We start from the raw sequence: 287,995 nt of genomic DNA on the forward strand, positions 1-287,995 counted from the left end.
CTAAGTGATGAAAAACACTGATAGGAAGCCGTCGCAGCAGGCTTCAGACACCTGCTTGGCATGGTCAATGACTTACTGCAGGTTTTATCCACCATACTACAGGCAGCGACCTACTGGTCTACCAGGGTCAGAGCTTAAAATACAAAATGAAGAGTTGGGTGGGGGTTCGGTTAGGGCTAAGAGGGGAAAGGACTCAGGTGGTAATGACCAGCTATGTGAACCCACTCACCCATCAAATATTCACACAATCACTCAGTAATATTTTTCAAGGCCCCACCATGTGCCAGGACCTGTTCAGGGTGTTGACATTCTAGTTACAGCTATGAACTTGACAGATGCTATCTTCCAACAAAGAGCATTTATTCTAGTAGATGGGAGGGGTGCAGACACATTATTCATTATGTAATCACAGTGCGCGGCAATTGTTTCAAAGGAGTTATAGGTGTGTGTCATGGGAGGCGGCTGACGTCAAGGGCAAGGGCAAGCTAGTCTTCCCCAAGGGGGGAGATTTTGAGTTGAGAGGTGAAGCATGAATAAGAATTCACTAGGTGAGATGTGGGTGGCAGCGGGAGTGAGAAGTAGTGTCTCTGGCAGAGAGGACTGATGTGCAAAGGTTCAGGGGGGGAGAAAGAACAGGGTGGTATGTTCCTCCTCTAGTGCTGGACCCACCACCCCAATGTTTGTGACACTCCCTGGTCTGTACAGAGCGAGCGCTCACCAGTGGGAGGCTGAGATCCCCCCTCCAGCTCCCAGAGATTCCTGCCTATCTGGGGATCAGGAATCCTATGGAGAGCCGTGGAAACTCAGTAGCTTTATCCCAGAATAATGCACGTAGACACGTAAGCATAACCCTTTCGGAGAGCTTCAGAGCATTCATCCATAGACCTCTCTGGCTTCCAAAAGAAGTACAGATGTCTTAGTGTGACATTCAAGCCCTTTCTATATCTCCAGATATTCTCTGACTGCATCCCAATCCCAATGCCCACCAACTGAGCTGCTTCTAGAAAGAGTCTCTCTTAGCTCCTATGTCCCTGCCTCAGCCTATACTCTCCCTTCTGCCTGGGACCCTCTCTGCTCCCACCTCCGGGCCTGGATAACTCTTATTTCTCTTTCACCACTCTGCTTCCTCTCGGAATCATTCCGGAACTCCCTTGCACTGGACCAAGAGCCCCTCTGAAGAGCTTTCCCCATGAGAGCACCAATCAGTCTGAATTCTCAAGTTTGCCTGTTTAATGGTTTGTCCCCCTCCTATTGGCTTGGGAGGGCACAGGCTTTGGTTTTAGTTAGACCCCAGTGCCTAATACAGCTATGTGCTCTAGGAGTTGCTCAGGTAATACTTCCTGAATAAATTAATGGCCTGCCCTAATCTTGTCCCCAAATCTCACTTCTTAGTCCTATAGATTGATTTGCGTGTGACCTGAACTTCCACGCATGAACCCAGCTCCAGCTGACTTCCAGGCAGGGGACCCTGGTTCCCAATTATCATTGCACTGAGGCCTTCCAATTCCCATCTCTCTGAGCAACAGGAGCTGCTCTAAGGAAACATTCACTTCAAACAAAGCCCACACTGCAGCAGCAGGCCCCTGGTTTCTTCCAGGAGAGTTTGTGGATTTACTCCTACCACTGGGTCACTCCCCCACTGAATAGCATTCCTTCTGAGCTGACACTTACCAAACACCTAATCTGGGTCAGACCAGGCCTAGACGAGGCTTTTTAGAACCAGCATCCATGGCACCACCGGGGGACTAGTTAGAAATGCAGAATCTCTAGCCCTGTCTCAGACCTCCAGAATCATGATTTGTATTTTAATCAGATCCCTAGGCAATTCTTAGAAAGCACTGGAACACACCATTTTTCAATTTTGGTGGCACATTAGAATCACCCAGGGAGCTTAAAAGCAAACCATGACAAAAGGACTGGGCACAGTCTGAGACCTATTGAATCAGAATCTTTGGGAGTGGGGCCCAAGAATCGGGAAATTTAAGAAGATTCCAGGTGATTCTCATGTGCAGCCTAGGTCCAGAATCACTGGGATTCCACAATTCAGCAGCGTCTCATCACCACCCTCATATCAGTTCCCTATGAGGCAGGTGCTATTACTGCCCTGTTTTACGAATGTGTAAGTCGAGGCTTAGAGAGCAGGTTGTCTCTTACCAAAAGTCACAAAGTTGGTAAGCAAGAGCCAGGAATGTATACCCAGATCTGTAGGCTCCACCCCTTACCCACACCCTTCACAAGGAAGCTTTTCTACTTCTTGCTGTACTAATGCTCACGTTTGTCTCGTGGATGGGGGATCTTGTTCCTCCAAATTTTGCTTTTATCTAGGAGCAAGGCTTCCTTTTCCAGAATTAGCCCAGAGTTCTGAAAGCATGTCCCCATCAATTTTCTTGGCTTCCTAACTTCTCCCATAAGGGAGGTGCCTTCCCCCGAAGACCATGAGCAAAACTGTTTTGATTTGATTCCTGTCCATGGCGGGCCTTCCTTCTTCCACTCTACACTATTCACCCAGCCTCTTGGGCTTACATCTGTAAAGACTTGATTATGCCCTTGGGCCAGTATTAGAAAAACTGATGGCCAAAGGGTGGACCCTTCCGCCCAGGGGATACCCAGCTCTGTGCCTGTGGCCCTCTGGTTTCTCCCTTCCCTTGATTACTGTCCCCCATTGGGGATTGATTGGTAGAGCATCTGGGAGCCCAGTTACACCTTTACCACCTCCGCAGTGCGGTATGACCTCAGGCAGATCCTGAACCCACTCCAGCCTTCTGTTCCTTGACATGTCAAATGAGGGGCAGCTTCCTAAAACAATGAAACATACTCGTAAGAGGTACCATGTGATCGCGCAGTGACACTCCCAGGCGTGCGCCCAAAAGAACTTGAAGCAGCGGGTCAAGCACATATACGAGCACCGATGTCCATAATCACATTATTTGCAAGAGCCAAAAGGTAGACATAACCCCAGTGTCCATTCATAGGTGACTGGATGGGCAAAAGGTGGGAGATGCATAAAATGGTATATTATTCAGCCTTCAAAAGAAGTGAAATTCTGATCCATGCTATCACGTAGCTGAATCTTGAAAATGTGTGCTAAGTGAAATGAGCCAGACACCAAAGGAAACGTACTGTACGCCTGTGCTTGTATGAGGTCTCTAAAGTCGGCAAATTCGTAGAGACAGAAAGTAGAAGACAGGCTCTCAGGGGCTGGGGATGGGAGAGACAGGATTAGTGTTTAACGGCTACAGAGTTTCGGATGCTGGGAAGGTTCTGGAAATGGAGAGTGGGGATGGTTATACGACGCCGTGCATGTACTGAACACCACTGAGTTGCATACTTAAAAATGGCTAAAATGGTACATTTTAGGTTATGTATATTTTACCACAATAAAAAAGGCAAAAAAAAAAAGGGGTGAGGGGAGTGTTGGACAGGTGGATCTATAAGGTTAGTGATTCTGTGAATTTAATTTTGACTTTCCAGGATGGGTAAGAAGCCTCTGATTTCACTTTTTATTTTTATTTTTTTTTTCAAAAAATTTTTTTAATTAAATTTATTGGGGTGACAATTGTTAGTAAATTTACATAGATTTCAGGTGTACAATTCTGTATTACATCGTCTATAAATCCCATTGTGTGTTCACCACCCAGAGTCAGTTCTCCTTCCATCACCATATATTTGATCCCCTTTACCCTCATCACCCACCCCCCCCCACTTTTTATTTTAAACACTCATTTCATACCCACCCACCTTCCCTTGGGGCTGGCTGCATCATATCCAGGGCAGCACTCCAAAGTGCTTATTTCTGGTCCGATGTGGGTCTTTTCCACCAATCTGTGGCAAAATGAGTAAAAGAAAACAGTACAGACGATGCTGTGAGTTTTTCAGCAAGTGAGATTTAGCCAATTTAGGAGTAAATTCTTTATTCTGAGATAACGTCTTTCTCTTTCCTACGTTTTGGGTGCAAAATATACTTCCTTTTTTTTTTTGAAATGATCATGATAATTTATGATAATTGATTCTTTAAAAAGCTGTCTACATTTGACAGAAAAAAACCACAAAACCCTCACTGCCTCTATTTATTTCATTTATTTATATGTTAAAAGGTATGCTTCTTTGCAGAAACCCAACATCTAGGAATGTTCATTTCTAACTCAGGAGGGGTCAGAAGTCCGAGTGGGGTGGGTGGACAGGGGGCCAGATGGAGGTCAACGACAACTTGGGCAATGGCTAAGGACACTCATTTGTGGCTTCCAAGTTCAGGAGGATCCCCTCATCCTCCCCTCACACCTGCCTTCCTGCTCCCCACCCACCTTCCTCATTGTTCCCCTTTCCTGTTTTGCCCTTCACACACTCGATCCACTTGGGCTCCTTCCCTTTCACGGGCTAATTTCGGCTTCTGAGCTCACTCTGGGTTTTCCTTCTGCATGACCTCCTCCTTTCTCCTCTTTGCCTTATCTTCTTGTCCTGAAAAACATTGCAAACCTGCCCCTTTCTGGACGTCATCCCAGGTCACCCACCTGGTTGGGCGCTCCTCTCCTCTGAACTCCCTGGGTGTCTGTATATGTTGATGGCGGTGGTGGGAGTTGTCATGGGCGTCATGTTGTTTTCATTAGGAGTTTATTGAAAGCACCCATTATGTGCTGGAACTGTGCTGGGAGGCGGCAATGCAAAGGAGTGCACGAGGCAGCCTGCTTCCTGCTTTCTGGAGCGATGTTTCAGTAGAGGGAGACAGACAGGGAACATACAAATAGGATGACAGCAGGTGGAGAGAATGTCTAAGCAAAGAAAACAAGCGGATGGGGAGAGGAACAGAAGGACTGTTTATGGTGGGGTGATCAGAGGAAGTAGCATTTGAACTGAGATCTGAATAATGAGAAGGGGTTCATATTTTTTAAATCTGGGGGTCGAATGTTCCAGGTAAATGGAACAGCAAATGCAGAGGCTTAGAAGCAGGAACCAGCTCAGCAGTTTTGAGGACCACGTAAGGAGGTAAAAGCAAGTGTCATGTCATGCTATTCTTACAGTTCCTCAAAAGCTCCTTGTTACCCTAAAGATACAACCTTGATCACGTAAGGCTTCTCCTGAACTGGCCCCCACCCTCCTCAGCACCGATACTTCCGATCACTCTACCACAAAACCCTGTTCTCAGGGTTCCTCAGACTTGAACTTGAATTCGAGTCACCTGGAGGGCTGCTCAAAGCACAGATTACTTGGATCCACCCTCTAGAGCCTGTGTTTCAATAAATCTGGGGGGGTACCTGAGAATTTGCATTTTTATCACTTTCCCAGGAGCTGCTGCAGCTGCTGGGCTGGACTCCACTTTGAGAAGCACAGTATACACACAGCTCCGTCTCACTTCTGGGTCTTTGCACTTGAGAGCTGTCTCCCTGGAGTGTCCCCTCTCTCTCCCGGGCCTGCGTAACTCGTACTTCACGTCTTATGTTTCCCTGATGCCCCAAAACAGAGAAGCGTGCTCCTTCTGTGTGCGTCCTCAGCCCCCCGACTTTAGTCCATCACAGCAGAGTCACTGCCAGTCTACTCGTCTGGGCCCCCCATTCCCCCTCCCAGATTGTGAACCTATCAAAGGTAGAGCGATTGTCTGACTTCTTGCTGAAATCTCAGCACTTTGTACAATCCCTGGCACATAGTGTGTGCCCAGTACATTTTGTAAACGTCTTATAATCATTAGAAAGGACACGTAACTTGAATTACTTTTCTAGGACTCCTCCCCACTCACTGTGGTTTGGGGGCAGGGCCATATTAAGTGGTCCATTTAATATTAACTCTGGCCTCCTTCAGATCACGTAGAAACCCACAGAGCTGTCTGTCCAGGTCACGTCTACCTTCCTTTCTTATTTATAACTTACTGGAAGCAGGGAGTCTGGCCGTTGTTTCTGAGTTTTTCCCCCTCCCCCTCTCTCAGGAGACCCTGTCCACCCCCAGAATCACCTGGCATTGTTGCCCACTGGTCAGCACCATGTTCTTGGTGTTTCTCGAACGTGGGTTCTAAAGATACTTCAGATGCCTCTGACTCGGCATGACACAAGGTAAGTGGAATGGTTAAGAACACTGCTCGCTAAGCCAGAAAGACAGTTACAGCCACACCGGACATTTAATAGTGAAGTACTTCCATTCCACTTGATGCAAAGCTGCTTCTCTGACCCCCCTCCAGAGCCCGTTGTCTGCTCTGTCCTGGCCACACCATCCATCTCCCTGGAACCCAGGCTGCCGTACGTCCAGCGGCCATTTGATGAGTCAGCTCCATACCATACTAGCTATTCCGTATTTTGAATATCACTCCTGGGCTCGGAAAGACCTTGATCTAATCTCAGCTCCTCCATTTACTACTACCCACGTGACCTTGCACAGGCTCTTTGTCCCTTTTGAGTCTCAGTTTTCTCATATGCAAAAAGGGGGTGGGGGTCACAGTAATAGCTTTCCCCTTGGATTGTTAGGAGGGGGGAACAAGATGATACCTGTGAAGTGGGTAATCCCGTGCAAGGCAGGCAGCAAAAAGCTCAACACATGCCAATTTCTGTTATTCTTCACATTATTGTTATGAGTATTCTAAGCAAAGAAAAACGTAAACTACCGAGTGTCACCCCTGGTAGGACCCTTGGGGGTGTCCAAGCCCAGGAATTGACATAGAGATAGGGTGGGGACAGGGGAGGGGGGATAAACGTGCATCATGAGGAAGGCTGGATGAGATGCTGTTAGGAGTGGTAGGTCTGTGGCCAAAAGGAGAGCATTGGCCTTTATCAGTAGTCATCCAAGTTCTCTGTTGTGAAATACCCTGTGGGCATCAAACAGAACACATCTGGAGGCCTGACTCAGCCTGTTTGAGAACCCTGACAGCCCAACCCCTTAATTTCACAGATGGGAAAACTGAGGCTTGAGTCCTGAGGACAGGAATCTCGGCCCTTCACACCCTCTGTGCATTGCCCAACTGCCTCTGAAGACCCCTTGAAGGAGATGGAGTGGGGAGTCAGAAGCTTATTTGCTCAAATTCCTGAATAATTTTATTTTTTAAGTAGCATGTATCACTTTTCTAAAACCAAAATTCTATGGCACGTTTATTTCAATCCCCACGAAAAGTCACAGGGAGACTCACTCTGGGCATTCTGGCCGTAGGCTCGGGCTGCTGCGAGAGGACAATGGGGAAATGTGTGGAAAGGGCTTGTGCAGAGAGGAAAGACCAAATGCTCCAGAAGTTTTTCTGGGCTGCGGGTTGTCAGCAGCCGGGGTAGAATCCAGCCTGCCTGTAAGGCAAACTCAGTTTGCAGGAGGAAAATGATGGATGCATTAACAACGATGGTCACATCACAACAGACTATCGATTTTTTTTGGTAATCATTTCAGCAACATCCAATCCAGAGGCAAGGAGAAAGGGAGTGGCTGCTGCAGAGAGCTATACCCAAAGTCCCTGGCTGCCTTCAGACCTGCGGTGTCTGCAGGAATGTGCAAAGCCCTGCTTTTCTCTTTCTTGTCCTCTTTTTCTTTTTTTTCTCCCAAACCAAAGGTCAGTTGCCTTTGTCTTCCACTTCAAAGCTTTCCAGGAGAGAATTCTGTATTCCTTTCAGTAGAAAAGAAGTAACAGGCAAGACAAAGTAGCCACATTCAGAGTCGTAGCCTATCTTGAAAAGCAGAAGGCACTGGAGGCAATCTATAATATACACACAACACACACGCACACAAACCCACTAAGTCAGGTGAGCTATGACAAATAGAGGGTTGCTGTTAGATGCAAAACTGGATTCTCTTAGGCAAGTTCTCGTTCCGCCTTCCTTCTCGAAGAACACAGATTGTGTGCCCATATTTAAGTATCATACGAGCTTCATACAGTAGATGAGATGCCCACGGTGTGTATATGTCTAATGCATGTTGCTATACACCTTTGTACAAAATACATTTGTCTCAGGTCAAATGCTGGCAGTGTCCCTTTCCCTTCCTGGAAAATGGGGGTGTCCTGCTGGCTATTTCACACAGGTGGATAAAACAATGTGCCCTGACGTTAGTAGTTTGACTACGACTTTAGGATTTCAGCTTTGTCTCACCTGTGCTCTTACTATTTGCACTTTTTAAAAAAATGGAATAATTTTGAACAAGAAACATTTTTTTTTTCAAATGGAAGGGTACACCAGCCCTAAAAGATTTTAAAATTATAAATGGAGATGGTGAAAAGAGGGTGGGCAAGACAGGGTGTCTAGATTTGTCTGAATATACCTTTTCGGAAGTTTGGACTTCAGAACTACGTCGATATTTTACATAATTAAAAAACAAAGTTATGTTAAGAAGCAGTCCCCCTAAAAAGCAAAAGTAAAAGTAAAGTTAAACCTCAATGTAATTCTATTCCCGTTGACTTTAAAACACAGTGATTCGAATATACGCCCCAGTGAAGGATTAAAAAAAACCTCCTTAAACGGATTTCAGCAGCCACATTAGAGGAGGTATTATACGTATGATTGTTCTGAAAGGGGAGTGTGTGTATTGTGGGATAAAGGAATTGGGTAATCGTATTGGTGTCACTAAACTTGGATTTTGGGCATGTCAGAAAGGAGATACAAATGTAAGATTTATGAGAAAAACCTGCAACCCTTATTTGAGCTAGAAATAACAGTGGCAACTCCAGTGTTTCATCTTAAAATTTCCTAGGTTTCTACTCTAAAAAGCCCTAGAAACAATAACTAACCCTGTAGAGATGAATGACCCTGGCACCCACTCAAGGGAACCAGTGCTATTTGGAGAAATGGCTGATTCCAGGTATGGGGCAGGAAATTTATAAGCTGAGGTTGGACCATCTTGACATATCTGAAGGAAAGCCATCAAAGGCTTCCAGGGTTGAGTTTAAGGACTCAGAATCCAATTGAATAGATTGTCCTGGCTAAATGTGGAACAGTTTGAGCATTAATAAGAATATTGACAGCAATTAATTGAAACACATTATATATTTAAATCTAGAGTTTTTCATAAGTATAAAAAAACCCACAACACTCAATAGTGCCTTGTAAAGATGTTAGTATATCAACTTGTTCTTTTTTAAGCTAGTAAATAAAGGGATAGGATAAAGTTTTTATTCTGTTTTTTTCTATACTAGTGGTGCCCTGAGTTGCCCAAACAGTTGATGGGGGAATATTTCTCTATAGAAGTATCCTAGCTAATACATGAAAAATAAATGATAGATTAGAACACCACCATTTTGCAACTGCTAATAAATTAATAAATTAGGCAAAGATCGTCAATGTCAGCTAGCATCAAAAGAAAAGAAAAAGTCGTACATTATTAACCTCCTGGTGGAATTTCTTTTGAACTTAAATCTTATTAAACTTCTAGATTTTACCATCATTTAACAGGAAATAGAGGATGCAGGGAAACGTGTTATTAGTGCCACAGGTACGTAATCAGGAAAATATAGGTTATGGGAAACTCTACTAGATAAACAAGTAACTTTCTTATCAAAAATAGAGAAGAAAGAGAGGTGGAATGTGTGTATGTATATGTGTGTGAGGGGAAACTTAGATTAAAGGACACTTAAGGAGGCCTATCAACCAACTACAATGGATGAATCTTATTTGAATCCCAATTCAAACTAACCAACGAACAAACAAACACTGACAAGACAATTGAGGGAAAGTGGACATTGGATATTTGATGACATTAAGAAATTATTGTTAATTTTGTCTAGTGTGATCATGATATTGCAGTTATGCTGAAAAAAGAAAGAAAAAAAAAGCAGTTCCTATCTTTTAGAGATACATCCTGCAGTATTTGCAACTGGACTAATACAATGTTTAGATATGCTTCAAAATAATTTAGGAATGTGAAGTGGGTCAGAGTAAAATGAAAAAAAATCAACAATGTATTGATAATTGTTGAAATTGGAAATGGGTACACAGGGGTTCATTATGCCAATCTCTTTACTTTTGTACTGTATATGTTTGAAACTCTCTATATTAAAAGTTTTTTAAAAAGTGACTCACCTCTTTACCTAACAAGTTTACTTAAAAAGGACATTTTAGAAATGAAAATCCAGTATTAATGCCAACAGTGGAAGGGAACTATAAAAATAAATTCAATGAAAGCAAAGCAATGTTATTAAATTCTAGTTGTCCATGTCTCTCAATCCGAAATTGCTTTCTCCTTGTTGAAAAGTAAGTGCAAAGAGATGTGTTCAAGACATTTCAAGTAAATCAAGGTATGGAGATTTACCTCTGGAGGTAACTTAGTGGCTAGGAAGACAACTGATAAAAGAAAGACTTTCTCACTACATGTGGCCATGTGCTCACGGTTATGTAATGTTCTGTCGGCCTGGGTACCACCTAAAAACTTTTAAGGGAGTACCATCAGGGTTCCAAGGAACCCCACTTTGAGAAATAATGATATAATATCATTGGCTTTTTCAACTGGGCAGAATAAAGGTAATTCTCTCATTTCATTGCATGGATGGAGCACATTCTCCCATTATTATGTTCTCTAGGCTTCAGCTGATTCCTTGAGTACACAACTCTGTTCCAATGTGTGTGGTCCTTGCACATATTGGGCCCTCTACCACTCTGAGACTCAGTTTTCAAATGTGTGAAATTTGAAAACAATAGCTCCTTTCTCATAGAGTTATTGCAAGGATTAAATACGATAATGTTTACGAGGGTTTGGTACAAGTGGTGACTAGAATATATACTTGAGAAGGACAGCTATTATTGTTATCTGAGACAGAATGAGTGAATTTGTCTTGTAGAATCTTGGGAACTACGCAACCAGGGAAGAAGAATTCCTGGTATATCTATGTTAGTCCAGGGGCATTTGAACCAGTGTATATCTATATTCTAGGAGAGGAATGGACAGTAAACAGCAGAGGAGGGATTTAGATTAGACACAAGGTAGGACTTTCAGGACGTGAGGATTGTCAAACCCTGAGTAGTGCAATCATTATTTTTTCTGCCCAAAATTCTATATGTATAAAGAAATACAGGATCTTATCATTTGAATAGTTTAGCACGATCCTGTTTAAAGGCACAAAAACAGGTGAGTTGGTCTCATCATATTTCCCATTATCTCAGTAATTATTTGAGTCATTCACTGTCCAGCGGACTTTTGGAAAGGGATACAGACTGTCAAGTATCCTTATGTCCCTTGATGCCCTGCATAAGAACTAGCCATGTTGTACTCAGAGAAGTCATGGACGCAGATAGATAAGGGGTTCACCCAAGGTAACAGAGTAATATCAGTGAGGTGGGATTTGAAGTGACTCAGGAGGAAGGGTAGCTGTTTCTCTGAACTGGAGATGCTGCCTCCTTGGATCATTACAAAGAAAAATGCATAAGAATCTCGTTATCTCCTGCTCTGGAGTACCCGGATTCACAAATCCTAGAATCACTTTCCTTTGTATCCCCTTTTTCAAATGAAGGAATAATACTAATCAGGGTAAGAAGCTCCCTCTAGACATGGATGGCAAACTGATTTTATCTGGAATGCCAGCTCCAACCTTTAGTAGTGGCTATCTCAAGAATGTGTTGAGAAGGATTCTGAGCTCTTGTCCCAGACAGAGTGCTGTGATGGATTAGTGATGTCTGCCATTGGCGGAGCACAGAGATAGGCAGCAATTGTGCCACATATTTGTATTCACTAACCAACATGTTCATATTAGGTCTCAGTTCATAGGGTGGACTGCTTGCGTCTGGGAAAACACAGAGCAATAAATACCCTGAAGGAATGAGAACAAGATAGTTACATTTTGATAAACTGATGGAGGGACTAAAGCTTTAGTTATATTGGAGAAGCCAGACCAGAAGTATAAGTCGTATGTGGCACACTTGCTGCTTATCTCTATACTATGCCAGTGGCAGACATCACTAATCCATCATAGTACTCTTTCTGGTACATGGCCTCAGAATCCTTCTCAACACATTCTTTAGATAACCACCAATAGTTGGTTTGAATTGGTTTTCCAGATTTGATAAGGTGGAAAGGGGACAAATGTTAGGCAATGGGGACCTAAAAGGTGAATTAGACTGTGAAATCCCTTAGGGAAGGGACCGTGTCTTGTTTATCATTGGAGCCTCCATGCCCAGAACTGTGCCTGACCAAATTTAGTCATCAATTAATGATTACTGAACCCAATATGGCCTAACTGAAGATACTAACAGGTGATGATTCCAATAGCACCAGCAATAATAGCTACATTTAATGCGTGTTCATTATATACCAGACACACTACGTGTTTTACAGGTAATATTTCATTTAATCCTCACAACAACCATATGAAATGTGCACTAATGTTTCCAATTTGCAGATGGGGAAACTGAGGCAGAGGTTAGTAACTAGCTCAAGGTCATTCAGCTAAAAAATGCAGAGCTGGGCTTCATACCCTAGTTCTATCTAATCCTAAAGGCTATGCTCTTAACCATGCAAATAATAACTGTTATTTTTTAAGTAAACTATGCCCCAATCACTGTTCTATGACCTGTATGTGCATTAATTCCTTTAATCTTTATAGCTAGTCCACAGGACATTTAATTTTTATGGAATCTTTATATTACTAATGAAGAAACTGAGGCAGAGACAAGGGAAGTCACACTTCCAGGATCACACAGTTAAGAAATGGCAGAGCTGGGATTTGAACCCAGGAAGTCTGGCTTTGAGGCTCTGCATTTATGACTCAAGACTCCCAATTTAGAAGTCTCCACACTATGTGCTGTGCTTTTCAGTATGTGACTTATGGGTGTCTGAGAGGTTTTACACAATCCCAAGCCGGAATGCCTGCTATCCTAAGGACCATCTCCCAAGCAAAAACAGAAACTGCATTTTTCACAGACTTCCTTTGCTTCCTACAGAATCACCTTGGGCAAATCACTTGACCATCCTACATCTCCACTTCCTCACCTTTAAACCAAATAAGGGCAGCTTCAGGATCCTCACCTGGCTTTCCACTACTGTTCAGCCATCAAAAGAGGTAATGTTATGCAAATGAAAACTTTATCAACATTGCAGAAACTTAGAACCGGAACGGGCTAGGAAATGTTGATCGATCTTGTGGGGGTAGGATGCGGCGAGTACCTTTCCTGCGCGGGTGACTCAGTTCTGACCCCCAATGTCATGACTAAGGATGGTTTTAAATATCCCAGGCTACTTAAGGAGCCAGCTCTCAAAGTCATTTAAAATGACAACTTCAGGGTGAGAAATAGGCGTGAGAGTGTTGGAGGAGTGGGGGGATTTGGAGTGAGGGGGAAAGGGAGAGAACAGGTAGAAATTTGTCTCCATTTTCCTCTACCTCCAAGCTCCCCAGCCCTAACCCCACTTCCTGGCAGCCGCCACCCACTTGAAAGAAACCAGCAAATGCATCTTTAGCTGTCGACCAGAAGGGGTCGCTGCAGAGCGAGCAGCGCTCCCAGGCACTCACATGTGTCCAGATACACATGCATCTGCAAGTATATGCGCTTCTAGACCAATACTCAGTTACTCCAAGGTTCTTTTTCTTCTCCTCCCCTATCTTGTTCTCTCTGCGCTCCTTCTCCCCTGTCTGTCCCATTCTCCTCCTGTTCCCTTTCAAAGAATTCCTGAAGTTCACATCCTTCTCAACATCAGCAAAAACCATGGATTTATTCTTGTTGTGGCCGAGATCCCTGCCGGGCACTTGAAGGCCATCAAGACTCTGTTAGGCCTCCTTCTGGGAGTTTGCAGTCTGGGGAGCGGGAGTAGCAACTCTGCTGAGATTGAAGAGCTCCGAGGGAGAGATGGGCTAAGGGGTCCTGCAACTACCTCTTTTTTTTTGAACGAAAACCCTGGGGGTGGAACTAGCTAAAGTCTGCCAAGACTTTCTGTGTCTAGGGTTTGTTTGTGATTCTAAGTTTCCAATTTGGGGGGGTGGGGTTGAAGGAAGAGATTAGAAAACGAAAAGAGAGCTCGAAAAATTAACTACTCCCCTAGAATCCTCATATTCCCCCCTCCAATCCCTACCCCAAGCGCTTTCTTTTCCAAAACGGACCCCTCTCCGGAGACAAGCTCTGTTAAGAAAAGTGCTGCAGCCGAATTCCCCGGGAGTGGATGGGGTGGGAGACTCCTTCCTTCGGACGGCTTTGGCAGCGGGGACGTTGGACTGGCTGGCTGTGAGGTACAAAAGCCTCACCGCAGGCACAGACGTAACGCTGCGACCCTCTGCGGGCGGGGGCGCGGCTCGGCAGATGGCGAGAAGCCGAATTGGCGACGGATTGTCCATCAAAGGGCACTTTCCGGGTGGTGGGGACCTCCCGGCGCCCAGGCACAAAGAGGAATGCAGGGGAACCCCCCTTGCCGACCTAGGCAATCCCTCCCTGAAGTGGGGGGGGCAGGTTGGGCGGATAGGTTAAGTTTTTTACTCCCCCCTTCCATGGGAAATCCGCTACAAGACTTGCGAAAGGGCTGGGAAGGGAGGCGGCCAGGCCCAGGTCACACCCAGGAAGGAGCGTTGGGCGAGGGGGTAGGGAAGGTCCGCGATAGTCGGGAGAGGAGAGGACTGGCAAGCAGGCTCTTTAGCCTGGTTCGGTTCGCGGCGCCAGGATGGCTTCTCTGAGAGGTCGGCGCTGCACCTCTGTCGCTGCGGGGCCTTGGTGACAGGCGCACGCCCCGCCCTTTCTCCTCCCAGGACCTGCGGGCTTTTGTTATGCAGATGGCGGCAGGAGGCTGAGCTGGGGGAGGAGGGAGTTGGGGGGGAGGAGGAGAGACGGAGAGGGGGGAGGAAAGTGCTGCTCGCGCGACCAGCCTCCTCTTCCAACGTCACGTTGTGCGAGAGACAAAACCCGGGCGCGCCTGAGCTCACACGCGCGCGCACACACGGACGACCCCTCGCCTACTCTCCTCCGGCGCCGCCGAGAACGCCAGCCCTCCCTTTCCTACCGGGGGCCCGGCGCCCACCCAGACGCCGAAGAAAGCCAGCGGACAAGCCTCCTTTCTCTCCCGCCTGCCCGGCTGCAGCGCCCCATCCCCCCGCCCAGGACCGCGATCTTTCCCACCCCACCCCACCCCACCCCACCCCTCTGGGTTTCGCCGCGGACCGAGCCCGGCGCCGGGTGTGCCCCCGTTTGGCATCAAGGTTTCAGCACTTCGGACAGCGCCCGGGCGCCCCATCCCCGTGGGGTCGGCGATGGCGAGCGTTCAGCAAGGCGAGAAGCAGCTTTTTGAGAAGTTCTGGCGAGGAACCTTTAAAGCTGTGGCCACCCCGCGTCCCGAGAGCATCATTGTCGCCAGTATTACAGCCCGCAAGCCGCTGCCAAGGTAATGACCTCCTTCCTAAGAAAGGCAATGCCTGTACCCCAGAGCCCGGAGGGGTGGCTGCAGCAGGCAGCTGGGCCAGGGCGCCAGGCTTTCCCCGTCGCTACTCGTTATCTCCCGCTGGAACCTAGGAACTGATTGATTCTATGAGGTGAAAGCTGGTGAGAGGGGATGGGGAGTCTTTATCTGGGAGCAACAGTCAACTGTCTGCTGACCTGGCAGCTCCTATTCAAGAGGTTTCGCTTGCTTAGGGTGGGTGGCGTCGGTGGGATATGACTTGACTGAGAAACTTTTCTTGGAATCAGAACACGGGTGTGTGGGGGTGGGGGTGGGGGAAGGGTGGATTTGAGGGGGTTGGGGGGTGTTGTACAAAAAGAGATGATGAGGGTTGAACCAGCTCAAGCAGCGTTCTATACTCAGCTCAGAAACTAGCGAGCTCTGAACGTTTTGACAAAAGCCCATATGCTGTTCCCTCAAATACACCCTAAACAGCACCCTCCTCCATGCGTTTCTGGTTGCTGTTGCTGCTGAATTCTCTCCTCTCCAGCATCCAAAACCAGGACTCTGAGCTCAGGAGTCAGGGAGGAGCCTTCCAAGACCACACAGATGATCTTGGAAGTTTTATTTGGTTTTACCAAAAGAATCCGATTGCTTTGAACTCAGGCATCAGAAGAGATGCTTAAATGGTGGTGGAAAAGTGTGATGGGTGGTGGAGAATGAGGGAAGCAATGAAAGGAAGGCAGAAAGAAGGAGAAGAGGATGTGGGATGAAACGAAGAGAAGGCTGAGCAAAGCAGAAGCATTCCAAGACTTAGAAAACCCAATTCTTTTCATAAATCATTTAATTTAGAGGAGTTTGAGAACGAAAGAAAGAAGCCTGTGCCCTCTGTCAGGGAAAATGAAAGCAGTATGAAAACTCATCTTATGCTGGTATTGGATGCTGGTTTGGTGGGAGGAAAGAAAAGTGGACCAGGAGAGACCACTTGGAGTATTTATTAATCCTGGCAGGCTACAATAAGGGAGTCGATTGAAAACATGTCGGGCAAAGTGCTTCAGACAGAATGCCTGAGCTGTTACAACTGCATGTAAACTTTCCCATGGGTGGAGGGTGGAGGACGGATGGGGGAATCATACCTAAAACCTAACTCAGACTGAAGAACTTTCCGTAGTGTGATGAGGGAGGACCTGCCTCATCCAGATGTTTAGAAAAACGGATGGCCCACGTTGGGAATGGGTAGACTGACGAGAAACATGATGGGCTAGCAGGATGTGGCAGGGTGCAAGCAGCAGCCGCCAGTATTTGTGGCTGGGAGGGAAGAGACAATCCTGTGACAGGCTGGAGAAGGGCAACAACACCAAATGCCATCAAAAGCTGCTGTTTCTCTGCTTGGAATGGAGGTTCTTTGTGGAGAGTTTTGACGTCGGCGGTTTTATCTTCCTGGGTTTCTGCCATCTATTCCACCTTTGGCTGCACCTACTGTTGGCAAATCACATGCTGTGCTGGCCAGAAAATATGCCCTTGTAGAAGGGACTAGAGGGAATTTCGTTGGAAACTAGTGTGGCATTAGGTACAGAGTCTCCCGTATAGTTCAGGTGTGCAGGGAGAGGAGAGCAGATTCCTGGTGGTATTTTCACTCAGAAAAGCATACCTGAGGGCCACCTGGCTTGCTACTTTCACTCTTTGCCTGTCGTCAGTCTGTTACTGTCCTGCCCTTTTCTTGGTCATATTCTCAATCGTATAAATTGCCCACAAGATCTCCCAGCTCTCGTGCTTTTTGTATCTTTGTGCAAATCCTAATTTAATCCATCTGAGACTCTTACAATAATATACTCAACCCTCCCAATACAGATATCGTTTCACTCCTGGTTATCTTTTAATGTGCTGGGTCTCCTTCCCCCTGGGAACCAGCCCTGAGGTGAGCGTCTGAGCCATAAGCCCCTCGTTCACGTCATGCTGGAAGGAGTCTTTTCAGTACTTCTGTAACAGGTGTGGTCTCCGTGTAGAACAGATTCCGGTTTTATAGCTGTTACTCCTGGTTTGGGGCTGAGAGTGAGCAGGGAGCATTTGTATTCAAGTCTTCAGGAAAGGCTGGGTTTGAGTTGTCTTTTAACAGCCTGTCTATCAAACTCGAATCATCCCCATGGTCGCCAAAGCCAGCCACATCTAGTGATGAACAATTTCCAGCTCCTTTTTAGTGTCCTATGCTTACTTAAGGGTGGAAGTACCATGTTTCTAAAGCAGAGTTCTTAGGAAGGAAAGGGACAGAGGAATCAGCTGGGCCCCGGTGGCTTCCTCTAGAGGCGATGTGGGGACTTGGTCTCATCAGAAATGTTGTTTGGGTCCATGAGTCAAGTGCAGCTCACAGTCACCAGACCTGCCCAAGTAAGTACCTGTCTGCAGGGAGTGGGGGAGGGGGCGGACGAACCATCAGCCAGTGTTGTTGGTAACACACTTCATATTTGTTTATAGATCAGGGCTACACCCTGAATGAAGTTCCCCGGGATATTTTAAGTCTATCTCTGAAGATAATTTAGTACCGGGAGAAAAGCTTACATTCAATTCGTTGATTTCATAGCAATATGCCTACATCATACAGCAGCGCTCCAAGCAAAGCATCCCTAGTCCCCTCTCCCCCTCTGTGAGGCATATTTGATGAGGCAACAGCTTTATAATGTATCAAATTGCAAGCAGATGTCTGACTCAAATGTCAGAACAGTACAGCAGGGTGGGAGGCAGTATATCAGAGCTGTGAAGAGCTCAGCCCTGAGCTTCAGACAAACCTGGGTCTACCATTTAGCTGAGTGTCCTAGACAAGTGGCTCTACCTTGCTGAGCCTGTTTAGTCAGCTTGGAAATAGAAATAGTCATCTCAGGCAGGGAGTTCTGAGGACTGAGTCAGGCAACGCACTTCCTGCAGTGTGTGTGTGGGGGGGGGGCATAGTGATTGTTTAGTAGACATTGCTTCTAAAACAAACAGCTCAGAGCTTTGATGGCCAAAGGAAATCAACAATTCCTGTGGCCACCCATGTGTCCTTCCCCCATACCCCCGGCCATCATGCTGACAAATATTGTGGGATTGCAACTCCTGACAGGTAACTAACTACTTGGAGATGGAATTAACACACATGAAGTGGAGTGGGAGTTTTCCCATAATTCCCCTCCTTGAGCAAAGGTGAGCTGCTTTCTGATCTGACTCTTTCAGTGAGGGGGTGGAGAGCTGCTGAAAAATCAATCGTCTGGATTCAGAATGGATTCAGAACACCCTTACGGAGTATTCTTTGGGGGTGTGTAGGTATTGCCCATCTAGACAAGGCCCAAACTCCTTGAAAATCACAATTGGAATCCCTTGTTCCATCAAATCGAGAGTGACTGTATAATTTATGGTTCCTATAAGGAGTGAAAGGGGTTGCTGTGAGTCGTTATTCCTGGATGGGAGCGCTACCAGGGACAGTGCCAGGCAAACCAGGCTGTAGGGTTCACCATAGCCACATCTCACCCTACACCAGCTGGAAGAGAGCCAGCAGGAATCGATAATATACTTGGAGTGTAACAGACCTCCCCCTCTTTTGTCCCCACCAAGCAAGTATAGTCATTTTCCCTGGCATTAATTCATTCTTTGTTAATTGCTTAGTCCAGAAAGTTTGTACCCAAGAAGTTTAGGCTCAACGGAAAACGTAGAGGTGAGGCCAGTTCAAACTGTAATAATCATATAGATGAAGAGTAATAGAGGACTTCATGAATGTGTGAAAATCGTTTGTAATTAGCATACCAGTTGTTTGTGGATACATGCACGTTAGTTAGGAAAGTGCTAGAGAGGTCGCCCCCTTCGAGTAGAATAAGCATTCCCTTTCCAATTCTTTTGGCAAACTATTAATTTTCTTCGAAAATCATTTCTGTGTAGAATAGCCCAGAAGCAGACGTCAGCCCAGCCCCTGTCTAAAGTATCATAAATTCCAAACTGGGAGATTTTACTGCAGAAAAGGAAAGATGGCCAAATTGTAAGTCAGGAGAAATGCCTTTGAACCATTTAATTCAAGACTCCCCCTTGTGCCAAGAGATCAGTTTAGCACATTTGTGCTGGCTCTGTCCTCAGGGAACAGGGTGAAGGGCCGTTGGGAGGTGATTTCCTGACAGCCAGTGGTTAAGAGCCAGTGGACCGAGGGGCAAAGCAAACGCCTGCTCTGGAGATGAGTGAATGCTTTCCTCTGGGAAGGGCGTGTTATTGTTTGGGTCCGACCTCTCTCCTTCTGAAAGGTGACATGTGTTGAATGGTGTACAGGGGTCAGTGGACGATTGCATGGTCTGTAGGACACTGCAGTGCTTACTGGGTGCCCGTGCTCTTAAAGAGACAGGCTGTCGTAGATGGTCAGTGAAAGTTGGATGCATTCATTAGATGAGTACACCTGGTCCAAATCCAGCCTCCATTAGCTCTCTTCCCGCGCCACCCCCAGTCCTGACACCCTGGGGATTCCGATCAATGCAGTCCAAGAGACACACACAGCAAATAGATCAGACTCCCGCTAGTGTCAGAATGAAGCTCCCTGGATACAGACATCTGGCTGGTGGGCGAGTAGACATGTCGGCCGGTGTGGGGGCTGGAGGTTGGAGTAAATGCCACCTGGAAGGGCTTTCCAGGCCTGTGAATCTCCATGAACTGCCCCCCCACTCCAAGCCACCAAGAAGGGGGAACAGTCCTAAATGCCTAACTCCTAAAGAAGCCTGGGTCACGTGCCTTCTCCTCGCTGAGCACCTCAGGCATGCTGCAGGGGCACAATAAATTTAAAAACTGTCCTTTCTTCCAGAGAGGCTGGATTTACTTTTCTGTGAGGTGGAAGAACGCGCAGGGGCTTAATTGCTTGTGACTAAGACTTCCTCGGAGGGGTGAGAGAACATTTCTGAGGTGGAGGAAGCAGAATGGTTAAGAGCTTGGGCTCCGACATCGGATCTAGCCAGGCTGAAATTCTGCTTTGCTGTTTCCTAGCTTTGGAATCTGTGAGTCACTTCACCTCTCTATGCCTCAGTTTCCCCCTCTGTAAAAACTCAGCTGATGGGATTGTAGTGAGGAGTGGATGTGATAATTCATATAAAGAACACGGGCGCACTCCTGGCACAGACCCAAGCCTCTGTAAATGGCACCTTTGTTACTATGACGTGAACTACCTCACGGGACACAGTAGAGAGAGAGTGCCAAGCCCCTTCCCACCTGGGCTGGGGTTGTCTGGTGGCGATGGTCAGGGTTCCTTGGCTTTGTCACTTGCCCACCTCAGTGCTCTGGGTTCATTTTTTAACATGGTTTTGGTGTTCCGTAAAGAGCCACTGGATGGATGTAGAGCGGTTTAAAAGATCTGACAGGCCCCCATGCCAAACTCATCAAAAGGCATGTTTCCTTTCACTGTTTGTAAGCACTTCCTGGGTATGTGCCCTTTGGCAAGCAACTTGACCTTCTCAATCTTGGTTTCTCCACCTACAAAATGGGGCTAATAATAGTAGCCACCTTCTAAGAGCTGTGGTGAGGACTGAAAGAACTGATTTCTGGAAAGTGCAGTTTGGCACACAGTAAGCTTTTACTATTAATAATAAATTATAGTTTTTATCATTACCATGTGCCAGGCCCATCAGGAAGGAAAAGATGAATGAAATGCAGTTTCTCCCTTTGGGCCTCGGAGGTTAGTGGAAAGGTATACGCCCACAAGAGTCCGTGTGACATGAGGCAGACAGTCTGAAGTAATACGGGTAGGAATAAAGAAATGGGGATGTGGAAAACCAGAGCAGGGCCAGCCCATCCAGGAGGCAGAGTCCTATCTTGTCACACAGTTATCCTCAGTTATCTGATCTGTAAAATGGCAATGATTCTTTCATGTCATTAATTTTACCAATAAATACAAGGAACGATCAGAACAAATAAGGCCTTTCTCCCCAGGACTGTCGCAAGAAAGATCTTTTCTTTTCCTAGAAGGAAAGCAGTTTAAACTCTCTGGAGGGGACCTTTTCTGCGGGGGGGCCCATTGTCAGAGCGAATGAAACAGGGCTGTGGAGAGGACCTGTGTAACATAACATTTCCAACTCCTCTGTCACGGGCTGGAGGATACAGTCTGGCGTGGGCCCTAAGGTTTCTTGCCCCTCATGGTCTAGCTCTGGCTCAAACGAAGGCCAGTCTGTACTCCTTGAACCCCCTCCGCTGCTGCAGGTATCAGAGTCAGCTGACACAGGTCGAAGGTAAAATAAGCCACAGGGGAAGGAGTGCACAAAGCGGAAGGAAGAAGCTGCCTGCGGCTAAACAATAAATGTGTACTTTCATTCATTCAACGACCTTATTGAGCTCCTACTCCATATAGCCGTGAACACCAGGAAGTCCATCCCTGCTTCATGGTGGAGAAGAGTAATAAATGCAGAAACAAACAAATAAGATAAGATCAGGTGCCCATAAGGGCTTTAGAGGAGGAGAAAGCAGGGGAAAGGGGTGGAGCGAAAGGGGCAGGGGTGGGGTGGGGGGGCTGCCTTGTTGGATACAATGGTCAGGGACCCGGAGGGAGGGAGGAAGGGGGAGAGGGAGGGAGGGAGGGAGGAGTAAGCCATGGGGATAACTGGGGGAAAGGGTTTGAGACAGAGGGAACAGCAAGTGCAAAGGCCCCGAGGTAAAAGTCTGTTGGCTGTATTTAACGACTAGCAAGAAAGTCAAGGGTGAGTGAGGGGGAGTCGGACAGGAGATGAGTCCCTAGATGTAGGCAGAAAATAAATCAAGCAGGGCCTTATAAGCCGGTTAAGGGCTTCCTGGGTTCTCAGCTCGTAGACTAAGGGCAGGGAAAAGATGCCAGTGGGGCTCCGCCTCTCAGTCAGGATCCCCAGTCTGACCTGCTTCCCTTGGCTCCTCTCTCCCGCCTCTCACAGCCAGGAATTACTTTGAATAGCAGTGTCAGAGGCTTAGCGGGGCCTCCATGTGTTATGGACAAGCATGAAATTTACAGTCTCTCTGATTGTGATCAATCAGATTAGGAAATTGAAAAAGACACTGTTTAGACTGCCAAATAGCAGTGGCAAATCTTGTGCCCATGGCGGGGAGGGTTTGATGTGTCTCTCATATTCCTGCGTGCAAATCTCGATTGTTCCTCTTACCCAGCAGCGACCCCTTCACTGCACACCCGCACACCCTTACACTGCAGTCTGCTCGCGCTCTGTCTGTCTGTCTGTCTGTCTCTCTCTTCCTCTCCCTCCCCCAGCATCTCCATTTGAGATTTTGCTGAGGGAGCTCCCATATGCCACAGCCTGTGTGCGGAGCTCCGTGAAATAAAACACAGAATTAAGATGTCAGAGAGACAAAGCCAAACCAAATACAGGAACAATGCCGAACCCTAAAACAGTCATTAAATAATTCACGTCTACATGTGTCTGTTCAAAACAAATCCTAAGATCCTCTGGACACCAATGTTTCTCATCGGGAGAACCCCCCAGTTGTTGGGTGCCCCGCGCTCACATCCTGCCAACACCTTCACTGAGCAGAGACACCAGCAGACCGCCATTCTCTGGCTTCATTAAAAGTTAAGCTCAGGCAAGTGAGCTGTGAGTTTTACAAGACAGTCACCACTCCTGTGGAAAGAGAGGTGCCATCTGGGCCTGAAGTGTGTGCAAGCATGATGTGTGTGTGCCCTCACTCAGGGCGGGAATGGGTGCCGTTATTATGTGCCCTCTGCTAAGCACATTTCATCTGTTAATCACATTCCATCCCCCCAGTAACTCGAGAAGACAGGTATTTCTAAGACCTTGTTCTGCAGAGGAGGAAACTGAGGCTCAGCGAGTGGAAGTGACCTGCTCAAGGGCACGAGGCTGAATCGAGTCAGAATTGGGATAAGAGCCAGGGCTCTTAACTGATCTGTTTATAGACTGGTGCACTTTGCAGAGGAGGAAAATCTGAGACTAGACAGAAGACGCGTGGCTCGTCTAAGGTCACACAGTTTGGAAGTGATGAAACTGGGATCTGAACTCAGGTCTGCCCGATTGCATCTCTGTTCTCTTCCATTCATTGTGGTGTGGCTCGTAAGGGTGTGAGTGTTTTTCATTTGTTTTGCTCAGCTTGTTTTATGTCCAATCAGTTTAGGCAATCTCGATTGTTCCTGCCTCAGACCCCTCTCAGGAATACTGCCTTCCTCTGTCCTTGCTCTCCTTACCCATTCTCCACATCTAGCCAGAGGAACCTCTTTGAAAGACAAGTCAGATATATGAGGAGATATATATATATATATATATATATATATATATATATATATATATATATATATATATCCCCTCCCCCATCTAAAGACCTCCATCATTAACCCTTGGTTTGTAGAATACACAGCTGACTCCCTGCCAAGGCCTGAAGTCTCTCCATGGTCCGGCTCCTGCCCACCTCCCCAAGAACATTTCTAAAATACTGCCCCTCACTCCCTCTGTTCCTTCTGCACCCTACTCCTTTGCTACTCCAACTTTCCATGCCTTTCTGCCGCACGGCCTTTACACATGCAGCCAGAAAAGCTCTCCCTTTCCCCTGATGCCTAATTTACATCTATTTCACTTTCAGGTCTTAGCTCATATGCTGTTTCTTTAGGGAAGCCTTCCATAATGCTCCAGACTAGTTCACACCCCACATTACAGATTTTCTCCTCACTGCAGTACCCCTCTTTGTTCTCAACACCTTTGTAATTTTATATTGATTTGTGGAATCACTGATTAATGCATACCTTTCCCAACCGACTGGAAGTATCATGAGGATGGGACTGTGTGTGTCCATTGGTGTCTCTTTCACCTGATACGTAACAGAGGGCCAAACAAATGTTGGCTGAATGCATGAATTTTAACATTTCTCTTCATCAAATCACTTTCATGCCTGATAGTCTGAACCATATGGAATTCCCAATATTCAAAAACAGCCATGTTATTTCTTTTGAGAACTGTTTGAAGTACTGAGGGTGGAGACCATTTCTGTCTTGTTTCTTGCTGCTTCTGAGCACCTAGGGCGGAAGCCCATGGTTGGGGATCTTTAAATATTTGTTGAATGAATAATTAATGAGGGCAGGCAGGCATAAGCATATGGTACAGAAGAGAAAACTCGGAGACCTACAGAGGTACAGCGTCACAATTTTAGAGCTAAAGGGACCCTCGGGATCATCGAGTCTCCTCATTTTACATGTGGAGAAATGAGGGATATGCTTTCTAACGAGCGTAATGTATTGGATCAAGAGTGTGCATGTATAATTTATAAGTAAATACACACACACGGGGGTTGCATTCTCAGAATTTCGAGACCAAAAGATCTTTAGAGCCCAGTGAACGAACGCAGCTTCTCGTTTTGTGGTTGGGAGACTGAGACCCACACAGAGAGTTTCCCCAAGATCCGTCGCCTGAGTCGGCCTGGGTGAGCTCTGGGTGCAGTGAAGGGGTGTTTACCCAACATCCAGGTTCATGTTTGAACTTCCCTGCTGCGATCTGGTGACCGGACAGACACCACTCTCTCTTACCCCCGCCCCTGAGAAGATGTCCATCTGCATCCAGCCTGTGGCTGGCAGAGCAGGTGAGCAGCTCTGGCTGTTTGTGGGATCATATTCCAGAGCGTCCAGCTGATAAAGAGGCTTTTGTTCGGGCAGCCTCTCGTCCACAGCCAGGTGGCTGGTGACTCGGGGGCGCAGCCCGCTCCCACAGGGGGTAGGTATCTGAGCAGGGGCGCAGATTGGGCACAGGGCCACCCTGTGCCATGGGAACAGTCGTTTCCAGCAGAAAGCCATTCTCAGACTAGCACCTTCCAATGGTTGGCTCTTTATAAACCAGCGTCACTTCACTGTGGCCTTGTGCCTGCAGTCAGGATGGGAGGGGCAGAGGGCACCCTAAGGAATTCACATGCAGCCTCGTCGTTTTATAGGTAAGGAGAAAAAGCACGGGCCATTCCACGGTACTTCCGAAGGCTGACGGCAGAGCGGCCGCTGAAATATGGGCCGCTTGACCCCCACTTCTAACACACCACGCTGCTCAGGGTTCCTTGGGGAAGAAGGCAGGGAAATGCATTTATTTCCAGTTGACACGTAGGAAGGGCGAGTGAAGTTCAGAGATGTGAAATGACTTGCCCAAAGTCACATCATGAAATAATGATATATCGTTATTATCGCTGCTGTTGCAAACGGTTACTATTGATCTCATTTGATCCCCTCAACGGCAAGTGCCAATTTTATGTCCATTTTGCAGATGAAGAAACTGAAGCTCAAGGTCTTACAAAGACTGAGAATAAACTCGGGTTGTCTGGACTCCCAAGTTCAGTGTCCCCATTTCACTGGGGGACAAAAATCTCTGACCCCAAGAGCTTGTGCACGGAGCATGGACCCACCAAGCCGGGGAAGGAACGGCATGACCCTCTCTGGTCACTGACCAGCCTGCACTGCCAGGCTCACCCCCATGCACCCCGCCTTATCACTGAGTGTACCAGCCTCACACCTCACATCTGTTCCAGTATGTGCTGCTCCAGTATGTGTTTTCCTAAGTGGAGACTCTCAGAGTGACACCCTTTTACTGGTGATGGGACCCCGTAACTGCAAGAGGAACCCAGAGCTCAGGAATCTTAGGAAGAAACCTCATTGTACCTCATCACTGCAGGGGCTAGATGGTGGGGAAATTGACCCAAAGTGCAGTGGGAAGAGCATGAGTCTGGAAACCTTCCTTCCCTGGGGAAGCTTATGTACGACCCTCAAAGAAAGGACATCTTGGCAATTACGAGAGTTGGAGGTGGCCTTAAGAGTCTTGTAGTTCTGCCTTCCCTAACTCTTCCTTTTATGGAAGGAATCCAAACAATAGTTGAGTAACTTGCCTACCGTCTTATAAACAATCAGTGCTATAGACAGTGGGTTCGTTGTAAAGCATTTGTGGGTCTTAGAAAAAGAAAAATTGCTAATAGGATTGCCGTCTACTGCCTGCACCCATCCACACCCCAGAACGCTGGCTGTTCCACCCTGGATCTACAGCATTTATGTCCCATTAGCAAATCAGCTCTCAAACTACCCCCAGTGGTGGTTTGAAAGCTGGAGCTAAGAGGTCCTAGGTATCTTTGATGTTTTTTATGAGAAACACAGGGACATGCCATCAAAGCCCCCCTCACATTTACTACTTCCTGCTCTGTCCCAAAGACCCTGTTGTCTTCCCTTAGCTTGGGAAATTTTGGTGCTTTGCAGTCCTGCCGCCCACCCTACCCGGCCCTTCCAATCCTAAGGAAGGCATCAACTCCCATTTACCAAACAAATGTTACGGAGGGGTGTCGCATAGTTGGATGCGTTCTGGCTCTGAGGCTAATGAACTTGGATTTGAATTCTATTCTACCATCTACTAGCTATATTACCTAGGACAAGCGCTTCACTACTCTGAGCCTCAGTGTCCTCATTTGTGACATGCGGACAAAAATCTCTACCTTGGTTGATTGCTAATTCCTGGTGTGACTATTTGGAATGGTTGGACAGTCAGGCACACGTTCAGAAGAAAATCAGTCTGGTGGAGGGAAAGAGGCAAAGAGACACTGGGATTATCCCCCTAATCAAGAACCCTAAATCTCAGAGCTCATGGGTTCCATTCCCTATTATAGAGATGGAGAAATGAAGGCTCAGAGAGGGAAAGGCACTTGCCCAAAATCACACAGTGAGTGAGAACCCAGGTCTCCTGAGTCCCAGGGTTCACTTATCTGCCTCAGTAACCTCATAAAGGTCAATTTTTCAACTTCATCTGTCTAAGTTCTTGACACGCTGGTTCCATTTCTCAGTCTGTGGCTCCATTCTGCTCCATCCTGGTGCTACCCTGATAGCATAAGAGGGAACATGGCTCAGGACGTATGTCCACCAGGACTGCCCAGTTGTTTTATTTTGGGGTGAGCAAGCTCCCTGAAGGAGTTTGATACCACATTAATGCAGCAACCTTCCTGGAAACAAGTTTCCCCGGGGAAGAGAGAAAGAAATAAAGAGAATAAGCCTTTCTTGATTGATAAATCTGGGGCTTTTAATTGCAATACTTACCCCATGATAACCCATGTAGGTGCAGCGATGATGCAATCATGGGCATTCTTCACAGGTACAATGCTTCATGTTTGCTGAGAACTTGTTTCACACATCCACCCACCCATCCACTCATTCACACATTCACTCGTCATCCATTCCTGTATCCATTTATTTATCCAACCACTACCTAGTTATCCATCCATCTACCCTGCATCCATCCATTAAGCAAGAAACCTTGCTTTCATTCATTCATTCATTCATTCATTCATTCATTCATTCATTCATTTATTCGTTCTTCCAACCATCTAGTCATCTGTTCTCCAGCTATTTGTTTATTTATTCATTCCCCAACTATTTTTTTCTCCCATTTATCCATTCACCCACCCATGACCCACCCACCCACCCAACATTTATTTGTTCCTTTCTTCATCATTTCCCTATATTTACGGTCAAGTAAGGTTTATTCATTTCATTTAACAGGTGACAAGAAATAGCAGCTCAGAGAACTTATTTTCCAAGACCTTACAGGCATAAAGCCTGGTTGAACTTAGTCTCCCAATCTTAACTCTTTCCAACACACCTAAAACATTGTGGTCCCAAAGAATTTAGGCATCTTAGGTTTGCTTTTCTACTATGAGATCTTTTGCTATGGATATTTAAATGCTTCTACATGTCCATTTCTATCAGAAACAAAGAATCGCAATTGGCATGATCCTCTTTTGGTAACTTGTGCAAAGAGATTACACACATCTCCCTTCAGATTGTCCCCCATACCTTCAGCACTGAGCTTCTACTATGTGCAAAACATAATAATGAATACAATTTCCTCTGCCCTCAAGTTGCTTACATTCTAGTAGGGGAGACATGTCTATAAATAACTAGCAGTGAGCAGGCAGGACAGGAGTTAATATTCTCAAAAGGAGAATTAAAGTCTGAACAGGTAAAGTGACTTGCCCAAGGTCATACAAGTTAGTTGTCATGCTGTGCAATTTTAGATGTCTCCTATTCATCACCTAGCTCTATGGCCATTTGTAGATGTTATTTCACTGTATATTCACCCCAGTCCTATGTGGTAGGTACTATGGTCTCCATTTTGTAGATGGTAGAAATGAGGTTCAGAGGATTTAAGCACCTTGGCCAAGGTTATCGCCTTGTAGGGGTCAGAGTTACGATTCTAGCCCAGCTGTGCTTGCTGCCATAGCCTTCTCTCTTACCCAACACTGTTTGCCAGAGGCGAGACTTGGTGCACAAGATGTCACTTGTGAGGCCCACCTGTTCTCCTGCTTTCAAGTTTGGAAATGATCACTTCCGTGCAAGCTTACTCCAAGACTGAGTTCAGGTAGATGAGGAAGGGACTGCCCGGCAGGGAGGCTGAGCTCAGGGGCTGGGTGAGGGGTTGCCCAGGGTACTGACAGTCCCCTCCTACACTGGGCAATGACTCAGAAGGAGAATCAGCCAGCAGGAAGTGCCTTTTATGCTACAAGTGCTTTTCCCAGCAAGGAGATTATCAAACCGCCTATGAAGTGGGAGAACCCTTCAAGACGAGGAAATAAGAGATGCTGGTAGTTAACCGTGTGTTTTGTTGACCAGAGCTAAATTCACAGATGGCAATGGCAGAGGACCATGAGCTGAATCACTGGTGTTGGGGAAGCGGCTGAGAGGATAGGTATTTGTTAACTACCAGGATTTTCCACTTCCTTGCACTGACTTGTATGGTGATTCAAAACAGCCTTACGTAGTGAGTGAGAACACAAGCCCAGAGAGGTTATTTCACTTGCTCAAGGTTGCCCAGCATGGCAGAGCTCTGGCTATTGACCATTAGTTCACACAACACACTACCATGGTAACATCCATCATTCCTGCCTACTGGACACCATTCTCATCTTCAGGAATATCTCCTCTCCTCGCCTCCCCTCCCCTCCCTTCCCTTCCCCTCCCCTCCCCTCCCCTCCCTTGCCCTCCCTTTCCCTCCCCTCCTCTCTCTTCTCCTCCCCTCCCCTCTCCTCTCCTCTTCTCTCCACTCTTCTCCTTTTTCAGACCCAGAGGCAATCTTTTTCTACTCTAGCAAATTTTTTTTCCTTTGTGTTTCTTCGAGACCCTCTCTAAGTCCATCAATCCCCTTCCTCAAAAGGCTTTGACCTTTCGAAAAAGCAAAATCTAAAAACACTCTCATGTTCTTCCTGTTTTCAGTCCTGACCCAGGCCTCGCCTGAAGCCATGAGAATAGAGCCCATGATCTGCTTCAATGGCAAAAAAGAAAAGGGGAAAATACATGGTGGAAAAAAAAATCACCTAGATCAATATCAAAATACTATCCCATTGCACACACAATATCTCCTTTAAGCCCCTTAAGTGTCTGAGATGGCTCTTGTTACTATCTCCCATTAACAGATGAGAAAGCTGAAGTTCAGGGAGATTATGTGACTTCTCCAAGGTAACAACAGCTAGGAAGTGGATTGAGGATTCAAGCCCAAGTTTGTAAGTCTCAGTAGTCAAGATTTTCACCACCATGTCCTGCTAACACACTACTTGTGAGAAAAAAAAAATACATCAAAACTGTCCAGAGAGGAGGAGTGACTTGTTCAAGATCATTCAGCAGTTAAGCAGAATGGGAGCCAATTTGGGGATCAGAGACACATTGATCAGTACGTACATGGAATGGGTACCACCTGCATGCACCTGGGCCTATGCTCACGTATTTCAGCCTCAAAGGAGTTACACTCAACACCCAACAATAATGTTCAGAAAAGAAAGAGTGTCAGCCAAACTACAGACCTACATGTGTGCATCTGAGTGGATAAGGGCAGGATGGTGGGGGTGGGGGTAGATTCCACAGATTGTCAACAGCTTCAGTTAATTATTAGGGTTGCCTGAAGCCCTGTGTTGAGATGGCTTCTGGGGCTATATCTGACATCAGCAGCAAAGAATGTGTTGATCGATTAGTGATGTCTGTCACTGGTCCAGGAAAGGGAAGTGGCGTTGTGAATGCTATATATTTATCTTTCCCGGGAAGAGAACGTTACAGCTTTTGGAAGGATCAAATCAAGTACCAACCACTGAATACTTACTATGCTCTCGGTGCCAGGCTCTTGGCCTTCATCATTATTTCAATTAATGTTCATCAAAGGACACCCCCACATTTTACAGATGAAAACACAAGAACTTCAGAAAGGTGAAGTCCCTTGCTCAAGGCTAAAGAAGCTAGTCACTGGCTAATCAGCTCTGATAACTACTGTTAAATACATAAACCATTAGGCTGATGAATAGAAATGTCAATAGAAGACCAATCCCAGAACCTTTTAATTAGTGTGTGAATGTATATATTTGGCCAGAGGGCATTGTCTTGTTGACTTCCACACACCCAGGAGCCAGCAGGAGGCCCAGGACAACCAGTACCCCATTCATATTTCCGGAGAACTTTGAACAGGCACTGCGCCACACACCCTAGGAGGCGTGGTTTAGAGAATAAAGAGATTTGGCTACAACAATAGGAAAGCATCTAGTTCACTGCTTGGCGCAAAGTAGGTAAACAGTAAATCTCGGTGAAGACAAGGCTCAAGGACCAGCCTGCCCACTACTGATTCATGAGATGCCACACTGAGCAGACACATCTGACGATCTCCTCAGGCATGTCAGGCAGCTGAAGCAGGATGGGGAGGAGCCAGCGGTGTCCTGCACCAAGGGAGCTCTTTCTGGCTCTGTGTTCTGCCAGCAGGGTGCTGGGAGCGGCAGGAGCTCTGGAACTCCAGCCAGGGCAATGCCCGCTCCTTCCTGCCTGGAGCACCTGAAGCCATGGAGGGGGGAGGCAGTGGGATGGGTGGCGTCAGGGAGCCCAGGCTGCTCCTACTACGTCTTTCCCCAGCTGTGTTCTGCCTCTGTTAAGTTTGGGGGGTGACTTATCTGCAGAGTTGGTGTATCGCGTTTTTAAAGAGTTTTACATCATGAAAGCACTGTGAGATGGGTAGACCTATCTTTTTTCCATTTCACAGAGGCGAAAACTAACACTGATAGAGTTCCGTATAGTAACAGTAACAACTACACCAACAGTGTAAGTCAGACATTGTACTAAGCATTTCGTATATACTGACTCATTAAAGCTTCACCGTGCCCCAGGAGACTTCTTATCTCTGCTTTGTAGATGAGGAAACCGAGGTTCAGAGCGGTCTGGACTTCATCAAACCCAGTCCTGTCTGATTCCCAAGCCCATGAGCTTAATCTCCACGCAATACTGCCTCCTTGTCAATCAACGAATTCATTTCTTAAGTAATAATCTGCATTGATGCAGTGTTTTCCGTTTTCCAAATACTTTATGTTTATCGGTGCTTTTGAGCTGTGCTCTAGTGCTATTCGGTAGCTGGAACAGGTATTCTTTTCTCTTGACATCTTTTGACACACCAAAAATGGTACCCAGACTTGGGAAGTTACTTTCTGCTCTGTACTGTACTCCATAAAGTATGTATGACATGTGATGCTTGGAACAGTACAGCAAAGTAACCCCTGTCCTCTACTCTAGTTCACTTCCCCACGCCTCAATTTTGCCATCTCTAAAATGGGGGAAATAAGTTTCTTCCAAGATTCCTGGAAGCATTGGAGATGATCATTTGGGAAAGAACCTAGCCCACCTGGCACATCACAGAATCATCCAGCTACACACCTCGGAGTCTGCCATTTTGTAGGAGAGAGCAAATGCTTCTCCTCCTGGTTCTCTTTGAGGACAGGAATACAGAGAGGAGGTGACCGGCTGGAGTTCGCCTGGTCATCTGTAACTGAGCAGTAGCACCAAGTTTATTCTTCGCATCTTTGTAAGGCTTGCGGCGAGATAATGAAGCTAAGAGAGTCAGGCGGGTTGAGAAAGGTGAGAGCTTTATTCTGCGCCCCGGGCGAGGGTCTCCGGTCCGCAGACGGGGCGGTGAAGTCGCGCACAGGGCAGAGCGAGGGAGGCCTATATGGGATTTTTGGGGTGGGGGTTGGATGAGTGAGGGGGCAGATGGGCAGGCCCCCCAGCGCAGATAGGGCGGAGGCGGCTGCACCCGGAGTTGTTTATCGCACCAAAGGTCTGCTGCCTCTTCTGGGAAACGCCAGGGTTCCCAGTTTCCGTCATGCGAGGAGGGTCTGACTTGGCAGAGGGGTATGACTTGGCTCCTGGCCACTTGACCATGCCCGCAGCTGACCTAACAATCTTCTTCTTAACCCTGGTCACTGCAAAGGAAGAGACTCCGACCCAGGAGCCATGAAATCTCTACTGTATTTACTCCCAGTGGATGCTGTGTTTCCAGTCACTGGTCCTGGGCTAAAGACGTCAGTGTGTTGATCTCCACTTGGGCAAAGCCAGAGCTTTCACCAGGATTGGGTTAAACTCTTCCTAGGTGCAAGAGGCATCTCTGGGCAAAGAGAGGCAGAAAGAAGAACACAGAAAATGCATTTCCCGTTGGAACGTAGATGTTGTGACTACAAGTCATCTAGCCATGCACAGCCCTATTTGGAGGCTGTAATTATGTTTGTACTGAGCTCTCTCAAGAAACCAGTCGACACGGAGGCATTTCGCCAGAGCCTAAACTAAGTCGAAGCTTAGCACAGACCACAGTCATGGGATTTTTTTTGACCAGTGAGGGGACCTGGGAGGCCAGTACCACTGGAGAGATGGGGACTTCCTTTCACCTCTCGTCTTCTTTCTTATGACTCCCTCGGACCACTGGAATCTATGCCCAGCACTCCTTCTCTCTAGGGAGCATATTCTGTGCCTTAGCAGTGCCCGCTGGCTGCATGGCCGTTTGGACTCAGAGAACAGGCAGAATGGATGCCGTCGTGGATGTTGTAAGAAGGTCATTAAATGGGAACGGTGCAGTTAGGGTAACCAGATTGGTACTATAACAGATAAACCCTCGGATCTCAGTGGCTTCCTGTCATCCAATCATTTCTTGTTCACATCTTAGTCCTCTGTGGGTTGAAGGAGGGTTTTTCCATACAGAGACCCACCTCCGTGATATGGCTTCAAGGTTATGTGGCATGATCCCGCTGGAAGACGAGGAAAGTGGACCAAAGGGGAGGGGTCCTACTTGTTCTTAACTACCTCAGCCTGGAAGGGACCCAGCTCTTCTATGTACGTGCCATTGGTGAAAGCCAGTCACAAGGTCCCACCCTAGTGCTAAGAGAGCTGGAAAGTGTAATCTATACCATGTCTGGATGGAAAGGGAAGGCCAGCCTCTCCCATAAACAGGAATTGCCTTTCATTCCTGGAATCACATACTAGGGTGAACTCTGAAGCCTCTCTGACAAGTTCTTGCTCCACATGAGAGGAAGAGAACAGGAAAAATAACGGTTACTCTTTCTGGAGAATTTACTATGGTCCAGGCACTGTGCGAAACTCTTCGCATGCATTAGCAAGTTTCCCATATGAACTCTGTCTATGTCAGGTATATATGGTAATTCCCATTTTATAGACCATTAAAGTGCCAAAGAGAGGAGGTAACTGACCGAGATCATGCAGCTAGTACCTGCTGGAGCCAGGATGGGAACCGAGTCGGATTCTAAAGTCAGAGGGCTCTCTGATCATTAGATCTCACTGCCTGTGGGACGTACAACTTTCAAAGTGTGGTTTGGAGAAGCAAACGTGGTGATAAAATGATGAGGCCAGCGCCTGGCCCATCATCAATGCTTATTAAACTAGTTACGAACAAAGAAAGCAAGAAAAAGAAAATCTCAACTCTGAGGAAGTTTCTCCTTGGTCTTTGGGAAGTAATCTCCCCAGATTGTTTTTTCCTTTACAAATTGTTATCTCATTTATTCCCTTGCACGGGCAGTAACATATTTATTGAGAGTGTTGTATGGGCCAGACGTGGCACGGGACCCTTAGGATGTGACAATGAACTAGATACAGCCTCTGCTCTCAAGGAGCAGAGGGAGGGGATGGGATGGCTTCATCCTCCCCAAATTCTGGGGGATTCTGAGAAAGGACAACAGCATTGTCAGAAACTTGGGGTCTGATTGGCCATTTGCTGTGGGATGGCACCCAATGGATTGGAAGGGTCTGTTTCCGGTTCCTGGGGTACACCAAGTCAGGAATAAGGGACTGTAATATTTTTATTTAGAACTTTCTAGAAAGTTTTTCCTTTCCCGTATAGGAACAGAGCCTTGCCTCCATACCAATGAGGACCACAGGAGACACAATTATATTTCTCAGTTACTCTAGACACTATAATTGATGCCAGGCTAGCATATGATTCTCGGAGAACGCATCTCAGCCCTCTGTGGGATGAGGTGCAGGGAGGGAACTCTCACAGGCTCTGCTGAGCAAGGCCATGCTGGACAGCAATAGTAATAGTAACACCAGCCTTTACTGCGTGTTTGCCCGAATGCCCGGTCCTAAGCACTCTCTATGAGTTATATTATTTAATCCTCACAACCACCCAAACAGTAGGTACATTTTCATCATCATCCTTTTACAGTTAGAAACCTGGAGCTCAGAGAAATGACAGCACTCATAACGATTACAAGGCTCATAAAGAATGAAGCAGGGTTTTCAATCCCAGGCCCCTAACTATTATACCACATTGCTACCCATCATCTCTGTGTAGCTATATCTGGGTCCCAGGGACGAAGGGGATTGGGGTAAAGCCTGTGTTCAGGGACCAGGGTTAAGTGGAGTGAACTCACCCACCTGGGCTGCATTTCCCGTCTCTCCTTACTCCCCAATTACAGTGTCATCCAACCAATACCCTAAGCTGCATGGCTCTGTCCCCTCACAGATTCCAGCAGCTCCTCAACTTCCAGAGTTCTCTGGCACCCTTGATTCTCCCAGGGAGATGCCGCAAAAGATCGAAGTTAGCAATTGTGTAGATCACTGACTATCAAAAATGAGGGCAATTATATATATATATTTGGTTTCTATTTCCCCTAGTTCAGGGGTGTCCAAACTTTTTCACCAAGGGCCATATGCAGTAAAATATACAAACAGCCGGGCCACACACTCGAGGTGAAGTACGTATTGCCTCACCTGGTTTATTTAAGTAAACTAAATATATTTTTGGAATTTGCTGCGGGCCAATTAACAATGGATCATGGGCCGCAGTTGGCCCAAGGGCCTCAGTTGGCCCGCGGGCCACAGTTTGGACACCCCTGCTCTAGTTGCTTTCCCTCAAGGGTTTGGGATTGTCATGTAGGTGAGCTGGAGGCCACCCGTAAAAATGAGATATCTTCTATGCGTGGATATCTAGATGGGCAGTGGGGAGATCAGAGGGACACTGGAGTGGCCCTGTCCTCCCAGGTCGCTTCCGAGCTTGTTGTAATGGCCTGAAGTCAGTCACTTTGATGGATGCCTTCCACTTTCCTATCATTGGGACCTTCGGACCTCTCAACCCCCCGGCCCCAAATTCCAGCGAAGCAAACCATCATAGAGAAAGTGCTGAATTATCTTTCTGTTCTCTCTACAGAGGGGACAATATTACAAAATTGTCATATGAAGAGGCGATCAGAATTGCAGCCAAACAATCTAGGGAAAAAAGTAGGAGAGTAGTGTTTCAGACTGTTAATTTAAAAATATGTTGTATTCTAGATTTGAGGTGTTGGTGGGTTTTCTCAGCTTTTAAAAATGTATCGTGTGTTATTTGTCTTCTCATTCTAAATGAATATTCACTTTGGTACCTATTTTCATTTTTGAGATTTTATATACTTTTTTTTAAAGAGGCACCCCCCCAAAAAAAAAATCCCCTGTAAGTTTCAGGCCCCCACACCTGGCTATGTCCCTGGTTATAAGATTCTGAGCTCTTAAGATTCACTGGTTTTTATGTTCCATGGAACCAAGGTTTGTCATCGGCTCAGTCCTTTGGGGTCACTCTCGCCTTCCATTGGACGTTGTCCATCAGGACATTTGAAACCTAGATTTCACAGTCCTAGAAGTCCCCCCATTTGTCCCCCAAACATGTATGGACCAGGACTGTGAATTCTACATCCATTTGGGTTTCTCTGTGTTTCCATCCCACGGCTGACAGATGTGATGAGAGAGCTAGGCAGGTCATGGTCAGCCGGGACTGCACTTCCTGATTCACAGGCAAGGAAACTGGCCCGAGTGTAGCAGCCACTGGTCCCAGCCTTCTCAGCCAGTCAGCCAACAGCCAGGACTCAAATCAATGAAAAGAAGACCTTTCCTCTCCTGGCTGCTCCCCAGGGAAGGTCCTCTGCTTCCTGCTGAGGACGAAGTGGAGGATGATTTCCAGTGCCTGGAAAACACAAATGTCCCAGTTCTGACCACGCCACAGCTTTTTCTTCCAGGATCTAGTTTCCTTTGTCCCCTTGGCGCCACCCCAGGCTCCCCCTCCATTATGATTTCGCTGTATTTTGGAGACACCCAACTGGTTTACCCAAAGATGACAAACACTGCTAGCAGCGTCACAGTCCCTGCGGCTGCAGATTCCACTGTTTGCAGATGCACAAAAGCCTAATTCATAAAAAACACCATGAAAGTTTTACAGCAGTCTTCCCCATGTAGGCTCTCCAAACTCTAGCTGACTCTGGGGAAGAGGAGAGGGGACTGCCTTCTGGAATTCTCAGCTGGGAGCTCTGGGTCGTTAACACTTTCCTGTCCTGAGCCTGGAGAGGATGGATCCAAGTCTGTCAAAGCTGAAGGGGCTCCATTTTATAGATGGGAAAACGGAGAGCCCTTCTGAGATGATAAATGGAGTAGTCTCTGGGGGAAAGCCTAGTGTGGAGGTTCCCAAACTTGGCTGCGTCGTGGACGCAATCACCTGGGGATCTTTAAAAAATACTGATGCTTGGGCCCCACCCATGCCAGACATTCTGATTTAATTGTTTTAAGGTGATATCTGGGCGTCATGATTTTTTCAACGCTCCTTAGGTGATTCTAATGTACAGGAATGATTGGGAACTGCTAGCATGGTGGTGCAGGGTCAGGGAGAACTCTATTTGAATCTTAGCTCCATCCACTGCTTCATAACTGTGTCCTTGAGCCAGTGGTTTCATTCGTGTGAGTCTGTCTCCTTCATCTGTAAATTGATGCTAATAGTAATATCTACTTCAGATAGGGTCAGAGTGGGAATTAAATGAGATAATAATATACGTTGAGTGCTTAAAGCAATGCCTATCATGGTGTAAGTGACTGGTATATATTGGTTTTATTATTGTTATTGCTGTTTTAGCACTAATATATATCACCATTCCAAGTCCCCAGGTTGGGAAAGGGAAGATCGAATTACAAGTCCACTGATGGATGAATTAATATTCGGGAGACCTGATTCTTTTTATTTTTGCCTGTTCTGATAGCAAATGAGCTGTGTGACCTTGGGCAAACCTCTTAACCTCTCTGAGTGTAGTTGCCTCACTTGCCAGATGGGTCTCACAGCCCCTGGCCATCTACTGTCCAGAGGAGTTGTGAGATTCCAATAAGATAATGGATTTGAATGAGCCTTGAAAACTGGAATGCACCAGAAGAATTTGAGATATTATGATTATGATGGCCATTTCGTCCCCCTCGTGCCCTGGCTGGCCCATCTGTTCTGGGAGCTTCTGGGTCTCTCTCTGCCTCCTTTGGCTGGCAGTCCTGAGCTGCTCGGCCTGACATTTGGGCAGTTTCCAGGGAGGATCCTGTCCCTACTCCATCTGCCCCTCCAGTTAACTCTTTCCTCTCCAGTCTTTTGGTCCACCAGGACCCATGGCTGCCCCTAGAGTGTATGGTGATGGTGTACAAAGAGATACTCACCTTGTTCTTTTTTCTGGGATCGGGAAGTAGCCAGTGATTTTGGATCTCCCACGATGGAAGAGCTGGAAGGTCCCTGAGACCTTCTTCAGAGACCAGCAGATGAGACAAAGTGGAGAGGGGGAGCTGGGATGGGATGGCCTCCTGCCCACCTCCATTCTTGCCCATTGCCCTGCACTCTTGGTGAGGGGCCAAGAAATAGGGGTCTCATTTCGCTTCCTTCTCTTGGAGGAGTTAGTGCCTATGCAAGAATATCAGAGCATGGGGCATTTGCTGCTGCTACCCCCAGGAGCCTGGGCTTTCTCCCAAGGATAATCTGTGTCCTTTAAGTCACTTGGCCCCTCTGAGACTCAGTGTCCTCAGCTATACAAGGGGAACACCACCACCTTGTCTCTTGGTCAAATGAGACCATAAGTGAGAAGGTTTGTAACCTCTATTGCCTCCGTGCAGATTGCTGCTGCTGGGGGTGGGAGGGAGACGTGATGATTCTGCCAGGCCAGGTCCTCTGGCTGGAGACAGAGGCCAAGGAAAGGGCATCTGGGCTGCTGGGATCTGTGTGTGTGTTGGGGTGGCGGGTGGGGGGCGGTTGGGAGGAGCCTGGGAGAAGGCAGGGCCTGCCTGGGATTGGCAGCTGCTGGCCTGCTGGCAGATGGTCTCCTAAGTGGGACACCCCAGGGTCAGCTTTATGGATTTGCACATTAACCCTTCCCTCCCCAGCAGCCCTCCCACGGTGGTTCTTCAGGACTTTGACCCCAGGCACAGGAGTGCTGGGTCTCTAACTGAACTGTGGACTAGACCCTGGCTCGCATCTTGCCACTCTCCCCACTGGCCCAGGAGACAAACCATCCTTTGTGTGTGTGGGGCACCATGCCGTATGCACTGGCTGACTCTGGATCCTCACAACACTCAGGGCTGGGCCAGACTGATGACTTTTAATGCTGGACCCTTTTAATACTGGTCCCTGGTATGAATACTAATTCATGCTCCAAAAGTGAAAGTATCACTGCACAGAGTAACTACCGTGAATATTTTGGAGTTTATTGTTCTGGGATCACCAACTCTAATTCTCTCTCATTTCCTTATCTTATTCTTTCTCTCGTGCTCTATGTCTTAATATGGAATGATATTGGGCACGTTTTGTTTTGTTTTTTTTAATTTCAGTCTGAGTGTCTTCCCATGTCAGCAAATAGCTGTCCACCTCATCATTTTTAATGCCTGCTTAGTAGTACATCACAGGCATTTGTCAAAAGTAATTTCCCTTCCTCCGTTGTTGGCTGACATCACAGGATAGAGGAGGAAACAAATTCAGAGAGGTTCAATGACTTGCCCAAGGCCACACAGCTTGTAAATAAGAGCTTGAACTTGAATTTTGGTCTTGGGGCTTGAAATTCAGTTCTTTTTTAGGGTAAAAGAAGTGAGGGGTTAAGAGTGCTGCTTCTCTAAACCATTATGAACCCAACTTCACTCAAAAAGGTGTCCAGACAAGACTTGTTTGTTGATTGTTCTGTTCGCTCAGTTCTGGGTTAGAATCTCAGCTCTATCTTTATTGGCTGTGTGACTGTAGGCAGCGTCACTGCCCACTCTGAGCTTCAATTTCTTCATCCATTAAATAAAGCTATTAAGACCTAGCTTATCAGGCCATTGGGAGGATTAGATTAGGTAAGAAATTTTCTGTCCAGTAGGTGATACGTAGTGGGGGCTCAGCAAGGAGGTTAACACTATTCACTATAACACTATTGCTGCTAGACTTTTTGGTATTGTTACTTACAAGGATATTATTAATATTGTCTAATATCTATTAGCATTATCTAATATTATCTAATGTTATCTAATATGTAACAATATTAGGGCTGTAATAGTAGTGTTAGCCCCAGTCCAGGGTCTGTAAGACTTCCAGCAAGACCCTTCTCCTCCCTGGGCCTCAGTTTACCCATCTGGAAGCAGGGTGCAGTCCTTGATAATTTCTGAGGGTGATTCTATTCCCCCCTCCTAGCTCTCTGTGAGGATACATGTTAACCCCTTGTGGGCTGTGAGCTGGTCTTGGCTCCCCTCCCCCACCAGCCAGAGCCAACTGGCTGCCCCTCCCCCACCAGCTCTTTGGGCCTTTGACACTAATTGATACGGAGTTTCCCCCTCTAATCCTGCCTCTGCCTCCGGGCCCTTGTTCCTAGGGCATCTGCTTGGTGAGAGGAGGAGGAGGAGGCAGGGCTTACTGGCACCCGCCTGTCTGCCATCTGGTCCCTGTCCCCTCCCCCCTCTCAGTACCACCAAGAAAACTCTGTAATGAATCCATGTCCCTCCTCCCCCACCCAAGGGGGTGGGGTGAGACCAGGCACATGCTGGCCGTGCATATGAACACACACACACACACACACACACACACACACACACACACACACACAGCTTGTAGACACAATTATTCTCAAAGCTTTTGTGAGGCCCTCCCCGGCCTGCTCCAGCTGAACAGCTGCTGGGAGGACTCAGGAACAGGATGCTAACGGGAGGGGAGCTTTAATTATCCAACCGAATGGCATCTTTGGCAGCCCCAGGGGCCTGGACAAGATGGGGGAGGGGAGGCAGGCTGGGGAGAGAAAGACAATTAAATGAGAGAATCAGGGGCAAGAGAGGGATGGGACACACTAGCTAATGGGGAGCCATGGCAGGAGATTCACAGCCGCTCCCAGCCTCAGAGAGCCCGGGGTCAAAGAAAAGATTTGGAAAAGTTACGATTTTCTTCTATCCTGAACCCATCCACTCTGGGTGACTTCCATCTCACTCAGCTATGCCATCAGGGCTGCCTTCTAAAGTCTGGTGTCCAGAGCAGGACTTCGGACTCTGCACAACCGGCTTCTAACTCTCCTCTGCTCCTTGCTCGCTGTGTGACCTGGAGCCAATGACTTCACCTCTCTGAGCCTTGAGGTTCTTCTGTGTAAAATGGACATAATAGTAATATCTACTTATAGGGTTAAATAAGATAAGATCATTTATTCAAAGTGCAAGTGTTTATTGAGTACTTGTTGCATACCAGGCACTATGCTAGGAGTCAAAAATGCGAGAGAACCTATGACAGATTCGGGGGTTTGTGGGGGGGTGGTTGGGAGATACAGACAATAAACAAGAAAACCAACGAATAGAAACATGGATTGTGAATAGGACCCAAACGCCAATTGCTTCAAGCAACTTTTCCAGGTGTTTCCGCTAGCACTCGGGTCAGTGAGAACATTTTTTTTCTCTTTAGCTTGGTTAGTTTCTGAGCTGATGTATGTCTCCTTTCGCAGCTCTGTGCTCTTATGTTTCATGACTTTGCCAGTGGGAGTATCTCTGCATCAGAACAGCTTCAAGATACCCATCTTCCCAGCACCCGGCACATAGTATGCTCAGGAAATGTTTCCTGGGGTGAACTGCTCAGACACCCTACATAAATTAAGTGGTCGGAGGGAAAAAGTACTGGCCCTTTCGTAGAAGGCCAAAGAGGGGCTTCTCCACTTTAAACACTGATGAAGACACTTGCTGATGACAAGTGTCACTGCTGAAGAAAGGGAGTGGAGAGTGGGTGGACGTATAGCTTTATCTCTGTGGCTTACGTATTTCATGAGAATGCTTTTGTAAATTACAAGATTTTCCCCCTGTATTAATGATGCATATAAACATTAATTAAAAAAAAATAGGTGCAGGGCTCATAAATTGCACCTCCTGCCTTCCCGCAGGATTAGGAAGGAGCAGTTGCTCAGAGGGAGGAACACGTGATTAGAGTCTCAGTCTTCTCATCTGTAAAATAGGGAGACTACTGCCTTCTCCAGGCAGGCTGCTGTCAGTCTTAGCCATCTTGGTGCAAATGGCGTGGGCTTTGAAATGAACCGATCTGGTTGCAGATGTCCACTGGGCATCCTTGGGCAGACCACCTCCCTTTCCTAAGCTTTTTCCTCATCTGTAAAAGGGGAATGCTGACAAGACCCCCCTCAGATGTTGGGTTTGAGGATTACTTAAGATAATAAAGCGTCAGCAGTGTCCTGATATGGTTAAGTGTTCAGTAAATGGTAGCTAGGATGCTTTTGGTCACAGTGTTTGTAAACTGCACCTTAGCCAATATCCTGATATAAGCCAATAGTATTTACATGGGGAAGAGGGTCAGAGTTTTTCTTTTTCATTTCCCTGGAAGGGCAGCTGAATGGGCACGATTCATTCATTTGTGCAGCAAGCATTTACCATGTGCTCACGATGGGCCACTTCCTTTGGACAGAGAAAAAGCAAACACAAAGTCTGCGCAGGGGGAGCTCCAATACTCCATCGTCACCTGGCATCTGAGCTGGGACTCACCAGGTGTCTTCTCATCAGGGTTCCCATGACAAAATTCCCAGGAGGACATCCCTGACTTAGCAACTTTCCTTGGGGACAGAGCTTTCCGTGAACTGTACTCTGCTACCCATTTCCCTGCCTCCATTGTCAGTCTTCTCCACCTGTCTTTCTTTTCTCACTTTGGAAATGTAGGGCAAATTGATCATCTTAAGAACACCGTTTTCTCTTTATCCACCAGCAACCCTCTCCGCCCCCCATCCCAGGATGATCTTTGTTTGCAGCTGCAGCCCTGCCTCCTTTTCCAGCAGCAGGCCTGCTTACTGGACCAACATCTTCCTTCCATCCCACTGTGGCCTCCATCTTTCCTATCTGACCCTTGATTCTTGACTGTTTCCTGGCAAAGTTCCTTTATTGTTTTTTGTCAGCTGTTTCTCACTTAGGTGCTTAGACATTTCTAGTTTTCTTGTCTTGTTGGTAATACCTCCCCTGCTTAGTGGTTTCCTCTGTTGACCTCTGATAGGTCTCTGTTTATTCCTACCCAAGAGGGAGACTGACGCAATTACCTTCTCAACTTTAGGGAAGATGTGAGAGAAACCAGGTATTTAATAGTGTGGACCCAGAAGGCAATGTCGTTTACTCCCAGCATGCACTGGGCTACAGGTGGCATTAACAGAAGCGCAGGTGAAAACTGGATCATCCTCTAACATCTCCAGATATACCTTCATGGTGGAAAAGCATCATTATCATTTTTTTAGCTAAGTAAGTGACATGATCTCTAAGAATATCAGCTTGATGTTTACGCATGACTTACAAACAAAACCCGTGACTTACAAACAAAACCAAGTTTGGAACCAAACAATGAAGCTGCTTGCTTTTCTGGACCAGGTTTGCTCCTCCTCCAGAAGCATAAAGAACATCAACAATGACAATCCCACCCACAAACCCATAGCATCTCCAGTTCAGTGATGAGAAAATCAGGCCCAGAGAGGTTGAGGAATTAACCCAAGGTAACACAGGCATAACTAGAACGTCAACTGGGGTTGGATTCAGATGATCCAATTTCCAGATTTCAAGTCCAGTACTGAGTCATCTGCTTTATGCTAAATATTTTTAAGCAAGTTTTAATCATAAAAATAACACATGGTAATAGGTTTTCAAAAGCACTGCGGAAGTATACAAAAGTGATAGTCCCTTCATCTTAATTCTCTATTCCTAATGGAGGAAACATACTTGTGCTATCGTGTCTTCTTACACATTTCTTCCAGAAACGTTTCATACGAAAATATAATACGTTACACTGGGAAACTTGCCTTTTCTTTTGAAAGTTGCACCTTGGGTACAAATGTATTATGTTACTATACTTAGAGCTGCCCTGTTCTTTTTGTAAATAGCTGCATTGCATTCTATTGCATACATGTATCGTCCTTTATTTAATCAATGTTCTCTTGATTCACAATCAGGTTGTTTTCAGAATTTTTGCTAAAACATTACTACAATAAGCATTTTCATACATCTTTGCCCACTTTGGGGATATATATACATATATATATATATAATATTCTATAAATGGAATTGTTATAAATTTCTAGAAGGAGATATTGCCCAGTTGCCCTACCCAAAGTCTGCACTCTCCGTCCCCTAGGCTAGGAAAGTCTTTTTGCCTGACCTTTGCAAGATCGGGGGAGATCAAGCTCTTTCATCTATGCCATTCTCTGCTTGTTTTAATTTCCCTTTCTTTTATCACGAGTGAGGACCCACATCTTTGCATATTTATTGGCCAGTTGGGAGTTTTCTGGATTGCTTTACTTCTTCATCCACTTCCTGGAATTGGGTCTTTCTTTTTTTTTCTTTTCTTTTTTAATTTAAAAGAGCTCTTTGTATATTAAGGATATTATTCTTCTGTCTGTCATGCGTGTTGCCTCATAAACTGTTTTGTTGTGGTTGTTCTTTTCTGATGAGAATAGAGATTCAGAGGAGCTCCCCGCCCCCCCAAAAAAATACTGTAAGTAGCTTTTGGAGAAGGGACAGAAAGTGAAGTTAGATTCTAGCTCCCTCCCAAGGCCTCGCTCTCTACCAAGAATGACTTGCTGGGACAGATGGAGAGTCTGAGACAGAACAGGTATGAGGATCTAATCTCTCCTCCTGCTGGACTTGGGTTCAAACGAGGGCATGCATGTAGAGGAAAGAAAAAGCGTCTGCAAGGGGCAGCCCACTGTTTCCCAGATCCAAGCTCTGGTTGGTAGCCTGGTCCCTATTCCCAAAATGCCACTCCTTGTTTTTAAAGACCAGACACAAGGTAGCATAGGGCCCACAGGAACCCTACAATTTTAACATGTCGGAAGGCACAAGAAGTGTGTGTGGGGGGGTCCTTCTGGGACAGTGCATCTTCAGAAGGTGGCGATGGGGTGGGCATTCTCTGCGTATCGAGCACATCACGGCCACTGGCTTTTTGGCGAAACCCTCCAAACCCATTACACGGAGAGTACCCTGCTACCCCCCTTCTAGTCTGGAGAAACCCTTAGACATGTGCCCAAATTCTGCTCAAGAAATTTGTTGAAGGCAAAAGCAATTGGATGTTCATTGCAGCATTGATGTAATTGAGAAATTAGGAACACCCTGAGAGTCCAACAATGGGACTTTACAAATAATAAATTGGGACTTACCCAAAAGATGGAATGCAAGGAAGCAAGGAAAAGGGGATGCATTGGGGCATGGAAGAAGGACCAAGGTGTCTGCTCAGTGAAAAATGCCCGCTGCAGATGACGTGTGTGCAGAATAATGCTTAGGACTGCAGGGCCGCCTTGGCTCCCTCGACATGTAGTCGCTCCATCAGCAAATCTATCAGGTGTAACTAGAGCCGGAATCTCGTCTTCTCTATCCCCACGGCCACGGAACTAGGCAGAGCTGCCATTGTCTCTCCCTGGACTCGCAGGGACCGTCTCCCCGTTCTTCCACTGCTGTTGACGTGGCTCGCTCCCCTCCAAGCTGTGCTGCATGCGGCCGCTCATTTAAAATCAGGCCAGTTGGTGTCACTCCTCTGCTCAAAACCCGCACTGCTGCAGGGAATGAAATCCCAAGCTCCTGGTAATGCCCCTGCCTCTTCCTATTCCTTCCTGTCTCCCCATGTGCCCCTTACTGTCCCCCTCCTCATGCTGTCCCAGCCATGGGGGTCTCCTTACTGGCCCTCCAACACAGAATGCTCATCCCAGACTTGCGGGCTTCCTACTTCACCCTGGGCTGTTTCTCCCCCAGGTTTGTGCATGGCCAGGTCCTCTGAATTCTTCTGATTTCAGCAAAAATGTCGCTTCCTCTGTGAGGCCCTCTCTGACTACCTGTAACAGGTTGAATAGTGTCACCCCCTACCCCCAAAGTCATGTTCATCCGGAACTTCTACATGTCACATTATTTGGAAATAGGGCCACTGAAGATGTAATGTAAGATAAGGTCATACTGGACTAGGCTGTGCCCTGAATTCAATGTGACTGGTGTCCTTCTCAAAAGAGAAGAGACAGAGACACAGAGGGAAGGCGGTCAGGGCAAGACAGAGGCCGAGGTTGGATGATGCAGCCACGAGCCAAGGAACGTTAGCGCCACCAGAAACCGGAGGAGGCAAGGCTTACTCCCCTAGAGACTGTGGGGGGAGGATGGCCCTGCCAACACCTGCATTTTGCACTTCTGGCCTCCAGAACTGTGACAGAATAAATGTCTGTTGTTTCAAGCACCCCTGGTTTGGGGTGCATTATTATGGCAGTCTCAGGAAACTAACAACCCCCCAGCACTCCCCAATACACTAACACTTGCACATTATTCTCTATCAGAGGACCCTTCATACAGATGAACGAGATGTGGTCTTTGCTCTCAAGAGTTCAGGGTTTAGTAATAGATGGTGTGTGGGTAGGGGATGGCGGGGGAGGGGGGTAAGAAAAAAATAAACAGACTGTTGCACTTCCCCAGAAGAAACTAATTATCGAATCAGGAATTATGGAAATCATACAACTCAGGCTTTTTATTTATTTATTTTTGTCTGCCGGGAGACTCAGACCCAAGTTTGTGAATTAACACTAGGAACCCTGGGAAAGGATGTACCTTACAAATCCATGTTCTGTTTTCCCCTCCATCACCTTGGCTACGGAGTGTCATTTATTGTTCTTAATTCTGACTTGGCATTCTTTTGTGTGTTTCTACTTGCTTCACTGTGTTTTGAGGAGCATATTGGCGGAATGCAGCCAGGCAGCCCACGTCTGCCTCCCAGCTCTGCCACTTACTGGCATTGTGACCTTAGCCAAGTTACTTCATGTCTCTGTACCTCAGTTTCCTCATCTGCAAAATGGGAATAAAATAGAACCTCATAGGGTTGTGGTGAGGATTGAATGAGATACTATTTGTAAATACTTTAGGGTCTGAAACATGGTAAGTACTATTATGCTTGTTAAATAAGTAAACAACTCTAATATCCTCAGTGAAATAATAAATTCCTTAATATGGGAGCCATACCATTTACAACCTAGACTACATGCTCCTTGGGGCTGTTTTATTTCACTTTGTATGTCTAGCTCCTATGTCTGGCACATGATAACTGCCTGATAAATCTTGGATGGATGGATGGATGGATGGATGGATGGAACAAACCTAGATCTTCCAACCATTAAGTGCATAGTAGACAAGGCATTCTCCCTTTCTGGACTTCACTCTCCCCCATCTGGAAACTGACAAACCTCCAAGGTTTCTTCCAGTTTTAAAGGTCCCTGCTTCTATGCCTGAAATGGCACATTCGCACCCATTTCCTTGGGTGAGGCATTGCCCTGTCTCTGGGTGCTTTCTTCTGGAGCTTTTTTCTTAAGACTAAGGACGTTGGTGTTTGGGCAGAGGATTCAGCATATGCTTGGTGGGCAGGCAGTTGCTGTGCTTCCCGAGCTGGAAAAGAAGGGAGGGAGGCAGGAAGCAAGGTGGAGAGGTGGAGGGTTCTGGGCCGCAGTGTGGAGACATCTGTGAGTGTGGCTCCGCAAGTTTTGAAACTGGGAAACTAGACTCTTGGGAACTTGAAGAGTCTTAAAAGCAACAAAGAAGGAGTCGAGTTCAATGAAAGGGGAGTTAAGAGTGGTTTCTGGCGTCCTTGGGGGGAGGGGTCCATCTCATCTTCGCTCTACCAGAGGCCTCCTTCACCCCCGCTTCCCACCCTTGACAGGCTCAGTAATTTCAGTGGTGAATTGGTTCTGCTTCACTCCTCTCAGCCCCTGCACTCCCACCCAGCTACAGAACTGCAGCTCTGCTCTGCACTCAGGCTAACCCGGGTTCAAGTCCTGACTCTGCCACTTACCAGCTGTGTGACCTCGGGCAAGTTCCTTAACCCACCTGAACCCCTGATCTCCTCATCTTTAACACGGAGAAGAATGACTCAGCAGGGTTTTTGTGAATAGTAAAAGAAATAATGTCAACAGAAGACTGAGCACAGTATTAGGACCTAGTATGAGTTCAAAACATGGCAGCCATTATATTAAGTTGGTGCAAAAGTAATTGCAGTTTTTGCAATTATTTTTAACCTTTTAAACCACAATTACATTTGCACCAACCTAATAATTATCTTGAGGAAAAGAGAAGCAGAGAAAGAGAGAAAGACACACACAGAGACAGAGAGAGGGAGAGACAGAGAGAGAGAGGACAGGGAGGGAGAGAGAAATGCATTCGTTCAGACACCCAAAGAATGAAAATTAGAATGAATGGGTTTAATTGAAAATATTGGAAGGCCACTAGTATTGAAAAAAAGCCCTGTGTTCAGTACTCCAGAGTAATGGAAAGAACCACTCTATTTAATAGGCAATGTTGTAATCTAGGAATTTTATATCCTAGATTTATTTAAAGCGGAGCGCCCTTACTCTCAAGTTCCCTAGGAGTCATGAGAACCTTGCTGAAGGTTTTAAGGCATCACTCTTGCCATCTCTCACCCCCAGGGGTGGCTAAAGTTCCTGTGTCTCCTTTAGGATGGTTTGGATACAAGAATCTAAAACTTAGTGACACTCGAGTAGAAAGGGTTTATCCCAGGAAAATCTCCAGAACCCAATTGCTCCGAATCCCAGATTCGGCTCCCAACTCTCCATAATCTTCCGGGTCTGCTCCCCACAACCGAGGAACTCAGTCTTCTGGCCCCAGTTCCATATCCCCTGAAGAAAGGACCTGATTGGCAAAGGTGATGTGTAAATCAGTTTGACATAAATCAGATCCTAATTTAAATGCTCTAGAGGCCAGCTGCTTAAATGTTTAATGGAGGCTTTAAAAAAAAAAAAAAGTTGAGCACAAAATCCTTTGTGCGACTAAGCCCTAATCGAAGACGTGTTGACTGTCCTTGGGTTAAAATAATGGGTTTTCTGCAGGTGGTGGCTGCCTGGAGACTCAAGCAATCCCAGAAGTTCCCCAGGATTTCGATTTCCCCCAAGCATTTTCCCACCACCCACCCACCTCAGCCACGTTTGTTTTCATTTTTCCACTCTCAGCCCCAAACCCCAAACAACTGCATCGTCTTGTCTTCTCTGACAGCAGCTGTGTTTTGGAACTCATTTTATTCATTTTTTGCCCCCTCCCCCCACCACCAAATTCAGCTCCTTTCTCTGCCTGTGACCATTTTGCCTCTTTCTCCCTGGAGTCAGACTGCTTTGCTAGAAATGCAACAATTGCCCCAGCAGACATCCCTTCTCCAGCTATTTTATTTGAGGATTAAGGCTCTGTGATTGTTGGTCATTTCCAAGCTAGAAGTGGGGTATTGGAAAGAGGAAGGAAACATTTATACCAACAATCTCCCGGAATGGCAGGGAAGCAAAGGGTCAGAGAGACGTCCTAAACTAAAGGTTTTGACTCCTTCACGGGGAATGGGATGCTTTGAGAAGCTGGAAAGCCATTGCACTCTTTTTCCCAGAAAAATCAGGCACATACAACAGCACCAGAGCTGCTGCTGAATCCCAAGGCACCTTGAATTAGGGAAGGAAACCCCTTTCTCTGGGTGGACTTCTGTCCCCACTTAGCCCCTCAACAGAGTAACCCTGTGCAGGTAGCAACTTGTACACTGAGGGTGGTGGCTCTGCGTGGACTTCCTGTCACATCGCTCCTCTCCAATTCAGTGCACACACCCTCTTCATTTTATTGATGGGACCCTGAGGCTCCCTCCAGGTGGGCAAGTGACATTCTCAAGGTCACACAGTGAGTCAGTTGCCTAGGATGAGCGTCTTGACTCTCAGTCTTTCTTATTTTATCCCCTGCACCCCACGTACACGAACCCTCTCACCTATCTCCTGATTAAACAGCCAATTGATTCTCCTCCCTCTACTCAGAGGCAAAGCAACCAGCAGATAAGTATCTGTTGTCTAAATATCTAAATTAAATCCTCCGCAGAAGATGCTGACATGGAAGTGTTGGTAAACCCAGTGGCCCCAGGCAGGAAAGAGCTATTCCTCTTATCAGTACAGTCTGGGTTGAATGATCTATTTCCAACAGTGAAAAGAACTGAAATCCTGAAAAGGAGAAGAGTCTGGATGGAGGGGGCGTGAGTCAGAGCTGGTGGCATTGAAAAGGTGGGGCTCAGAGGGGAAGGCTGTCCTGAAGGGATGTGTTAAAGACAGGTCGGTGTGAAAGCACACATGAATCACCCAAAATAGATGAGACTTCTCTTGGTGGTAATTGCAAGCGGAGCTGGCGAGCTGGCGAAAGGTTTTATATGGAAAGCACAGGAAGGAAAGAGCTGGGGAAATAAAGATGGTTTTATTTTGGAGCCATGAATGAGGAAGGAAGGAAGGAAGGGGCTTTTCTTTTTTTTTTTTTTTTTTTGTTTTCTTTTTAATAGGTGCAAAGGTGATCTTTCCCAAAGAGAAAATGGTGCTCTTGGGTGGACAGGAAAAGGAGAGGTTGGCACTCCCCTTCCCGCAGGGAGCACTGTTCTGGCAGCAGGAAAGGATTCACAGAGACAGTGGAGAGCAGCCATGAGTTTCCATGGTTGTCTGGGTGACCTTACTTGTGATTCCTCTTTCTCAGCTTTAGTTTTCTCATCTATACAATGGGAATGCGTGAACTATTCCTATAGGCAACAACACTGATGGTCCTTACAACAGTGGACCTTACAAAAAAGCACCTACTGTATGATTCCATTTATATTCAGCACCCCAAAACAGGCAAAACTCATCCGGACGTCAGAGAAGTCAGGAAAGGGAGATGAGAGAGTGACCGGAAGTGAGTGTAGGAGGGGGACGCTTCTGGGTGTTGAGAATATTATGTTTTTTAATCTGGTGGAAATTCACTGAGCTCTACCTTGATGATCTGGGGACTCTTCTGTAAGTTTGTTATATTTCGCTTAAAAGTTTACTTTTTTTAAAAAAGAAAAAGAACTGATATTGTGTTCAACAGAACCAGTAGGCAATTTTTGCTTCTAATCCAAGGCAAAAAACCAGAAGAGTAATGGCAGAGAGGGGAAGGGTGTGCTTTCATCAGTGTGTGGGTCCAGAGGGTAAGGACACTTGGGACACCCTGGGTCAGCTGGAAAGGGAGGAAGGAGCCTGAGCAAACCAGCACTTCCTAAGGACCAGAGATCTGTGAGGGAGGGTGCACACCACTGCCCCCCAGTGGCCACTGATGCCAAAATCCCTCTCATAGAGGGCTTGGCAACTCTGGCTATTGTCTTACTCCACCTGAGACCCCGTGCCTGAACTGAAATGAGCAGAAAGGGGTGTGTTTGTGATGCAATCAGAAAAGGAGAATGCTTGGTTTCTTTCTCTTCTAGAGAAGCCTCCTCTCGACCCTCTGTCGAAGACTTCATGTTTATTTGCTCATTAAAAAAACAACAAAACTTTTCCAGACCCACTCTGTGCTGCAGACTGTTCTAGAGCCTCGGGATTCATCTGCAACCAAGGTTATCACCCAGTGGGACCCAGATTCTAGGTGGGTGTGTTGACCTTCAGAGGACTTCCTTCGCAGGGAGAGAGTCCCTAAAGCAGCAGCAGAAATTGAAACTAGGTCTCCCGACCGCAACATTAGTCAGATGTCTATTTGATTTAGGGAGGGAAGCTTTACTGGACACAGATTTCATACACCAGGGAGCTGAGTTGCTAACCACAGCCTACCTCACATTGGCAGAGGGATCGTGAAATTTATCAAGTATTGTTACATACACCTCAAACGGAAGCCCAGAGAACCGGTACCAATCAAGGTGTTTTCCGTTGCAGATCTCAGAAAACACATCAGGAAATGGCTTACATAATAAGAGACTTGTATTCTCCCACTTAACAGAAGTCCCGAGGGAACGCTGGTTAATCCAGCAATTCATCTGGACCTCAGATTTGGCGCCGCCAGTCTCAGGGTGTTTCCCCTCACCACTGCAAGCGGGCTGCAGCACCTCCAGCCACTGCATGTAGATGCAATAGGACAGAACATCCTTTCTCGTGTTCTATTTTAGGAACAAGGGACGCGTTCCCTCTGACCTCCCGGAATTATCTTACGGGCTTGTGCCCAAACCCATCACCGGTGAGGAGAATGGACTTTCCATGATCATCTTCAGTCAATTGAGATGTATTCTGTGGTGCTACGGGAGGGGGGAGAGGGAAGCCTTTCTAACCACTCTTCTCTTCCCCCAACCCAAATGCCTGAACAGAATGAGGCAGGTGAACAAGGATGCCTCCTTGGATGGCCAAATGGAGAGCAGCTGGATGTCTTTGCAAAGGCCTGAGCGCTGCAGACAGCTTAGCATTTAGTGGGAGGGTTCCTGTATTCCTCTGTCACTCCGTGTAGACCCGCCATTCCCCTGGGTGGAAGGAACCACAGAGTGGTTATATAACCACAGAGTGGTTATAAGGCATAGCAGCTCCTCTGGTCCCCACTGAGAGTCTGATGATAAAGAGGTCACAGGTCTCTGGTTCCTGAACGCAGCCAGCGTGACCTCAACATGCACGTTGGATCGTGTCATGTGGCTGCTTAAGCCTTTGCAACCCCTTTCCATTCTTCCCCAGAAGGAAACTCCAAATCCTCATCTTGCCATCCAAGGCCCTAAATGATCTGGCCTCTACCTCCACCTTCCACATAAACTCATTCTATTTTCCCTCTCATCTCTTTGCTCCTGCCTCACTGGACTGCTTTCCCTTTCTTCACTGCTCCAGACCCAAGACATAATAGGTGCTCAATAAATATCTGTTGCATAGAGAAATGCGGTTCCCCAGCCCAAGTTTACCTCTCTTCTTCCACATTCTAGTTAACTCCTATTTATGCTTCTTCCTTAAAAATTCCTTCTCTTCTTGCAAATGAAATCCTAGAATTCTCTTTCATAGAACTCTAGACTTGTCTGCTTATATTTATGTGATTATTTGCTCCTGTTTTCTCCATCTATTTGTGCATTTCAAGAGGACTGTTTGTCTTTCTGTCTTTCCTTGGCTTTATTCCTGGTGCCTGGTCCACGAGGGGGCTCAAATATAATACCTGGAGCCCTGAGAAGGAGGTGGTCTGCCTAGCGTCATCCAGCGTGTCGGGGCTGACTAGAGCTGGAACCCAACTCTGCTGGCTTCCAGCCCCACGTTCTGGCCTGGAGCTGGCCCCTCCTCACTCAGAGGTGCCGCAGCCCCGTGGTACATCTCTGTTCAGTTACCAAAGGTGCCCTCTCTGAGTGGTTGAATTCAGGGCGATACAATCTGCTCTCAGGACACACAGAGTGGTGGAGGGAATGTGGGCTGCGTTTCAGCCCCTACAAACCTCCTAAGCTGGTTCAGCCATTGCACACACACAGAAGCCCTGCTCTTCACAAGCCCCTGCTTTGTGTGTGTTCTACTCCACATGTTTCCTTGTATGTCCTGGCTGGCCCCGTCCTCCATCCGGCAGCTTGTCAGCTTTGATCTTTTAATCCAGGATTGGCCAGAGCATGACTGACGTGCATTTAAACTGAGCCTCCCCGGGGCTGAGACCAACCTGCTCCTGTTGAAGCACGCAGGGACAGACAGGCTGGCCTGGTCTCTAAGCTGGATTAGACTCTTTTCTGATCTCTCTACGTGCAAAGCAGACTGATGTCGGGGGCGGGGGGTTTTGTAACAGGCATGGCTTTCAGGGCCCTATCGAGGACTCTCCCCAGCCATGTACCGGGGCCATAGGAGGAGAAAGGGACCGTCAGTCAAGAAGCACTTAGCCGGTGTCAGGTCCTGCTCCACACAGAGCTCGACTTCTCGGTGGAGAGACATCTGAGTCAAAAATTACAACATAGACTGAGGAGTGCTTTGATGGGGGTCTGGGAAGAGTGCTGGGCATCTAAGGCAAAAGCACGTAACCTTGGGGTGTGTGTGTGTGTGTGTGTGTGTGTGTGTGTGTGTGTGTAGGCAATAGACGATAAAGAGTTCCAGAAGAAATAACACTGCCACAGAGACTTGAGCCAAACGGGTGGGGTGGGGGCGGTGCTGGAGCCCAGGAGCCTGTGTGCCGAGAGCAGGGAGGAAGAGGGAGCTGTCCGTCCAGGATGGTTGCAGTATCGAGTGCGAGGGTGAGCAGTGCGAGACGAGGCTGGACAGATGGGCAGAGCCCAGAGCACAGAGGTGTTAACTCCATGAGTCCAGGTCCTCCTAGAAGCAGACGCCGAGACAGGCTTCCATACATAGGATTTTACCAGGGGAACTGCCTAGGACCTAAATGGCGGTAGGGTGCAGGGTCAGGGAAGGCTGGGAGAGCCTCAGACTTGGAATGGAGGAGAAAGGGGAGGAAGAAAGGTTGAGTGGAAGCATCGTGGCCTGCCATGCAGGCTGGGAAGGTTTAGCAATGTTCTTGGGGAGCCCTCAAGCCAAAGTTGGCCATCAGAGGGGGGCAATGCATCCCTACCTTAGTATTCTGGCCACTCAGCTATTGACTGGAAGAAGCCCAATGGACATACAAGGACTAACAACTCAGTTCGCGAACTCATCCTAGAAAAGTGCTCCATACCTCATTGCTGAATGTCACTCCGGTCACCTTCGAAGGACTCCCCTTGGGAAGCTATGTACCGACCCCAGCACCTAGTCCACCCTTCAAAGCAATTTTGGAACTCTTTTTCTGGAATGGCCATCAGAGCTGTCATCGTATTACCCTTGATGTCCTGAATGTCATGAAAATGTCTTCCTTTCAACATTTCCTTTATATTTGGGTAAAGGAAGAAGTCATTGGGGGTCAGGTGAGGTGAGTAGGGAGAGTGTTCCAGTACAATGATTTGTTTACTGGCTAAAAACTCCCTCACAGACAGTGCCGTGGGAGCTGGTGCATTGTCGTGATGCAAGAGCCATGAATTGTTGGTGAAAAGTTCAGGTCGTCTAACTTTTTCACGCAGCCTTTTCAGCACTTCCAAATAGTAAACTTGGTGAACTGTTTGTGCATTTGGTACAACTTCATAATGAATAATCCCTCTGCTAGCAAAAAAGCTTAGCAACATCATTGCGACAAGTTCGCGAACTTAATTGTCAGACCTTCGTATGACCTTCCACAAAGGTCAGAGCTCAGCATTGGAGGACTTGGGTCAATTATGCTCCCTGTGGTTCAAAATCTGGGAGGTACATTCTCATGACCACCTCATCTAGGCTTAATTTTATTCTAGGGAGAATGGGAAGCCACAGAAGGTTTTAAGCAATTTGTGTTATAAAAAAGAATCACTCTAGTAGCTGTGGAGAAGATGAGTAGGATGAGATTGATAATACTATTTAAAAAAAACACAATAGTGTGGATCTATTGTAGAGGCTCAAAAAAGAGATGATGTTGACCTGGAATTCGGGATGATGGAGAAATGGACAAATTGAAGTTATGTAAAGAGGCAGAATGTTTAGAATGTGGTAGTAGTATGTGGGAAGTGGAAAAATAGGACCCAAAGAAGAAGAGACAGAAAATGAGGGACCATCTATCAAGTATCACCTGTGTGCTAGATTTAGCGTGTGGTCCAATGAGCTCATTTAATTTTACAACCACTCTGTAAATTGGGTTCTAGATAGTGGCCTGGTGAACCTGCAATCCATCCCCACTGCTTCAAGCTAGTCATAGTAATCCCGTTCTCTCACCTGCAATTGTTTTAGGAATGGGTGTGTGACCCAATCTACGACATTGATATATAAAGAGAAGTCTGCTGGGGGAGGGGAGTTGGGAAAGATTTCTCCTTCTTAAGAAGGGGGTCACATTTAGAGATGGTCTCTTTTCCTCTGGACATTCTGGTGTCTGGCTATGACATCTGGGGCTGCCAGCCAACGTGAAATCACGACAGGGCAGCCTGAGAGCACAGCCCTCACATCAAGGATGGGAGAGCAACAAGATGGAAAGAACCAGGGCTCTGAATGACATCGCTGTCACTGAAAAAACCGACCCTGGAGCTCACCTGAGCACTGGGCTTCTTGGAGTTAAGATCCTGTATTTCCTTAGGATTTGCACCAATGTGAATCAAGATTTTCTGTTTCTAAACTCATACAAAGCATGATCCCTGTTTTCTAGGTCAGGGAATGGCATTGTAAAAAATCACAGGACGGACAGATGGCAGAGTAAGGCCGCAGTGCCAGGTCCTCCTGAAAGATCACTTCCTTTCGTCAGTGAACTTTCCTCTTTGATGTCAACTCAAAATACCTGATCATGATAAAGCTAGAGATCTGACCCTGTATGATATTAATATACAGGGCAATGAGAGTCAGGTGTACAAGCATTAATTGTGCCCTTGCTGTATACTCTGCATGATGCAAATCATTGTGGAGACGTAAAGGACCTCGCTATTAGCTCTGCTATCGAAAAGTTCAGGATATAACAGGACAAATGAACATAATTGGAGACTAGAATAATAGATCACTTTTAGGGGGTGCTAATTACATGCTAGACAGTTGGATAAGTATTCTATATATCTTTTCACAGTTTATGTCTCACAACAAACAACTGAGTATTTACTATTACTGTCATTGTCTCCATGCTACAGATATGGGGGCGCAGACAGGCTCTTAACTCACCCAAGATCACAAAGCTGGTATAAATGGACTTTAGGACGGTCTGACTCCACAGCCTGTACTTGTCACCACTATGCTATACTGCCTCTCCTAACAGATATTGATTTCTGCAAGTCAGCATGAAGCCAAGTGGTGTGTGTACAGGATGGTAAGAGCTAAACTTAAACACACACGTGCATGTGCTTTGCACACGCTGCTGCTAATCCTTAGTGATTCTCAAACTTGAGCATGCACTGGAATCACCTGGAGGGCTTGTCAGAGCAGATTGTGGGGCCCTAGCCCCAGTTTGCGATTCCACAGATATGGGGTGGGGGCTTAGCATTTGCCTTTCTAACCAGTTCTCCAGTGATACTGAATATTGGAGACCACACTGTGAGAGCCCCTGCCTTAGAATAACTCTGTGAAGGAGGGATCACTACCCCCATTTTGCAGGTGGGGAAACTGCTTTATAGCAGGCACACACCTTAGAGTGGCTGAGTGCCAAAGGTAGGATTCGAACCTGGCCCAGCCTAGCTTCAAGTCCACGTTCTACTATTGTACCATGCTGTCTCGAGATAGACATGCATCCAAATTCAGGAGGAAAGAAGACTGTGGGGGTGCTCAGGGAAGGCCTCCTGGAGGAGAAGGGCAAAGTGAATTTAACTTGGCCATCACAGATTATAGCCGTGACCAAAGGAGCACTGGACTCACCACAGAATAGCTGTACAAACACTCTTGCCTTGGATTTCTACACAGTGGGAGGGATTGTGGTAAAGACACACAGTCAGGGTTGCTTCACAAAAGGGAGGCCTGGGCAGAATACATATCCTGGAGTAGGAAAATAGAAGACATCTCAGAGGCAGGAAGAGACTGATGACGGAGATCACCACGGAGACAGATAAATGCAGGTGGGGAAACGCGATGGCCCACACCCAAAGCTGAGGAACAACTTATAATATCTTTTCTTACAAGAGGGGGTGGGTAGGCATTACATCATCCCCATTCATTCTCTCATGTGAGAAGGAAGAACAGGGCTTGAATATCCTCCCACCAGAACCTGCTCCCTTATTCCCATTCTAATTTCCTTAATCAAAGCAAAGGACAAGGACAGCGATTTCTCTTTTGTCATTGAGTGAAAAATGCATCTTCATTCTGTGAATGAAGGCACTGGAGTTGTTAAGCCTCAGGGAAACAATGAAGACATGAAAATGCAGTGTTGGGAGCATACATTTCAGAAATTCTATGCAAAAGAGAGAAGGTTTATTCCGTGTGGTTGCCAAGGTTAGAAGTTGGACCAATAGGTGGAACTTCCAAGCTCAGAAAGAACGTGCAAGTCATCCTCGATGTCTTCCATTCATCCAGTCATCGAGCCATTTGATAATCATCCATTAGGAGTCCACAGTGTGCCAGGATGGTCCTAGGAGCTCGGTGAGTCAAACAGAAATGGTTCTTGGCTTCCTACTTGGCCAGAATCCACCTTGTTACAGCTCAGTCTTAGTTTTGAAGCTGAAGTATCTTAAGTCCTTTGTCAGCGAGATAAATATGGATGGTCATCAACTCACCCTTCTCCTATACGTTCCTGCTTCCATTGGAATGAAACTTGCCGAACAGGCCAAAATTCTATCCCTCAGAGCCTTTTCTCCTCCAGGGAGTGGAGCCTTGGATTAAATGCAGACATGAGTTGTCTAGGACACAGTAAGCAGCCTGTGCCAGGTAAACCTGGTAGGAGCACATTCTGACGTCGGGGACATGTTTCTAGGTGAGGACGACCTCCCAGCTAAGAGCCCATCCCTCAAGGACCCACACAGCTATCCCAAGGCCCATCTGGGGTCGGACAGAGAAAATCCATCAGCCATTCATGACAAAGCTGGGGAGCTTTTCAGCTCTCTAATGGGGTCATTAGCTGGGTAACAGATGAAAGTGAGTAGCGACAGAAGGGCAGAGGTAACTGAAACATGAGAGAAAAAGACACAGTGAGTTTTCACATTCTTTCAGAACACATGTTTTCCTCCAAATTCCCTCTACTGCCCAGCATTATGAAATGTCAGGAACCAAGGGATTTGTAATGAGCAATTCAATGAACCTCAGGTTTGCCACAGGATGAGAAAGGACCTAGCCACCAGGGAAGGGTGACAGATTTCGAGAAGACAGCAAGCTAACAGCTGTTGATGATATCACAGGGTGCTTAGACATGATTCTGTAAGCCCAGGAAATCAGGCAGAATGACTCGTGGGAAACAAGGGACCGTGTTCTCAGCAGAAAGTTTAGTTCTGGCTTAGGAGTTTATTCCATGATTTACTTACATTAATCACACTTGCTTTCTGACTATAAAAAAATAATATATGACCATTGTGGAAAGTACAGAAAAAATAAGAAAATAAAAATCACTCCAAGTCCCATAATTTAAGGATAAATATTATTAACTTTATAAAAAATATATTTATTTTTTTTCAGTTACAGTTGACATTTCATATTACTTGATATTAATGTCAGGTGATGTAGCATAGGGGTTAGATATTTATACAGTTTATGCAGTGATCCCTTTTTACTGATGTACCTTTTGTGTATGCACATGCGTACATCTTTTGCAAAATGAAAATCATATTTTCAGAGTTTTATAAACTGTTTTTATCACTTAACAGTATGTTATATAATTTTATGAGGTTTTTCCTCCATATTGAAAGCTATTTTTCATGAATATTATTTTACAGTCCACATTGCATGACTAACTAGGTCAGGTTGAAACATATAAAATTAGTGGTATTCGACCTTTTTTAACCTACAGAAATGACAATTTCATATGGTTCACCTGTATTTTAATTGATTTCTCCAGCCTGATAGTCACTCACATTTAGACTGTTCCTAAATGTTCTCAGTTATAAAAATTTTGCAGTGAACTTTCTGTCCAGATCTTGTGCACATACCCAGGATTATTTCCTTATGGTAAATCCACTCGTTAAGTGCAGCTGTGTAACAAATTAACACAGCACAAGTTTAGCAGCTTAAACAACACACATTTCTAACAGTTTCCATGGATCAGGTTTAGCTGGTCCTCTGCTTCATCACCTCTCACAAGGCTGCAATCTAGATGTAGGCCAGAGCTGAGGTCTCATCTGAAGGCTCAACTGCCAGCGGGGTGGGGGTGGGGGGTGAGGGCATGGTGCGGGGGTCAGGGGGTAGGTTCGGCAGCAGTATCTGCTTTCAAGTTCATTGAAAATAAATGAACTTCGACAGGATTCTGTTCCTTGTTAGCTGTTGACCTGAGACTTCCCTCAGCTCCTTACCAGGTGGGTTGCTCCATAGAATGGCTCACAGCATGGCAGCTCTCTTTATTAAAGCCAGCAAGAGAAAGAGTCTGCTAGCAGGATGGAAGTTACAATACCATGGAACTTAATCACAGACGTGACAGACCATTAGATTTGCCATATTCTGTTGGTTAAAAGCAAGTCACATCCTGCCCACACTCAAAGGGAGGGGATTACACTAGAATGTAAACATCACGAGGTGAGGTGGCAGGGGGTCCCTGGGGGTCATCTTAGAACCTGCCATCACATTCTAGCATTATCACGTAAAATGAAATGAACCACTTTTAGAGTTTCGAACAGTGGCATGAGTTTGTCTTCCCACTAGAGGTAAATGAAAGGGCCTAGCTATCTGCAGTCTTGCCAATGCTGCCTATTTTCATTTTTTTTCAAGCCTTTTTAATTTGATAGGGAAAATATTGTATTGCTTTCATTTGTGTTTTTTTCAAGAAATTTTTTTCACTTATTAACTAGTGATTGAGTTTCTTTTGTATATTGCCAATTCATATTTTTTGCCCATAAAAAAAAAAAACGCTTCTCACTGTTTTAATATAACAAGGGTTTTATTAACCATTTTTTATGCACATTTTGGATGCTGTTTTTTAGGTTTTGTCATCTGTTTTAAAATCTTGGTTACAAAACTTACAAAAATATTTGATATTTTACATGGTCAAATGTAACAATAATTTGCCTTACGATTTCTTCTTTTGCTCTTATTCCTAAAAAGTCCCCCTCACCCCCAAATCAGATAATCACCTACAGTTTATTTTTTATAGTTATTTCATGGTTTCATTATTTATCTTTACCTCTTTGATCAGGTGGTTCATCTTTCCCTCACCTGTCTCACCTGGGTGATGGTGAGATAGCAAGCATCTCAACTAGTGTAGATTCCTGACTAGGAGCAAGGGACTCCGAGAAGGGATGTTAGAATCTCTGTTACTATAGTTACATATAGTGTAAATTACCTTTATATACCGATCAACCAGCAAGATTTTGCCATGTTTGCTTTATCTTTCCTTTTTCTTTGTCTTATTTGCTGAAGTATTTTAAAGAAAACCCTAGAAATCATGTTATTTCATCCCTACATACTTCCGAATGCATCTTAAAGAACTGTATTCTTTACCTCCTTAGATGTGTTTTGTGGTTCTTTTTCCACCTCACTGGATTGATTTTTCTTAGTTTACTGATTTTTCGTTCTTTCTTATATAATAAGAAAAGCATTTAAGACTATGAATTTGCTTCTGCGTACAGAATTAGCATCACATGTGAATTAATTTGATATGTAATATTCTCAATACCAATATGTTCAACATTAAAGCTACGGTTAAAGTTTTGATTCTTGGTCTACTAACTACATAGAATAAATACATATGTTCATAAATATCCTTCTGGTTTTCTTGTTTAAATATTCTAGAAGCAATTCTAGTTTTGTTGCAGGATGGTCTATTTTTCAGGTAGGTCCCTGGGAAGCAAGATCTGAGATGGAGAGTAGCATTCAGGGGATTTATGAGCAAGTGACCTTGGGTCAAGTGACGCTTGTGGAAGGGACAGGAAGGAAGTACTAGGAATGAGCAGAGGGAAAAGTTGACCTACAAAGGGTCTCAGTGGAGGCCTCGGCTGACCCCACACAGAAGCTGGCAGGAGTAGTCTGGAGTTGGGGGCTTGAACACCGGCTTTTATTTCCCTCATCAATCATGGAATGCAGGCTGCCTCAGGAAGGGACAGTGCTTTGGACCCCAATGCAGGCAGTCGCTGACCCTGCGGGGCTGCCAGCTGAGTGCTATCTGCTGGCAGAACTCCCAGGAGCTGGGAGAATCCACTCTTCACTCTGGAAGGTGCATCTGGGCAGGGCAGCGCAGCCCCCACCCCAGCTGAGAATTTCAAAGTTTGGGGATTTATCTTTTGTAAATGACCCGCCTATGTTCAAGAATCGTATTTATTCTTCAGAAGACTGAACATCTAATACATATGTATTACTCACACGTACTGATTTTTACCTAGTTCTTGATTGGTTGAGGAGTGTCAAAGTATTTTAATAAAACTATGATTTGGCCATTTTTCTTTTCTTTCTTATTATTTTTTTAAAGTTTCGCTTTATACCTTTGAAACTGCACCATTTAATACATAAATAGCCACAATATTGTGTCTTCATTATGACTTGACTCTCCGGCCCATACAAAACCCCCTGTGACCATTGTTTCCTTTTGCCCTGAAGTCTATGTTACTGATATTTTCACCCCTGGTTTCCTTTGGTTTGTCTGACATATCTTTGGCCATACCTTTATTCTCAACGATTTTGTGTCATTTTCAAGCTGTATCCCTTGTAAAAAGCTTACAGCACATTTGGATTTTTCTTTTTGACCCACAACTGAGAATATTGGTGTGGTAAGTGGAATTTAGCCCCTATATGTAACCCCAAATTACATATCAATAATAGTCATAACCGATAGAACATCTTATTTTGTCTTATTTTAATATTCATTTCCTGTGTTTTACTATATGAACGATATAATTAGTTTTTTTGATTAACTTCTTACTTGGCTGCAGTATGTTTTTGAATAATTTTTTTCAGAGTGTATAAAATGACAACATTTAGCCCTCTCGTTTTTAAATTACGGACTCTGTTCTCTTCAGTTGGAATATGAGCTCCATTGAGTGTGTAATTCTTGGATCATGATATTTTCCCCTCGAAACTGCATTGTTCATTATATTTCATGTTTTAGAGGAGAAGTTTGAGATGAGACTTGCCTGGTTTTTGATTCTTAGTACCGTGTTTCCCGGAAAGTAAGACTAAGCTGGACCATCAACTCTAATGCGTCTTTGGGAGCAATAATTAATATAAGACCTGGTATTATATTTATTATATTACATTACATTGCATTATATTATATTAAAGACCGGGTCTTACATTATATTAATATAAGATTGGGTCTTATATTAACTTTTGCTGCAAAAGACACATTAGAGCTGATGGTCCGGCGAGGTCTTATTTTCGGGGAAATACGGTAGTGACCTTTCTCCTCTGCTTTGTTTGTAGAATTGCTTCATTATTGAAATTGGAAAAAAAATTCACCAAGCTCTCTAGGTGTTTGTCTCTTCTTGTTCTTTTTCTTTCTTTCTTTCTTTTTTTTTTGCACGTGATCACCTGAAACCTATGTGTGTCTCTTCTAGTTCTTTTTTCCTGGAACTAGTTGAGTCCGTTTGACATGCAGATAGAAGTACTTATTTAGCTCAGCAAAGTTTTCTTCATTGTATCTTGGTGCTCTTGCCTCTCCTCATTCTCCCACATTGGATGTCACGGATCCATTCTCTGTGTCTTTATTTCCCTTTCTCATTTACCTGTTCTGAATGAGGGGAGATTTTCTTGAGCTTATGTTTGCATTTTTCATTTGATCCTCTGTAATATGCAATCTGCTGTTTAATACTTCTATTGCAATTTTATTTTTAATTCAAGAAACATGTTTTTATTCCCATGGCATTTTTTTCAGTTTTAAAGATACCCCTCTCTGATGACCTCTCCCAGTTATATGGACGCAGCTCCTTTTTATCATCTTATCAAGACAATTGCTGAACCTTTCTCCTTATGGTAACTCGACATTGTTGAGCCTTCTTCTGTATGCCCTGCTTCTGAACTGTGTTTTTCATGTGGTCAAACGTTGTTCTCTGTGGGCTCGTGTTTATAGAGTGAGATCCACGCATATCATAAGCTGGAGGCCTGTATGGATTCTAAGAGGGATTTAGTAGATCTTTGATTGGATGTTTCAGACCAGATGACGGGGAAAAAGGAAACATTACGTTTACTGTAATTTTCCTTTTCACAGATTCACCTGCTTAAAGAGATAAGAGAGGCAGTCAAAGCCCAAATGGTCTTTGGCAAGGAGATCTGCCTGAGGGAAAGGTTTTTGTTTTTCTTTTTTGTAGGGAAACCAGAAGTGGCCGCAGTCTTTGGTCAGCAAGATCAAAGCAGGGCTCCTTTTTCGCAGTCCAAGTACGAATCGGTGCCACTGTGGGTTGCACTTGTGTGGCCATTGGCTCCACTTCAATTTGCAAAGACACTAGTGGGTTCCAAAATTGTCCCTTGATGACTTCATGGCCCACCCTGGCTTGCAGCCAGGTGTTTGTAAGGTCCAGCAGCGTCTTTCCATTTGCTTCCAGGCCCATTGTGCTGACACACAGAGGCTTCAGCTGAGTTTGGGCTTTCTTCCACGCTCACTCTGTCAATCCTGTACCTTGCTGATCGTCTTCAATGTTCCTCTGGCTGTGAGAGTTGCCCATCCTTAGCTTCTAGCAGGAACAGTGTCTTTGGTTGAATAAAGGACCGACGAGATTTTCTGTGTATATAGTCTGCTGGTCATCTCAATGGCACTTTGGGGACTACAAGGGGAGGGAGGTGGGCAATACTCTTGGGGAGTTCTTGATTGCCAGTTGGATTGTGAGTAGAGCTCAAGGAATCATTCTTCTAGTTTAAGGGTAAAGGAAAGGGGAAAAGAAGCAGTTGAGTGCAGAAAGGCAAGGAAGCAGGGAGAAAGAAAGGAGACACAGAACAGAAAGGAGAATGACTTCACAAAATGGCCTGTGTGCCCGCTTGTGCCTTATGCTACTTCCCATAGCTCCAGCCAACTCTGTCTAGGGTTCCTAAGATGGTCCAGATTCTCTGATGGCATTTGAAGACCATGGTGATGCCAAGGCTGTTGTTTGGGGGTGAACTCCTAGGCAGTGTCCTTCAATTCTGCTACCCACTCCTCTGGAGAAAGAGGGCACGCAAAGGAGTTTTTTTTTTTTTTTTTTGTCTCATTCTTGAAAGGTCTTAGAAATGGGTTGTGATGGGAACAACAGGTGCTATGACAGATGTCCCCGCCCCCTGCTGGTGAAAACAAGAAGTAACTTCACCTCTTTCCTCCCCACCCCATTTCGAGTCACTGGTTTGGCCTCTCTTGGGGGTGGGAGGATAGGGGCAGAAGGAGAAACGGAGGGAGGGAAGGAAAGAAGGAGGGAGACAGAGAGAAAGGGAGAAAAATACTCCAGGACTTAAGGATCAGTGTCAGAAAATAGATTTTCCTATCCAGAATGCAAAACAGATAGTGGGGCCTTGCAAGTGGGCCTGGAGGGGGGATTAGGAGATGGGGAGAGCGACAGGGCCCCACTAACCCTTCAGAATGAGAATTGGATTTCTGTTGCATTTTTTATAGATGTCTCTGTGCCTTCCCATCACATTACAGTCTGGGTGAAACATTATCCCAGGCCCTCCAAGGAAATCTATTTTCCTCCAAGGAAAATAGATCTGTGTGAACCAAGATTTCATTGCCAAGGGCCACGTTATCACATGGAATTTCTTTATGGGTCAACATGGCTGATTTATTTATATGGGGACCCTGTGGGTGTCTGTTAGATCTCCTACACTGTGATCGCCATGGGGTCGGTGGCACATGGTGAAACCCCTGTAACACATTTGCTTAAAAGAAGGAGAAGGGAGGCATGAAGATATATAGCTGGGCTGCTTCTGAGCATTCAAGGCCCGAGTCCAGGGCTGGCACTTGAGATACCTGGGTTCTCCTTCCATCTCCAGCCATTGCCCGATACATCAATGTGGGCAATAGCATCACCTGGCTGAATCTCAGTTTCCACAACTGTAAAATGAGGATAGTCACATTCCCTGTTGGTTCAGCGGGTCAAGGAAGGATGATGGTGGCTGAAATACTGCAGGTGCGACTAACATGAGCAGGAGATCCTAATCCTATTATAGCCATTTATCTACTCATTCCACAGACATTTATTGAGCAACTACTATGGACCATGCACTTTGATGGGTGTGATCAAGGTGGGCCCATTCCTGTCGTCGCTATGTGCAAAGTCCAGTGCCTGAACAGACAAGTAGCCTTTCTCCCCTGGCTTGCTTGTAGACCTGCTTCTTTATTCCTCCAATTCAAAACGTTTGCCAAGATTTCTAGGTGTTTGCCTTTTCTCATTATTTGTTCCCGGAACTTGCTACATCTATTTGATTTGCCAACAGGGGTGGTTCTTCAGTTCAGCAAAGTTTCTTCATTATTGCTGCATGCTCGCTTATATGGAGTTATTAGACAGTAGCGAGTGTCCTGAATTCCTGCTCTACATGTCTCCTTCCTCTTCTTGGTTTTCACGTCTTCATGGACTGTTACAAGGGTTTGGAGTCACAACAGGGAGCATGGCCGCCTGCGCTTTGGGGCACACGCTCACAGTTGTCTCAGGTCAGTTCTCGTGGCTTCCCCTGCCCCTCTCGGAGCCCGGGGGAAAAGGACACTAAAAATCAGTGAAGTGGTCAGTGTTGCCACACAGCGCAGTGCCCAGAAGGGACCATGCATGGTGTAGGTGTGGAAAGGCCGGGTCCCACAGGATACACGAGTGTCCCTGGTGGGCCTGGCTGGGGTCGCTAGTCCCTAAGTGATGTAATTACGGGTAACTTCAATTTCCTTCTGTTTCTTTCTTTCTTTCTTGTTTTGTTTTTTTTTTGGCATCTTTTAAATGTCCTATAATTTTCATGTTTTACCACCAGTGTGACAATTACTATTATTATTTGTTTGCAATATCGCTCATCACTTCAGAGTTGCTGCAGGGTGACCTCTGCTGAGGATTTTCCCGGTTTGGGCACTGAAAGTTCCACATTTCAGGAACTGCCCCCTCCCCGCCCCCCTCAGTCCCGGACAAACCGAGATGGTTGGATGTCCTAACGATGTGAGGTGTAACGGGGGCAGACAAATAACCAAATGAAAAACACAGTGCTGCCATGAACTCGGGGAAGCTGCGGTAGAAAATGTCACCTGCGTCTGAGGCTTTTTGTTGTTGTTGGGGAACAGTGTGTTTTTCCAGAACCCATCAGCTCTAAGTCACGTCGTTGTTTCTGTTTTTCAATCTAGTTGTGGAGGGCACAGCTCACTGGCCCATGTAGGAATCGAACCAGCGACCTTGGTGTTATGAGTGCTGCGCTCTAACCACGGAGCTAACCGGCCGCCCCCAGGATTTTGCTTTTGATACCGAAACTACATCCGGGAAATTGAGGTCCACATTTTCAGATGTGGCTGGAGAGCGAGGCAGCTTTCGTCACCCACTCAGACACGGGAGGAGACAGCGTGTAGAGCACATGCATTTCCTTTGTGTCCAGTGACCCACCCCTCCTCCCCCCACACCAGGAAAACATAATGTGGTTATTGCCCATCTCTGGCCAATTAGACTGACCACCTTTGCATGGAGAGGAGTGAGTGTGGGGCTGGAGAGGAGGCCAGACATGAGAGAGCGGGTGCAAGTCACCTCCCACAAGGGGCAAAGCGTACATGTGAAGAACGGATGGAAAAACACCTGTCCCAACACCGATGGCAATAAGAACAATAGTAAGAGCGGCTACCTTCACCGATCGCTCATTGTGATCTCGGCATCATACGAAAACTTCTTACGTATATTAGCTTCTTTGACCTTTATGATAATTCTCATTCTCTGAGAGGTACTCATATTACCTCTGTTATTCAGATGAGGAAACTAAGGCACAGAGAGGTGAAGCCATGTGCCTAAGACACGTGGCTAATAAGCGCAGAGCTGGGATTCAAATCCAGTTCTGTCTGGGTCTAATTAGGTGATGTGAGTTGTAATCACAAATCTGAATCTGCGTGACTTTGGTTAGTCCCCATAACTTGTCTATGCCTCAGTTTTTTCATCTGTCAAGTGAGGCTGATAACCCCTGACTAATCTTACGCAGGTCTAGTGAAATGGTAAATGTGAAAGTATTTTCGTAATGTTACTCATATAAATTATTTTCCTATGATTTCTATAATAGCAATGACATTTCCATTCGAGAATACAAGAACAAACCATACAGATTCAAAAAACAGGCCTGTGATATGGACCCCGTGGACATTTCTAAGTTGCACTCTTAAACAAGCAGAGTAAGGAGCTAGGGCGAGGTTTGTCCCCAGACCAAGATTCCTGTTCTCTTTGGCTTTTGTAAGTTGCCTCTGTGTTTTTAGAGGGATCTGAGGTACAATGGGTACAAACGGAGCCCATCCAATGCCTCATTTGATTATTGATTGAAAAATCACCTAGTGTTGAGATTCCCATCTATAAAATGGGAATCATGGGACAGACGTAGTTAGATACTCTGGAAGGTAGTCAGAGGGTAAAGAGTTTTCTCAGTGAAAGGAGAGAGCTGACCTCTATCTGGTCAGCATGGTTTGGCCCTACTAAGGGCTTGCTCTAAGGGGCAGGGACCACATAGTCTCTCTGGGACCCTCACCTCTAGGAATCTTTGATTTCATCTGCCAGCATCGGTCACGAAACTGTAGACCTCAGAAGCTGGGAATGACCCTTAAAATCACCTGGTCCAATGCCTTCAGCTGGCCAGAATCTTAGAAGACTCCAGGACTTTCCCAACAACATACAGCCAGTTAGTGGCAGAGCCAAAAACTGGAACTCAAGTCTCCTGACTCCCAGTTCAGCACTCTTTCATCTGACCAACTGCCTAGAACATCGGTTGATTCCCAGTTTGGAGAAGTGGGGTTGTGCAGTGGGGTCGGTGGGTGAAAAGAGCTGCAAGGTGGAGAGGGAAGGAGAAAGGGCCTGAGGATGGAGAAGAGAGAGAGAAGAGTGAAAGAGAAAAAAGAGCGATGAGGAGCGAACGAGAGAAGGCAGTGTGATAGAGAAACAAGACTTGCAATAAATGTGAAGGATGCTATGGAAATTCCTTTTTGAATGGCATTTAATTGGTTTATTAGTGTAATTCAGTTGCAGTTTGATTTGATTCAGACTTCCTATGTGTGTGATCCACCGCCCACCAGGGACACTGCCAACTTTTACAAACAGTAACAAAGACAGACGTGAGAGGAGGAGGTGATGGTGGGTGATGAAGAGGGGGGTGGGAGAGAGAGAGAGAGGGAGAGAGAAAGAGAGAGAGAGAGAGAAAAGAGAGAAGAAGAGAAGAGAAGAGAAGAGAAGAGAAGAGAAGAGAAGAGAAGAGAAGTGAAAGGGAGGGCAGAAGGAGGACTAGAAGAGAGAGAGATGGAGGAGAGAGAAAAACTAAGGAAAGAGAAGAGATGAAGAGAAAAGAGATAAAGAATAAGAAAGTCTGGAGTGGAGGGGTGTGACAAAGTGATTCTGAGAGGAGCGGGAGGGAAAGCAAGGAGCAGGGAGAGACTGAAGAGAGAGGAGAGAGAGAAGAGGGCAGAAATAAATACAGCAAAGGGGAAGTTAGAAAAATCTGGGAGATGAAGGAAGTCAGAAGTTTACGAGTAGAGATGCTCAGAGATGAGGAGAGGTAAACGCAAAGAAAGGGCAAACAAGAAAGGTAGAAGACTGGACACGGGGGAGAAGGAAAAAGTGTAGGGGAACAATGAACTGCACACACACACACACACACACACACACACACACACACACACACAGTTTTGTCTCCAGCATCTCTCGATGCCCCTGAGGACCCATTGGCTGGACGTTCTCTGGACTCCTGACAGGAAGGTAGCACCAGGATCTTACCACCACTGTCCAGGCTATTTCCGGTCCCGGAAAAGGAAACGCTTCTATGTCATTGGCACTATTCCCATCTGGATGACGGGAGTCAGTGTGTAGATGAGCAGCTCCTTGTGGGAACCTTGGGAGACGAGGAGAGTGGGGCTGCAGAAGCAGACTGGTAGCATCTCAGAGCTGCAAAAACCCAGTCTTTGGCAGATGGAGAGACGGGGGGGGGGGGGGGGGGAGACCCAGGCAAGAGAACAGAGTCAGAGGCAAAGCTTCCAAAGCTGCTTGTCCTGCCTCCCAGGTCAAGCTTGGAGCCCCCACCGCAGGCTGTCAGAATACTGTCCCATGATTGTGGCCACAGGCTTTGGACCCAAACAATCCCAGTTGTGTGGCCTTGGCCAATTCCCCTCGCCTGAGTCCCTCTTTCTGCAAAAATGTAGTCCAAGGTTGTCCCTGTGTCATTAGGGTTGCTGTGAAGAATCAGGACGATAAAAGCACATGGCAAGGATCCAGAAAAAGCCTGGCACATTGAAAGTGCCTGATGTATTCTGATGTTTATTATTAATAAAAGAGGGCACCTGAGACCCCCAGCAGAGGCGGGTGGAGGTTCTCCGTAGCTGGGATGGGAGAAGGGCGGGATGGCAGTGTGGTTATGAATGGGAGCCCTATAAACCAGGATGTCTGGCTTTGGATCCCCAGCTCTGTCACTGAATAAACTTGGGCAAGTTAACTTCCTCGCTCTGCCTCCGTTTCTTCACCTGTGAAATGGGACTGAAACTGGTTCTTACCTCATGGGATTGTTCATGAGGATCAAATGTGATAATGCAGAGGAAATTCTGAGAACAGCGTCTGGACCATCATAGGCGTTAAACATCGGAGGCTCCCACTGTTAGCATGGGTGTGAGGCCGAGCTCCGAAAGGGGGGCATGCCCACAGTCACGCTGTTCGTGCAGAGCCGGGACTAAAACCCAGAACTGCCTGCTGGCTTAGGACTTCCCAAGACTCTGCATCCTGTTCAGGAATCTTCCCACATTGCCGTACTTTCCAAAGCTGCCCTACCCCCCATTGCCAGTATCATGTGGTTTGTTCCTTCTGAACTGACCTTTAGCTACATCTTTGATTTAAACACCGCATTTTGAGGAGAGAGGACAGAGTGTATTGCAGCCCAGACTTTGGAACTCCCCAGCCTTTGTCACTGCCCCCCCACCCCATCTGCATGTAGATATACACATTCAGACACACACACACACAGACACAACCTCCAGCTCCATCTGTTATTACAGAAGCTAAGTTAACATGGCTGAGAGTAATCAGCTGGGAACACACGCTGGATTTATCCCTAATGCTGGTTCCAGGGACCTGTAATTTTCATCAGTGACACATGACTTTTTATGGAAAACTGAAAAAAGCACACACAGCTGATGAGCTCTAATTCTGAAGAGCTCCTGTCTTGATTGGGACTAATTACTTTTATAAATAAAATAATTAATTTGCCCCGATGGGGCAAAGAGGCCTGCTTGGGCACCAGTAATTATCCCAGGACAGGTTTTCAGAACCCCTTCATTTCTTCTCAGCCTGGCCTGGACAGAGTGAGAAGGAAGCAGAGATGCTGTGTCAACTGCATGAAAGAGCCTTGGCCGGTGTCCCTGGGGAGAGCAGGAGGAGGCGGAAGGCACAAGTGTGACCCCTTAGCCAGCAAAAAAGAGATCTCTTGGCTTCTGTCCACATTGAAGCTCACCTGGGGAAATGGAGTTGGAACCCTAGGATGAGTCTGGAGGTTCAGATTTGAATTCCTGCTGTGTGACCTTTAGTAAGTTATTTAACATCTCTGAGTCTCAGGTTGTCAGCAGGGCCTGGAAGGATCATTGTATAGATAAAATGAGATAGCCTGTGAAACATCCTAGAGCTTTAATGGACATCTTATAAATTATTTATGTTCATATATGATTCTCAGCCTTGTCATTGTGCAGTTAAGGCCCAGAGAAGGAAGAGAATTTGACCAAGGACACACAGTCAGTTTGTTGGCTAAAGTGGGGTCAGAACCCAGGGTTGTTTTTTTTTCGGGGTAGGGGGAGGTCTGTTGTTACTGCTTTTTGTTTGTTTGTGTTTAATTTCTCCATGGTGCCTAAACTCTTTGTTATCCAATCTCTCTTGAAATATCCAGAACACTAATGATATGGCATCTCTTTAGCCTGAGTTATCTGGATACAACTTGGCTTCTATTGTACAGGTGTAAAGAAGCAGCATAGTATAAAATGTGGGGATTTTGCACTCACATAGTGCAGTATTTTATGGCTTGGCTGCACCATTTTCTTGCTGGATGACCTTAGGCAAACCTCTGGAACTATTCTCTGTTTCCTTGTCTTTGAAATGGAGATAATTGTGGAATCTATCATATAGTTCATGAGATTCTGTCTATAAAGTGACATTTAGCAAGTATGTGTATCAGTCAGTTATTGCCACAATAGTGCTGTGTAACAAATCACCCCGGGAGTCAATGTCCTAAAACATTGATCATTTATTTTCATTCACACATCTGCAGGTTGACTGGGAGCCAGCCAGTTTAGATTGAATCTAGCTGGGTTTGGGTTTAGATCTGCTTCACATCCGCATTAATCTCCTCGGACCAGGTGACTGCTCAGGACAAGTTCTCATGGGATGGTAGAAATGCAAGAGAGATAAGCAGGAATACCTCTTAAGCAATGCCTCTTAAGGCCTCAGCTTGGAATTGGTACACTCTCACTTCCACTCACACTCTAGTGGCCAAAGCAAGTTAAATGGCCAACCCCAACACCAGTGGGGTAGAGAAATAAACCCACCCCTGAGGGAGGAACTACAAAGTCACGTGACAATGGGTTGGACACAAGGAAGCAGGAACAGAGAATAATAATACAATCTGCTACAATATACAATAAATGCTGTCAGTCCTTACAAGAGACAAGCGCTTGAATTCAATGGCTTGAGAACTAATACTGCCTGATGTGTGCATAGCACTTCACAGTTTCCAAAGTTTCACTTTCTCAAAGGTGTTTATATGTTACCCTCACCATGATGCTGGGAAGTAAGAGTTAAAGTCCCCATTTTACAGTTGGGGAAACTGGAGCTCAGAGTAGTAATGAATGGGGCTTGAACCCCAATCACACACCTGGAGAGAGTGGCAAAGCAGAACCTGAATCTGGGTCCCCCAACTCAGCCCCAGATCAGGGCTGGGTCTATGACCTCATAGGAAAGACATAGTTTCCAGTGTCCTTTTCTTCTCCTTCTCCTTTTCCTTCTCCTCTTCCTCCTCCTTCTTTTTCTTCTTCCTAGAATCAGATCATCAAGATATATTCAGCCAGCCCATGTGATAGGTGAAGGAACGAGAGAGAGCAGCAAGAAAAAGCCTGAACTGTGAGCTGCGGGGATTTTCCTCACAATCTTCCCACAGTAGAATTCTCCAAATGCCTCCGAGTGTTCACGAGTATGAGAATGGCAGCCAAAGAGAGCTGGGCTCAAGTTCCACCTCCAGCTCCCGTTTGTTATGGACCTTGGATGTGTGAATTCACTTTTCTGAGCCTCGGTCCCTGACTTGTAAAATAAGGACGATAATAATACCTATTGCATCAAGAGGTTGTGAGGACCTATTCATTTGTTCATCATCTCCCCCCAAAAAATTGTTGAGTACCGACTATGTACCAGACATTGTTCCAGATGTTAGAGATATAGCAGTAAATATAAGAAAGTGTTTGGCTTCATGGAGGGCAATGTATTGACTAAATTCTAGAGGAAGGAGAGAGGCCACAGGCAGATATGCAAGTAAATACACAATATTATAGACGGTGGTAAGTGTTAAGGAGAAAAATGAATTGGGGACAAGGGATTAGGGAAAGCCTGCCATTGTGCAGGACCCTGCTTACATGTACATCACGTTACATCACGGTTTAAGGAAAACCTCACTGATGAAGTGACATTTGAGCAAAGGTTTGAAGGGAGTGTGGGAACAATCCAGGTGACATCTGGGGGAAAGGTTTCGCAGACAGATGTGCAAATGCAAAAGGCTGGAGGTGGGAACATACTAGGCCAACATGGTGGGAGCCACTTGGGAGAAGAGAATGATAAGATGAGATCAGAGAGCCAACAGGGGCCAATTCGTGCAATGATTTTTGGTGATTATTTGATTTGTACTTTGAGTAGAAATGGGAAGCCTGGATTGGAGGAGACGAGTGACACAATCTGACTTCCATTGAAAAGGATCATTCTGGCTTTGGGGTGGAGAAGAGACTTCAGGGCACCAGGGCAGGATTTAGCAGGATAATGCGTGTGGAGAACTTAATACAGTGCCAGGTATGTTTCAAATGGCCAGTAGCGTGTTAGTCTGGTTGGGCTGCCATAACAAGAGACCAGGGGGCTTAAACAACACAGATGTATTTCCTCGCAGTTCTAGAACCTAGAAATCCAAGATCAAGGTGTCGGCAGGGTTGGTTTCTTCTGAGGACTCTCTCCTTGGCTTAGACATGGCCACCTTCTTGCTGTGTCCTCCGGTGGTTATCCCTTGTGTCCTCATCTCCTCTTCTTAGAAGGCCACCAGTCATGCTGGATTAGGGCTTTCCCATATGACCTCATTTTATCTTAATTAACTCTTTAAAGGTCTTATCTCCAAATACATTCTGAGGTCCTGGGAGTTAGGACTTCAGCATATGAATTTGGGACGTGTGAGACACAAATCAGTCCGTAACAAATGGTAATAAGAAAAGTAATAATAAATGACTCCTATTATCCTCACAGTCCATTTAGGATGTCTGTCGTCTAGGCCAGTCACGTACTCTTTCTATCTGAGCAGCACCTCCCAGGACTGACACAGGCTTTGAGCTATTCCCAGCCCACACTCTTTAGTCCATAAATAATTATTCAGCGCATCGTCTGTGCCAGGATACCGTACTGAGCAAGTACAGGCAGGTCACTCAGCGCTCCTTTGTTCCTGACATGACGTGGTTTTCAGAACCTTCGCTGTCTTTACAGACCGTTCTGGATCTGTCCCAGATCTCCTTTCAAGAAGTACTTGCTCCTCACCCACCTGGGCCAGGCCCTGGGCCAGGCTTTGGGGATGCCACACTGAGAGAGATGGGCCTCTGCTGTCAAGGAGTGCCTGGGGGTTTGTTCAGTGTAGCTAATCACACCAACAACTCATTCTGACACACCAGTGGGTGTGCATGTATTTTCCTCTTGGGATCACATATGTGTGTTTTACAGACCTTGTCATTCAGAGGCGTGCCTGTGGTGGGGTTTTAGGCAGAGCGACAGGCCCGGAGGGGAGGTATCTTTCGGCCTGTGATCCCAAACACATGTTGTGTATACTGACTTTCTTGCTGGTGTTTACCAGTTTGCTGAGAACAAGAGCCATAGCTGTCATTTCTCACTACATAACCAATTATGGCATCGTGGTCGGCACATAGTAGGTGCTCAACAAATATTTGCGGACTACATCAATGGACCTCAAACGGCACTGTCCAATATGGTAGCCCCTCACCACCTCTCGCTATGTATATTTAAATTAAAAACTAAGTTAAAGTTTATGATTAAATGTATTGTTCATGTACGACTCAGATTAGAAATCCATTTCCTCAGTCACCCTATCCCCATGTCCAGTGTTCAGTAGCCACGTGTGTTTGTGCTACCGTCTCGGACAGCACAGATACGATATGTAGGACATCTCTGTCATCACAGAAAGCTCGCTGATCTAGAACAGTGCTTCTCACCCAGGAGCCATTTTATCCCCCGAACGACGGTTGGCAGTGTTTGATGTTTTGGGTTGTCACAACTAGGGGGTTGCTGCTGGTCTCTAGAGGATAGAGGGCAGGGATGCTGGTCAACATCCTGCAGTGCCCAGGACAGCCCCCTCCCGCCCCCCGCCGCCAAATAATAGTACTGAGGTCCTGATGCCACTTTATGGGTAACAGACACACATCTACAATACTCGACAGTTTGCCAACTTGAGTTATCCTATATAATTCCCCCAAATCTGAGAAATAATTAGGGCTAGCATCATTCCTTCTTTATGGGGGAGTGGAAAACAAGGCTCAGAGAAGTGATGTGTCTCAGAAGGGAGCAGAAATGGAACTCAAGGGTGCACGTTATAGGGAGCCTGTACTTTCTCAGTTAAGAAAAGATTCTTCTAACGATCAGTTTTCCCAAAGTGGAAGGAGTGAGTTTCCCTTCATTGAAGGTATTCTGACTGGGATTACTGCATGGAACTGTGTTTCCCAAAGTATTCCCTGGAGCATTAACCCACTCGACCACAAAAAATGTTTCTGTGGCCACAAAGTTTTGATAAAGGCTGCATTATATTTTCCTTTCCTGGATCTTCACACTGCTCCTAACATGTTAAAGGCTCTGATAAGTCCTGCAGCCACAAATCCTGGTACTATTTGTTTAACCTAGTGTTTCTCAATCCCATTTGAGTACATAATTCCATCCCATGCCATGGATTCCTTATCCATGCCATGATAAGAGGAACAAGTAAGTATTAATGTATTCTAGAACCAACATTCAATGGAGCACATTTTCGTAAGTGCTGCTTTATAGCGTAGTCAGGCATGGAATGAAATATCAAACAATCCCTTGGGTCTGCCTGTACTGGATATCTGTGTGACCATGGGCAAGGCCTGGTGTTTGGGAAGAGTCATTTGGTGTGTCTGGATCTGGGCTAAATGACTTACCCAAGGCCACACAGCTAAGATGTACATTTCGGCGCTTGGCAGTAATTTATTTCATTTATTGACCATTTTCCTCTTTCTAACTCTTGGGAGTCTATTTGAGACAGTGTGAAGTCTTTCTCCCTAAGAGTCTGAATCAGACGCAGTGTGCCCTAATCAATGTTTTGTAATTCTCATTGTTTTGTAATTCTCATTCCCAAGGAGAATTACATCACCTGCCTTGTTTAGAATATATCACTGTGGCAACCATGTCTGGTCTTGTGGTGTGGATGTAGATGGCTCCCATGGAGCAGTGGGTGGGTGCTGGCTCATCCAAAAGAAAGGGCTAAGGCAGTGAGTTTAGCTGATAAGGACCATGTGTGTCTGTCTGGTGGCAACTGGGCAAGTGTTTATGTCACATGCAACACAGTGTTTCCAAGACTCACCTGGGGAAAGACCTTTATGAATTGAATACCTTTTTTTTGAAGCTTAGCTGATTTCCAACCAGCTACCAATGAAGAGATCATCGAGGGTACCCAACTGTTGAGACGGAGAGGGGACATGATGGAATATGGAAAGGGAGGGTCCTTAGAGCATACATAAATTGGAGTTTGGGCTGCTGTGTTTTCCAAAGTTTTGGACCCACACTATTTTTCTGAGATACTTTAGGTGGCCCCATGGACACAGCATGTAATAGCATGGCGAGAAAGCAATTGCCCTTTTAATTCACTTTCTGTCCTTCCGATTGTCAAAAAGCTGTCTCAGTTTGGGACCACTATGTTTTTAACATCTCTCAAGATGTGCTAACCTTCCTTTCTTAACAAAAGAAGGAGCAGGTATCAGGTTCCCAAGCCTGGGGCAGGTGGCAGGGCACAGCTGGAATTTCATCATGTTCTTGTACTTTCCATCATATCTATTTTTAAGGCTAGCTTCTATTTATGAACAGGACACTTATTTTCCATTTACAGTTGTGATGTGAGGTTTCCTTTTTTAACTAAATGTATTGAGTCAAAAAGCAAGGCAATTTTCAAGAATCATATTAAGCAAATACTAGTACAAGAAACACTTGCATCAGTGGACAAAAATCATGATTGGTTTTGTGTGAGCCGCCGAGGTTTAGGAAATATGTTTTGAGGGAGATACTGGCTTTGGAGAAAGCAAGTTGGGATTATGTGCCAGCTCCATCACGTACTAGCTATGTTGCCTTGAGCAAAGCTTTTTGACTCCCTGAGCCTCAGTTTTGTAGTCAATTAAATGGGGATAGTAAATTCCGTACCTTATATGGTTAATGTGAAATAATTGTATAAGGCACGTAGTAGGGGCTTAAAAAGTGGAAACTCCCACTGTGCTTCTTTTGTGACTAACATATCCATTTGTACACATGGTGCCTCTGAGGGTCCCAGGTTTGGGGTAAAACAATTTCTTTCTGATCAACATTCCAATAGTAACGTTTACGGAGTACAGTTGACCCTTGAACAAGGTGGGTTTGAACTGTGCAGATCCACTTATACCTGAGTGGTTTCAAATGGCCCGCACAGTTCATACCCGCGTTTGTTCAAGGTTCCACTGGCAGTTGGGAATCTGTGTATGTGGAGGGCTGACGTGGATTTTCAACTGTGTGTGCAGTGCGTACCCCTAACCCCCACCTTGTTCAAGGGTCAGTTGTACTCACTCTGTGCCAGACACTGTTTTAAGCATTAACCATATATTATCTTATTTAACATCCCCAGAGATTCAACAGAGTAGGCATATCACCCCACTTTACAGATGGGCACAGGTGGTACGTACCCTACCAAAAGTCACACAACTAGAAAGCAGCAGATGCAGTGCCCAAACCCAGGCAGCTTGCATGCATGCTCCTAACTGTTCTCATGGGTACCGGAAGCTCTTCCGTTTTGTAGACCTGCAGTAAAGTGTTTTGCTGTTGATGATGCGACTGGTTGCATTAGTTAGTAGCCCTTTGGTTACCAGGGACCCACACCACACCAAAACGTGCCCATAATAAAGAGGATATCTTGGTTCTCATAACTGAAAAGTTGAATAGCTTCAGGTCTAGCTGGATCCAGGACCTTAACCAATGTTGCCCCACTCTTCATTTCTTAGGCAGCCTCTCTGCTTGGGGTGACAAGAAGGCTTCCAGGAGCTCCAAGCTTTCATCTTACCCTTCAAAGCAACCGCTGGCAAAGGAGGTCCTTTCTCAATGGTTTCAATAAAAGTTCCAGAATTGACTCTCACTGGCTCAGTTGGCCTGGTTTGGAAAGGTACCTATGTATGAACCAATTACTATCGCCAGGGGTATGTGATGCTGTGATCGACCAGGGCTGGCTCATACGCTTGTCCTTGGAGCTGGTGTGAGGTACCTTTGCCTGAATCAGACGGACTAGAAGTAGAGAAGGGGATGGTCCCTCAGAGAACTATCTGCTGCTCATATGTTAATAGCAGAGAATAGCGGCTCAGCAGGAAGAATTATTCCCCCTGTGAAAGCTTACTTTCAATCTTCATTGGGAAGATTCATGGGCCAGGGGTTGGTACCAGGAAGGAGACTGAGGTTCCCTCACTTCTGCACTCCTGGTTTGCTCTGTGAGTTTGGACAACCCCCAAATCCCTAATGTGTCTCTATGTCTTCAGTTGTTACATGGGACAGTAACGTCTTGCCATCACACTTTGCAAGACTATTTTAAAGAGCGGAGCACATGCAATGGTGTTATTTATAAATGTGATTAGCACTGCGGCTTTTTTCCCTCCATGGTTTCTATACAAAACACACATTACTCCAAGTTTTGTTTTTTTCCCAATGGCTAATATCCCCCTCAAAATCCAATTTAGCCAGTTCCTGCTGGATTTTTAAGACCTGCCTTTACCTACCCCCCACCAAGAATAAAGTGGCACATATTTGCTATGTACTTTCAAATAAGCAGTTGCAAAGAAATCGAGTGACATCTTACCAGGATGTCCACATGCCAAGATATGGCATGACAAGTATTTTGCAGGTAGCGTCTCATTTAGTTGTCCTGACAACCCTGTTCTGTTGTGGGTAATACGAGGCAGGGAGAATAACACAGGACTGATGGTTTGCGGTTTGGAGAGCTGAGTGCGAATCCTGATTGTGCCTCTAATACAGCAGGACCATGGCAAGTCATTTAACCCCTGAGCTTCAGTTTCCTCCTCTGTAAAATGGGAACACAGAGGCTATGTCGTAGGGTGTGGGGCAGACATAGTGAGCTGATGGATACAAGGTACTTAGCACCATGCCTAGCACCTAGTGGGGAGCTCCCCAAGGTCACACAGCAGGCATCCATCCCAGCCCTGCCTGTCTTGGGACCATGCCATACTGCCTTACAACAGAACCGCAGCTCTGCAGCTCTTTCGGGGCCATCTAGGATGCCCTTGAGCTTCCAGCAATTCAGGGTCTCTGGCCCCTCCAGTCTATTCAGTTTTGCTCTGTATGTCCACTCAGGCTACACGTTGCCTGCTGCAATGTCCTGAAATAACTCTCCTCTTCCGGCCAGCCCTGCTCCCACCCTCCCTCCCGCTAAGCCCAGAATAGCCACATACATCACGGCTCGAAAACAGCCTGCAGGAAGCTTCCTCCCCTGTGATAATAGCTCAGCCTTGTCTGAATGCTGGCATCGCCAGGGCCATGGTGCCTGGTGCAGCCTCAATCAGGCTTAGGTATGCTGTGCTGTGCTGGAGAGATGTCACTTGACTTTACTTGCAAGCAGATGTCACACTCATTATTATACCTGGTGGGGGGTGTGGCAGGACAGATGATGTTATCTCACCTTGCCAATGGAGAAACCAAAAGACCAGTCCATCGCCAGGTCCATCGCCATGGTCATATGTGACGTTTCCATGTGACGTCACTTTTATTAAGAGAACTGATACCTCTTGTCTCACTTACAGCCTCCTTGCTGTGGCCTGCAAAGCTTTGCCAGCTCTGGTTACTGCTCACCGTTCTGACCGTATCTTACTCCCTCCTTCCTTTTCCTATTTTGTCCATGTCCTTCTCACCTCTTTTCAGTTCTTGAAACCCACTAAGCTGTCTCTCTCCTGCCTCAGGGCCTTTGCACATGCTGTTCCCGCTGCCTGAGATGCTCTTTTGAATAATGATTTCCTTCTTGCCATTCATACTTTCTAGCAAGTCTCTCCTAGTCTCTCCCACACTTCCTTTCCCTGTTTTGCATATATCACAAGTTATAATTCCATATATTTTCCAGAACACTTATTTCTTTAATGTCTATCTCCTATGCGAAGCTGCGAGCTCCGTTATAGTGGAGACTTGACCTATCTTGTTCACTAAGATTTCTTCAGAGCCAAGAACAGTGCATGACCCTGAAGAGGAGTGCGGTAGACATTTTTGGAGGAGAGGCATCTTTGATGAGAATGTGATATGATAAACATCACCACCCTATCCAACGGCTGACAAGGTAGAGATGCAGATGCAGTGTTAGGGCTTTTCCAAGGTCACTCTCGCGGCCGGGGACAGCACATCCATGAAAATCCAAGTCCCCAGATTTTCAGTCCAGGGTTCTTTCTCCCCCCGCAGCAGCTGTGTTTAGAATAGAGACGTGACCAAAATGTTCCCTCAGGTGATGCTAGGAAGGACGCCTGGGAAATAGACTCTCTGAGCTAAATCTTGACTTATACATAGACAATCACCAGGAAGGAAGCTGGGGGAGAGTATTCCAAGCAGAGGGAACAGCAGACACAAAGGCATGTAACTGTCTCTAGTAAGCACTGAGCAGGTAACAGATATATCCTTAACGTATTCATTCATCTATTCACTTTTGTGTGTGATATTTACTCGAGATCTGCGATGCTTCAGACATTTTAGGGGGCACTAGAATTACACAGGTAAAAAAATACCATAAGACACTAATAAAGCTAGTTAATCTTTACTGAGCCCCTATTGTGTCCAAGACACTGTATTAAGTGCTTTATGTGGACTATCTCATGTTGAACCCTCGTAATACTGATATATATATATATATATATATATATATATATATATTCCCTGAGATTGGTACATGAGTTCTCCCCATTTTACAGAGGGGTAGGTGGAGGCTTAATGAGATTGAGTAATTCCTCATGTCACTCAGTGCATAGTTGGCAAAGCTGGAATTGTAATCTAGGCAGGTCCAGTCAAAAACCCAACCTCATAACCCTTTAGAGCAACTCCCATAGCTCTTCTCGTTGTAAGCATGTACAGCAGAATATAGATTTCCAGAAATAATGGCATGAGCTTTCCTCAGAAGTATGAGCTGCTGTCAGAAATCGCTTCCCCCTCCCTACCTCTTCTGATGTTCCCTCAAGTTAGAGACTAGCCAGTCCCATTCCTCTGCCTCTCTTTCCCTCCCTTCTACCTTTTTCTTCCTGAGACTTTGTCCTCTTATCACCTTTCACCTCTCTAAGATTGTTCTGCCCTTGGGAGCCAAATTCAGTACCATCCACCCCACCCGCAGCTGTCTCTGCTCCTCAGCGGGCTCTCCAGTGGAGAGGTCTGTGGTCACTTTTTCCCCTGAGCAGTGCCAGACATGGAAAAAGTTGCTTTCAAATCCTGCAATTACCACTCCCTAGATTGCAGCTATTTAGCTGGAGACACCTCTGCCCAGCCCTCCTCCGTGCCCAGCAAGCACAAGGCCTGTGAACAACAGAGCAGCATTTCAGAGCCTCTGGGGGCGGTCCTCAGCCTTGAAATCACTTCTGTTTGGCTCTTAAGAAACATTGATTCTACCAATTTGGTGTCCCTTTCCCTACCCACTCACCAGGGCTTCTACTTCACATTCATTCTCTTGCCAACTTTAGTGAATAGACTCAGAGTGATTTGTTCATTTGTTCATTCATTCAATTCATTCATTCATTCATTCATTGTGACAGGCACTGAGCTAGACTCTGGGGCTACAACACTGAGCCAGCCAGATAGAGATGCCAGATAAGAACTTACCTGTTTCTTTCTCCCTGGGTGATGGATGCAATAGAAGAGGGATACTTAGCAAGGACATGGGAGCTAGGAAAAGTTTCCAGAGGAAGTCATAATTAGGACAAAACTTGACGTGTAAGCAGGCATTAGCCGAGAAAGAGAAGAGGAGTAGTATGAGGTGTCCCCAATACGTGCAAAGGTGAGAAAGGGCGTGTCCCACCTAGGGAAATGCCGCCTTGGCTAGCGTGTGGGGTGGAGGTTGAGAGTTGAAAGAGAAGGAGCTGGGGAAGGTAAAGGAAGGGATTATATCCTCCTGAGTATCATACCCGGTAAGACCTCACCCTTAAGGCAATGGGAGCCACAGAAAGTTTTAGAGAGTTTCATCTTCTGTGTGTCTCATGTCAGTCAAACCTGGCTCTGGACTTCTCTTTCTCTCAGGAGATCTTTGTCCTCAATCAGAGCGGACCCTGGAGCTCAAAGGATGCTAGATTCCAAGGCTAAGCGCCCAGCCTCTCTGGGGAAGGGAGAGAGGGTGCAAGGTCCCTTCATATTGGGGGTCAGATGGAGCTTTGAGCTGATTGGATAAAATGAGAGGATAAAATGTGATTGGAGATGACTGCAGCCTGAAAACACCTCACACATCAGCTCACGAGGCAAAAAAGTTTTTCCCCTGGAATTATCCACTTTGGGGGACAGAAGGACAAAACAGAAAGAAAAAAACAACAAAATTTAAAACTGCCCAGGAGAAATGGCCGTTGATATGACACTCCTACCCCACACTGATGAACACTCGTGGGCAATTTTCCATGTGTCCATGAAAGCGTTCCCACATATCTACATGGCACAGATAAGTGCATATGTGTGTTTTCACATACCCTCATCCATATACCCAAACTTCCTGAGGATCTTTCTGTACCTCAGATGTTCTTTACAGGGGTCAGATCTCTGTATGTTCTGCACTCGTATCTGGGTTTGTTGTACACACACACACGCACACACACACACATGCACACACACACGTGCACACAAGGCAGAGTCAGTCCTCGTGCTTTCTGGAGCCTACACAAGACAGAATATCCCAGGCCCTAAGATATCCAATCACGTTTCAGTGGAGACTCAGGAGGTGAGGTCTGAGTTAGCTGACTGGGAATTAGTTGACCTCCTCTATGCATTCTCTGTAACTTCTTTGACAAGAACCTCTCCCAGTATGGTCCAGAGGAGCAGAAGATGAGGGCAGGGACTGCAGCTCCGTAACACTCAACCTCCCATCCCGTCCTAAGCCCTGGAGAATGACTCCCATATGCTGGATTCTCCACATCTCACATTCCACGTCTTCCAGCTTCCTGAAGGACACAATGACCTCCAAAGACAGGTGTCTGGGTTGAGATCAGCTCACTCCTGATTTTATCAAACGTCTTATCAACCTTAGCTCATTGTCTGACATGGGAGGAAGGAACATAATTCTCTTGCCAACTAAATCCTGGCCACTGGCTAATTTGCTTTAAGAATGAAGCCCTATACTCCATCATTTCACTCCCCGCCTCCTTCTTAGGATACCCTACTTCTTGGTCTCATCCGAGCATGTCTGCTCCCTCCTGCACCTCTTAATGTGGTGTGTGTGTGTGTGTGTGTGTGTGTGTGTGCAACAGTATGTGTGTCAGGGCTGTGTATTCAGTGCCCGAAAAATCCTTGAAGGTTGAAGGAATGAATAATGGAAGGAAAACAACAATCGCCACCTGGTCGAGCCCCACTCTGAAAATTCTTCAAGATGGACTCAAAAATAGCAATGTTTCCCGCATGTTAATTAACCTGTTCCAAAGGCAGGGTCAGAGTGTCCTTGAGATGTGGAGGCTAGAAAGCAAAACGGAACAGCCCTGCGTGTGCACTTGGGCGTGTGGGCCGCGCTTCTGCTCAAACCCAGGAGCTTGGCTGATTCAAGTCCCTGAGAGCCCGACTGTGGTTCAGCACCGCGGACAGAGGCCTCTGATTAACCCACTGAAGGCTGCCATGGTGAAGCCTACCGAGAAACCCCACCGCACAGCCAGCCATCCTTACCTGTAGAACCTCTGAGTGACATCACCTTTCAGGTTCTCTCACTTTATGGGAATTGGGTGCTCCTGAGAAGTTGTGTGTAAATCTATAAGGGGATCAACTCAGACACACATTTATTTATTTCCAATAAATCTTCCAGGAGGATGGGGTAGGAATCTTGACACTTTGACCTGATTTCTGAAAAGATAGATGTGTCCAAAGACAGTGTAACTCAGTGATTAAGAGTATCACAGGACTATGTCAAGGTCTCCTGGCCCTGTTGGCACTTGGGGCTGAATAATTCTTTGTTTGGGGAACTGCCCTGCGCATTGTGTGGGGTTTGCAGTATCCCCGGCCTCTATCCACCGTTGTGCTCCCCCAGTTGTGACAACCAAAGTCTCCAGACATTATCACATGCGCCCCCCCCACCCGTCTTGCCCCCTGAGGGCAAAATCTCCCACCTTCGTTGAGAATCTATGGAATAGATGTATCTGAATTTGAATCCTGGTTAATTGGCTTTCATCGCTTCATGACTCTGCTTTCTCATATGCAAAACGAAAACAACTTTAAGATTTACCTTGTGTGGATTCTGTAAGGAGTGAATAAGATATTCCTTGTTAACTTATTTAGCATAACGCGAGGCACATAATCAGCCTTTAAATGATAATAGTATCAGTAAGGTGGTTGCCGCCATCATCATCACCATCGTCATCATCATCTTGGCCAGTTTAGTCCAGAGATTATGCTGTCATATTTCTAAATCGTTTATTCAGAAAACGTTACTGGTATTCACTAACTAGCCAGCGCTCTTCTAGGCAATGGCTATTTAAAGATGAACAAGGCATAGTCTGTTTCCCCAAAGAACTAGAAGTCCTGGATTTGATCTCATGGTCATAAGTACATGTGACTCCCATGGGAATGTATGCATGATACTTGACCGTGCGTCTGTCAGTAAGGACAGGCTTAGTAGCAACTAAGTGCGACAGTAGCAACCAATCGCCAAATATCAGGGGCTTAGAACAACAAAGGTTTCTTTTCATGCTCGTACTATATGGTCCTCAGGGGTTAACAGAAATTTCTGCTCTGTGTTGCCCTCTCTCAAGAGCCCAGACTGAATGGACCTCCACCATCTGGAGTGTGAGTAGTTACGAGGGCAGGGAGAAAGGGAAAATGGTGAACCGCGCACTAACCTTTAAAGACGTCTACCCAGAAGTTACACACATCGATTCATTCCATACTTTGTGAGTAAAGCAAGTCATGGCATCATCCCTAAATTCAAGGGCAAGGTAACTGCAGTCCCGCTATGTGCCTGAGAGAAGAGCTGAGATGTTAACTAACAGCCCAAATAACGACTACACAACCAGGTACAAGTACTAGCCATTGGTCTGTAGGGGGATGTTGTGAGTAAGAGTGAAAGATTCTGTCTAAAATCCTTCCCACTAACCGAAAATACTTGATAATACATCCTCCTGGTAAGAGTAAGGAACATGATCACATACAAAATATGGCATTGTGTTCTCTTGAGCATGGAGAGGGAGGGAGGGAGAGAGAGAGAGACAGAGACAGAGAGACAGAGAGGAGGGAAGAGAGAAGAGAGATTATTAATGGAAGTTATGGGTCTGGCCTCCCATCTTCATTTCTAAGCCACAGTGCCAGGTCCCCAGAATTTAACAGGTGATGACACTGGGTACATGCCTAAAGTATCATAAGAAGAGTTCATGCCTTTCAAACGAAAACAAGAAGCAAAACAATACCCCTACATCTGGTTGTTCTTATTATCTGAAAATAATTAACAAGGAAATTTTAATAGGAGCAGGGAGAGCCCAACTCTATTGATTTACAGCTCAAATTGGGCTCATTCACATCAAGGCTCCATTGGCCATTTCATTTTGGCTTCTAAAGACTCCATTATTAATTCATTTCTAAAGTGATCTCACTTACTCCCAAGGGGTATATCCCAAATAACTACGTGCTTTTAATACTCCATTTGATTAAAATTTAACAAGCTATGTTATTGGCAAATAAACTATTTATCTCAGTGCTGTTACCAATGCCAAACAAAATGTTTTGAACAAAGGAATAGAATCGACACACTAAAGAGATTGTCATTAATAATTCACCATGGCCCAAAATGCCTGCATACACATATTTTTTCCAGTGGTGACATTAGAATATAAAACACACACACACACAAAAAACAGAGGAGTCCGCCAAAGTTCTCTGGTTTCCTATTTATCAAAAGGGGAAAAACCAAGAAATTGAATTAAGTCTCCTGTGGTATAGTGAAAAGAACAGTTAAGAAAACTTGCCATACCCCTGCTGTTAACTTGCTGTGTGACCTTACTGCAAGCCACTTAACCTCCCTAGCTCGTTTTCTGTCTTGGAAAATGCGACTAAGGAAACTTTGCTTATTTAAAGCTTAGAGTTTTGTCAGGATGAAAAGAGAGGAATGATATACACGTGCTTAGGAAATGCAAATAGTGCTTCATAAATATCAGAATTATATTGATAAATGCTTTTTTCCCTCGCTTCTCAAACCAGACACTGATTAATCTGGCAGAGATTTGTGGAAAGGGGGAAAAAGGTCATTTTGTCATTTTTTAAGGGGGAATTTATATTCTCAGAGGTTGGCTTCAGCTGATACCGAAGACGTTGATCTGAGCAAATTGCCCCATCGACCCTCAGGTGCCCTGCTCCCCTGTGAACCATAGTTGATTTGTTTAGCATTTAATTTCTGTATGCCAGGAATCATGCCAACCTCTTCATATACATTATGTATTATCTCACAACCACCCTCATGAGATGGGTACTGTTAACACTCCCAGTTTTCTAGAGAAAAACATTGAGGTTCACAATGCACGTTACTTGTCCAAGGCTTCTCAGATGATAAGAGGTAGGGCCAGGCATTGGAGTCCGCTTGGGCTCATTTCCAGACCCTGTTATCCAGCACCTTGCTTCTTTGGATTTCTTGTTGGTTGAGGACATGCTACTCTTTATTGTCCCCTGCCTGCCTCCACTAGGGTGTAGACTGCCTTGGGTGAGTCAGGTCCCCTGGCTGCAACATGAAACTATAAGCAAATTGGATTTCTAGAAGGGCACAAACGCGTGATCCACTTGACTGAGGGTTGTTTTCTGCATTGAGCTTCCTAGGAGCTATGACAGATCTTTGCCCAAAGTAGGGGTTTAGAAAAATCTATGGGTAGGTGGTTGGATAAATGGATGGACGGATGGATGGATGGATGGATGGATGGATGGATGGATGGATGGATGGATGGATGGATGGATGATGGATAAATGAATGAAGGGATTTCCCACTTAATGGATGGATAAATAGATAAGCTGTTTTAGGAGCCCTGAAGAAATAGCCTCCCATTCCTGTCTGCCTCTGAAGTCTTGCTTGACAAAGAGTAACCTCTCAATATGTGTGACCGAATTTTTGTTATTACTCACCAATATTAGCTGCTTGTCCCTTTAGTGGTCCCAGGCTTTGGGTGCTCATTGAAGATACCATGGTTTTTAGTCTCATTCCTAATGTGTTATTGGCTAAGTGCTGGTTTAAGCTTTTTCTCTGGGTAATAATGGCTATTATTCATTGAGCCTCTCTTATGTGCCAAGTACTGTAATAAGCCTTTTATCTGATTTACTATAAATGCACAACAAACTCACAATGTTGTTATTACTGGCCTCATTGTATAGATGGAAAAAAAAATGTGGGTGAGGTAATCCAATTCTACCCAAGTTAAACAGGGGCAGAGACTGGATTCGACTCTAAGGGAATGTAGCTGCAGAGTGGGTACATTTTCCTCTCCAGTGTTGGCTCTCAAAATGTGGTCCCCACATCAGCAGAAGAAGTATCACCTGGGAGCTATTTAGAAATGCAAATTCTTGGGCCCCAGCCCAGACCTACCAAGCCAGAAGCTCCAGGAGTGGGGCCCAGCAAGCTGTGCTAGGATAAGCCCTGCAGGTGTTTCTCCTGCACACCCCACTTTGAGAACCACTGCTCTTGTCTAGAAATGTTGCTTCCTTAGATTGCAAGGATGCATTTGTACCGAATCCTCCACACCCCTTCACATGATGTTGCTTGCGACCGGCAGCACTGACTGGATTTAGGGAAAGACCTTGTGCCGAGGAACAAATTATACAGTCCTTGCCTTCTTCCTGAACCCCCCATCCTCTCTTGTCAGGAAACCTTCCTTCCACCTGCCTTCCTACCACTGGCGCTGGTTCCCACTCCACCATCCATACTGCCATCTATAGACTGAAGCCAGGGGGTCTTTCCAAAGAGTGGACCTGACCGTGTCAGCCCCCTCCCGAGAGCTTCCCATCAAGAGTTCCTCCCCACTGTTCTCAGAATCCGGTTCAAACACCCACCCGTAGACTGTCAGGCTCTGTAAAGTGAGTTCCTGCCTGCCCTTCCCATCTCAGCCTTCTCTCATTCATTTCTTTCTGCTCCTGCCCTCCCACTGCATGTCCACCCAGTACCATGTGCTTTCCTTCATAGTTCTGTCTCATTGCCTACCTTTTGCCTCTTCCACTGAACTGTAATCTCCATGAGGGCAGAAACCATATCTGTTTTTCTCAACATCCTATCCCCAGGGCCTCGTACTATGCCTGACACATAGTAGGTCCTCAGTAAACATTTGTACCGATGAGACCTGGGTGCCCTGTATTTTTAATTATGGTAGACTTTCTTGTGACTACCCTAATAAGGTTTGTTACCTTTTTTGTGAACCTATTGGGTCAGAGCTTGGGCTCTAGAAGCCAGCACGCCTGGATTTGAATCCCACTCCCTCCTCACACAGCCTATCTGACCTGGGCATGTGATTTAATTGTTCTGAACCTCCGTTTCCTTACCTGTAAAATGGGGGTAATAGAGTAGTTGGGGAGATTCAATGAGATCATACACGTGAAGGTCTTAGCATAGCCCCTTGGATATTAGGGCTAATGATCCACTTTTATTACATCCGACCTCCCCCGCTGTATTGCAAGTTCTTGAAACGGCTGGTGGCACACGCCTGTCTAGCGGACGTTCACAAACTACAGGTTCACTGGGAATGTCCAAGTGGGGACGAGCCTCGGACCATAGCAGCATATCCTGGCCTTTACGTGTCAGACTCCAGATTCAGTCGAGGAGGCCAGGCACCTAGCGCCTCCTCTTCCCAGCTGCCTGAGGTTGGGCAAGTTCCTGAACTTCCCCACGCCCTGTTTTCTCATCTGTAATCCTGCATTGGTAACACAGGTCCCTTGTCACGGCCGATGCAAGGATCAAATGCACTGACAGCACATAGGACAGGGCCTGGCGTGGGCCAGCCCATGGCAAGCACTGAATACCTTTTAACTGTCGCCATTGTCATAAAAACCAGCGTCACTCCTATGGCCCAGCCCGATTGCTGGAGGACAGAAGGGGAGAAAAAGCAGGCTTTGTGCAGACTGCTGACTCCACAGCCAAATCCCCTCTTCTACTTCATTCTCTTTTCCTCTTTTTTTTCTAAACTGGCCTCTCAGCAAGCACCTCGATGGCTTGGGTCTCCACAGTGGGGGCGGCGCCTCCTCTGAACTCCACTTTCTTTTCCTTTTGTGTATGTGCAAAATCATCCTGAAGAGCTGCTGTTTCCATGGCTGTGGGAGTTTTAGATATGTATTTCTCATCTGCGGGGGACTCCTGGGCACGGTAACCCACACTTGGCATGCCTTCGTGGTCTATTGCTTTAGATCAGAGCTGACTCCTTCCAAATACCTGCCACGGAGGTGTCGGCAACGGCTGATGGACTTCCAAAGCCCATCGATAACACGGCACCGTTCCTATTAATGGATCCTAAGAGGAAGGGAGGCTTAGAAATGGAGAGGAGAGATGGCTGGGAGAAGGAACAAGAAGGTCTGGAGTCTAGGAGAAATCCCCATGCAAGGCTTAGGGTGGGGGAGGCAATACCTCTCCCCCAAGATACTACTGTTGGGTGTCTTTTTTTTTTTTTTCCTGCCTGTATAGCACTGTGGAACTGGGAATTGAAGGTCTGAGCTAAGCCCAAAGGATATTTAATTGGCTGAGGGAGAGAAGCCCAAAGGATATCATTTGATTGGTTGAGGGAGAAAATAAGCCACAGAGCCCTCAGGCTTAGGGAGATATCCTTGGGGGGAGTTCAAGGTGAGGTAAAAATAGAAGCAGGAGAGCTCCAAACAGTAAAGTCAACACTTAAAAAAATGAAGGCGGAACAGGTGGAACAAACTGAGTGGTGTAGCCTGTTACCTACGGTTCCCACCCCTTGCTGGGCCCTGGAATCCCCCACCTAGACACCTTCCTATAAATATAGCTACCAGAGCCCACCTGTCCTCCACCACAACCTATTGGATCAGAATCTCCCAGCGTGGGGCCCAGGAATCTGTATTTACAGAAAGCGCCTACCGTGATTCTGAAGTAGCCCCCTCAGCACAAGCTGCAGACACACATTTGGGAACCGTGCATTTTATTGATTGAAATACAGTCCCAGCAGCTGGAGACCACAGTGTCAGCTTCACGGCACTCGCCGAACCTGAGCAGGGCTGAGCCTGCATTTTGGAACCGGGAAACAAAGAGTCCTGTGTGAGAAAGGAGAAAGTGGGTGGCAGGTTATATCTTATGTGCAAGGGAAATGAGGACCTTTGTGGGTGCTGACCTTCGTGGGCAATTCCTGAAGCACCCCTGGTCAATGAGATGTCAATCAGCTCTCTTGCTTCCTGGCTGGAAGTAAAAAGGATGGACCTTGGTGTTCTGCACCAGCCTTATAGAGGCCCGCTCCTTTCTTAGAAGGAAGGTACCTGGAATCAGAAAACCAGCAGTAGGTTACCAGCTGTCACCTAGGTTATGGTTGCTTGGCAAGGCTGGACCCATGTGTGGCTAGCTCTAGGCATTCCCACTTTTGAGAAAAGAAGAAACTAGCCTCTCAACCAGGGACTCACAAAATTAAATACCTACCAGGGTCGTAGGTACCGTAAAGAGATGAAGTGAGCCAGGTGGTGGTTCAGATAAATTAGGGGGCCACTGCTACCTAGATCTGCCCGATGGCTGCCTTGAGGAAGCAACGTGCGTCTCTCATCTCCAATCTTGATCTTTCTTGAAACTAAAATGTGTACATAAGATGCCTGATTTTGAAATGTCTGCCATGAATGTGACTTTTTGAAAATTAATGTGCAACCCAAGCAAAACATGTCTGCCAGTGGTTATCAGAGGGTAAGGGGGCAGGGGGTGGTAGAAGAGGGTAAAGGGGATCAAATATATGGTGATGGAAGGAGAACTGACTCTGGGTGGTGAACACACAATGGGATGTATAGACGATGTATTACAGAATTGTGCACCTGAAATCTATGTAACTTTACTAACCATTGTCACCCCAATAAACAAACAAAAAAAAGCCAAAAAGCACATAAAAATGCACTTAACATCATTAGTCATCAGATAAATATAAATTAAAACAACAATGAGATATCATTTCACACCCACTACACTGGCTAAAATTTAAGACTCACACACACAAAAAAAACAACAACAATCAAACAAATCAAAACACGAAGTCTGCTGACTTCGTTCCTAAAGGAACATTTTCACTCACGCAAGAAAACAAAGCAAATCTGGACACTTTCTACCTGCCCGCTAAATGAATAGGCTTTGGACTCACCTGTACACTCAGCAGCTATTACTGGGCCAGGCACTGTTTGGGCAGCGTGGGTTCAGGGGTGAACCACAACTCTCTGAGCCATAGATTCTTCCTATTCTAGAGCTGGGTTGTCTTAGAGTTCACCGATGGCTCTAGTTTCCAAAATGCATTCTGTGACCTGTCCCACGGCCTTGCCTGGAAGAGCGAGGAGGCTGAGAGATCAGTTATTCAAATTACCAACAGAAGAGCTCTGTTGATCTGTTTTATGTGGGGGAGACTTTCAGGGGGCCACCAAGTCTACACTTGGGAAAACCAGGGACCAAGAAGATGACGTGATGTGTCCTAGGTCACACACAAGTAGTCGGTCACAAAACCAGGAAGAGAAGCTTCATTTCCCGGCTTCATAAGAGCTAGGATGGACTGAGAAATTGTTGCTTTAATTCCTGTTTGGGCTATTCCTTCTTCTGGTGCAAAGCTCACACTTCAACCATCCCCCTGGGGTCTGACTGCGCCATGCCTCCCCTACACCTGGAATGAGAGCCAGATGACAAGAGATGGAGTGGTGGGGTCTTGGGACTCATCCTCCCTAACCTGACTTCAGAGATGCCAGACTCCAAGTCTCTCCTCCATCTGCCTCTCAGAGGCTAAGAGATTAAACAGAGGGGAGAGGTACTGGAGTGGGCGAGGAGCTGATGGAGCAGGATGAATGGATGCCGCCTCTCCTGAAGAGCTGAGGTGTGCCCTCCCCAGGACTCAGGACCTCTGTGACAGACCGGATCACACTGATATAATCAGTGCCTTCCAGGCCTTCCCTCTCACAAGTCTAGTAGCTTCTTTAGCTCAAAGTCTGGGGTGTGTTTTAATCCTGTGGCTCCAAACCTAGCCCCAGAGCACGGCACATCAAACATCTATTGGTTGAGTGAAGGAATTAATAAATACAAATGCATGTCAGCGTGACAAAGGGGAGGCAGGATAGCATGGTTAGTGGTTAGGACCACAGACTTTTCTGTCAGAAACAGATCTGGGTTAGAATTCTGGCTCTGGCCTTTTCCAGCTGTGTAACCTTGAGTCGCTTACCCGCTCTCCCTGCCTCAGTGATGCTGTTATGAGAAGTAAATTTATCAGCTAAACACGCTAACAATTGACTAACAATAGACTAATCTGCCACCGTTGTTATTTTTATTTTTCAATGTCTGCTCACAGGATTTTTTAGGGAGAATTTACATACAGTGAAATGCCCAAATCTAAGCATACAATTCAGAGTGTTCACAAATGCATATGCCCCTGTAACCCACACCCCATCAAGAAAATTTGCACAGGTCTCTCCTTAATCTGTCTCCAACTCCCAGAAGCAATGGCCGTCTTTATGCCTTCTCATGATAGATAGCTTAGATTTGTCTGTTCTAGAACTTCGTGAAAACAGAATCAGACTGTATGCCATCTCCGTCTTTTATGTCCGGTTTCTTTTGCACGGGTGTTTGTGAGATTCATCTCTGCTATTGCCACCATTATTACTTCTCCTTTTCTTTCTTTTTTAAATTGTATTATTTATTGTTTTCAGTTACAGTTGACATTCAATATTATTTTATATTAGTTTCAGGGGTACCACATAGTGTTTACACCTTTATATAATTTATGAAGCGATCCCCCCCAATTTGTCTAGTAACCACCTGGCACTATATATAGTTATTACAATATTAGTGACTGTATTCTCTATGCTGTACTTTACATCCCTGTGACTATTTTGTAACTACCAATTTATATTTCTTAATCCCTTTACCTTTGTCACCCAGCTCTCCGACCCCCTTCCCTTCTGGCAACCATCAGTTTGTTCCCTGTATCAATGAGTGTTTCTGTTTTGTTTATTCATTTCTTTTGTTCTTTAGATTCCACATATAAGTGAGATCATATGGTATTTGTCTTTCTCTGTCTGACTTGTTTTCCTTAGCATAATACCTTCTAGGTCCATCCATGTTGTTGCAAATGGTAAGATTTCATTCTTTTTCTTTTATGGCTGAGTAATATTCCATTGTATGTATGGACCACCTCTTCTTTATCCAGTCGTCTATTGGTGACCAATTAAGTTGCTTCCATATCTTGGCTATTGTGAATAGCACTGCAGTGAACATAGGGGTGCATATGTCTTTTCCATTTAGTGTTTAGATTTTGTCAGATAAACACCCAGAAATGGAATTGCTGGGTCATAAGGTAGTCCTATTTTTAATTTTTTGAGACTCCTCCAAACCAGTGGCTGTTCCAATTTTCAATCCCACCAACAGTGCATGAGGGTTCCCTTTTCTCCACATCCTTGCCAACACTTGTTGTTTGTTGATTTATTGATGGCAGCCATGCTGACAGGTATGAGGTGAGATCTCATTGTGGTTTTAATTTGCATTTCTCTGATGATTAGTGACATTGAGCATACATATGACCAGTTGACCAATATGTCAATTGGTCATATGTACGTCCTCTTTGGAAAGATGTCTATTCAGGTCCTCTACCAATTGTTTAATTGGGTTGTTTGTTTTTTTGGTATTGAGTTGTATGAGTTCTTTATAAATTTTGGACATTAACCCTTTATCAGGTGCATCATTGGTGAATATCTTCTCCCAGGCAGTAGGCTGTCCGTAGGTGGTTTCCTTTGCTGTGCAAAAACTTTTTAGTTTGATGTAGTCCCATTTGTTCAGTTTTTCTTTTGTTTCCCTAGCCCAAAGAGATAGATCATAAAAAGTATTACTAAGAGAAATGTTAGAGTTTACTGCTCATGCTGCCTGTGTTTTCTTCTAGGAGTTTCAGGGTTTGTGGTCTTACATTTAAGCCTTTAATCCATTTTGAGTTTATTCTTGTATATCATGTAAGAAGATGGTCCAGTTTCATTTTTTTGCATGTTTTCCCAATGCCATTTATTGAATAAACTGTCTTTACCCCACCGTATATTCTTGACTCCTTTGTCATACATTAAATGACCATACAGGTTTGGGTTTATTTTTGGCCTCTCTATTCTGTTCTATAGTGACATTTTTATGCCAGTTTCATGCTGTTTTGATTACTGTAGCCTTGTAGTATAGTTTGATATCAGGTAGTGTGATAACTGCAGCTTTGTTCTGCTTTCTCAAGATTGCTGTGGCTATTTGGGATCTTTTGTGGTTCCATATCAATTTTGAGATTGTTTATTCTAGTTCTGTGAAAAATGCTGTTGGTATTTTCACAGGGATTGCATTGAATCTGTAGATTGAGTGTGATGTTAGCTGCGTGTTTGTCATATATGGCCTTTATTATGTTGAGGTATGTTCCCAGTTCGCTGAGAGTTTTTATCATAAATGGATGCTAGGTTTTGTCAGAACACTTTTTCTGTATCTATTGATATGACCATATGATTTTTAATCTTTCGTTTTGTTTATGTGATGTGTCACATTAATTGATTTGAGGATATTGAATCAACCTTGCCTCCCAGGAATAAATCCCACTTGATCGTGGTGTATGATCTTTTTAATGTGTTGCTGAATTCAATTTGCTAATAGTTTGTTGAGGATTTTTGCATCTATGTTCATCAGGGATATCAGCCTATAATTTCCTTTTTTTGTAATGTCTTTGTCTGGTTTTTGGAATCAGGGTAATGGTGGCTTTGTAAAATGAGCTTCGGAGATTTTCCTCCTTTTGAATTTTTTAGAATAGGTTGAGAAGGGTAGGTGTTATTTCTTCTTGAAATGTTTGGTAAAATTTACCTGTGAAGCCATCCAGTTCGGGACTGTTGTTTGTTGGGAGTTTTTTTCATATTATTAGTACTGATTCGATTTCATTAGTAGCAATTTGTCAGTTCAGATTTTCTGTTTCTTCTTGACTCAGTCTTGGGAGATTCTACTCATATGTTTCTAGGAATTGATCCATTTCTTCCATATTATCCAATTTGTTGGCATATAATTGTTTGCAATATTTTCTTATAATCCTTTGTATTTCTGGAGTGTCAATTGTCACTTCCCCTCTTTCATTTTTGATTTTATTTATTTGGGTCATCTCTCTTTTTTTCTTGTTGAATCTGATTATAGGTTTATCAATTTATTTATCATTTCAAAGAAGCATCTCTTGGTTTCATTAATCTTTTGTATTGTTTTTTTCAGATTCTATTTTGTTTATTTCTGCTCTGATCTTTATTATTTTCTTCTACTCACTTTGGACTTTGTTTGTTGTTCCTTTAAGTGTAAGGTTAAATTGTTTATTTGAGATTTTTCTTGTTTCTTGAGGTAGGCCTATATTGCTATGAATTTCCCTCTTAGGACTGCTTTTGTTTTGTCCTATAGCTTTTGGGTCATGTTTGCATTGCCGTATTTCTGAAGGTGTCTTTGTCTTTTTCCTTGATCTGGTTGTTGACCCTTTCATTATTTTTTTTAAGTGTATATTAGTTAATTATTACTGAGTTACAAATTACTCCAAAACTCAGTGGTTTACAGCAATCAACTTCCATTCACTGAAAATTTATGTTGGTCAAAAATACAAGAGAGGCTTAGCTGTCAGGTTGTGACTTACAGTCTCATGAGAAGGCAGACAAAACAAAGACCAGGGTTGCTAATAGCATATTATTTAGCCTCCTTGTGTTTGTATGTTTTTCAGTTTTTTTCTTGTAATTGATTTTGAGTTTCATATCATTGTATTCAGAGAACACACTTGATATGATTTCAATCTTCTTAAATTTATTGGGAATTGTTTTGTAGCCTAACATGTGGTCTATCTTGGAAAATGTTCCAAGTGCACTCGAAAAGAATGTATATTCTGCGGCTTTGGAGTGAAATGCTCTAAAAAGTAATCAATGAAATCCATCTGGTCCAGTGTGTCATTTAAGGCCACTGTTACCATGTTGATTTTCTGTCTGGAAGATCTGTCAATTGGTGTCAATTGGTGTTAAAGTTCCCTATTATGATTGTATTACTGTTGATCTCTCCGATTATGTCCGTCAATATTTGCTTCATATATTTAGGCGCTCATATGTTGTGTGCATAAATATTTACAAAGGTTATATCCTCTTGTTGGATTGATTCCTTTATCATTATGTAATGTCCCTCTTTGTCTCTTATTATAGCCTTTGTTTTTAAGTCTATTTTGTCTAATATTAAGTATTGCTAGTGCAGCTCTTTTGTTTGTTTGTTTCTATTAACATGAAATATCTTCTTCCATCCCTTGACTTTCAGTCTGTGTGTGTTTTTCCACCTGAAGTGGGTCTCTTGTAGACAGTATATGCATGGGTCTTGTTTTCTTGTCCATTCATCTACCCTATGTCTTTTGATTGGAGCATTTAATTCTTTTACATTTAAAGTGATTATTGATAGATACAGTTATTGCCATTTTATTATTCATATTTATGTTCTCCCCCCTCCCCCGGTTATTCTTCTTAAAGAAGTGCCTCTAACATTCTGTGTAATACTGGTTTGGTGGTGATGAACTCCTTTAGCTTTTTCTTGTCTATGAAGCTCTTTATCTGTCCTTCAATTTTAAATGATAGTCTTGCTGGGTAGAATAACCTTGGTTGTAGGTCCTTGCTTTTCATCACTTTGAATATTTCATGCCAATCCCTTCTGGTCTGCAAAGTTTCTGTTGAGAAATCAGCTGACAATCTTATGGGAGCTCCCTTGTAAGTAATTAGTTGCCTTCTTCATGCACTTTGAGGATTCTCTATTTTTCTTAACCTTTGCCATTTTAATTGTAATGTGTCTTGATGTGGGCCTGTTTGGGTTCATTTTATTTGGGACTCTGCACTTTGTGGACTTGCATGTCTATTTCTTTTGCCAGGTTAAGAACACTTTCAGTCATTATTTCTTCAACTAGGTTCTCAATCCCTTGTTTTCACTCTTCCCTTCTGGCACCCTTATGATGCAATTGTTGTTATGCTTAATGTTGTCCCACAGGTCCCTTAAACTATCCTCTTTTTGGGGGGATTCTTTTTTCCTTCTGCTGTTCCAATTGGGTGTTTTCTGCTACCTGTCTTTCAAATCGGTGATTTGATCCTCTGCTTCATCTAGTCTGCTGGTAATTCCTTCTAGTGCATTCTTCATTTCATTTATTATATTCTTCATTTCTGACTGGTTCTTTTTTATGGTTTCTATGTCCTTTTTTACACTTGCTATCTCTTTGTTGAAGTTCTCACTAAGTTTCTTGAGCATCCTTATAACCATTGTTTTGAACTCTGTATCTGGTAGGTTGTTTGCCTCCATTTCATTTAGTTCTTTTTCTGGAGTTTTCTCCTATTCATTCATTTGGAACATATTTCTTTGTTTCCTCATTTTGGCTGCCTCTCTGAGTTTGTGTCTATGTATTAGGTAGATCTGCTGCATCTCCCCAACTTGGCCAGGTGACCTTATGTAGTAGGTGACTTGTGGGGCCCAGCACCATAATCTCCTTGGTCACCTGTACCAGGTGCTCCAGGAGTGTCCCTTGTGTGGGTTGTGTGTGCTCTCCTGTTAAAGTTGAGCCTTGATTGCTATTGGAATGTCTGTGGGTGGGATGGACCCTCAGGTTGACTGGCTGTAGGCTTTGGCCATATGTACAGCTTATGGGCTACTGTGCAGGGGGCTTACCCCATGGAGTGGGATTTGCACCAGTGGGTTCTTGTGCCTATTGAAACCGCCCTTTGGGTGTGTTGCTTGTGGGCTAATTGGGTGGTACTTTGCTGTGGTCTGAAGCCAACCTCTGGGTATGTTGGGTCTGGGGCTTCTTGGAAGGGGCTGTGGTGTAGGCGCAGGTCAGCCACTGCCTGTGACCATCTGAGGACTACCTGGTAGGAGCTACAAAGCAATCCATGGTTGGTTGCTGCCTGTGTTGGACCTGAAGTCTCATGGAGGTGGCCACACTGTGTACTGAGGATGGCTGCCACCAGCACCAGGCCTAGGGTAGCTCTGCAAATAGCCCAGGGCATCCCAAGGCCTGCTGCCACCTGCCAGCTCCTGTAAGGCTCAGCTACTGATAGTCTTGTGAGATACATCATTTGGGTGAGACTGGGTCTTAGGGATTCATCAGGGTGGGATGAGTTTACTAGGTTAATGTAGATTCTGGTTTGGTGTCAATGCTGAGCCTGGAGCTATTCAGAAAAAGGCTCAGAGCACACTGAGTCCAGCCACTTCTTGCCTGGGACCTACATAGCCCCAAGAGTTGTCCCATTATTAATTTTCAGTGAAGGTCTTGGCATGTATCCTCCCATCAGAGTTAGAACTCCTTGAGGGTGGGCACCAAGTATATAGGTCTTTGCCTTTCTGGCACTTAGCCAGTGTCTGGCACTTAGTAAATGCTTGGAAATTATTAGTTGAGTGGGTGACTGAGTCTTAAGTGAGAAATAAGGGGTGAGGGTGACTGAAGTATGTTCTGGATGAAAGAAGTGAGGAGCTAGATGTCCTTTCGTACAAACCCAGCATTTTGGTTGGGAAGAGGAGCAGAGACAGAGAACTCAGCTTTCAAAGTTAGATTCAGCAGCCTTTGATCCCTGGTTCTGCCACTTACCATCTGGGAAATCTTCAACTTCTCCAAACCTTACTTTCTTCATCTGCACAATGGGTACTAATATTAGCACCTTCCTCACAAGGTTATTTTGAGACAAAAAGAGATAGTAACAATTCAGGCACAGTAGTAACAATTCAATAAAAGATAACTATGAATATTTGTGCTGTTCTGTCTAGCCATCCTTTTTAAAAAGTGGGCTTCCTTTTTCCGTACGTATTCACTCCAAACTCATGTAGCAATGGGACTTGTAAGGTGGGTGAGGAATGGCAGCCGTCACAGAACCTGAGAGGCAACTGACCTAAAACTAGGCCCCTCCTCTCACCTTCCTTCCTTACATGCTCCCCAGGCAGCCTTTCACCTAGGCAGTCTTAGTCCCAATCTCACATTTGAGGGAATGATAAGCAGGGGAGGCAGAGAGGGAAGACATATTTTTTTCCCTCAGGCTGTTAGGGAAGGGAGGGTGAAACTGTGCTCTCTGAGTTGATTGATGTTGCGCTTGGGGATCTGAATTCTCTGATGTAATTACACTGTGTGCTCCGTGCGATAAGGAGATTAATCAGTCCATTACGCAGGGGCTGTTTTACCCACAGATGGAAGTAATTGAACGGAGACGTCGGACATCGCAGGGTCCCAGTCAGCCAGCCAGTCTGCTCCAGTTAAAGGCAGGTGGCTGGCCTCTGGGCAGCTAGGCCATCTTTTCCAAAGAGGAGCAATAACTATTGTTACTACCACATATTAGCTTGTTTTGAGTCCCTTTCAGTTTCAAAGCACATCGTGTGCATTATCTCATCTAATCCTCACAGTTACCCTATGATCTGGCCACTATTCCTAGCCCCATTGTATAGAAGGAATAACTGAGGCCCATATTCTTTAAGATAGTTGCCTGAGTCACGGAGCTAGTCAAAATTTATATTTGAATCTAGCTCAGGCAGATTCACAAGTGCCCACAATCATTATTGCTTCCAAAAGGGAATAAAGAAATGAGATGGGGCCAACAGCTAACAGCCACCTTGTCCATTGTCTGATTATCTGAGTGAACAGGTGAGACAAGAGGCCTTGTGTCATTTCAGAATATGACACTCCAAGGACAGAATTGAGTCCAGCAGCTAGTTTGCAAAGTGAATTGCCTGTCCCAGAAAAATAGGGAAGTATAGTGATGAGTATGAGGGCGGTAGTGAAACCCTAACAGGTTGGAACTGGATGGACTGTGGTGCTCATTTTTGAACATATGCAAATATCAAGTCATCACATTCTACACCTGAAACTAATATAATGTTAGTAAATCAGTTATACCGCTAAAAAAACAACACTGGATTTGACTCTGGTGTTACTACTTAATTGCTGTGTGACTTGGAGAAGTTATATCACCTCTTAGAGCCTCCATTTTCTCATCTGAAAACCGGCATCATAAAACCAACATTATAGGGTTGCCATTGGCTTAAAGGAAATAATATATGTAAAGTACTTTTTTAAAAAAGAGCCTGCACAGAGTTTGGGCTCATGGTTAGTAATGCGGTGTTTCGCCGAAAATAAGACCAGGTCTTATACCGTATTTCCCCCAAAATAAGACCGGGTCTTATATTCCATTTTTGCTCCAAAGGATGCATTAGAGCATTTTTTTCAGGGGATGTCTTATTTTTTCATGTACAACAATGTACATTTATTCAAATACAGTCATGTCATCTTCTTCTGGAACATCATCATAATGTACTAAATGCGTCCGTCTGGCTGACGATCTTAACTGGGGCTTATTTGGGGGGTAGGTCTTATTTTCAGGGAAACACGGTGCCTGCCACTGCTGGTAATGTGTGATGGCGAGGTCTTGTGTATCTTTCCCACTTAGGTTAAACAGGCGTCTTACCTTCCTTTCCTCTGCTTGCCAAGGAAAAGAAAAACAAAAATTCCCGTTTTGGGGGCATTGTTGATGTTCCTGGCTCTGTCTAGTCCCCTTTGCTCACATTCTCATTCAATGCTCACGATAAATAGTTCTAAGAAATATGTGTTATTCTCACCCTCCATGTAGAGGTAGAGAAACTGGGACTCAGAGATGAAACAGATCGGAAGCACCACCTTCATGCGCTAGCATGGGTCATGGTGTTTAGTACAAAAGATCATTGCCGCACATTTCAGTAAACATTTATTAAGTGCCTATTAACCCCTATGTGAAGGCTGCAGATGCAGAGATAAGTAAGACCCGTTCCCAGTGGGCTCCCAGTCAGGTTGGCTGGAAAATCAGATCTATAAATTATTTAAATGGTCTAAAGCAGTCGTTATCACTTCTGACTCTGTATTCAAATAAATTTCTGGGAGGAAGGAGGTACTTTTAAAAAATATCAAATATATATATATGTGTGTGTGTGTATATATATATATATATATATATATATATATATATATATATATATATTTGCCCAAATATATATATATATTTGCCCAAATATATATATATATTTGCCCAAATATATATATATATTTGCCCAGGCCCCTGTCCTAGAGGTTCTTTTGAATGGATCTGAGATAGTCCTGGACAATGGCATTTTTAAAAATCTCCCCCTGTGATTCTTATGGGAAGCCATTGTTCTAGAGACCTAGCAGGTTATTTAAAAGCCCTAAATAATCCTACAAATAAGCCAACTAACTCACCCCCTAAACTATGACACACCAACTCCAAGGAAAGTTGTGGTCCTTGGCCTCATGATATCTTAGACACAGGGAGAGTGAGGATAATGAACCCCCATATGGGACAGAAGGGAAAATTTTCCCTAAGGCCAAGCAATGCGGGAGCAGCTCAGAGGAATCTGGGATTGAGAAAGACTGCAGGTGGAGGGTGCATTTGAGTGAGTCTTAAAGGAGGAGCAGTGATAGAGTCCAGTGTTGTTTCTGTAGAGACCAGTGTCACTTCGGCAGAGACCCTTGTCACCTCTGTAGAGACCAGTGTAGCTTCTGTAGGAGCTGATGGGCTGTGTGAAGGTGAAACAGGGGTCATCATTCCTAATCTCCAATTGAAATAAATGTTACAGGCCAGCCTGGTGGCTCAGGTGGTTGGAGCACTGTGCTCCCAACACCAAGGTCGCTGGTTTGATTCCCACATGGGCCAGTGAGCTGCTCCCCCTAGAGGTAGAATTGTGAACAATGGCCCTCCGTGGTGAGCAGCCGGAGGTCGGCGTGGGCTGCCATGAGCGACTGTGAGCAAAAAAAAAGTGAATTTAAAAAAAAAGAAAGAAAGAAATGTTAAGTTGGTCCAAACCTTGAATGCGGTTAATGATTTAGTGATTTTTGACCTTTCTCATTCATTCATAAAACATCCAACGATTTTTACTGAACCCTTACTCTGTTTCTTGCCAGGCAGTGTTTCATCTTCAGAAAAAAAAAATAGTGAGCAGGATTTTAAAAAATGATCAAAATTTCCTGATATCGATAACCACTCATTGATCAGCGTGTGTTGTGGATGACATGATGATGATGATGATGGTGATGATGGTGATGGTGATAAGCTGCCATTTGTTGAGGGTTTACGATGTTTCAGCCATTCTGCTTAGTACTTTGCGTGGATTAACTCATTTAATTAACGCCACGATTACCATTTAATTAATGCCACGATTGCCATTTGAAGTGAGTATTATCATTATTCCCATTTTACAGATGAGAAAACCAAGGCTCAGAGAGCTGTAGTAGCCTGCGTAAGGTCCCAAGCCAGTAAGCGGCGGAGATCAGAATTCCAGGAGAAGCAGCCTGGTGTAATTGAAGACCCCGCCTGTTATAATTAATGACTCACAAGCAGCAAGACTCACAAGACCCCTGCCCCTGCCCTGGGTCAGCCCCGTTATTCACGTGCTTTGTCCCTGCAAGCGAGTTACACTTTCTTTCTCTCGGTGCCTCAGTTTCCTCATCTGTGAATTAAGTCTTGGAACCTCTCAGGTCTTAAAATGATGTGATTCAAAGATGTAAAGTACAAAAATATAATAAGAGAGGTTGGGGGAAAGGAAGTGGGGGATGGTTCTGCTGATGGAAGGTTTATTTCGGGAAGTTGTCGACGTCTGGTATTCAACCACCCCAAGGAAGTGTAAGAGTACAGCTGGCACTTTGCTGATTCAGAGGTACGGCTGGCTGGCAGGGAGATGGGACCCAAGTGCACTGAGAATCTGTGTAATCAGAGAAAACGTCTCTGTGATTTGCTATTATAATTCTCGATGGCAAACTCTGGGACTCCAGCATCAATACTAAAAACTGGTTGAAAGAGGTGGGGGCTAGGAATGAATTAAAAAGTTTAAACAACTGCTTTTTGGTAAAGCACTGCTGGGAAATGTTCTGGGCCCCTAAATTTAAAGGGGGTATTTTTAGCACCTGTAATCAAACTGACTTGCGTAAACACATCTGCTGGAGCACTGGCATCAAAATGTCTCTTCATTTTACATCTCTTGCAGCCCTCCTGGGACTGAGAGAGAGTGTCACTGATTTCCTTCCTTTCATTACGGTTTTCCAAATCAAATGAACGAGGAAGTCAAACTGAATATTTTCTGGTGAAAGTGTCTGGGTCCCTACCTACAGAGTGGCAACAAAATTCTCAAACTTCAGGGAGTATAAGGATCATCCGGGAGCTTTGTATAAAATGCTGATTCCTGGGCCTTGTTCTCATATTCTGGAGGTCTGTGAGGGCCCAGGATTCTGCATTTTACACAATGTGCCTGGTGAAACAGGTACAGGTGACCCATGGACCATGTGGGGGGTTACTGGGCTGGGGCGGATGTAGGATGAGAGTCTTTCTCCATCACGGACCAGCTCTTGACTCTGAGCAAGTTCCTTCATCTTTTTTGATATCAATCACCTCATCTGTAAAATGGGATAGTAATGGTACCTAGCCCGTACCTTTATTGTGATGATGAAATTCAACATATTAGCTTCGTACAGGGCGAGGCATGTAATAAATGATCCACAGATGTCCATTATTATCATGAGTGTTCGTGATAACGACCAGGAAATTTTCTGATTCCTTTCTGACTCTAGGTTCTATGGAGGCAAAGTGGGAATAATTATAATCATACCTTACAACCAGCTTTAATTCAAGGGTCGTGTACTAAACGAGAAAATGTCTGCAAAGCTCTTAGCACACTGCCTGGCACATAGTTAGGCACCCCATAAGTATTTGTTGAAAGAATGAATGAATAAATGAATGTAATGACCGGGTGAATAAATGAATGAGTGAATGAATGATTCAACACTTGCTGTCCACAAACTGCAGACAGTAAGAATGATTTAAAGAGAACTTCCCCTCTCCAGCACCGTAAGGTGGACCTGTAGCAGAACCCCCATGTCCAGGGCTCTTGGTCACTAGGCGCCTCATTTCTTGTTGTCATGTGTGTTTCTCACTAACTCTAATCCTAATGTTACTCTAATCCTCACCTGCCCCCAAATGCACTCTGGTCCGAGGAGCAACTCACTGGACCTGGCTTATTGGAGGGGCTCTGAAGATGCTCCCCAACCTACAGATTACATGGGAACTTTGAAGGGAGGCGAGTAGGATGTCCGTTATCCCTGCACCTGCTGAGCGACATATTTGTGACTCTGGGAAAGCCACAGCTCTTCTCTGTGCCTCAGTTCCGTCCTCTGTGAAAGGGGCTGTTGTGGGAATTGATTCATCCCTCCTGCCCTGGTGTTGTAAGCATCCATCTGCTCACCTGTCGTGCACTGAGCCGTGAGATACTGTAGGGAGAGAGCTCACAATGATCATTCCAGGTCCTGCTTGCCACGAGCAGAAAAAGCACAGCTCCTCTGAAAACATAGAAAAGTGGCTTCAAACCCAGCCAGGTGAGGGGCTGGTTCAGGAGGATACAATGTCAGGACAGGTGTTAGTCAGGTGGGGAAGGGAGGGAAGGGAGTTGCAGATAGAAGGAACTGTGTATGAAAGGGGAGGGAAGGCATGAAATCATGAGCACAGGAAGGTTTGGGGGAACGCCACTGGGTTGGTACGCTTGGAGCAAAGGGTGTGAGAGATGAAGGCAAGGGCTGGAGAAATGATGAGCTGGCACCAGGTCAGGCCCGGCCTTCTGAGCCACGGTCAGGAGTCTGGACTGCTCTCACCTCGACAAGAAGCCAGTGAAAGGATTTAATCAAGGAAGGGACTCAATGAGATGTGCTTTAGAAAGAGGCCCTTAGCTGCCGTGGAGGAGAAATATTGGAAGGGGAGAGACAGGAGACAGGGAGGCCAATTAGAAGGCTATAATCCGGGATCTGAATGGCAGCGATACTTGTCAGAGTAATTTCTTTGAGACATTTGGTTCCTGATTGCTGGTGATCTTCTCCAGCCCCGTGTGTTTGCAGCAACTCAGAACTGTGCCGAGAAAAGCCATTTAATCACGCGCGCCACTGCATTGCACACTCAGCCCTGCCCAGTGGTCACATTCTTTGTCAGGAGAACTGTGAGTGATACTGCAAGGAAAGGGGGCCCCGGGGTCAGTTACCCCTCAACAAACTCCCAAAGCCAGCATCCAGCGTTGTCACATTTTTAAAAAGCTCTGGCGATTCCGCCTGATCACTTCTAGCTGTGACACTGTCAGAATCGCCTCGTCAATTACTAGTCAAGTGGGGTAATGGGCATTTCATTAGGAGCCTCTTGTTTCAGATACACAAGGCCGTATATGAAATGAAATGTGCTGGAGTTATTTTTTGTTTCAGCCAGTGATTACGTGCTGTAATTAAGAAGGCATTGTGCCTGATTTCCAATCTTTTTTCTTTATTTAAATTTAATTGATTTTCTCCTTGATTTAATCAACCCGAATTCAGCTACCTGGTGCTTCTCTCCATTCGGATGCTCAAGAGAACTCTGGTGCTTAAAGATGTAGGGCCATGCCTAGAAAAAGTGGGGTGTCCGCCGGTCTCAAGTCTCCACCTTTGTTAGCTGGTGTGAGGGGTGTCGGGATGGTAAGCAGCCTGGTGGTTCAATGTAGGGCTAGAAAGGGAGGAGGGAGGAAGGGCTGGGTTCAGACCTTTGAAACCTGGCCCTGCTGTGCGATCTTGGGTGAATCATTTAACCACTGTGTGCCTCAATTTCATCATCTTTAAAAGAAGAGGAATTATAATGTCCTCATAGCATTCTGATAAGGATTAAACGGTGTGTGTGTGTGTGTGTGTGTGTGTGTGTGTGTGTGTGTGTGTAAACTTAAAACGATGATGGAAATATAAATTCTAAAAATATTACTTATGTGTTATTATTACCATATCATTGCCTACCCTGTAACTCATTGAATCCTCCGTGGGGTTAGGTTATTCCCATTTAAGGTACAGAACTGGCAGCTCACAGCTAGTGAGTGGCTGAGCCTAGATTCAAGTCTATCTCTCACTATTCCAAAGCTCACACTCATGTACTCCGTTCCTCCTACCCAGTGGCTTCTTTCTCCCCATGTAGGACATGAGGAAACAGGTGAAATTAAGTTCTTTGGCCAAGGTCCCTCAGCTAGTGGCAGCAGAATCAAGACCTGAGACAAGGTGCTCTTGGTACAATGACCATCCCTTTGTCCCTCAGCTGTCAGAGAGGGCAGGCAACTTCTGCAAAGCCACACAGCAATTAAGAGCTATGCAATACCCTAAATCTGCTCATTAATCCTATGCTTTTCAACTTTATTTCCCCAAACAATCCAGACATATAACAGAATTTGTGCACACACACAATATTCCCCCCGCCCCCACCCAGGCATAGACCAAAGATCACATAATGTTAACATTCTCAGAACACAAACTTAATTCCAGTCCTTTCTTTCCTGCTCAGGGACACATAACAGAACACAGCTCAGGGTAAAGTAGGAGGAATAGTCAATCCATTCACTTATTCATTTAACAAATATTAAATGGGCCCTTACTGTATGCCAGGCACTATTCAACAGTCTGGTACATAGTTGTGAACAAAGGAGACCAAAAAAAAAAAAAAAATCCCTGCCATCGTGAAAGTTAGATTCTAGGGGTGGGGTGGGGGTGGGGAACTCATACAGTGAACAAAATAAACATGTGGTAAATGGTTAGATTCTATTACAAGACAATATATACTACAGAGGAAAATATAGCAGGAACAAATAACACACCTTGGCGAAGGGTTGTGACTTTAAATAGGGTTTACATAGGGTTGTCAGGGAAGAAATGTCACTGAGCACATGACATTTGAGTGAAGACTTGAAGATGAGGGAGGAAGTCGTGTGACTATCCGGAGGAAGACGGTTTTAGGCACTGAAGACAGCGTGTGCAAAGGTCCTGGGGTATGATTATAATTGGCATGTCAGAGAAACACGAGAAGGCCGGTGGGGAAGCAGTGGAGAGAGCAGAAGAAAAGAGTAGGGATGGGCCAGACTGTGTAGGCCTTGTCATTAGTTTGCCTTTAGGGGAGCCATTGGAGAGTTTTGAAGAGAGCAGTGCCATAATCTGGCTTCATTTTTAACGGGATCCCTCCTGCTGCCTTCTGGGGAATAGATTGCAGGAGGGCAAGGATGGAAGCAGGGAGACCTATGAGGCACTTGCAATAATGCAGGTGACAGACGACGGGGGCTTAGACCAGGGTGGTAGCCACCTAGAAGGAGAGAAGTGATGGGATTCTAGGTATATTGTGAAGGTAGCATCCAGATTTGCTGATAGGTCAGACCAGGGGTTTGAGAGAGAAGTCAAGGACAATTCCAAGGTTACCACTTGGAGCTGCTATTAACCAAGATTATGAAGACTCGCGTGTTTATACATTTATTTTAATTGGAAACCATGCCCAAAGTTTCATCTTTAATAATCGTTAGTAACAAACCCATGACAGAGCTTACAATTGATCATGACAGAGCCGCGTGTCACGCTATAGCTGACAGTCCTTGAGTCGTTCTGCAGGGAGACCTTGCTCCCACGAGTGGCACCCGGCTTGTTGGTCTCAGGCTCAGCCTCGTTCTTCCACAGGCATTATTTAGAGTGGGCTGAACTCCAGTGGGGCGTCTCTGAAGGGCTCTGCCGCTCCTCTGAACATGAGCCAAGACCCTCCATCAAAAGAAGGAGCCCTGCACCCTGTCCAGTCTCTGTCCCCTCTGCTGTCCTTTTTATGTGTGAAGACAGACAGTGGAGGCCCCACCCCCTCCACTATGGCGGTGGAGCCCCCTTCCGCCCCCAGCCTCATCCCCCTTTTCTCTGTGTCCCCGTCTTCCTCTCAGCTGATGTAATTTGCAAAAATGTGACCCTGAGCAGGCCTTGGCTGGAAATATTTGATGGATCTTCTCACAGGGGTGGCTCTCCGGTGAGAGGGAGAATGTGTTTTTAACTCCCCCCTTCTTTTAAATCGCAACAAAAGACAAAATCCTATTTTCTTCCTGAGACTGTTCCAGTACATAAGGAGCCGTTTCATATGCTAAGCCAAACCTGCCTGGCTGCTGATTCAGCCCCGGGCCGTGGTGGGATGGGTGCTCACTGCCAGCCTCGCACCCGGTCGCCCAGCCTGGTCTCCTCATCCTTCTGCCTGCCCCACTGTGGCCCTCCAGCCAGAGGATGTGGCTCGGGCAGAATGGGATTTCCAGGAAAAGCCCTCATCAGAATAGCCTGAAGCACAAGCTATCAGGGTACCAGGGGACCGCTGTCTATTCCGCCACTCGCGGCTGCACGACCTGGACTAGGTCAGATTCCTTCTCAGAGCTTTAGCGGAAGAAGGGTTTGACTGGGGGAACTTAGCACCCGGCCCGGGCTTTACTCCCTAAGGACGCTCAGCAGAGCAGAAGCTCAAGAACTGTCTGGGGAAGGAGAGAAAGCACGCGGGAGGCCAGGAGAGAGACGTCACTTCTTCATTAGTGAACACAGAGCACCTACTCTGTGCCAGGCACTGTTCCAAGAGCTTGACAAACATTCGCTAGCAATCCCCGAAATAATCCCATGAGGTTGGCACTATTACACGTGGACATCTGAGGCCCAGAGAGGTGACGCTGATTGCCCAAGATCACGGAGTGGCAGGACCAGAGTTTGCCCCCAGCCGTCTGGCGCTAGGCTGTGCGTGTAAGTTCCACGCTACGCTACACCTATCAGGGAGAACACAGGGTGCCAAGCAGCAGGGGCTGTTCACGGTCCTGAGGACCTCAGGTGGTTCGATGTCACCGAACATGACACACCTGGGCAGCTCAGCCCAGCCCATGGACCTCGAAGGCCAGGAGAGCCACGTCAAGAAATCTGGACTTGCTTCTCAGGGCTCAGCGGAAGGGAGTGATACGATCGAATCTGTGTTCTGGAAAATCACAGCTGCGTGCAGAGTGGGCTGGGCAGGGCCGGCGTGAAAGAGGAGGCTGCTGCAGCTGTCTCGGGGAGAGATGGTCGTGGCTTGGCCTGGGGAGGGGCAGGGGAGATGGACAAGACGTGATGCTGAAATGCTCTGAAGTGAGAGTCGTGAAGATCTGCTAATGGGCTGCATGTGAGAGTCAGAGAAAGAGACGGTCCCGGGTAACGGCCAGCTTGCCACCGGGCAAGGAGGTAGAGAGTGGAGCGGAGGACACAGGTGGTGGGGCAGTGATGTGTTGAGGTTTGGACAGGTGAAGTGTCAGGGGCCTGTGGTATGTCCGTGAGGAGAGACAGAGGAGACAGCTGGGTGCTGGAGTCTTAAGGTCAGAAACGAGAGACACCGGGATGACCATATGCCCTGGGTGCTTCCTGTCTGTGCCCCTTTTGACCCCCAAAGTGTCCCAATGTGGCCAATAAATTATATGGTCACCCTGGACATAACTGGCCCTGCCACAGGACACATCTTGATATCAAGAACATCCAGATCCAGGCTCCACTCTGCCTTATACACACACATCTGGACAAATCCCACATATCTGTGCAGTTAGTCTTACCTGGAGACAAGTAAAACTGTGACCATACTAAGCATTTCCTAGGGAGGCAGTTTCCTTATGGTCAAGGAGTGTTGGGCCAGTCTAAAGCTCTTTGCTTCAATCCTACCACACACATCTCACCCTTGTCTCGGCCTCAGGTCCCACCCCACCAGGGAGATTTACACAGGAATCAAAGGCTCTGTCTATACCCTACCAATCAAATGGGTAAATGGTGGAATCAAACCAAATCGATGAATTGTTTTAATAGTATGGCCTTTCTTTTTCATTCAAACCATCTTCCAAAGCAACCCAAGTGGCCAATACTTCCCTCCATGAAAAGAAGGACGCTCTACTGCAAATCTACAAAGGCAAGTCAACAGTTGAGCTTATGCAAAAGTATGTACCACAGGGCCTTTGCACACGAAAGTGCTGAGTGGAACAGCCCCTAGTTTTCCAGTCGTGTGTTTCTCATCTCTACCACCAGCACACGAGTATAGCAAAAAGTCTGTAGGAAGAAACCAGAGCTCTGATTAGATGGTCAGGCCCTAAGGGCAACCAATACTCCCAAACAGGATTTTGAACCTAAGAAAGAACCTTCTCAGATTCCTTGCTACCTGTTTCTTTTGAAGGCAAGTAAGTGTCCACGGTAACAGAATTTGTGAGGCAGCTTTTCCAAAACATCTAGTCTCTGGCTCTACACACCAACCCCAAAGCTATGGAAGGACACACAGCTTTCTTGTCCCATCGCATGGTACTTTCAGAGGCCCAAAGTAGGAGGCATTTAGTGGGTTCCGAAGGTCCACAAGTGGCCCCATGGTGCCCAGCCCAAGAGGCACTATGGTATAGGGGGCATGGATTCTGGAGGCAGGCTGCCTCGGTTCAAATTCCATCTCCACCACCTATTAGCAGGCTCTTCTCTTGCCTCAGTTTCTTCACTGGTAAAATGGGGTTGATAACTGCCCCAGCCTGAAATAATTGTGGTGAAGATTATTGGAACAAACAAAGGCAAAACCCCTAAATAGTGCCCCTCGCATAGCTGGTGCTCCATGAATATCCACTGTAATTATTAGTGGTAGTATTAGCAGTCAGCAATAATCTAACACAAAAATGGATGCAGGTTGAAGAAACCAGGAGAAGGAACAAAGAGGAGAGGAATGGAAACAGGGTGTTTTGGTTGCCAAGACCTTGCTCAGAAGCCCCCAGGGGTCCATGTGATGACATTTCATTCAGACTTTTTTCCACTGGAATGAGAAATGCAGGTTCTGTGTCAGAAATCATTGCAAATTCCAAATTAGTGAGGTTTCATGGTCTGCGGAAAGTAGCTGGAGGGAAAATTGGTGGACGGGGTGTTTTTTAGCTGTCAGAGCAAGCTGGCTGATTGATTGTCTCGGTCAATAGACTGTGCAGACAGCAGCCGGGGAACCAGGCACAGGCAAGGGAATAGGGAGAAGATGGAACACGAGGCAGCAGGGAGGAGGTGGAGATGTGGCCAGCAGTAGAAAGGGACATCGTTACACTGCCCGCTGGGTAGATGCAACGTGGATGGCTTAACCACACTCAGTGCGGAGGCCAGGGATTCCCGGCCACAGTTCCTTGAGAACTCTGGGCTCCCTCACTTGCTGTGTGTCCTTAGGCAAGTCACTCTACCTCTCTGAGCCTGTTTTCTAATCTACAAACAATGCTTACAGTACCCACCTCCAGGGCTTCTTATGGGACTTCCATGAAATAATAGGTTCTAAATGTTTGATGAGGTGTTCAGCACATGGTATGTGCTCAATAAACGTGAGGTCCCTTTAACCCAGTGAGTGGGGGAGGCTGGTGTGACCATGCCTCAGCCTATGGACTCAGAAGCTGTGTTTGGAGGTGACAACTCTCATCCTTGAATTGGGGGCTAATGAGACATGTTTTAGGGACGGCACCCTACTGTGTCACCCCTGATATGTTCAAAAAAGAGGTAAAAAGATGGGGATGTCTTAGACCCAGAGAATAATCCGACTCACAAAACTCTTGGAATTGGACAGGCTGTTTGGAGGTCATTGGGGCCGATCCCGTGTGTTCAGGGCCCCAAGCTATTCCAGGCAGAGCGGAAGCCACACACGCCTAAGACGGCTGGGAAAGGATAATTCATAAAGTTCCTCACCAAGCAGAAATGCTGTGCCACATGGGAGCTACCAAGCCTCTTTCAATAATAACTGCAATTATAATTACAATAATAAGACATCGTGCTTAGATTAATAGGTATATATTTCTCACAACCACCTCAATGCGTAAGGTATTATCCCCATTTTAAAAATGAGAAAACTGAGGCTTAAATAGATGAGGGACCTTGCTCAAGGTCAGGCTGCAATATATTGGAGGGATTTACAAAGAGCTGCCGGAGGGTAGTGGCGTTAAGGATTTATTCCCATGGGGAGATGGGCAGTGGGAGTCAGAAAAGACGGGTATGGTAGTTGAGCCAAGCCTTGAAGGATGAATGAGGCTTCTCCTGCCAGAAGGGAAGAGGGATCAGCTTGAGGAAAGCCAGTGAAGTTGAGAGCCTGTGTCCTAAAGCCTATTTACAATGAATAATTACAATGACAATGACAGCGAACATTGATGAAATGCTTTCTCTGCACCAGGCATAGTGTTAAGCATTTTACACGCACCACCTCCACGAGCTGGACACTATCATTAACCCCATTTTGCGGAAGAGAGATGAAGTGACTTGCCCAAGATCACAGCTTGAAAATGCCAAAACCAGCTTTGGAGCTCCAGCCTGCCTGATTCCAAAGCTCCTGGTGCTTCCTGGTTGTTCAGTCACTGTCTACTGTCAACAGAGAAACCACGTTTAGAGAGACCCCTGCCGTGGGGTAGGGAGGGCCTGTCCTGACACCTCCAAGCCAGTTCCTGCCACAACCATCCTCCACCCAAGCCCTCTTGAAACCAAGGGGAACCCATCAGAGTTGGTGGGAGATAATCAGGAAGCTGACTGCCTAAGAAAGATAAAGCTCTCTAATAAACTCGCAATCCTGTAGTAATGGGTTTGACTTTTAAAAGGCAGATAAAAGTCCCAGTGGAGGGACAGACCTTTCCCATCAACTCCTTAATTAGAATTACTGTGGAAGAGCCGTTTCCTACAGGTGGGACAGCTGGCTGCCTCGGCTGGCATTGAAAAATGGTCACTTCCGTGTAAATCCAGACATCTGCTCTCTCCAGAGATCCCTCTCTCCCACGGGGATCCTATGTCAGAGGAGAACAGTATTGGCCAAAGATGGGTCCCCTGGGACAAGCCTAAAGGAGGGTGAATGGAAAGGGTGTGATTTGAGAACTCGCTGGTGATTGGTGCCGGCGCTGCAGAGGAGAGTCTTCTGAGAGCTTTCTGTTGATTGGTGGAGTTGGCGGTGGACCACCCTCTCCATTCACTCTGCCGCCGCTGTTATTACCATCAGTCATCATCATCACCAAATAACATATTGAGTATTTATTGTGTGCCCGGGAAATGTGCTCAGCATGTGACAACTACCTTATGAGGCAGGTAGTATTAACACTCCCCATCCTCAGATGGGAAAACTAAGTCTTGATGACATTAAATAACTTCCTGTGGGTCAACACAGCCCAGAAGTGGCAGAGATTCAACTCCACGTCTGTCTGATTCTGGACAGTACAGTACTTAACTATGGTTTTGCATTTAGTAGTTTGATAGAGAAAAAATTGGTCTGAGTGTATGTCTTTGATGGAATCCATAAGAATAATGCCTGAATCAGGGATTTGGGTGCACGTGACTTATGGAGGGTGGGCATGGTCTCCCAGAGAAGGGCGTGAGGAAGCCGGCTAGGGCAGGGGCAGAAAGCTAAAGACAGATGTGGTTTCACCTGGAGTGTAGCCGCAGCCTGATCCCACAGGGCGCTCTGGAGTTTGATCTGCACCATAGAACCTTTCCTACCTTCAGGTAAAGGGGGCAGGTATTTGTAAGCCTACGTCGGTTACTCGTTGGCTATGGGCTACCTGCCCTCCCCCCGATCCAGGGATGGACATAACCTTCTGGAAGAGGACACCTGTGAGGCATTTGCAACCAGCTTATACCCACCTGACCAACAGCTTCCACTACAGCTGCAGGAGAACTGAGTGGTCGCCCTGCTTAGCCCCTAACTTGCCGAGTGCCCTTGAGTGTAGCACGTGACCATTCTGGACCTCAGCTTCCTCTCCAGGCTCGGGTTCAGTGTCGTCCAAGGGCTGGCCCAGTTCTGACAAGCTCTGACTCTGAGCTGGCAACACAGCCCCTGCCCCAGCTGGCAATCTCTGTTTCTGGGACCCAGGAGCAGAGACAGGCCCCTCCGGTGGTTCCAACAGTGTCAGGCGAGGCGCCTGACAGCTTCCTTCGCAGAAGCCCTTTATCTCATTTCTCTGCTGTGTTATTTTAAAACTAACGAGCCCAGACCTCAGGAGCTCACTGCCTGCTCGCTGCCTGCCATCGAGATTTGTGACTTGTCTGTGCTGTCCTCTCTGCAGATTTTTAGCGGCAGCTTACTCTCTCCTTGTTAGGAATTTTCTTCCAAACTTCAGCCTCAGGAAGGAGGGGTGTGTGTGTGTGTGTGTGTGTGTGCAGGAACGTGAAGTCCCCATTGTGCCATACTCTCAGAAGTCCCCCGCGCCTCTATCATCTATAGGTTAGCTGAGGAAAGGGTATGTATGGTGAGTGACTCTGGGAGGACAGGGGGAGAAACATTCATCCCCCGGCTATTGAGAGAGAGAAAGAAGCCAGGACACAGCCTGGAATGGGAAAAGACCATCCTTTACTAGGTTCAGAAGAAACCACTCAGTTTGGCGGTGGGCAGCCATGGCCCCAGTGTAGGGAGGAGCTCCTGGGACACTCAAGGGCACTCCAACCTGCCTGCCCTTTCCCTTCCCAGAATCCCTTGCCTTGGGCTGTTTGACGAAAGGGGATCAGAATCAGCAGTGTGTGAGTCCTCAGTGGCAAGCTTTGCAAGTAAGGCTGGAAACCAGTATAACCTGTTCCTGGAAAGTATGGATATTTAAAGTACCACCGTGTGCTGGAAACTGTCTAAGCACCGGACATGCATCATGTCAGTTCATCCTCACAGCACCCCTGAGAGGTGCATATAATTTGTGATTTCACCAGAGAGGGGAAGAGACTTGCCCAAGGTCACTTAGCACATGAGGGAATGAATGAATAATAAACGCGTGAGTAAATGACTAATGAATAGATGAATTCATACATAAATCATAAATGAATCATTGCATCTAAACGAATGAATGGGAGGAGTCAGACACCTAATGAGTATATTTTAAGAGCCAGTCCACATGGCTGGGACACTTCTATTGAGCCATTTTGTTATCCCCAAATCCCACTGGTACAATGCCATCAGAGCTTCCCTACCTCTCCAGTTTCCCTCATTCTAGCGAGGTGCTCCATCTTACGCCCTGAAAGATCCAATCTCCTGGCTTGAAATACCATGTAAATCCTAACATCTCTCAAGTTCATCCTCCCAGTGCTAATGTCTTCTCTGAATTCTGGTCCATGTACCCAAATGCCTCCCTGACATCTCCACATGGATGTCTAGTTGACTTCTCAGAACTAACATGTCCAAAACTGAGTTCCAGAGAACCTTTCCAAAGCACCCTCCTCCACCTGCTGCTGCCCTAGGCTCATTAATTGGCAGCTTCACCCTCCCAGTAGTTCAGACCAAAAACCTTGGAGTCCCCTGTGACCCCTCTCTTTCACACTCCATATCCAATCCATTAGCAAACTCTGTTGATTCCAACTTCAATATATGTCCCGAATTTGACCACTTTTTACCATTGTGGAGTGATAACACTTATCCCACACACCATCTTCTCTCATGTGGGATGTTGCAATCATCTTCTCACTGGTTTTCCTGCATTTATCCCAACTCCCTCGCCGATTACACTCAGCAAGCTGCCAGAGAGACCCTTTAAAACCTAAGTCAGATTACATCCATCCTGCGCTCAGAACACTGCAATGGCTTCTCATCTCATTCAGAGAAAAAGTCAAGTTCTTCCAATAGCCTACGAGACCGTCCATGATCTGGTTCCTCATTACCTCTCTGACATCACCTCTATTATTCTCCCCCTTGATCCCTCATTTTTACCTTCAATGCATCTAGTATGTTCCTACCCCAGGGCCTTTGCATTGGCCATGGCTTATGCCTATGATGCTTGTCTCCCAGGCATGCACCAGGCTCACTCCCTCATCGCCTTCAAGTCTTGCCCAAATGTTACCTTCTCAATGAGGCCCTCTCTGATCACGCATTTAAAATCGCAGCCCCCTCCCAGCAGCACGCCCAGACTCCCTTTTCCTGCTCTATTTCTTTCCTCTATAGCACTGATCGCCTTCCAACAATATCAATACTTGCTACTTAAAACTATGTGAATTTTCTGTTCTCCTCCTCCCTCTGCCCATCTCACAGAATGCAAGTTCCAACAGGCAGGGATGTTTTCCTGTTTTGTTCTCTGTTGTGTCTCCAATGCCTAAGAGTGTCTACATATAGTAGATGCTCAATAAGTACGTGTTGACTCAGTGACTGAATGAAGAATAAGTGAACAGTTCTTGACAGCACTTTATTCTCTCGGCTCTTGAACCAAGGCTCCTCCTACCCTGGGCTGAAGACTTCCTATCAGGCGGAGGGCTTCCGCCCTGTTCCCAGCGTATCTGGCTTGCTCTGTCTCCTCCAGCAGTGGCTGGAATGATGCCCAAAAGGAACTTAGCACAGTTTCACTCATGCCAAGAAAATACAGTCAGCAACTTGCCCTCGCTGGAGAAATGGAAACCCTGTCTGCAATTCCAGCTGATACGAAGGTCCTGAGGACGTCCTGGGTGAGAGATGTTCTTCTTGCCCGTGGTGACGCAGCTCGGCAGAATCAGGGCTTGAACCCAGGTCAGTGGGCCTCGAGGACCTGGGCACTTTCTCAGCATCACCTAATTACCTTCTGCAACCTGTTCAAGTGGAAAACCATTACGTTTTGGAATTCAGCCATTTCCCAAGTGAGGGCAGCCTGCATTTCAGACAGTCCCAAGAATGGAATCCAATCTTCCTCTCAGCAGTTGGATCCCTCACTAGGCAAATAGGCGATCGGTAGGCCAGCCTGTGGAGGGAGAAATGAGGGGGTGATTTGGGGTCAATTGGAGGGTTCTGTGATGAGCGTTCCGAAGCCAGGCAGGTTGGGTGCCTGACCTCCTTGGCTGAGCTGGTAGAAATGCTGAGCTGATTTTTCTCCATATGCTCCTTTTGTCCTTTGAGCTGGATTTAGGAACTGGGCTGTTTTTGATATACAAGAGTGTTAACTACACACACGTACCGGGGGTGCCAAAAAAATGTAGACAAGTGGACACTTGAGTCATTGTTGCTCAAGCAGTAGTTCACCGTAATCAGAACTGGACACAGTCTGGACGCTGTCGGTAACCACGTTGAGCGCCGCTTGTCGTTGCCAAAGTCAAATGTGACTTGTATTCATCTTTTGTGATCGGTATAGATTATTACAATTTTAATACAGTGTTCCTTGCTTAAAATGTGTATACATTTTTTGGCACCCCGCTGTACATACCTGTTCACACACTCGCTTGCTCTCGGCCCTGAGAACTGAGCTAAATCATTCACATCAGCTGCCTGAGGAGAGTGTGTGCTTATCTATGTAGGCCAGCCCTCAGGGTCAAGCCCAAATCCTTTGTAAAGCCTATAATCTGGCAACTCAAAGTGTGGTCCATGGACCAGCAGCGTCACCTAGGAACTGGCTAGAAGTGCAGACGCTCCAGCCCTAGTTCGGACCAGCTGAATCAGCACCTGCATTCTTACAAGGTCCCCAGGTGATTCCTGGGCACATAAAGGTGTGAGAAGCACCTGTCCACGTGGCCCTGAGGATCCAACCCCCCTTCTTTCCCAGTCTCAACTTTTTTTTTCTGCTTCCCCGTGTTCATTGCAACATTCTTTACAATAGTGTCCATCAATAGATGAATAAAGAAGTTGTGGTATAACTATATATAGTCAGTGGGTTATTCAGCCATCAAAAGAGAAGGAATCCCTGCCATCTGAGACAACATGGAGGGATCTTTGAGGGCATTATGCTAAATGAAGTAAGCCAATCTCAACTCTCACCTTCCCCCCTTCACCCCAACTGTCTCTTTCAACTTACTCCCTCCTCTGCAGTTACGTGAAGTCCACTGCTGTGTCTTGGGGCCACTTTGCACACAGCTCACTGTATGCCACTCTTCTGACCAATTTCCATACATCTTTCAGGAAGCTTTCCATGGCCAGGTGCTCAGATTCCCCAAACTGGATTAGGTGCTCTTTCTGTGGTTCCCAAACCCTCTGAGCTCCTCCCCATCAGAGAACTTACTATACCACATGGTAATTCCCCTTCCAGGCTGGGAACTCCTTGAGGACAGAGACAAGTCTTAGCTACTTTCGGGTCTTTGATATCTGATACGAAGTAGGTACTCAGTAAACACCTGTTGACTGACGAAGGAAGTGATGAGGGAGATGCCAGCCTCATAAATCTTTCTCTTCTCATTTAGTTTCTCCTAAATGATCAGGACTGCCCCCACATCCAAATGATGCCATCCCAAGGATGTCTCTGGAATTCCCTGTCTTTCCCCAGGTTCCTATGTGTTTTCCAGCCATGGTAGCAAAGCTCAGAGTCAACAGCTCCTGCAGATTATGCCCACCGAGGCTTAATTGGAAAAAGACTTGATAGTAAGACCTCAGGTCAGGATATTACCAGGTCCACGCTGAAGTCCCGGGAGCCCAGGCACAAGTTAGCCAACTCCATCTTGTCTCTGCGCTGGGTCAGCCCCATGAGAAGCCTTGGAATGCAGCCGCTTCTGCAAACACACGTTAAGTCCCTGTCTTGCAGGGAAATTACCAAGATTCCCCATATGCTCCTACGCATTCCCTTGCAATTTCAAAGCGTTTTCTAGGTTGCTTTCCTTTATCCTCAGTTGACTCTGATACACAGAGAGGGCAGGATGTTCTTGCCACTTACGCTTCTGGGTCTCAGTTTCTCCCTCCATACAGTGGGGATGACCATGCCTGCTCCTGGGTTTCTTTGGAAGCTTAAATGAGATGATGAATGAGAAGTGCTTAGCTCGGTGTCTGGCACGGAGCAGAGAGATGCTTGCTAAGTGCCAGCTGCCGCTGTGATCGAGTGATGTGGAAAGAGCACTGGACTGGGTATCAAAGGACCATGTTTTCAGCCACAGCTCTGATGTGAGTCACCCGTCATGTGACCTTGGGCAAGACCCTTTGCCTCATGGGGCCTCAGTTTCCCCACTCTGTCAGAGGTGTGCCAGGGCTGGTGGCCCTTTCCACTCCACTCCAACATTGTTGCTCTCTGATTCCCCAAGTGGTGTTTAACTCAATCTAGTGCTTGGGGCCCTGGGATCTACACCCAATCCTGGGTCGAATGAGCATTTGGTTGGGAGAGGGATGCTTTGATGCAGGAAGCAGGGATGTGGCTTGGGAGTCAGGCTTCTTGGAGAGTTTTTCGGAAAGTTCAGCCCTGACTCTCTCAGAGGCTGGGAATCTTTTGGTTGCCATGACTACGGAGAGCAGCAACTAAGCTCCAGGTCGCTGATTAGCAAGAAAGGAGAGGGGGAGAGGCCTTGAGGAATTCAGCACTCATGGCTCCCTCCCTTCTCCGTGAAGTGGAGCGTGCAGGCCCTTGACTTCACTGTTTTAGCTGTCCCCTGAAGATCTTACCTCCTTTTAAGTATTTTTTTTTTAATGCAACATTGAAGGGCTGCGTGGTAAAAATGGGGCAGCTGCCGGTACTCCTCAACAAAGCTGGAACACAGAGTTTTTCTTAAAGCCTTGCAAGGATGCAGAGGTGGAGGCTGGGAAGGAAAGCAGGTGGGGCTGTGGGGGGAGGGGTGGTACCAGAGCTGAGGTCTGAGTCTGCTGAAGTGCTGTGTAACTTCAGACTGGTCCCGGCCCCCTGGGCTTCTGCTTCTTTACATGTAAGGAGAGGTAGAATCTGATCTGTGGTTCCCACGTGAGATCAGTCATCAGAATTCATTCGTTCAGTCATTCATTCAACAAATCTCTATCAAGCAAAAAACGTACTATGTCAGGCACTATATCCCTGGGGATTCCGCGGTGAGAAAAGAGATTAGTTCCCATTCTCCTGAAGCTTACATCCTAGTCCAGAAAACAAATGTGAAGCAAATAAGCATAGTAACAAGTGCTCTGTAGGAAGTCACCATGGGCTACTGTGATGGGGGCAGGTAACAGGAGGAGCAAGGTTACACAGAGGGCGAGGGAGGGCTTCCCTGAGAAGATGGCATGTAAACGAAAGGAAGGAGCCAGGCATGCAAAGAGCTGGAAAAACAGCGTGCCAAGTGGAGGGAACAGAAGGGGCAAAGGCCCCGAGGAAAAGCAAGGAGGCCATGTGGCTAGAGCAGAGTAAGAGACAGGGAGAGGGGTAGGAGTCGGGATTTGGAGCAGGGCAGAGGCCGGGTCAGACAGAGCCTTTTAGTCCCACTTAATCAATTTGCATTTTATTCTTGATCCCATAGGAGGAGGAATTAGCTGTGACGTTTCTTTACGATGCAAATTCTGCGTTTCACTCCTTTGAGACTCTGATGTATTGTGGCTACAATGGGACCTAGAAATCTGTATTGTTAAAAGCCCTTTGGGGGGTTCGGATACTGTGTCAGGTTTGAGAAACTCCAGACTGTATGCTCCCTGCGTCTCTTTCAGTTTTAAGAAAATTGAGAAGCAAAGTGTTGGAACATCTTGAAAGAAGATCTTAAGTGTTATATTATGGAGGAGTCCTTTCTTCCTTTCCCCACCACTCCCTGTCTGCCTGGTAGAATGAGTTATGTTTTTATTTGCTTTATAATCTCAGGTGGGGTCCGCCCCACCGGGAAGGTGAAGCCAGTGCTGAGGGTGAGAAGGACGGTCTACCTCATCAGGGAGGGTCAGGTTGTAAACTGCAGCAACACCGTTATACGGTTTGATATGTCCTCATCACACCATGGCCGGGGTCTCCCCATCCCTCATTCTGAACGCTGCTGCAGGCAGTGATGACTGAGGCGTTGTCCTCGCCCGGAGCCTGTGCCCCAGTGCCTGGCAGTCGTACCCACCATCTTTCCCGTGATCACAGGGTACATCTCTGTCTTGTTCATTGCGTCCCCTCGTTTCAAACTGGCCTGGACACATTGCAGACACTGAGGGAACTGGAGTTCATGAATGCAGGTTAGCCTAAGCCAGAATAAGCATGGGAAGAGGCAAGCCTTGCAGGGGGCTGGGCGGAAATCACAAGCCTTGAGTTGTTTGAGAAGAGCGAGGACAGCATTCCCCATGAATAGACTGGCAGGATCAAAGGCATGGACATGGGACCCTCATAGTAGAAGAGGAGGGGCAGGGAGATATAGAGAAAGCTGAAGCTGGGCAGGGTGTGTGGGAGTTCTGGAAGCATGGAGTTGGCAGTGAGGAGAGAAGCCCTGACCAGCATGTTTGTTTCTCCTGGGTTTGCAGTCTCCCCCAGCTCTGCTTCTAAAGCTGCACCATCAGTGGCTGCCGAGATGGATGTGTTTTGCTGCCCTTCCTTTGATATCGACTGGGCTTGGCCTGCTCTCCTAGCAGTCCTAAGGAGCAGGGGGCTTATCAGACGCATTCCTCCCGAGCCATAAAAGCACTCTTGATGCACTGGCTGCAGGACTTTGGTGCTGAGAGATGCTGACGTTCTGACGTTTCTGATCGATGCTTGACCTGGAATCTGCAGGCAGTGTGAGCCGGGAGGGGCGCCTGCTGGTTGGTGCCAGATCCACCTGTGTCTCAGGAGCCCGGAGATTTGAGTGAGAATCTCTTCAAAGACTGAGTGTGCAACTTCCTTTCCCTCTCTGGCACTCAAAGGAGGTGGCACTCAGGTAATTTCCGTGTGTTCAGAGCTCATCTTAGATGAAGGAGGGAACTTCAGGCCTTCACGGGAACTGCATCTCACGTAGGTGGCCTCATCCCTGCTAAGGACACCAAATGGGAGATTTGCTTCATGGGGAAGTAAAGGGAAAGGACGCTGACACTTTTTAGGTCTTCCTGTTTACTTCTATTCTTTTACCTCCACAACAACTCAACAATATATGGACTGATGTTATTCCCTATATTATGACTGAGAAAACTGACTCAGAGAGGTTGAGTGGCTCGCCTCAGGTCCTGTAGCTACTAAATGGTGAAAACAGTATTTGAATTCAGGTGTCTCTGTACCATATAAGTCAGAGAAATGGAATAGAAATAACAAAGGGGAGTTGGAACTAATCCTATCAGGCTTTGATCTCAAATCATGCCTTGAGGAAGGAAGTGACATGCGGGTTTTCAGCCTCTCCTTGTGATTTAATCAGGATAGGACAGGCTATGCTGCAGTAACAAACGAACTCTATCTCAGTGGCTTAACCTAACTGAGGTTTATTTCTATCCTGCAAAATCTGATGTGGTTCAGGCTTCTCTCCTCCACCACATAGCTTCACCTTTCAGAGCACGTGGCCTCCAACATCCCTGTGACAAAGCAAGAGCTGGAGAAAGCACACAAATCTTACTGCATCAAACGGAATTGACATATGTTACCCCCTCATTCAGACACCATTGGCCAAAGATAATCTCGTGGCCCCAACCTAACCGCAAGGAAACCTGGGAAACGAGGACATCTATGAAAACCGAACGAACATTGAGTCTGTACCATATACTAATACATGTGCCTCCTTATTTCTGCCCTTGTAGGACAGAACCTCCGAGCAGCCCCATGGTCCCAGCTCAGGATGGACCCTCGGATAAGCTGAGCCAGCATCTGGCCACTGAGGCCCTGGGCACCGACAGCTGGGAGAGAGACAAGACCCGCCGGGAGTTCAGTCCTGCCAGAGCACGCAGGTGAGATGCTGCCCCCACTTCTCTCTTCAGTCCAATGAGAAAGTTCAAGTTAAAGATGTAGAAATGATGTTTGTCTCTCTGGCCTCCTCTTTCAGACCTTTAAATCAGGGATCAGCAAAATTTTTCCTCTAGGTGACCAGGTAGAGAATATTTTAGGTCTGTGGGCCAGATGGTCTCTGCCATGCCTACCAACCCTGCCATTGTAGCACCACACAGCCACGGACAACCTGTAATCAAATGGACATAGCTATGTTTCCATAACACTTCATTTATAAAAACAGGAGATGGGCTAGATTTGGTCCACGGGTCATCGTTTGTTGCCCCTGCCTTAAATGACAGAGTAGTTCCTGTCCATTTTAATGACACTGTGAGCCACTGACTCCCAAATCATGACTTCAGCCCAGATCTATGTCCCCAGTTCCAGATCTTTGCATTTATTCCTTAATTCCGTTACTCCACCGGTATTTCGTGAGCATCTACCACGTGACTGGCCCTATGCTGACATCTGAGGATACAGGATTTTATGAGGCTTGGAGAGGTAAAGTGACTCACCCAAAATATGGCAGCCAGTAAGTGGCAGAAGAAAGTTTTGAACTCTGGTCTCTCTGGTCTTACAGTCTAGACTTAAAGCTGCCACATTGTACTTGGATGCCTCATGTAAAAGCTGAGCTATCCCCCTGCCTTCTACTTAGAAACTTGGTACTATACACGTACAAAGCCTGGCCTGCCTTTGGCCTTTTGAGAATTGATTCTCTTTGTAACACTGTCAAATAATCCCCGACTGGTTGAAAGCTTTCTTTCTACTCCTCAGCCAAGTCACCACTCTTCTCGCTGCCCTGAGCCTGCATCTACCCACCCCACAGTGACAGACAGAAAATGAATCTAGTGTCCTAGTCAGCAATACCCCCAGAGACAACCTCTGCCCCCTTATGTTGAATCAGGGGGTGTCAAACCCATTTTACGGATGTGAAAACTGAAGTCAGTTGGGCCAAGGTTAGCCTAAGGATGGCTGATCTGATCCAAATTCTCTTCTTCTATCCTGGAGTTCTTGGGTCATGAAGGTAGCGGTTGTAAGTCATATTGGTCACCCATTTGAGAATTAGATGAGTGCTGCCCCCAGGAAAACTGTGTATGTCCAGGAATGCGCCCCGAAGCTGTGTTCTGTTTTAGAGGATTCGTAGCCCCTGAGGCTGATAAACAGGGACCTCTGGTTGAGAACTTAATTGGGAAGAAGTGGCTTGAAAAGCCAGGGTGGTGTTCACAGATGATGTCCACTCCTCTACCCAGTCTACTCCTTCCAGGTGTGTCAGTTTATAGAGCCATCATTCTTTACTGCTGCGTACGTACCCTCTGCATATTTGACCACTGGCTACTGAACCGCTGGATACGTAACCACTGCATACTTCACTGCTGCTGATATAACTGCAGTGTACTTAGCACTATTCTGGCGTTTCTAGCCCCGCTGTGAGGGCACACCTAGGAGAACTAGTGCCAGGAAAGAAAGAGGTAGAGGACATACAGACCTACCTGCGTAAAAGCACTTGGGATTTATGAGGGGGGTGGATCATGTACCCTTGCAGACCTCAAATCTATTCAAAATTAAGGGATTCTTGGTTTTACCCTATCACTTAAATCTGAGTCTAGGATAGTAGTTTCCAAACCTAGGATGCTGGGGTTCCAGAAAGACGTGGGAGTAATTGACTGAAACAATGAAATCTTTCTCTGTTTTATACGACACACTTCTACACTTCCAGTCAAGACAAAGAAGGACCCAGTAATTTCACTTCTGCGTATTGATCTGAAGAAAACCAAAATACTAATTCGAAAAGACATATGGATCCATATGTTTATTGCAACATTATTTACAATAGCCAAGAGGTGGAAGCAACCTAAATATCCATCAGTTCATGAATGGATAAAGAAGAAATGGTACATATATGCAATGGGATATTACTCAGCCATAAAAGAGAATGAAATCTTGCCATCTGCAACAACATGGATGGACCTAGAGGGTATTATGCTAAGTGAAATAAGTCAGACAGAGAAAGACAAATACCATATGATCTCACTTATATGTGGAATCTATAAAAAAAAAAAAAATAAACAAGCAACCAAAACAGAAACAAACTCACAGATACAGAGAACATTTTGACGGTTGCCAGATGGGAGTGGGGTTGAGGGAATGGGTGAAAAAAGGGAAGGGATTTAAAAAGCACAAATTGGTAGTTACAAAATAATCACAGGGATGTAAAGTATAGCTAGCATAGGGAACATAGTCAATAATATTGTAACAACTATGTATGGTGTCAGAAGGGTACGAGATTTATTGAGATCATCACATCGTAAGTTATATAAATGTCTAATCACTATGTTGTACACTTGAAACTAATATAATATTGTATGCCAAGGGTAATTGAAAAAAAAATAGTTAAAAAGTAAGACAGTTGTAAAAGGTTTTTTTGTTTGTTTGTTTTTTTGCCTTAGGTATTTCTCCCTTAACTGTTTTAGAGTTGGTTTTTTTTTCTCTCAAATTCCTGGCAGCTGTTACACTGGGAAATGTTTATATGAAACAAGATGATTTAACCAGTGGTTAAATGATTTCATCCATTCATCCTTCGCTTGGTCACTCACCAAATATTTTTTAGGCTCTTACTCTGTGTCAAGCACTCGTTGAAGGAAAAATTTGGAAGTGGCCTCCCACATTTACACAGGCAGCCTGTTTGTTTCCTGGAAATGTGTGCTCTGTCCTTTATAAGGTGTAAGTGTAGTTAAGTAGCTGAGTACTTAATCCCGCTGATATTTATTTTTAATCTGCTAAAATTGACTCTTGAAAATGTTCTAGATATAGCTATACGATTGGGCAATGCAGAGATCTTCACATAAATTGTAACCCCTTTATCATTACTTTTCTACTAACCGGAATGATCCAGATTCTTAGAATGGAATTAAACATGGCCGCATTTTATGATGTTCTGTGAAGAGTTGGGTAATTTCCAAAAGAATGGCTACACAAACAAATTTGAGAATGCAGCTGGTTTTGTGGGAAAGTTCTCAGGGTAAGACTCACACAGGTCTTGACCTCAGTTCCCAGCTCAGATAGATACTGCCTCACTGTGCAGCCATGGGTAAGCCCGTTCAACTTTCTGAGCCTTAATTTCTTCATCTGTAAAATGAGACAATTAAAATCATACCATCCTCAAAGCGTTTTTGTGAGTATCGAAGTATATAAAACACTTGGCACATAATAAGTGAATAAACGGTAGTTGTGTTATTCCCAATCATGACATTAATATTCTTATTAATATTACATTTTTCCCACTATGGTGGCATGTTTCAATTCCCAAGCAATTTTTCATCCCAACCATCGCCTTTTGCCATGGGATAATGTTTTTTAAAAATCCCCTGGAGTCTGCCCCAATTATAAAAGGAGATAACTTGACTTCATTTAACTGCAGCCTGAACATTGGAATTTAATTGAATGGGAAATAATTATTCCTGAAGAGCAGAGGTTTTTGAGGTTCTGTGAGGCGATATAAGATATGTATCTCATTACATTAGACCTCAGCAAATATACTTTTAATAATCAGCTGCTATTTAACATATCCGCCTCCTATTAAATTTCCAGCAGGAACTACAGACAAGATGGATTGGGGAGGGAAGGGGCTGGACTGCTGAGTAATTATTTAAAAAGTGATTTATTTACCGAGGTGAACCATTTGAAAATTCAATAATAAATCTATTAAAGAGCAGTTAACCTCTATAATTCTGTTTTAAATAATCAATTGGTGTTTGGGTAACGTACAGCGTCTGTCTCATTAGGTCGGCATTAACTCTTTATTTGAGGCAGTTAATCTGAGGTAGGACTGAATCAGCCATGAGGTGGTAATTAGGTATTTGCGATGGGTCCTTCATCCTCCAAGAAACCGGGTCCTTCTACCCCAGCTGCAACAGCCCTGGTTGGGGGCTTGGGGAACCCTGGGTCCTCTAATGCCCGACTCTGCTCCCCACAGTGCCTCCCGCGACAAAGACTTGACGTCACCACCTTCCTCCAGGGGGAAGAAGAAAAAGAAGAAATCCACCAGGAAGAAAAGAAGGAGGTGAGGGAACCCCGAGGAGGAGATGAAACCTTGAAGATGGGGGAAGGGACAAAACGGGTAAAATGGGTTTCGGAATCAAACCCCAAGTGATTCCCCTTGGGTTCAGATTCCCTCTCTGCCTCTTAACTAGCTGTGTGACCTTAGGGAAGCCACTTCACCTCTCTGTGCCTGTTGCCACTTCTGTAAAGTGGTGATAATACCGACCTCTTGGGGTTTGGTGAGAATTAGGTGGGGAAAAAATGGAGATGGAAAGAACTGTCACAGTGTCTGCCACATAATAAAGAACCAATTAGTTGGAAGCATAGTCGTAACCATAAGTATTGATTTCTTTTTTTTTTTTTTTTTTTTTGAGAACTGTTTTCTCCATGATCTCTTTTGCCCTTGACCACAATCTACCAGGCAAGCATTATTGTCCCCACTTGGAGATGAGAAAATAAAAGCAGACTGACAGATAAATAAAATAAATAAAACAAATAAAAGAGGGGCTGACAGAACCTGCAGGAGCTTGATTCCAGGTTTCTCAGGTGGTTCCACCACACCCATCTCTCAGGTTTAATGACAAAGATAATGTATTTTGTATTTTTGCCAGCTATTGATGTCTTTGTACCCTATGAATTATTTTTCTATGTACAAATTCCTTAAAAATCTTTTTATTTAAAGATTTCCAGATTTTCTTCTAGGCTGCTATTCATCAGGCTAAAAGGATGTCCAGAGTTCCAAACCCAAAAGGGTGGGCAGAGACTTTAGAGGGGTGAGTGGAAAATCACTCCCAACCTCAGAGGCAGTATTTGAAGAAGCCTGCAGGGGGCAGCAGAGAGGAGTGTCTGAATGGAAGCCCCAACTCCAGGTTCTCTGGGACCTTGTTTCCTGGACAACCCTTTAGCCTTGTTCTAAGAGGACAGACCCAAAGAGGACCCAAACGGGAATGAGAGTGAAGACCCTGAATTCCAGCTACTGTAGGATGAGTGATGGAATTGGGCCAAGTGACTTGAGCTTCCTGATCTTAGGGGTGGGCATGAGAACTCTTTAAAGAAGGAAACCGCAGGCATCAGGCTTCACTGGCTGATTCATCCATACATTCAATAACCGTCCACTGGGCACTTGTTTGGGGACCGGCAGAGTCTCAACCCTGCATTTCCCCCTGCAGACAAGTTTTGTTTGAGCTGTAAAATGTTTTTTTTGTTTTGTTTTGTTTTGTTTTGCTTTGTCTTCTGAATTGGTGGCCAGCATCTAAAAGCCAGCAGATTTCATATGAAAATATGTTTTCCTGGCGACTTCCATTGGAAAGGCAGGTGTTCTAGAAGCCCCAGGCCTGCATTCCTCTAGGGGACCTTCAGGTGATCTGAGAAGCAGTCGCCCCTTACGTCAGGCGCCCTCTCGTTCACCACCATTCCCTACCGTCGGACACCCAGGCCGCTTCATTCATGTGTTCTGAGAAGCCCCGGTTAGCACTGAGTTTGAACCTTGGTATTTTATCAGTGGGGACATAACAGACTCAGAGAGAGGAGTGACATATCTGTTAACTTCATGAATTGGTGGCAAGGTCGAGATTGGAACTCGGGTCACCTGAACCTCAGTCTGACGTTTAAAACAAATGCAAGCTAATATCAGTATTGGTACTATCCTGTGTGTGTTACTGAAAGAGGTGAGACCTGCATGGGGACTTGAGAAGGGTCTCTTTGAAACCAAGCCTGGCTTTTAAGAACCTCCCTCTGAAGGGTCTCTCCTTCCCCCGGTAGGTCCCCATCATACAGCCCATCACCTGTCAAGAAAAAGAAGAAGAAAAGTTCCAAGAAACATAAGCGACACAGGTATGGTCCTTCCTTGTCGGCCAACAGGATGACCCAGGTAGGGTGGAAGTTGGGAGGAGAGTGGATGGCACCAAGAGGTCATTTGGAAGCATGTCATTTCATTTGTGTACAATATTTACCTGTGAATTGTTCACTATTTGTATCTAGTATACGTACGTTGGGAGGACCAGACGTCTGCTACGGCTCGCTCAGGCCAGAGGGGAATTCGATGATAAGGAGACAGGAGTGTCTCAGGGATCAACCAGGCCTCATGGAGGGTCTGGGACCGAGGAGCGGAGCGCTGATAGGACCCACGCAGGATATACAGCTCCCCATTCCATATGGGAGACATGGCTGTACCCTGTTCCCATCTATCCATGTTGCAGGCCCAGCCATGAGAGGACAGTGAACCTCTGTTTTGTGCTTATTCCAAATTCCCAGGGAAGGCCTCTCTGGTTGGTTTAACTGTGTCCGAGAGGATGGTATCATGCAAAACATGGCCCCTGGGATTGTCCGCGTGTGTGGACAGTTAAAGGGCATCCTGAACTGGACACATGTTCTGAAAGGTGCCCAACACAGACACACACACACACACACACACACACACACACACACACACACGTATGTTTATGGGGGGAAGAAAAAGACTGGAAGGATATACACCAGAAGACTCAATTCTGTGATTCATGGGCCCAGCCAACATTTTATAATTGGGAGATTTTGCAATATAAAAAAATCAAATTTCTCAGTTCCTCTGTGAAATCAGAAGCTCTGTCTTCATTGGACCAGTTTTCCCACAGGCAACCCTGAGCTGGAGCTGAGGAGCTGCTGCGCATATAGACAGAGCGTGGGTGCTCGGCTTGCCACAGGCCTCACTTAGCCGGCTCCCCACATCTCCGCACATTGACAGAGCCTGCTTGGCCCCTGGGGACAGGGAGTTTGAAGCTCCCTGTGTAACTTATTTGCTGTGGTCCACGGTGGATAGGGAAGGAGTGGTTTATCTTTTATTTTTGCTCATCTCTATCTTCCCATTTCCCTACGTCAATAGTAGGTTACTTATGCAGTTAATCATGACAGGACAAAAGATTAAGGGGTTCATTTGGGTTTTCCCCCCGCATCTCACCCCTGGTTCAAAGTTGCCCCAAAGCGGCTTTTCCGAATCAAGGGGTGTGGTCACATGTCATCCCTTGTTGCCAGAATGGTCTCAACTCAGTTTGGTTTCACTGACTATGGCCCCCACCTGCCCAGATGTTCTGATTGATGCTGAGTTTGTGATGATTACAAGACATGGACCAACCAATCAGTGAAACGTTGTCACTTTGGTGTTAGAAACCTTTGCCAACATGGGGTCCTTTGCAGAGGCAATGGACTTCCCATTACTGTGGACTGCCACCTTGTCACCTTCCTATACTGAACAGTTTGTCCCGGATTGGGGGACTTTTCCGTATCTGGACCATGGAAGCCAAGTGACTTCTCACTCAAGGGTTTCTTCACATGAGAAAAAGACTTTGCCAGAAGGTTAAAAACAGTCTCTTTCCACCAGTTCCAGTTGGCCTAAGGTTTATCAGGAAGGAGGACCACAAAATGCGAGGCTAAGAGGCGGAAACCTGACACCCATCCTTCCCCAAACCTCTCCTACTGCTGGTCCATCTTCTCCAACTTCTCGGAATGTTTGGTTCACGATGGTTGACTTTTTTGGAAATAAAAACGAGGGGTAGGGGATGTATTGAGGTTACTTGTTTTCTCTCCTCAATTAACAAGGCTTCAGGGTTGAAAGAAAAACTCCCATTTTTCACATCTGTTTGTTGAATACCCATCATGGGTCATGAATAAGGATTCTGGGCCCCGGGAACAGAACAGTGACGAAAACCCAGCCTCTCACCTCAAGTTGCTCACAGTCTAGATGGGGAAATTCATCCCAGGAAGAGAAACCTCAAACTCACCTATATTTATTTTCCTCCTTTCCTCCCTACTCCTCTCCCTCTTTCCCTCCCTCCCTCTGTTCCTTTCTTCCTTCCTCCTTTCTCTCCTTCCCTCCCTCCCTCTCTCTCTTCCTTTTTTTCCCTTCAATCAGGTCATTCTCCAAGAAGAGAAGGCACAGGTAAGAAATTTGTCACCTCTGGTTCCTTGCTTCAGTTGTCTGTGGCTCCTGGGCTCAGCTCTCGGCCCCCACCTGCGTGTTCTTGGGCAAATGCTTTTCATCTTCCCATGTCTCCGTTTCCTCCAAAACGAACATCTGGGCTGGTTTTCCTGAAAGTTCCAAGCCAGCTTTCAACATCCATCAGGGTTGATTTCTCCAGACCCAGCCCCTACCAATGGCCCTTCCTGGAAACACTCCCTACCCTTACCAGAGTTTGTTGGTTTTACCACTGATGGAAACCAGGGGTTGGGGCATCTGGAGAAATATCAGCCCTAGCCACCCTACCAAAGCCTTCCAGATCCTGGCCAAGGGACAGAGGCCAAGTCCTATGCTGGAAACACTGGGTGAGCTCAAATAAAGCTGTCACCTACGGGTACTCCCTATAAATTGAATCCTGCGCTAAGCCCCTTCCACGTGTGTGTGTGTGTTTAATCCCCATTTCTCCTCATGACCACCTGTGTGGTGGATATGTTTGTTGTTCCCATTTTACAGATGAAGAAACTGAGACTCAGACAAGAGATGTGACAGGCATGCTCACAGACACACAGTTAGAAGGGCAGAGCCAAAATGCAACCCAGATCTCTCAGACAGATTCAGGACACTCGGTTGTGGCTTCTTAAATAAGAATAGCCACAGCTAGAGCAGTTGGGAGAGTGCAAATCCCTTTCATTCATTCAATTAACAAGTAGACGGTGGTTACCAGAGTCATCTATCCACTCAGCCCAACAGCCTGAGCAAGGGAAACTGGGTCTCCGAGAAGACAGGTAACTTCCCCAAGGTCACACAACAACTAGGCAGTGGAGCTGGGACATGAACTTGGAATATTCAGTGAGGTCCTGGGCTCTTTCACTGCCCAGGCTGAGTCTCAAACATGGAGACAGAGCCCAGCTCATGTCAAGGTACGCTTTCAGTTGGATGAAATCAATTTTCCCATTCCCAGGACCTCAGCCAGTAATGCATTCTGGGTGACCCCCTGAAGCTGGTCTGACTTGAACCACTGTGTGTCTTCACCTTCTGGGGCCTCGATTTGATTACGCTGGAACCCCGGGTTGTCATTGTCCCTTCTATCCATATCCCAGCCCTCTGACTTAAAAACAAAAACAAAAACGATCAAACCCAGAGACTTGAATATTCATGGGCGGAACATTTCAGAATCTGCCAAGCTTCGTGAGGCTTCAGAGTATCTCCTTGAAAATTCCATTCTCTTCTCTTAGAAACTCCTCTGACAACAGCAAGGGCTCTGGAGAACCATGGTCTGGGGCCACATCCCAGCTCATCTGTGTGATTCTGGGCAAGATTTTTTGGGCTCATCTGAGGCTCAGTTTCCACATCTGTAAAATGAGTACTTATTATGTTGTGTCTGTACCCATCAGTTGCAGGGAGAATAAAATGAGATTATTGACAAAAAAGTATTTAGCAGCATGCCCACCCTATAATAAAGCCTTGAAAATGTCAGATGTTACTCTTCGCTTTATTACGACTGTTATCATTCATCTGCCAAAAAGCTGATCTTGGCATCCCGCGTACCCCAAGTCGTGTCTCGAGCTGAACTTGCTCAGTAAAAAATTCAGCCGCTATTGCTCTGGTCTTGGGGATGATTGGTGTCCGTCTGCAAACCATCTGGATCTAATGGCCACTGTGTGTTAAGCATTTTAACTATTTGTTTATTTTATCTTTAACTGGAATTTGGCAGCTTTCAATTAATTGGCCATTTCTCGTTTAGCTCCTCCAGCCCAAAAAGCAAAAGAAGGGAAGAGAAGAGGCACAAAAAACAGTAAGTAGAGACCACCTGGAATGTTCTGTCCAGTTGGGGAGGGGGGCCTGTCCTCTTAACAGCCCAAGTGTTGGAGGTACCTGCTGAACAGGAAGAGGGAAAGCGTGGGTGGATGAGAGGGAAGGAGGAAGGGAAAGACAGACCCGTATGTGGACTTGTGTGGGCCTGGGGGTGCATGAGTGCCGCTGCTTGTATATATGTCGTGTGAGTATGCACGTGTGTTTGTGTGTTTGAAAGTGAATGGTGCGTGTTGGTGTGCCTGGCGTGCCCACTGTATGTGAACCCTATGTTCCTGTGCGTGAATTGTGTATTTATTTATATGTAGCATGTGACGTGTACATTGTTTATAAATGTCTCTACATGTATCCATCACGCAAACATTTGTGTGAACTGTGTGCACGAATGTATTATGCATTGTGGGTAATTGGTGTGTGTGGGGGGTATATATTTGTGTCCACACGAATGCATTATATATTCCCGTGTGAACGTGTACAGGGTACATGTAGGTGCACCGTCTGCTACTGGGTGTGAATTCCATGCACTCTGCGTGTGCACTGCTCATCGATCTGTGTGTGGAGGGTGGAGGTGGTATTTACCTGTGCACAGGTGTGTGCTGTGTGCACGAGTCGTTAAGGGGGCATGGTCGTGTGCATGCACATGTGTGAGCGTGTGCGTGAGTCCGAGCCTTGGCTGCCAGGGCCTAGGGCATAGGGATATCAGTGCGGCTCCTGCCTGCGTCTTGGAGCCCCCGCTGGTTCACAGTTTATAGCTGGTAGAAATTCAAATCAGTCAGTGCTGCCTGCGGAGTTCAGTTCCCAGCCAAATTAAAAGTAAATTTGGTTACAACCCACCTACTTTATACCCTGCAAATGTTAGTGTGTGTGTTTTCCAATCAACTAATATTTTATCTCCTGCCAAGAAGCTTCTAAAGTGAGAATCAAAGGCAATGGGATGAAAGGTAGTTGGTTGCTAGGGAGGGAACTAGGAGGCAGGGGCACAGGGGGAGGGCACTCAGATTTGCTGCTCGGAAAGGTCTCTTCACCCAAGGTCAGTGCAAAGGAGGGCATTTCAGCCACTACCACAGGGCCTGGAGAGAGTTCCAGAAGGAAGCAGTGATCTTTAAGTTAGCTCAAGGAAGAACTTCTGGGTCATCGAGCTTGTTCAATTCAATCAAGAAGCAATTATTGGTCATATGTATTGCATATGTTTTCATGCTAAGCACAGACATGTTCTCCGGGTCCTCAGCACGACTTGTCCAGTGGGGCTGCGGTGTAGATACCCACTGAACCAGGGGCTGGTCTCAGACCTTAAGAGCACAGGGATGGGTCACCCCTGAGACCAGGATTGCCTACCTGAGGACAGCAAGGTTGCCGTCCTCCCCAAGTGCCAAGAGCTGGATGAGTCCCAGAAATCGCTAGCAGGACATAAGAAAGGTCATGAAAGCCAAAGACAAGAGACAGGAGAGAGAAAAGCAAGGAAATCAAGGTGCCCCTGAAATAAAGGGTGGTTCTACTTGCCGAGTCCCACATCAGGACTGTTTCTAAACCGTGACCACTGGAGTGAGTTCACCGCCTTTTATTCAGCAACCCTTAGTGAGGCCTGAATACACAGCATGTCCTGTGAGGGGCCCAGGACAGAAGTGAACCAGGTATTCATCCCGCCTCGAGGAGCTCACCCTGCAGTGGGGCTGTGGCAGATGGAAGTGCAGGGTGCAGGGGGAGGGCTTGTTGGAAAGAGGGCTTGTTGGTGAGGGCAGGTTTCTTGCAGGAGGGGTTTTTAGGCTGGGGGTGACGATGCAGGGAACCATTCTAGGCAGCAGGTGAGGCAAGTGCTTTCAACTTCCTGTGCCTCAGTTTCTTCATCTGTGAAATGGAAATAATAAGAGACCCTACTTCGTAGGTTGTTGTGAAGAATAGACGGGTTCATTTAAGGAAAATGCTTAGAACACAGTGCCTGGTACACAGTCTGTGTTAGATACGGGGTACCTGTCGTCATCATCATCAACGTCATCGTCATGAGAACATCATGGACTGGGAAACGTGTGAGCCAGAATACAGGCAGCTCCGAGTTCTTGAGCCTGCCAGGCCAGGAGCTCTCAGGCAAGAGCCAGATGGGAGGTGCCTGCTGAAGGTGCCTGGGGTTCAAGGTCAGACTTTGGACTGAGGGCAATGGGAGTATTGTAAGCAGGGAAGGGACATGGTCTGATTATCACATCGCAAGAATCCCGGAGTCCTTTTCTGAGATAACCTCCTGGTAGAATCAGCTCTAACTCCCACTGGCTTCCTGGCTGGGCCCAAAACACTGACATTCCTTATACTCCTCAGTGACCACTGCCACTGCCACTTCTGAGTCACTATTATTATTTAGAGGGCGCTGAAGTGACCTGTAAAACTACCAGTGGTTGGAACTGTTGTTACTATAACGTGTGCTGTAGACGATGTTTGTAACTCACCCTGAAAGTGGACTTCTGACTCCACGCAAGAATCTAGACTTCATTTTCTAGGTCTGCGGTTACAAATTGGCAACCCAAAGGCCTAATTTACTCCGCAAATGTGTTTTGTTTGCCCCAAACAGTGTCATTTTTTAAAAACATGAGCTTCCATTTAAAATGGTTTGAAGCTTCCATTTTTCCATAAAAATCTGAATTTATACATTTGCTTGAAAAATTAGACGGTGCAGCAACACACAACTATTCTGGGCCAAGCTGCTCCTTTGTTTCACCCGCGCCCGCCCGCCCTTCGGTTGCTATTTTTTTAGTCCCTGACTGATTTCCACCTTGTGGTGTCTGACTGGCCTGTGAAGCTGTCTGAAATTGAGGCTCCTTCCTTAGGCGAGGGAGAGGTGACACATGGAGGTGACATTCCTGTCCAGGGTGTAGTCGGCAGCAGACCTGCTCCCAGCAGGGCGGGAGGCTGAGGCCATCGCCTCCACTGTCAGTACGGCTGGTTAGACACCCCAAATACCCATGTGGCCAGCTGGGGTGACGAGAGGGGTGAGGAGGGGTGAGATGACAATGTGTGTCACAAGGTCAAAATCAATCTCCTCTCTCTCTCTCTCTCTCTCTCCCCACACACTCTTTCTCCTCCTTGCCCCCACCGCCACCCCAAGATCACGAAGCCGGCCCCGAAAGTCTCACCGCCACCGCCATCACCACTGCCCCTCGAGGTCCCAGAGCTCGGAGTCCCGGTCCTCAAGCTGTGAGAGCAGGTAACCCCTCACCCCAAAGAGCCTCCTCACCCCAGCCACCGCCAAGAGCCCTTCTACGAATCCATGACTCCATTCTCATGAGGGATGGCCCTACCTGGCACTGTTATCACTTCCCTTTAGAGAAAGGGCTGCAGACAAAAGGGACTTGCTGTCTCCACAGTAAGGACTTGCTAACATATGTGCTTCCTAAATGCCACTAACATGGCACTGAGGTGCTAAGCACGCTTACTCCATCAACTGCATGCTTCCCTCAACAACCCTGTCAAATGGGCACTATTGTTATCCCCATTTTACAGATGAGGAAGCTGAGGCACAGAGCGGTTAAGGAACTTGCTCCTCGCTTAGCTACTAAGTGACAGAGGTAGGATTGCACTAGGGGAGTCTGGCTCTGGACTTTGCACTCTCACTAAGGGTTGCTCTAAGCACAGAGAAGCTAAGCAATCTATGAAAGGACACACAGCACAAACCACCTCATTCTGAGGCCCTTTCAAGTCAGGTTTCTCCTAACCTGGACCCGCTCTCTGCTGACACATTGGCTATTCCGGCCTGAGAAGGGGAGGAGGGTTCTTCCATGGATGAGAACAAAAAGAAGCTTTGTTGGCATTGGTTTGCAGTTGGTTGTCCAGTAGGAATTACAAGGCCTACTTGATGGTCCAGGCCAGATTCCGGATATTAGAGGCTGCTTTATTCTTTCTTAAGTGCTTCTCGCACTTGGCTACGTGTCCAGGGAGATTAAAAAAATCTCTCTGTCCTGGTGCCAATGAATCCCAGTTAAATCGGAATGTCTCCAGGAAGGAGGGAGAGGAGAAACAGTGATCTAAGCAGTACTCCATGCCAGGGACTCTGCTGCAATTTCAAATACATTTTTCTCTTAATCATCCCAGTAACCCCCTGAGTTAGTCCACGCCTTCTCCACTCTGGCTGCGCTTTGCAATCACCCTGGAAGCTTTGAAAAATACCAGTGCTTGGATCTCACCCTCTGATTCGGATGAGGTAAGGCCTAAGCAGCGAGACTTTTACATCTCCCCAAGTGGTATGAACGCGGAGCCCAATGTGAGAAGTATTGAAGAAAGAGAAAAGCAGCCCCTGATATCTGTGCTGTTACTGGTAGGTTTGGTGTTCCCGCTGAATAGCAACAGTTTCAAAGAGCAAGGACATATGACGAGGCCACTGTGTGACCCTGACCTCTCTGGAATCAGGCCTGAGCCCCGACGAAACAGGAACTTTATCCAAAACACACAAGTGACCCAGCATCTCTCCATCCTGGCTAACATGAGTGACGACTGCTTCTTTACCAATGATAGCCTTGGCCTTGGGCTACTCTCCCCTCTTTCTATATAAGATTTGTAAAGACAACCAGTCAGAGAATTACCTCCACTTTCTGAGAGTATCCAATCCAGAACGAAACCCCAGTTCCTTCAAAGCTCCCCAAAGTGACCTACCACATGCCCATAATGGGTTCTTTCTAATATTCTCATAGGCAGACGTCCTACCCTTCCCTAGGGTATACAGTCTCCCTCACGGCAAGGAGCCATAAACATGCTTGTTCAACCACAGGTGTGTGCTTTGTCTGGAGGGCACTGACTCATTGAGCTCAACTGTGTTACTGACATGTGGCAGCTGGGAAAACTGTGTCTTGGTGGGCAAAGGGATCTGAGCGAGGTCACGGTGACTGGCAGAGCTGGGACGGGCACCCAGGTCTGTGACTCAGCCTGAGCCCTTTGCCTCCAGCCCAGGCCGCGTCAGCTCTCTGCAGGTCGCCCTGCTGGCCTGGGCCAGGGGGTGGTGCAGGGGCTGCCTGCAGACTCTCAGGGCAGCGTGCTCTACCTTTCCCAACTCACCTCGTAGGGAGGTGACCCCAGCCTCTGCCCTCCTTCTGATGTCACCTCTCGTGCTGGTGGTGTTGCTGTCTGAGCTCCCCTGTGCCTGCCCAGCTGAGGGACACTCCAGCAGACATGCAAGCAACCTGAGGGCTGTCCCTCGGACCACACACCCAGTATAAATGATCTGGAGGCCCCAGAGAAGAGAGGGACACTCTAGACCAAGAACCACGGGCATCGGTTCCTACAGGCATGGAAAACTGCCCTGACCCTGGTTCTGCCACTTGTAAGCTGTGTGACCTCAGGCAAGTTTCTAAACATCTCTGAGCCTCAGCTTCCTCATCTATAAAACGAGAAAGTAACACCTGCCTTGTCTATGTCTTCAAGTTGTAGAGAGGACGATGAAAGCACCTTACGAGAGGTTTACAGGTGCCATGCACATCAGTAAGGTTTCTTTTTGTTACCACCGGGGCTCAGAGCGAAGGGGCTATGTGGAAGCCAAGGAGACCCTTTCTGCAGAGTTAGATTCCTTTGGTTCCGCTGCAGACACAGCAGCCAGATGTAGGTCTGGTGGGCTTGCAGGAGGCAGCCGTGTCATTTTTGTCAGCCATATTTTTTCAAAAGTTTTGGGTGACAGTCAACAAGATGCCTCTGTTTCACAGATGGCAAAGTCACATACACGAAGACACACAGAAATACGCCATTATATTTATAGGCAAACACATGAAAACACAGATGGACACGCCCAGACATACACACAGTCACATACAGACAAGGACAGACAGAGACAATCACAGACGTGGGAAGGGCATTCAACTAAATCAGGGTGGGGACCTTTCCTGTCTCCACAGCTGCATCCCCAGCCCCCCAAACAGTGCCAGGTATGTGAATAACATTTGTCAGATGAACAAATGAGAGAACGAATGAATGAGTGAATGAATGAATGAGTGAGTGAGTGAATGAATGAATGAGTGAATGAATGAATGAGTGAGTGAGTGAATGAGTGAATGAGTGAATGAATGAGTGAATGAATGAATGGGCAGGTGGGTGGGTGGATGGATGGACATACACATAGTACTTACGAACACACTCAAGCCCACGCTGTAGTCCTCAGACCTTTGGGTCCCTCAACTACCCCTGTGCCATGCTCCCCTTCAAAAGCCCCTCAGATATCTCTCCCCTGACCCCAGGCACCGCAGCCAGTCCCACGAGGAAGGGCGGAAGTCCCACCGAAGGCACTCCCGCCGCTGCTCCAAGACCCTCGGCAAGGCCAGCCCCGAGGCCCCGTGCAGCCAGCCCCCCAGCCAGCCCCTGCAGATGCTCAACCTCCTGCCAGCCAGAGGTGTAGTAAGTATTACGCACAGCCTCCTCGGCCAGCCTTGGTCACAGCCCTGGGGGGAGCTGGAGGCACAAGTCCAAGGCAGTTTCGGGCAAATATCCCACTGATTGCAGACCTCATTATTGATGAACCGAATGGTCATTCGCCAGCCTTTGGCAGCACTCGGCTTGGGGATTTGGAGCTGGTAGTGGGGTGGTTAGAAAAATGAAAATTTCCAGGTTTTTTTTGTCAGGGGACTTTTGAAAACTATATATTGGTCTTCAGAGTGACGTCTGCAGGGATGGAATTGCGAGGCACCATAGAAGGTTTCCTTGGGGAGGGGTCTTGAGGTACCAGAGGCACTCCAGCTTTTCAGTGAAGTCCGTATCTTTGATATCTTTGTGTCCTCTCATCTGTCCTCTCGCATGTCTTGGGGGGTTGAGGGCACAGCTGCTCTCACTAGTGCCTTCCACAGATGGGACAGAAAAGCTGAGACTCAGAGAGATAGGGTCTGGGTAAAAACCACAGAGCAAAGCAAGAGCAAATACAATTTAGCAACGTGGTATTGACTGGACTCACACAACGCTCCCTTGGGTCAGCAAGGAGGAGCTGGAATGTGGCTTCAGTTTGACACCAGGACGTTTCCTGAGCAAAGGGATTTGGAGTTGGATCTGAACTCAGGTCCCTGCTTTGCCACTTCCTAGCCATGTGGCTTTGGGAAAGTCATTTGTTCACTCAGTTTTCTCATCAGTAAACTTAAAATAATACCACTTCCATACGAGGTTGTTGGTGACATCCAATAAGACAAAGTACGTGACGGCCTTTTATAGACTCGAAAGGGATAAACAGGAGGAGATTCAATGCTGATTTAGTCTTCACAGCTGCCAGCTAGGCAGGGCCCTGTCTTCTCTAGCTATGAGCAAATATGAACATTTCAGAGACCTGCTCCCTCAGAAAGGATGAGGTAGGGGTAAGGAAAAGCACGGGGTGCTTAATCATATCTAAGACCTCAGGTGAACTTCAGAACAACCCTAGGAAAAAGGCAGGATGGCGATACGCTTTCCATTGTGTTGACAGGGAAAAATGAGACTAAGGGAGAGGGTATGGGTGGCCCTGGTCTTTGGACTCCTGGGGTGCTTGCCAGGAGGTCAAGGAAGAGAAGGTGATGATAACCTCTAGTTGGGTCTGGCTGACACAATAGTTTTCTGCAGGGCATTCTGGGAAACTCTTCTTTACCAGTCAGGGTATCCTAAATCACCAAGGTCAAATTTTACCCAAATCCTCTGTGTAACTGAAACCATCCAGAACTCTCCCCAGCCCTCTTCTTTGAAGAGAGGCCTGTGGTTGCTGAGTATTTGCAGATGGAAAATGCCCACCTACAGCCTCTCCTCCCCAAACTTCCTATGAAAGGTCTTCCCAGTACGGCAGAGTCCAGAGGCCTGGGTTCAAATCTTCTTGGCTTGACTGAACCTTTTACTCCTTCCAGCCTCAGCTTCCTCACCTGAAAAATGGGCGTGATTATCTCTTATCTCCCAGGGAAAATATTGAAAAGGTAGAAATACATTTAAAATATGAGCAATGAAAGGGGGAAGAATGTTTTTAAGTCACGGAAAGCCACCTAGTCTCCCTGGACATGGTATTTGTGGCAGCCTAGTTGGTGGTCCCAACTGACCCTAATTTAAAAATGCCATGGGGAGCAACTGTGCTTATGTTTGGGCACCTACCTGTGATGGTTTCCTAACAGGTCAGGTCTGTCAAGGTGTTGGGAAAAAAAAAAAAGTGGCGGCTGGCTTTCGTATGCCAGCTAGTGAGATACCAGATTGGCTATTGGTTCTTGAAGCCTTGATGCCCCAGTGGGTCTAGCCTTTCTCAGAATTGCTGAAAGCTCATCCACACCTAGAAGGCAGAGGCCCTGAGGGCTCCTCTAACACAGTGCCCTGATTCCAAGAAGAGAAACTGAGACTCACAGAGAGAAGTGACATCTATGGGTCACAGCAAGTCAGAGTTGTTAAAAACATGGGGCTGTGACTATGTGGTCAAATCGTGGCTCTGAGTTAGGGATCGTTACTTGAACCTTTTGGGACCCCCGTTTCCTCATCTGCTAAAAGAAAATGAAGACGTTACCTCTCCAAAAGCCGTGGTGTTAGGACAAAAGCAAAGTAACGTTGTAAACTGTGGAGCCCAGTGCTTGGCCCGGGGTGGGGGGGCAAAACCCAGCAATTCTTAGCGGGTGTTCCAATGAACAGCATTCCAGATGTTGGCTCTACACTTACCACCTGTGGGACCTTGAGCAAGTTACGTAAACTTGCTGTGCCTCGTTTTCCTCTAAATCTGCAAAACGAGGATGATAAAGAGACGTGTCTCATAACAGGTATGTTCTGAGGAGTCCGTGAGTTCATGTGCATGAACCTTTTAGACAGCAACATCCAAGACGGTGGCTGCAGCCTACATGGTTGGTCCCATCCCACTCATGGTTGCCTGACATCTGCTGGCCTTGGATGGCCCCCAAGTCTGGTCCTCTGAGGGCCCTCCATGCTAGGCCCTTTCTCATCTTATCTCCAGAAAAGGCAGAGTTGGAAGAAGGTGGCAGGGCGGACCAAAAATGTTCCTAGCGTCCCGGCCCCAAGATTTTCCTGAGCTCCCTGTTAAAGAGAACAGCAAAGTCTGTCCCTGAATCACCCCTTCGATCATTTGTTCCGATCTCCCATTTATCTGCCGAGCATCTATAGATCGACCCATCAGAGCAGTAGATCCGTCTATAAAGGGGCATCTCTGCGTGGCTCACAGGATCCCGTGAATAAGGAACAGTCTGTGCCTTCTTAAGAGGGAGACAGGCAGGTAAAAACTGTAAAGGACAATACACGACAATGAATGTGGAAGGTCAGCAGGCAAGGACGGGAATTAGGGTTAGGGTGAGATGAGGGCAGACGAGGCAACAACTAACTGAGAAACTAAAGGGGAGCAAGAGTCAGCCAAAGAAATCAGGAAATGAAGACTGGAGTCGGGGAGGGAGACGGAATTCCAGGGCAAGAGACGGGGTTTCGGAGATGATAGGCGCCTGAGTGTGAACGGTCTTCTATGCCTTGGTTCCTGTCACACGACATTGCAGGCATTTCATATGCACAGCTCTTTTAAAAAATCAAGGACGGGTGCAACACATCAAGGGGCAAATTTGCATATATAAATATGCATATTCGGGGTCGTGTCTTATTGAAATCCTACTTGGTGAGCTGAAGATAACCCGAAGCCCTCTTGCTAGGTCTGAGCCCAAATCCAAATGGAGGCCCCCAAGGAGACGATTTAGGGACCCTTCACAGCCTCACTCATGTCCCTCATCTCCACTCAACCATCTCTGTTCAAGCCATTAGGGAGAGAGAGATGAATAAAAGACTCGTCCTGAACTCCAGGGCTCACAGTCTAATAGTCAACAGAATGCTGCAGTACAGTGAGATAAGTGTTGTAATTAGGGCTGAGATTGAGGCAGTGAGGACCAGTTCCTCCTCAGTTGTTAAAATATTCAAATACTTACACATCAGTTGATAAATAGACCCTGTCACCACCCCATCCCCTAGTCAACAAAGCCATCTCTTTTCTGCCCTGGTACTTTCTGGACCTTGTCACAGTCCAGCAACTAAAGAGTGATACCTGACAGGACTCCAGTTCCAAGGTCAGCTACCTTCAGAAGGGGCTGTCCCTACCCTTCACCAGTTGTTGGATATTTTGAATATCATCCCTGATGGTCACGGAAGCAAGTGCAATGTGTAGAAGGACCTCAGAGGAAGGAGCACACAGGGTTGTCTTGGTGTCTGAGAGGACTTTACAAATAAAGGAACATTTGAGCTGGGCTTTGAAAGATGGGTAGGAGTCCATTATAATTGAGATGGCTGATGAACAGAGGGAGGGGGAAATACCGCTACGTGCCAGGCAGTGTCACATACTTTATACTGTGTTTTTTTTCTCTCTCATCCCATTCACAAAAACAGTTCTTCGAGGTAGACCCAATTATCATCACTATTTTTCAGATGGAAAAACTGAGGCTCAGAAAAGCCAAGTGACTTAGGCAGGTAGCCAATTGGGAGAAAGGGGAGCTGTTATAAGTTATGGCTTGTGCCTCAGAAGCCCTTTTCCTGTTGCATGTAACTGGAGAGGGAGTCTGGAGAGGGGCTGATTGAGATCGAAGCTGGACCGAAAAAGAAGGGCAGTCTCCTCTTCTCCTTCTGCCTCCTGCATTGGCCAATAGTTGCCACATACTCCTTGCTGACAAAAATCTACACAGATGTCACAACAGAAGGAAAATAAGCAGAACTTGGGGTCCATTGAAGAGGGTCTCATGAAATTTGTCAACAGGAGGAGACCATAGAGCGTAGTGACGAAGGGCTTAGGAGCAGATCTGGGACCTCTGGACTTCTTGATTTGGTCCCCTTGTGAGACCCTGGCTAACAGCAATAACTAATGCTCACTGAGCACCTGCGGTGTGCCAGGGGCTAGGCTGAATTCTTTACACGTGTCATCTTATTTATCTCATAATAATCCTTCAAGGGAGCTTCCACGAACATTCCGATTTTACAATCAGGAAACTATAGCCTAGAAAACTTAAGCAAAAGGCAGCTATTAAATGGAGAGATTGAGATTCATACCCAGGAAGTCTGACCTCAGAGTCCATAATTCCATGACCTCCCTTGTGTCATTTCACTGTGCTAAGCCTCAGTGTCCTCATGTGTACCTTGGGCTAATCACCATAACTACCTCATAGGGTAGTTGAGAGGATGGAGTGAGAGAAGGTATTTGTTCATTTAAAAATATGCACTAAGCACCTACTGTGTGCCAGGCACCATTGCAGGCACTGGGTGAACAGCAGTGAACAAGACAGACAAGGTTGGTTCCTACCCTCATGAAGCTTCAGTTCTGTGTTAAAAAAAAATAGTCCAGTGCTGGGGACATAACCCTCAATATACAATAGTTGCCACTGTTATTATTTGTCACCAGAGTGGTTGTATTAAACTTATTCCAGATAAACCCAGACACATGAGGTTTGTAGAGTATCTCTTGCTTCCAAAAGCTTAATCATATCTAAGACCTCAGGTGAACTTCAGAACAACCCTAGGAAAAAGGCAGGATGGCGATACGCTTTCCATTGTGTTGACAGGGAAAAATGAGACTAAGGGAGAGGGCATGGGTGGCCTGGTCTTTGGACTCCTGACGTAGGCTCTTGCACATTCTGCACAAGCCTCCGAGCTCTCTGTCAACAGGAAGAATACACATCCAGTGTCATTCCCTGCAGCTTAGAGAAGAGAGGAACCAGAATGCAGAAAGCCGAAGAACGAGACTTGGGGATTTGTGGGACTGGTGGTTTTTTGTTTTTTAATGGAAGGTGGCATGGCATTGTCAACTTTTGCTTTTGCCAAGTCAGGGCGGGAGAAAAAAAAAGAAAGAAAGAAAGAAAAGAAAATCACCGTTTTCTATGACAAAAGTTGACATCTTAACACCAGAAGAAGGAAGTAGGACATGGCCTCAGATGAAAGGATGAGCCTTTAAATCAAGTACATTTAGCTGGATGAAAAACTTAACTACATTGAACTTAGTTTTCTCGTTTCAATTTGGGCGGGTGAAAAATTTGTCTAACAGGATCTATGTAGAGATTTTTGAGAACCAGTGGGCTGGGGGCCAGCAGAGGAGCTTCAGAGAAATGGAGAGGCTGAAGCCACCATTCCCGATCAGCTCCTGCCCGAGGAAGCGGCCAGAGCACCTCCCTGGGCCAAGTTCAGCTGCATTGCACAGCCTGGTGGGATGGCTCCAGCCCTGAAGGAGTTTGTCCCCTTCCCACAATGCCCAGCAGGTCTCCCCGTCTTTCTCCAGGCCCTGCTCCTCTCAAATGAACTCCCAACAGGTCAATGGATCCATTATTTTGCTGATTAGTTTGCAAAGGAAGATGAACAACAGCAAGAAAAATAAACTTAATGTCTTAGTGAAACACCAGGATTTTTTTTGTTGTTTAAGGAATAACCAGAACCCTCTAGCTAAAAGCTCTGCCACACAGCTCTATATTCACATGAGATTTTCCAGTCCCCCATATGGCAGGGAAGGGGAAAAAAAAATTTATAACCGTCTCTCTCCATGGGGCCATTTGAAGCTCAGTAAATGGACTTGTTCAGTTTAATTGGAATTCTCGTCTTGATTATATTTTTGTAACCTATGAGACTGTGCTGCCTCTTGATCTCAGAATTCAGCTGAAATTAAATTTTAAAGTATAAGTGAGAGGTTGTCTTTTTTCCCCCCGTTCTTGATTAAATAATGATTTGAGACAAAAACAATAAATAACAGTGCGGCTTCCCTGGAGGGCTGAGAGCGACTCCCAGTGAAACGCCAGGAGCTGGAGTTCGTGGTGGGGGGGATTTCATTACTTACTGGAAAAAAAATCAAGTGTTAACATTGAGTATATCAAGGAACAAGGAGATGAGGCAAGTTTATGAGTTCAAAAGAAAAGAAAATTGGAGCTTTACGTTGGAGGGGGCTAAGGGAGTAAAGGGGAAATATTTGTTTGCTTTCTCCCAAATTGTGAAACACAATTTGTCAAAAAAAAAAAAAAAAAAAAAAATCTGAGATTGGCAATCCTGATCCAAAAGGGAGAGCTTATAATAGCTCTGGAGTCTGGGATGTGGCTTAATGTCTCTGGTCTCCTGGTTCCTTTCACTGACAAAGGCCAAGAGAGATTCAAAGGGTCCAGATGGGGACATTGGAGCAATCCACGTATTAGGTTGATGGAAAAGTAATTGCGGTTAAAAAGGTTAAAAAATAATTGCAAACACAGCAATTACTTTTGCACCTACATTGTTCTGAAGAGGGAGATGAAACACCCAGAATGCACTGTGTCTGTTGTTTTCAGAGCGATCAGGTTAGCAGCATACACTTAGTGTCACAAACTTAGATGCCTCAGGAGCCAGGCAGCTAATAGATACAAGCAATGGAGACCCCGTGGGGCTTGGGGCCAGGAGAGCTCCTGCCCGTTGAAAAGCAGCAGCTGCCATTACTCTCCAGGTGATTGTTGCCAAGCAGGAATGTGGACCCAGTGTTGCTAGATCTTATTTTTCCAACACACCCTAGAGATGGGGTTGTTGTGCCCCACTCGGCAATGTCGGCAGGCAGTTAATTCAAATTCACTATGGAGCATACTAAGTGGGCTAAAGAAAGTGTATCTGAAACAAAGCATAACTGGGTTCGTCAGTTTTCCAGTGGTGATTTGGGGGTTTGAAGCTGATTCTGTCCACTTATATCCCTTCACCCTCCCCATTTCAGGGCACACAGCCAACCTCTAGCTCCCAGACAATGTTCTGTGGCCGCCAAAGACTGTGCTGGGCCGTGTGGCACTTTGGACATACCAGAGAACTGACCCCCTCTCGGTGAAGTCTTCAACCCATCAGTGGTGGGGACCTGGTGTACAAATACCCCTAGGTTGGGACTAACTCTGGAGCCAGAACTGGCTGCAGGGTGTCTGTCCTCCAGCCCGCCACGATGGCAGCTGATAACGCATTTTCTATCGGCTTCTTCTCTCCCTCATCTCATTTCCCTGCTCCTCTACAGAGGTTTCTTGCCCTTTTGCATAAACTAGCACTCAAATTCCTGTCTCACTCGCTGAGAGAATCTATGTTAAGACAGATGTTATTTCACTTTGTGATTAAGCACATCTTACAGGGGCTGAATTTTTATGCCAAGCCACAAAGGTAGGGCTTTGTGAAGATGTGAAAGGAAGGGCAAGGCTGAGACGGAGACAGGGGTCAGAGTGGACCAAAGAAGAGAGCCCTGGTGTGAGGGTTCCCAGTCTTACATGGGGGTCCCAGGTACCGTGAGGGTGCTGTCACTGGACACCTGTGGGTCTGGGTGACTCCTCGTGAGTATCTTGAGCACCACTTTGCAGCCAAGCTGGGAGTAAAGCGGCAGACAGCAGTTATGTGCCTAGGAGAGAAATTCCCAATGGATGAAGAGATCCTCAGAGATGGATTTGGAAAGGCCTGTTATCTAAATGAGCAGACAGGGAGGAGCATTGGGGAGATGTCCTGTCATGTCAATGTCAAGTGGGCAACCATTTGCATCTTTCGCACCAGACAGAGTGTCTGGCTAGGAGGGAGGCCCTCGGAGACAGCAAGAGATGTTGTCTGCCTGTCGCAACGTCCATGACTGAGTTGCCATCCCCCCCCACACACACACAGTCTGTCTCTGGGTCCCCTCAATTGTATTTTTCCTCCTCTTTGTGTGGGGTGAATGAAAAGCTCTGGAGAAGGAGGAGTCTGCGGCTAGGAGGCCATTAAACTATCCAGACATCTCTAATGAGTTTATTAAAATGTTCCTGTCCTCTGGAAATATAGACAGAGCCTATCAAGACATAAAGATAAAACCAAATAGATTTCAGCTGAAAGAAGCAGGAATGAATGTCTGCAGGCTACCACGTCCTCTCTCTCCACCCACTTCCCATCCCGAGGTATTGCTCTAAGCAGGTCAAATAGAGTGAGAAGAAGTGTATGTTCAGCACCTGCCAGGGATGTTATATGACGCTGGTTGTGTCCTGTGCCTTGGAGTGAAACCCCACCTTCTCTCCACTCACCGAGACATTTGTGAAGACTGACCTGGGGATGCCTTAGCCCAGAAAACAATGTCTATTTTCTACCTTGTCTGGCCAGAGGGGGTGTCTGACCTAGAAGGAACACCTTTTGATCATCCAAACAAAGTCACTGTACAGGCCAGCAGCCTGTGCACAGACCCAGTTCATTGTTTAACCTACAGAATAGCAGAGGGTGGAAAAGGAAGTAAGGAGATCCAACACAGCTCGTGTCATATGGAAGGCTTCTCTGGTCTGGAACTTCTCACCCTTGCCTGGAACTCACACTGCTGAGAATCTGTAAAGATTGAGCCCTGTGTGCCCTCTCTAAGGGTCTTGGGTCTGGAAGAGAAGCAGGAAAAAGAGCAGAGGATATTCCTTCTCTCTGCCATGGGCCTGGACCCAAAACCTGATTCTACAGGTTCTCTCTAGCTCACACACACACACACAACCCTGAGCTGGTCTCAAGAACCCAACCTTCAGCGAAGGGTCCAGCTCGTTTCCTAAACTATTTTGAGTATCACAGAAGCCAGTCCCTTCTTAAAAATCCATCAAATGACCAAAGCTGGCAGTCACCCAGTTGGAACCCACCAAGGCCTGATCACCCAGATCTCTACCAATGAATTAAGTTAGGATGAGCCCAGGTTTCCAAGCTCAGGCTTTCAAGGGACGGTGGGGCAGCAGTGTCCATTCAGTAAGATTTACTGAGCACCTACTCTGTGCCAGGTACTGGTGGGTACTTGGGTACAACACTGAACGAGTCATGCATGGCTTCTGCCTTCAACAAGCTCCCTCCCACCCAGATGGACAAACAACCAATAAAACCTAACAGTGCTGTGGCACACAGAAGGCATTTTGGAATGAGTGAATGAAGGAAAGATTCAAGGAGTGAAGGAAGTAGAGTTCTGTGCTACCCTGGCCTGGGGATAAGAGAAGGCTTTCTAGACAAGGTGATGTGTCAACTGGAGGATGAATACATTTAGCCATGTGAAGTGAGGATGACAGGAAGAGTGTTCTAGGCAGAGGAAGTGATGCGTACAAATGGCCTGGGGTTGGGAGAGCAAGATGTGGTTGCAGAACTAAGAAAGCTCTTCAAGTCACTTGGCTTAAGGTTGTGGGGATGGGGTGTGTGTGTATGTAAGAGATGAGGTTTGTGAAGTACACAGCGCTGGGTTGTACATGGCATTGTCCTTCCCATCAAGGAATGTAGATGCATCCAAAGTCATGGGACTTTTAAACAAGCATGAGAGGTTTGTATTTTCAGGCACCAGGGTCAACTCAATGAGGACATTTCCATTATCTGGTGATGATGGAGAAGCACAATGCTTTGTAGAGTTCTCAGTTCTAATCACACAAGTTGCATGTGGATTTTGGTGACGTTCAGGTAGAGACACTCTGAGTATGGGGCTGAGAAAGTGGAAAAGGCAGAGTCTCCTTCTATAACCACTCGTCCTGAGGGGCCTCACATTGTTGAAATCCTTGCCTATGGGGACCCATGATGCACTAGGGCAAATGCTTTTAAATGAGTAGTCAAGGCTGGGAACAAGTACCTGGGGAGAGAAAGGCTCAGCCTGGACGCTCCCAGGTAGCAAACCATGAAATAATGGGGACCAAAGCCCCCCTCACTTGAGCCTGGTTCCCTCCAAGAAGAGCTTGCCTGGTTCATTTGTGATATCCTGGCCACCCAACATTCACCGTCTCTGAGGCAAAGATTCTCTGAGCCCATTCCTGGCCGAAGCCCCAGACAGAGACCTCAGGTTTCAGGGTCTAGCCAGTTGGCATGCTGCTTTCTCATTCCTGACAGTAGTGGTAGAAATACGTAACCTTCCCCACTCCCAGAGGTGGGAAAGATATGGCATCCAAACTGCAGACAGGAAGACAAAAAGGAGGCACTGAAATGGGAACAGAGTCTTTACATTGTTTTTTTTAAAAGTCTCATGCTAGAAAACTCTTCCAGAACAACCTTATTTTGAGGTCCCTTCTCCCAAAGCAAAACTAGTCAGGTCACCAAGCAGGTAAAGCGGCAGCCACGCTGAGTAGAACTTAGTAAAGCTGGACCATTCCCTTGTCTGTACACAAAGCCTCCCGGGAGAATCTGGAAAGGAAGCCCCGCCTCCCCGGTCCAGGAGCTGACATCCTGAGCTGTTTGAGTTATCTCTGTTATTCTTGCAGTTCTGGTGTCTCTGTGTCTCACCCTCATGATCGACTGCTGAAAAGGCAGAAATGGTTCCTTAAGAAAGCCCTCCAATTGCCCTCCTTTAGGTCCAAGGTGCATGGGATAGAGTGGGGAGGAGGCAGGTTCTGGATGGTAAGGCCTCCATTACTGTTTGTCAGGTTCAGGGCAAGCATAGAAAGGAAGCCCACATACTATGTGTCTAAATGTTTATAAATCAAGCCAGCAAACTTACATGAAGTATGTTCTATCTTGGCAAGCATACCTTCAAAACTGTCTGAAAAGTCAGATTGAAATTTAGAATCTCGGACCCCGGAGAGTGCGAGGCCACAACCTGGCAGTGTGGGGAGAACCTACGTGGGGCCCTGACCCCTCCCTTTCTCCTCCCACCTTTGGCACCAACCAACACCATGATGGGCCTCCCACACATACATGTGGACACCTCAGCCTAAACATCCAAGTTCTGTCCAAAGAGCCAGACTTGGATCTAGGAGTGTGTACCGTGAAGCATGGTCCATCCCCGGGAGAAGAGAGCCATGGATGAGCCTGCAGAGATCCTGGAGGGGGCTCAGGGGCCATTGAAACAGAATCCTGGGACCTCAGGTATCCAGAGAGTACTCTCAGGGAGGTGGTTTCCAGGTAGTGCCATCTTGGCCCCACAGATTTCTGGCCCCGTGGAAATGGTTATCGCTGGAAGAGGACCAGGGCAGGGGTGCCTCTTGCCCACACCTAAATAAGCATGGTACTGTTGGTGGGGCCAGAACCAAACCCACTGTGTCATCCCAGCCGTGAGAGCGGTCTGAATGTTGAAAGAAAACCATCCTTTGTCCTTCTAAACACACCACTGCCTTCCCAAGGGAGGGCTCTCCATCACCTCCTTTCCTCCTTCAGTCCTACCTAGGTCAACCCTGAGCAGGATTCTGGGAACCCCTCCTCCTTCCCAGTCACCCCAAAGCCAAATCTCCAAGCCCCTCGCAAAGCCCTTTGTTGTAAGCACACCCTCCCTGTGTCCCCTTGATCTTGACACCTAGATATTCAAACTGTAGCCCCCATTTGCATTTTCAGCAAGGGTTTCTTGATCTGACGTGGGCATTAAGGGACAGACAGGAGATTAGTGTTGATGGCTTGCGGTCCCCTTCCTGAGAAAACCGAACAGAACTGAGACCTCCCCTATCAAGAACACTGAAAAACCCAAACTCAAAAAGTTCAGGGCCCAGTGTGAGGATGTGCAGAAAGGTGTGTGTTTTTTCTTGTCATTTGCGACTCTAATGATGGACTCACGTTGCCCGCTCTTCCCTTTCTCTTACACCTTACCTACCTACTAAAGGAGGAGTTCTTGCTTGGTAAGTGGATATAATCCGCAAAGACATGAGAGAATTTATTAGAAGCCACTCGAGAGCCTTAGCTACCTTCTCCAGGGGGAAAAGGACACACACAAATATCCGTAGAAAGCTTTTTGTTTGTTTGTTTTCAGTCAGACTATTTGACTTCCTTTTTTTTTGTCCCCCCTTTCTTTTCCCTTTTAGTTGAAAACTGCTAAAATGTCATTTTGTGACCTTGACTTTATATTTAAAAACAAAAACAAAAAAATGTTTATTTCATTTCTTTTCCCCATGTGATATTTGTTTAGGGTTCTACTCAGACAACTTTTTATTTAAAAGAAAAAGTCCAATTCATTGAGGATTTGGTTGAAGTTTAAAATTTTGACTTTATCTCCTTTTTTTTATTTTTTAATTTCCAAGATATATATATATTTTTGAGGCCCATAGCCCTATTTGTTTTTCCCCTTCCCCTTTCTTTATTTTTATTATTGTTTTAGGTTAAGGGTGTTTACACCCCTCCCCCTTCTATTAAGTTGTCTCTTTGGTTTGAGTTAAGTCATTAGAAATTAAATTTTGTATAATTTCCTTTTTCTTTTCTTTAATCTGAATCGCATGCTTTTTCTCTGCATGATCCCTAAATCTTCCAGTTATCCTAGCAGGGGGTAAAAAAAAAATCTCCTTTCTGTGGTATTCTTTCAGGAATTTGTGCTTTTGTTTTTTGGCGTCTCTTCTTTCCTCTCTTTTCTCTCTCTTTCCTTTCGTTACAGTGCATCATGACGGTAAACATTTCTTGGTTATTTAGACACAGCCCACAGGCCCGGCGCTCAGCAGTGTCCAATGGGTGTTTTTGCTTTCAGATCACTGGGTCGGGGTCTGCTGCTGACCTCTTTACCAAAACAGCCAGCCTGCTCGCCACCTCCCGAGGACGCTCCCAGGAGTACGACTCAGGCAACGATACCTCCTCACCGCCCTCCACGCAAATCAGCTCAGCCAGGTCACGGGGTCAGGAGAAAGGGAGCCCCAGCGGGGGCCTAAGCAAGAGCCGGGATCTCCACAGCGGCAACACCTCTGATTCAGGGAACTCCTTCACCACCTCCTCACCCCAGAACAAGGGGACCACCTTGGAGCATCTTTCCCCCACCAGCAGGGGCAGAGACTCGAGGTCAGTGTACCTGGACAGAGGGAGGGCTCCTGCCTTAGTCCTACCATCTCAGCCTCTCATCCTTGCCCTGCACCACCCACCAGGCTCCCCACCCAGGAGTCTTTTATTTGCAAGAGAGAGAAAACTTAACTCAATCTGGAATAATTTTTGAAACATCCAAGGATATTCAGCTTTACATACAAGTGCATCCAGGGGTTCAAAAAATTCATCCCTGGCAATCTGTCTTTCCCATTACATCTCTTAGCTCTGCTCCCCCCTCTACTGGCTTCATGCTCAAGCAGACCCTCCCAAAGCATGGACAAAAATGCCATCCAGCATTACATCCAGCATACAACGTGTTTAGCCAGCCAATGGAAGGAAAATGCCTCTTTCTCCAAATTTCAGCAAAATATCAGGGCAGGTACTCATCGGCTCTGCTTGGCCCAGCTTGGGTCATTTTCCCACATTGGACCAATCACTCTGACCCAGGTGACGCTGTGTTCTTAGCTAGAATTTGTCACATGCCACCCTAAGGACTCTTGAGTAGAGTTTTCCCATGTACACTATAACTGGGGAAGGTCTGGTTCTCTGAAGGAAAAGCCAGGGTAGTGATACTGGGAAGAAGGATAAAGGCTGGGCAGGAAAAAGCAGATGTTAATTTTACCAAGAATCTCAGGAGAAAGTCTAACATTCATCTGTATCACTGTCATTCAAAAATATACCACAATATTTACCCAAATGCACCAAAAATTTGTGTCCATACAAAAACCTGCACACAGATATTTTTATAACACCTTTATGCATACTTGCCAAAAGTTAGAAGCAACGTAGATGTCCTGTCAGTAGGTGAATGCATAAATAAACTGTGGTCCATCCAAACAATGGAATATTATTCAGCGCTAAAAAAAAAAAAAATAAGCTATCGAGTCAGGAAAAGACATGAAGAAAACTTAAATGAAAATTACTAAGTGAAAAAGCCAATCTGAAAAGGCTACATACTGTATGATTCCAACTGTATGACAATCTGGAAAAGGCAAAACTATGGAGACAGTAAAAAGATCAGTGATTGCCGGGGGTTGGAGAGTGAATAGGCAGAGGACAGGGGATTTTTAGGGCAGGGAAACTATTCTTTACGATATTATAACGATGGTACATATTATACATGTGTCCAAACACATGGAATGTACAACACCAAGAGTGAACCCTAATCTAAACTATGGGCTCTGGGTGACAATGATGTATCAGTGTGAGTTCATTAGTTGTGACAAATGTCCCACTCTGGTGGAGGGATGCTGACAGTGGGGGAGACTGTGCATGTGGAAAGTGACATATAAAGGAAAAAACTGTATTAAAATTACGCTGATGGTAACCACGTTGAGCACCTCTTGTCATTTTGCAGAAGTCCAACGTGACTTGCATTCATCTTTTGTTATCAGTATATATTGAGTATTACACGTTTAATACAGTTTTTTCCTTTCTTAAAATATGTTTACATTTTTTGGCACCTTCTGTATATATATATATCTCCCACAGGACAATTTTAGGCCAAGGGAGATCAAGCTATCATAGAACATTGGGACTTCTCAACTTTCCCGCCCATCCACAAACACATGCTATCAATAGATGCGGTTTTCCTGCGGAAAATGCTTCCGTGCAGCTGCTTATGAACCAGTTGTAATTCTACTACTTCATCAGCCCCTGATTCTTTCACTCAAGAAATCACAGCCAAATGCTAATGACTGTGGAGAATGTCACAGTAACAGCTACTCCAGCTCGCTGATCACTTACTCGGTACCATTCATTCAGTTCCTTATCCCTCAGCTGGTTACCAGGCACCTCTTATACGCCAGACATGGGTTTGGTGCTGGAGATACAAAAATGGTGTGGTCCTTCCCCTCAGGAGAGTGTAATTAATGAGGTAGATGCAGGAGAGCTGGGAAAAGATTTGTTGGTGCACTCTGCCATGCCAACAATGGGGTCTTCCTTCTTCTGGGGGTGGGGGTCTGCTTTGGTTCACAGTGGCCAAGGTTTCCGAAAGATAGCCAAAGCCTTGGCATTGAAGCAGTTCACTGCTTCTTCAAGGACAGAGCACCCTTTGTCCCCAACACATAGCCACTTCAGTCCTGGACAAACAGCTTGGCATCCGCACATGGATCTGGCCTCTGATTTGTCTGCCTCAGGATATCCCTAGTCTCAGTTCACACCCAGGCTTGGCTGGGAGCCAGGGCTGGGTCACCGCAAATGTCAGTGTCTCCGAGAACAGGCAGTGACATTCCCAGATGGGAGGAGAGGACACGTGTCTACTGATATATTGCTAAGGTGCAAGAAAAACTGAGAATAACAATAACAACAATAATAATGGCAGCTAATAATTCCGGAGCCCTAACTAAATGCTAGGTACTATGCCGCGTACTTTCCATGAGTAATCTTCCTTAACTCCTCAGAAAACCTTTACGGAATAGTGCTATTATAACCCCTTTTTAGCTGATGGGGAAACTGAGGCTGAGATAGTTGAGAAACTCGGTTCATGAGGACCAACACCCGTATTTAAACACAGATCTGTCCCCAGAGCTGGAGCTAAAGCTTAATCTATGTGGACAGCCAAACTAAATAATTTAGACCCAGCCTTTTACTTTGAGATATAAATGATCTTTAAATCCATGGTTATTTATGTCATGTCAGCTCTGAGCAGAAGGCTGAGTGGGAGAGGCATCAGCTCCCATTGTCTGCGAGGTAGGGGGGTGGCGAGATGGCAGGGGTATGGGCTTCAGAGCTGGACAGATCCAGGTTTGGGAACCTGAGTGGCCTTGAACAATAGTGCCAGTTTCATGAGGTTGTTGGGAGGACTAAATGAGATCACACAGCATCTGAAGAGTTCTGTTCCCAAATTGCTCAGTGTCTGGAGGAGGAAGAGATAATTATGAGACCAAGTGAGGTCTTACAGGATTCAGGGAGGTATAAGGGCTGGGGGCACCCAACCAGACTTAGGGGTGTCAGGGAAGGCTTCCCTGAAAAGGAGAGGTCAAACTAAAGCCTGAGCCATGAGTAGAAGTTGTCAGGTGAAGAGGGGAGGAAAGCGGGTTCCAGGAAGTGGGATTGTTCTAAGGGCTGGAGCGAGGGAAGGAACAGGAATATTCCAGGAGGAATGAGTAGTCTGTTATGCCCGGAGTCAAGTGACGAAAGTGCCGTGAGCCCGGATGTGTGAGCAGAGGCTGGGTCACGATGAGCCTTGAAATCACATTCACATGATTTGAACTTGACCTTTGGCCCAATCCAAATGAACATGTCCTGACTGAGAATCCAACGGGAGCCCAGCACGGCTCTGGGCAGAGTGGGAATATAAAGGACTGGAAAAGACTCGAAAGGGAATAACTCTTTCAGCATACGACTTGATGTTGTTTACCATCACACCCCTGCCCGATGACCTAACGACTCTGAAGTATCCCTGTGGCATGTGTCCCACTCTACCTCTACTCCTACACCTGTGACTGGGGAAGTCTTCCCAGAGGTAGGATGGGAAAGGTGGAAAGAGGGTTTGGAGAGCACCACAGCCTAGGCAGAGGTAGGGAGGTGAGGATCAGCCTCCAGACGCCCCCAGACGAGCAGGCTGACCAGTGCTAACAGATTTTCTCCCCCTCCCCCACCAGAGGATTTCAGTCACCGTGTCTGGAATGTGCCGAGGTGAAGAAGTCCGATTTGGTCCCATCCACAGCCCGGAGCTCCCCCATGAGGGGGTGCTCCCGCAGCTCCTCCTATGCCAGCACTCGCTCCTCCAGCCACTCCTCCCGCACCCCAAAGGCCTCCCCCAGGTACACCCGGAGCCGGTCCACCTCCTCTGGGAAAAGGTGAGTGCGGTGTTGACCTTGGCTCTGTAGCATTTGCCTCCTTAGGAAGCTGTTAAGGTAAACCAGAGATGTCCTTTGACCAAGCATGTGGGACAGGCTTGAATTTGAATGCCTATTTACCCTTTCCTAGCTGGTGGCCTTGGTCCTCAGTTTATCTCTCTGGGCCTCAGGTTCATCAGCAAAATGAAAACAATAACAAGGAGCAGTCCTTGGAGCATAATAAATATTAATTATTATTGTTGCTATTAGCATGAAGATGAGCTCATGTGTGTCAGTTCGATTCTGCTGCTTAAAATATTACCACAAACTTCGCATCCTTAAACAAGTATTTATTTAATTCCTGATTTGATGGATCAGCAATTTGGGCTGGGCTCGGCTAGATGGTTCTTCTATTCTCTCTTGGGCTTATGCATGTGTTTTTCAACAGCTGGGGGCTGGCTGGTTTGGATGACCACGGCTGACTCATCTCCACTCCGTGTGGTCTTGCTTCCTCCAGCAGGTTTATCTGGGCTTCTTTACATGGTGATGGCAGGGTTGCAAGAGAGAGAGTAGTATGCAAGGCCTCTTAAGGCTTGGAATGGACGTGATATCCCTTCTGCCATTCTATTAGCCATAGCAAATTACAAAGACCAATCCAGATGCAAGGAGTACTCCTCTTAGTGGGAGAAGATGGAAAGTCACATTTCAAGGGGCGAGGATACAAGAAGAAGAAAAAGAATTCTGCCTATTTTTGCATTCTAACACTCAGTTACAATAGTAATTGGTAATTGCTTGATTTTCTCATGTGGAATAATAATGTGGCAGAATGCACAGACACAAGACCTCAGGAATTGGAAGATTCCATCCATTCTAATTAACTCATGGCTTCCTGGAGTCCAGCTTCCCTCTACAAACACAAATTCCCAACAGCAGTCCTACTGTTTCTCTTTTGCAACCATATAATCAAAAAACAGTTGCTTACTTAGTTGGTTACTTCAAAACCAGTTCATTCAAAAAAAAGGAGACAAGGCAGCTGATAGGAATATTCAACATGATAGAGTGACAAAAGAACAATCAGAACTAAAAGGAAAATTAAGGAGAGAAATAAAATTAAGTCACGAGAAAGGTTAAGTCCCAAAGGCATGTCCATTCTGTATAGTTGCTCATGAAGGTAGGCTGCAAATGTGACTGAGCTCCCTGGCAGAAAAAGCAAAAAGGGTAATTGCTCCATGAATTGTGATTTTATTAACAAAAAAAGCGGGAGGCATTAGCAAAGTGGGGAGAGGACTGGAAGTAGGATAAGGGTTTAGTAATTTGGATGCACAACAATAGAGTCTAGCAGAAGTCGAGAGCACTTTGTAGCCAAACAGACCTGGGTTCAAATTCCTTACCAGATGAGTGACCTTAAGCAAATTACATCACCTGCCTGTGCCTCTGTTTCCCCATCTATACAACAGGACTGATAATAGTCCCTAACCCTAGGATGTGCTGAGGATTAAATGAGATAATGCACACAAAGCATTAGCTCAATGTCTGGCACAGAGTAAAATACGTAATGTGATAATACAGATACATCGTAGCTCACATTTCCTGTGTGCTGGCTAAGTGCCAATATGCCAAGTGAGTTACCCTGATTTATTCATTTAATGTACAGTTCTATAGGGTACGTGCTATTACCCCCATTTTACAGAGGCCCAGAGAAGTGCAATCACCTGCCCAAGGTCACACAGCTAATACGTGGCCAGGACAGTAAGAACTGAAAGGAGTAAGTTGTTGATATCATTATTAACCACCTGAAAGGCAGGGGATTTCATTCTCCAGTGCGGGCCTGGTTCCTCTGACACAAAGAAAAAACCCTGGAGACCAGCTGAATAAAACGCTAGACATCCGGGACAACCCTGGCAGAGCTCAGCAGGCTCCTCAAGGGCCATTTCCTCTCCTCCAGGTCCTACTCGCGCTCTCCCAGCTATTCCTCTAAGTCTGGCAAGAGGAGCCCGCCTAGCAGAAGCTCTCGATCCCGCCGCAGCCCCAGCTACTCGCGCTACAGCCCCAGCAGGTAGGGTCCCACCCCTACGGATAGGCCCCGCCTCCGCCCTGATCTGCCGCTGTGGTCGGGTCCCGCAGACTCACCTCAGCGGAGCCTCCCTAAGCCCCTCCCCTAAGCCCCTCAGGTCAAGCCCTGCCGGAGTAGTAGGAATGGGATGATTATTCAACATTCTTGTAGTTCCCTTTGTTTTAGCTGGAGCGGCAAGGAGGCCTCAAATATATCCTGCTGTCCTAACGTACAACGTACCCCCACCCCAAAGGCCCCTACGGCCACACCCTAGCATTCATACCCCCACCCCTCACACACCCCACACTACCCTCATCCCTATATTCAGAGCCCTCTATTATTACACACCGGGGCCCGCGTAACGTTCACATCACCCCTGCAGCACGTGCACCCCTGTAATGCCCACCCTCAAAGGCTGACACCCCTGCACACGCCTGGCCCCAGCCCCACGGTGCTCACCCAAGCACTCATCTCCACAGCCTCGTCATCTCCCCTCCTGCCCCGTGGGGTAGAGGCCACGGGCAAGGAGAGGAGGTGAGTCCCCTCTCCCACGGGCTCACACAGTAACGCCAGGCCAACCCCAGCTCCCCAGTAACCCCCGCACCCCTTCAGGGAGCGGGACCCCAAGTACAGTGAGGACTCGCAGCAGCGGGAGCGCGAGCGAGCGCGTCGGAGACGTCGGTCCTACTCGCCCATGCGGAAGCGCCGGAGAGACTCCCCGAGTCACCTGGAGGCCAGGAGGATAACCAGGTGAGGCCGTGAGGACCGCGGTGCCCAGCGTCACCCTCACTCCCTCTCCCTTCCCACCCGTTCGGGCCTCAGGCTCCCTCCATGCCTCTTGGGGTTGGATTTCAGGACTGTGGGAGCTCAGTCCCCACACTCCCAACCACTGAACTTATGTTTCCGTTCAAACACCTCCGGGCCAACTCAAGACGCCAGACCACCCCGCGGGGCCAGCAAGGGGCGGGGCAGTGGAGGCGGGGCCTAGGGCGGGGTGGGGCGGGGCTAAGTGGGGAGGCTAGGGGAAAGGCGTGGGGCCAGTCTGAGGAATAGTGTGTGGCTGAGCGGGTGTGGCCAGAGTTTGGATCTGGAGCTGGGGCCCAGGGAAGAGAGTGAGGTCCGGCGGGGGAATGGGGGCCAACGCCACTGGACAGAGCTTTTGTCTGGGGTGGAGCCGGGCAGTGAACAGACCTCCCCCTTTAGCCCTCCATGCTCATATGCCAGGCTTAGAACCATCCGGAATTAAACCCTGAACCAAGTGTGCAGAGGGCAAACAGGATTGTTTAGGTGCCACAGGGACGAGGAGGTGGGTAAAGGAGAAAGCGCTGGATTTGGAGTGGAATCCTGGCTGTGCCACTTTCCAGGTGACCTGGGAAAAATCTCTTCACCTCCAAAACCTCAGTTGGAGGTTTCAAAATATTGGAGGAAATAACTCCCAGGAGTATGTGGCTGAAATGAAAGAGACAAAGAGATGTGAATGTATTTGGTAAAGATAAATGCAGAACGCTGGAACCAGGTGCCATTGTTTAGGACTGAATGGTCAGACTAGGTGACAAGGTTTCCTGTAACTGGTCAGGTTTTAGAAGAGAAACATGAGGTCTGAGTGGACACAGATTTCTCAGGCCTTGAAAGCTGGGGGAATGGCTGAGTGCTGCTCTAAAACTGTCTTTGACAATCGGTTGGGCTTTTCCACCCGACCCTCCAAGGGTCAGCCACTAGGCCCAGAGACCCACAGAAAGGAGGGGGTGGTTGTCCTGGCTGCCCAGTGCCTCCTCCTTGGAGATGGCCTGGAGGAGGAAAAAGAACTTGTGCCCCAAACAATAAGATGGGGTAATGGTGTCACCTTCTCCCTGGCACACAGGAAGGAACGTAGGGAAGGGCTGAGATAAAGAGAGGGGCATGTCCAAAAGGCTCTCTGGTCTCCTTGGTGGACCCCAAACAGTCCATCTTGATGAACCCATTCAAGTGTTTCCCAAACTTCAGTCACCCACCGCTTTTGCCCTATCTGCTTATTAAGGGTACCAGTGTTTACTTTTCTTTAAATAGATTTGCCCCTTTTTGGCACAAATGAAATTTATTTCAAAAGGAAATTTGATACACTACAGTAAATGGAAAAATCAGCCTCCCTTGCCATAAATAGAAGGTTCTAGTAAAAGTAAAAAAAAAAAATAACAAAACCAAACTACATGGAAGTTTCGATGTAGAATTTGTTGCCACTGGAGGCTCTGAACCCCAGGCTTGCTGCGTTAAAAAGTGAAATTACCACTTTCCGAGACTTGTCAGCACTAGGCTGAGACCATCTTGATGTTCTCAGAACGGCAAGGGAAGAATTTTTTCCTAAGGGACTGGGGGATGGAAGGACAGTGCTTTCCCTTGGGACAAGGCTGACGCTCCCAGACTTGAGACTGGGAGGAGTCTGGCCCTCACGCATGCTCCTTCCGGTCTCTGCAGCGCCCGGAAACGCCCCATCCCCTACTACCGACCCAGCCCCTCTTCGTCCAGCGGCCTCAGCAGCACCTCCTCTTGGTACAGCAGCAGCAGCAGCCGCTCCGCCAGCCGCAGCTACTCCCGCAGCCGGAGTCGCAGCCGGAGCCGCAGCCGCAGCAGCCGCAGCCGGAGCCGGAGCAGGACCCGCAGTAGCAGCAGCTCCAGCTCCCGCAGCCCCAGCCTGGGCTCCCGGAGCCGGAGTCGGAGCCGAAGCTACAGCTCAGCAGACAGCTACTCCAGCACGAGGCGCTAAGCAAGGGCCCTCCCTTGAGCCAGCTGCCTGGGGGGGGGAGGGGCCCTTTAACTCTGCCAGCCTCCTCCACTTCCTGCCCACCCTGCCTTCTCCTTGGTGACAGACATTGAGGGCTCCTGGACCTGTCCTTCGTGCTCTCCTGGGGAGGAGGAAAAGAGGGGACAGGGGCTTTGGCCTCTTATGTCAAGTTGCTAGGTAGGAGCCTCCACCAGCACCACCTTGGGGCTCAACTCAGACGGGGCATATGGAGAGAACCACCCTCTGTTGGCACAAAAACCTCAAAGTTTTGTAAGAAGCAGTGGGTCCATGACTCCAAAGTTTGGGCCTGGCCAGGAAAATGTAGTCGGTTCCGCTAACCCACTGCTCACAGGATGCTATGGAAAGCCAGTGGTAATTCATCACACCTGCCCTCCTTCACCCCTCATTCAATCTCATGGCTGCACGTTTATGGACGCCCCCCACCCATGGGGCTGGGGAGGGAGTGAGAGGAGACCAATGGCAATTCAATTCCGGGAGAGGGGGTCAGGCCTTTCACCTCCCCAGACAGGCCAGAGCAAAGGCTAGCAGGCTCTTCAAGAAGAGGGGACATATATGAATAGGGGACATGGATGTTTCAGTTGGTAGTTGGGTCTTCTGATCTTGAATGTAGAAACAAAGCAAGAGGTCAGTCCGCTGCTCCCAAGTATCTCAGCGTGGTCAGGAAAAGGAGCCCAGTAGGTTCTAGCAATGGAGAGGTCATCACATGGCATACACCAAATGCCGCTTGGCTGTTCATGGGGACCTTACAACCTCGCTGAGAAAGGACACAGTGGACAGTTGGGGCAGCTTGGTCTACAGCCCCGCTTCCCAAGTTTGCCTCAGCCTCACTAGCTGGCATCAACTTAATTCCACCGGACCATCTGCTGAACATTCCCAGTGCCGTGGCCAGCTGCCAGTCCCCAGCGCCAGTCAGTCTGGCCTTACCCTCCGGTTGGCGCCTATCTGCCCCCTCCCCACTGCCCAGACTGCCACACCCTGGATCCTACCCATTGTAGCCGAGCACCTACCCACCCTCAGCCTAAGCCACCCCTTTTGCCTCTCAGGAATTTTCCCAAGATGGGGCACAGTAGCTCAGGTTTTAGGAGAAAGACCCAAATCCAGAGAGTCTGGGAGTCTTGGATGCTCCGTGGCCTGGACCCCCAAGGTTTCTTGTCAGCCTAGGGAAGCCCCACCCTTCTGCCCTCACCCCTCCTTCCCCCTGCCAAGGGTTGAGCGGTGAGGGTAAATTGATCTGTTAACACACAAATACCAGCGGCTGCTTCATCCACAGAAGGCGCTGAGAACAGGGGAGTGAGGGAGAAGATCCCCAAAATAAACTCTTGGGCATCCCCCTCACCAGCTGACTGGCTTTCCAGAACCTTGTGGGTGAGTTTCAAGTTTGTGGTGGCAACAGCAGCAGGACAGGGCATGGAAGGAGGTGGGGTGGGGACAGTTGCCAGCTCTGGATACTGGGGCTTTGGAGAAACAGGGACCAAACGTTCGTTATCCCTCACAGCCCAGGGAAAACATTTGGAAAAACTCCTTTTTCTTAGAAGCAGTGACCCTCCCCTCCCCAACCTTTCCCGTCATTATCAGTCTGTTGGGCCAGAAACTACCCTGAAACCACCCCAAAAGTCCTCCACCAGAAGAGTGGAGCAAGGTGGCCCCGGCCGCAGTGGAGGACCAGGCCTTCCCATGATGCCCTCTGGCGCAGACCTGGGCCCTGCCCACCAAGACTTACGGATGCCAATGCTGTCACCAGAGAAGGCCGGATAGCAGGTGCCTGGGACAGGGGCAGGTGCCCTGGGAGGGCGTGTACAGCAACTGTAAATATCCGTCTCCCCCACCCAGGCACCCCGAATGGACTCCAGTCTCCCCTCATGGAAACAAAGGCTTCCCAGAGCCATGGAACCTCCTTAGCAGGACAGCAGTGAGAGGCCGAAGAGCCTCTTAGACTGCCTTCAGTCAAGCAACTCTAGGGGACCATTTTGCCTGGGTCTGCTAGCAAACCTTTTATTTATTTTATTTATTTGTGTTTATTTATTTATTTATATGATCTCTGAGTTACCATTAGCAGTATTCAACTATTTATTTATTTATGTATTTATTTATTTATGTATTTATTTGGAGACGTTGTGTGTGAGTGTTTGTGTGTTTGGGGAGGAGAGGGGACTTCTAATTATTTTTGTGCTTCTCTCCTTTTTTCCCCTGGTGTCTCTGGATGGGATGTGAGAGGCCGGATGTGGGTGGGGTTGTGGCCTTGGCCCTGAAGGCAAGACCCACTAAGCTCTACTAAGCCCAGGACATCCTGGAAGTGGCCCAGAAGCACTTCAGCCCCAAGCTTCATTTCTCCGCCCACCGTAAGTGAGGTCCAGGCCTCTGCCTCAGCCCCCTGCTCCCCAGCTGCCTCACTGAAGTATCAGGAAAATGAAAACAGCTGACAAGCTGATGAGCTCAAGTACTCAATTAACACAGTCAAGTCACAGCTTACGTCGGGGGTGGAGTCTGAAGCAAGCAGATGACGCAAAAGCTGCACAGAGTCCAGATCACCCAGTGGGAGACAAATGTGCTGTCTCTTGGGAGACTGATGAAGCTTCCGTTAGTATTTATTGAAATAGCTGCCCTGTGCTCCGGAGGCCATGGTGGTTGAAAAATGACACCTGGTTCAACAGGCAGGATCGCACTTGGAGTTCATAAGATGCTCACACCATGAGAGTAAGGCAAGAATTGAGGTGACCGAGGGAAGAGAAGATGCACATCTTGATTTCCCTCTTACTCCAGGGCATACATTCGTGGGCAGGATCACTCACTGGCTTTTCTGAGAATACCTACTTGGTTTCATGTCAGTTACTCCAGCTTCGGACTCCTGTAGCTAATTTCTCCCCATCCCCCGAGATGCTGCTTTATTCCTTGTGCAATGGACACACGCTGCCTCGTGATGAGGTAGCAGCCATCCTGGGAGAGGCACCCAAACCCAAAACAAAAGTCTTTTTCTGTGATCTCTTGTTGTCCTATCGGGAGAAAAAAACAAGGTATTTCAGAAATTAGGGGGAAGAAGGTAAAAGTTGCAGCTAGAGATTCCCAGCAAGAAGGTCATTTTGGAACCCATCCTGGGAACCCGGACGCAGACAGAGGCCTTTACCCGTCCTGCATCTGACCAACTCGCAGTGCCTTCCAGCTGCTGGTTGGAGACGACACCTGCTCTTTCCAAAGTCACTATTCACTGCCTTGAAATGGCCAGCTTGCCTGGTCCAGCTTTAGGTTTGGTGAGACATTATTTCCCTGGCAATGTGACTTTACCCCGCCCAAACCCAAGGAAGGGGAGTCAGTCCCCTGGCCTGGGGCAAGTTTGCAGGAAGCCTGCATACATGCCTCCTGGGGGAAACCCTTGCCCTTCCCTCTCACTTGGTGTGTGTCTCTGATTGCCTTTTTTTATTTATTTTTCCCTCCAAAATGAAAACTCTTGTTAGGGCACTGGCAACCTCGCTTAACCGGAACCCCCAACCCCTGGCATCGCTATTTCTTTGCCTACTTCACCCTCAGTACCTTTTGCTTCCAGGGAATGAAGCAGACCACCTGACCCCCCTCTTGAGGAGGACTAATTTAAAAAAACAATATGGAAAATGGGAGGGGGTGTGTGGCTCAAGGTCAAGCATACGCAGCCCTTTGACCTTCCTGCTGTGGCTGTTCACTGGATGAGTGAACGGGGCAAATTGCTCCCTTTCTCTGGGCCAAAGTTCCCACCTTTGAGAAGTGGAGGCGTTTTGGAGGTACGATCCAAAATGTTCACCTGAGGCCTGGGTAATTCTTCCAAGGCAGAGTGCGTTCACTGAGATGTAGAGCAAAAAGGAAAACATCATCAAACATTTGTAGGCGGTACTCATGAGAGTTAACCCCTAAAAGCAATATGTGAATTCCCTCTAGTTAATTAAGAAAAGCTAACTAATTCAAAGCCTCCACCCAGGAACATTCTAGCTCATCCAGGTTTGGCTGCATTCCTATCGCTACTTGTTCCCTTTCTTTAAAGGAAAGTCAATCTTTCAGAAGCAAAACAAAATTCAGATATTTGACAGACACAAGGGTCTCAGTCTTAGAGAACCCGCATCACTTCAATTTACTCAGACCCATCTTCCCAAAAGGCTTTGCTTGAAGTGGCCACAATTCGGGGTGCTCCCAAAGGTTTGAATGCACTTTTTTTTTCTCCTCAAGTCTCACGTCCATCTTTTCTTTTACTGTATTCTTTTCCATGAATATCATGTGTCTGTATCTTGCCTTTTTTCCTCTCCAGCTGAATATAAAATTTTGTCTGATGAAACAAAACAACCAAAAAAAAAAGAAAACCCCACAAAATTCCTCAACCCCTCCTGTGTTGGCCAACTGAGTCCAGCTGAGGAACTATGCTAGCTATACCACGCAATGCTTTGTGGACACCTCTTCCTTCTCACTTCTGTTCCACTGAGCCAATGAGACTGCGAGTTGTCTTCTTCCCTCTGTCTATGGCTATTGATTTTTGTTTTTTGAGGTGTTTTGGGTTGCTTTTTTTTTTAGTGGTGGTTGTTTTGCATTGTAAATACCATGATGGGGACCCCCTCATCAGATCATGGCTTACTTATTTAATAATTTATTTCCTATTTATTGGGTGATATTGGGAGCGAAGAGGAACTTCCCCTGAATTGCTGTTGGAAATCGGCCCATCTCCCAACCTCTGGTAGAGCTGTGTGCAGCGGGGGCGTGATCGCCCAGGTAATGAGAGCTAGAATCACCGAGCAAATTGGAATTGGCAGAAACGGAGGCTTCAGTCATACAAATTAAGCTCAAATGGAACTAAAACACTGGTTATCTCCGGGAAAACCTCATTTAGATGGAAATTAATTGAGGAATAAAATGCCTGTGCACGAACCAACTTCTATTAAAAAGTCACAACTCCTTGAAAAAAAAAAGAGAGAGAGAAAGAAGATTGTAATCCTTTTTCTCTAGCCAAGAAAAGCTATGCCTCATCTTCTAATGAGCTGAGTCAAAGAAAATGGAACAGCACTCCTATATGGGTCTTTTGCCTGTGTGTGTGTGTGTGTGTGTGTGTGTGTGTGTGTGTGTGTGTGTCTGGATGAAGTGGAGTGGGTCTCAGGCCTCAGTTTTATCAGCTGTAGAATGGGGTTTGGCCTAAGTGTTCTTGGCAGGGTGGAGGGAGCAGGTTCTAACTCTAAGCCAGTGAGCTCCAACTGTCAAGACAAATAGTCCTGTGTGTCCTCTCCTGCCTGTAGATTAAAGAGTGTCTACTAAGGAAGGAAATAAAAAATGGCATGGACTTAATTTGCAGGGTGAAGTCACAGCAGCTGAGTCCTACAGTCAGATAAGGGGGCCCTCCAAGTGCTGCCACCTTGATAACTCTGTGGCCTGGGGTAAAGCCCTCTATATTCAGCTTGAACTTCTCTCCAAATCTAGCCACCCAGAGTCATCAAAGAAAAGACCAGAACGGCTTTGCCGTGCTCTGGGTGTCACCACTGTTTATTGTGTCAGGCCGTATTTTATACAATTGTTCAAACAAACCAGTGACATTGGTCACATAGCCATTTCTCAGATGAGAAAACTGAGGCCCTGGAAGCGGGGACTGACGTGCCAATCTCCCTTGAGCTCAGATCTGTCTGACAGCCTGCCCCACACTGTCTTGGGAGCTCTATCTTGCTGGGGTGATGCTGTGAGGACTTCTCTGCTCGTGCTGTACCTTTTCTCTCCCAATTCCTTTTTCTCAAGCAGTCATGGCCAAGGACCTAGCAGAACCTAGCACATCAGCCTGGGGGTCTTGGTGCTCCCCAAGACCATTTCTCCATACCAGGGGCTGGAACTCCCATCTGGAAAACCCCAAACCAGGGGACCCACCACCAGCCCAATTCAGCCTTTGCAGCCAGCCTCTGCCCGGAACAGCCACATCAGAGGGGAGAAGCTCCTGTGTCCTCCTGCATCTGGGGACCCTGTCCTCTACCCAGTGACACGGCAGCCATGGCTTGTTTGATTTCTGATGTTCACAGCTAAGCGAACCTTCCCAGGGTTTTCAGCCTTCAGCCTGTACGAAACATGTCTCTGTTCTAATAAAAGGTCCCATGGTATGGTGTTCTCATACATGGCCCAGGGTCCTGTGTTCATTATGGGGTGAAGCAGAGGGAGGGGGAGGGCGGCAGGGAGACAGCACGTCGGCTGCACGCCACCGTCGTCACCTCGCTCACAGTTTCCACCGATGCCTTAGGAAGCCTTTTCCTCTGCACTTTACATGCACTAGCTCAGTCTTCACCACAACCCTATGAGGTAGGTATTAGGATCTCCTTCCTACAGAGAAGGAAACAGAGGCCCAGAGAAGCAAAGTTACTCGGCCAAGACCAAGGAGTTGACGACAGGATCTAGGCAGGCTGACTCCATACCCCACCACTCTGCTCCACAGCACCCCAGCTTACGTGACGAACAACCAGTTCTCCCCAGCAGAACAGTTTTTCTCCAAGGCCTTGATGGTCAAGAGGATGTGAGCGTAGGGTTCGGACGGGGGAGTCTGAAGACGAGGTGTAAATCTAGATGCTGCCATCACTAGTTGTGTGGGACACTGAGCAAGGATGCGTGGGGCTTGGTTCGCTCACCTGTGTGTGGGGACAGCGACAGTTACCCCTTTGGGCTGCCGTGGGAACAACGTGGAATGGTGGCTCTAAAAATTCAAATTAAAAAATGGGTGCGTGGAGAGCACTCAGGGAATGTCAGCAGGGTTACGATGGCCCACGTTGACGCTGAGCTCTGGAAGTGGGGCGCATGAGGCTGGCCAAAAGTAGCCCACATGGAACTTGGGGGCCCCTGCAAGGCCCTGTGGAGGCCTCCAGAGGTGTTCCCAGTGTCCAGCTGAAACATTCTGGCCCTGGAGAGCAGGGGCTGAAAGCACCCCCGGCGGGAGGCAGGTGAGGGATGAGGATGGGGTTAGGTCTGTGGGGTACGGGGCGAGCCCCATCTACCACTGCTGGGGAGCAATCTCCTAATTTCTCAAGAGAACCTGAATGTTTAGATAAAAATCTCCTGATTTTGAAAATGTTTTTTTTAAACACTATGTGGGTCAGAACTATTACACACACACACACACACACACACACACACACACACAGATTATATATACCGTCTCGGGGGCCAGACAGGAGGAGGTGTATGCACCCCACACTCACCCCCACCCCCAGGGCTAGGGATAGGTGATTTCAACCCTTGTCTACTACACAGTTTTGTCTACACCTGAGTAGGTTATTAGCTGAGGGAGAAAGACACTACAAAACAGGTTCCCACTATCGCCCTCACCCTGGCACCCTGCCCTTCTGGAAATCTCCCTTGGGAATCACTAGGACAAGATAATGTCCCTGGGGTAAATCCAGTGCTATCCACCATTATGACCATCACCCCCCACCCCAACACACACACACAGATTTTTTTCTTTCCAAATAGAGCAATGCAACAACCATGTCTTCTTTTGAGGCTTCACCAATAAAGACTGGTAATAATATAATAATAATAATAATCTTTTATGTATTAGCATGTGCCAAACCCTCTTCATACACTTGTTTCATTTTCATAACAACCCCATTTAGTTCCTCCCATTTGACAGAGCAGAAAGTTGAGGCTCATAGAAGACCACATAGCTAGTGAATATTTGAACCTTGGTCTGGGGCTCTAGGGCATTTCTGCTGCACCCCTCCAGCTCTGAAGGTATGAGCCCCAAAACTTAGAGCTAGCCCTCCACAAAGGCCGTTGATGCCCTTTTCCAGGAAACGTATCTGCCAGGAGGTTGTTCCCGTGACTTCAGCCGTCACTCAGTGACTCATGCAGGAGGCGTTGGCCCTTCTATCTCCTGCTCTGGCTCCCAGTTACAGGAATTGGTGGCATGTGTTCTTTAGCGGTTGTTCTGAGCAGGTGCCCCACCCCCTCCCGGCCTCCAGTGTCCTGGCCGCCGGGGAGAGAGACCTGCTTCCGGGGATGTCTCTCTTTCAGGCCAGATGGACAGCTGCCCAGGGATGGAAAGGAGGCAGCATGCAGCCGGCACGGCACCCTCAGCTTCTGCAGCCCCAAGGGCACACACAGCCCTTCCACTGGGGAAAGGCAATCAGACAAGCAGGGCAGTGGGAAGAAAATAAAGCTTCCCAAGAGTCAAAGGGCCAAGACCCCCAGCCCTGCTTGCTTTGTGACCTCAGCAAATAAAACCCTCTCTGGGCCCAGATTATTCCACTTGTTAAAAAAAATGCTGGCTGACGTGGGCCAGTGGTTCTCAATCCTGGCTATGCATTAGAACCACCTGTGACCTTTACCTGGTTCCCACCTTACCCAAATAAAAAGAATTGCTGAGGGTGAGATGATACTAATACGATGCCAGGACTGAGAAGCACTGAATGAAATGTCATCTGCTGTCCAGGTCTGGGATCCTACGGTGTGCTACAAGCTGCCATCATGGTAACAATAACACCAACGACACCACGACCCAACACTTACGAAGGGCCTGCTGTGTGCCACACAGGGTTCCGAGTGCTTCACATACATTAACATAAATGATGTTATTTCATCCTCACAACATCCTTGTGAGGATGGTACTAGTTTTATACCGATTTTACAGATGCAGAAACTGAGGCTTAGACAGGTTGCCCCATGTTACACAGCTAGTAAGTGAGGGCGAGTCGAAAGGGACACCTCAAACAGCCTTGGAAGTTCAAGGACGGCGTTGCAGAACAATTGACGTCTCGGCTGATGCTTGGGAATTAAGGAGAGTTGGCCAGGCTAGGAAAGGGGGCTCAGGAAAGAGGAGGGAGAAGAGGGGATCCCAGGGAGGGGCGACTGGGTGTGTGCGGGACCAGAGCAATGATTTCCATCTGCCTAAAGTACCTTTCCATGCCCCGCCTACCCACATGCTCCTTCCATCTGTAATTAGTTTGTTTACTTGTTTACTGCCCATCTCCAAGACGACAGAGCCTTGTTGCCCTTCTTCATCCCCATCCCCCTATTTCGAGCAGGGAGCACCCCACCAGGCCAGGTGGCTGACAAGTGATTAAATCTGCCTGGAGTTGCCATCTGTGCTCTCTTCCAATTCCTGTGCATTTCTGAGCTGGTTCATTTTTACTTTATGTGGGGGATAGGGAGTAGCTAGGAGGGCTGTGGCAAAGCACACATGTGACATGTCCCATACAGGCACTCTAAGGACCTCTCATGCACACACTCTTCTCATTCGGGGCTGTATGCCTCCCTGGGGGTGAAAGAAGGCAGAAGAGGGGGTGAGACAGACAGATGTGAACACCTGCTACTCGTCCAGCACTGTGCAAGGCTCTGAGGTATATCCCCTGAGATTAGAGAATATCATGTTTTTAGAAGGCAGTGGCTGAGAGAGAGGGGAGTCAGAAAGACCTGGGTCGGAGCCTGATGGCTACTGTCTAGCTGTGTGTCGGTGTGTGAGGGGCTTAACCTCTCTGAGTCTCAGGTCCTTCATCTTTCCAACGGGGATGATAAAAGTACCAAACTCATAAGGGTGCCATGAAGATTAGTAGAGGTGATGCATGTAAACACTTAGCCCAGTGCCTGATTATTAGTATTGTTACCAATACTAAAAAGTTGGGGGACAGGCTCAGTTGCCTAGGTAAGCTCATGACAAGTTTTCCAGGAGGAGTGCAGGTCACCTGGAGAAAAGGTCCAACAGCATCTGGTCTCACCTTTCATCACCTTGAACGCCAGATTCTTAAGAGAGGCACTCCTGGCTGCCACCTCCGTAAGTATCTCCTCCACTCGGAAGAATCTAGAATCTCCTAAAAACTGGGCAATTGCCCCTTGTGTATCATCAATACTTTCTACCAGAGTAGTTCTAACATCAGTACACTAGGAGAAAGACACAGGGCACTGTTTAGGTGTTTCCACCCAGGGTGATGGGTTTCCACTCCCTCTGACTCCTGGCTCTAAACCATTGCTCATCCTGTAGCTATGGCCAAATGTGGATAAATGACTCAGGGCAGTTTTTGTTTCTGTCTGTTTTTTTCTATTGCCAATGAAATTTGTCAAATGCTTGCTCAAGGTGTAACACTGAGTCCCTTGGACAATCTACTCTTGAATCTAAAACCAAAATAAACACCACCAACCACATCAGATACAGTCATATTGCCAAATGGAAAAGGGTTGGAATAGGTGTACACACACACACACACACACACACACACAGAGTGTTTCTTCCCTTCAGTCTTCCTCGTCTCCAACCCTATTTCTAAGTTAAGTAAACTTAACCAATAGTAGAATAATAATGGCTTCCTGAGCTTGGGCTTCACAGAGTCTGAGAATCATTTGAAATCCCATACAAAATTTATATGTAAAAATATCAGCATTTTGAGGCAGAGAAATACATATTTCCCACCAGTTTCCCAAAGGGACCCAACTTGGAATCTTCTGCAAAATCTGCCTTGATATGGCAGAGTTTCTAGTTGTCTCCCAACTGTTATTACCATTTTGTCCATAATAATAGAATCCCTCAGTTTTTAACTACCCAAAATAAAGATTGCATTTTCCAGCCTCCCTTGCAACTAGGTGTGGCCACGTGACTGACGTTAGTCAATGAGATAGAGGCAGAATTTTTCTGTGGTAGCTTCTAGAAATTTCTATAGAAGAGATTACTTTGTGCTTTTTCCTTCTTCTTTTTCCCCTTCCTTCTTCTTGCTGGATGGAATATGGACATGATGGCTAGAACTCAAGTAGCTTTCTGGTCCATGCGGTGGCTTTGGGAATGGAGCCCACAGAGACGAAATAATAAGATGGAAGGGTCTCAGTCTCTGGGGATTTTGTGGAGCAGGGGCACCCCATGCCAACACCAACAGAACATCTCTCCGGACTTTAACATTAGGAAGAACGAAACGTCTCTCTTGTTTCAGCCACTGTTATTTCGACTCTGTTACTCACAGGTAAAGCTAATCTTATATTCAGGGTGAAACTAAGACGATGCCCCCCAATAGATGTCTTGTTTAATTATATCTCTCCTTGTCCATCTCTGTACACCCTCCCTAGTGCCTCAGACTTTCCTCTTTCTCCCAGCACAAACCGTGAGAACCCTCTCAGGCAGAAACCTCTCAGGCTGAACCCTCTAAGAGCTGTCATTGCCAGACCTAAAAACAAACAAACAAACAAAAAAACTGTTTCCAAAGTGGTTGCTTAGTGTCATGGTTACCAACTGGTCAAACCAGCTCTGCCCTGACCTCAGCGATATCTGGGAAAGGGCAAGATTACAGACATTCCAGCTCTCCCTCCCCCAAAGGTCTCAGAGCCACCCTCCGCTTAAGTGCCTCATAATGGTGGCTACGTAAATGTCCCAAACTGTGTGGACGAGGCACCGTGTTCCCAGCCAGGTCTCTTGGTAGATTGGTTTACCAGTCAGAATAATAGGAGTACTGAGAAAGTTCTTTTGAAGCAATACCAACCATCCCACGAGGACAGGATCAGGAAGACGGTGCATCAGAATGTACTTTAGGTTACACTGTAATTACTGCAATAAGTCTGGAATGTCACAGCCTTGAAAGAACAAAGCTCTGTTTCTCATCTGTGTCCACTGGGGGCCAGCAGGGGCACTCTGCTCATTCATGCTGTTGGAGACCATTGTGCAAAAGGAAGAGAAATCACCCAAGGATGTGCCCTCATGGAGTCAGGGTCTCCCATGAGCTGGTCCACGAAGCGCTGTGACATGGCAGTCACACACATCCCTTCTGCTCACAACTCATTGGCCACAACTAGTTCCATGGCTCTTCCCACCCACACAGCGTCAGGAAGCGCGCTGTTACCTACTACCTACCTACCAGTATTTTATTTGACAGTGTTAGGTGTCAGTGACACAGCCTGAAACACTCAGCCGGAAGTTCCTGCCTTCATGCAGCCTTCATGCAGCTTACGGTCTAACGGAGGGGGCCGATAACAAAAAATAATAGAGGTGTAACGTATCATTTAGTGGCGAGTGGCTATAAAGAAAAAGAAGCCAGCTGACGTGAGAGAACGTGACTTCAGATCAAGTGGTTGGAGAAGGTTTGCCTGAGTAGGTGAAATTTAAGTAGGGGCACAAATGAAGGGAGAGACCAGCCATGTGGCAATCTGGGGGAAGGGTCACAGGTAGTGGGGACAGCACTGGGGGTGGGGGGGTGGTCCTCTGATGGGAATACGCGTGGCTCTTCTGTCTGAGGGACAGAAAAGAGGCCACTGGGGTTGAGCAAAGGAGTGGATGGTAGCACGGAATCGGACCAGAAAGGTAGCTAGGAGCCCTTATTTCTTTATAAAACTTTTCAGTCTCTAACATTGCCTTGTGGCTTGGTTATTTGTTTATTGACAGACGTGACGGCAGAGGCTTTTGTTTCAATCACCACTTCATCTCTAGCTCCTCAGCAAGGGCTTTGCACATAACAATTAATAAATGTGTAATGAATGAATAAGTGAGGCCACTAGACCACGTCTGCTTCTCCTCATATGTCCACTGGTTGGCACCACCGTCTGCCAGGGGCCCAGGTCTAAAAACCAGGCAATGTATTTGATACAACCCACCCCCATCCAATCACATGGTCAAAATGCTTCTGCTTTTTTACTATATCCAGGATTATGTCCACCCTTTACCTCTCCTCAGCCAACAAACTAGCCCAGGCCACCATCTTTCCTGGACCCTGCAATAGGCTTCTTTGCTGGGCTCCCTGAGCCTTAGCTCCGCACAATATGCTCTCCACAAGCAGCCAGCGATTGTCCTAGAACTCACATTTCATCACTTCGCTCTCCTTCTCAAAACAGTTCAATAGGTCTTCAATGTGTTCAAACAAATCTAACTCCTTAGTTGGGGCGGGGGGGTGCGGGGGGGTGGATCATAAAAGGCTCTGTGACACCTGGGCCACAGCCACCTCCCCGACTATTTCCCTCTCACAGTCCACACAGACCACCTGTGAGATACGTACTAGTAACACCCCCATTGTACAGATGGCAAAACCGTTTCAGAGAGGCTAGATGATTTGTCCAGAGCAGCACTGATAACAGGATTCAGATCAGGTTCTGTTTAAGTTCTTACCTACCACGTTTTACTGTCTTTCTTAAACAGTAAATGCGAGCATTGTCACTTCTTGAAAAATCTGGTTAGTTGAGCTATACGACACTAGCTGCAGAATAACTATTTGGTTTATGAAACAGGGTCTCAGGAGTCCTGATAAAGGTTCAGGAATAAGGAATGGGGCCCCTGAGAGCCCTTGACTGGGGGCGTCCATCTTTGCAGATGGGTGGAGAGGGGGTGAGATGAACCTCGCACCCAGAGCCGACCCCAAGCTCCCTTCTCCTGGGGCACATGCAGCCAAGAGGCACTCCCATCGTGTCCACTGAGCCCGTCCCCTGCCCTCGCTCTGAGCAGCTTTCACGTTGGTAACATGCATGGATCCCTCTGGTTGACACGGTGATGGCTTTTTCCAGGCAGCTCCAGGCTCCCAAATGTCAGTATGTTCCTGGTGTCATTTGTTCTACTGAGAAAGTCTAGAAGGGCTGGAAGAAACTTCCAGAGAAGGAGGCCCAATGAGAAGATGGAGGGAGGAGTGGGCTGGTGATTGGAAGGTCAGCTGAGGCCTGTTGGGTTGGTCTGGGTTTGGAGAGCTGGTGCTCTGGCCAGGCATACAGTGGAGACCAGATGGTACATCCTCACTGGGCAGCTAAGAGTACAGGCTTAGGAGCCAGTCAGCTCAGATCTGACTCTGTGCCTAGACTTTTCAATATAAATTGGGGTTAACAATATACCACTGCCGCATAGGCTTGCCATGAGGATTAAATGAGATAAGGCATGTTAGGGCATTTAGTGGAGCTTGGCATATGGGCCTCAAATAATGCCGGGGATCATTACTGTTTTGTTGATTTGGTTGTTATTCACAGAATCACACTGTGGTTAGGAGCACAGACTCTGGAGCCAAATGGCCTGGATTTGAATATCAGCTCTGCCTTTTAGTAGCTGTGTGACCTTGAGCAAGTTATTTAACCTCTCTGTGCCACAATATTGTCATCTGCAAAGGGGATAATAATAGCTATCGTAGAGCAATTTGGGTGAGGATTAAATAAGTTGATATGTACAGAACACAACTGGTACAAAATGTTCAATGTTTGCTATTTTTATTGTTATTGTGATTATTAGAATTATTTGTACAGGTAGTCAGAGGAAGTGATCCCCTGGAGAGAATTTTGGAGACAGTAATAGGAGGGAAGCTAGAGCTCAAAAAATAAACATAACCTTCGTAGGACTGTGAGGACATAGACCTGTTTAGGGAGGGGCCATGTGGATTGTTTATTTTATTTTATTCATTAATCATTTGTTTTTGTATGAGTGTTTGGCAGAAGAGCGAGCTCTGGGCTTGAAGTTCAGACAGACACACCTGGGTTCAGAACCCACAAGCTGGTGACCTTGGCCAAGTCATATCATGCCTTAGGCCTCAGTTTCCTCATCTGTAAAATGGGAATGAGGATAGTATAAACCTCTAGAGGGTTTAAGTAAAAACATGCGTGGAAAGCATTTAGGTTGGTGTTTGGCACCTCCTAAGTGTAATTGTAGTGAATATTCCAGTGCTATTACTGTGTGTAGTCTGTCACATGTGAGCGAGGCAATTTGGACCCAGGATAGCTAATATGACATCATCTCGTCTGCCAAGATCTGCTGAGCAACCGCAATGTACCAGACACCCTTCTAGGCACAGGGGCTGCTGCTGTGAAAACGATACCCAAAAGTTCTGCCTTCAGGGAGCCAAGCGTACTGGAAATTCCATTAGTGTCATCCATAGGGGGGTCTGAGAAAAAGAAGGAAAAAGGACATGAGTATACTTACCCCCTATTTTCTGGAGGATGTGCTTGTGGGGGTGTCCAAGAGAGGGAACTTGGAGACAGGTCTTCCTGGATGAGGAGCCTGAATGAATGTCGGAGGCCACCAGAATCTGCCTCCACGCCCAGAAGAAGAGTTCCGAACCCCAGGGATTGTACATAAAACATTAGGCAAAAATGACATGCAAAAAACCATGCCTTCAAGGGTGTCCCAGAAGCCCTTCCTTCAGCCTTTACGGCCCCAACTCCTTATGGTTACGGCTGGACGTGCAGGACAAGGAGTATGAAGCTGAGGAAGGAAGGAACTTGGTTTCGTATTTCAGTGAAAGCCCAGCACACAGCTGGGCAGCTGACAAACCTGTGTCTTTGTCCTTCCTGGCACTACCTGTGTGACTTTAGGCAGCTGCTTCTCCTCCCTGGGCCCCAGTTTGCAGAATGCAGGGTGATGTCACCCTCCCCCTGAGCTGTCTGTTTGAGGATTAATTGTGGTACTTCCCATGTGTAAGTTCCAAGAGAATGGAAGCCAAGAGAACTCTTGTTCCAGGACCGAGGGGTCTAACGTCCCCTCTCATCTCCTCACAGTCTTTCCTTCCCTAAGAGAGCCAGTCCTCCTCCTCTTCCTGGCCTCTTCCTAGCCTGGCCCCATATTTTCACCTGGCTGATGACAGCCCATGGGGTTTACTGGCCTGACCATCTTCCTCATGGGTTAGCTGACTCCTCTCCAGGTGGCTGGGTCAGGAGGACAAACAGCTGCCTCCCAGCTCAGTTTCCCAAAACAGAAAGCTGGCCTGACCTAGAAACACGCCAGCATCCAATGGCGAGGGGGACAGCAGGCATGTGAGAGGATCACTGGACACACCTGGGCAATATAGTCCCATTCTGGTTCCCACTGTGGGCTTCCAAGTCCCACTGGCTCGGGTTCCCGTCCTCAGCCAGCTGTGTGGCCCGGGAGAGGTGGCTTTACCTCTCTGAACCATAAGGATTCAATGAGGTCATAAATAAAAGAGCTGAGCACAAGGCCTGGTATATAGTCAGTGCTCAATAAATGTGAGTGGTGCCTATGATTCTAAGAGGCCATAGAGCAGAGGAATCCATAGCCATACCGCCCAGGTTCAGATCCCAGCTCTGCCACTCATCAGAAACTGTATACATGTGCAAGTCACATCATCTTGCTGTACCTCAGTTTCCTCTTCTGTAAAATGGGGATAATAAAAGTCCCTTCCTTGTAGGGTTGCAAAGAGGATTAGATGAGTTAATATACATAAATTTAAAGTGCTTAGAACAGAACCTGGCAGATGGAAAGTGGCAGCTAAACGCCTAATGATTGACATTTCTGTTTTCTAGCTGCACACCCTCCCCAGGGCCTCAATCCTGTAAGCATTCTGGAAATTAGAGGATGGAGGAGGTTATTGAGGTTGTGTTCCCCACATTCTCACCAGGCTCCGTGAGGTTGCGGAAGGGAAGCCTGGAGAAGAAGGAAAAGGAGGGTCTTCCAGAATACTCCTACGGCAGACTCCCCCATAAGTAAACACACACTCACCGCCCCACCCACTCAAATCCACACAAAAACTGACTGGGGACCACGCCGCCCCCACCCCGTCCCACCATGCAGAAACCTCACCCCCGGCCCCAGCCCAGGTCCCAGCTTTCTCCTCTGCGTCATGCAGTCATTCTTCCCCATCCTGGCTCCAAACCCAGGCAGCCTCGCCCCAGCAGTACTTACAGAGAGCGCTGAGGCGGCTGTGCCCAGCTGTGACGTCAGCCCGAAGCTTCTGGCCTGATGATCTCACCCCAAGTGGGGACCCAGTTACTGCGATGTGTGTGTGGGGGCGGGTGGGGAGGGTGCCTCAGTCTCCCTCCCTGGGCTGGAAGGGGAGGCCAGTGAGGGCCTGCATCATTCAGCTCTGCTGGGATCTGGGGTTCAGAACAAGCCGGGTTCCCTCCCCTGCCGTCCCCTATCTGTGTGCAGGGGCCAAACGCTGCCCTCTGTTGTTTCATCATCTGCAAAATAGGAGTGGTGATAACACCCACCCTTGTTGTTCTGAGGGCTTAATGAGATAATGTCTATGACCTGCTCACCACAATGGCAGGCACATAGGAGGCAGTAAAGGATGGTGATTGTTGTTGTTTGCCATATTATTATTTTTAGCAAACTGCCTCATGCAGGCACTACTTAACATCCACTCGATTTCTCAGCCAATGACTCATCGAATTCCTTAGCACCGTCCCCCTCCCCGGGAGGAAGGCAGGGCTGAGACCCTGAAGCCCACAGAGGGAGAGTGTCATGCCCCAAATTGCCCACCTCTTGGGGACAGAGCAAAGACTAGAACCCAAAAGCTCAAGGAGACTTGGTCCAAGGACCATTTGTAAAGTCATTCTCCAAGCCACATGGGAGGGCCAGGAAAGTCTTGAGAACAGGTCTTCAGACCAGACCCCCTGCCTGAGAACCACACTTTTTCTAATCATCACTATTAACAGCCACAATCGTTATACTGAACGCTTCCATTGCTGAACACAGACTATGGCTGTCTCCTCATCTGTAAAGTGGTAACACCAGTACCTGTATATCTCGTGCTGGTGAGGATGAGGCGAGTTAATATTTGGTACAGCACCTAGAACAGGGCCTGGCACATAGCAAGCGTTGAATAATTGAAAACTCCACATTGAAAATCTAAGCCAGTCTGCGAAGGGCTTAGGCGGGGACAGCCTCATGTATTCCCCATGACACACTCATGAGCAGGTTGCCATTGAGTCCATTTTACAGATGGGGAAACTGACAGCTCAGAGATGGTGGGGAGAATAACGTGACTGCCCTCAGATGGCACTGAAGGCAAGCTCTGTGAGTGTGTAACTGAGGATTGCAACCCAGAGCCATCTGCCTTCAATGCCACTGGGCTCTGGGCTTTTTCCTCCCCCTCTGCAGGAGCCCTTTCCTCCCCTTCTGCAGGTCCCCAGCGCAGGAGGCAGGATGCAGCATGCTCAGGGGAAGGTATTTGCAGAGGGTGACCTGAGCTTTCAGCCAGGCGAGGGTTATTAATAGCCAGGCCTTAGTGCCCTGCTCCAGGAGGGCGGGCTCTGGAGGAGAGAGGGGGAGGGCGGAGCTGAGCCCGGCTGGGGGAGGAGAGACTGTCCATAGAGCCTGGCTGCGTTGGACGAGAAGGCCCCTCCCCGCCCCCTGGGAGCCCAGCTGTTCCCTCCACAGATTCTCCAGGGCTAGTTCATCACCTCCGAATACTCCTGTGACAGGAGGCGCTTACAAAACCCGCCTCCAGCCCCAGCAGCAATAAATAGAAGACTCCCAGCCCAGAAGCAGAGAGAAGTTTCTAGGGGTTTATTAAGCTCCGGGCTTTACTCTAGACCTCAGCGACTCTGGCTGCCAGCCTGGGCGGCCTGGGAGGACAGTGGCTGACTGATTTCTGGTGAGGCAGTGTGGAGAGGGGCACTCTGGGATTCGGCTGGACCAGCACAGGGTTGCCTTTGGTGGCTGGAGTGTCATTAGGGGCTGGGACCCTAGCCTGGTGTGAGCCTTGGTCCTTGCCAGTGGATGGTTCGGCATTTTCTGAAACTGAAGAATAAGCTTGGAAGGCTATCCTACCCACATCACCTTGCTGTGTGACCTTGGGCAGGTGGCTCTCTCTCTCTGAGACCCCGTCTCCCCTCCAGCTCAGCAGCCACTATGGCGGATGGTCAGATGCCCTTCCCCTGCCACTACCCAAGCCGTCTGCGCAGAGACCCCTTCCGAGACTCGCCCCTCTCCTCCCACCGCCTGCTGGATGATGGTTTTGGCATGGACCCCTTCCCCGACGACTTGACTGCCCCTTGGCCCGACTGGGCCCTGCCTCGACTCTCATCAGCCTGGCCGGGGTCCCTGAGATCGGGCACATTGCCCCGGGTGCCCAGTGCCACGGCCAGGTTTGGGGTACCTGCCGAGGGCAGGAGCCCCCCACCCTTCCCTGGGGAGCCCTGGAAAGTGTGTGTCAACGTGCACAGCTTTAAGCCAGAGGAACTGATGGTGAAGACCAAGGACGGATACGTGGAGGTGTCTGGTAAGTGGGGGGCAAAAGGGGGTGAGAACACTCAGCCCTAGGAATAGCCAAGAGGACGTTTCCTTAGAGGGGAAGCTATGACAACATGACACAGGTGACTTCAGGGCTCAGGAATGCAGCCCATGGACGTTATCTTTAGGGAAGAGCTCTCCTCTCCTGGCTTCCAGGAGAAATCTTAACCTGACCTGGCTTTGGGAACCTTGGGGTGCTGTATCGTCAGAACAGGCAGGAAAATAGAAACCACATCAGATATTCTGACAGAATTTCATAGAAAGAAGTGAAACCAATGTAGAAGGAAAAAGAGGACAAAGAAGAAATGGGGTTCATTGCACCGCAGCAGCACACACAGTGTAGAAGGATGTTTCATGCTGAGCATGGAGTGTTAGTAACCAGCACGGGAAATCCAGTGAGATGCTCCTTGTCCCAGAGAAGGAAACTGAGGCTTAATAACCATTACAACGACACGAATGGGTACCCTTGAGAGCTTGCTCCCTGCCAGGCACCACAATTCGTGCTTTACCCAGAGCATCTCAGGGAATACCACCAGAGGACAGGGGCCTTATTTGTCTCCTCTTTTTACAGATGAGGAAACTGAGGCACTGAGAGGTTAACGTAACTTGCCCAAGGCCACCAAAGATTCAAACCCAGGCTGTCTGGGAAGTGGGAGGCCAGAAGCAAATTGATCATTTATTGAGTCCCTACCAGGGACCAAAGCTGGGCTAAAACTTTTATGTCCCTTCGTGAGAATAATCCCTAGTCTAGTCCCGAGAAGGAGAGGTATCTAGTCCCATTTTGCAGCTGAGGCTGAGGCCCCGGCGGGACTCACCCAAGGTCACACTGTGAGTCAGCAGAAGAGTCTGGGCCTGTCCACGACTCCAGGCACAGCGCTCGTGTCACCATGTCCCAGCCTGGGAGAGGGAATGCTCAGGGCAACAGTGAAGAGAAGACTGGAGTCTCAGCCCCTGTGCAGCTGGGCAGCAGAGGAAAAGCTTTCTCGCTTCCCTCCCAATTAAAGCTCCATTAAACAGAACATGTTCCCCGGCAGGCTTTCCAGGCCCAGAAAATCAATAAAAACCATTGCAAACACAGGCTGGGCAGGAACAAGCCCTGGCAGAGCAGCGTTCAGGGGGAGTTTCAAAGCCTCACAGAGCAGAATTATAAACATCAGAAGCTCCGACGGGTGTGGGGGGCCAGGAGACACCCTGGGGCCACGTGCTGATGGAGGGGGGTCAGCCAGGGCTTTCCGAGTTGGCTGGGGAGCCAGGCAGGAGTTCTGGAACTAGCTCTACCACTAACCAGTAGGATGTGTGAGTTATTTAACTTCCCTCTCCTTTGTTTCATCTGGAAATGGGGGTTCAGAGGGCTACACAGCATAAGGATTGTTGTATTAAATGAGGTGATGCATGCAACATGTGTATATCTTGCCTGAAACACAGTGGGTCAGTACTGTTGTTGAAGTTAATGTTTTATTAAAATGCCAGCCACATAGTAAGGCCCTAATACATCCTAAATGGCAGCTAGTCTTTGATACCTGGGTTCATATCCTGGCTCTGCTGTTCACTCTCTGGATGGATGCGGACAAGGAAGTCTTTTCACTGCTCTGAGCCTCAGTTTCCTCATCTGCAGAATGGGGATCATAATAATAACTATCCCGTGAGGCTGGAGGGAAGATTAAATATATGCAGACGATATATGATAATAAATGCAGAGTCTGTAAAATGGAGCTAATATGATAGTGCCTGCCTGGCACTCTGTAAACAGATGATTTCTCATCACTACTCCCTTCTTTGTTTTAACTAGGGTTCCAGAGTCTTCCACCCCAGGTTGGAGGGTCCCCTATGCTCTATGGTCCCTCCAGGAGATGTCTGTCCAGCCCTAAGGTCTTTCTCTCCATCCTCCTTTTTAGGTGCTTCTTAACAAGTGGGGTGTGGCAGTTCCAGGCTGAGATCCCAGCTCAGTTTCCATTTGTGTAAAATGGGGTTGTTGCAGGACTTGAGTAAGACAAAGATAGACAAAACCTATGGTAACATTGTACAGTTTTCACTTGTAAAGTCCTCACAGGTGTGCACTTAGCAACCTCCTCTCGATAGAATGCAGATCCCCTGAGAATACAGCCAGACTCTTATAAAAATGGTTTAAAAAGTCAGGTCGATATCTAGGGCTCCATTGAGACAGCAACTCTCGAGGGAAGTCAGATGTCAGAGCCAGTGTCCTACCTTACACCCTGCAGACAGACCTATTCTTCCTCAAGCACTTTGTGTGGGACACTGTGCTAAATGCCGACATAGGCAGGTGTGCTGGTTCTTCCCATGGACTTCTAAGGAAATATGGGTAGGTTTGTTACACCCATTTTACAGATGAAGAGTGAGGCCCAGAGAGAGTAACTCACCCGAGATCACCCGCATCTCCAAGGCCTACTGTCTGAAATTCAAAGCCAGGCCTCTTTAGTTCCAACTCAGAATGGCTGGATTTGCTTCTGATTGTATGGTCCCGGGCACATACTATCACCCCGGGGGCCTCAGCTCTACCATTGGTCTTACGAAGAGGTGGACTAGATTAGTATTTGCCAAACGGTATGTGATAGGATGTCACTAGGCATGTGAGAAATAGAGGGAGGAGGGAGTCCAGAATTCTAGAAGGTGCCAGATGAAACAAAATTATAACCATGTGTCCTCAGTGCAGGACTTATCAGAGCCTTGAGTTTGCTAATGTAGTTTATGAATCTCTGAGAGACAGCCCTGTCTTATCTGACCATGTATGAGTGTCTAGGTCCAGGGAAGTGTTTGGATAATGCTGAACTAGAAGATTTCCATCATCATGCCTCACACACCCTTACCCTTATCCTGCTACCACCAGCCAAGAAATATTGCTTTCATGGGCCACTGGACCAGGCCCTGGCCAAGGAAAGGACTGGAAAAACCCTGAGGCTTTATTCCCGCCTCTTCTTCTTAATCCCAGGGCCTCTGCCTCCTCTGTAAACAGCGCTTTCTTTCTTTAGCTGGGCCAGTGGCTTTCCCTGAAGTGCAGATGCCGCCTTCTTGGTATCTGTATTTCTCGGAGGCATGTTGAGAAAATGGTGGCTGGGGCCCTGTTGCTATCCCTGGCCTCCAGATGAGGTTTTTTAAAAATCTTTTTAAATCATAATAATTACTTTTTTCTGTTTACAAAAAAATGAAATATTTCCACATAGAAAATGTAAATAGGAAAACAAAATAAGAAATTAAAAATCACTCGTAATCCTTAAACTGCCCCAATAAATATTCAAATAATATGTAAATTAAGCCCTAACATGCTCCTCTGAGCAACACCTTCTTTCAACCAGATTAGGCCCCCTTTTATGGAAATCTTGGAGCTGTCCCTCCCTCACCCAATACCTTATTTTCAGAGCATGGACAGGGAGGGTTGGTTTCTGAGGAGCAGTCCTTTCCCCAAACATCAAAATAAAATATAAGCGTTTACCTTCACACAGTATTTTTACAACTTATAAAGCAGTTCTGTGACTCTCATTTGCTCCTCACAGTAACCCAATAATTACGAAGTTGTTGTCACCTCCATTTTAGAGAATAAACCGAGGCTCAGAGAAAAATAGGGGTATGCCAGGAAATGTCCAAGCGAGGCCTCAAGTCCCAAACCCACATACTTGCCTTTGAACCTTTGCTCCCACTCTTCCAAGCTGTGTGACCTTGGGCACATCACTTAAACTCTCTGAATGTCCGTTTCCCACCCACAACATGGTAATAATCAAAGTACCTGCTTTGATTATTGTGCTAAAGTTGTTGTGCTGCTAAAGTTGTGTCTGCTAAGGTTGTTGTGAAAATTAAAGGAGTTGATATCGGGAAGGTGCTTTGAACCGTGGCTGACAGCAAGTAAGGGCTATGTAAGAGTTTGCTATTATTATTCTTATCATCATGGTCTTTTTTGTTATTCCCAGGACACCAAGGGTGCAAAAGGGCTGAGTCAGAGGTACTGGCCTGTCCCCAAGGGAAGCAGGCCTCGGGAGGCCCAGGCTTCGGGGTGGGTATCAGGGAACAGAGAGTGCTCCTTTGGGCATGGGCCTGGGTTAGAGCTGGGCAGTTGGTGGTCATGGACTTGGCAGGTCAGAACAAACACTCAGAGCATCAGCACATTCACAGAATGGCATGTTCTGCTTAGCCAAACACTCCCGGTTCAAAACGGATTCCTATAAATGCAACCCATTCTGTCCAGCTGGTGGGAGAATAAATGGATGCAGCCTTTTTTTCCTAAGGGCAATTTAGCTATCTACAGATCAAGCCTTAGAGATTTTTAGAACTTGGAATTTATCCCAAAGAAGTCAGTGGGCAAAGATCGAACGACAAGAATGTTCAGTGCAGTGAGATTCTTTTCAATGGCGGAAACCTCAGTGCCCAAAAGCCGGGACTAGCTAAATGAACTTATATATCCTCACACTGAAACGCTGTGCAGCCATTAAAAATCCCGTTGAAGGCTATTTGCTGTAATACGGAAATAGAATTATCATGTGTTAGCAAGACATAAAAACAGGTTTTAAGCATAATGTACAATATGATCCCATTGGCTAAAGTACGTGATATACATTTATGCTATATAACATTTACGCCTTTCTAAGCAACATAGAAAGAAAAGTCTGGAACATTTACAAAAATGTTGCCGGTGGTTTCCTCAGGGTGATGGGATTATGGGTGGTTCTAATTGTTTTTTTCCCCTTACATTTTCTAAAATACACATGCATTATCAGGGAAAAAAGTTATTAATAAAGGAATAATGAATAATAAAAAAGTAATTAATAATGTAATTACCTATAAATTATCAGCTTTTAAAAGTCTGGACTGTAGAAAGACACACTATCCCACAAGGTTATTTACAATCTAGATTTCCAAGCTTCTCAGAAGGTTGTTCCTATGTAAATGAGGGTTTTTGGCCCTGGCACATGGTCCCATAAATGAGGAATATAATAGGAGCCAAATGGCTCTGCCAGGCACTAATTCTTTGCTTAAAGAGACATTAGAGACAATCTCTCCATTTAAAAAAATAGAGTAGGGAGGGGCCGAGAGGGGCCATTTTGTTATATAAATTGCAAAATGATACCAGTTTGGGCCCAAGCCTTCTTGTAATTTCGTCTTTTCTTCTTCCTAAAGAAAGAAAGAAAACCCTTCTTCCTCCTGCACCCTGTGGGAGGTGGGGCAGGTGAAATTTCACATCCATAGTGCATAATATGTCATTTCTTAAGGAGAGTCTCCTTTGCAAAGTCTGGGTGGTTTTTGTTAGCTGACTGAAGCATTATTTCCAGGCAGTTCTTTCAGTACTAGATACAGCTAGTGTGGCTCAGAGAACTACTGTGTTTCCCCGAAAATAAGACCTAATCGGAAAATAAACCCTAGCATGATTTTTCAGGATGACATCTCTTGAACATGAGCCCTAATGTGTCTTTTGGAGCAAAAATTAACATAAGACCCGCTCTTATTTTCTGGGAAACACTGTAATTGGAAGCTGGGATGGGCAGAGAGGTATCAGATCCCAGTACTTGGCTTAGATTCAGAGAGAGTTGGGCTAGAGCCCAGGGTTGCCACGAACCTGTTAGATGACCTTGGGCCCATCTAGATGATCTTGGACCCATCAATGGGTTTCAGTTTCCACATAGGTTACCAAGGGAGAAAGAAGCCCATCTTCAGAACCGAGAAAGGGTTCTCTGAGTGAGAAAGCCAGCTAGGTGGTAAACTAGCCCCACTGTTTGCTACCACCGATTCTGGGATGTTAGCCTCAGGGTTAGGGGAGTGGGGTCACCTAGTCCATTGCCTTATTTCATCTTCACAACAGGCTGGAAGGTGGGATCAGGTGAGAGCCTTAAAGCTTTGATACCCAAAGCCTCTAGATCAAGCCCCAAGTTACACAGTGAGGGAGGGGTGGGTCCAAGAGTTGAATCCAAGCCCGAGTCCTGAACAGTGGACATCCAAAGGTACTTAGATGCTGACATGTGGCATTCCTCTCCCTTCCAGGCAAACATGAAGAGAAGCAGCAAGAAGGTGGCATCGTTTCCAAGAACTTCACAAAGAAAATCCAGTAAGTAACCTGGCAGTGTGGATTGCAGGGTGGGCGTGGAGGAGGGCAGTGCCTGGGACCCAAAATCTGGGGTCTGTACCCTTTTGGGTATCTCTCCTGGGAGACACCCCCTGAGGCAGGGAATTGAACCCTCACCCTGAAGGGGGAAAATGTCATAGCAGACCTGCAACAGGGTCCCAGAAAGGAGAGCACGTAGATTGTGCCATCTTGTCTGCTTAGCGCCCTGTGACGTCAGTATGAACAACCCCATTTGGTAGACGAAGAATCCGAGAATAAGTGAGAAGCAAGCTGGCTCGTCCGCAATTCCACAACAACTGGGGCACTTACCCAGCCACGTGGTGTGGCTGAAGGAGGATGTCCATCACCATCAAGAAAGCCCCTCCCCTGACACCCCAAGTGCCCTGATGGAATGTTCGGAAGGCTTGTTGCTGTAACTCTCCCATGGCCAGGAGAGTGTGTACCTTCTCTAGGGCATCGACGAGAATTAAGCCGGAAGGTTTCCTGACACCACTGCTTCCTACCAGGAGGGGTTTTGAGGCTAGAGATTGGGACCCAGGAAGGGCAGGTGTTGCTGAGCGGAGTGAGGAGGGCTCAGACTGGAGGAACGATGAGAACAGCAGACGACCACCAGGCTGAGCCAATGAGTCAAAGCCACACAGAGGCCCTCATGGAGGTACCCGGAGGGAGAAGAGACTCACAGGGACGTGCTGATGACTGAGTGCTTCATGGACACACCTCCCTAATCAGCATCACTCCGCCACATGCACTTCCGGCCCCAGCGTCTTTGCCCAGTCGTTGCTGCCTGTAGCCTTTGTTAGCAGCGAAGGTGTGCGGAGACATCACTCCCTTATATTTTGGGGAAACAGTCTCCCAGAGGCAAAAGGACATAACCAAGGTCCTTACAGTTAAAATTTAGAACAGCCCCAAATTGACCCCTGAACTCTGAGTCCAGGGCTCATTCCTGAGCAAGGAATGCCCTTTCCTTATCTATAGGAGGGATGGGTGGCGATTCTAGCCTTGCAACTGAAAACGAAGTGAGCTCCTGGCCCAGCAATCGACACACAGTTGCTCCTATAAGTGGTGTTTTGTTATTGCTATCATTGTTGTTATTGAGTCTTAACTCCACCCCTAGCCCTGGTGGAGATGGCCTGTGTCTGGAGAGGTTGCACTAGCTGAATTGCAAGGCCTCTTTCAGCTTTGGGGTTCTGCAGTCCTGTCTCTCTCTCCCCAACCCCCCACGTGTCCATTCTTTACCCAGCGCCTCCGGAGTTCTTGGAAGCCTGTGGACACTTCCTGATAAGGCAAAAGCCACACTGTTTCTCTGCATGCTCACTGGCTCGCCTACCATCCCTGAGACCCACACCTCTCCCTGATCCAGCCGCCAGAACAAATGTTGCGCAGGGAAAGAAAGGGAAACGGGAGCGGGAAGGAGCTGATGTTTCTTTCAAGAAGCTCAAATAAGGTCTCAGGACGGAGTCACAGACAGGGCAAAGCTATGAAAGGAACTGAGCTGGAAAGAAGTCAGCGGATTCATCATTTAAAAAAGACAGCCATGTTCACGGATTTCGCCATCTCTGGGGCCTCAGGGGAAACAGCTTGCTGGGAGTTACTTGACCAGATAGAAGGACCTGAGGTTGCTGAGGCAGGGTGCTATTCAGCTGGGACCCAGTAGCTGAACGGGCTAGTTGTCAACAATTCTGGACTAGCCAGTGCCCTGAATCCTTCAGGTACCCTCCCTAACCAAGAAGCCATCTTGAATCTGTCCCCAGGACCCTCCAAATCTCCCCAATTCCAACAACTAAAGGATCCCCAAGGACTGTCCTCCATCACTATGGCATGAATCCATCCATTCTGGTTGGTCAGTGTCCAGCTGTGCCAGTTGTCCAATATTCTGAATCACACCCCTGGGTGTAGCAAGTCCTGGCTCCATGAGAAAGTGAGTGGGTAGCTTAGAGCTTCTGTTCCTGCATTTCCTCATGGACAGATTGTGATGGGGAACGAGAGGACGTGTGTAAAGCATTTAGCATAAGGTACAGACTCGGTGCTCAGTCTGTGGGGACTAATCTTATTAAAACCTCCAACCCAAGTCACCTGGTAAGAGACCTTGAACACGTCTATTCCAACTTCTGGGCCATGTGTAACACGAGGCCATTGTCCTGGAGAATCAAGAAGATTCTTCTGGGCTCTGACATTCTATGGCTCAATGACATGGCAACTTGTGCTAAAATATTCACAACTGTCCAGGGGCCCACTTTGGGGCCAATGACTACAATCCCAATGTAGGAGCTAACATTTATTGAGCACTTACTGTATACCAGGCACATAATTCTCACATCACCCTCAGAGGTAGATACTTTTGTTACCCGCTTTTCCTCTACGTAAATATAGGAAAGAGAGGCGAGACCACTAGCCTAAGGTCACACGGTCAGGAAGAGTCAGAATTTGCATTCAGGTCTGCCTACCTGCAACGTCCATGCTCTGGACCATGGTTTCCCTGTTACATTGTATCACATGTCCATTGGGGTGACATGCAAACAGTTAAAAAGTCGGCCCATCCCAGCAGGGGAGGGGGTAGCCAAATTTTTGGCCTTGTCTCTGCTGTAGAAGCTTGACTTGGCAGCCGTCCAAGTTCCCTCTTTCTCTTCTGTCCTTCTCAGCAGGCCCCTTGTTAATCCCCGTGGCTCCAATTTGGCAGGCGTCTCCTGGGTAGGTGCAGCTTATGTGGCTACAGGTTGTATTCACAGCAGAACACTCCCTGGCTCCTCCAGGAAGCGCCCGACCCATGACTCGGAATGGGTTTACGTCACTTCTCGGTTCTTTCATCAAGACCTGTGAAGATGCATTTACAACAGGCAGAGCCAGCCTGCGCCAGGAAAGTGCTATGGTGCTAGAACCTTCCAGCCTCTCCCCATGGTCCTTTTTTCAAAAGTCTGGTACCAGAGAAGCAGTAGAACATCACAACCAGCTACTCTGGGTTCAGATACCAGCATTCCAAGCCTATTCCCATCGGCTGCTTACCAGCTATGTGACCTTAGGCAAATCACTTCACCTCTCTGATCTCAATCTCCTCATCTGGACATTGGGAATAGTAATTGGACTTGCCTCATGGGACTATTGTTCACAACTAACTGAGATGAGTCCCGAGGGGGAGTCCCTGGCACATAAAAAGTGCTCAGATGGCCCTAACTTTCATTATTTTTATCAGTAATGACATCCCACTTTAGGCTGTCCACATGTCCTCACAATTCCAAGAAACTATGTCCCAGAAGTCTTGTTCACCCCCCAAAATCCAAAACTCATAAAAAGAGCTTCAGAACTGGAAGCAGATTTAGGGTCTGAAATTCCATCTTTGATGCTTTCTCACCCACTGAACCTGTCTTTGATTTCCCCAAGTCTCTAGTAAACGTCCTGAGCAACGGGCGTATTAATTCCTACCTATTCTAGGCCTATGCTAAAGCTCTAGCCAGGTAACACCCATGAAGGTGTTTTCGGAACAACCTGATCATCACCTGCTACAAGACGCTTACGAGGTGCCTCAAATCATGACTCATTCTGAACATCGTAGAAATGTTGCCATCTGAGGTCTAGCCCTGTGGCCAGCCTGACCCCCTTCATCTACCAAGTTGCCTATTTCCCCATTAATTCCACCAGTAATTGCGTTTTGTAGTGAAGCACTCGCCAGCAGGCACGTGGCAAATGAAAATGTGTCCCTAACTGATACTGTATAAAGGGGTGGTCGCGGTGGCCATTTCTGCCAGCAGCTGGTCAGCTGTGGGTGCTGAGTGGAAACCTCAACACTTGGGCCACAGCTCCCTTTTAAGTTACTGTGGGGGCAGCATTTTACCATTTGAAAGCATAGTCAGATTTCTTTGTCTCGTTCTAGAGCTTCACATATTGTACCGGTTTAACATTATTATCTCCATTTTGCAGAAGAGGCAACAAGCTCAGAGCAATTGAGTGACCGTCTCAAGATCACACAGAGCTAGAAAGGGGCAGAGCCAAGATTCAAACCCAGCATTGTATACGGGCCAAAGCCTAAGCTCTTAACCAAAAATAATTTCTTTCAAATGAATGAAAGGATGTTTAGGCCGTGTTAAAATAATAAATGAATGAAATCTTGTGTTTCTTCTAGGCTTCCTGCAGAGGTGGATCCTGCGACAGTATTTGCCTCACTTTCCCCGGAGGGCCTGCTGATCATTGAAGCTCCCCAGGTCCCCCCTTACTCACCATTTGGAGAGAGCAGTTTCAACAACGAGCATCCCCAAGACAGCCAGGAAGTCACCTGTACTTGAGACCCCAGTCTTGGTCCGTCTTTGTTCCCTCCCCAACCCCAGGGCTTCTCTGATTCCAGGGTACATACATATTACTTTAGCTGAACTCATAGATTTAGGGTGACTAAAAAGTTGGGGGACGGGGGTGAATTGACCGGTCCCTGCATAGTGTAGTGCTAGGTTTTTCCAAAAGAGGGCGCAATTGGCAAGTCATGCTCAGTTGCGTTAGGCCAAAATGCTGGGAGTTTTTCTTTTCTTTACCTTTTCTATCTTGATAAAAAAAATGTTGCACATTCTATAGTTGCAAAACAAATAAAAGGGGACATAACATTTCACACTGTACCTTACTTTGCAGTGACTGCAAGGTTTGTTTTTCTCTGGGGACCTCGCACCACCCAGATTTCTATTCTGGGCTCCCAACATCCCTGCCTGCCCCTTGGTTGGTTGATGGAGCCCATTAGCTCACCCCACTGTGTTTCTCCAGCCCTAGCCTACAAAGGGTGAGAGACAGGTCTTCCATCTCCAAGTGGGGTTCATTCAACAACCACACGAAAACAAGTAGTGCCTTCTGCCCTCCACCCAGGAGTTTATAGCATGTTGCCAAGCAGACACTCCCCGAGGACTCTGGAAGCCCCTCAGTTTCTCCTCTGACTAGAGTCCCCCCTTTCTTGTGTCTCCTATGTCCCCATCGGGATTTTTACAGAGGGGGTTGTCTCCAGACAGCTCCATCAGGAACCAAGTGAAGGCCAGACAGCCTGGCAGGCAGGATAGTGGTATTGTGTATATGGGTGGGACGTGTGTGTCATTGTTATTTGAATTGTGCTGTTGTTTAGGGGAAAGTAACAGTAAATAAAAATAAAAATAATAATAATAATAATAATAGTAATAAAAGAGCTGATGTTCTTAGCCATGTGTGTTTCTTTTAATTGGGGAATTAAATACTATACCACTTAGATTTTCAATATCAATTGGGAATGCTTGTGGTTACAAATTAACACCCGATGAATAGTGCTTAAATGACATAAACATCTATTGTCTAACTTTACGAGAAGTGTAGATATGAAAGATTTCACAGCTTTTTTCCCAGCTGTTGTGCCACCCAAACCCAGAAGTATTTCCATCCTTTTTCTCCTCCATCTCTGACAAGTCTACAAGGTCTGTCCTCATGTTTGCAAGATGGCTGCAGCAGCTCCGACATCTCATCCGCATAACGACAATACAATGTATAGGAAGAGAAGGCAGGGGTAAAAGGGTCTTCTCAGCTGGCATTCTCTTTTATCGGTTGAAGGCCTTTTCGAAAAGCTCTCAGCAGACTTCTTTTATCTCATTGACCAAAACTGGGTCATATGTCTATCCTGAAGCCAAGCCCTGGCAAAAGGGAAAAGGATGGTCATGATGGGCTTCGACCAATATGGATTTATCCTCGGAGGCCAGAAACACTGCTGCCTACACAAAACAAGAGTCTGTGAGGAAGGAGGAAAGGTGCATAGCAGCTGCGAGGGGCGTCAACAGTGGCGCAATAGCTGCCACAGACCACACTGCCAGGAGCGCCCAACCCTGAACGTGCTGTTAGGGAGCAGGGCTGCCCGCGCAGTGCGTCAGCTAAAACTCTTTCTGTGCCAGGTGCTAGGAAACCCGACGCAAACTGATTTAAGCAAAAAGGGGTATTTCTTGGTACACGTGGCTGAGAAGTCCAGGATAAAAGTTTCTTTCAGAGGTGGAGTGATGTCCTCGGCATGCGTTTCTCTCCATCTCTTGGGCCTGAGGTGTTGGCTTCATTCCCAGTCTCCCTGTTGTCCCCTGCCTCCCCTGCTCCCCACCCTCCATGCCCCCATGTCCCTTCATGTCACCACAAGATGGCCGCAGTCACTACAGCCTTCCATCTTCTCATGTGCCAGTCCCCAGAGAGAAAAGCCAGTCTTCTCCCATAGCTTTCGCCATCTTCCCAAGAGGCATTCTTATTGGACCAGCTTGGGTCATGTGACCACCCTTGAGTTACAGCCCACAAAATCAGTGCTTTGATGGGCTAGACGTGAGTCTCATGCTCCATCCCTAGAGCCAATCCCATTTAATCCCCACAACACCCTAGGAAGTAGATATTAATTTTATAATGAAGAAGCTGAGGCTAAGAGAGAAGAGGTGGTTTGGGTACGTCACGTGGTGACAGCAGAACTGGAAGCTTGATGTTTGCTTTTGGAAGAGTTAATGAGCAGCTGCTGGCCTGCTTTTCAAGAGCACTTCCAACCCCCCAGAAGACATCAGAAGTCAGTGAATATTTCCCGAGCACCTCCTCAGCTAGGTGCTGTGCTGGGAGCCATGGATATAGAGGCCACAACTCCTGCCCACAAGGAGATCACAGACCAGAGGCAGGTGGATAGAAAAAAACGCCAGGCCCTCTCTAAATCCTTACTGTGTGCCAAGACACCCTGATAAGGGACCTAGTGTACGATAGATTCAATTGCCCTACAATTCTATGAGGTAGATTCAATTCGTATCTCCATTTTACAGATAAGGAAACAGACATGGAAGAGATAAGGGCACTGCCCCAAATCACACACCTGGTAGGCCACCGGCCCAGGCAGTCTGATGGCAGGACCTTCTCTATGAACTATTAGTTACCCTGTCTGCCTTTCTCTCAACAAAGCAAAATGTAAGTATCCCTTACGTGAAGCCTTCCAACTTGTGGGAAGAGAAGACAAACGATATTTCAAGTGGGGGCTTTGGAGGTGTGGGGGCGGGGGACGTGAGGGTCAGGGATGGCTTACAGAGGAGGGGTTCCTCCTGTCACGTTTGATGGCCGGCAAGCTGGTAGGACTTGAATAAGCAGGAAAGGCTGGGAAGGTGCCTCACAAGCAGAAGAAAACACATGAGCCAAGGCGAAAGGTATGTCCCTTTTAAAGTCCATTGGCAGTTCCCCATTGTTCAAAGGATCAAATGCCCACGCTTGAGCTTGTTCGCAGGACTTACGATGCATTTGGGGAATCTGTCCTCAGGTTGTCTCTCTCCACCCGACCGCAATCTCTCACCCTCGCTCTCCAGCCCCATCTAACTTCTCTCCGTTTTTCCAAGCAGACACGCGCTCTCCTGCTTCCAGAACCTTGAATACACTGTTCTCTCTCTCCCAAACACTACTCTCCCACCCTCTTCACGGAGGGTCTGTCAATGTAAGAATGTCCAAACTGGTAGAGAATTTTTATAAGACTTTATTTGAGCCAAAACTGATGACAAATTCCTGGGAAGCAAGATCTCAAATGCTCCCTAGAATGGAAGTTGGCAGCTTCTTTTACGCATTTGAATTAAGGAGGGAACATAAGGAAGATTACATAAGGTGGGAGAAAGCAAGGTGGGGATTGGATTACAGGATAGTTAACAAGATGATGCGCTCTCTTGATGGGGCTTACATTTATTTCAAAAGTGTGTTAACCTAGACGCACAGAACCAGTGGACAGGGCGTACTTTAAGGTAAAGATAAACCTTTTACGAAAATGATTACATGCCTGGAACAGAACTTCCCACCATGACCTGCCCAGTTAGGAATTTATGATAAGATCACCCTGTGAGGTTACCTTCAGGAGAACCACTTTTTCGTCCACGGGTCTCAGTTGGGACTCTCACCAGGCTGTCTAGAGCCCCTCGCCTTCCCCTATCCCCGCATGCCTTCCCCTATCCCCGCATAGCACACTTGGGTATTTGTGTAGCAGAATAAATAATAATAATAGTCATAAAACGCTAAACTGACTCTAGCTGCTCTGCTTACAAGGGTGGGAGAAGGAATCATTCAAGCCAGGGGGGAAATCCCTACTCATTGGATGTTCGTTCAACAGATATTTACTGGGCACCTACCATGTGTAAGGTACTGTACTAGGTGCCGGGTTAGTTGCTTTCCACTCTGGGACCCTGGTAAGAGAAGGAAGAAAACAAAGTTGTTATTTCGCCAGTTCTAGCCCACTGAATGGTGAGACCCCAAGTGGGTAGCGTGGAAGGGGTGCCCAGGCTAAGGGCATTGAGGACCACACAGATTTGCCCAAGCAGGGTCTCTAAGGCTAGGGGGGCCTGGCAGTATAGAGGTGGGTGGGGTGCCCTGTAGTGAGAGGTGACCAGTGAGGAGTGCCAGGTGGTAGGTGGACCCAGAACCTAAAAAATGCTGCACAATATTCAATTTTCAACTCTTTGCACTGTGATATAAAGCTCATAAGCCAATCCAAACCTTAGGGAAGTTGTGCACCCATGGATGCTTTGTCTGGGTGGTCTGGGGACAACCTAGAGCGAAGTGAATGGAGAGGAGAATTCTCCATGGGCAGGAACTTGAAGTGAGAAGGGACCATGAGAATGGCCCTTCTGAGACATCACTTTGGTGGGTCACTGGATAGAGGTGTGATTCAGTTTTATTTAAATAGCTCAAGAGAGCTGGACTGTTCCTCCGATAGACTACAGATCTCACAAAGGCAGAGACCACATCTTGTTGGTCTTTGCTGTATCTCTGACTCCTAACACAGCTCCTGGCACATAGGCATTTCGTACTCACCGGAGGCACAGATGAATGGATTGAACAAAAACATCCAAATTCCTTTCTGTAACACCTCCTTCAAAGTCCTGCATCATCTGACCCCTGGCACCTCCCAGCTTCATCTCCCAAGCTCCCTGTCTTATTCACCAAACACAGGCCTCCTTTCCATCCCTTAAACACACATGCTCGTTCTCACCCCAGGGCCTTTGCACTTTCCATCCCTTTGATCACAAACACTCTGCCCCCAGCTCTTTGTCTGGCTGTCTCCTTGTATCAATTTCCTCAGGTCTCCCCTCAAACTCCACCTTCCCAGAGCAGCCTCAAAATAGCCCCCAACTGATGACTATGAGATACATCATACAGCTGTATTGATTCCAAGACACTTCTCAGAATTGTGCCTTCTTGGTTGCAAACACACATGCATATTAAAATCTAAGCTGCCCTCAACACACATGGCATCCATAGATACACCCTAGAATGTAAGCTCCCAAAGGGAAGGGTTTTCTTTTTCTGTCTTGTCCACCACTGTGTCTTCTATGCTAAGTGTGATAGTTGGTGCCTCAAGTGATAAGTATATATTGAATGAATGGATGAATGAATGAATGAATGAATGAATGAATGGCGTGTGTGAGTCACCCTGAGAAATTAAGGCAAAGGCATGATCTCAAACCCCAGAAACCCCACTCATTTCTGTTTGGAGCGCTTCCAGCTAAAAGGCACAAGCTTTGTCATCCAAATAGATGACTGGCCCTTCCCAAGAGCTCTCCAGCAGAATGACAGAGGGATGGTGTTCCTGGGCCCTCACTTTGATGCCGCTGCTGAGACAGGCTATGCAGAACCTGCTTCCCCCCTCACACTCCCTTGACCCTGCTGCCTGGAAAGTCTTATTTGCAGCCCCCTTCCGCTCCCCCATCCCCAACTGCCTGGCCGCCAGTGGCTGGTGATATATGGAGATGCCGTGATTTGACCTTGAAGGGAAGAAACAAATTAATGTGTCTCCAAATAAATGCCGGGAATCAGTGGCTGGCGTCTCCTCCACCCCCTCCTCCTCGTGCCTCGTGAGTTGTGCATCATAATGTGAAAATCAATACTGTCTCTTAAATGAGCCAACACCCGGAGCTGGCAGGGTGTAGAGCTACCAGGAGGTCCCCTCCCCACCTAATGTCCTGGGCCCAGGAGTTGTGGGAAGGGGGTGGAATGGGGGGGGCTCCAGGGTTGCTGTAGGCTCCGCTCTCTGGTGGCTGAGGGCTGGCTGAGTCACTCCGTCTGCAGTGAGGTCAATCCACTCAACCCCCTGCTCCAAGGCCTCCCGGAGGGAGCAGATATGGCTACCAGTGGCTCCTGAGGGAAAGAGAAGAGCAGCCACCCGAAACAGTTTTGCCCAGGCCACTCTCTGAGGATAACTGGGATATGGGGAGGGGAGGAGACTGCAAGCCCAGCCCCCCAGCTCAGCAATTCAATGTATAGTTACTGAGCACCTATGTGGGGCACTGAGGCAACTGTATGCCCAGCTGCCCAAATACAGAAAACTTCAGTAGCACTTGATAAGTAGCACTGCCTGAGCCCCTCAGGGGCCCCCAGTGCCCTAGGCTGTGTTAAGCAGGTGATTTTATTCTGATGCTTTGACATCTGGCGCCTTGCTGATCCTGTAGGGACTGCCCCCCCAAAGTGGGGCTAATTCCTAGAGACTGTAAGGACTCACCTGCGAGCACACTTTCTCATACGAACAGCAGCTAATCCAGAGCCCACATCCCAACCACATCCTTATCACGCTCTTACTCCCAGCCTATACCACCTGCCCTAATTATCTCCTGGACCCTGAAGCCCACTGAAATTGTCAAACTAGCCAATCCTTAGCCTGCTTACGCTGCCTCACCTCTTCCTTCCCACAGAAACCACAATAAAGGCTCTTATTCACGTTTTCTCCCCATTCCCTCTGTCTCCTGGCCGACCCTGGTGCGTCCCCATGTGGCCCCCATGGCAAAGCAAAGCGCCCTCCTCCTGGATCGGTGTGTGTAACAAGCTATCTTTTCAATGGCAATCAGGACCTGACCTTTTGGCCTTGCCATAACTGAAAAATAATAAAACCTACATGTTAAAATGTAGACATCTCCCTCCCCATTCTCCCTCCCCACAACCCCTCTAGGAACCAGCAGCTGCCTTTGGACCGACCCGTGGCATTTCTGAATAGTCAGGGGACTGGCCCTCCTCCTCTCCCCAGCCTACTGTGTGTCAGGACAGCGCTGGGCCTTGGAGAACAAGACAGACGTGGGTCTCTGCCCTCGTGGGTGTCGTAGGGGTCCCAGACAGTAAGCGAGTAAGTAAAGAAAATAGCAGGGGCCAGGGCAGGACCTAGTGTGGGCTCTGAGATCACCGAGCAGCAGGGCCGTTAGGGATCTGAGTTCTGATCCCAGCTCTGCTGCCCGCTGCCGTGTGTGTGTGTGTGTGTGTGTGTGTGTGTGTGTGTGTGTGTGTGACCTTATCACTTGACCTCGGCAAGTGTTTGTTTCCTCATCCACAAAAGTGGGTGATGGCAATGTAGGGCTGAGGATACGCTCAGCCCACCGGTGCCAACGCAGAGGAAGTCCACAGTGGTACCGCCCAGTGGGTGGCCGCCACCTGGCCCGCCCCCTGGAGGCTGTGCCTATGACTGATGCTCTCCCAGTTCTCACTGTCTCCATGTGGGAGAAGGAGAGCGGCAACTGGGACATTGAGGGGGTTTCCATCTTCCTTGTCAGAGATCTCAAGGTAACCAAGACATCCCATGTACACAAGCCTAGTTGCCAACCCCCACGCCCTGCCCCAGAATGAGGGTATTCTTATAAATCAGGAGAAAAACTGCAAATATGACTGCGGGATCTGGATGACATCCTTTTTGAAAAAGAATGCCTTTAGCTCCTTAGCAGTCAGCACCGTTCCTACAACATAGCAAGTGTTCAGCATATCATCTATTATCATCACTGTTACTGTTATTGGGTATCCTGAAAAACCATGGAGAGGATACATGTTGAAAAAGAACACGGTGGACAGGAGGGCCAGAGAACAGGCTGGCAGCAGACTGCAGCATTTTCTCCCTCGAAGACTTGGAAGCTGAAAGGAGACACAGCTGCTGCCTGGCTGGGCTCACGCCTTTCCCCATCAGGCCCCAAGGGGAGGTGTCCGGTGCTCTCCAGGCTGGAGCCCAAATGCCCAGCCTCTAGCACCCCTCACTGGCCCCAGGGGAAAGTGAAGGGTGGGGAAAGACCTAGCTCATGCTCTAAAATACTTTCAGAGATCCTGATGTTATCCTCTGGGTGGGGCTTGGGCATGGATACTTTTAAAAAGCTTCCCAGAGGATTCTAATTTGCAGCCAGGGTTAGAAACCACTGGAGAATTGGATGCTGGGATGGCGGATACACAGAGGAGGCTTGGAAAGTGTGGGTGGGGTGGGAGTGGTTACCAGAGGCTTCTAGGAAGAAATGTCGAAGTTGAAAGCTGGAGGATGAGTATTAATAATAATGACATTATTAAATGTTTATTAGCTGCAAGGTGCTGTCTACACTCTTCACATCCATTTTCCCATTTAATCTGTAGCCAACCGGCAATGATTCAGAAATGAGCCCAAGGTCCCACAGCCGGGAAGTGGCAGAGAAGCTGAGTCAGTTCCAAACTCAGGCAGACTGGTTCCAGACCACTGTGTTTGCTAAACCCAGGAGCAGGATGGGGGGAAGGGGGGAGATGAAAAGATCAAGACTGTCTGCCAGAGGGAATAACACCGGTATTCAGTAGATGTGTGTCTTTGAAAAATGTTAATCTCACTCAGAGCCTCAGTTATTTCATCTGTAAAATAGGAATAATTCATCGGCAACCTGACTATCCCCCAGAGGGTGGCTGGGAAGATGAACAAAAGAGTTTGTAAACCAAACAGAGCTACTGGTTAGTGACTATCACCATCCCAGCAGTGAGGGCAGAGGAAAGGCCAGGACCAGCTGTCTTGGAAACATTGCCTAGTGACCTGACATCATGGGACAATTTCATTTTTCGAATGCCTGTTTGTGTTCCATCAGAGCTGCATGACAGACTGGCTTGTTCGGGTTCTAACAGTGACAACTTATAAAATCCACAGCGGACAGGATGACAGAGTTTTCTGCCAATAGCTGCATGCGCATACACAATCTAAGCCAGCACAGACACAGTTGTCGAAGGACAAAGAAGGTCTCTGCAGAAGGGACAGAAATTGAGAATCTCTGGGTGTGTCCAAGATTTCACGCTAGATCAGCAGTTCCCAAGGTGAGTTCCATAAAAAGAAACTCACCTTTTTGTGAGTTCTGGAGGGGGTGGCTTCTGCAGTCAAATAAGTTGGGAAAATGCTGGGTCAGACAAACTCAAACATTCTTCTTCAGCCTGGTGATGAGCCCTGCGTAGCTGCAAGAGGAAGATACAGCTGGTAGCTCTGGTTCCACAGCAGATTAGCCTAAAATTGAAGGCGTACAATAACCAGCCATATCTGAGATCACAATATGGACGTATGTGATGTAACAACGAACCTTTATCGTTGTACAGTTTCTAAAGTTCGGCTAAGGCTTAGCTGGGTAGTGCTGGTTTGGGTGTCTCATGAAGTTGAAGACATCAGCCAGGGCTGCAAGTCATCTGAAGGTCTGACTGGGGCTGAAGGGTCTGCTTCTAAGCTCACTCTTGTGGTTGTTGGCTGAAGGCCTCTGTCCTTCACCACGTGAGTGTCCTCATGACATGGCAGCTGGCTTCCCCCAGAGCAAGTGATCCAAGAGAGAGCATAAGGCAGAAGCCCAATATGTCTTTTGTGATCTATCCTTGAAAATGTCATGGCATCCCTTTGGCTATATGCTATTGGACATCACTGCCATTTGGAACCTAGAGTGGATGAGAATTTTTTCCAAGCCAAGGGAGCTGGGCTTTTATACTCTCACACCAACACTCATTGGCTCAGGTCTGCCCTAGGGGTGCATGGGGGGGATATAAACTCCCCCATGAGGATGGAATATCAAGCTCTTGACCCCGTGAGCAAAGTAACTCCAGTAGCCCCTGGGAGGTCCTGCAAAAAAAGTCACAGGTGCAAATTCCTGGAAACAAGAGTCCCCAGAGGCCAGGCAGGCATACACGGAAACGGTAAAAGGCATCCAAGGAGACTGGGCAGACCAACAGCAGTGTCTGCCGCATTTATACTCATGCATCACTGGAAATGACAAAACGGCTCAATTATAGGGGATTAGTTGGACAAATGATGGTCCATCCATATAGTGGGAAAAAATATGCAGCCATTATGTACCATGTTCCGGAAGATGATTTATTGTCACAGAAATAGCACATGGGGAAAGCTGGCCTCAAACAATCAGTATGTATGATACCCCACTTAAAAGAAATATACATTCCTATTTAGATTTTAGTTGTTTTAAAGTGCCATTTTTTTTAAAGGTGGGTATTCAAGTTATTTATTTTTTCTTTGTGCATTTCTGGGTATTTCGAATATTCAGCATAGAGAATATATTGCCTTTAAGACAAGAAAAGTAAACCTAGGGGTTAAATCTAAGATCTGATTCTCATGAGGAACATTTGTATGTAATAATATATATCTGGATGAAAATTTCAATTTCCCTCCTAGAACATGGCTTTTGTGTGGCTGTGTAGGGCCATGGTCACGCATACGCACTACAGCTTGACTGCCCTGGTTTGAATTCTCCTCCACTGCTTATTAGCTGGGTGACCCTGGGCAAATTTCTTAACTTCTCTGGGCCTCAGGCTCCTTAGCAATAACATATGGGTGGTGACAGAGTGCCTTGTAGAGTTGTGGTGAGGAATAAACAAGTTAAGACATGTAAAATACTTAGAGCTGGCATAGAAAAAGCACTTCAGCATGTAGACCTACCTTCCTCAACCCCGCGCTCATCCCTAATTAGTATGAATGGCTAAGGTCCTGATTTGCTCTCCCTCTTCTCCTCAAAGCTATCCTGTTCTGCCTTCTGTTGTATCCCATTGGGAGCCTGCCAGGTATAAGTGAGTAGTGATGAATTAACCAGGTTGCCCAATCATTTGTGCTCAAGTCTTACTTCCCCCAGGGAATGCCTTGTAACCCAGTTCCGGAAGCTCCAGGGAGCCCTGTGCAGGCAGGCCTGAGGAGTGTACACCTGTGGCTTCTACCTGGTGACATCCATGTCCCTTTCCTCAGGTCACAGTCCCTCAGTATCTCTTTGGGGTATCCTCACCATTATGTGCAGTTACACTAGGAATTTCCAGCAAGCCCCCCCCCCCTTTCTTCACCACTGGTGGGCACATGACCCAAGCTAAGGCAATCAGGGCCCAGAGACTCGAGGAAGGGAAATATGGGAAGCTGATTCCTCCCAATGACAGTGCCATGAAAAGATGTCCGGTTTCCTTGCTCCCCAAGTCCCCAGAGCAGCTCCATTCCTGTCCTTCCTGGAGTCCAGTGCTCAGCTTTCTTTGAATTACATGAGCTATCCCACGTCCTTTTCCCATTATATTAGGTCGAGTCCATTTCTTTCACTTGAAAACCAAGAACACAAGCTGAGAGAGAGATGGATACGGTAGCTGTGGGGCCAGAGTCCCAGAGAGCGGTTTCCAGGCTCTGGGCCTCACGTGGAAAGGTGCTGGCTGAGGTAGTAGATGGCCATCAGCTGTGGCTAGTTGACCGGTTAGCCATTGGCCACTAATATAACTGCTGTGGCTCCGCTAGCAAAGTGTGTGGCGTGGTGGCGTGGCATGGCGGAGTGTAGATTATGGATTGCAGAGAGGCGGATTGCAGCTAGCGAGTGAGGTTGGTTGGCACAGAGAAGTGGACGGCGGGTTGCGGATCGTGTGGCTCCTGCTTCCTGTGTCCAACCCAGCCGCCAGTGAGACTATAGTGGTATGACTCCCCTACCTATGGCTCCGGGGGTGTGCCTTTTTGGCCTCACCGTGTCCTGCGTTCTTATGTGATGAGCAGGAGCTGAGACCCCGCGTGACATCCCTCATGACAGTGGCTGAGTGGCATCTCCCACACCGCCTATGCAGTGACACCTGAGTTCTAATCCAGTTCAACCATTAACTCTTCCTGTGACCCTGGGCAAGACCTCTCCCCTCTCCCTCCGTTCCTCTGCCTCCTGGAACCATCCCATAAATGCAGCAGAGCTGGGGATCCTGTCTGAAGCCGCCCTTCTCCCTGGGATGGGCACACACATTCCATAGCTCCAACAGCCTCTAATCTAACACACCCAATCTGTTTCCAGTCCAGATCGGCTCTCCAGAGCTCCAATACCTCCTAGACATTTACACCCAAAGGCTTTTCAGATTCCACGCGTGCAAAACAGAATTCAGTATCTCTCCCTGCAAACTGCCCCCCTCCTTCGCTTCCCCCACTTTAGTACACCATGGATGGCATCAACAGACACCCCTCCCCCAGGAAACCCAGAACTCTCCTAGATTTCTCTGTCCTTCTCAGCCTGTCACCAAGCAGTCATCTGACATCCTCTGTATATGAGCCCTCCTATTTGTCTACCAGTTGTCCCTCTACAACATCCAATCATCTGTTATCTGTTTATCCCTTAACCCTTACAAGTCCCGGAAGTGGGTGGTATCATCCCAATTGGAAGAAATGGGGAAACCGGAGAACTGAAGCCATCTATCCAAGGTCACACAGGAAGTAGGAGGCAGAGCTGGGATTTGAGCCCAGGACTGTCGGAGCCTGTAGCCTGTACACAATCCTCCGGGACTCCCTCTTGTCCATCGTGCCCACATTCAGAAGGGACAAGATTGAAGCCAGTCAATCTCTCTGACCGGTTACTAAGGTTCGCAGTGCAAACAGCAACAGTGTTGTTCATGAGCTCATCTGTTCCACTTTGCTCCACCCAGTTCCTAATCCGCGCTCGTGACCTTGGAACTCATCTCCCAGACAACGAGAAAGATGTAACAAACAGAGGCGGAGCTGCCAACTTGAACCTTAGCTGCCCGGGCAGGGTGATGGTGCCAGCCCAGGATGTGGGGCGGGGGGAGGGGGTGCTGACGTCCAAGGGCTGCAACCCGGAACCTCCCCTCTATGTAGTTAGCAGCACGTGCCTCTAATGAGCCAGAGGAATCCCACATCCAATCCTGGCAGGGCCACCAGGAGCTGGAAGCACTGGGAGGCTGGGAACACGAGCACAAAGCCCTCACTGTGTGGTCCTGGGTCCTGGCGAAGGTTCAGGAGACTCAGAATCCACACCTGGCCCTTTGAATAACTAGCTCTGCCTCTGATTCATCAGGAAATCCTAACTCCCCAGTGTACCCATCATCTGAGCACCTCTCACCTCCATCTGGATCTGAGCCTGTTAACAGCATACGCTACTTCCACCCTTGAACCCACAGTCAACTTCTTTTTTAAATTTTTAAATTGTGGTAAAATATATAACAGAATTGGCCATTTGAACCACTTTGACAAGTACATCAGAGTCAGTGACATTAATGACACTCAATGTTGTACAACCATCACTAGCATTTATTTCCAAAACTTTTTCATCACCCCACACACAAATTCTAAAAATTAAGCAATACCTCCCCTATTCCTTCCTCTCTCCAGCACCCGGTAAATTCTACTCTACTTCCTGTCTCTATGACTTTGTCTACTCTAGATATTTCATACAAATAGAATCCTGCGATTTGGCCTTTTGTGTCTAGTTTCTTTTACTCGACACAACGTCTGTAAGGTTCATCCATGCTGCAGCATATATCAGAATTTCATTCCTTTTTATGGCTGAATAATATCCCATTGTATGGCCATACCATATTTTGTTTATCCATTCATCTGCCGATGGATACTCCCCCCCGCCCCCAGTCAATTCCACTGCAATAGCCAGACTCATTCTGGGAAAAACATTACTCAGACGATGGCACAACTTTACTCAAACCCTCCAATGGCTCCTGAATTCATTCAGAGGAAAAGCTATAGTGCTTATTATGGCTACAAAGCCTGAAAGGATTCTCTCTCCACATACACACTCCATTACCTTCCTGCCCCTCTGACTTCATCCCTTCCTGCTCTTTCCGCTTTACTCCTCGCTGTTCCATGAACTCAGGGCCTTTGCAATTGCTGTTCCTTCTGCTTGGAATGCTATTCCCCTCAGACATTTGCATGGCTGCTGACCCCCTCATTGCCTTGAAGCATTTGCTCCAATGTCACCTTCTTTACGAGGCTTATCCTGAACACCCTCTTTAAAACTGCAACCTGTCTCCCCTTCATCCATCATTTCTGATTCCCCTTTGGTATCATCTATTTTTTTCACAGTATTCGTCACTTTCTAATAGATTACACAGTTCATCTATGTATTGTTTTCCTTGTTTCTGATCATCCCACCTCCAGAATGTAATCTCTAGGAAGACAGGGATTTTTAAAAATCTTTTTGCCTGTTTCATCCATCAAAAGATCTGAAGAACCTAAAACTGGCTGGTGGCAGTCGGCACTCAGTACATATTTGTTAAATGAATGAAGGGTGGGTTGAAACAAGTTGCAGCAGTTCTCTGAGCCCGTTTCCCTATTTTTTTGAATCGGGGATTATGATTCATCCCCGGGACGGAGGGTGACATGGTGGGAATCGTGCCAGATTGTAACTGTCACACCACCCTTTGTAAATCGGAAAGTACTGTGCAAGTAAGAGGGGGTGGAAGAAAACGGATCTCCACGGAGTGCCCTCGAGGCCAGATACTTTCCATGACGCATCCCATTTTAATATCCCCATTTTGTGGATGAGGAAACTGAGGTTCAGAAAAGTGAAGGAACTTCTGCCACAAGATCACACAGTGTGAACGTGTCAGGGAGTCAGAGCTTCCACCCAGCTGTCTGACTTTTTCTCCACTTTGCTTCCAGCTCTCGAATTTGATAAGCCTAAGAGGAAACTCCCTTTTCTCCAAGGACCAGCTCTGAGCCCAGGGGAATACTAATGAGGACGAAGCTATAAATAATAGCTACCTTTTATTAAAAGTTTCCTCTCTATGTCAGGCTCACTTTACCATGTTCTAACTGCTTTACATATGCTTTCCTCACAAGATAGCAGGAAAGAGGGGCTATTATTCCCTCATAACAGATGAGGGATTCAAGGATCAGAGAGGTCAGGCCACTTGCTTGAGGCCACACATCTAACAAACAGCAGAGACAGCACTTGAGCTCAGAGCTATCTGACTCCCATGGCATCTTGAACACGTCCATGGTCATCGAGATGCGGTTTCTCTAATGCCACATCTGCGTATGCACCACACACGCAACTCCATCGCCAAGCCAGGTGCCCAGTGGAAGCAGACCCAAGAGGGTGCTCCTGTAGGTGGGACGGTGGACATACTACGAACCCCTGGTGCTCAGCCCCTCAGTGTAAGCAGCGGAGTACAAAAGGAACAGGTGTTGATGGGAGCTGGGGTGGGAATCCCACGGGGCTGCATTGGCAACAAAGACAAATGAACGAACCACTCAGCACACCAGGGCACTTCCACCCCAGAGCAGAACTGTCACTGGTAAATAAATCATCGAAGCTCCACGCCGGACGTGCCAATTTCAGCAGGAGAAGATGAACACATTTATCTGCCTGGTGACACCTTGGCTGTGTTCAGGCAGTGAGGGGTATGAAAATATTCGCCAGCATGCACTCTCCCTGGGACTGGATCCTGGGTGGTGCTGGTGGGATGGGGAGAGGGTCTCTCATGACAGAAACAGTGTTTGTCTCACCCTTCCCACGGTGGCCCAGATGCAGGATCCTAATACTTTCTATGCCTTTTAAAATAGTCATAATCAAAGCAATGGTTAGCATGCGTTGCGTGATTACTGTATGCCAGGCATTGTGGTGAGGGTTTTTTGTTGTTGTTTTTTTTACTATACATTATCCCACTAACTGGCTAAAAATAAAATATTGTTGAGGAGTCTCTGTTGCGAAGGAATATGACTCTTTGGAGGGTGTCTATTCTTTAGAATTATTCTCAAGCATTAACTAATGCTTATAAAAGGTGATCCAGTTCCAGGTCATCTCCCAAGGGCTTCACCAATCTCTAGCAGTGACATCTGCCACACCAAGCTTCTCCTCTGTGGTGGGATGAGAGAGAGAGAGAGAGAGAGAGGGAGCTGGGGATAGTGAAGGGAGACCAAGCAGCAGGTAGAGGAGAAGGACCTGGACACACCAGCTCTGGGAGAGGGAAAGGGTGTGACTGACGCCCAGGGCACCAGGACCTCAGAGCCAAGTTCCCACCATTCACAGGAGCCGGGTCACGCTGTCCTGCCAAGTTCTACCGCCCAAATGTCACTGTCTTGGTGGAATGAAAGCTACTACACTCCATCGCCCTTGGGAGGGGTAGACCAAACCCTCCTGTGTCTCTGGAGGTGTCCGTGTTAAATAAATGGAGTGGAACGGGAGAAGGAGGAGGTGCTCTGTGGGCACCTAGCAGATTTGTTTCACACAATTCTCAAAACTACCCCGTTTGGCAGAGGAGCCCAAGAAGGTAAGGGCACTTGCCCACAGCCTCATGCCATTGGCGGGATATTATTGTAAGATGTCCCCACATGTCTGCTATCAGAAGTCTCCTGAGCCCTGACTGGTTGGGGAGACACCACAGGTGACCCTTCCTCAAAGACCTGCCTGCCAAAGCCCTGCAAAGTCCTGTCCAAGGACACTTGGCCCTGAGACCAACATCCCCAGTAGCCCCAACGCGCTTCTCTGTCTCTCACCTCTTTGCAGACAGGGAATAAATCATTGACAATCAGAAATCTGCAATAATAAAAATGACGTGCAGCTGTCTTTATGAATAGGATTATAATAAATGAAAGGAATCGGTTTTCCAAATAGCAGGTACACTATGATCCCATTTTAAAATTGCATTAAATTAAAAGCTCTGGGGGGGGAAATATACCCACTATTAATAATGATTTTTTTTGGAGTAGGGGAAGAAAGATTTCTGGGTGACTTTTATTTTATTACTTAGCTTCTACATATTTTCCAATTTATCAGCAAGGTACAGGTGGTGTGCATCTTACTTGAAAATAAAGAACAAAATAATTTCCTCCCCCTCAAAGGAAAGAATGAAATGAATACGTCTATAAACGGGAAACTTCTACAAAGTTTCTGGGAAACAGTGCACACACATCCTTGGCTAGCATTGTTCTCCACGGTTCTTTGTGCTTAGTTTCGGATCACGTGATGATAGAACAAACAAAGAGACAACTAGAGCATCGGAATTTCCATTCTGTTTGTTACCACACGGCGTAGAGAAAGGAAAAGGGGCGTGTCCTTGTGACTCACTTTCCTCCTTCTGCTTTGCCTGGTTCCTCTAACACCCAAATGGACATGCCATCCAATCCCCATGGAGCTCCCGGATTCCTTCACTCCAAAGCCCCATCCACTCAGTTCCCACTCGCAGGTCCCCACCTCAACATTCGTTTCTTTGTTCATTGATTCAGTGAAGTTCACAGAAGGCGGTCTATCTTTGTGGGAGAACGTACAGTCCAATGGCCGAGGCCGTGGACTCTGAAATCCAGCTGCCTGAGTTCTAATCCCTCTCTGCCTGGGTTCCAATCCCTCTCTGCCCTTGATGAACTAGATGGTGTTGGGCAAGTCGCTTCCCCTGGGTGAGCCTCAGTGTCCTGTTTAGGAAAAGGGGAGAATTTTCATAAACAAGTTTTGGGGGTTGGCGAAGGGGAAATCATGCTTACCAAGCCCATGGCAGTGTGTCGCAGCCAACCTGATCCCCAGCTCTTTCTTTTCTCTTGTTTTTCCTCTCATGGAGGCGACCAAAAGGGTCAAGGTGGTACCTGGGGACACAACAACGTTTTCTTATCCTCTGAGAGTCCAAACGCACCTCCCAACCTTCTCACAGGACCTGTTGACCCACCTCTGCCACAGCAATGAGAGCCCCATGGCCCCAGACTGGCACAAGAGGCCTCAGACCACCCCTGGCAAAAAGCCAGACCACCAACACACTAATTTGATACATTTGACAAAAATGTCTTGAAGACTAGCTTTCTTGAATAGTTTCAATGAATTTGAATATGGTCTTCTTCTTAATAAATTAGTCTTGATCATATTCAGTGAATATCTTCTCAGCAGCATTTTCAGCTCAATTTGTCTAAAGCTAAATATCATGGGAGCCGTTTAGCTTTTTTTTTATGACTATCTTCTAATGAAGAATATATTCTTGAATATCTTAAACTGAGTCTTGAATATGATTAAAACATCTTGAATAAATTTTTGGCTAAGAGTATTCAAGAAGTATAAATTCACTGAATATTATCCAGCAAATTAAAATAGCGTATGTATAAAAATGCAGTCCCTGACTATATTCAAGAGGAGTGTGTTCATATTCATTAACAATATTTGAAAAGAATTTTCCTTCAGTAAGGTTTGACAAATTGGAAAATTTGACGAATTTGAGCGATGGGTCATGAGCAACTGGATTTCTGAGGGAACTACGTATCATGGATTTGATTTGGGGTAGATTGGCCAAAGTCCCTCCAAGGCTGCTGGGGAAGGCATCCAGAGAGCCTCCTATGAGGTCTGAGGGAAGTCCACTAAGATTCACCTCCCACTGTGGCCAGAGCCCTGACCCTCCAGCTCTGCCCTTGACCTTCTGCAGTACCCCCATCCTCTCTGGACTCTGAGGTCAGCCCAATTTAAAAGGAGCCTTCATTCTTTTCAACTCACAGCATTTATTTATGCTCCAGGAATGTGGATTATGGACTAAGAGCCAAAACTCAAACACGTAACTCTGGATTTGAATCCCCCTTCTGCCACTGGCCATCTGTGTGACCTTGGGCAACTGACATAACGTCTCTGAGCTTTAGTTTCCATTTCTGGAAACAAAGGTCAAAATAGGGGCAACTCTAGAGAGTTATGGGGAAGATTCCATGAGATAATCACATAAAATGCTGAGCTTAGTGCCTGGCACATAGTAGGAGCTTCATACATGACAGTTTGTATTCTCATTATTGTTTACCTGAAAAATTTGCTTCTACCTTTGGGTAATTCCCTTCGTGTCTCTGGTCTTCCTACCCTCATCTGTAAAATATAAAATGGTAGAGGTGGACTAAATCCACAGTTCTCAAAGTAAGATCCAGGGATGTCAGGTGCCCCCCCCCCCAAACACTTTTCAGGGGTCCACCATATCAAACCTATTTTTATAATAATAAGATGTTATTTAATTTTTTCATTCTCATACTCTCATGTGTGTAACGAGGAATTTTCTGGAGTCTACATGACCTGTGACATCACAACAGACTCAGAGGCGGCCATGAGAATCCAGCCATCTTCTATCGTTAGACATTAAAGAGCTTTTCAAAAGTGTAAAGCAATGCCCTTCTTCTCACTTACTTTTTTGGATAACATAGTTATTGTCGTAGAAATATATTACTGTTGTTAACGTTTCATGGGCCCATTATTGTTGTTTTTAAATGGATTTATAAATAAGTATTGTTAAAGCTTGGCAGTTTTAATTTCCAATATGGTACATAACGATAACCACACCAACACACCCTTTGGGGTCCTCAGTAATTTTTAAGAGTGTAAAGGGGTCCAAAGACCAAGAAGTTTGGGAACTGCTGGATTAGATTATTTCAAAAGGCCTCCAAATCTCGGGTTGTTATGCACCAGGCAATCATTATGTTGCTCACTCATCTTCATTCATTCATTCTATAACAGATATTAATGAGTGCTCCCGACACGTATGTGCCAGGCATTTCTAGGTGCTGGGGATCTAATGAAGAATAAGATACAGTTCCCAGTAGGGAACAGATGGACATGAGTGTCCATTGAGTGACACAGACACAGATCTTATGATGGTCCTTATGAGGCAAGAGGAGGGGGAGACATGTATTGGCTGGGGCAGGAAGGGGATGGCCTCCAGGCAGGGAGACCAGTGTTAGCAAAGCAAGGTGGCGAGAATGTTCAGTTTGGTTTGCCGGAACACACTTGGCACAAAGGGGGAAGACTAAAGAGTCAAGGTGAGCGTGGGGCATGCACAGGAGGTGAGGGTCCAAACGATCTCTGCCTTTGGGCCAGGTGAGATCAGTGCCTTAGAGAGAGGCAGCCTGAACAGACGTGGCACCTAAATACCACAGGCTAGGTGGTTAAACAACAGAAATGTATTTTCTCACAGTTCTGGAGGCTGGGAAGTCCAAGATCATGCTGCCACCAATTTGGTTTCTGATGACCCCTGTTATCCTGGCTTGCAGACGGCTGCCTTCCCGCTATGTCCTCATATGGCCTTTCCTCAGTGCATGGGCACAGAAAGAGCGAGTGAGAGCTTCTAAGGGCACTAATCCTATCGGATCAGCGCCCGCCCCCCTCATTTAACTTTGAATACTTCCTTAGAGGTCCTGTCTCCAAAGGAAGCCACACTGGGGGTTAGGGCTTCATCGTATAGCTCTGAGGAGGACACAAACCTTCGGTCCTTAACACAGCCATTTCATTTCCACTTATTACCACCTCCCTGCTCTGAATTCTACTATCCACACCCCACTGAGAGTGAAACTGCTGGTGGTGAAAACAAAGTTTCCTCCCTCCTACAGGGGACAGAGAGTAAAGACAAATGTGAAAAACATATTCACCCAAACCGCAAATATTTACACACTTGGCCAAGCCTTCCCTGATGGTCCCACACAAATGCAAACAGACACTCCAGAGGCTTCCGCTACTTCTTAGTTCACTGAGCTAAACATATTGGCCACCGACATACATTTATTAGTAGTATGATCAGAATTTGTTTCGTTCAGCAGACAAAATCATTACAGGAGCAGGAGCCTGTGAACCACAGAAACACCACAGGGGAAGCCTAAGCTGGTGGCTTTTCCTCATTTCTTTCACAGGATCTACATTGCTTTTTTACCCCCTTAATCGTATGATTTTTTTTTTAACTACATAAAAATGTTTTATTGAAGGTGAATCAGAAACTCAGAAGACAACAAAAACCACCCACATTCCTCCTCTGCCGAGGAGGTAACTACTATGACATTTCATTTGTTTCTCTTCAACATTCATATGTTGACTATATAGAGACATTATTAATATTATTATTGTTATTTTACAAAACTGGGATCAAGCGTGGATTGTACCCTCCTTTTTATTATCATATATCATGCTGATATATTATACATCATGCTGATATATAATAATAAACGTTAGTGTTGATTTTAATGTGTACTTTACTGTTTCATTAGATGGATGCCTTATAAGTTATGTACATTCCTACTGATACACATTTAAATTATTTGTAATTTTTTCATTTTTATAAGCAGAGCGGAAACAAGCAGTCTGGTAACTAAATATTTATCCTCAGTCATGCTTTCTTTCTCAGGATAAATTCCTAGAGCCAGTATTTCTGAATTAATGGGTATACATAGTTTTGCTGGTATTGTTACATGTCCTTAAATTGCACGCATATATATTTCACTATCAAAATGGAGAATTCTTTCCTCTCCTTCCTTGATCCTTTTTGGAAGAGATCTTTGGAAAGACAGAGGGAATAGTCAGAGGTTTTTTTTTTTTTTAAATAGAACAATACATCAATGTTATACTATGACAATTAATTGATCATTACATTGGAATTATATCATATATATTTAACTAACTTGAATTCAACTCTCTTTCATTAAATATAAAACATTATCAATTTTAAGAGGCACTGTTATTTTATGTAACATTAAGAAATAAAAAAAAATAAAGCGCCTCCAGTTAAGCACTACTCAATGCCATAATACTCTTATTATGGCATTAATTTGTCACAACATTCCTTGTTTGAAATTTCCTTCATCTATTTTGAGTGATTTGGCAATTTCTCTTACCTTTTTGTGGTATATAAAATGAATCTTTTTGCACATATCTCAGTGACAAAATGCAATACAGCCTCAATAAACTTTTGGGTTTTCTTTTTAGAGGTTTAGGAAAGATTTGGTAGTTGCTTTGCAAGAAAATACGATACTGGAGTCATTCCCCAAAGACAAGGATTAGCTTCACTAATACCCACACTCCACCCCATGGCTGTCTGGAAGCCTTTCTGTGCTCACAGAAACTTTCCATTTCAAGGCCAAATCATATCATAGAATAATATTTTTGAAGACATTTTAAGTGGCAATTAAAATCAACATGTGAGTGACAGGCAGTGTGCATAACTCAGTTGAAATGACAACAGGAGTAGCTAAGGCCAAGTTTGTGGGGGCACAGGGAAAAGAATGTACACACAAAGAGCGAACACAAAATGCCAACTACAGACATGAGTCATTAATAATGTGCCAATATTGGTTCATGAATTGTAACAAAGGTACCACAAGAATACAGGACATTAATAACGGAGGGGGGCTGTTTGGACAGGGGCATATGGTAACTCTGTACTTTCCGCTCAATTTTTCAGCAAATCGAAAATTGCTCAAAAATTGTCTATTAATTTTAAAGCATATAACCTTAAAAACCCATCAGGCAAAAACAACCACTGTTCACTGTTCAGTGGTTAAACTTCCAGTCTTGTTTTATGCAAATATATGTTTAAGGAGAGCATCCTAATTAGGTCATGCACATTTGTAAGAGCTTCATTACAAGGGGCCAAATTTTCCCCCAGAAAGATATTAATTTCCATCCCCCACAGAGAACATGACTGCCCACCTCCCTGTACCAAACACCGATACTCCAACCAGGTCCAGAGGCAACCACGTGGCTTCTTAACGTTTGTTTTATTTCTTCCTGCAAGTGGCCGGAGCTTAGGACCCTCTGTCCTCTGTACCTAGTTGTACGGGAGGGTGCAGGAGATGGAGCTCACCTGGCTGCAGCATCTGAGCCCCAGGCCTGGCTATCTCCAAAGATTGCAGCTGCAGACAATCTCAGAAATGGAAACCAGAACGACCTTGAGGCAGAGGAGGTCTGGCTTTTCTCCGGGATGGGAGTTTTGTCAGTAAAACTGTTGAAGAGTCTTGTCAGTCTTCAACTCCTCACACTCCCACCTCTGCCCCAAACTCTGGCCCTCCTGGGACAATACCAGTCAAAGTCAATTCTGTAGAGTAGCACACACGATTCTAGCCCGAAGGCAAGACGCCCAGAGGTTGGGAGAGCAAGGCAGGCATCAGACTGACATTTTGGGATCACAGACCTAACTATATGTGATCCTGGATAAATAATTTTCCCCAAACTGTAAGGTTAAAAATAATCCAAACCCTCAAGAGTGCTGGTAAGAAACCTAAAACAGAGCAATGGAGACTGTAAACTCCACTGCTGGCATACAGATTCCGACCCAACACTTCATAGCTGTGTCACCTGGAACAAGTTACTTAACCTCTCTGAGCCTCAGTTTCCTAATTTGTAAAATGGGCATAGTAATACTCACCTCATAAAATTCTTGGAGGGGTTAAGTGAGAAAATCCATGTAAAGTGCTTAGTACATTATCAACCCTCCATAAAAAGAACATGTTATGAATATTCAAGAGCCATTAGGTACCAGTGGAGGTCCCCCTTTTGCATATGGGGTGACTGAAGCCCAGATAAGGTAATGTCTTGCTGAAAGTCACACAGGGATCCTGTCTGGAAGTTTGGCTTCTGAAGCCCCAATCCAACACCCTTTTGGCTGAACCCCAACGGCCCCTCTTGCAGGACACAAAGTGCTGAGACCATGACCCTCTGCCACTTCCTTGGCTCGGTTTCACCTCTGGGGACCTAATGAAATATGGGGTGGGTGTGGTGTAGTAAGCATCTCAGATGGTAGCGCCCTAGCAGAAACATTATTTACGACCTGAGTCTATTCAGCACAAAATGTAACCAATGGATCAATATTGTGACACACGGGTCAGAAAGCTGGGGACTGGCTGAGAGGCACCTGGTTGCTAAGAATGTTCTTGTCTGTTTAGTTTCTCCTTTGGGTCTTAAAGAGCCAGAGTCCCGAAGTGGGGACCAGGAAATGGGGACCGTGGATGCCCTGGGTGGGGCAGCTGGACTCCAATTCACAGAAAACCGCAAACCTTCTTCTGCATTCATCTCTTGTCACTCCCTAAAAGGAAGGCTCGCTGTTTATATTCTCTGATGATCTCTGTGGAGTCCCACTTTTGGTCACTAGGGTCCCCCCACCTGGAGAGCCATCCCCTGCCAGATCTTTCCAGCTTGTCTGTCTGCTTCCACTCTGACTTCCCCCTCCCCGGGTTCATAGAATGACCCCAATAGGGAGCGCTATGCTGCACTGACCAGAACCCTTTGAAGCATGAAGGGTTTATTTCCTGAGCTATCAGTGGAGAGCTTCCTTGCCCAGGGTTACAGTCCCTTTCCAAGATAGCTGGTATAGAGACTGGTCATTGTAAGCCTCCTCGCCCCATCTAGAATAACTCTGAAGGCCGATCCCTGGTTCAGAGCTTCTGATGGGGTCAGCTGAGCCCTGCTTTGGGATACATTGTACCCCAACTTCTCCTTTTGCCCAGTCTCGCTTCCTTCACTTCCTTTTTACGACTGTAGACCCTAAGAGTACCCCTAATAAATTCCCTGCCATTGTTCTCTGTCTCAAAGCCTGCTCCTTGAGAACCCAACGGCCGGAGTGATTCTTTTACACATAGATCTAATTGTGTCGTTTCTCCATTTCAAATCCTCCTATGGCTTCCCTTGGCACTTAGAACAAGATTCAAACTCCTCAGAAGGCTTGTCAGGCTTCCAGATCAGTGCTGTCCAATAAAACTATAACGCAAGCTGTACATGTCTGTACTGCATTAAAAAAAGTAAAAAAAAAAAGAAAATCAGGTGAAATTAATTTCAAGAATATATTTTATGTAACCTAATATCAAAAACATCCCCATTCGCATGTATAATCAAAATAAAAATATGAATATTTTACATTCTTATTTTTTTTTCATACTAGGTCCCTGGAATCTGGTGGTTTTGCAATTATCACACATCTCAATTCGGACTTGCCACATTTCAAGTGCTCCACAGCCAACACGTGCTTAATGGCTACGAAAGCGAAAGCGGGCATGGGGGCTCTGTTTCCCGCCCACTCTCATCTCTACTATGGACCCTGCTGCTCCCTGTGCTCACACCTCCCCGCTTCTCTCTGCACTCCTTGAATACACCTACCCCATTTGTGCCTTGGAGACTCTGCACCTGCTGTATCCTCTACCTGAAGGTACTTTGCACAGCTGGCTCCTTCTTGTCACCTAGGTCGCAACTCAAAAGTCACCTCCTCAGAGAGGCCTTTTCCTGATGATTTTATCTAAGGAAGTTTCCTTCCCCCACCATCATCAATTAACAACTCCTGCCAGCGTATTTTCCACATAGCACTTATCACCTTCCGAAATGATCATAGTTAATGCTTGTCTATCCATTTTGTTGTGTGCCTTCCTCTGCCAAAAGATAAGCTCCAGGAGGCCAGAGATTTGGGGGCTGTGTTATTCAATGTCGTATCGCTGCGTGGGCCCAGGACAGTCTGTCATTAATAGGAAGGAGGTTAACAGTTTTTGTAGGTATGCACATGTGTCACACACCCAATGAACACTCACACTTGGGTCTAACAAACATTTCTGCCTTCATGGAGCTTGTATTCTAATGGGTAAATAGGACAATAAAATAAATTATATATATATATATATATATATATATATACACACACACACACACACACACACACACACACACACACATATAATGGTGATCAGTACTATGGAGAAAAATCAGGGGAAGTGAATTAGAGAGTGTCAGGGGGTGAAGTTGCCATTTTAAATGGGGTGGGGTCATGGGAGTCCTAGATAAGAAAGTGGCATTTGAGTAAAGACTTGAGGAGATCAGGGGATGAGCCACATGGATATCTGAGGAAAGAGTGTTTCAGATAGGTGGGTTAGCATGTGCAAAGGCCCTGAGGTTGGAGCATATGTCACAAATTTGAAAAAGACACACTAACAGAAGTTAGTGTGGCTAGAGCAAATGAGCAAGGAGGAGAGTGCTAGGAGATGAGGTTAGAAGTGGGTGAAAGTTGGGCATCATATAGGACTTGGTAAGCAATTCCAAGGACTTTAGTTTTTACTCAGAGCATACGGGAGGCCACTGGAGTATTCTGAGCAGAGAATAACGTTTTTACAGCACTCTGGCTACTGCTTTCAGAATATATTGAAGGGAGCAAAGGTACAGGTGGGAGACTATTAGAATAATCCAAGTAAGAAACTATGGTGGAGCAGACCAGGTCCAACACTGCAATAGATACTGCCAGTTTTTAACAAATTCCATTCTCCCTTTCTTCTGTACTGTGTTTCCCTGAAAATAAGACCTAACTGGAAAATAAGCATAGCATGATTTTTCAGGATGACATCCCCTAAACATAAGTCCTAATGCTTTTCTTGGAGCAAAACTTAATATAAGACCCGGTCTTATTTTCAGGGAAACACGGTAGTAATACCTGAACACATGGCTGTCCCATTGGGGACTACATTTCCCAGCCTCCCATGGGGCAAGATGGGACCATGTGTCTAAATTTTAACCAATGGAATGTGAATGAAAGTAATGTGTTTAACATCACTACCTTTACTTAAAAGAAAATAGTGCATCGTGTTCTTTTTCTTCCTTCCCCTTTATACAAAGGCATAAGATGCAGTTGGATGCAACTGAACCATGCAGATGAAGAAACCTGGGTACCTGAATGAGGGTGTGGAGCAAAGCCTGGCATGTTCTGAACCAACCACTCACCTCAGGATTGTTTCATGAATAAGAAAGAAACTTGTCTTCTTTAACCCACTGCATTTGGGGTTCTTTGTTACAGCAGCTTAACCTTTACCTCAACTAATACACAGACTTTTATGGCCAATTTAGCGGTATTGGGAGTGAATTAGAGCACAGTGTGGAATAGGAAACAACGTAACATGTAATACTCAACCATCTCCATCCTTAAAGCTCTTTAACTGAGACCCTGCAGGGAGTTCTCACAGACTGTCTTTCCCCTTAGGTCCCTGCCTGATACCTTTTCCGTTTATGCATTCTCACTCCCCCTGCTGTACACACTTTGCCCATTTCCCCATGCCAAGGGACGTCTACAAAATTTTATTTTATTTTGTTAAGCAAATGAATACTTTTTCCATCTCCATTGCAGACAAGCTCCAGGACCTTCCTTGGCATTACTCAAAATTCTTGGTGGTGTATCCTCAGAAAAGAAAGAACGCATCTAGCTCAGGTCTCCCTCTTAACACTAAGAATTAGCAAAAATTTTTAAAATCACAGTTTCCTGTCATTTGTCTCATAGTAAATTTGTTGGTGGTTCTTCCTTCCCTAAAAACACCCTCAATTAGCAGAAGGGAGGGGGAAAGGGGTGATGCAGGAGAAAATGTACTTTCCTCTGGCATGAGAAAACCTTAGCGTTTGCTCCTGGGGTTTTAGATTTCATTTCCCATTCACTCAGATGCAAATATTTATACAATGGGCACCCCTAGAAATGCATCCATATGGTTAATTCTCACGTACAGACACTCAGGCACGCACACACATACAGACAGCTGAGTTATGCAAAAGACCCTGGGCTGTCCATTCTGTTCTTTCCAGCTTTCAAACGCCAGCTCCCAAATATGCTCCCCTCGTCACCAGCTCTGTGTCCTTGCCACTCACTGATACTTTGGGTGTCTCACAAAAATTTACAATGCAGTCATTTTGCTGTCTCATTTCCTCCCAGCTTTTATGGGCTGTTACATTCATTAATGACACTGTGAAATGAGTTGTAAAATGCATCAGAAACAAGGCCCCGAGTTGGTGACAGTCAGGCTTTGCTATCATATCAGACAGGGCCATCTTCTCCCCATGAGATGGCTGTGGTCGGCCCAGTGTCCACACCACATCACCGCTGGCAAAGTGATGGAGGTAACATGGCACGTGGGATCGTGGAGAAGGTCTCCAAGGCCCAGCTCAGGATCTGACCAGAATTAATCGCTGCTGCCTCCCAGGGGGTGGGGGAGTGTGAGGGAATGGAGGGGAATTAGTGAGGTTTTCCATGTGTTTTTTGGGCATCTCTGTATAGACACATGTGGATTCATATTTTGTATTGACTGGGTAAGTTGTTATATGCCTACAAGTAGTGTGAGTGTGTGAGTGTGTGTGTGTGTGAGTGTGTTTATATATTATTGGTCCCTGCTTATTTCTCCAGTCCATCTCACACCGTTCTTCCATTCTATGTTCTAAACACATGTTCCTCTTAAATTCCTTAATTCTCTCCAATCTCTCTTCCCTCTCTCTGACATTCTCTTTGCTTCTTTCTTTGTCTCTGTTATTCTATTTGTCCCTTTCTCTTACCCTGCTTCTCTGTCCCTCCCTTTCTCTCCCCACCCACCAACCTTCTTCCTCTCTCTCTCTCTCTCTCTCTCTCTCTCTCTCTCTCTCTCTCCTCTGTCTGTCTGTCTGTCTGTCTCTCTCTCTGGCCTCCACACACTAATTTCTTTTCTTCCACCACACCCCCTCACCTGGCTAATTCCTACTTCCCCTTCACTCCTCAGTGTAGCCATCACTTCTTTGTGCCTGAGCTCTGAGACCACCTTAGCTCCCTGTTGGGTGAGCACCCACAGGCTCCCTCCGTTTCCCTTCTTTCAGCCTCACCATCTGCCATTCCCTATTTCACTCTGTCTGCAGGGGCTTTGCACTCTGTCATCTTAGTGAAGTTGAAATCTTTTCCCCAAATTACTTTCCCTGTAGGTTCTGCATTAGAGTTGGCCACAGGAGAAATTTGGGTGAGCTTTGGTAGGTGAACGGGAAGCAGCAGGCAGCCATGTCTACACTAGGAGGGTCCATGGAAGTCCAGGCGCTGTTACAACACACACCCATGGCCCCAGATCTAGTGGCTCACCTTGTGGCGGGGGCTTGTGGGCAGCAGACAGGCCCGTGGCTCCTCAACTTCCTGCCAGAGCTCCTCTTTGTCCTTCTCCAATCCCAGGATGCATCTGGCAGCAGCTCCCCCGTCCTCCTGCAGATCACAGCGTCGCTGAAGTCGGGAGGCAATGAGAGACTGGCAAGCATCCCGGGGAAAGACAGCTGTGGGTCCCAGCTTAGCCCCACGGGTGGCCTTTGCTCTCCCATTTCACATCCACAGGTGATGTGACAGATTTCTATGGGCAGTCCCACCTGTTCCCATGATCACACATGTGTAAGTTCCTACCTTATACTAGAGCCCTTCAATAATTCACAATGGTTCTGCTTCTCTGACCTGATACACAGCCCAAAGCCTGCCTGAGAACAAGACCTCAACACAACTCCCAGGTTAACCCCATCGTTCCCTGCTGAGTTCCCAGGGCTGAGAGCGCACCCACCATTGGAAAATAGCTCAGTAAGAACGCACCATACTCGGTCATGATATTAATGTCCTCACGTTGTGACATATGAATGTGTATGCACACACACACACACACACACACACATACACACATTTCCATACAGCTCTTCCTAGACCAGCAGCCACAGCCCTGGATTAAATATGTCCCACTTAGGGTTTTACTCGGTCCACAATGCCATCGAAATTTTGAATTTGCTGTCGACATTTAGAAGCCAGATTTCACATACAAAATTCAGGTTGTAAGCTTCTCTTACCAAATCAAAGGATCAGCCAACGTGGAGCCCACAGGAGTCCCCAGGTAACGACCGTGTGAAGCTGGTAGTGGCCGCCCCCTTTGGACATGGCTTGCGCCCTTCACCTCACCGCAGGCCCACTGGTGATCCAAATGTCTTCCCGTAGTTGCGTCTCACACACACACCTGATACAAATAAACACACACAGTCCTTTCCTTTATGTTTGAGTCATGCCTGTCCACGTATTCAGAGACCCCCAAGGGTGGGGAGATGGGAATGACAACTCTGCTCTATTTAGCTCATTCCCCAAGGACATGGGAGCTTCACTCAAGACTCATGGAACTCCCCATCACTCCTTGGGGCCCTCGCTCTCTGCTCCCCATCGCTGGTGAGGTTGGTACCCTGTCCATCCCTCATCCCACGCCAACACATGCCTCTCCATCGGTTGCAAACATCTGACTCACCACGAAGACGCCTTCACTGTAGCTTGGCTGCAGGGTGGAGCGGATACAAGATAACTGAGCCTCTGGTATGGCCACACTGAACCCCTCGTAGCACAATAATCCAGAGAGGTCCTTGTCCCTTTCTCTCCTGGAGTTACATTGTCACGACCCCCCCTTTTGTTAGCAGAGCTTCGTTACATACCTGATATTGTTTCTGTACATGTATTTGGATGCGTATTCATTTCTACGTGCACACTTACTTCTGTAAACACGTGTGGGCTGCTGCTTCCCACAGGATGTGTGCTACACCATTTTAAAATACATTGGGTACATGTCTGTGACCCTGTGTGTATGTGGGCATATTTATGCAAGAATATCTGTGTATTAAAGTGTTTTTGCTAGGCCTGGAACTGTCCAAGCCTCCTTATGATCTCACAAGGACCTTACAATATAGGTAATGCAATCTGCATTTTATAAAAAGGAAATTCAGGCCTAGAGTGGAGAGTCTTTTAGCCAAAGTGACAGAGCTGCAAACTGTAAGTTCTTTGTTGGTGGTGCCACCTCCCTTCCCACACACATCCCCTTTACCAGTACACCCAGCACCCAACCACAGCAGATGCTGTTTGCTAACAGCTCACCCCTGCTCACCCTGCTCAAAGATGCCCGGAAGGCTGCGTCCCTTCCCAGGGGATGATCTGGGGCCAATCATGGACAGATGTGGGGGTGTAAGCGCCCACCAGCTGTTACCTTACAGGACAAGGGGAGAGAGAGAGAAGCAGATTAAGGCAGAGGCACATGTCATTTCAGGACAAAGAGAGTCTGAATCCCCATCTTTGGCTCGGCTTTTCCAGATCTCAATCTCCATATATTTTTCCAATTTGTATTAAATTTATCGAGGTGACGTTGGTTAGTAAAATTATGTAGGTTTCGAGTGTACATTTCTATACTACATCATCTCTATATTGCATTGTGTGTGTTCACCACCCAGAGCCAGTTCCCCTTCCAGCACCATAGGCTCGTATTTGACCTCCTTGATCTACATATTAGTGAACAGCATTGGGACCTAGGTTCTGGCCAACTACAAAGCCTGGGGACTGTCTTCCACGCCACACTGCCTCCTCCCCCGGTGTTCGTGTTACAACTCATGTTCATCGGGGCTGATTTTCCTACACCTTTCTCCAGAGGCAGCAATGAATGGGAATCGTTTGTTTGTCTAAAAGCGGAGTGGAAGCTAACTGTTTTAGACTGTGAAGCAGTGTAATGGACACTGCGCCTGTTACATTACATTTTATGGTTTTATAGCAATTACACTGCATTTTATGGTGTCATAACATATTACATTTTATGGCTTAATATCAGCTTTAATACAAGACACCACGGCCAGCGAGAATTTTAAAAAGGGGAGGCTTCTCCTGGTGGGATGGTAATGGGCTTTCTGCATGACAACACGCCTTCCGGCAGGAGGCCGGGGAAGGTGAAGCAGGGACCAGATCTCCCTCAAGTCTCCCTACTACCTCATCCTGTGCCCCCTCGGTCAAGCCTGGCTTTCTCGCTAGGGGTCCTTGCGCAGACTAGTTGAACAGATGCTCTGGGTTTCCAGCATCTCTCCCGCACCCATTTCCCTCTCCACACAACAGACAGGATGAGCTTTCTCCAGCACAAAGCTGACCTGACACCACCCTGCTAAAACCCCTCTAGAACTTCCCATTGCCTTCAGAGCCAAGTCCATACACCAGTCCAAACTCAGCCTGTGGTTTGAGGACCTGCACGTTCTGATTCTCAGCCACGGCTCATCCACCGCCCAGCCCCATGCATCCTACGCGAAAGCCACAACGAGCCTCCTGCCATTCCCAGAAGTGCTGTGCCCCTTTTTACTCCCATGGCTTTGCACATGCTGTTCCTTCTGCCTGGAATCCCTTCCTGGATCTTTCTCTTTCTTTGCATTCATTCAACGAGTATTTATCGAGCACCTATAATGCCGGGCATTGTTCTGACTGCTATGGATGTAACAGTAAACGAAACACTTAAAGTCTCTGCTCTCATGAAGCTAACGTCCTAACGGGGAGAGGTGACATTGCATCAGCTGTTCAAAACTCAGCTCATGTCACCTCCTCCAGGAAGCCTGTTCTGATAAGCCCAGGTAGTGAGGTATGCATTCCATGCCAGTGCAAGAACACTTAGCATCACTGTTGTAATATCTGTCCCCCTCTCTGCCTTCCCCGAAGGCAGGGACAATGCCTTCCCCATCTTTAATTTTGCATTGCCTTCACCAAGCAAAGTTCCTGGTCCTTGGAAGTTCACCATATAGATGGATGAAAAAGCAAGAGAGAAGAAATGATTAGTGTGATTTAGGGGTGGCAGTGAGAGTCCACCCCCACCACAAAACATTTCCTGCACAGATGCCTCAAATCCTGCCAGCAGGAATTCATTACTTTGGGTTAAGCATAGTCCACTCCCAGCAGCTCTTCTGCATGCAAATGGCTCTGAGAGTAAGATGTTTGCATGAATTATTCCATCAGAACACTTGGGAGCTGCTTGGAGCGCACAAGACTTAAGTGAGCTGCTGCACTGGGAAATAAAGAGAGGAGAAAAGAAAGGGGGCTTTGCCCAGGGTTCAGGCCTATCTGAGCTCAAGAAATTGGTTGCACATGTCGACAAATGCATTGACTAAAAAGCTCTGGCAATCTTAGCACTATCAGAGAAGTGGTATAGGGCAATGAAAACAGCTCTGGGCGAGGCACCACATTCCAGCTCTGGTTCTACTACTGATTTGCTGAACAAACTCGGGCAAGACCTTTAGCCTCTCTGGGTCTCAGTTTCGTGAACTATAAAACACAGAGGCTAGGCAAGATATGATCAGAGCCTTTCAGGAGTTAGCAGAGTTCAGTAGTTCAAATTCCAGCATTGCCTTCACCAGCTGTGACCTTGGACATGCTATTTAACCCTATGTGCCTTGGTTTTGTCATCTATAAAATGGGTCGAAGTATAAAAAAAATACATTACTCAGAGGCTTGTGTAAGGATGTAATAAGTTTATATGGATACAGCAATTAACACAGAACCTGGGATATCATAAGCACCCTATAAATGTCAGTTATTATTAAACAAGCCAAAGGGTCAACATTGCAATCTCTGCAAACCACAGAAGAACAGAGCTGGAAAAGACTCAAACAAAAATAATAGCAGACCCGTATGAGGGGCTCACCATTTGCCAGACACTGTGCCAAAGACTTTATAAACAGTATCTCCTGTGAGCCTCATAGGAACCCTATCACGTAGGCTACTTGGTGACTCCTGGATTCTCCAATCAAGCCCAGAACAGGTGAGTAATGGGCCCAGGTACACACAGATGGTAAGTGGCATGGCCAGGGCTCAAGCCAGGATCTACTTGATGCCAAAGCTTTTCTTCCAATATGGTACATTTTCAGCCATTCTTTCTTCAAATATTTTTCAATCCCACCTTTCTCTCCTCTCCCTCAGGGGCTCCAATTACACATACCTTATGTTGCTTAATGTCCCATAGCTGACTGATACTCTGTTCTTTTTATTATTATTTTTTCTCTGTGTGTTAGACCTTGAATAGTTCCTATTATTAAGTCTTCAAGTTCATTAATCTTTTCTTCTGCAGTATCTAATCTGATATTAATCCCATTCAGTGTATTTTTCATCTCATACATGTTGTTTTCATCTCCAGAAGTTCAATTTGGGTCTTTTCTATGTCTTCTGTATCTTTACCTAAGATTTTCTACTCATAGAGTACAGTTAGAATAATTGTTTTAACATCTTTGTTAGCTAATTCTGTATCCATTCTGGGCCAGTTTCAATTGATTGACATTCCTCCTCATTATGGAGTGAGTATGTGACCCAATGGTGGCCAATGAGTTATAAGAAGAACTCTGCAGGGAGACACTTGGGAAAGGTTTCCCCACTCTTAGGAAAAAAACCCATTTCTCTAGATGTGACCATTTCTGGATGGGACACCAGGAACTGCTGCCGTTATTGAACACTTACAGTGTACCACACCTGTGGTAAATGCATGAGGTCATGTGATCCTAACAAAACACCTCTGAAGTATTTATTACTGTGCTGCCCATTTTACAGAGAAGGAAACTGAAGTTCAGAGTGGCAAATGCCCTCTCCCAAGGTTACATGGGTAACACAGGGCAGAGATGGGATTGGAAGCCAGGTCTCTTCGATTGCAAAACCAGTGACCTTAAAATTCTATTCTATGCTGCCTCTTTGTCAAGAAAATATCCTGAGCCAGATGAGTCCCTTTCCTCTCACTGATCCATATTCATGTTTCTCAGAGCCAAGTAATTGGGGCTGCCAAAGGATGCCGAGAAGCCATCCTAATGAGCTTGCTCAGCTCCTGAAACTGCATAACCTGCTGGGCCGTGGGGCCTCTTCTGTCAATATTGACGTCTGTCTGAGACACTCGGAACCTTCCATGGTCGGCGGAGCAGCTGCTGCTGAGATTTAAAGGGAGAAATGAAAAAGAAAAAAAATACAAATCCTCTCAACAAACCTACCACTTGTCAAGGCAGACTCCACAAACCCCTGTGCATCTGGGGAAACTGGGGAAGACAAGGCTAGATTAGTTGGCAGCTGACCTGCAAAGTGCATGGCTGGGCTCCTGCACCCAGGGTCTGCCCACCTGCTTATTCAGCAAGACCCTGGAGAGCTGGGGAATCTGCTCTGGCCGGGAGAGGGTGCCTCCTTGCCAGGTGTGCTTCTGGGGGAGCTGAGATTCTAAGTTCCTGGACCTGCTCACATGCACTGCCCACCCAGCCTGCAGCCCTCTGGAGGGCTGAAGTCATGTTCCGGAAGGGCATATTTCTAGGGGGTAAAAAATCATGTGTTGGAACAAGTCCTCCTTTTTAAGAAGGATGGCACAAGGGAAGGGGTACGGGCTATGGAGTCGTAGAGTCCTGGGTTTGAATCCCATAATAGGCAAATTATCCTCTCTGGCAAATGGGATTTATTCACTCCACAAATATCCAGGCATCTGGAGGCAATGACAGTACAAGGTCACGGGGATATTAATAAAATACCAAGCAGAGAGCTGGCATGTCCTCCAGAAACGCAGACACTCCGGCTGCTCCATGCAGGTGGCACCACCCCATGGCTGTCTTGTCCGTAGGGCAGTAACATGGTTGTGTGAAAAGAGCCTTAGAGACAGTTTCCAATCCAGCTCTGGCACAGACACTGTCACGCAACCTTGAGCAATTATTCCGCGGGATGGTTACTTCTATGTGTCAACATGATTGGGCCACAGCGTGCCCAGACATTTCAGCAAACACTGTTCCAGGGGGTTATGTAAGGGTATTTCTGTATGAGATTAACATTTGCATCAGTAGTCTCGATTAAGCAGATTGCCCTCCCAAATGTGGGTGGGCCTCATTCAATCAATTACATCCCTGAATGGAAGAAAGGGCTGAGTAGGAGGGAACTTCTTTTGCCTGGCTGTGGGAGCTGGGATATTGGTCTTTTCCCGCCGTCAGACTTGGACTGAAACATCAGTGCTTCTTGGATCTTGAGCCTTGTGGCTTTTGAACTGGAACTTACACCATTGGTTCTTCTGGTGCTCAGGCCTTTGGACTCAGACAGGAACTACACATAGTCTCTTCTGGGTCTTCAATTTGCCAACTGAAAATCCTGGGACGTCTTGGCCTCCATAATTGTGTGAGGCAATTCCTTATTTTATATACAGAGGGTGCCGCAAAAGTGTATACACATTTTAAGAAAGGAAAAAACTGTATTAAAATTGTAATACTCAATATATACTGATCACAAAAGATGAGTACAAGTCATGTTTGATTTCTGCAATGACAAGAGGTGCTCAAAGTGGTTCCCATCAGCGTCCAGACACTTCTGACGACGGCGAACTACTGCTTGAGCAACGTTGACCAAAGTGTCCACTTGTCTACAGTTTTTTTGGCACCCTCAGTATAGCCTATTGGTTGTTTCTCTGGAGAACCCTGATAAGACATCTCACTTCCCTAATTCTGTTTCTTCACCTATAAACTTAGTGGAATTGTGAGGACAGTCAATTATAGTATAAATTACAATATAGTTTGCAATGTGCTATGAAATGGGTAAGTACCGGGAGCTCAGGAGCCTAACGGAACACATGATCCAGTCTTAAATAATAGCTTCTTATAGGAAGAGAGTCGATAGATGAGTAGTTGATACCAAAAGAGGGCATGGAAAGGGTATTTCAGGAAGCGGGAACAGCATGTGCAAAAGCCAGGAGGCCAAATAGTGTGTGGTCTGATTGGAACACTCAACATAGCTCGATATGTCTCGTGGCAGGTCACAGGGCCCTCTTGCATCACATTAATAGCTTGGGCTTTATCTTGAAGGCAGCGGGGAGCCACTGAAAACTTTTTAGGCACAGCAGTAACATGCATCTATGGGACTTTAAACAATGTATTTTAACCTCGCTGATTATCAGTCTCCTTACAACTGACATGAAATAGCTCCCTCCACCTGCTTCACTGCCTCTTTCTGAAGATCGGATGAAGTTATGCACCGTCCAGTGCTTTGTAAATCATTGAGTCCTTGGCAAATAAGTCAATATTGTTATATCAACTTCAAGGCTTTTGTGTCCCTAACAGTTTAACCAACGCCACAAGTCAAATAAGATATGGGGTCAGAATTTACTTGGCAAACCCTACAGCTTTTGATTAAAGGCGGAGATTTGTTAGTTGCTTCCCTAGCATATGTGTTAATTTGGGTCTTCCAAGAAAAAGATGCTAAAATGGGGTTAAACATGCAAGAGGTTATTAGGGGCAATGCCTGTGAGAGATGGGGCGCGAGCCAGGAGAGGCAGGGAGAGCCATCATCTTGGTGCAAGTCTGATCCCATGTGAAGGGGAGAGAGAGGAAAGAAAGAGAGTGGGTGGGAGCATCTTAGATTGCTATGCCATTCAGAGAGGCCACTAGGGAGTCTGTGAGCCAACCTGTTGGGGGAGTCCTATGTCTCCCAGGAATGAGCCTGCCTTACTATTCCCTCTGCACTCAGCCACTGACTGGGAGCGGTCCAAGGGGACAGGTGACCTCTGAGCAGACACGGTGATGGATTTCAGAGCACAGCTGCTGAGACCCTCAATCCATCATGCTTCCTGCACCCAGAGATCTGAGAGGTGCATGCCCCTGGTCATCACAGTCTCCATTAACCCTTTTGTGACTACGACCCTGATTTTTTTTTTTTTTTTAGTAATCTGTTCCTTTCCTGCTCTCACCCCACATGACCCAGGCCTGAGACAATTAGAGTATCATTGTCCCCTGGCTGCATCTATAGCTTGAATAAAACCAAGATGAGTTGGATATTTGTGCTGCATAGAACCCAAATCCCCACTCTCCAAAATTACGTGAGCTAGGATGTCAGTCCAAAGATCAGTAAGGAGCAACAGTGGCCTAATTCATTTGATCAAACAAGCGAACAAAGACATAGGATCTGGTTCCCATGTGGATATGTGGGCCCCAAATTATTCAAATTATTTTACTGGACTATGTGTGGAAGATGTCTATCCTGTGACTGCCCCACCACAGAGGCTCCCTTCTATCCCCTGCCTAAGAGATGGGCCCAGGCAACCTTCTTCTTGGCCCATGGTTGATTGGACCACTCCTGATTACATCTAATCCACCTGATCACATCTGATTCAAGGGCAGCCAGTGATGGATTGACTTGTGACCACACAGACCTTAACCTGGTGAAAAAGACATGGTTTAAACCATTCAGTCTCTCTCCTGGAAATTTGGACTAAGGTGTACTCAGAGACTGAAATTTGGACTAAGTTGTACCCAGAGACAGATGTTGGCATTGAAGTAGCAAGGTCACGAGGTTGACTTCCGGCCGGGGAGGTTCTGATGGGCCAGGAACAGGAAGAGGTAGGTTCTAAGGAAGCAGAACGGTGGATGAGCACAAGGCGCAGTAAGTAGAAAGGGCACAAAGGGAACCTGCAGAGGAAAGAGGCCGTGCCAGGAGAGAACCCAGGTGCTCTGGATCCTGCTTTAATTACCAAATGTTTCTATCCCATTGCTGGCTACAATTCACAGGTACCCCTTTTGGAAATAACTTTTTCTTTCCTGAACAGAAAAGGTAATGCATTATCACTGGGTGAAAAAAATCAGAAAAGCAAAAGCTCAGAGAGGAATATAAAAATAACCCCAGTACTCATCTTCTCAGAGCATCACATTTTCTTCTAGTCTTTCTTTCCAGGCACCCATAGCCATATATATTTGTCTTCCATAAAACTGTGATTATACTATTCACTCAACAACCTGTCATTCTTTATGTCTTTCCCCCATTCAATAAATATTCTTCTCTAATATGCTTTTAAATTATTTCATAGCATTCCATCCTAAGGATATGCTGTCATTAATTTATATAATTCCTTGTCATTGAACAATTCGGTTTTTCAAGGGAATCTTTCTCCGCTTTGCTTTTGTAAATAATGTTGCAAAGAACACAGCTGTAGCTAAATCATTATCCCTTTATAATAAATTATTAGAAGGCAGATCTCTGGGTGAGTGGGCATATATCTCTCTTAAATCTTTTGATAGATCCTGTTAAATTACATCCAGGAAGGTTGCAAAAATTTATATACCTACCTGTAATGTATGAATGTGTTTGGCCCAAGGAGGTTTTTGATGGATTCTACCACATCTTGGAGCCCATAGGGCAGGCTGACAATTAAGTTTGCAAACTTGTTGCTACGCTGTTGTTAACCTTTTTTGATATCAGAGGGATTACTCATTATGAATTTGTACCAACTGGACAAACTTAGTTAACCAAGTTTACTGTTTGGAAGTGCTGCGAAGGGTATGTGAAAAAGTTAGACGACCTGAACTTTTCACCAACAATTCATGGCTCTTGCATCACGACAATGCCCCAGCTCACACGGCACTGTCTGTGAGGGAGATTTAGCCAGTAAACAAATAACTGTATTGGAACACCCTTCTTGCTCACCTGATCTGGCCCCCAATGACTTCTTTCTTTACCCAAAGATAAAGGAAATATTGAAAGGAAGACATTTTGATGACATTCAGGACATCAAGGGTAATACAATGACAGATCTGATGGCCATTCCAGAAAAAGAGTTCCAAAATTGCTCTGAAGGGTGGACTAGGCACTGGCGTCACTGCATAGCTTCCCAAGGGGAGGACTTTGAAGGTGACCGTAGTGATATTCAGCAATGAGGTAGGTATCACTTTTTCTAGGATGAGTTCACAAACTTAATTGTCTCACCTCCTATCTCCACTGTGTGGCATGGTGTCGTGGTATACAGCAGGCACTCAATATGTGTTTGTTGACGTAAACTGAAGTCACAGGCATGAGTGAAGAGTCCTTTATCTCTTGAGCTACACTGAGGGTCTTGTGCCCTTTGCAATCACCACTGGTGGCACATGACACACTTCCTGGCATGCTCTTCTTTGGGAAAACCACTTCTAATTTCATCTGGGAACACAAAACCCCTGGGCGGCATGCAGATCTAAGCCAGAGACCCTCCCATCTTTGAGTCCATATCCTCCCAAGAGTAGAACCTGTTCTTTCCTCTCTCTGAAACCCACTACTGAATAGAGAGAGACAGGAAAAAAATCAGACAGATGGAGAGCTCATTAAAACAATCAATTATTTCAATGCATTTGGACGTGACAAAGGTACACCAGGGCGTGTGTGTTTTTAATAAGGCCTGTGCCGGGAGAGCAGCCGTGGGACCGACTGGCAGAGAATGAGACATTGCTTTCTAGACGGCACCTACTGTGATAATGTTACCTGCCGTTAACGCTGTGGCAGAAAATAGACACGGAATCAGAGAACGTTAAATCTGAGATAATGGGTTTTTTAATTGTTTTCAAATTTGGGATGAGCATTTTAATTGAAGTGGTGGGGAGGTTAATCTAACTTTTGTGTTTGATTATCTGGCAAGGAGAGGGGGGAATGAAGAAAAGTAGGGGAAATTGAGGTAGTCTTTAAAAAAAACACCTCTCATAACACATAGCATGATAAATTCCATTTCTCTACAATTGTTTTCATTATATGTGGCAGAAGCAAAATGATTTCTGTACATGATTAGTGCCAAGATCAGAGAAATGCTGACAGTCTGAGATTCTAAGTTAACTCTCTGCATACTGAGAAGGAAGGGAAATCGTCGTTCTTTCAATAAATCGTTATGAAGAATCGAGAAGGAAGCTGGTATTTTGGAGTGGCCACTATTGACAGACGGAATGCCAGGCTCTTGCTGTATTTTCTTTTTCCATCTCACAACTACTCTATGAGAGGTTTTATTATCCCTCTTCCACAGAGGAGGGGACTGGGCTCAGAAAGTTTAAGTGACTTGCTCAAGGTCATACAGCCCGTAAGAGAAGGCTGGAGCTCTGACCCAAATCTAGTCGTCTCCAGAACAGCACAGTGTCAGAATAACAAAATGGAATTACACATACCTGGATTCAAATCCCCCTCTCTCATTGCCTCTTTTTTATTTTCTATAAAATGGTAATAATAATGAAAAAAAATAATAGCACTTACCATCGGGGCTTTGTTTTTCCTCTTTTGTTTTGAGGATTTACTGAGATAGTGATTATTAAGTACTTGATATGGTTCCCGGAACATAGCAAGGTCTCAATAACACATTAGCTGTTAGTATTAACAGGAATCTGACTGCCTCAGTCTAAAACTCCTTACTATGTTCAAGGTCCTACAGGCTGAAGCAGTTGTTGACACCTTGGTTCCCAACTTCAGAGATTTTACAGTCTGTGAAGATGATGGACCAGGATCCCCACATTTCCAGACTACTTCAGTCTGTGAGTGGACAGAAAGCTGGTGACCAAACACCCTCCCCTAGGTTTCTAGGATTTCCAATATTCTATCTTATCATCCACACATGCCCACCTGCCCCTCTCCGCACCCCCAACACAGATCTCAATTCTTTATTTGTGAAAACATGATCCCTTTCAGCACCTAGAGAAGGATCTACAATATTAGACTCCATCATCTGGAGACAGCGACGTGGGAAAAGTGAAACAGAAAGTCTTTAGCCATCATGGAAGGTTTCACTCTTCTGCATTTGGAGAAACTGTCTGGCAGGGCTTCAGGGAGCAGGTGGTCTGAGGTGCTCTGTCAACTCGCTGGGGATGGAGGACCACTCCATACTACCCTGTCTCCCCGAAAGTAAGACCTAGCCAGACAATCAGCGTCTAATGCGTCTTTTGGAGCAAAAATCAGTATAACACCAGGTCTTATTTTATATTATATTATGTAAGACCGGGTCTTATAGTAAAATAAGACCGGATCTTATATTCATTTTTGCTCCAAAAGACGCATTAGAGGTCTTATTTTTGGGGAAACACGGTAGGTACTTACAAGCTTCTTTTCTCCCCCAGAACTGATACTGCGGGCAGAAGGGGCTCCCAGTGGATTTCTCCAGTTTGTTTCTGTACTCGAGCTCCTTTGTCCAGCAACAGCAGTGATCATGTAGGAAGTACGCACCCTGTGTCCACCTCTGCCCCTGTCTGTCCAGTGCTAAAAGGACCGGAGGTCATATCAGTCACCCACCTGGTCACTGGTGAACATGGGATCTGAGCCCTGACACTGCAGCAGTGCCTTCCTGGGGTTGCTTCTGCCACTCACACCAGTGACACGAGGATTAAGTCCCATTTCTAGCTCTGTCCCTTCTTCTGAAGGAGTAGCCCCAAATTCTCTCCAAATGCCAAAATGAAATAAAACTGATTACTTGTCCATCTCCCATGACAGACAGTGAGCTTCTTGGCCTGATATCTGTTAGGCATTCAATCAATGTTTGCTGAGTGACTAAATGATTGGCTACGACAGATACAGCCCCAGTTATGTGCAAGATTTTAAACACAAATATTCCAGTTTTGCACATTCTGCATCATGATCTATCATTTCACGTCATTTTGGATTTGGTGAAGACGGGTACTGTGGGTTCGGGGTCTTCCTGTTGCAGAGGAACAGGGAATAGTAGGGGATTTGAATGCAAAAGAGATGGCCCCGGGCAAATCACTAAACCTTTCTGAGCTTCCACTGCTTCGCCTGCAAAACGGGGATGATAACATCTGCCGGTCCTGTACTGAGCCTGAGGCCTGGCATGAGCGGAAGAGAAGGAGGGCCAGAAGCTGATGGAAACACTGATGAAAGCCTGTGCCATGTGGGGCACAAGCAAACAGCTATGAGACCCAGTACCCTTTCTCTTCACCACTGCATGGCACGCGGTCTCATGCTGGTCTCCCCAAGACAAGAAGAAGCTTTGAGAGCACCAGGAGGTGACTCCCTGGAGAGGAAAGAGTGACCAAAATGGAGCCACCATAGTCAAGCTAACAAAACGACTTAGCACTAACCAGGTGCCAGGCCCTAGACAGATATAGTAGCTTGTTTTACCTTCGACACATCTCTTTGTGGTAGATACTATTCCCCCACTCTATAGAGGAGGAAAACTAGGCACAGAAAGGTTAAATAACTTCCCCAAGGTCACACAGCCAGGAAGTGGAAAAGACAAGATTTCAATTCTGGCAGTCTGGCTCCAGCTATTGACCATATACCATCTGGCCCAACACTGGGCTCGGTAGTGGGAACATAGAAAAGAACAACAGAAGACACAGCCCCTGTCCTCATGGAGTTTATGATCTATGGGGTGGGCAAGGGCATTACACCTTTACACGTAGTAGGTTGGTGCAAAAGTAATTGCGGTTTAAAAGGTTAAAAATAATGGCAAAAACCGCAATTACTTTTGCACCAACCTAATACAAATCAGTACATTTCAGAAAAGAGTATGACAATCCCTTTGGGCTTCCTCTTAGAATGAACAATAGCTTTAAAATTCACTTTCACGAGGACCCACAGGTCGCTTTTAGACCTCAGAAGCCTGGGCGTAGACAAGCCAAGTGACTATTGTTTCTTGGGACCTGCTGTGTGCCAGGTACTAAATGGCACGATTTATGCCCAAACTCCCTTCAATCATTACAAAGGGGGAACTATTTTTGTCCCCTGTGATGGACAGAAAACTGGAACTCAAAGAGGTAGAGGGACTTACTCGGGACTGATATTATAGATCCAACTCTTTCTATCATATGATAGATCAGATTTCTCAACCTCAGGCCTGTTGACATGTTAGGCCAAATAATTCCTCATTGTGGGACTGTCCTGTGCATTGGTGAGCAACGTCCATGACCTCCATCCACTAGATATCAATAGCGCCCCCTACCCAGTTATGACAACCAAAAATGCCTCTAGGCATTTCCCAGCATCCCCTCTGGGAAGAGAGAAATCACTGTTTTGAGAACCACTGGTATAGACGCCCACCCATCCCTATCTCCAGACTCTGTTCATTCATCTCTGACTACTGAACACCTAGCACAGTATCTATCCCATAACAGGTGCTCAACTAAAGTTCGTTGAATGAAAGATGGAAGAAAGGAGGAAGGAAGGAAGACAGGAAGAGAGGGAGCAAGGGAGGGAAGGGAAGAGGGAGGCCTAAGTTCACCCAGTATTACTGAAAATCAGTAGATAAATCAACCCAAATTGATTTTGTTAGTCAAATTCTATTTGAAGTTCCCTGGGGAGAAGTCGGGGTTTTAGGGAGTCTTGGGAAAAATTCTTACATGACACAAACAGTCTTCCTGTGATATGACTCATTATACACACACAACCACACATATTCACGGAGCACACACAGGCTCATGCATGCATGTGCACGCTGCGTGCACACACACGAAAATGCCCAGAGGGTTTGGCTTTCTTACATTAAGTTTACTAGAGACCCCCATTCAAAGTGCAGTCAGCCAAGCCATCCTTGCTGCCTCCTAGAAGAAATCCAATTATCCATTTGACAAAACACCCCAGGGATACCTCCAAGCTTCTTCATGGAACAATATTTATCAGTGATTGTTTGTTATGATGACCAAGAGGGTCCCAGTTGGCCTGGGTAGCTTGTCGCCACCCAGGCTCTCCCGTTTCCAGTTCTGCAAGATGTGGCTGATGATACCATAATCTCCTCAGCTCAGAATTTCCCCGGGCTCCAGCACAGCTTTTCCGTTTGTACATTTTAATCAACAGAAGCACCGGGGTTTCCAGGGCAGATGTTTCCTGTTGGTACTTTCTAGGTCCTGAGCAGGTGGCCCTGTTAAAGCTGTATTGTTGGACAAGCCCTTCACTCGAGGTCTTTATTCCTGGATATGAGCAAGGGGAGTCAGGGAAGGCAGCATGGATGTCAAATCCAGGCAGGAGAGGATTGTGTGACCTACAGTCTTCCATGTGCTTCCAAATGAGACCAAGACATGTCCTTGTGTTGAGTGCTTGGGGAAGAGCATGGCACATACGTGGACTCAAATCCCACTTTCAACACTTACTAATTGAGTGACTATGGAGGAGCTATTATAGCTCTCTTGTGTCACAGTGTCTTCATTTGTAAAATAGAGACACTAATTTTATCTACCTCAAAGGGAGCTACATTTATTTTTGTTGGCCAGTTCCAGGAACTATCGTGGTAGGCAATTCTTATTAAAGTGAATGGGAATCCTAGAAAACGTAGTGTGATCTGCTCAGGGAGGTGAAAGTCACAGTGATTTGATTTGTGACATAAGGAATTGATTTGCCAGTTGACGTCTAAGTCACCTTGACTTAGAAGGGTGTGGGGCGGTGAAACTTTCTTCTGTCCACCTACTTCCTGTGATAACACAAGGGAATTCCTATGCACTCCGGAAAATATCAAGTATAGGGTCACTTCCTTTGTTATCTGGAGGTTGGGCTCTGTTTCAAATGTGCATAAACAGGAAGTTCCTGGCTCAGAACGATCTTCACGAGTTTTCCAGCGTTTTTCTAAGAACAGAACTAGTAGGTAATTATGAAGGGTAGTGGGGAAATTCTTCAGACTTCTAGAGAAACCTGGTATTTACAGTAGAAGATTTAAGACAAAACCCTGAATTTATGTTTTGCCCCCACAAGTCAGTCTGTGTGATTTTGGAAGTGCCTCTTAACCTCTTCAAACCACTGTATAATGGACAATTTGGGTTATTTCTCCAGATCACTTCCCCCTTTCCCACCAAGAACACTAACTCACATTTTCCAGTGGATAATCTTCAGCTCTATTGTTCAGCGCATTGGAATTCATCCCAACCTCAGCTCTAGGGTGGACACTGATTCACTTAAACCAATATCCATCAGCCATTGTGATTGGTTGAGGGATGGGCGCCTGACCCAGTTCATACCAATAAGACATAAGGAGAGGGTGCTGAGACAGACAAGTGTCCTGCCCTCTACGAGACATGCCAGAAGAGCTCATCTATCTCCCTTTTGGGCACTGTGATGTGAGGATATGAGAATAAGAGGCCACTATGAGTCAACCTCAGGATGAAGCCAACAAAGCAGCAGGCAGAATCATCCAGAAACAAAGCCATGAACTTCTGGATCAAACCATTCCTGAATCAGAATATTCCACGGCAATCCAATTATGTGAGCCAACCATCTTACCATCCCCTCCAATTTATTTTTTCCTTAGGCTAGTGTAGGTTGAATTTTCCATTGCTTGTAACCAAAACATTCCCAACTAGCATACACGGCTTTCTCGGTCCTACTTCCTCTCCAAATTTCTGGAAGAATGAAGCAAGATAATAAGGTATGTGAAAATGGTATGTAAACTGTAAAACACCGTACCAATTAGGTGTGATAAAAATCAAAACAACTATTATCATTGCTTGAAGGACTTCATAGCTCAGAATAATCCAATTTGCAGCAGATGTGGACTATTTCCTTTCATTCCTCTGAAATCTATTGGTTTCATTATGTTGAAATTATTAGATCATACATTGATAATGGTGCTTAATGGGGCTAACAGTATTATTCTCTAATAAACAGAAATGTATATAATTATTAACTATGTTAATATTCCTTGTATTCACTGATACTAATTACACCCACGCCTTCATCAGTGAGTCCAATCTGAGTGACAGTGGACACCCAACCCTCATGGAGAGAAATATGAGGGCTCAACATTTGCACTAACTGCCAGCTGACAACTGTTGTTTGGAGAAGAGAGCCTCCTCAAGCTCCTTGCTGGACAATCTTCGTCTCCATCCCCACCTCTGACATCCTACTATATTACTGCTGTCAATCTTTACAAGCCTGATTGTGTTGGAAAATTGGAATACTCGCCCCATTTTACAGATGAGCATAACATCAGCTCAAAGAGTGAAGGAATGTCTGTCTCTAAGGTCACATACATTGGAAGTGGCAGAATCAAAAACCAGAGGTATGGCCTTCTCTCCACTCAGTGCCCCTGACTGCTACCACTGTGAGTCTCTCTACTCTCTCACAAGATAGGATGGGCAGACTCAGAGAGAAAAAAGCCCCAGACGCTCTAAAAGCTGACTTTGGTGAAGGGCTTATTAAATGTGTCTGGACAAAAGGCTGCCCCATCACTCCCTTCTTCCTTCCCTCCCACCTTTTCTTCCCACTTCCCAGAGGAACTTGATTAATCCATTAGGTTTAACCTCTCTTTAACTTCCTGATTAGTTACATTTATAAAACTCCATTTGTTTTTGCTTTCTCATCAAGCCAAGTCAACACCCCCAGAAAAAAAAATAGGCCAATTTTCAGTGCCACTGATTTACTGTAATTTCTGAAAATCAGACCGAACTGAGGAGAGACACGACTGGAATTTCAATTCCTCCTGTTCACATTGCAGGGCATCTTGCTGAATAGGAGGAAAGTGTAACAGAAGAAAATTCAATAATGGCAGGATCTCAGATTTGACCCAGGTGGCAAAATACCAAGCCTGTTAATAAAGCAGATTAATAAATTCTATAATTTCCATCTCCTGGCTGAGTAACAAAGCTACAAAGTACAATAACAACAACAACAACAACAACTAAAGCTAAGAGATTATACATTTTTATTGGCAATGGGAAATACTCAAAATGATGGTATTGGTTTCCTGTCTTCCATTTCCTCCCCTAGAGTCTGTGGTTCACACAGCAGCTGGAGGGGATATTTAAAAATTAAATTAATTTTCATTTTGACAAAAATCATATATGGACATAGTTTAAAAGCCAAATTTGATTATAATATTTATAACAAAATTTCAGTAGTCCCCTCTACTTTCTCAAACAATGCCACTTCTCAGTCCTGTTTTACCAACGTAATTACATTCAATACTTTGGGCTGTCTTTTCTGACCTGTATCTCCACATTTTAAACCTTTTATTTTTCCTAGAGACAATAATTGCCTCTTGTTTTTATTTACTATGTACCTACCATTCGTTTTTCCTAAAAAAACTACAATTATAATACAAAAATCTTAGTACTATTTTGCCACATGCTCAAATGCATCATGTAATCTACCTCTTCTTTCTTCTTTCCTTCTTTCTTTCCTTCCTTCCTCCTTCCCTCCCTCCTCTTTCTCTCTTTCTCTGTCCGTGTCCTTCCCTCCTTCCTTAAATTCCTGTATTGTTTATGTTAGTGAAAAATTGGAAATTTGAAGTCTCCTTTCTAACCTTTTATTATGAAAATTTCAAAAACGGGTCAGAGTCCTATCTGGCCACCTTTGGAAATGTCCACAAATCCTGACTTAGGAAAGAAGATGCTCATAAGATCATGGCATCAGGCCAATTCACACCCAAATTTCCCAATGTCCTGTACCCAGTAGTGTTACATGAATCTTAGGAGTTTCAGCTTACACGTTCCAACCTATTAACAGTGGTCAACCGCAAGGCACAGCTCCTAAACCAGTACTTCTCAAATTATCCTGAAAAAATAATTCTTTTTCCCAATCCTTCATAAGCCAATACTTGTGTGGTCTACACCCTTTTCAACAAGATGAGTCGGCTGATCACATACTTGGATGTTGTACAAATGTTAAATTGCTCTATAAGTTTATGAATGCTTAGCCTTGATTCCTATTCTTATCTCATCATGGCAAATAACAAACAGTTCCCGAACCAGTGTAGCCCCTATCAATATTTTCGGCCATTCATGGAGTGCGCAGCCATCATGGGCCCATGCTGTCCCAGCATCTGTTTCCTCCTCTTACTACTTCCCAACAGCTCTTAATTCTCATCTGGGGACCCCTATTGCTCTGGGGAAGATGACATCATCCCTGGCTACAGGCATGGAACGTGTGACCTAAGAGAAGCCAATCAGTGCATTCATTCTATCCCTATAACTTCGGTGATTGATTCCAGGGTTGGCATGTGACACAAAATGGTCCAATTGGACGACTGGAGTGAATGTCAAAATAATTTCCTTGGAATACTGGGTAACGGCTACTCTCTCCCCTTGGAATTGTGGTGTGTGGGTATGAGCCTGGCTCTCCAGCAGCTAATTTTGCTACCATTAGGCCAGCCCCTCTGAAGACAAGGACACAAAGGATGGCAGATTTGAGAAAATGGTACTGAAAGGAAATCACAGCCCAGAACACACCATGAACCTCTGGGCCAAAATATGCCACAGCCCATCTTATATCTCAACACATCTTTTTTGGTAAATCAGTTTGAAGTGGATTTTCTGTCTCTAGTAACTGAGAGCTTCCTTTCGATTTCTTGGTTGTGTGCATTTTGTTTTCTAACAGGAACCTATTAAGTCTTTACCATGGGCCAAACACAGTGTTAAGTCTAGGAAGAATTCTTCTCACAAAATAGATTGTGAAATGAGTCCAGAGAGGGATGTTGGCTAATATAGCTGGAAGCATTCAGAAATAGCATCTGAGTCACTTCAAGAGTCCTATATAATTTTAAGATAATATTTAAAGCTCTGATGTTTGCAATTTCTTTGCAAATTACTAACTTTGAAATTAAAAATTAGAGCAATTTTAAGGTTATCCCTAGAAGGACAGCCTGACGTCTCTGTATTACACTATCTGCTATTTTCACAATCTTTGCCATTTTTGCGTATGTTCGATCCATTTTTATTTTAATATTTTTAAATGGATTCACTTACAGAACTCAAATTATTTCAAGAGGAAACTTCTATAATATCACTATAAATGGAAAACTAGTATCACGTTACATGAATAGAAAGAAATCATAAAATAAATTCAATGAAATTATAAAATGTTACTGAATTCCGACTATAGTGATTTGACCAAAGCCCTGACCAGACAATCCTGTCTTTTGTAAAAGGGGGAAATTAACAGGTGCTCCTAAGGTGTTAAAAGCATATGGGCACAAACACTGAGACTTCCTCTTTGCTGTGTTTAAATGGGTTGAACAGAAATTGACAGGGATAAACCAATCACCAATAAACTTACTGTTAGTAATGTTGCTTCTGTGTAAAACTGCAATTTATCCCCTTTGCACAAATGTGTGACCCTTCCCACTATCTGAGAAACAGTATCCTGACCAAATCCCATTTTATAGCTGAGCAAACTGAGAGCTTAGGCAGTGGGACTCTCCTGATCCCCAGCCTGCTCAGCTCCCAATATTCTATAGTATTGGATTACTTTCATTGGATTCACATCGTCATTACCTTTTAATGATGGCAAGGGACTGTTTTTTGTTTTTTTAAATTTACGGTCATGATGTCAAATTTCCTTTTGTAATAAGCTTTGGTTTTTGTTAAAACTTCCCACTGTTGAGACCACCTTGAAACACGGGCCTTATCAATGCTGATGGCTCTGAGTCCCCCTCCACCACCACTAGCACCACTACCACCACCACCACCACCACCACCACTACCACCACCACCACCACCACCACTAGCACCACTACCACCAACACCACCACCACCACCACCACTAGCACCACCACCACCACCACCACCACCACCACCATCACCACCAACACCACCAACACCACCAACAACAACAACACCACCAACACCAACACCAACACCAACACCTCCACCACCACCACCACCACCACTAGCACCACTACCACCACCACCACCACCATCACCACCATCACCACCACCACCACCACCACTAGCACCACTACCACCACCACCACCACCACCACCACCACCACCATCACCACCACCACCACCACCACCACCATCACCACCACCACCACCACCACCACCACCATCACCAACACCACCAACAACAACAACAACACCAACACCACCACCACCACCACCATCACCACCATCACCACCACCACCACCACCACTAGCACCACTACCACCACCACCACCACCACCACCATCACCACCACCACCACCACCACTACCATCACCACCACCACCACCACCATAACCACCACCATCACCAACACCACCACCACCAACAACAACACCAACACCACCACCACCACCACCACCACCATCACCACCACCAACACCACCACCACCACCACCACCAACACCACCAACACCAACACCAACACCTCCACCACCACCATCATCACCATCACCACCACCACCACCACCACCACCATCACCACCCTGAAGTGAGAACAGACACAGAGGATTTCCACCATCTTCCACTGCCCTGTACTGGAGTCCCCAGAAATGTCCCCTGATTTGAATTCCTCCCTCTCCAAGCCTGGAGGGAAAACAGAAGCTGGGGTGCAGAGATTTCTCTAAAGCACTTGACATGTGAGACTGGCTACCCCTTTGTTTTGGGGGGCTGTCCTGTGTCTTGTAGGATGTTGAGCAGCATCTCTGGCCTCTACCCACCAAATGCCAACAGCACCCTCCCTCTAGTTGCAAGGCTAGAAATATATCCAGGCACTGTCAAATGTCCCCTCAGTGCAAAGCCACCCCTGGTCAAGAACCACAGGGTTATTCTGCATGGCTGACTTGTCCCTATCCCAGCCCTCCAAAATTTCCCAATAAACATGAAATATAGAGCATTCCTTTGCCACTAAAATTGGGGTCATTGAAGATCACTATTTTTTTACGACCAGGATAAAAATTTGTAAGAAAAACAAGGGAATAATATCAACTTCCCGCCAGCCACAAAATTCACTCCTTTTAGACAATTCATGTGTACTCCCAGGCAAAGGAAGCTTATGTGGTGGCAGCTTCAATGGGTCCTCACCCCTACCCACCACCGGATGCTGTCCCAGCACGACTAAGCATGGATGACAGACGGGGGCTGCTGGAGTGAGTATTTCATTTTCTCAGAACCCTTTGCATCTTGACTTTGGAAATTTAAAACCAGGGGCATTTCCATGTGTCATCCTGGCATTTGGCGTCTGTTCATGGCAAGAGTGTCGGTTACTAAATGCTCCACCTGAGAAAGCATGAGTAGGACTTAGGATCCCACAGAGCGATCTACTTTTTAGGAATCATTAATGTTAAAAATATAGATACCAAGCATGAATGAATGAATGAATGAATGAATGAATGAATGAATGAATGAAGTATATTTACCCACACATTATAATAAAATTCCATTGTTTTGTTTTGGGTTCCTCTACATATAGGCCCTGAGAGGAGAAATAAGGTGCAAGGAGTTTATTTGGAAACGATCCTAGAAAGCACAGTGAGGGAGAGAGGAAAATGAGACAGTAAAGGGAAGACAATACAGGATACTATAATGAGCTGGTTACTACTATGGCCCAGGGGGCTCAATCCTGCCGGAAATTTGTAGCAGACACTGTAGAACACGCTTCAAAGTTATCCCATTGAGGGGCAAGTTAGCTGGGATACCTCCACTTGTTCCTGTTTCTCACTGGTTGAGGGACACTCCTGAGATGTCACTCATATAAAGGGGTACCAAGAAAACGGTCCTGGCCAGAGGACACCCTGAGGCTGAGAGACACAGGAAGTCATCAGAGCATACCGGAACTGTCCACAGACAATCTAAGGGGTAGGTCTAGGGGATGCAGGTGGGTACCAACAGCATCTGCTTGGATGAAGCACAAGAGGACATTTTTGCACCTGGCCTGCCACCCTAGACCAGCACAGGGTCTCTGGGATGGCTGTCACAACCTAGTCTTCCTATCTCCATTGGCCCAGAACAATCTTCCTAAAGCACAAATCTATTTCACACCCTCCTCTTAAACCCCTCTGGGCCTTTAAGATGAAGCCCTACCTTTTCAACAACCCAATCTCACTTCCCTCTATGGTCTTATCTCTTACCATTCCCACCCCTTCTCCACTGAACTACTTGAAATCCCCTAATAGAGCACCTACTGATTCCCAAGCATTGGGGATGGAGAAAACCATAAGATACACTCCCTGCTCTCAATGAGATCATTGCAGTCTGCGGTACGGTCTATCAGGATGGAGGGAGGCCAGGGGGGCCAAGCTGGAAACCAGGAATTCCAAGATGGTGTGTGTCCAGGAAGCTCCCATGGAAGGAACACATGGCCCTGTTGCTAAATGTCATCTACAAATACAGATTCACTTATTTTAGGATGAACCCTTTCTCCTCTGGAGTTATCCAACTAGAAGTCCAGGATGGGACATGGGACTGTTAGGTTTCAAAGGCGTCTCTCCTGATGGGTTTAACAGGTGGCATGTGGACACTGGCAGCAATGTGAGGGTAGCCGCACTGGAGGGAACCAAGAGGGAAAACAGGGGGTGCAGAGTTTTGCCTCTTTCTGAGCAGCCTCCACAGCCCCGGCTGACGGCCTCCCCAGGATCTGCCACCCCAGCCCAGCCCTCTTGGGATCCTTGCAGCTCAGCAGATGCCTAGACCTTCAATGGAGGAGGCTGGGCCATGCCCAGAGGCTAGACGCAGAGGAATAGTGGGGAGTGGGAGGGGGGATGGGTCTACTTATGCGGGAGCCATTTTCTGTTCCATAAACACATCTCGAGTAATCAGCCGTGATGAGCAAGAGGAGGAAAGAGCCTGCCTGAGAGTCTGAGGGTGTTATGATCAATTAAATGCCATCTCTCCCAGCATTTGCAGAGGGGAATTTTAAGGTGGAATCGACTTTAATTTGGCAAAGGAAACACGAAGTGCTTTTTCTTGGGGCTCCAAAATACAAGCATATCTGCTGTGCCTACATCACTAGCTTCACAAAGGGTTATATACGCTCTGAGTATTATCACCTCTATATTTTTAGAATGAAGCATAAACAAACAAACACACTTCTCTAAGTTCTGAGGGTTTACTCTGGGCCAGGTGTTTTGCAAATATGATTTCTAACTTCGTGAAAACCCCATAGAGATGGGCATCTGTAACTCCACTTTACAGGTAAGGAAACGGGAGGCTTCAAGAAGTGAAGCCACTTGCCTAAGATTACGCAGGAAGTCAGAGGCGTAGGGTCCGTTTTCACAGCTATGCCAAGTTGGTATTGCTGCCGTGTCTCATGGCCAAAGTCAGAGACAGGCCTGGGGAGCTACAGATTCCAGAGGACAGAGCTGGCTGAGAACGAGACCCTCAGGTCCCAGCTAGACTCCTTCACCTGCTCCACTGTAAGGCCAGGCTGGACGCCATGATAAACAGGGCCTTCCAAACTCCCACGCCCTGCGTGTCAGTGGGCTTGGCCATGGCCCTGTGGCTAAGTAGAAGTAGAGCATCGGAGCAAAACAGCAAGGTAGACAGTATGTGCTCTGGAGCCAGACAGGCTCCACTTATAAGCCGGGCGACCTTAAGCAAGTTATTCAACTCCTCTGAACGCCAATTTTCACTTTTGTGTGTTGGAGGTGATATGTACTCTGCACGATCAGGGCAAGAGTCAATGTGACGATGTGCATCAAGTGTCTGGCCCAGCGTGGGGACTTATCACGGTGACACACCTCCCTGCCCCTTCTCTATCATCCTTCCCGGGTCAGCCCATACTTGGGGTCCTATCTCCGTCGTGCAGTAACACTGGCCTCACGGTGCTGCGCTGTGTTCACAATGGGTCAAGTCTGTGCGCTTAGCACAGCCACACACACAGCTCATAGTAAGCGCCAATGAGAATTATTGTCAAATCATAAGCACCTAGAAGAACTGATTGCATTATTATTGCTTAAAATATATCCCTATCCTCCAAAGATAAACCTAATGCATTTTCGCATATATTACAGATACGTAGAATAAGGGTCAGAGAGCACGTTGTACATCTTCCCTGCATGATCCACTTTACCTCCATATTATGGACCTCTTTTTGGGTCCATAAATATCCATGCGCATCATTGTTTTAAAAAATGATATTGTGTTCCAGAGAATTTACAAATCCAAACCCTTGTTGTCGGACATTTAAGTTTACAGTCTTTGTGTTCTTTCGAAGAAAGCTGCAATAAAACCACTGCAGCTAAGCCACTGCGCACATTCTTACTTTCATTCATCAAACACAGTTTTAAAGCCTAGAAACACAGGCATGCCATAATTTATCATCTATTCATTTATTTAAACCAATGTCCCGCTGTTGGACATTTAGGTTACATACACTTTTGGGGCACCTATAGATAATATTGATATGAATATCTGGATGTCACATCTTCACATCTTACCTGATTATTTCCTTGGGATAGATTCATAAGAAGGGGAATGAATGGGGTCAGAGGAAATCTGTATTTTTAAAGGCTTTCGACACACTCGGGAAAACTGTTCCTGGAAAGGGATATGGGAGTTGATTCACTCACCATCTTACTCCGTCACGTGCATTCATTCAACAAACATTTACTTTGTTAGGAGGGGCTCCTAACCTACCATTTCCTTCCTTGCAACCCAGGACCCAACTAGATGTGCCTTGGAGGTCTACCCCTTGGCTCTGCCTGCCTCTCTTTAGGCTGTGTGACCTTGGGCAACTGCCTTCACTTCCCTGAGCCTCTATTTCTACCATCTCATCAACCCCCAGGTTTATTGGGACGATCACAAGAGAAATGAGATTTGAAAGAGCTTTGAAGACTGAACAAATAGATAGTAAGACTTATTGCCAACACAAAGGGAATGTTTCGTGCAGTATTCTCATTATTTTGTGTTTGCAAACATTTTAAGTTTGCCTTGAGACTCCTTATTAGGTTTTCTTAGCTCTCTCCTGCTGTGATGACTAAGACACAGATTGAATATCATTTTTTAGGGATAAAACAAGCCTGAGAGACTCCGTGGCTTTCTCTAGACACATCAGGCTAGCAACTGCTACCAAAGTCATCATGAGCCTGCTCTTTCAGCCGTATTTCCTTTTTCCAGAATAGCAGCATAAAAATGGCTATTACCCCAAAAAGATGCACTTGCATTCAGAGTGAATCAGATGGTACCAGCAATTTAAAACGTAAAAGCAATTTACCATTTCATGCTTTGTAGCCAAATAAAATGCAGTGATCCTTTCTTTCTCTTCCCAGAAGACCTGGAATTCTCTCTGAGAGTTGGAGAGGAGGAGAGAGAGGGAATAAGACTGCAGATTGCTTGGGCACTGAGATTGCTACTTATTTCTGTTCTCACCATGGCACTCAGCACAGCTCTAGGCCTTATCGAAGGGACCTACTGTGCCAAGGACGAAGCGATCGTCTCAAAGCCTAAAACCTACAGCCTGACCGGCTTTGCTGGTCATCAGCTGATCAATCAACACATAACTTATCAGTCGCCTACAAGGTGTCAGACATGGCGCTAGGTGCTGTGCAGCTTTGGGCGAGTTAGTTCACCTCTCGGAACCTTTGTTTCCTCTTTTAGATAATGAAAATAATAATTCATACCCAACATGAGGATAAAAGGAAAAGCTGTGGAGAAAGGCTTGGTCACGTGGTGGGGGTTCAAAGACAAATCTGAATCTGAGTAAGATCCAAAAAAGGAACATTCAAATGACACAGTAACATCTCTTGATGCAAATATGCAGCTGTGCATGCTATGTGGAGGCACCCATGAGGCGTACCCCAAAACTTCGACAAAAGGAAGTGTGACTGTCTTCCTAGAGTACCACTTCAAAGCTCATAAATAAATAATGCAGGGTCAGTAGTAGACGGCACAGCATACATACCATGTCCCCCCCCCTTGCCCACAGCAGACATTGCTAATCAAGCACATTGATAAGGATTGCCAGCCAGACATAACCAACAGAACAAGGTTGACTAGTGTGATGAAAGCTAACCAATACCAGATTTCATTGATCAGAACACAATTATTTCAAATAATCCTCCATGAAGGGTTTTCTTCCTGCAGTTGCTAAAACAATGCCACTTTAAAGACAATGTTGGAGAAGTACCATTTCCTCTGCACTGCAGGTCATCAACAACCCTTTCAAGAGTGATCTGGTAAACAAAGGACTGTAAAAGTAGCTTCTTACAAATACTATGGAATGCCAGAAACTCCTGAAGCCAGAAGCCACCCAAGTTCAGGCTCATGAAAGACTGGGCTGTGGTCCCAGCTCAATCAAAGTGGCCATCTGTTCTGCCCTCTACCCCTCCCCCAAGAATATGTCCTTCCAAAGAGATACTAGCCTTTCTACTAGATATTTGACCTTGAACAAGTTGTATAACCTCTCTGTCCCTCAGTTTCCTGAACTGTAAAATGGGACAATAAACAGTATCTACCTCACAGAGTGGACGAGCACATTAAATGAGATGATGTGACCAGGTCCTGGCACGTGGTATGTGCACTGTAAACTTTATTTGTTATTGGCTAGTATTATTAAGCACTTGCCAAGTGCTATAGGCATCACTGAGCCTTATCTTAATTGTGTCTTGAAAACAATCATAGGAGGCAGGTTTCGTGTTGTTGAAGTTTTCTCAAACTAATTGCTGTTGATTGATTTGCACAAGCATATGGTGTTTGTTGATATAAAGCATTTAATGATGAGTCTGTTTCATTCCCATGCCCACACATTCTTTCCGGGCAGGCCTAGCCCAGCGCTACAAGAATGCTATGTGGTAGCTATTACGACCTGCATTTTCCATAGCTTGAAACAGGTGGTGCAGCAATTCTGCTATGGGGTCAAGATTTGGACCGTGTGATCTGGATTCTGTGGTGCCAGGAGGCCTCTATCTTCCCCCACCCCTGGCACATACACTTTAAGAGAAAACAAAGACACAAAAATCAAACACCATCGGAAACCTAACATTTGTGTTCTTATTACGTACCGGGTCATTTCCTATGTTTATCTTCTCTGCTTTGGGTAATTGTCACAACAGCCCCATGTGGTAGCTACTATTAATATCCCCATTTTCCAGGAATCCCAGAGATGACGTGAGGACGAAAGGAAATAAGGAGCCTTGAAAACAGTATTCCTGGCTTGAGCCCCTCCCCCCCCCAACTCACTGGCTGTAGGAACTTTGGTCCGTTAAGAATCCTCCGTTTCTTTGTCTTAAAGGTGGGAATAATTACCTCTACCCCACAAGACTGTCATGCAGTCTTTTGTCTGCTAAACGTGTATTGAACATCTAATGCCAAGAACTGAGCTATGCACTTGATATAAAGCATTCATACCATTTATACTGGAAAACAAAACATGCATCATCTCTGACTTCAGGGAGTTAGCTCCCTGTCCAGGCTTAAATGAAATTATTTATATTATATACAACTCTCAGCACAAAGCCTGGCAAATAAGACATGCTTAGTAATAGTTAATATCATCACGACTACTATTATTGTGGCCCAGTCAGGATTTGATCAAAAGTCTTTTGACTTCAAAATCCTCTGCGTAAAGAGAGGGTTTTGTTAGGGGCCACCATGAGACAGGAATAGAACGGGACTTGGGATTGGCCAGAGAAGACTTCAAATGTTACATTTTTATTCTGTGCAATAGCAACCTGCATAACTCCTAATACGTTCAAAGCATTTTAGGTCTCCTCATTCTCATTCTCACCATCCACCCCAGTCAGATGTATACATGTTTTTAAGGTTCCATAAACATACCCCTCTCTGTAGGAATAACTGTATGTTCCCTTGAAATGTAGACCCGGTGTGTTTGATTTGCCTGGAAAGGTGTGGAAACCACCCAGACGTGGTGCTAATGGGATGTGACAGAACTCGCAGCTTTTCCGGGCCTGGAAGGAAGAATGTTGAGAAGGGGAGCTTAATGAGCTTCCACCCACATTTCAATTATCCTAACAAGCTGCCAAAGGAAGCCCTGTTTGTGGGACTGTATTCTGGAAACTTTTGACAAGCCCAGGAGGAATCTATCTGGGCGGAGGCTAAGAATGCCTAAGGAAGGAACACCGTCTTCCCCTGGGAGAGATGTATACACAGGACAGACCAAGCTGGCAGTCAGCATGGTCACGCAGAATTTGAGAGGAACTTCCGCTGAACAATGCCTCCCTCCTTAGCTATACCAGTACCGTTGTGTCTGCTGTCATCTGTCCCCTTCACACTGCATAACAAACCCACACAAAACCTCAGTGGCAAACGATGGCAAACAATTATTTTTTAATCACAAGTCGATGGGTCAGCTGGGCATAGCTGATCATCTGAGGTGAGTTCAGTGGAGTTCGGACATGTGTTTGTGGTCAGCTACGTGGCTTTGCTGGTGGTGGCTGGGCTTTGCCACGTGTCCAGGACAACGGGGCTGACTCAGCTCTTCTCCACATGCTCTCTCATTCTACCTCAGCTTTGTTCACAGGGCAGCAGGAGGGTTCCAAGCAAAAGGCCCAAATCATGCAGGGTCCCTCAATCCCAGGCTCAGAAAAGGTATAATGTTACTTTTGCTGCATTCTATTGGTCAGAGTAACCATAAGGTTGCCGAATTCCAAGATTTGGGAAATAGACTCCACCCCTTCGTGGCAGGGGCTACAAAGTCACACGGCAAAGAGGGTGGATACAGGAAGACCGCTGACTGGGTCCATCAATGCAGTCAAAACAATCACAACCATCGTTGAACAGCAACTGTGTGCCTAGTGTATACACATGAAAGAACGTTTATATGGGGTGCTTCAAGTCTGGGTTTCCGCTGAGACCCAACAGGCCAAGAGTAAAGTGAGATGTTCAAATGCCTGGTATTTCCAAGCAAGACACTGGCCTTGCAGAGGCTCCGGGTGAAAATAGTTTTGTAATCCTTGGTCCAACACCCACCTCCAGGGTATAAAAGGTTGAAGGTGGGAACTGGGGAGAGAACTATTTTGGAGGAAGCCGTCCAGTGTGAAGTGAGTGAGTCTCAATCCCTCTTGGGAAGGGGGAAGGTGATTATCCCTGACCACAGCCTTGTGAGAGGAACTTAAGGGGAGAACTCTAGTTTTCTATGTGTTCCCTGGAATCTGGGGGACTGGTATGTGACTCAGACCTACAAAGTGTATAGATTAGCAAACTGTGGCTGCAACCTGTCAAGATCAGAGGACAAGTATAGAAAGTAGCAGCGGAAGCAGACGCCACGTCCACCTTGCGGTACCAAGGATGCGTGAGTTTCTCATGAGTCGAATAGATGTGCAGAAACCGGGACGGAGACATCTTTAAAAATCCTGCCCAAAATGAGCAGAAAGAAGCACTGACGTCTACAACTTGGCATGGGAGCTCGAAGGAGGCATCATCAAGGGGGAAACTGAAGAATCCTCACCATGTCAGGGGACTTTGCCGTGTGGAAGCCATTAGAGGGAATTCCAAAGAACACACAGCACACCTCAAAGAATAGACTCAGCTTTGAACACCTGCCAAACCCAGAGGAACTTTAAATGCCAACACCGAACTGTGATAAGAAAGGCCTTTTCTGCCCTTATCATTCTCCCTCTCTTCCTTTAGGCCTTTGGCCAGCAAGCAAGAAGATGGGGACATTGGGAAGCCAACACCACTCCTTTCCCAATGCCTGAGCTAAAAGAGGGGCAAAGCAGGGCTAATGATACCTGTGCGCATAGTCCACACTTTTGTTTAACTAGAAAAAGGTGCCGCCCTGCAAGAAACTGTACTGTCTGAAGTTTGTCCTAATAGACTGCATTAGTTAACTATGACTGCATAACAAATTTTCCCCAAACCTAGTAGTTTAAAACAACAGCATTTATTACCTCCCAGTTTCTATGGGTCTGGGATCTAGGCACAACTTAACTGGGTCCTCTGGCTCACGATTTCTCATCAGGTGACAATCTAGATGTCAAGTCGGCCGTGGTCTCAACTGCTGGCACGCCTGGGGAAGGATCCACTTCTCAACTCATTGGCCTGGTTGTTGGAAGGCTGTGGGCTGGAGGCCACACTCTTAGTTCATTGCCATGTGGGTCTCCCCTAGAATTATTCTATAGGGCAGCTTGCTTCATCAGAACAAGCAAGAAAGGGGAGCAGAGAGGGCACCAGCTAGATGGAAGGCGGTCTTTTATAATTGGATCTCAGAAGAAGCTCATCACTTTTACTGTATTCTGTTAGTTAGAAGCAAGTCACTAGGGATCACACATGGTGCAAATACAAGAAGGAGATTATTGGGTGGGCGGACATCATAGAAGTCTGCCTACCACCTACATTGATTTTATTAGCAGAACACACCATCGACCAAAGATCTACTATAATAAATACATACATCTTCAGTGTCTATGATATGAACAATACCCACTAGTCTTTTTTATTTATTTTTTACTCCCAAATCATCCCACGGACTTTTATTTTCCTGTGGTTTTGTTTGTTTGTTTGTTTGTTTGTTTTACAAATACGAATGCATTGTTTTATTCCTTATTTTTACACGAACACTGCAACCTCTGTACATTCTTCTGCACCTGGCTTTTTATGCACGCTCTTTAGCATTGACGCCTAACCGCCATCCCCTAGATGCTGAGGTATAAAATGCATTGTGCCATTTAAAAAAATAAAAAATAAAATGCATTGTGCAAGCTAACAGCAAGCACGGTCAACACCTCCAAGCCACCTCACCTCCTCAGTCCCATGTGCCCCCAGAGCCTCTTCACGAGCTGTTTCTGGTGAGGCCTGTTCTCTCCCACTAGTCTTATTGCTATACAACTTGCCAGTCATATGTGGTTACCTGGAGGAGATGCTTTCACATCTTTTTCAAATGTTTTATTGATGAAGTTTCCAACTACTTATAAAAGCAAGGGAAATAGTCACATAAAATAACAAAATAACCACAGCCATTCTTGCTTCACTTATCCCCCAACCCTCTCCCCACAAGTCACCAGTGATGGAATAGCAAATCTCAGACATCACATTCCTTATTGCATCTTCAGTAATTCAGCATGAATCTCCACATACCATAGTTACCACTACACAATTAGCAAGGATTCCTTCATTTCAGCTACTCTTCAGCCAGTGTTCAAATTTTTCCAATTATCTCAGAAATGTCCGTTTTTACAAATGTCCGTTGGTGTGTTTGAAAGAAGCTTTCACTTTAAAAAAAAAAAAACCAAAAAACCCTGAATTTTAATCATGACTTAAGAGTGGGCATTTTAATTACTGAGACGGAACTATTCTGTGAGTGAAAATGACTGCAGAACATTTTCCTATCCAGGAATGACCAGTAAAGTGATAGAGGTTGCTCCAGGTTTTACCCAGAGGCCGCGAGAACTCCAGCTCTGCACGGCTTCGTCAGTGGACAGTGGAGAAAAGAATGAGGCTGCTTTCTTGCTTGTTCACCGGGATGGTGACCCAACAGGCTATCTCTAATCCTCCCTCCAGTCCTTTGAGGTGGGTGTTATGATCTCATTCATACAGGTAAGAAAATGTAGATGCAGGCGAATTAACTTGCCTGTCGTCACCCAGCGATTACTTGATGCAGCCGATATTCCAGCTCAACTCTGTTTGACCATCCCAAGGGGCTCTGGAAGCAGATTATAAACTAACGCAGTCATACAGCTCCTAGGACATGAGAATACTGTGAATGCCTGTTTGCTTAACCACCTCTCCTCCTCGTGAAAGCCTTTATACTGGATGTTGGCAAGAACAAAACCACATCTGCAGTTCATTTTGGTTTCCTAACACGTGGCATGGAACTGGGTATACAGCAGGTGCCTAATAAATGTAGCCTCTATAAAGTCGGGCTGGCCTGCTTCAGCCCTGAAGCCGCCATAGCACAGACCCCGAGGCAAAGTAACCTCCCTTCTGCCAGCCAGCCAACCTGTCTGCAGAGCAATTGGACAATACTGCCCCAGTCACTCTGAGCTTTATCTCAGCTCCTGTCCCCTTGGCAGCAAGGAGCAGTAGAGGGGGGCGAGTGAGACAGATTCAAACTCACCTGAAAACATTCGATTTTACTTGGAAACTACAGGTCTTGAGAAGATTCTGGTAGAGGAGTTCCCAGCACGGTTTCTTTGGATGGGGCAGCTCTGACCAGGTAAACTGCATCATTCATTCCATGAAACCTTCTCCAAAGCTGTCTGAAACCATCCATACAGCCCACCCCCTTCTCTTTGCCTGAAAAACTCCTTCAGGGCTCAGCATAAACCTCATTTGCTCAGTGAAGTCTTCTCTGTCTTTCCCAGGTAAAGTTGGGCCCCTCCTACACGTACGACCACACGCTCCGTCTGTCTTTCCCTCAGAACTATAATAACTCTATAAAGCAAAGACTGCATCTATCTTGTACCTGGAACACAGGAGGCACTCAATAAATACTTCTTGATTGATTCTTTCTTTTTTAAATGAAGCCATTTTAAAACTGCATTTACTGGAGGTTCTTTTAAAATATCAGAACCCAGAGGCATTCCATTCATAAAACAGAGCAAGACTTGAAATTCACTTTCTTCTCCCCACTGCTGTTCCCACAACCCACTCCACCAAATTCCTTTCCTCTGTTTTGTAAAGTTCCTAAATCTCCAAATCTAACCATGCCAGCTGTTTTGTGTTCTCTATCTTTCTCTTTCCATGCAGCTTTCTCTTATTCACTTGGCCCTTGGGTGTCCTTTGAGTTTTCGCATCCACCCGGTATCCAGATTCCAGAAAGCAAAGGACTAGAAACTGACTGAATAACCCTACCTCCTTAGCAGGTGGGGAAGGATTGTAAACTTCTGAAGGTACGGATTTTTGCCCATTTTGTTCCTTGCTGTGTTCTTGGTGCTGACAAGAGCGCCTAGCACATAGCTGGTGCTCAATCAAGATTTATTGGTTAAATAATATGTATTTTTGTCATATTTTATTGTTGTTGTTATTGTTACATGAATGGATGGATAAGTAACAGGATATATATCCAGAGACAAAAAGGAAGCAAGGAAAAGATTAACAAAAAATCTTTTCTGTTTGGACGTCTACGATGGGAATTTTGCCAACCAAATAGTCGCACCCAGTAGAACACAGCCCCGGGTCATTCTCAGACTAGCCGGGCCATCTGCTGCTGACTCAGCAGGAAACAGCACTGGGGACACGGCAAGGTGCAGCCTGGCAGCAGTGGCAGCAATTTAGCTGACAATTTCCTTCTATGTTTCAGCATAATTGAATTAGCATCCATGGAGACCGTCTCCCAGACATCGGCGAATGCAATACTGTGAAGCAGGTGCTGTAATTCATCTGGCATAGGAGGCCCGGAATTGCCATCCAGCCCCGTACCTCGTTGCTTTGTGTGTGCTCGTTAGGGGAAATGAGGTGGATGTGACTAGTCTGGGAACAATTAAGATCTTCCCACTTAGGAGATGCCCAGCAGCAGTGCCCAAGTTCTCATAAGCACCCAGGTTTGCTCAGCTGGCGAGCATGGCATTCCGGAGGTGCTTTCGAATTCTGAGCAGTGGCTACCCATTCATTTCACTCCAGCCAAGGATCTGGATTGTTAGGGCACCGAGGAAAGAGGACTTACAGGCACAGCCATGAGATGGACCAACCAGAATGGCATCCATAATGGAGAGTGCCACGACCAAGAGTTCTGGGGCTCAGTCACAATGCGTAGAGTATTTCTCAAGACAAGTCTAAGCAATGGGGCTTAGATGGTGGGCCAAAGTCAAGGGCAGGGAAGACAGCATCCAGCTTCGAGTCCTGAGGGCGAGTTAAGACTCCGTGTTGGGAGAATTAAGAGCAGGATGAAGTGGGCAGCAGAGAATGGCGTTGGGCAAACAATTCAGAACTAAGGTCGGGAACAGCAAGAGAATGCTAGACTGAACATAGTTGGAGTCTTGGGGTGGCCCCTGAAAGGGCTGTGTTTTACCTGCTGGAGGGAATGGTTGACCGTTGCTGAGGAGCACAGTGGTGTGGAAAAAAACACAGATTTTTGGAGAAATATGGATCTCAGGTTGAATCCCAGCCTGCCATGTTCGATGGTTTCCCACTCCACCCCTCAGGTCTTCTGCTTCCTCCGTGGAGAAAAGAAGACAACCATCTTGCAAGATTTGGAGAGGATCAGGGTTGTGCAAAGAACTGGAGGCATTTTATACGTAATGAGACTTTGTCCCGTCTTCCTCATCTTCAGAGAAAACCCCCAGACATACAGGTGCTGATACTGGCAGGTAGAAGTGGGCCTTTCAGCTGTAAGGTGGTGAGTCCTGACAGGGCACTGACGACTTCTGCTGCTGGGTGACACACTGTCCCCATTTGGACTGGGTCCTCTAAGCAGGCCAAGAACAAAACTTCTTTTCATGTTCCAAAGAGAGGCACAAGACCCCTAACAGGACTGGCAAAGGGGACAGTCCAACCCTGTTTTGTGACCCTTAGTTTCTCACGTAATTCAAGGGTACAATAGGGTTCAAGCTGAAATGTGGGGAGAGCAGGGGATTGCAAGGAGGATTTCTTCAGAGAGAGTTGGTGGGGCGCTATGAAATTTTTTCTCCTCAACCCCGTGGAGGAGAGAAAGGGGTGTGTTCCCCTCACTTGAAGCTTAGTGGGAGGAACTCTGAGGAGAATACTTGAGATCAGAACTTGTGTCTCCTGAAGATTGGGAGACCCTATGGACTGGAGTGTGACTTACGCCTGAGAAATCTCAAGGGACTCAAGGCTGGCGGAAGGGGGCTGCAGTCTGGTAACAACTAGAGTCCCACCAGAAACTAGTGTGTTTCTTGCGGGGAAGCGAGGAAGAGGGTAGAGCAATATGCTTCCCCTAAGAAGACCTCCTGGAGGGATGATGAGACCCCCGTCTGTGGTGGTGGACCCCAGAGAACCAAGGCCAGAGGGAACTTCATTCCAGGACAACTGGAGAGTGCATATCTAGTGCCAGAGAACGACAGGTGAGCCATGTGCATACAGGGTCCCTGCACACAGGTGTGTACTCCACGCCCTGAACAAGGGCCCTGGCTCACGAGGGTGCAGGTTCCAGAAATCCAGCCCGGCTCTGCTCTTGGGGTGGGTACATTCACCTTCCTGGGAGCAGCCAAAACTGCAATGAAGTCTTGGTTTGTTGTCCTGAGGGCAACAGACTCCACCTTGGGCCTGTTCCTTTTTTGTAACAATCATCATTATTTTCCACTGACATCTTCTCATTTCCTCACAGTTATGCTCAGACAGTTCTGGTTCTCTCACAGAATTTAGTGCAAAAATGACCAGATCATTTATCTACTGAAGACATTTCCCGTTTTTGGTACAAATCCTCAGTTACACAGTCTGTAGACACTGTCAGAGCTGAAAACACTTTTTCATTATGGATAAGGAGGTCTTCCTGTCTCTTCTGCAGTCTCCTCGGGCTCTCATTCTGCTGCCAGCTGGTCCTGAGGGGAAAGCATGGTCCTTCAGCTTTAAAGCCAAAATCAAATTTAGCACCTCAGTGCCCAGTGCAGCAAACCCAACATTTTCATGCACTTCCAAAATGCCTAAAAGAAGAGCTGCATCTTTTATTTCAAGCCAATTTCTGCCAGGTCAGTTTTCTACAGAGTAATTTATTTAAGCCTCAGTTGTTCCATCTGTAAAATGGAGCCAATGATACTCTCCTTCCTCCTAGGGTTGCTGTAAGGATGGATGGATGGAGGATGGATGGGTGACCAGAGAACTCGAGTCATTCACACTATTGCTTCTACCATCCCCTGTTGGGTCAGTGGAGGAAATCAGTGGGTCTAGTCCATGATGGCTGATGGCCAACATTACATCCAGGCTGAATTGATCACATCTGTTCTGTTGAGCAAAACTGACTCTGACACTGTTGATAAATTCTGTTGATCAAATCCCCCATCTGATATGACTGCCGGGTTCTGTTTTGTGTTAGTTGTTTAACCATTTCTTAACTCTAAGCTACAGAAAGAACATTAAAAGGAGGCAGAGGGCTTTAGGAAAGTAAAAGGGCCAGGTCACAGGGTTTGTGGGCGAGAGTGCTTAGGGACAAAGTTAAAAGGAAGCAGCACAGGATCATGAAGGTAAAGAAGTTGGCTGCCGAGGGGAGGTGTCCAAATATTCTCCCCTAAGCATGGGGAGAAGAATCAGAACAGGAAAGAGTGCCTTTCCTTTGTCCAACTCCACCAAGTGACCACACAAGGAAAAGGGTGCATTTCTGGGGTGGAAAGTCCCCAAAGAAGGAAAAAGGAGAGGTGAGAAGATGTCACCTCCTGCAGCCTCAGTCCTCCCATCTGTAGAATGGGAACTATATCATATAGTGATTGTAAGGCCCTCCTCACACAGGACCTGATCCATAGGAAATGTGCATGCTGTCCACACTCCTCCCCTCGTGGGGGTCTCCCACCCCATCCTCACCGCTCTGTAGGAAAAGCAAAGACCACAAGGCCCTGGAATGGTGAAAGGAAGGCTGCCACTCCTTGCTGCCACGAGATGGCGGGACCCCAAGGCCAGGGCTAGGCTTCATTCATCTCTTTTTCCCACAGGGCTGGTCCCATGACAGTCAGTCAATAAATGTTTCTTGTGAAAACTCTCTCTCACGCATACCCACACCCACACCCCCCACACACGCACACACGCAGGCACATATGCGTACCCACCCATGCAGGACAGGAAGGAAATATATCAGCAGGTTCCCCCGTTATCTCTGAGCTGTGGCACTTTATCTTTCTTTTTGCTTATCTGCATTTTCTGACTTCTCTAGAATGTGCACAAGATTTTGAAAGACACACACCCCACTGGCACTACAGGTCCAACTAGTACTATAGATTACCTCTGGGAAATGGGATGGGAAGAACTAGTTAATCAGGGGAGGGTTGTTTTTTTTTTTATTTCGTTTGTTTTCTTACTTTATGTACATTTTTGTGTGTTACTTTTGTAATTTTTTAAAAAAGAAAAATATAAGCCATGGGGCACGTGATGGCAGAAATAGCATGAATGTTGGCAGGACAAAGACTTGCCTTCAAATCCTGCCCCACCCACTCCATCACCTCTCTACGTCTTCGTTTCTTCACCTGTAAAATGGGGGTAAAAATGCTACTCTGTAGAGTTTGTTGTAAGAATTAAAGATAACATGTGCAGAAAAAAACCTCTCCGCATATAGGAAATGATCAATAATTTAAAGCAGTTGTTGAGGGCACATTTAGGCGTTATTTTTGTCTGTGGGCTTATTCTACACAAACAGATTCTTCTTTAAGAACTGATTTGGTGAAAAATAAACCTTTACTGAACACTCAATCAAAACTCTACATCACACTATGGTGAAAACACATTAGAAAGGTTAAGGCGCATTTGAAAAAAAATATGTTTCTGTTCTCCAGTATTAAACCTGACCCCTTGGGCTCCCTCCCTTAACCTCAAATCTTGGACTCTTGCAAGATGGGCAGAAAAATCGGGCTGTTTTGTTTTGTTCATATTTAATTTTTTCTTTTCCTATTCCACCACAAAGGCTTCCTCTGGCTAGAAAATTCACCCCTCGCCCATCCCCAATAGATAAGCAGGAAATGAGCTTTACCCCAGATACAACAGCAGAGCTGAGCGAATCTTTTCACATGTCTTCTGGAATTCACTCACCCATGCACCCACATGTCCTGCACATGCTCACTCGAACCTTCTGCCTAACTTCATTAGCCATTTAGGTTTCTGTAGTGCTATTCTGAGTCCCTTATTTCCTGGCATTGATGTAAAGCAACATTTTCTCACCTCTGTTGGCATGCTTCCATGAGTTACAGGCTTCAAAAAAGAATTACAATGGATTTTGTCACTAATTGCCTAAAATCAAAATATTTGGTTTCATCTCCCATTTCATTTCCAAATGATTAGCAGTAGCTTCCTGTCACACCTGTTAGGAAGGACTCTGAGAGCATTCCCATGCAAACAAACAAACAAACAAAAACCAAACAACCGAAAAACACTATAACCTTATCAATTACTGTTGTCTGCCAGGTACGTGAGATCATAATGCTGGTGACATATCTGACATCCTAAATCTAATAAAGCACTTTTCTCCTTTCACTCCAAAGAAGAAAGCCGGTGGGAACTCCGTGTGGTACAGTGTGGCAATAACAATAGCTATTATTTTTTTTACTATTATTTTTAAATGCATGATTTTTTAAATTAGTTTCTGGTGCACAAGACAAAGAAATACTTCGATGTTTATCATTTATATCCCTCAGACTGTGTGAACCCCCTCCTCCTCTCCACTATCCCTCTGACATCGCACAGAGCCAACAATAGCTATTATTTATGGGGTGTCACTACGAGCTAAGGGTTTTCCATACATAATACATCTTAGAGCAACTCCCCAATTATCAGGACTGTTTTGGTTGTAAGTGTCAGACAACCAACTCACACTGGCTTAAGCAAAAAGGGAATCATTTGGGCGCACGTGATTAAGAAAAGAACTGAGTTAGGTGCGTAAAATCACAGGAAATATTTCAGAAACCAACCTCAGTTTCCGGCTCCAGAAACTTACCTCTCTCCAGCTCTCATTTTTACTTACCTCTATTTGTCTTTACTTGTCGATCACATTTCCTCCTCCTACACACAGGCCAACTCTGTGTGTAGGAACATGGCTATTATTCTCCCAATGGATATAAAGTGCTACATTTCCCCAACATGTGTATATCAGTCTCAGGAAAAAACTCTGATTGGACTGTTTGGGTGACATGTCCATTCTTTTGACCAATCACTGTTGTCAGATGATTTGGCCAGAATTGGGTATATCCCCATTCTTTGGGATGGAATACAAGAAAGGGTAATAGAAACAAGGTTTAAAAGTCTTAATAGGCAGATTAAAAACAGGGCCACTACTATGAATGGTTGCACAGGTTGCACGCTGCACAAAAGCGCCAGCTGAGTGGCTAAGGAAGGAATAAAACCCTGCCTGTGCTCTGCTCAGCAAACCACAAACCCTGGCCTCAGATCATCTGCTAGAAGAAGGGACGCCTTTTTCTAATTCATACCAAGGTGTCATATGGCCCAGCAGTAGCCCTGAGCAAAGCAACAGCAACTGCAGGCTACTACAATCTCTAGGAAGTAAATAATGATTATCCCATTTTTAAGATAAGAAAATAAAGGTGCATAGAGGCAAAGTGACTTGCCGAAGGCTATCCAGCAGGAAACAGTAAAGCCGGGACTGGAACCCATGCCTGTATGGCTTCAAAGTCTATGCTTCTCCCATAATAATCCACTCAGCCACATCTGGGAAGAGTAGGGCTCACCAGGCTCCTAACAGCATGAGGAAGAAGTGAGAAAAGTGGATTCTTTGTGCCTTTACTCTCTGAAAACCCAGCTAACCCCACAGGGACATACAATCTAACCAAGAAAGCCAAGCAACGCCAAGATATGACACTTTACAAAAACTGTTTGCAAACAGCTTGCAAGTTGTGGTGTGTCCCTTCAACAGGTAATTTCTTGCTTGGAACAGTGTGAGAAATTAGGTGCAATTTGTTTTGATTTCTTCCCAATGTAGGACACGCTTTAGTAACCAATCTGAAGACATACCAGCATCCTTCTGTCTGGAGGATATGTTAGCTTGGTTTATGTCTCTGTTCATAAAGGACGTTTAAATCATGCCACAGGGAAAGTGGCCCAGAATTTATACAGCAGGCATAGAGACAGGCTGAGCTGCCTCTTCCTGGATATCAATAATAATAATTAATAATAATAGTAACCATTCACTGGGCATTTACTGTGTGTCATGCCTGGTGCTAAAGACAGCCATCAGCACACAGCCCTATTAAAAAGTCCGGGCGGGGGGATGGCAGGGTATTTTGGCTCCTCAGCATCTAGCTGAACACCCTTCTTGTTGGAAAATCCTTCACGGGGAAATTCTTGGTAGGAGCTTGACCCGTTCCGACCACAGAATCAAAAAAGACCAGACCCCAATATACTTCCAGAACGTTCCATGTTTGCTTAAATGAACCAATGTCTATTTCTGTTGTTTGCATCCAAGCACCTGCTACATAAAAGTGTTAACAACATTTTTAGACTCTGAGACTCTATGAAAGCACAAGACTTTGGTCAAAAAGTAAAAGAAAAGCTATAGAAGGGCAGAGCAGAGCTACAGGAAGACACAAAAGGCATAATGCATAAATCAGCGTAGCTTTGTAGGCAGGTGGGCTTGGCTATGAATGTCAACGTCATCAACAGTGCTGGGGGACCTCTGACAAGTTCCTTCACCTCTCTGTGTGACTCCATTTCTTCATCCAAAAAAAAAAAAATGAAGATGGTTGTATCAATAACATGGGATGAGAGCATTAAAAGAAATCATGTTATGTATTGCTCTCAACACAGTGTCTGGGACATTTAAAGCACTTCAAACATGCTAGCTGTTGCATGTTATCATCATTTGTGTTCATTAACCTCTTTCTTTCACATCATGTTACAAGTGAGAGTTATCTGACCATCGAGTAGGGTTGTTTGCTTTATTTCTGTCTCCACTCCCACCCCCAGGGACATGGCTGAAGGAAAGTGGAGGGTGAATAATAATTCCACCAGGAGTAATATTCCACACCTTGACATGGGGGTGACTTCGGAAACCTGACATACACTCTGGTTCTCTCTGTGTCTCAGGAGGACCCTGGCACACAGACCAGCAGAAGCTCAGCCTGCGCTCATCAATCACACTAATGACGATGGATTTCCACCCCTTTGCAACTTGATCACCAGCTGCCCGGGGTTTTATCACCGTTTCCCAGGGCAGAGACGGCCACCCCCTACTCCTGCCCGTGACGGCCTTTTTTTTCCTACTCCGTGTCACCCAGAACAGAGCCAATTAAAGAACTCATTCATTTCTCCACCCTCCACCCCTTTAATTACAAACAGTGCTGAGAGTTGAAAAACACAGAACAAAAGACAGATTTCTTTAGCACAGGATATAAACAAGATGATCAGAAACAAGCATTCAGAAGCCCTTAGCTCCTGGGAGAATTTTAATTTGCTGACCCCTGCCTTTCAGAAGTCTCGGGTCTTTTCACATAATTATGAAGCCCCAAGAGTTTCATCTGCCTGAGATATTTGTTGGCACACTTCATCACCCTGGCTCCTGTTCGCCTTGGCCAATTATAAGCATCTCCATTGGGCCCTTAAACCAGGCACGTTTGAGACAATGCAGGAAGCCTGAAAAAAATTCTCTTTTCCTGGTGAAATTTTCCTACTACAGGCCACCCAGAATGGCTGAGGTACATAAACAGGAGGGGAGAAGGCAAAATTACACGAGCATGCTTTTGGTTCCAAATCATTTAACCTCCTAGCAAAATGGCATTTAGCCAAGGGAGTCTATTGGCTCCTGTCATTGAAAAGTCGACCATTAATGCTTCCTTCAGGCATGGCTCAGCTCAGGGGCATGTCACTGGGCTCAGTCTCTCTCTACATCTCTCATCTGTTTTGCTCTGCATTGGCTTCTATCTCACAGAAAAGATGGTCCCGGGTACTCTCAAGCTTCCAACCTACCAGCTCCTAGAATTGAGTCCCATGGGATCAAGTTTGGTCATGTGCCCACACTTGAACCAATCAGTGTGACTGGAGGATGAAATACACAGATTGGCTAGACTTGGGTCACATGCCCAATGCTGCATCTGGAGTATGAAGCCAATCTTATCTGAACCATATGGACTGAGGGTCAGAGGGGTAAGTCCCCAAAGAAAAATCTGGGTACTGTACCCAGAAGAGGGGAGATGGATGGTGGGCAGAGAAAAACAATGGATGCCCATCAGAGTATTCCTCGGGGGTAGGGGTTGCAGAACACCTCACGGTCTTACAGGGGCACCTTGCAATGGTCCTTTAGCATCTGTTAAGGTTTGAATTGCGTTACCCCCTCCAAATGTATATGTTGAGGTCCTAACCAACAGTACCTCAGAACGTGACCTTATTTGGACATAAGAATCTTTACAGAGGTCATTGCATTAAAATGAGGTCATTAGGGTGGGACCTAATCCAATATGACAAGTATCCTTGTAAGCAGAGATTAGGACACAGACACATAGACAAGGAGAATGCCACACGGACCTGAAGACGACCATCTAGAAGCCAAGGAGAGAGACAAGGAACAGATGCTTCCCTCGTGGTCCTAAGAAACCAATCTTGCTGACACCTTGCTCCTGGACTTCTAGCTCCCAGAACTGTGAGACATTAAGTGTCTGTTGGTTAAGCCACATAGTTGTGGTGATTTATTTTACGGCAGCCCTAGAAACTTATACAGCGTCCTTAGAGTGCGACATCAAGCCAGGTGTTGGCTCAAGCCTCACGCCATACTCAAAGCTCTACTAAGATTCCTGCATATTCCTGGGGCTTATGCCACCATGGTCGCTCCTGGTTTCGGGTTCCTACTGTGTTTCCCCGAAAATAAGACCTAACCAGAAAATAAGCCCTAGCATGATTTTTCAGGATGACATCCCCTGAATTTAAGCCCTAATGCATCTTTTGGAGCAAAAATTAATACAAGACCTGGTCTTATTTTCGGGGAAACAGTATTTCCAGGTTGTTTTTCTCTGTTCCACTCAGCATCCGTTCCACTATGAAACTCGGCCCTTTTCTATAACTTCCCAGAAAAAGAATCCATTCACCAAAGACATGTCTGTACTCTCTGCTAAAGTCCTAGAATAGGGAGAAGATTAAATTGCAAATTCACTCGAAGCTTTCAAATTGAACAAAAAGAATCGTATTTATTCATTTAAAAAATACTTATTGAAAGCCTAATCTGTGCCAGATATGGAGGCCTAAGAAGAAGCGATGGAAAACAAGATAGGTAAGAACCCTGTACTCATGGAACTTATACTTTAGCTGGGAAGACATATAAGAAACAATTAAATAAACAAGAGAATTCCAGATAAAACTAAGTGTCATGAAGAGAATAGCAGGGTTGGGTGGGCACGATGTAGATGACGTTTTCAGCAGGAGTTGGAGAGTCAGAAAATGCTTCTCAGAAGAGATGAAAGTGGAACTGACTTGAGGAGAAAAGAGAAGGGGTGAACCATGTGAGGGCAGAAGGCAGAGAGGAGAGAAGAGCATTCCAGGTATGAGGCGGGAAAGTGTGAGAACAGGGCCCAGGGGTCCTGGGCAAAGTTAGGCAAGTGACCCTGCATCTCCCTTCCTGGATTTTAGCAAATTCCCTTTCTCGTGGAGTTCCATTATTCAGAGGCATATTCATCTGGAAACTGTTGGGTACCCCTTAGCTTTTGTTCTGAGTGCCTTCTGCAGCAAGGTTGTCCAACAGAAATATAACACTAGCTACACATGCAATTTAAAATTTTCTAGGAGTCACTTCAAAAAAAAAAAGAGGTGAAATCAATTTCAGTAATTTATTTCACTTAATATATAAACAAATTGTCTTTCAACGTGCAATTAATATAAAAATTGTTGAGATGTTTTGACATTCTTTTTTTTTTTTAGTGCTGTTAGTGAAATCCAATGTGTGATTTACACTTAAAGCCTGTCCCAATTGGGACATGCCACATTTCAAGTGCTCAATGGCCATATGTAGCTATGGCTACCACACAGAAAATCTATTTCCAGATGATCTTACAGATCCATCTCTAACCAGCCAACGGGAGGAAGAAATTGGACCTCAGGGAAATTCCTTTCCAGAGAGTCTGGTATGAGCAGGGTCCTGAAGGTGCATGTGGCCCAGGATGTCATCGTCATTCTCACCCCTCTCATTCCTCTTAGGCTCAGTCTAGGAAAAAAGTTCTGTGACAACACTAAAAGCTTCCAGATTCTGAGCAGTAGAATGTGTTCCCTCCAATGTCCTTCTCCTATATCATTGCTATTCCTCTCCTCAACTCAATGACATAAGAATTATTATGCCCACTTTGCAGGTGGGAAAACAGAGGCCTAGAAGGAACTTCTTGTAATAAAGAGATCCTCTTGGTTCTGTTTCTTTGAATAATACAGAGGGCCATAGGGGCAACATCCTTTCCCTGATGATGGGGCTGGTTTTCCCTGAAGGGAGTGGACATTCCCAAGGACAGACACCCTGGAACAAGGTCCGAGGATGAAGAGAGGCAGGCCTCAGGCTGGGCAGTAGGTGGATGTGAGCTCCAAGGCAGGCAATGCCCCCAGCATGGCAGGTGCTGACAGGCAGGAGGGAGCGCTGTATGTCTTGGGTCCGTGGGCTCTGCGCAGTTAGAAGTGATACTTTATGTCGGCTTCCCTTCTACCGTCCTGGAATATTCAATCAAGTCAGCACGAAAGTTGCAGCTTGTTCTCTGCTACCACCATGGGCGCCGAGGTCTGTGCTGTGCTTGAGGGCAAGTGCACAGGGCAGAGCAGCAGCTGGAGCAGAAGGATGGGAGCTGAAGCAGAGAGAGAGCAGTGCCTCGTGGGGAATGGGAAGTAGTGGTCCAGAGAACCATGGCTGGCTGAAGTGACAAGCAAGATGAACGTGTGAAACATGCATGTGTTCCCCACTGGAGGAAACCTGGCTTTGCAAAGGAAAATGAAAAGAGAGAGAGAAAAAAACAAAAACAAAAAAACAGAAAGCAAGGAAGAAAGGAAAAGGGGGAGGGAGAGAAGCTTCTAGAAACTGAGTGAGATGGGAGCTTGAACATCACAATTAAGGCCTTAAAAGGAAGAGTGGCATAACAGGCTGGTAAAATCTGCGGCCTACTGGTGAATGAATGAATAAATGAATGAATGAATGAATGAATGAGTGATGAACTGTGTGCCCAGATGCTGGGCTGAGCCATTTCACGGCTCATTTAATTTACTCTTCACAACAGCACTGAGGTATGATTATCTCACTTTATGGATGAGGATATTGAGGCTCAGAGAGGTTAAATAAATTACTCAATGTCACACAGCTAGGAACTAGTACAGTGAGAATTGAAGTAGATTCTACTTCTTAATTGCTATTCTCAAGCTTCTTAAGAGGTGTTCTGCAGAACACCATACCCAAAAGTCTCTGTTAAAAAAGGGGGGCGGGGGAGGAAGATGGGAAGTTTAACCAAGTAAAATTGGAAAATGCAGTACATTATCACCCACTTGGAAAGTCCTTGACGTGCAGCAGGAGGCGGTAAGAGGCTGTTATATTTGGCTGCAGAGAAAACCAGCCTATGATGGTTATCTGTATGTGCCAACTTGGCTAGGCCATGGTACCCTGATATTTGGTCAAACTCTAGTCTACATATTACTGTGAAGGTATTTTTTAGATGAGATTGACAGTTAAATTAGTAGACTCTGAGTGAAGCAAATTAGCTTCTATGGTGTGGGTGGGCCTCATCCAATCAGCTGGAGGCCTTGAGAGAAAAAAGGCTGATGTCCCTGAGAAAGTGGGAATTCTGCCCATGGATGGCCTTCAGACTCAAGCTACGTCAACTCTTTCCTGGGTCTCCAGTCTGTCAGCCCACTCTGCAGATTTTTAACTTTCCAGCCTCCACAATCAAGTGACACAATTCCTATATATCTTATTGGTTCTGCTTCTCTGGAGGACCCAAACTAATATGCAGACTAAAATTAGCTGTGTGACTTTAGACAGGTCTCTGAACCTCTCTGGGCCTCAATATCCCCATGTATGCAACCCAGATATCCTCAGGGATCCTCTTTCCTTTAAGGTCTAGACAAGATTGATACAGACACCCTTTGTACAAATTGTAGAAAATCTGGGGCCCTCCCCAAGATTTCTGCAAATTCCCAAGTGGGGCTTTCCTTTTGTTCTTAATTCTATTTAGGGATCATCTTGATGTACCACTAATGGGATCAGCAGATGAGGAATTCAGCTCCTTTCTCAACTTCCAACAAGCTAACTGCTCAAATGAGGTATTTCTGTGAACAGGCCATGTATATTGTGTTTGCTGCCCACTATGGATTCTCCCTATGTAAACCCAATATTCTGGAAAAAACCTCTCACCCACCTCAAACCAAGTGAATGTGGGTGTGACACCAATTCTGGTTCCAAAGGTGAGCACATGATCCAGTTCTGGTCAATCAGAGCATTCCATCCCTCTGGCCACAATCACTTGTTCAAAGATGGTCATATGAACCTAGTCAATCAAATGAGAATTCATCCCGGGTCCTTCATTTTTAAACTAATTACTTTTTTTTTCATCCTGGATCCAATACTGGATATCAATACATGAGAATGAACAAAAGAAAAAAAAAAAGAAGAGGAAGAAGAGGAGGAGGTAGGAGAAGGTCGGAGGAGGAAGGAGTGGGGAGGGAGGAGGAGGATGAGGAGGAAGAGGTGGAGAAGGAGAAGGAGAAGGAGAAGGAGAAGGAGAAGGAGAAGGAGAAGAAGAAAAGAGACAAAAAGACACCAAGTGTCTGGGAAACACTCAGTGGTGGGCAGTCGGTCACAGCTCGCCCTACAGCCTCTCTTGGGCAGCTGCCAGAGATCTGCGCCTGAGGTGAGTGGTGGCTGGCTGTGGTGTTCTTGAAGCATTTTGCAAAGTGGCCACAGGCTAGGCACTGGTGCAGGAGCTGAGTCTGCATTAACTTTGTAAAAACCACCGGCCACACCCTGTGACTCCCTGGGACCCTGCCCCACCTAGCTAGCATGGTGTTGCCTGGAGCACTCTCAGCTCCTGGGCAGCTGGCCCTGCCCTACAAGATGCTGGAGGCTTATACAGCAATAGTTGGTCTGCAGCAGCCTGGGAAGCTTTCAGTGTAGAGCGCTCAGCCCCTGTTCACACTGCAGCCTTTCTGGGGTGGCTCCCAGAGTCCTGCATGCCTGAGGCAAAACACAGCTGGACAGTGTTCTCAGGACATTTTGTAGAGTAGCTACAGTCTCAGTACTGGTGCAAGAACTGAATCTACATTAATTTTGTGAAAACCACTGGTCACGCCCCGTGAATCCCTGAGACCCGCCCCACCCAATTCCACAGCGTCACTGGGGGGACAGTCAACACCAGGTCAAGCAGCCCAGCCTGTGAGACGCTTTTAGCTACTGAGCCTTATGGGCAGGTGGCAGGTAGCAAAAGGCCTATGGGGATCTGGGCCTTTTGTTAAGTTGCCCCAGGCCCAATACTGGTGGCAGCTGACGTTGGTTCACAGAGAGGCCACCGCCATATGCCTCCAGGTCTAACACAGGCAGCAATTAATTGCCAAAGCTTTGTAGCTCCTACCAGGTAGCCCCGGGCCAGTCACAGGCAAGGCTGAAATTGGCCTGCACGGGAGCCCCTCCCAAGAGGCACAAGAAACAACACACCCAGAGGGCAGCCTCAGACCACACCAGAGCACTACCCAATTAGCCCCACAAGTGGCACACCCAAAGAGGGATGGTCTCAACAGACACTAAAGCCCACTTGGGCGAATCCCCCTCTGAGGGGTCAGTCCCCACACAGCAGCTCATATGCTTTTGGTGTAGGCAGTCCTCACAGCAAGTCAGCCTGAGAGTCAATCCCACCCACTGATGTGTCAAAATCAATTAAGGCTCAACTACACCAGGAGAATACATGCAACACACACAAGCAGCACTCCTGGAACACATACACTGGTGATCAGAGAGACTGTGCCACTGGACCATAGAGGACACCTAGCTACATAAGGCCACCCAGCAAGGACTGGGAGACATAGATCTTCCTAATACATAGTAGCAAACACAGAGTGGAAGCCAGAATGAGGAAACAAAGAAACATGTCCCTAATACAAGAACAAGAGAAAATTCCAGAAAAAGAACTAAATGAAATGGAGGCAGCTAACTTACCAGAGACAGAGTTTAAAACACTGGTTATAACAATGCTTAAGGAACTTAGTGACAACTTCAACAAAGAGACAGTAAGCATAAAGGACATAGAAACCAAAAAAAGGAACCAGTCAGAAATAAAAAATACAAGAACAGAAATGAAGAACACACTAGAAGGAATCAATAGCAGATTAGATGAAGCAGAGGATCAAATGAGAGATTTAGAAGATAAGGTAGCAGAAACCACCCCAATGGGAACAACAAAAACAAGAAAGAATTTTAAAAAACAAAAACAAAAATAAAGATAGTCTAAGGGACCTCTGGGACAACACCAAGCATAACAACATTCGCATCGTAAGAATACCAGAAGTAGAAGAGAGGGAGCAAGGAATCAAGACCCTATTTGAAGAAATAATGACTGAACACTTCCCTATCCTGGTGGAGGAAATAGACACACAAGTCCAAGAAGTGCAGAGAATCCCAAACAAGATAAACTCAAACAGGCCCACACCAAGACAAATTACATAATTAAAATGGCGAAGGTTAAAGACAAAGAGAGAATCCTAAAAGCAGCAAGAGAATGACAACTAGTTACTTACAAGGGAGCCAGGTGATTTCTCAACAGAAACTTTGCATGCCAGAAAGGACTGGCAGGAAATACTCAAAGTGATGGAAAGCAAGGGCCTAAAACTAAGACTACTCTACCCAGCAAGGTTACCATTTAAAATTGAAGGAGAGGGGCCGGCCGGTGGCGCAGGCGGTTAGAGCTCCATGCTCCTAACTCCGAAGGCTACCGGTTCGATTCCCACATGGGCCAGTGGGCTCTCAACAACCAAAAAAAAAAAAAAAAAAAAAAAAAAATTATTCATATAAAAAATGTTTAAAAAAAAAAAATAAATAAAATTGAAGGAGAGATAAAGAGCTTCCCAGGAAAGAAAAAGCTAAAGAAATTAATTACCACCAGCCCGTATTACAAGAAATGTTAAAGGGACTTCTTTAAGAAGAAGAAGGGGGAAACAAACAAACATCGAAATATGAATAATAAAATGACAATAACTATGCACCTGTCAATAATCACTTTAAATGTACATGAATTAAATGCTCCAATCAAAAGACAGGATAGCTGAAATGATAAGAAAACAAGATCCATGCACATGCTATCTATAAGAGACCCACCTCAGATCGAAAGACACACATAAACTGAAAGTAAAGAGATGAGAAAAGATTCCGGAAAAAAATGGCGGCGTGAGGTGAGCCTCTGTAACGCTCCCCTGGAATTTACAACGAATCAGACAACAATAACTCCACAAAGGACTCCCTGCACAGCAGACAGGCAAGACGAAGAGGCCCACTACTGAATTCACCTCCAGGTGGGTGAATCGCGCGAGCGGGGGAGGAGGGAGAGGAGAAGTGCGGAGACGGAGCCGCCCGGGCGCAGGACACAGACCTGGCTCAGTGCTCGGAGCCCGCTGCGCCCGGATCTTCCGCAACTGCGGGAGAGGGAAGGACTCGGACTGCTAGGGCTCCGCTTACGGCCCACAGGGCTGAGGGGGCAGCATACAAAACCGCTGAACCCAACGCTCGCTCACGGCAGACCTCGGAGCAAAGACTGAGGGAAGAGGGCTGAAATCGGTGGTTTAAGCCCTCACTGCCGAGCGGAGAACGGAAGCCCTAGGCACGGAGACTAGCCGCCCCTCCCTACCCTCCCAGAGCTCGCCCCGCCCCCACCTGCTAGAAGCGATAAAGTAGCAGTGTCGGATCAAAGGACAGAATATTTGCTGCTCTGAGAACTGTGGACCGCAGACACAGATTCGCAGCTCAACTAGTTCCGGCAAAGGGGAGGGAGCTGTGGAAGCAGGACTGGCTGTGGTGGTGGTCGCCGCCATTGCTCTGGGCCACCTCTCACAACTCACCCCGCCCCTGGCCCCACCTATTTGGGCGGATTCCTGCAGGAGTAAACAGAACTGCTGAAACATACGGGCTCTGAATCTGGTGCAGAAAGAGCTTTGGAACTTCAAAAGCTCTTCGCATACCTATCAACCTGTTGCAGAAGCCACTCCTGTAGATGTCTAGGAAGAGAAATAGTAAATCAGTGATTGCCATGAATAACCAAGGCAACAAGATAGCTCAGAAAGAAAGTGAAAAGTCTCCAGAAAAGGAACTTAGAGATATGGACATTTGTGATTTAAATGACAGAGAATTCAAGATCACAATTCTGAAAAAACTGAACGAGATGCAAGAAAACACAGAAAGGCAGTTTAATGAACTCAGAAACACAATCAAAGAACACCATGAGCATTTTACAAAAGAGATTGAAATCTTGAAAAAGAACCAAATAGAATTTCTGGAGATTAAGAACTCAATAGAAGAAATTAACAATAAAATATCCAGCTTAGGTAGTAGAGTTGACCAGATGGAGGAAAGAATCAGTGACATCGAAGATAGGAACCTGGAATTTACACAGAGGGAAGAAGAAAGAGACTTGAGACTTAAAAGAAATGAAAGAACTCTACAAGAACTTTCTGACTCCATCAGAAAGAGCAATATAAGAATAATGGGCATACCAGAAGGAGAAGAAAGAGAGAAGGGAACAGAGAATATATTCAAACAAATCATCGATGAGAACTTCCCAAACTTGTGGAAAGAACTGGATCCTCGAATCCAAGAAGCAAATAGAACACCTAATTACCTCAATCCCAACAGGCCTTCACCAAGGCACATTGTATTGAAGCTGTCTAAAATCAATGACAAAGAAAGAATCCTCAAGGCAGCCAGGGAAAAGAAGACGGTAACTTACAAAGGAAAGCCCATTAGATTATCATCAGATTTTTCAGCAGAAACTCTACAAGCTAGGAGGGAATGGAACCAAATATTCAAACTATTGAAAGAGAGAAATTATGAGCCAAGAATAATATATCCAGCAAAGATCTCCTTTAGATATGAAGGAGGAATAAAGACCTTTCCAGACATCCAGAAGCTGAGGGAATTTACTAATACACGACCTGCACTACAAGAAATACTAAAGGAGGCTATTAGACCACCATCAACAGGGACAACTTGTGGCAACTGAAACATAAAAAGGGGGAGCGTAAAGGCCTGAACTGGAATATGGGAATAGAGAAAGTAAGCGTACTGAAGAAACTGGAATACTCTAAATATCAAACTTTCTTTTACATAAACTCAAGGGTAACCACTCAAAAAACATCCAAATCTGAAATATATACTGTAATAAAAGAAGAAACAGAGGGAAACATCATAGAATACCACCACACAGAAATAACAGACAACAACAAAAAGGCAAAGAAACAATGGAGACACAGCCTTACCAGAAAACTAAAGACAGAATGACAGGAAATCCTCACATATCAATAATCACCCTAAATGTAAATGGACTGAACTCACCAATAAAGAGACACAGAGTAGCAGATTGGATCAAAAAATTAAACCCAACCATATGCTGTCTACAAGAGACACATCTCAGCTACAAGGACAAGCATAGACTCAAAGTGAAAGGGTGGAAATTGACACTCCAAGCAAATGGTACCCAGAGAAAATCAGGTGTAGCCATAATGATTTCCGATGAAACAGACTTCAGGGTGAAAAAGATAACAAGAGACAAAGATGGACATTTCATAATGGTAAAGGGGACTATACAACAAGAAGACATAACAGTCATCAATATTTATGCCCCCAATCAGGGAGCACCGAAATATACCAAGCAACTACTAACAGAACTAAAGGGAGAAATTGACCAAAACACAATTATACTAGGGGACTTAAATACATCATTGACAGCTATGGATAGATCATCCAAACAGAAGATAAATAACGAAATCGCAGCCCTAAATGACACATTAGATGAATTGGACATAATTGACATATATAGAGCACTTCATCCTAAAACATCAGACTATACATTCTTTTCTAGTGTACATGGAACATTCTCAAGGATAGACCATATATTGGGACACAAAATCAGCCTCAGCAAATTTAAGAAGATTGAAATCATACCAAGCATATTCTCTGATCACAAAGCTTTGAAATTGGATATCAACTGCAAAAAGAAAGCAGGAAAAAACACAAATACATGGAGATTAAACAACATACTTTTAAAGAACGACTGGGTCAAAGAAGAAATTAGAGGAGAGCTCAAAAGATACATAGAAACAAATGACAATGAAAATACATCCTACCAAAATTTTTGGGATGCCGCAAAAGCAGTTTTAAGAGGGAAATTTATATCATTACAGGCCTATCTCAAGAAACAAGAAAAATCCCAAATAAATAACCTCATGTTACACCTTAAAAAACTAGAAAAAGAAGAACAAGCGAAACCCAAGGTCAGCAGAAGAAAGGAAATAACAAAAATCAGAGCAGAACTAAATGAAATAGAGAACAAAAAGACAATAGAAAAAATTAATATGACAAAAAGCTGGTTCTTTGAAAAGATTAACAAAATCGACAAACCCTTGGCTAGACTCACTAAGATAAAAAGAGAGAAGACACTAATTAACAAAATCAGAAATGAAAAAGGGGAAGTTATCACGGACACCACAGAAATACAAAGGATTATCCAAGAATACTATGAAGGACTATATGCCACCAAATTTAATAACTTAGAAGAAATGGACAAGTTCTTAGAAACATATAGCCTTCCAAGGCTGAATCATGAAGAATTGGAAAATCTTAACAGGCCGATCACCAGTAACGAAATTGAATCAGTCATCAAAAACCTTCCCAAAATCAAAAGTCCTGGACCAGATGGCTTCACCAGTGAATTCTACCAAACCTTCAAAGAGGATCTAATACCAATCCTGCTCAAACTCTTCCAAAAAATTGAAGAAGAGTCAGTACTCCCTAACTCATTTTATGAGGCCAACATTACCCTGATACCAAAACCTGGTAAGGACAACACAAAAAAAGAAAACTACAGACCTATATCTCTGATGAATACAGATGCTAAAATCCTAAACAAAATTCTAGCAAATCGAATACAACAATGCATTAAAAAGATTATTCATCACGACCAAGTGGGGTTCATCCCCGGGGCACAAGGATGGTTCAACATTCGCAAATCCATCAATGTGATACATCACATAAACAAAATAAAGGACAAAAATCATATGATTCTATCAATTGATGCAGAAAAAGCATTTGATAAGATACAACATCCATTTATGATTAAAACACTTACTAAAATTGGTATAGAAGGAAAATACCTCAACATAATAAAGGCCATATACGACAAGCCCTCAGCTAATCTCATAATTAATGGTGAAAAGCTGAAGCCCTTTGCTCTACGTTCAGGAACACGACAAGGTTGTCCCCTATCACCTCTGCTTTTCAACATAGTGTTGGAAGTCCTCGCCAGAGCTATCAGGCAAGAGAAAGAAATAAAAGGCATCCAAATTGGGAATGAAGAAGTTAAATTGTCACTCTTTGCAGATGACATGATGCTATATATAGAAAACCCTAAAGACTCCACCAAAAAGCTACTAGAAACAATCAATGAATACAGTAAAGTTGCTGGCTACAAAATCAACGTACAAAAGTCCATTGCTTTCCTATATACCAACAATGAAATCTCAGAAAAAGAGATAGAAAAAACAATTCCTTTTGCAATTGCAGCAAAAAGAATAAAATACCTAGGAATAAACTTAACTAAGGATGTGAAGGATTTATATGCTGAAAACTATAAGACATTTTTGAAAGAAATTGAAGAAGACACAAAGAAATGGAAAGACATTCCGTGCTCATGGATTGGAAGAATCAACATAGTTAAAATGGCCATATTACCCAAAGCCATATACAGATTTAATGCAATCCCCATTAAAATCCCAATGGCATTTTTTAAAGAAATAGAACAAAAAATCATCAGATTTGTTTGGAACCACAAAAGACCCCGAATAGCCAAAGCAATATTAAAAAAAAAGAACAATACTGGAGGTATCACACTCCCTGATTTTTCCTTGTACTACAGGGCTACAATAATCAAAACAGCTTGGTATTGGCGGAAAAACAGACACATAGACCAATGGAATAGAATTGAGAACCCCGAAATAAAACCACATAAATATGGACAGATAATTTTTGACAAAGAAGCTAAAAACATACAATGGAGGAAAGACAGCCTCTTCAATAAATGGTGCTGGCAGAATTGGATAGCTACGTGCAAAAGAATGAAACTGGACTGCTATCTGTCACCATGTACCAAAATTAATTCAAAATGGATCAAAGACTTAAGCATAAGACCTGACACAATAAACTGCATTGAAGAAAACATAGGTACTAAACTTATGGACCTTGGGTTCAAAGAGCATTTTATGAATTTGACTCCAACGGCAATGGAAGTAAAAACTAAAATAAACAAATGGGATTATATGAAACTGAAAAGCTTCTGCACAGCAAAAGAAACTATTGACAAAATAATGAGGCAACCAACTGAATGGGAGAAGATTTTTGCAAACAGTTCCTCTGATAAGGGGCTAATATCCAAAATATACAAGGAACTCATGAAACTCAACAACAAAAAAACAAACAACCCAATTGAAAAATGGACAGAGAACCTGAAGAGACATTTCTCCAAAGAGGATATACAAATGGCAAATAGACACATGAAAAAATGCTCAACATCGCTAATCATCAGAGAAATGCAAATGAAAACCACAATGAGATATCACCTCACCCCAGTCAGAATGGCTTTCATCAACAAAACAAATAATAACAAGTGTTGGAGAGGCTGTGGAGAAAAAGGAACTCTCATACACTGTTGGTGGGAATGCAGACTGGTGCAGCCGCTATGGAAGGCAGTGCGGAGGTCCCTCAAGAAATTACGAATAGAATTACCATATGACCCAGCAATCGCTCTCCTGGGTATCTACCCCAAAAATATAAAAGCATTTCTCTATAGAGACACGTGTACGCCAATGTTCATTGCAGCTTTGTTTACGGTAGCCAAGACATGGAAACAACCAAAATGTCCTTCGATAGATGAATGGATAAAGAAGTTGTGGTACATATACACAATGGAATACTATTCGGCGTTAAGGAAAGATGATATAGGAGCATTTGTGACAACATGGATGGATCTCGAGAGAATAATGCTAAGTGAAATAAGTCAGACAGAAAAAGCAGAGAACCCTATGATTTCACTGATATGTGGTATATAAACCAAAAAGAACAAGACAAACAAAGGAGAAACAAAAACTCATAGACACAGACAATGGTTTAGTGGTTACCAGAGGGTAAGGGGGTGGGGGGTGGGTGATGAGGGTAAAGGGGATCAAATATATGGTGATGAAAGGAGAACTGACTTTGGGTGGTGAACACACAATGGGATTTATAGACGATGTAATACAGAATTGTACACCTGAAATCTATGTAAATTTACTAACAATTGTCACCCCAATAAAATTAATTTAAAAAAAAAAAAAAAAAAGAGATGAGAAAAGGTATTTCACACAAATAAAAATTTTTAAAAAGCTGGTGTAGCAATACTTATATATACAAAATAGACTTTAAAACAATGACCATAATAAGAGAGAAAGAAGGACATTACATAATGATAAAGGGATTAATCCAACAAGAGGACATTAACACCAGTAAACATCTATGCACACAGCATAGGAGCACCTAAATATATAAAACAAATATTGACTGACATAAAGAGCTCAACAGTAACACAATCATAGTAGGGGACTTGAACACCACATTGACACCAATGGACAGATCTTCCAGACAGAAAATCAAAAAAGAAACAATGGCCGTAAATGACACAACAAATTAATGTGATACACCACATAAACAATACGAAAAATAAAAATCATTTGATCATATCAATTAATGCAGAAAAAGCATTTTCTGGATAAAATCCATTTATGACAAGAACTCTCATCAAAGTGGGAAAAGAAGTAACATATCTCAACATCATAAACACCATATATGACAAATCACAGCTAACATCATACTCAACAGGGAAAAGCTAAAAGCATTCCCCTAAGATCAGGAACAAGGTAAGATGTCCACTTTCACATTTTTATTCAATATTGTGCTGGAAGTCCTACTCACAGCTATCAGAAAGAAAAAGAAATAAGAGGCATCCAAATCGGAAAGGAAAAAATAAAACTGTCATTATTTGCAGATGGCATGATATTATATAGAGAGAACCCCCAAAATCCCACCAAAAAACTATTAGAACTGATAAATGAATTTAGTAAAGTAGCAGGATACAAAATTAACATTCAGAAATTGGTTGCCTTTTTGTACACTAATACTGAACTATCATAAAGAGGAATTAAGAAAACAATCCCATTTACAATTGCATCAAAAAAATAAAATACCTAGGAATAAATTCAACCAAGGAACACCTACACTCGGAAAATTGTAATACATTGAAGAGAGAAAGTAAAGAAGATACAAATAAATGAAAGCATATACCATGCTCATGGATAGGAAGAAGTAATATAGTTAAAATGTCCATACTCTCCAAAGCAATCTATAGATTCAATGCAATCCCTGTCAGAATACCAATGGCATGTTTCACAGAACTAGAATAAATAATCCTAAAATTTATATGGAACCATAAAAGACCCCAAATAGCCACGGCAATCTTAAGAAAGAAGAACAAAGCTGGAAGTATCACGCTTCCTGATATCAAACTATACTACAAGCCCATAGTAATCAAAACAGCATGGTACTGGCATAAAAACAGACACATAGATCAATGGAACAGAATAGAGAAGCAAGAAATAAATCCATGCCTATGTGGTCATTTAATCTATGACAAAGGAGGCAAGACTATACACTGGGGTAAAGACAGTTTATTCAATAAATGGCGCTGGGAAAACTGGACAGATACATGTAAAAAAAGTGAGACTGGACTATCTTCTTACTCCATATACAAGAATAAATTCAAAATGGAATAAAGATTTAAATGTAAGACCCAAAGCCATAAAACTCCCAGAAGAAAATGTAAGCGGTAAACTCTCAGACATTACCCTTAATAATATTTTAATGATATATCTCCTCAGACAAGGGAAACAAAAGAAAAAATAAATACGTAGAATCATGTCACACTAAAAAGTTTTTGCACAGAAAAGGAAACCATCAACAAAACAAAAAGACATCCTACTAAATGGGAGAAGATATTCGGCAATGATACATCTGATAAGGGGTTAATATCCAAAATATATTCATACAGCTCAACACCAAATAAACAAACAATGCAATGTGTTTCAGGGCAGAGGACCTGAATAGACATTTCTCCAAAGAGGACATACAGATGGCCAATAGACATATGAAAAGATTCTCAATGTCACTAATCATCAGAGAAATGCAAATTAAAATCACAATGAAATATCATCTCACACCTGTCAGAATGGCCACTACCAATAAGTCAACCAACAAGTGTTGGTGAGGATGCGGAGAAAAGGAATCCCTTGTGCACTGTTGGTGGGATAGAAAATTGGTGCAACCAATATGGAAAACAGTGTGGAGGTCCCTCAAAAAATTCAAAATAAAGCTATTTTGAAATAGCTTTAGGTGGTGCAAAAGTAATTGTGTCTTTTGGTTATTTTTAACCTTTTAAACCACAATTACTTTTGCACCAACCTAATACCTTATGACTCAGTAATTCCACTCCTGGGTATGTATCCAAAGAAATCCGAAACACTAATTCGAGAAGATATATGTACCCCTATGTTTACTGCAGCACTATTCACAATAGCCAAGATACGGAAACAACCAAAATACCCACCAATAGATGACTGGATAAAGAAATTGTGGTGTATATATACAATGGAATATTACTCTGCCATAATAAAGAATGAAATATCACCATTTGTGACAACATGGACGGACCTAGAGGGTATTATGCGAAGTGAAATAGGTCAGGCAGAGAAAAATAAATACCATATTGTCTCACTTATACATGGAATCTAAAGAACAAAATTAATGAACAAACAAAATAGAAACAGACCCACAGACACAGAGAACAAACTGATGGTTACCAGATGGGAGGAGAGTTGGGGGCTGGGTGAGAAAGGGGAAAGGATTAAGAAGTGCAAATTGGTAGTTACAGGAGAGTCATGGTGATGTAAAGTACAGTATGGGGAATATAGTCAATAGTACTGTAAATACTACGTACAGTGCCCGATGGGTAGTAGACTTACTGGGTAGATCACTTCACAAATTACGTAAATGTCTAACCACTATGCTGTATACCTGAAATTAATATAAAATAATATTGAATGTCAACTATAATTTAAAAAATGGTCACGGGGATGTGTAGTGCAGGATGGGAAATATAGTCTATAATGTTCTAATAACTATGTTGAGTGGGTAGTAAACTTGTCAGGGTTATCACTTTGTGAGTTATGTAAATGTCTGAGCACTATGTTGTTCTGTACGCCTAAAACTAATAAAATATATATGTACATAAATGCAAATATAGAAATATAGATAAATGCAAATATATATAAATGCCTAGACTTATATATATAGTATATATATAAATGCCTAAAACTAATATATATAAATGCAAATATGTAAGTATATATATAAATGCAAATAATTTCTAATAGAAAAGATAACCCCAAAGATTGCAAAGATTTATGTCACTGGATTTGAACATGTTTGTTTCCCTATCATTGGCTATAAATACCTCGCCTTTCAAAACCTCTTTGGTTTTACAAATTACTGGTTCTCTCATTAGACAATAGATTTAATAAAACTTTTGACACATGTTCATTAACAGAAAAAAGAAAAGAAAAGAAAAAGACACCAAGTGTCAATGACAATATTTAAGGCCATCGACCCAGCCATGCCTGGTGCATTTAATTTCACAAGCAAATAAACACTCCGAGCTTATTTTTTTCTTAATCCAATTTGAGTTTTATTTCTGTCACTTGCTCCTGAAAGCAATCTAATATTAAACCTGACTGAAAATTTGTGAGGGTAGATGAATTTACAGCACAGCAATGCAAAAAATATAATTTCAATATGAGATGTTCTTGTTTCTACAAGTTCTTTGTTTTGTTAACTCAGGTTCTGCCCCCTCTGGCACATTGCTCAATGTACTCTATTCCAAATACCTGTTTATTCCTTGGGTAGAAGGGTTCAGCTACTGCCACCGCAGCACCCTATCCCCCCACAAGTATATAATGGTATTCCTCCAAAGAGAATTTCTTTCCTGAGGGGAATTTAGGACCAACTATGGAGAAAATAAAATTTTCACTCCTCTGCATATAAGATGAAGAAGCTGGACAAGACTTCCTCTGTGGTTCCTATAACTTTAAAACTCTGGAGTTCAAAATACAATAAAGCCATTAAAATTGTGGCCTAGGAGAATGTTTTTCAAAATGCAAGTTACAACCCATTAGTGGTCCTGGAAATCAATTTACTGAGTCATAACCAGCATTTTTTTAAAAATGAAAGAGAATAAAACAGAAAATAACAGCGTACATAATACATAATAGAGGTGAGTAGTGGTTCATGAAACTTTTATTTCAATTATAAATATAGAGGTACTGTACACACACTGCACTGGATCATAGTTTAAAATGGATTTCTCACTGTGGTACCAAAAGTGTGAAAGCTGACAGTGTAAATCAGTATCCACTGACAGGGAAAGATGTCAATAATTTTTGTCAAAGAAAATAACAAAAGGGATAAGATATAAATGTAGATGTATCTGGAAAAAATATGGAACTGTGTATATCAAATGCTAAATTATTATCCCTGAGTGGAAAGATTATGCTGTTTTTCATTTTCATGTGTATACTTTTTATGTTATCTAATTTTTAAAAATAGACATGTTACTTCCACAGTCAAAAATTTCTTCAAGTTTATTTTTATTTGGAGAGGTAAGGGTACTTCTAAAAAATATCCTCTTAAAAAAATATCCAAAAGAAATACATCCAAAGATTAACAAATGCTGTTGTTTTTGGTTAACTCGTGTTTTATAATTTCCCCACAACAAACAAGTGTTACCGTAAAAATAAGAGGGGAAAGTCTTGTTTTAATTTCATGCTTCTTCAGTGGGAGAAAGAAGTTTGCAAACAAAACTGGGGAAATCAGAAAATACACTAAGAGGTGGGGCAGAGTGAGGGCTTGAGATGGAAGGCTATGCAAACCCCGTGGATGGATTTTTCCACATCAGCGAGTTCCTTTTTTTCTTTTAGTTACTGTCTGGTGAAAGTATATGTTAGAATGCAGTCATTATATATTCCAAATGTCATACTCCTCAACACCTGTTTGAAAGAGCATATTTTATTGAGAAAGAAGTGTCACTGAAGCTAAGAGAAAGAAAAGACAGTTTCTACCAAAGTGGCAGGAGTTGGGTGACTGCAAGACAAGAAACAGTTGTGTATTTCTGAGATTGTCCTTGAACAGGATGCAGACAGCAGCAGAGGACAAAACCAAAGAGAGGAAGCAGTCTCTTCAAGGAAGCTATTGTCAGGAAATTGAAAAATTGGGCCACACCAGCCAGGTTGTCTAAACAATGACGCCTGAAAGAAGGCAAGAGTGGGAAAATGGCCTCCCAAATCGTTAGCTGAATTGTGAGTTCAAAATTATAAGCTATATAAAGAAATTATAGGGGGAACATGCTGGGGTGGGTAGGAGAAAAAGGAGGGAGAGACAGAGGAAACAACAGTGGTAAACCAAATTCTTAGCTGTCACTTTTCAGAAGAGGGGGAAATGCAGCATGGGGAAGAGATGCATTTGGGGTCAGATAAACACAAATATATGGACATTTCTATCTTGCCTTGGTAATCATCAGTCTAGGTAATAATCATCTAGAATGCTCAGCCCTCTGGGGAAAAAACTGTTGTGCCCAAGCTTTGTGCCCTGAATAGGAAGCCATTTGTTCTTCCCTCTTCTTTTCAGAGGATATCGCTTTTCTCTTTGCTTCTGTGTATGAAATGGGGAACAGAACTGACATTGACTTTTATTTGGGTATTTTTAAAGTAGTGCATGAAAATAGATTGGGGGGAAATGCAAACAGTACAAAAGACTATCGGGGTAAAGTAGGTTACACGTTATGCTGGACATCTTCCGCTTGCCCATCCCCTCCACCATCCACTTTCCAGTCGTATGGCGCCAAGAGGCTCTCATGCCCTCCGGCTTCTAGGTGGGTTGAGCCAATGGGAGGCGCTGGCAGCAGATCAGAGGAAAGGAGCAGGGTGTGTTTAGGGCATTCTTCCTGCAAGGTTGCCTCTCAGTGGCTGTATCCCTCAACTACAAATCATTGCTCCTCTCAAGTAGGCCTTCATGATGTGATCTCTGTCCTTTAAGGGTGGGTCACCACTCCCTCCCATTGTCCCACAGAAATGGTCACAGCTTCACTAATTCTAGCCCTCAGTTGCTGCACTTTTTCCTCTGGTCCGCTATACCCACACCTGTGAAAATGGTCCCTTTGTAAATAAACGCTCCTTGTATGACCTTAATTTGAGTTTGTCATCTGTGTCCTGCTGGCCCTGCCTCACACACCCTCCATTTCTAATTCCTTCCCTCCATGCTACTGTTTCCACATTTCAAGGTGACCACTGGTACAATTTCCTTCTAAGGTCTTTCTCTCTCTCTCCTCACTTTCTTTCCTCTCTCTCTCCTCTCACTCTCTTTTGGCTCTCTCCTCTCTCTCCCTCTCTTCCCTTCTCTTTCTCTCTAATAAAAAGTTAGCATATGATATATTACTTAGTTCTCATCTCTTTTGTTTTGTAAACCTAATGTATCTTGAGGACTGTGCTGGTTGTTTTCTATTCAAACAACTTCTGCCCAGTCCATTTCTTACCCTTTCCCACCAGTCTCTGTGCTTCTGGTGGCGGTGGCCTGTAGGGACTGCATCAATGGGCTCCCTTGCCCTGTTACATCTAGTTGAGCCACCCTGATGGAAGGCCCATTGTAGCTTGGAGGTACTGGCAATAGAAAAGAAGGCGAGAGGAAAGTGAGCTTTGGGTATATATCTCTTCTGCTTCCGCCATGCCAGGTCGCTATGGTTGGTTGCTTTCCTCTTTAGGAGGCTACAGCTCTGCTGTTGGACAGTCCTTTTCTACAGGGTCTTCTCATTCTGCTATCTGCTCCCTCCCCTGGTCCCTTCAGGTCCAGAGTTGGTAACACCTCCCCACTGTTGGCAGCCTTGAAGTACTACACAATCCCCTGCTAGGTTCCACTAACTCTGCCTACACCTTTGTAAATAACCCCTTCATTAAACTCTCCTCAATTATCTCCCTTTGACTGTCACCTTGTTCTTCTTAGGACCCTGACGGATGTCTCACAGGAGTACTTTGGAATTACCCCATTCTTTTTTTAACAACTGAGAATGTAACATAAATGATTTCACCAATTACCTATTAATCAATAATTTGAGTTGAAATTCAGACTTATTTACAACCTACTATGTGTCTGGCAGATATTTTGTATAAAATATCTCATTTGGTCTTCATATCCACCCTGTGGGAGAAGTATGGCCATTGCATACATTTCTGAGAAGAGGAAACTGGGGTTTACAGAGGTGATGATAAGATTCAAGGTTACATATGTGGTACATATAGACACTGAATTTGAACCTAGGTCTGACTCCAAAGCCCACAACATACTGGATTGTGGTGTAAATCTTAAGGTCTGCCCTCAATAACAAATGTTGAAAACTTGTTTTATTTTTGTAGTTGTGATGTATTTTTAAATAAACTTATTGAGGTATAACATACACACAGAAAAATACACAAATCATAATGCACAGCATTTAATGTTCACAAAGTGAGCACGCTCATAGAATCACCATCCTGACCAAGAGGTAGAATATTATCAACAGCACAGAACTTCCCAGGTTCCCCTCCCAGTTACCATTCCTGCCTCTTCTCCAAAGATAACCTCTATTCTCTTTTCTTTTTGGTCTAATACCATGTTATACCTACCTACAGAATACTTAACTTCAGCTATTTCACTATACAGTTATAGACTTTCTGGCCAAGGTGGAATAACAGGAATGGAATGCATGCTTCTGCCTGAAAATACACACACACAAATCAGACAACATATATAAAACAAGAGTTTTGAGACATTAGATATGAAGCAATGAAAGACAGTAATCTCTGAGAGACAGTTAACAAACAAACTAGGTGAGTCCTGAGATTGCCTCAGTTTACTGAGGGTGAGAGTTTCTAGACTGCAGCATGGGGAATGGGAATGGCAGTCACTGCATGGAGGAAATAAACCTGGGAGTTCAGGGAGGCCAAGGCATCAGAATTCACAGGGGAAGAGTACAGGGAGAGAGCTGCAAAGAAAAAGAACTCAGAAGACCTGCAGAAGGTTCCCCTTGAGTCTCCAGCTGAGTCCTGACCAGTGCTCGCATGTGAGGAAACTAACTGAAGCTATGAAAGAGCCACCCACAAGGACTCGAAGGGACAATATCCTGAACTCACATGGGGCCAGGAATAGTGCCTGCTCCCACCAGCTAGACTGAAAAAGCTTACACTATATGGGGCATCACCTCGGGTACTCAGAAACATTTTCCTCAGTATAAAGGCAAGGTTAGCCCTAGATTAAATCTGTCTAATAAGCCTTAAGCAAGTCTTAAAAGGATCAAACTCAACTATGTTCCAGAACAAAGTTCATGAACATTGATAGGAATACAAAAATACCCAGCCCCCAACAAGGCAACATTCACAATGTCTAACATCTAATCAAAAATCATCAGGCATTAAAAAAGTAGGAAAATGGGACCCATAATCATATGAAAATCAATCAACTGAAACTGACTCAGATATGACATTAAAACAAATAATAAGGGGAAGATTGAACATGTTAAGTAGGGGCCTGAAATATTAAAAAACAACCTAAATTGAATCTCTAGAGATAAAACCTACAACATCTGAAAAATACACTGGATGGGATTAATGAACACTGAAGAGGGAAAGATTAGTGAACTTAATGACATAGTAATATTTATTTTCTTGAACACATTAGTCCCAGTTATTTTAAAGTTAGTGTCTGATAACTTTTCTATCTGGATAACCTTTGGGTTTGCTTCTATTGTTCCTTGTCTCTCTTGATCTTTTGTTACAGATAACAAAAGGTAACTGTCCTAGCAATGGACAGTTTTTTATTAATTGCCAGAGAATGTGTATGAAAATATATATAGAGAGAGATTTTGAGGCTCTGAATAATATCATCACCCTTCAGAGAGGAATACTTTTGATTTCTGGCAGTTAGAGAAGAGAAGATCACCTTAATATTATAGTCAGAGATTGAGTTCATTTATAGCTGGCCTTTTAGTCTTTGCAAAAGATGGTCCATTTCCTGTTCACCATCATAGCAGATAGCCAGCCAGTGGATTCCACCCACAAGAAAGAAAGGAGGGAGGGAGGAAACTTTCAGGAGGACAAAGAACCTGGGAGCTAATAATGATAACTGAAGTATATTTTGTATGTATTATAAGTTAAGTTTGTTACCTAGCATATGTGTTAACATGTTTTTTCTAATGTATGTAGATGATAGAGATATATAGACAAAAAGATAGATAATTATGTCATTTAAACCCCTCCTGGTCCTATCAGTTTGGTAATTTTGATTTTCATCATGAGAAAACTGAAGCTTATATAAGTTAAGAAACTTTGCCTACGGTCACATGGCTAACATACAAGATTAAAAATCAGGATTTAAATTCAGGTCTGTTTGGCTTAAACACTAGGCTTCCCCTAGGCTTCCCCTGCTTCCCCATCCTACACTGCCTCTCAGTTGAATTCACTCTCAAGTCCAGCTCCCATGATCCTACAGTCAGATGGGCCTGCCTCTTGTGTGGGAGTATGCTTTTAAACTCCAAGTAGAATTTGGGGAGACTGCAGGAAATAATTCTTCAGGTAGAACAGAATTATAGTAGGCAACTCTTTCCGACGCAGGTGACAAAATCTCAATTTCAAAATCTCCAAAATCAACTTTAGGAAGACAGTAACACCAACCACAGCCACAATACAATGTTACACATAGACTCACATAAGTAGAAATTTTGGGATGGTGCTAGCCTCAAGCCCACCTGAATCCAGCCACATAGACAAATTTCATCAGAAGTCAATCTCTCTCTTCAATCTGTTTCTGTCTAAATTGGCCTGATTTTCCTGTGGCACAAAGAATGTCCTGGAACAGAGCCCAATTCACATCCTTCTAGCTCCATGACCTGAAAGGAAGTCCCCTTTCCTTGAAATGATTCGGATTGGCCCCATTTGGTTGACATCCTTATCTCTGGTCCACTCACTGTGGCCATGGGGATCTGGGGTTCTCTGTTGACCAGGTGTGGTGATAAACTTACTCCTGTGACCCTCACAAAAATCCCATGATCCTAGTAGGCTAGGACTTGTTCCCCAATGGAAGTGTGAATTCTGGGCAGAAAAAAGCAGCAAACGTCCACTACATGAGGTCTTGGCTATGTGTCCTGGTCCTAGGGCCCCACGACGAAGGGTTGGATGATCACCTAAAGAGAATCCCAGGTCTCTGCACCCAACAAAATGTCATCCCACCCAAATGAAACTACCTGATTGTAGATCCAGGATGAAAATAGACTGGTTCCTGTTTAATACCAAGGAGCTAGCTGCACAAACTGTTGGACAGCCAGGAAATCAGAACTCTATTTTTGCGAGCGCTGATTGAAAACCCATGTTAAAAAATGCATCGATAGACATGAGAGGCTGTTTATATCTTGTTATGTGAAAAAGCAGCTCACAAACAGGATGCGTGGCAGGGATTCCTATCCCTACTGGTGTGTTAGATTCACCTGGGAACTTTAGTTTTATTGAATTGACTATTCACTGATGCCTACTGTTTAATTTTAAGTCGCTGACTCTGCAGAGCTGTGTGGCAGTCTTCTATTAGCCCAGTCAGGGGGGAGAAGGAAACAAAGCTGGAGCAAGATGGGTGCTATACTTGTTTCCTGGGGCTCCTCTAACAAATGATCACCAACTGGGGGGTTAAAATGACACAAATGTTGACACAAATGCCCCTTCCGTTCTGGAGCCAGAAGTCCAAAATCTCAACACTGACAGGACATGTTCTCTCTAAAGACTCCAGGGGAAAACCTTTCCTTGCCCTCTTTCAGTGTCTGGCTATTGCTGGCAATCCGGGCGTTTCTTAGCACGTAGATGCCTCACCCCCAGGCCTGCCTCTGTGTCAATGGCTTTCTCCTTGCTTCCAAATTCCACTCTTACAAGGACAGAAGTCAGGAGATCAGGACCCACCCTAGTGCAGTCTGACTTCATTGAACTTGATTATGTCTAAAAAACCTCTTCTCCCAAATAAGATCACATTCACAGGCTGTGGGGCTCAGACCTGAGCATATCTTTCGGGAGGGACACAATTCTACCCATACAGGTAGGAAATCGGCTAGAGCGTGTACTGAACAGGAAACTGTGAGCTACTTTGAAATCCGTGGGAAAACCTGGCAGGGAAGTATTTTCCTACCTGACATGGCGGTTTGAGATGTCTTATGTGGATGTTAATGCAAAGGCTCCCCCCAAAGGCTAGAAGTGAAAGTCTTCTGGGTGGCTTGGAAACCCCACTGGTCTTGGCAGAGTTTGCAGAGATAACCCCAGGTCGTTCTGCTGAACTGAACACACACACACACACACACACACACACACACACACACACACACACACACACCTCTTTCAGTGAAAGACCATCAAGACAGTGTGACAGAGTGCTGAAATAAATCACTGAATTTGGAATCATAAAACCTGGGCTCCCAGGCAACCTCTACCACTAACCCAGTACTAAATCCCAAGGGCTTCACTTTCCACCTGGGAACATGGGATTAATGATTCCATGACGCCCATCTGTCTCGCTGCACAGCATGCTGTGAGGTGAAGCCGTAATGATGGAGAGCATTACCCATGCAGATGGCTTGGAGCACATCCTAGATTTCCAGTGGGGGAAATTCACAAAGAATAATCCCGGAGGTTGTGCTCCTCCACTATGGGGTCTGGTGCACCAACGTAAGGAGAGAAAGAGGAGAGGGAGGTTGACATCATAGTTTCTGCTCTTTGTTTACAAAGATCCAAATTCACCTCCCCCTCTTGGGGTGTGGTTTGGAGGATGGGATAGGAATGAGATATCTGGGATATCGGGCTCAAGGGACAGGGTAGCACGCAGGAATTCTTCCTTAATCTGATGACGTACAGGAATCCATGGGTGTGATCCAAATATACATTATCCAGTGTTATTTCATCTGGGAAGCAATTCATCAACAGACTGCCAGCTACCAAGTGTCAGGGGAGCTCCGAGTTTTATTCTTGCCCCAGGTCCCATAATTTGTAAACCCAGTACTGACATTTCAGTAAAAATACCGAGAAGGAGTTCTTTGGGTTCTAGATGCAACATAGAAAAGTATTCTAAAGATACTCAAAAAAAAAAAAACTCCCTATTTCCATACCCCTTCATGAACAGAAAAGGGAAATAGCGAGCCTTGAGCCCTTATTGGGTACCAGGCTCTATACAATCATCATTTCTCTGAATTCTTCCAACTATATAAGGTGGGCATAACCATCACTGTTTATAGACATGATGAAATTGAGGTTCAGATGGGTGAAGTGACTTGACCAAAGTCTCATTACCCGTAAATGGCAGAGGCAGGATTTGAACACAGGTCCTTTCCATTCCAGAGCCCTTTCTACTTCCAGTTCTCACATGACTCGGACAGGTGGGTATTAATAACAAAAGAAATAAGCATGAACATTTGTTGAGCACGACGTTTTTGTGCAGCGTTGTGCTGCCCATGGATTAGCCATTTGGTTTTTCTTATAGTCCTATGAGATTATCATGGAGGCTGCTCAGTGGCCAAATCAGTCTGTCTTCAGAGCTCACACTTTTTAAAATAATGCTGTGCGGTGGATTTCCTCATATTGAGCCCAAACCCTCTTCCTATTCTTTGGGCTCATACAGAACTAGTTGTTGAGTCCTTCGCCAAGACCGTCCCTCACTGCCATGTGAGGACAGCCTGTTGTTCCGCTCAGGGCTAACCATTTCCCACTCCGTTCTGTTTTCTTATCCTCTCTCGTCCCCAGCCCCATCTCGTTTCCCTTTTCTGTAATTTCTCTGCATCCTCTCCAAGTACTAGCTCATTGCTAGTGTTGCCCACAAAGGAAGCGGGGGACCGAAACTTCCTGTGAAAGGGAAGGTCAGACTCAGTCTTCAGACAACAGCAAGAAAATAATGACTGCCAAGTGTCAGCAGCTGGAGCTGTGTGGCTAGGCATTCTGTATTCTGTGCAGGGTCATCTAGCAGCAGACACCTTCTAAAGAGAAGGCGGGGGCTCATTGTGTGGCCATGATGACATCATACTCCTCAGCAGTTCAAGGTTTAGAGATGAAACATGAGTCGGGTTGATCCAGTGTGAAATAATGCCAAGGAGAAAGCATGCAAATCAGAGCATGTGCAGTCAATCATCTGCAAGCTGGCAACCGACCCCACCGCGTTATTGAAAGAATTAAATAAAGTAATACATTTAAAGTGCTTAGTGGAGCACCTGGCACAGAGCAAGAGATCAATAAATATTAGTTGATATTAATATCTGCTGTAAAATGAACATTGCACCATAAAAGTGACTAATTCTTCCTGGGGATGGGGTGTCAGGAAAAAATGATAGTTGCCTCTTAACCAGGACTCCTCATGTGCTCAGTCTTTACATACATTACCTGTTTTAATCCTGGGGTAAAGTTGTTTTCCTCATTTTAAAGATACGGAAGCCAAGGCTCAGCAAAGTTAGGCGCCTTATCCTAAGTCGTGCGGCTAAGTGGTTAAGAGCTTGGGATTTAGAAATCAAACAGGTCTGGCTTTGAATCCCAGCTCAGGCACTTTCTGTGTGACCTTAAGCATGTCATTCAATCTATCTGTGCCTCAGTTTCCTAGTCTGTAAAACAGAGTCATAAAATACCTTTCTTAAAGACGTTTTGTGAGGATTGAGTTAATATATGTAAAACAGAGCAGTGTCTAGCACATTATAAGCAGTCAGTAAATGTCATACACATATGTACCTATACACGTGGTGGGGGGGGAGGATGGGTGTGTGGAGGGAGGCTTTGAAGGATGAGTAGGAGTTTGTCAGGTAGAAAAAGAGAAATAGACATCTCGGGTTAAGATAAATGCGGGGCTAAAGGGACGCATGAGCTACCCAACCCAAGACAAAACATCACTAGTGGTTAGTGGCAGGACAGAGCAGAGTTTGAAAATAAGGAGTCACTTTTGTTAGACAGAGAAAAGGGTCGAGGTTCTCAGGCCTGAGAGAAGAAACCAGAGTTTGCAGAATGCGGCTCCCTGGTCAGCAGCCTGCTCCTGCCATTATCCCAAGAGCCTGCGAGAGTTCACAACTCCGCCTCCATCAAAGGCAGCCAATGAGGAAGCCCTCTACAGCGTCTCGTTGCCAGGCAACCGAGTTGGTCCAGCCTCGCAGTTTGCGGCTGCTTTCTCTTGCAGTGGGAACCTGAGCC

General features: G+C 45.9%; 2 protein-coding genes across 3 annotated transcripts; both read left to right on the forward strand.

Moving 5' to 3' along the window:
• Positions 1–14,682: 14,682 nt before the first annotated feature.
• SRRM4 (serine/arginine repetitive matrix 4) lies at positions 14,683–166,457 on the forward strand. Of its 2 annotated transcripts, none has more exons than XM_081037953.1 (13): positions 14,683–15,234; positions 122,187–122,333; positions 126,344–126,430; positions 128,170–128,241; positions 130,295–130,321; positions 132,084–132,134; positions 135,243–135,341; positions 138,352–138,508; positions 151,422–151,726; positions 155,353–155,550; positions 157,475–157,585; positions 158,195–158,332; positions 160,034–166,457. In XM_081037953.1, exons 1-13 carry the CDS (start codon positions 15,104–15,106, stop codon positions 160,320–160,322), a joined length of 1,812 nt encoding a protein of 603 aa, XP_080894079.1. In that variant the 5' UTR covers positions 14,683–15,103; the 3' UTR covers positions 160,323–166,457. The 2 variants fall into 2 exon arrangements, with proteins under 2 accessions (XP_080894079.1, XP_080894080.1); XM_081037954.1 differs by having other exon boundaries at positions 160,115–166,457.
• A 12,029-nt stretch (positions 166,458–178,486) lies between these two features.
• Positions 178,487–190,454, forward strand: HSPB8 (heat shock protein family B (small) member 8). Its single transcript, XM_081037579.1, has 4 exons — positions 178,487–178,594; positions 178,839–179,221; positions 185,215–185,278; positions 189,411–190,454. The coding sequence occupies exons 2-4, from the start codon at positions 178,852–178,854 to the stop codon at positions 189,568–189,570; spliced, it is 594 nt and encodes a 197-aa protein (XP_080893705.1). The 5' UTR covers positions 178,487–178,594; positions 178,839–178,851; the 3' UTR covers positions 189,571–190,454.
• Positions 190,455–287,995: the final 97,541 nt, after the last annotated feature.

The sequence above is a fragment of the Rhinolophus hipposideros genome (assembly GCF_964194185.1).
Source record: "Rhinolophus hipposideros genome assembly, chromosome: 24".
NCBI classification, from domain to species: domain Eukaryota; kingdom Metazoa; phylum Chordata; class Mammalia; order Chiroptera; family Rhinolophidae; genus Rhinolophus; species Rhinolophus hipposideros.

Coding starts and splice junctions, on each gene's coding strand:
- HSPB8 (XM_081037579.1), top strand. CDS start 178,852: ATGGCGGATGGTCAGATGCCCTTCCCCTGCCACTACCCAAGCCGTCTG. Junction 179,222..185,214: donor CGGATACGTGGAGGTGTCTG/GTAAGTGGGGGG, acceptor TCTCCCTTCCAG/GCAAACATGAAGAGAAGCAG. Junction 185,279..189,410: donor AACTTCACAAAGAAAATCCA/GTAAGTAACCTG, acceptor TGTTTCTTCTAG/GCTTCCTGCAGAGGTGGATC.
- SRRM4 (XM_081037953.1), top strand. CDS start 15,104: ATGGCGAGCGTTCAGCAAGGCGAGAAGCAGCTTTTTGAGAAGTTCTGG. Junction 126,431..128,169: donor ACCAGGAAGAAAAGAAGGAG/GTGAGGGAACCC, acceptor TTCCCCCGGTAG/GTCCCCATCATACAGCCCAT. Junction 151,727..155,352: donor AGCAGGGGCAGAGACTCGAG/GTCAGTGTACCT, acceptor CTCCCCCACCAG/AGGATTTCAGTCACCGTGTC.